The 288,358-nt window shown below is 41.0% G+C and overlaps 1 protein-coding gene across 1 annotated transcript; it reads right to left on the minus strand.

Moving 5' to 3' along the window:
- Positions 1 to 1,540: 1,540 nt before the first annotated feature.
- On the minus strand, positions 1,541 to 241,832 carry ANK2 (ankyrin 2). Its single transcript, XM_065405155.1, has 52 exons — positions 241,698 to 241,832; positions 219,386 to 219,487; positions 195,344 to 195,442; positions 192,756 to 192,854; positions 160,769 to 160,867; positions 150,953 to 151,138; positions 150,450 to 150,473; positions 148,010 to 148,108; positions 146,690 to 146,788; positions 133,396 to 133,494; positions 130,052 to 130,249; positions 127,321 to 127,419; positions 127,066 to 127,164; positions 123,894 to 123,992; positions 118,657 to 118,854; positions 116,548 to 116,646; positions 115,762 to 115,860; positions 111,508 to 111,705; positions 109,900 to 109,998; positions 109,694 to 109,792; positions 107,054 to 107,152; positions 104,239 to 104,337; positions 93,704 to 93,776; positions 90,513 to 90,517; positions 81,879 to 81,904; positions 73,259 to 73,435; positions 67,037 to 67,139; positions 66,248 to 66,351; positions 61,201 to 61,236; positions 53,161 to 53,385; positions 51,360 to 51,458; positions 50,033 to 50,187; positions 48,088 to 48,299; positions 47,424 to 47,628; positions 46,111 to 46,207; positions 40,699 to 40,927; positions 37,316 to 37,441; positions 34,401 to 34,523; positions 33,624 to 33,656; positions 31,151 to 31,172; positions 22,166 to 27,973; positions 20,661 to 20,735; positions 16,892 to 17,023; positions 16,077 to 16,223; positions 14,661 to 14,937; positions 12,318 to 12,612; positions 9,155 to 9,247; positions 8,563 to 8,646; positions 7,478 to 7,642; positions 6,127 to 6,309; positions 3,918 to 4,009; positions 1,541 to 1,718 (listed from the first exon to the last, which is right to left on the minus strand). The coding sequence occupies exons 1-52, from the start codon at positions 241,830 to 241,832 to the stop codon at positions 1,541 to 1,543; spliced, it is 12,105 nt and encodes a 4,034-aa protein (XP_065261227.1).
- Positions 241,833 to 288,358: the final 46,526 nt, after the last annotated feature.

The raw sequence follows: 288,358 nt of genomic DNA on the forward strand, positions 1-288,358 counted from the left end.
CTAATGAGGAAGTACCATTGTTTGATGGGTGGGTGGTATTTTTTTTTTTTAAATGTTCTGAGCACTGAGTGAGTCATTTTTCTACAAGAGTAAAAGTCCAGATACGTTTGGAAAAATATCAACCCGAGGAGGACTTGACTCATTTTCATCTTCTCTGAATATACTTTTTCTTTATCAAATAACTGATTCAAAATGTACATTTATATGTATGTGTGTGTGTGTATATATATATATATATATTATATATGTTAAAATGCTACAGCGATCCAACCACTAGTAGAATAAAGTATAGGACAAAAAATATTTCAGATTTTTATATTCCCTTCTTTCAAAATAAAAGTGCAGGGATGCTGTTACAATTCTCAGAGGGTTAGTTTAGAAATATAAACCAAATATTAACAAAATGAATGTTTCAAGCATTTTTATGCCCTAGTCAGTGACTTAAAAAAAAAAAAAGTTAATTGGAAGATAAAAACTGCTCGCTCAGTGCTAAGAGGGTTAACAAGCCTCTGACATGATTACAAGAGGATTTGATTTTTAAATGCCACATGCATGTATCAGATAAGAGGCAATCTTGATAAAACGTGGTGAATTAGTCTAAGCTTTTTTTTTTTTTTTTTTTTGTATAGTAGGTAAGTCTTTTCTCCCATAGAATTATCTACAGTGCAGTGGCCAGCAGGAAGTACCACCAATAAGACAATGTGGTTTGCTAAAGCAGTGATGAAAACAGGAAACTACTGTAGTTACAGCTGTTTAATACACCCTGCCACATGTCCAGATCTAAAAGATTTTAATACCAGATGCAAATGTGCCATAGATATAGCTGCTAGCAAGTTGGTTACCTAATTGGGTATTTTTTCCTTCTTTAAGTGGCTGTCCAAGAATTTTAGTAGTATTGATAGCCACAGTCAGCTGTAATGTCATGGGAACAGCTGTTTCAAGGTTATCAGACTGACTCTTAGAGCCTTTTCCTAAGAGATCACTAAACTGGAAGTCCTATGGATGCAGAAGGTCTGCAGTGCTTCCTCCCCAGAGTATCTTTAGTCGATTGTGTTAGCAATATTTGTTGTTACTTGCTGTTCAGCAGTTTCAATAGACCTTGTAATCCACAATGCTAAAAGTAGTCCTAAGGGGCAGTGGGTTTTTTTGAGGTCTTTAAGTCCAAGCACTTTAGCTATGTACAGTTTACATGTTAATAGCCTTTTTTTATGATGCATGTACATAAGAGGCCTGTGGATCAGATTGGAGCTAGTGCAGAAGCAAAGGAACAGCAACGTGGCAAAGTTCACAAGTTCCTAGTACAGCATAAAGGTGATGACTTAGTGGATAAACCATCCTGAATGAAGGATGCTATCTTTGGTCACAAATTAGCTTACAGGTACAAAAAGAAAAGAAAGGAAAATTGAATTCATTGTAGGTGCCTGAAGAAGAAATGCCAGTGACTTCCAGAGATTATGTAAATTATGAAGTTTATATCTATAGACGAGAGTGAATGCTGCGTATTGGATAGGTGGTGGGGGTAGTGAGATGTGGCAGCTTCTCATTTGGCCTCTTGCTTCCGGTCCTCTTTGCAGAAATGTCTAAGAAGTTGCTGGAGGTCATGCTGGAGATCATCCCGTGCTTCTGGTCTATTCTCCAGCTGTTCCACAAGAACATGTTTTCCATACTGGTCCTTCACCACAGTCCTCTTCTGTGAGCTGGATTTATTCATTGTTGTCCTAAAGACAAGAGAGTAAGTAAATGAATGTGGCATTTTTCCCCCCCAAAAGCATTCCTCCTTTCCTGCAGAATTAATTACATTACATAGCATGGAATTTCTGTAAAAGACATTCTTCCTTTTGAGCAGGACTGGTGGAATATTAAGGCAGCAAGATGGTAAATCATATGAGAAGAACTGTAGCTGACGACCCCAAATATCGAGCTCAGATGTTCTGAACAAACAGTGACTAGAAGCTTAAATAGTTGAGAAACCAAAATCAGATTGCTTTTTAAATTTAATCTTGTATAGTTTTGTGTTGTGAAAAAACAGCTAAAAACAGTTGTTGGATTTTTTTCACAAGGATTACATCATGCAATTTTAAAACAAATGCCTGGAAAAATATATGCTCTAATGTACCAGCATGCAACAGCTTTTGAAATCCATGCAGGACTTTCCTACTTAGGTCTGTCTGTCTGAAGTTACGCCCACTATCAATTTTGTTTCTCTTATACACTGTCCTTCTCATAACTGTTCCATCTTTCACTGACTACTTCAGACAGGCACTCACTACTAAACAAATGACCTGCCTGCCACAAAAAGATTATAAAACATTATAATGGTATTTTACAATCTCAGTTGTTGGGCTCAGTGAGCGGGTGTGTTGTTGGCCTTTGTTTGTTCTGTTTCAGAAGGAAAAGGAATTTAACTCAAAGTGCTGGCATCTTCTAGCCAAGTTAGCTGCTTGTGAGATGCATGTGTATTTATCAGCAGTCTCCAGCAGGACAATGATTTGCCCTAGGCTATATCATGTTCATTAATGTCCCAACCCATACAAAAGTAAGCAAACATTTGGGGGAGACAGAATATTTCCAGAGACAGTGTGCTTTGCAAAGAGGAGAGAGAAATGCATTCATTTACAGTAAAAGTAAATCAGCCTACAGGAGCCTGTCAGACTTATTAAGCTGGCATTTGAAGTTCATGCTCCTGTGGTGGTTCTTCCCTCCCCACACCCTCTCTTCAGTATCAGTCTGCTTTTGTGATTGTCTGGTAAATATTTCAGACTTAGTGTCACTTGTTTGGGCCAGTCCTGTTACTACTATCACCTATTCCTCTAAGCCCAGTCAATCTACTTCCTCCCTCTCATACACATGTTCTGTGTAATTTTAAGTAACTCCAAACCTTTTTGTTAAATCCTGGGTGGAGTTACTATCACTGGACACACATTTGCTAGCCACTAGGTCAATAATATTTTCATCTGACATTCTTGCCACCCTATGCATGGTGATTGGACTTAGAGGGCCAAATTCACTGCTAGCATTAATAAGCAAAAACATCAATGAAGTCATCTAGTGAAATTGGACCTCTAGATGTAACACTGGGCATAATGTCTCTAGGGGGATAGGGGAAGTGTCACAGAGCAAGACAATTCATTATGACTTGTCTTCTCTAAAATTTTGAATATGCTGTATAAAATGTTTTTAAAACATTTTGCTCTTAATATACTTTTCAAAAATATATAATAGAATCTCCAGTTCTCGAAAGTAATCCTATTTCTCTTAGGTTAATATTGTGACTGATATTCTGCCTTCCCCAATTAAATAGTCACAAGGAGACGGGTATATATAAAGACTGTCTTATGCAGTAAAAACCTCCCTATGATACTTTCTAGAGATGACATCTAGCTGGAAATTCAGAACCAGATAATTTAATTGAGAACCCCTCAATTAAAAAAATCAGATCCAGGTTTGGATTCCAAACACTTCTGAACAGCTCATCTCTGTGCCTCATTTACATAGTAGAGTAGCAACTCTAATCATACTCATAAACCAGCTCATTCTTGCTCATTCAAATGTTTGAAAATACTCATCAAACTAAATGGTTAAAAAGGAAGGAATATGGAATCTGAGTTTTCAGCTGCTGTGTAAATTAAATTAATTTCAAAATGACTAATTACAATCCATTATTCCTCATCTCCTGTAAAATCAGCTATACATTATCTTAGCCTGAATTGCTGATGCCAGTTATCTAAGAGGGGAGTTTTCCAATGCCTGATTTTTTTTCCCTTCACTGTACTCTGTATATTAGCTTACATCATTTAGTATGTCAGGTAAACCTTAGGTCAGGAGTCTGTTCAAAAGTGTCTGGATTTGGCCCGCGGTCAACCTATTGACTTTTCAGTGTTAGTTTGTTAAAAGTTCACTGCCATGCCAACTCAAACCTTTTAATAATTGATCCATCCTCTTTCATGATCTCTTTCTCTACTAAAGTGGGGAGTTGGACTTTCATTTGGTTACATGTAAAACTCAAAGCCTAAAGTGAAACACATAACACAACCTTAGGTAATTAATTGTACTGCACACTTTAATACTTCTGCATTAGGTTGTTTTTGTAGCTTTGTAAGGGCTATCAGAGGCAAGGCATGACAACCATTGAAGTGCTACATGCCTGTTGACTTTGAGTTGGAGAGAGGGGCCATTTGTGCCCTTAAAAATCTCTCTAGTTAAAAAATGAAAGTAGTCCATCATTATTGGCACAGTGTTTCCTTTTTAACTTTGAAATGGTATTGGTTGACTCTCAGGTGAGAGTCCTAACTACAAGGCTAAGGAATATTCTGGGGCGGGGGGCTCCCACCATCTCTCCTCCTGCAGTTGTTCCACTCTAAATAAAGAACAGAATAATTAAGTAGGCCAATGAAAGATTTACTCATTAGGTGTAGCATCATTCTAAAACACTCACCTAATGCAGGGAGATTCTCAGACTCAGACTTTAAGGTCAGAAGGGACCATTATGATCATCTAGTCTGACCTCCCGCATGATGCAGGCCACAAAAGCTGACCCACCCACTCCTGGAATAATTCTCTCCCTTGACTCAGCTGTTGAAGTCCCCAAATCGTGATTTAAAGACTTCATGTCGCAGAGAATCCTCCAGCAAGCGACCCCTGCCCCATGCTGCGGAGATCACTAAACTCTCCCCTCAGGAAAAGGGGGAACTTGCACTAGGGGTCTCCCAGACTGTGGCTGGTTATAAGGGAGGTAGTATGCCCTGTGCCCATTTTGTTTCAGGCCCCGCAGAGTGCGCCACAGTGATGGGCGGCTTCCTGCCTAATGTGCTGGCTTTGTGGATTGCAGTTGAAGGTGCATAACTCTCCTTGGCCAATGAACTGGGGCTGAGGCTCTGTGATGCTCAGCATTACAGAGCCTAAGTCCCTGTGTGGATCGCACCCTTGGCCTTATAGAATATTAGGAGGCAACCACATGGGAAACAATTTTCTAAATGGCTGCATGGAATTTTCCTGTTTTTCTAATTTCCCCAACGGCTTTCAACATACTAATTTGTTCCCTAGTTCTTTGCTTTTTTTAATAGGATCATCTCTGTGGTAGGTATAGATTGCTATAGCGATGTGGTTGTCTGGCACTCTTCCAGAGCTACTGTTTCCTCTACCTATAAACAATGACCTATCCCTAGGAATAGCCACCTGTGGCTATGGATAGCTCTCCATAGCTGTAGCTATAGATACCTATTTGTACCCCACGCTGTAGTGGTGGGTAGCTGTCTCTTGCTATTCATCAATATGCATAGTAACTGGGAGCTATCAGCAAGGAACCAGATCGACCTGTAGATTAGGATGCTATCCATAGAGTTACCTAGCTGTAGATCAGGGGAGGGCAAACTACGACTCATCAGGGCTTTCAATCCAGCCCATGGGATTGCCAGCCCGGCGCAGTGGGGCGAAGGCAGTGTCCCTGCCTGCCGCATCCCTGCAGCCCCTGGGGTGGGGCAGAGGGCTCCGAGCGCTGCCCTTGCCTGCAGGCACTGCTCCCCCTGCAGCTCCCATTGGCTGGGAACAGGGAACCGTCGCCGGTACCTGCAGGCGAGGTCAGCGCATAGAGCCCTCTCCCCCCAGGATGTGGTGCTGGCCACTTCTGGGAGCGGCGCAGGGCCAGGGCAGGCAGGGAGCCTGCCTTTGCGCCACTGGCACCCCGAGCCCCCTCACACACCCTGCACTTCCTCCCGCCTCCCCAGCCCTACATTCATGGCCCTGCATACAATTTCCGCACCCAGATGTGACCCTCGGGCCAAAAAGTTTGCCCACCCCTGTTGTAGATGGATATTGACAGCTATACTTATCTAGCTGTAGCAACTGGTAGTGGTAGGCAGGTATAGCTTGATATCCAGGGTTAGCTATTAGGAATAGGTAACTATAGCCCCATAGTTATTTGTAGCTATCCCCATGTGGCAGCAGCTATCCCTAGGGGTTGGTAGCTGTTTTCAAGTGTTTAGCAGCAAATTCCTTAACGGTGTGGGCTCGATACTGCCAGGTGTTAGTTTGTTTACTGCCATGGGGGTAGATTTTGTCCGTATATGCTCTGCCACAGTGCCAGATTTATATTTATTTTTCTGTGAATTCCAAATGAAGGCATTTTACCTCTTCAAAGTCTTCTTTGGCTGATGGAAGATCAGTGGCTAAACTAGCATCACCCAGGTGCTTCTCCATTCTCTCTCCTTGTACCATTGTGGTCTTTACAACTTTACTGACCTTCCGGCCTTCCACTGGTTCAGCCTGAAATTCTGAGGCACCCGTCAGAACACTGGGTTCAGAGAATGTCACCTGGTAAGAAGAAGGTATGGATTGCAGACCATACAGATCATCTTTTCAGCCTGGGGAAATCCTTAACACAATCTACATACTATTATTTAATCACTTTCTACTTAGACAGATTAATTAAATATAACAAGTCTCTCTCTCTCTCTCTCTGTGAGAACTGTGTGTGTGTGTACACACAAATACTGAGAAGGGTGACTGTTAGGGACTAGGCTAGGCACTGAGTTTTGGTTGGATTGCACAGATTGTATGAATTATTGTTATATGACTTCAGAAGGAAATTTTAAAATAATATTAACTCCTGAATCATGCTTTAATTCCATGGCTATAAAGCCAATGCAACCTTCAGAGGAGCTATAGCCCAGTAATTTAAAATCCTCTTTGTTTTCACTTGATAATTCATTTGGAAATAATGTTCCATAATATAAATTGTGCCTGGCTCATTGCTACATGCAAAGATTTTGTTCTATTTCCATCCCAATTTCTGATCTAACATTCTGAACTGATAGTTTGACATCTACAGAAAACTGCTGTTCTTAGAAATACTGATAACTCAGGTTAAAGAGCTAATGACAAGAGAACTTTTATACTCTCCTGGGTGTGGGACATGTTGCGTAAGAGTGTGGTGTGTTGGATTGCTCAGGGCATTCATAAAAGGAGACTGAAAATCAATATTCATCTGTGTGCATAAGTGAAATGAGTAGGTTTTTTCCAGGATTCTACATTACTGACAGATATCTTTGTTAGCAATCAAAGATTGCAGGGGCATGGAAACATTTGTCACTATCCACAGACCAAACACACTGTGGGTAAACACAAGAATTCCTTCTCCAGGAAAGCGCTGCATTTACTTTATTTAAAAACAAAACATAGAAAGCATGGATTGATAGAGATTATGTTACAGAAGCTCCACTGAATTCATTGTGGGGCTCAAGCCAGAAAAATTTAATCTTCATTTATATCACAAGACTGAAAGTCTGCCTTTGGTTCTTACTGATTCCCCTTTAAAGTACTTTTTTAAAACCAGCACACTGAAAGTCAAAGATAAACACCTATTCAAGCACTTTCAGTCGTACACTGTGGTGACACAGAATAAGTTGTGGGGGGAGGGATAAGGGAACTGTTCTTCTACAGCTCTCTTCCTTCCATGAAAAGGAATCTTAGAAAGGATCACCTCAGACTGTTCAATGTCACTCTTCAGCACAACCCGCTTTACGACTTTGGAATACCCATCTCCTTCTTCAATCATAACAGGTTCTTGTGGTGCTCCGTGCATTAGGACTTCCTCTTTTTCTGTGCCATCTGGTGAAATATATCGCCTGATAATCTTTCTGGTGACCTAAGGGGATAAACTTACTTTTGTCTTCAGTTCACTTCAACATTTAGGTACAGCACTCTTAACAATAAAAACCAGACCTTAAACTTCTGTACTATGTGTAGTACCTTCCCATTCAAGGATCTTGAAGCACTTAGCAAACATTAATAAGCTGAGGGTGAAATCCTGGCCTCATTGAACTCAATAACAGTTTTGCCATTGGCACATACACTCTTATCATCTATTTCTAAAGTGCCTATCTCAGTAATATCTACGTGCTGAAAAATGGTTAAGCAGATGCAAAACCCAAATCTGTCACCCCAAGCATTTTGATTGCCCAGTTCTCATAGGGACAGATTCGGACACCCTTATTGACACTGAATAGTATCACGCTCCCATTGGTGCTACTCATTGTGAGTAAAAGGTATCAATATCTGGCCCATAGTAATTAATGACACCTAGGTGATGGAAAGTTCTGTACAAAAATAACCACACAATGGTGCTTTCTCCACTAAGACAAGTAAAAATTTTCAAAAGCACCTAAAGTGATATGAGAGCCTAAGTCCCATTTTCAAAAGTCTTAGATACTTAGGAGCCTAAGTCTCATGGAAACTGAATTGGCAGTATGCTCCTCCATAGAGCTGGTTGAACATTTTCCAACAGAACATTTTTCCTTTGGAAAATGAAGATTGTAATAAAATGTCAGTGAAATTACAAAAACAAACAAACAAAAGCTCAACCGCAAGCATAAAATAAAGATACAACAAATAAATGTCGCTCTGCTTTTGGGATGACAACAAACTTTCTGCAAAACAGAAATTCCAGTTCCTGCACACCTTAAGTTACTTTTGAAAATAGAACTTCAGCTCCTAAGTACCTTAAGCAGTTTTGAACATTTTACCTAAGGACAGTAAGAATGCACCCGAGCGTATGACTGACAATACCTTCTTCACCACAATGTGGCCATGTTCATCTGTGTACTGCTCCTCTGTTACCGTTTCCGGTGGTATTTCTGGCATATCATCAGCCTGCACGACAAGAGAACAAAACTGCATTAAGCAATGCCTTAATATAAGTGGATGCTTTAAATAAACACCATAAAAATTATTAGTTGGTTAAAGTAAGAATTGAAAAAGCAGTCAAGATGCATCAATGCTGAGTTGTTAAACTCCATAAAACATTCAGCAAATGAATAGTAAAAGGCATGCATAGGAAAGTTATACCACACCCAACAGGCAAATAAATATTAGTTCACCTGGCCATGTGTGGGACTGAAAAAAAAGCAAAACAAAGTCCTTGTTCCCTTACTGAGGCATCTCCACAATATATGCTATAGCTGACAGTCCCACAGTAATTATCTTCCGCCCTAAAACGTATTAGAATAACATTATCGAAGTTATTTAATTGCCATGCATTATTCAGGAGCTTGGCAACTTCATAAGTGGTTGCCTTAGCAGCAGACCTTCTGAGGGTTTCCTACAGATGTAACCAGGACATAATTGCCAGTGGCACGTGCAGTAGTTCAATACTCAGTACCTGAATAATCACCCGGCGGCGAATGACCCTGGTCGTTACCATCTCTTCTTCATCTGAGCTGGTCTCTAGCTCACCTAATTCCTCTGCTAGCTCCTAGTAGAAGCATGAAGCATTGCTCTATTTATCATACTGATGTTGTATTTATGACGTTTCCACCAGAGTTATAATCTATTCTGAAAGTTTTGATTCAAGGTTTTTGACTACTATATTTCCTCTTTGAGAAACATGTATGTGGACTATGAACAGCGTTTCACCACTTTCCTTTCGTTGTCTCTCTTTTATCTTAATAAAATTCATTGTTTGGTTAGAGTGGATGACAACTCTTAGGTGAACATATTTAACCTATTCTAAAAGATGTTTTTACTGGAGGTTGCGATAACCTGGCCAGCAGCAGTGTTGCTGTATAAAACTGCTAAATCTAGGACATAAGGTACCATTCGTATCAGTGCTGAATTCAGATCTTTTTTGTATGACGCATTACAAAACCAATAGTATAAGAATGAGTTTCCTATCCTCTGACAGCTGCACAGCACAGCACTGCACACATGTACCGGGACTAACACATTTAGCTAGGGGGGAAACAACCATCTATTTAATTCCTAGCACTGCCACCTAGATTTGGGAATGTCAAAAACAACAGTTAGTGGCCTGTCTTAAGGTTTTTCTCTCTTGCCTAAGAGAGGATTCAAAAGGGAAATGAAGCACTTCTAAATGCAGAGAGAATACAAGCGTAGGGTGTACTAGAAGATCTACTGGGAAATTGTTGCCGTCTCCTATAGTCTTACCAATCATCAAATATATCAGTGCATATGGAAACAATTAATAGGATGGTAAAAAAGAAAAGATTAAAGAACAATAGGAATGATGGAAAGCAGATTTTGATTTCCTTTAGTGTTTAGCAAGTACAATATTTTAAAGATTTATAGGTAAAGACATCCATTTATTAAAAAATCCTTATTTGATCTTGAATAAACCAAGCATAAAGAGAACAAAGGCCTTTTCATGAAGTCAGAAATGTCTCTTATGACAAATGGATCAGTTAAAATTCGATATGGACTGGAACTGAAATGCTAAGCTCAGCCCTCTACCTAGGGGCATCTGCAATAAACCCGGGAACAACGAGGTAGTCAAATTGATACATGATATACAACATATGACACCAGAACCTAATGCTCACTAAAAATTCCCACAGAAATGTGTGGGGCTATTAATTCCAAAGACATCCTCACTTGGAAAAAGCTCCAGGCCATTTATACACATTGTTCATCATTCCTTTTACTTGTGGCACCCATATGTTACTTCCTCATTGTGTAACCTAACTGGCACAGCATTCTTTTTTTCTCCTCCATAGTCTTCAATGGGGGAAGAGGTGTAGTAGGCAAGACTGTGCCGTCCGTACACCTCCACTCAACACCCCAGAAGTTAACATAGTTGCGGGAGCTGAAAATGAGGGCAGAATTTGGCTCAGTGAGCCAGATGCTGGTGTAGCTCCATTGATATAACTGGCGTCAAGCAAATTTATACCAGCTGATCTGGCCCTGTGTGTTCAGTTTTTTCAAACTGCAAAAATGGCATTCAGGCCAAGGTGCACCAAAATGGTCTGGAACTAATTAATTCTGCACTGCAAGTTAGCTATACACCCATCCAAGTGTGCTCTAACTTGCTTTTGGGTTGCCTTTTGACACATTGGTAATGCATTTAGTAGTGCTGGATGTGCTACTCCAAGCCAAATAAGCATAGCACCAAATCTTTGAATCGTCGATGACTCGTACTTTTTTAGGATGTTCAGAAAAGATTTGGTAAATCTGATCTTATGAACACTCACTAATTTTTTTCCAGTGCAAGACTGTCTTTGAGGAGAGCCAGGAAAGCTATTCCTCCTTTTCTCGGTATAGTGGCAGGTGAGAGGCGGGGCCCACTTTCCCTTATGCTGAGCCCTCTCACTGCTACCCTACTTAATGTTATCTTGGCTCTGAGACTTCCCAGCCCTAGCTGGATGTGAAAATGTAAAATACATTATCAGCTTAAGACAACAAATCCAGAACTGTATTTCCCTTCTTTAACTTTACTGATGAGATCTGTCCTCTGCCCCATTATCATTCTTTTCTCTTCCTCCTCTGACTTTGATGGCTTTCTCACCTCTAACCCTCTTGTCTCAGTGCCTCCAATCCCTACTGACAGCTCTCCTCCCACCTCAACTGTCCCTCAACCTGTCTCACTCTCATTCTTCCTCATGCTCCTGACAATACATGCTGGGAGGGGGGGAGGTGCTCCCTGGTCTTAATAAATGAACAAAAAACCACCAATGAGCCACCCGCCTCTCAGACTCCCACCAACCTTCACTTCTCCCCCATACCTCTAACCTCATTGAGCACACCACCTACCATCACTGCCCTGAGATTCAATCCAACTCATCCTAAACCTACTCTCATCTTCCCTCCATGGCCTTGTCTCCACTCTCAATCACCTAACAACCTTTTCTTGGTCAAATTTCAGAGCCACTATGACCCTTTCACCTCTTTACTGCTTTTGACACTGTCAGTCTCTCTTTCCTTTGGCTTTCATGACTGTCTTTTCTTTTTTAGCTCCCCCCCGATGCAGAGCCTATTTCTGCAACCCTTTCTGAGATAGAGTAGTTCTCACTCACATGAACAGTCCTATTGACTTCAGTGGCACCACTTGCATAGTGCTAAATAAGAATAAATGCTGCAGAATCAGATCATAGTGCTTCAAAACCTCCATACAGATTAATACTTAATCCTTGTAACGACCATGTGAAAGGACCATTTACTCATGGGGAAACTGAGTCAAAACAATGTAGTGACTTTCCCAAGGCTACAGAGGGAGTCACCGCAGAGCTGGAGTTAGAACACAGGAGTGCCTATCTCACAGGCCTGCACTCAGACAATGCGTCTCATTCTAAAGATCATATTCAATCCTGATGTGAGTGGGCACAGCTCCCATTGTCATCAATGCAAGTTGTTGATGCTTACGTCAGTGCTAAATTTGTCACATCATGCTTAAAGATACCCATGAGAGCTGATTTTGCCAGCATCTGCTTAAGACAAAATAAAACAAAGATAAAAAACCCAAAGACTCCAGACAAAGGAAATTTGCTCTCCCTGAACAAATATTTTATGATGCGGGGGAGGTTGGTATTTACCTTTTCAAAAGATTCATCGTCATAATGTCTTTCAAATTTTGCTGGCTGTTCATCAGTTGATTCCACTATAACCAGACTAGTTCTCCTTGGGGAAAGTTCTTCTTGGGAGAGCTGGAGGTCCTCAAGTTCTTGTGCAATGGGAGAGTCACCTCGCTCACTGGACAATGGCGTCTGAAGATATGGCCTCTCATGCTCTTCAGATGCTGTGGTGAAGCCTTTAGATTTTTCCTTTGCAAAGCCTGCTGATTTTTCAGCCTTTGGTGCTATGGATTCTTCTGTTCCTGGAGTTGTGACACTGTGGATTACAGATTCAAGGAGCTAACTACAAAGCATTCTATGATGAGCCCCATAAATATGACATTTGTGCTCTGCTTAAGTGAGGTTACATACTCCATGAACTAATTTCTTTGCAAAGTTATTTTCACAAGTGTTGTTTAATTGCTAGTATAAAACATTTAAAACAAAAGAACCAAAAAGAGTTAACAATAAAACTGAAACCTACATATATGCAAATTGTGCTGTCATATGCTTGGGAATAATGGTGACTTCAGAGGTTTAGTTCTGCTTATCTAGTGAATACAGTATTTATCATGAAACATTATGGAAACAGTTCAAGTCTGAGTCTCCTCCCATTCCCCCCAATTTTACTCCACACACATCTATGGGACTCATGCCTGATTTACACTGCTGGGAGAGCAGGATCAGGCACTTCATTTTCTGGAATGTTACTTTGGGGTTGACTCTCCTCATTTGCATCCATATGAATCAAGAGCAACTCCATCAGTGTCAGTGGAGTTACACAGGGAAGAAAAGGTGAGAGCAGAATCCAACCCTTTGCTTCTAAGATGTTCGGGAGCCAACACCCATAGACAGCTTTAATTTGTGACTTTTCTCCTTAAAACGTAATCCTTTCTGGATTTGGAAAAATAAGATTATGAAAAATTACAAATTAAGTCCAAGATTGTAAGCTCCCTCCTCAGAATTGTGAGTAATTACTTATATGACCAGTCCGAGTGAAGTTAATGGGACTATTTGTATGAGTAAACATTTATGAGTATTGGTAAAGGTTACACAATATGGTTCCAAATGGCTATACTTTAACAAAATATTGTCTCAATATAAATGAAAGATTATTTCGGTTAATTCAAAGTAATTTTTTTTCCTTTCAAAACCATTTGTAGCATTATATGATTCCTCTCCCCCTGGCTCTCTTATTTTTTTCATACCCTATTTAAGTCAAGTCTGGCCAATCTTTTTTCCAAATTCATGCTGTACATCAAAGGCTGGAATCATTTCTCCCTGGCCATTGCTACATCTATTCAATCTCAATACTATCCTCTCCAAAATATGACGACTGTCACTGAACACAATATTTAAAATCATCTTAAGCAGCACCAAAATAACTTCAACAAATCTATACTTCATACTCAGTATGTACAGAAAATGTAAGATCTTATTGACATTTTGTATACTCTAAGTATTTGTACCTGAGCATGTTGTCTTCTGCAAATGTTTCCAGTCTACTATCTCTAAGCAAATCCAAGTCCTTTTTTTTGGTCCTTCTCAGCATAAGTTAGAGCAGCACTCCCAGCACAGAGCCAGACCAAGATCACATGAATGTAAAGGTGGGTCAAAGCTACCTTTACACACTACCAACCCCCCTAAGCTGTGCTGTGCGCTCCCTCTGGGCCTATAATTTTAAAGTGTATTGTTACTTTAAGCAGTCCTGAAACACCTTTTCTCTTTAAAGCAATGTTCCTTTCTCCTTGACTATTTGAAGTTTACCTTTCACATACAGTTCTTGTTATTCATATAGTTCTGAGTTTAGCAAATAAAGATTATGGTGGAAGTGTGGTTAGTGTTCTGAATTAAAATTCCTGTCTGAAAGTAAAAGATACAATGTGCAAATAACCAATGCCACCCCTCTGCCATTGATCCTTTCCATTAAGGGAATTATTACTATTAGTTTTAACATCTAAAATATAACTCAACTGTTGCAAAGTTGTCATTTAAAAATTGCTGGCACCCCAATCAATAAAACAGCCCTCCAAAATAATTCCACCCATTCATGCCTACATCTTCTTTTCTTTTGTAATTACTGAGACAAAATTATTCCTTATTACTAATAATGAGCCAATCCATGACTGAGTTTTCTTTCCTGACCCTGTTGAGTTTCCTCTCCTGTATAAAGAACCCCACATAGATTTCATCCTGATCTCAAATAATGAGAGATTAATTTAAGCCCTGAAGCATATCCTTAAAGATATACAAAATAAATAAAAGTACATTTCTGTTCATCATGAGATCGGTTATGGATTTGACCAGCCATCTTTTGATGCTTACAAGTACTCCTGTTGTGCAGCTGATGAATCTTCTGGCAGATCCTGTGGTTTCCCGGAGAACTCAGCTTGCACTCGCTCTTTGTGTGCTTGTCGCAGGAGCTCTGAAACTGATATGTCTGTCTCAGTCCTGGGAGTGCCCTCCTGAAAGGAAGAGTAACTGACAGAAGTGTCTTCCTCGGAGACAATGGGAGGGTGATCAAATGGCTCACTCTCTTTATAATGCTCCTCTTCCTTCTTGTGTCTTGGACTGTACAGTTCCTCCTGCAGTGCAGAAAATCCTAGGAATGAGTTAAGAAAAAACACAATTAGAATGCTCCCTGGGAAGTGTGATGATCTTGCCACTCTAAGTCAGAGGTTCAATAGGCAGAAGAAACACATCTTCTCAAAACCTCAATGTATCATGGGCTGTGGATGGTTTATAAGTGCACAGTTTGGGTGGAAAATGAAGAAACTGATTAAAGTAGTTGGTGAAATGTTGGACTTATCAATAGGATTGCCACGCAGCTTTCTTTACAGTAACCTGCAAAACAAATGAGCTCCCTATCTAAAATAACAGCCATTGAACGAGCTGAAAGCACTTCAGAAATATTAATTCAGACCCACAATAGCCCTTTGAAGTACATCAGGGATATGTAGATTATTGCTTCACTCACGAAGTCCTAAAGTGCTCAGTAACAATGTTTTGAAGACTGAAGAATATTCTAGCCAACTAAAACTGCAGGAGGAATTTAGGTGAGAAGAATGTAATTACCTGAATTGGAATTTGATCAAGACATTGTAGTTAACATTCTTACTCTAATGAAAAGTGGAATAGGATCTTTAAATAAGGACCTTATATTCATATTTTATCCAAAGAATGGTGAGAGAATACCACTTTGTGTAACATCTTGGTGTTTCTTAAATGTCTTTCCATCTAACGACTGCCACTCTTTATGAAATCCAACAAAATCACAGCACCAAATGCAGTTTATACCATGGACACTTGTATTCAGAGGCCTTCCAAGCTATGGAACAAATATTGTTTTAATATTCTACATAAAGTATTTTTAAATGTGGGATAAACTTTTCTCTCATTTAAATGGGCACAACCTCATTGATTTCCATGGAATCACCTGTACTGTATAACTGTGAGCAGGTTGCCCCAGAGTGTACAATAATTTCTGCAAAGGTTCATTTACTTCCATTATAAGAACTGGTTATGGTAGGTGTTTGATTAAATGTATTATTTCATCTACATTCTTCATTATTAAATTGTCCTGATTTTAAAGTTAGATGCTACTACAACACAAGTACAATGGAAAAGTTAGGTGAGTCTCCTAACTACCCATTTGAGAACGGAATCTGGTGCGCAGATGAGATCACTTTGTCAGTGTAACTTGCTGGAAAAGGTGAAGGGTTAACATCAAGAAGCATCTACCTTCACTATGATCCAGTCCTATCGTTTGTTCAATTTCTGCATAGGTGCGAGCGCCATGGCCCTGCACAGAGTCCATGTGGCTGGTCTCCATTAGATGAACAATATCCATTCGGTTGATTTTTGTTAGACACTGGGTAAGACTTGTATCTGTGATGTTAGAAAGACACCATTTAGTTGAGCTGAGAGGTCTGTCTTGCATACACTCCTGGGCCACCAATGCCCCAAATCACAGAAATACGTAAGATATTCAAACAGCATTATCATACATACAATGCAGATACCTCATATGTGAAAAGAACCAAGGGACAGAACGAAAAAATTGTATTAATGTTATTATAGAAAACCTGATATGTTGGAAAGGTTGCATGCATGAATTATTCTAACATCATCAGTTAGAAAGCGTCCTCAGCTAATGCACATTTTTCTGCTTGCGTGGGTAATGTAGGATTTAAGGCCAATATGCTCAGAGATATCTGGGGGCCTAACTCCCATTGAAATCAAAGGCAGGTGCATAAATACCTTTGTAAGTACCTAGGCCTAGATTTGCAAAGTGGGATAACTCATTTCTGCCTTCTGTGAGATTTTATGCTTTTACCTTCCAAATGCGCTGCGATAAATAACTTACTTTAACACAAAATCTTGTGCTATTCCTCATTATGCAGATGCTATTGCTTAAAAGAAAGTACATTCTTTCGTCAGTTGCCTTCGTACTCTTCTAAGCTTTATCTATATTCCCTTTGTGTGACTGTGGGTGAGCAGATGTCTAGCCCTGCTAGTCTGGGAAAGTACAGTTCGTGCAATAACTGAAAATTCACCTGTAGCATGTTTCCCGTCCCTTTCAAGCCAGTATTTCAGAAGTGCATGGCTCTGGTCCTGCAGGGAATTTGGATTTTCAATTCGGATCTGGTGAATTTGCTCTTCTGTGAAATCCAGTTCTCTTGCTAATTCTGTGAACAAGAAACCATTTTTTGTAAAGCCTTTCACATTTGTTGTTAGCTTGGGCCCCTTTTTGGGCTGGCAGCTGCAGCCTCAGAGATTACTTTCCCTGACACCAACCTTCTCTCCATTTTATGTGCCATACCTACAGACATTAGGGCGAGACATTTTTATTTAGAGATCACCAAATCCTCCAGAATCCATCATTCCCAATTTCCATTTAGTATCTGAAGCTTTTTGAATCTAGTTGGAAGGACTGGTTAATTTTAAATGATGACACATTTTGCAGGCACTGAGTCCGGGGTTGGATTAAGGCATAAATGCTAGAGGCCTCTATGGACATGTGATGGTCAGAAACTTAGCATTCCGATTTAAAAAAAAACAACGTTTCTAGGATTTATGGTTTGGAAGAAAAGTTGAACATGTGAACTGAGAGTAATCAGTGTAGCCAGGTCTGCTTGTGTTGGCAGATAGCCTCAAATTATAATTCTGAGAGAGGGAACTACACCCGGATTTAGTGGGAGGCTCCTGCCGATACCTCTTCAACATAAGAGAGTGTGTAGCAGAAGAGGGCATGGGTTTGGGCAGGGGTGGCTCCAGGCACCAGCGCACCAAGCGTGTGCCTGGGGCGGCAAGCCGTGGGGAGTGGTCTGCCGGTCGCTGTGGGGGCGGCAGTCAGGGAGCCTTCGGCGGCGTGCCTGCGGGAGGTCCCCGGTCTTGTGGCAATTCGGCAGCGGGTACACCGAAGCTGCGAGACCGGCGGACCTCCCACAGACATGCCGCCGAATCCGCGTTACCAGCCGGACCTCCCGCAGGCGTGCTGCCGAAAGCCGCCTGACTGCCGTGCTTGGGGCAGCAAAATACATAGAGCCGCCCCTGGGTTTGGGCCAATTCGTCCAAGCTGATATAACTCAGCAGCTGCGGTAAATACTGGGGAACCCCTGCTGCCATTCCTGGCAGGAAAATTGGGGCCCATGTCACTGCTCCTGTCTCTCTGGGAGAGAAGGGGGGACCCCCTGCCACAGCCACTCTGAATGGCAGGGCCATAGGGGGTCCCATGAAGTGATGTACCAAAGGCCCCAGATTGCGTAATCTAGCCCTTAGTAAATCCATGCCCTTTTGGAATTTTGAAACAAAATGTAACCAGCTAGAATACATATGGAAAAACAAATTTGGCACATGCACTCTAGCTACAAATTAGACTTAGATCTGTGAGTCATGCAGGACTTTTTCTAAAAACAATTTCCTTGTATCCGCAAAGTAAAATAGGGAAGAAGAACCTTTGCCACTATGTATGTGTATACCTCCAGGTTTCAGGCAGGCATTCTGCTCTGCTGCCATCATTAGAATATTCTAACCACTCAGAATTCAGGTTTGTCACTGCTGTGTATGGCTAAAACAACTTTTGTGATGAAAAAAGACCAAATTAAAGGCAAGATGGTGAGCTGTCCTTACAATACCACGCTGGGATATGAAGTGACCCTTTTCCTCTCTGTGCAGCAGGAGGGCAAGGAATGTGTGGAACACTGGGTCTGATCTACACTATAAAGTTGCATGCACCTACACTCAGATTTGTCTCTGGCCAATGTAAGATCCCTATTATGACAATGCAGTAAAACCACCTCCCTAGATGGCACTGAGCCATGATCGACCCATTGAAGTCAATGCAGTGTGAGTGTAGACACTGCATGACTTCTGTTGACCCTAGCTGTCCCACAATGCCCCGGTCTCTGTGACAGTGACTGCTCTGGTCACAATTGTAGAGAGGTCCTAGAGACTGGAAGCCACCTGCCCTTTAAACTCCCCCATGTGTTTTTGAAACGCCTTTTTCTGATTGTCCAGCTTGGTGAGCACACACCTAGGAAATGCGCCAGCATAGTCACAAGACCAGGGAGGCCAACAATAGATTTGGTGCAGAGTCACAGGCCTCCTGCTTTTGCAATGAGCTACATGCTGTACTCGGCCCCACCAGCACCCCAGAGACCACCGTGGATACCTCGGAGGAGCCTGAGACAGAAACTCTAGCCATGAACAATGAGGAGGAGGAAGGGGAGAGCCACAGCAGTAGCTCCAACGATGTGTAGGGGGGGCATGGAGGGTCAAGTGTCCCACCCCAGATTGGCTTGCCGGGGAGGGAGAGGGAGAGGGACTCTGTCCTTCTCTCCCTACGGCGCCCTCTGGCATGTTCAGCTGCTCTCCCTGGCAGCCTGACAGGGAGTGGGCCATTGCTGCCTCCAAGCCAGGCTCTCTCAAGCAGAAGTGACTCCGTCCCACTCCCCACCCAGATGTCAGGGAGAGTGGCCGAACGTGCAGGGGGGAGGCGCAGAGAGAGGAGGACAGTGCCTCATAATAGAAGAGCAAGAGGACACAGGACCTTGAAAAGGTATCAAGACTAGAGATCTATGGGCATTGGGGCAAGTAACATGGGGCAGGGAGAGGTCACTGGGCAGAGAAGACACGTGGGGCGGTCACGTGTCGTCCCCTTTAGACTGAGCCCCTCAATATGGGGAGGCACAAGTCATCTACTTACCTGCAGGTTCAAAGTAGAGGGATGGGGATATTTGTTGAAACAAAAACATCACTGATGTTTTGCAAATACGGTGAGGATAATTATTTAAAACCCAGTACAGATTAACTTCATTTTGTTCAAATGATGGATTTTAAAATTTTCTCCAGTATGTAATTCCCTTTTCAACCCTTTGAACACAGTTTATTTTCAGGGATTTCATACTGCCCTAAAGGGTTACAGCAAAATGGGACTTCTTTGGAATTCCTCCATCAAGGAGCATGGTAAATTTGCCTACCCTTAGGAAGTGATTGAGGATTCTGTTCTCTAAATTCATGGGGAAACTACTAGAGGTATGACAAGAGGAGAGTGGGGTTGCATGGCATAGGGCCAGGGAGGATGGTCCGGGTACAGTGGACTGAGTGAGAAAAGGTGCAGAGTTCATTGCAAATGTAGATCTCAAGGGAAGCTGAGTTTAAAGTTTTTGTTGGACTATGTGCACCCAAATGCAGGACAGAGAACTATGCACAGCTCATTCTCTTTAAATTCCTCTTGTCAGCTGATTTCCAGCAACAGAATTACTAATTTCACTCAGTTCCAGTTTGGCCTCTCCACCAATGATGTATCTGTCTCACCCTGGTGTGGGTTTCTGCAGATAAAATCACCATTGCAAATATGGCCCCTTTCATCTCCCCAAACTCGGCCATCAGTTCTGAAAAAAAAAGGGCTGCTCTCATTTATGGAAGACTTAGTCAGCTGCCTGGGGCTGCTCTGCAGCCCAGAATTGCCAGCGCACAGGCTGCACAAGGCCACACACCCACGTGCCCTGATATGGCCTCTAACCAGAGTCCTGGGGGGCTGCGTGGAGGAGTGATATTGGTTTATGTATGTTGGTTCTGTGCCATTCTTATGCTGGCCCTAGAGTGAGGCGCCATAGAGTCTAGAATCTGGCCCATCCTCTTCCTTTTCTTTACTGCAAGGTCGTAATTTCATCAATATCCTGAGAAGACCCTAGTTTCTATAAGCTATTGGAGAACTGTCTTTCATTAATAAAGAAGACATTTGGCAGAAGCATAGAAATGGAAGAAAAGCCCAATTCTGAATAAACATACTTCATCTGAAAGAGATTACATGCAGTTTACCTGTCCAGCTGAATCCAAGATGATCAGCAATGTGTGCCAGTCTTTCCTCTGTTCTTCCTTGATCCTCCTGTTGATCTAAATAAGGTCAAACAGAACAGCCACAAGTTGTCTACCAACAAGTCAAGGAGAAGCTACAAAACTGATGTATCTCAAGAAAGGAAAGCATTCTTCTTCTAACTGCTCTGGAGCTCCATAAACTGTGGCTAAGTGTTTAAAAATGGATACCTAACATTAGGCTTTTACAGCCCTATTTAGGTGCCAAAAAAGGATTTTCAAATTGGAGCTTTTGGCTGGTCAGCATTTTTGAAAATCAGACTACTCATGTAGATGCCAAAATAGGATGTAAATGTCTACTGTACCCATTTTGGCCCAAAAAGTTATTCTTAGGCTTCTATTTAACAATAAGCCCCCTTATATCTAGAACAAAAGAGGAGAGGGCAAACTGTTACTCGGACAAAAACTGTGTTTTTCCATGCTCTCTTTAGTCAATGCCAAAGAGAAGTCAAAAATGTACTGCAATTTGTTCATTTTGATATATTATTATTTTAAAGAAAATGTTATTCAATCACAAGGAATTTCAAATTACAATTTGTATTTGGTATTTAGCAATATATTTTATTTGATTATTTCATTAAAGATTATTACAATTGAATTCAAAGAATAACCCAGGATATTTACAAAGAAAGCCTGGGAAAGACAAGATTCCACTTGTCAGTGTTTATATATTTCAGAGATAAAAGTATAAGGACCCATCCCCACATCCAATTTTAGACCAGCAGAGTTGAAGTTTTGGTTTTCCCATGGATTTCATGAAATTACTATCTCAATGGTTAGTTACAGGAATACAGATTGCGTTTATAAGTTTTAGCTATTGGCTTTTCCTTGAGGCTACTCAATGATATAATATAAAAGTTAACATTTATTGGGGGGAAAAACCACCACCATTCACTATGCACTATATTAAGTTACTGGTGAAATGTGGAGCATTCTTGAGAAATTGGCTGTCAAAAAACAAAGTTTAATGATTTTTAAAATGTGAAACAGTACTGAGGCCTCAAACTGCAAAAGAAAAAAAAATACACCTATCCCATTTTCAACAACAGTGCATATTTATTCGCCAAAATATTTTATCACTAGTAAAAATAGAAGGTCAATCTAGGATCAAGGAAAACCAAAAGTCAAAACTCACATGGCCTGAAGAATCAGTTGAGTTAAAGGCAAAATAATATCACATTTTTACCGAAGGATTTTCTGCTTATTGTGTTAACACTTTCCATAAGCATTCGCAGTGCGCAATCTTGAGACTGTTTCCCAGACAAGAAAATATAGACACAATACAATAACAAACACAGCTTACACAAACGCGTTAACAATCACAGAAAGCTCAAAGAAAATGATGCACAAATCACACACACTCGCGCGCGCGCACGCACACCCACCCACACAAAAGAATTATAAAATTCATGACATGCGTAGCACTAGGAATCCCAGTGGCTGGCAAATACCTTCAGCACGGTCATGGACATTTTCATCAGGAATACGCTCAATCTGAGTCTCAATGGACTCGTCCCAAATGGGCCTGGTGTCAAAGATGTCTTCAGGAATTGAATGCTGGGTCTCAATGGATGGCACATTTTCAATAACAGAAGCGTCTAGGGCACTACTACTTTCATCATCTGAAATTAATTCTTGTTCTCTTTCTGACTGGGTAAGTCTATCCACTAACTTGGAAGCTTCATCACTAATCTCTTCAAAGAACTCTATGGAGTTTTTGTAAAGGTCAAAAAAGTAGTCCTTATGTTCTTTTGTGGGACTAACAGTACTGTGGGAAGCTGTGGTGCTTCTGCTTTTAACTGGCAGTCTTGATGAAAATATCTTTGATCTTGCTGTTGTCACATCATCTGATTCTAGCTCAAGCTTCATCTCATCCACCCTCTCTCTGGTCTCTGCTTCCACCTCAGCATAACTCCTAGCTTTTATTGAACGCCTAGTCTTTGGATTCATGGGAATACTTGCATCAGATTCAGATTTGCTTCGATTATCTTGTTTCATAGATAGTTTGCATGTCCTATCAAGAGCTTTGGGTGACTGTGGCTTCTGGACAGATGTTTCTGTGTATGCACACTGTTGCTCGGCTCTTTGGAAAGCTGCTTTGACAGGAATTTTAGACTTTGGTTTTGTTTGGTCATCTTTTATTTCGTCTTGCAAGCTGTCCAGAAAGCCATCTGAGGGCAGGATCTCATATTCTGATTGTTGCAACGACGGCGGTGCAGCAGGAGTTGTTCTGACAGGAATTTTGGATTTGCTTTCAGAAGAAGGCACACTGCTCTCCAGCACAGCAGTAGGGATTTCAATCACGGATCTCTGTTCCTCTGGTGAAGAGTCTGGGGACTCATCATCCTGTTCAGAATACACAGACCTAGTGACTGTGGAAAAATCTAACTGTACATCTATCACGGACTGCTCTGGAGAGACAGGGCAAGGCACCTGACTGCTGTCAAATCCATCAGCAGTTTCCACTTTGGAGAAGGGATCTGCTTCAGAAGCTTCAGAGGCAGCAGTCTCTTTCTTTGGTGATTTTGAAGAAACTGAAATACCCATTTTAATGGGAATTCTAGATTTAAGTTCAGCTTTTGTAGTGCCCACACTGACCCCTGTGCTAGTCATTTCCTCTGATTTATCAGGAGGCTCAGATACTGGTGATGCTATTGTAAGTGCATCTTTTTCCTGTATATCAGTTTCATCTGATCCTGAAGGTGCAAATGGATCTGGTGATCTCTCTAGTTTAGGAGATTCCATCTCTGCGGCCTCTTTCATTTCTTCAGATAAAGAAACTTCTTCTTGAGACTGCTGCCCCACTTGGAAAAAGTGAAAACTTTCATCTGCATAGTTCCTTTTGGTCATGTCAATGGCTCCACTTCGAGTCATTTCAAACAACTTTCCTTCCTGGAAGAGAAAAGGGTTTTGTTCACTAGTTGGTGTCCCTTCTTCTGTGGGTGTCCTGGCTGGTGTGGTATCAGGCGTTGTACCCTGTGACCGCCTGTCCACCATTAAACCAAAAATCTTTTGCTCCTCCTCTTTCACCCGAGCCTCAAAAGCTTCATCGTCTTCACGTATTTCACTCCACCTGTCAGAATCCACATCTGTTTTAGTGATGACTACTTGGCTGATCAGTTTTTCAGCTTCATCTTTTATATATTGAAGGGCAGTTTGATCTAATGCTGTGGGGTCTGCTGTTGAAGGCACTGAAGTTGATATTTTCTGTTTTGACTCTATTTCCATATACACCTCTTCTGAAGTTTGATCTTCACCTGAAGGAGCATGTCTGCTAAAAGAACCTGCCACTAATGTTTCCTCAATGGTTGTTTCTACTTCAACAGAATGAGCATCTCTGGATGATGGACTTGTCATCTGCCTTGTATCAGTTTCTATCCTACTTTCACAGATAGTGAAAAAATGTTCAGAAGGGACATTTTCATATGGGCTTGTTATATGTGGAACACCACTTTCATCAGTATCTGCTGCATAGCCTTCAAATTCATCCTTTTTAGTGGTAAGGGATGAATATTCTGTGGAAGGCTCCTCACTATAAGAAACACTTTGGCATGTCTCAAAATCTTTGCCCGATTTTGTCAAACCACTTCCCAAAGTAGAGCGTGCACGGGAAACATCTTCAGCCAATGCATCGTCTTGTGATGCAGAACTATGAGAAGTATCATGTCCAAAGGGACCATATCCTTTCCCAGACACATCCCCTGAAGCACTGAGGTCTTCATGTGTTAACTTTCCAGCGGCATCAGTCTGTTCCTGAGAAGCATGGTGTTGCTGTAGTGCTGGGGACAGCTGATGAACCCCAACTTCTTTTTGAGCATCATCACCAACTGCATGATAGAAAGCACCATCAAGTCGGGTCACTGGGCCATTAGGGCTAATTGTTTCACTTTCATCGGTACTATAACAACACTTTGATTCATCAGTTTCTGCTATGATACCAGCATCACAGTGAAAAATGTTTGATTCTTCAGTAGAAGCTTTACAGCTATCACCAAACTCAGATGGTTCCTCTTTGTCTTTCTTTGTTGGCTTATCTGATTCTGATTTATACTCCATCCTGAAAACATGTTGTTTGGAGTCAATAGGTTGAAATCCTGCTTCTTCAGGGCTGGAACTGGAGTCTACACCAGATAGATGTGGTGAAGGAGGTTGCACTCGAATTACAGGCTCCATTAAGAGGCCTGAGTCAGCTTCTTTTTTCAGCTGAGTCAATTCTGGCTCACTTTCAGAAGAAGAAGAACTTTTTCTAGTGTCCGCAGAAGACATCACTACTGTAGGTATATGTTTTTCTTCAACAGCTGTTGGCTCTGGTACTTCATTTTCACATGTAACACCCGAATCAGGAATTGAAGAAGAGTCCTCGTGCTTTTTATCCTTTATGTACTCTCTTTTCTGTTTTGCTTCTTGTTCCAATTCATCAAACATTTTGATTTTGGTCACCATTTTAAACATCTCCTCTTCCGGAGTGAGCCTCTTCTTTGGTTCACTTTCTGAATCATCCTCTGGTTCTTCACTGACTTCAGGGATTGTGGCTGACTTAGATATATTTGACAGTGCCTGCGAGTCTGCAGTTTTGGGTGTAATTTCATAGCTAATTTCTTCAGAGCTAGGAGTGTCAGGTGAAAGAGGACTTTTCCCAGAACTCTCCATGAGAGATGTTTGTTCTAAACTGTCATCTTCAGCACTTCCATCAGGGTCGCGGAGAATTCTGGAACGCATAGATGCCAACTCTGGGAACATTTCTGCTCTGGTAGGGAAAGACTGAAGGGGAACCTGTCCCGTAAGAATGCCAGCCTTTGCTTTTTGTTCTACAGGGCTGCTTTCAAGTGAATCACGGCATGGCGACTCTTTCATAGGGCTAGGCTCCAGGGAATCGGGTGTTTTGTGTGATGAGTTATCTTCCAGCACTGGGCTTGCTTCCAATGAGTCTTTATGACTTATAGCCAGGGATTCATCTGCCACTGGGCTAAAGCTTTCACTGTGATGACTAGGAAGGGAAAGTTCCAATCCTTGGGGACTTCTAATAACAACATGATGTTCACCAGTCATATCTTTCTCTAAACAGCTGTCTTTCATTTCAGAAGATTTAGTTACATGTGTGTGTTCAGTGCTTTTGGATTCTTTTGCACTACTAACATCTTTCATAATCGAAGCTGAGCTACTATCTGTAAGTTTGCCTGCCCCTTTCTCAGGGGCTGAAGGTACCTGTTCTGATAAATGATCAGAATGAGATTTGATAGCTTCAGTATCTGCAGTCAGCTGTTCTGCAGCAATACCTCTTTCACCTTTCATTGGAGAGAGTTCCTTTGGCGAACATGTCTCTGCTGCTCTATGCACCGTAGTGGATTCTTTTGTTTCTCCAATTTCCTCAGTTTTCTTTGGTGAGAAAGACAGACTTTCAGGGCTTGTTTCTGGAGTCTCTGCCAGACCCTCATGCTTATAACTTTCCTCAGAGCTGATCTGAGGGGTTCCATCAAGTAGGCTACCAGGAGAATCTGCTACACCTTCATGTTTAAGGCTTTCTGAGCTACCATCAAAAGCACCACTTTGCAAGGAGAGAGCAGGTAGGAAGCCATCTTTCACATACTCTGATGGGAAGGTAACATTGAAAGGACTGGTCAGTACTTGCTCTAAGTGAAGCTCTCCCTCCTCAGTGATTGAAAGGTGTCGGAACTGCTGGTACTTGTCATTATTCTCAAGCTCTTCTTTAATGACATCAGAAAAGTCAGTTGAGGTTTTTCTGTCCGGGCTGATCTGGAAGTCAGTGTCTCCTTGGTCGTCATCAACTGTACTTTCCTTCACAATTGCTGCCTCCTTGGAAATTTCTTCATCAAATACTGGAGAGAAAGGTTCAGTTCTTTTATAGCTCTGTTCTTTTACCTGGCCTCTATCTACAGGTTCCTCTTTAGTGTAATCAAAAGAAGCTTTTGGTCCTTTTTTTGATGGGGAATCTTTATCTATCTTAAGGACTTTGGTTTGTTTGGCTGGCAGGCTATCTTTTTTGTTTGTTCTCCTAGGTGTTGGTATCTGTTCTGTTTCACGTTCTAAATAAACTGCTTCTCTCTGAGTTGGTTCTTTGTCAGAGAGCTGTTGCTTTTGTTTGATAGCTTTGTGCTCAAAGAGTCCAGATTTATTCTTGGATGGATCTTGCCCTGACTGGAAGGCTTTCATCAGCTCCCGGACTGACATAGTCTCTTCAAGTCTTTCTGTTTTAGCTGAGGGTGAAACAGGTGGCTGTGCTTTGTGCACTATTTTTTTAGCTTGCACTGGCCTTGTAACAGCCCTCTCAGTAGTGATTTCTTTTGGTTGGATTCTGACAGGCAGTTTTGAACGTACTTTCTGTTCATCTTCCACTCGCTTCTGAAGAGCTTTTACTTTGTCTTTTATGGAGCCAATAGGCGTTTCTTCTATTACAGGGGATACAGCACTAACATTAGGAACAGCTGCAGGTGTTAAACCTGGCTCATCATCTAATGACTCCTCAGAACTGAACTTTGTTAGTCCTGATGGTTCTTGTGTCTCTCCCTCTCCTTCCTTTTGCCTTTGTTTATCTTTTAGTTTCCTCCTAATTGGTTTTTTAATTTCCAGGGCTGGTTTGCGTTGTTCCTGTGTACCTTGAGTTTCAGCTGTTGGAGAGCCCTGCCCTCCTTTTTCAGAACCCCTGCTTATAACAACAGCTTCAAATCTCTCTCCTACTAAATCTTCTTGGAATATCTGTGGCTCCACCTTATGAAGAGATACATAGGTTTTTAAATCCTCGGTAAGATAGTCTACCATTCCTGTCATGTCTGTCTTTCTTATCTCTGTTGTTCCTTTTCCTATCCTAAGTTCTATACAGGCAGGTTCAATGGCTTCTAAAGGAGCATTTTGTCTGGCCTCTTCAATTTCTTCATCACTGACAATAACCCATTCCTCTTCCACTAACTCTCGTCCAGAATGGGACCTTGGCAGTATATGGTCTTCTCTTGTGTAGGTTCCATGTCTGAGAATTTCATTTACTTTCTCTAAGTCCTCTTTCACACTTTCCACAATTTCAAAAGGCTCTCCTGGCTCTTCTTCAGTGGCTTTCCCAAGATCTTTCACCTTAATGGAACCTGACTGATCAGAAGGGTCAGTTGTCAAGATGGCAGTCATTTTGATCAAATCTTGTTTCATCTCAGAAACTTCAGATAGCAAGTCTGGACTGGCTAGTACTGGGACTTCATTAACCAGGTGGCTTTTCAGGATAGATGTTTCTGTAGATTCTGTCTCGTCATCATCTTTGATGTGAATGAAAAACATTGAAAGTAAAATGGAAATCAAAAATAGAGATTGAAAAATGTAATCAGGACTGAAAATGACAGTCTTTGGTTGCATTGGTAGGAAGGTCAACAAAATGGGCTGGGCATGGTGGATCCACAAGATCTGAGGATACAAGAGCAAAGCAAAGCTAACAGGAAAAAAAAACTGAAAAGGAAAATGGGCAGGAAATAACTTGCTTAATTTTCCCACTATTGCACATCCACACATACAACACCACCAAAGCTTAACAAACGAAATTATCAGGACAACATAAAAATTACAACAATAACAAAAATTAAAAATAAAAAACAATGCGGGAACACAGTGAAATTACACAGATAGACATCTCAAGATTGTTTGGATGTTATAGATCAATGTTCAAATAAAAAAAACAAGAAAAAAGAAAAAAAAAAGGGCAAGCAAACAAACAAAAAACCCATTAAAATTGGTTGAAAGTCGATTTCCTCTAAGTGAAAGCCAGTGGTAGCAAACTGTCAGAATAACATTTGGGTAGAAGTATGCATTTGTTTTTCTTAATGATCAAAATAAAAAATCTGTATTTATGTGTATTTAATTCTGCAGTAATCTAAAGTCTGATCAAATATATAGAGATCTGAATCAGCTGCAAACCGGCATTTCATCTAAGGGGATCTCACACCTAAACAATGAAACAAACATTCTTCTGCTTCAAGAGGTATGGTCCTTTCCTTGGAACATCCTCATTGACAAATAACGTATAGATAGAGGATAAAAAAAGAAGGGAAAAAAAGAAGGGAAAATAAAAATAACCGTGAATCAACTTAAATGTGAATTTAAAGGTTCAAAAAATGTAATGTATGGCAACCAAAAATCAAACATTCACACTGGACACACATACAGTTTATGCAAGCCAAGTTATTTCCATGCAAAGCAAAGGTGTTGGGTATGTAGCCTTACTTAAAAGCAGTAGGTGGAGAATGGTTATAAATTAAAATAATACATGAAAATAAACATAACATACTGTGGTGAAGTATTGGCTATTCTCCACAACCAATATACAAAGTATAGGATTGTAGGCAGCTCAGGATATGGCATAGTTGCTTGTGGAGAATATTTTGTGACAGGGCCAAATTCGAACAAGGATTATTAAGAAATCTGCATCTGATTGAATAAAATAGTACAGGATTAATGTCAGTTATGTCCAGAGCACCACTGTTATTTATTTGAAATGTAATGAACTGTTCTTGCTTTTAAAAAAATTACAATATACTGTATCGTAAGGTATTAATTGAAGATGGAGTAAACCTATCTGAAAGATTCTGTGCAATCAAATATCTGCATTTGTTTAAAAAAAATATTCACTCTGTTGCAATAGTTTTTTTGTATTTCCTGAATTCCGAGTATTCCTCCACTGGGGAAGTAGGCACAGTAAAACTGGACGTTTATGTTTCACAGACTAACAGGTCATCTCTGTGTTGTTTTACAGTATTACCAAATGCCCATTATGGTAAACGAGAAGGCTAACAGAGCAACTAAGGTTTGATGAAAAATAGAGGCAAGCTTGTGAAATCTCCAGAACTACTTGGAGACATTTGAGACAAATTCAACATCTTGCACGCCTCATAATATTTGACAAATTGTCAGTTCATGGGAAATATTGGCATTAAGCCCCCAACTATCCAATGTGAATAGGTAGTGTGGACCCCTTTATCTATGTGGAGCAGCCATAATTCCCACGGATTTCCACATAGGCCCAGGGATCCAGGTTAGTGGGTACTGATACAGGTTTGGAGGTCTAGTTAGCTGCTTCTGACTGGTATGGAATTTTACTGGGATTTTAAGCATCCAGGCTCTTTGAAAAGCCTGTGTGTTCTAATGAAAATCACTCAGTTTCGGCAACAAAAGAAGAGGGTTGGTACATCAGGGATGGGTTTTTTCTTGTTTTTTGTAATCCTTTAAATTGGGATTTCCAAATGCTTCATTTCTTTCTAGTAACCTTTTAATCCAGTAAATAAAAACAAAATTTGCAATGCACTGTGTCTGCATGGAACCCCATATGGGCACAGGAGTCTGATCTTCTGGCAGGGTCAGGGCCTCGCCTATGAACCCCAAAAGAGAAAAGATCGGTTTGGCATTGTGCAAATAATCACCATTAAATCCTGTAAAATCCACACACTAGAAAGGAGTTTATTGCACAATGGACACCATGTGCTAAATAAATAAATTTAAAAAAAGGGGGAAATGGGAAAGATTAATGTCTCAGGAATTTGGTGCTAAAAATAACTAGTTCTAATTTGGTGTATAGTGCCACATGGATGAATAGCAAAACTTCCAAAGACGATAGGCAGAAATGAACTTTTTCCTCTGTATTAAATTGTATTCACTTTTAAAGATGGCTGCAACCCTGAAACAAGTCAAAAGTCATTTCCCCCCCAAAATGCAGTTAGTAAGAAAAATTGCTGCATATGAAAGCTCTCAGCTCTCATCACAGGATTGTTCAAATTGAGCAGATAAATTTGTCTGGGTTTGCATCTTCATTAAAGGGAGACATTTAGCAGAGCACTTGTCTGGTATAGGTTAGGACTAAGCCAGTCCATTCTCATTAGTCTACCATTAATCCCTATCACTCCAACTAATAACTGTCAGGCTCCACTACATAATGGGGGTATTTAAGCAAAGCCATATATCCAATCATATTTCACCACAGTAATGGGGATTACACAGCCTGATTACTTTGGACAGTATCACTTTTACGCATGCCTGTGTTTCTTGTAATCAACTTAATGATGTATATTGGGGAGTTTAGTGATGCTTTTATTAAAAAGTGATACTGTCATTTCACTGATAAAAATGAGGTGACAATACTATGCCAATGAACATACAAAAACATAAAAATGGAGGGATGGGTATTTATACAAGCATAACAGCAATAGCAGGATTTCTAGGGATGTCGAAGGAACGTGAATGCTTAGATGAATTGTCTTAATATGGTATTACTTATAAATTTATAAGTTAAAAATGTATTTAATTGAATAGCTATTATATTGCTTACTATTACATTTTTAAACTATTATAATTATTAGTAATGTCAATTAGAGCTTGCGGTCTCTTTCATGCTTTTCTTTATTCTTAACCAGCTTTCATACAAACAGTTGTTATAATTTTTTTAATCTTACTTTTTTCTGAGGTCACGTCAACCTGAAAGAGAACACAGATAAAGTGAAATGGTTACAATATCACACTGGTGTGTGTATATATGAGTATATATAAGGACATATAGGGGTAAAATTTCAAAGTTGGCCTTTGGTTTTGTCTTCACAGATTTGTCTGTGGAATTCTGCCAGCACTATTATTTGTGCACAAATAAAAGAATCTCACATGTAAATGGAATTTACACATCCAAAACGGTGTGAGGAAAAATTAGGGGCTACACTCTGAACATTTAACCCTGAGAGTCAACTCTGTTGGTAGAATGACTGGAAGGAATGGAATTGGGTAATGCTACAAGCATACTGCATATAACACTGGGGCCCACAATTTGTCTTCAGTAAGTGTGAAGAATTCCCATTTCAGCCAATAAGAGTTCTGTATGTGGATAAATGCAAGATGTTGCCCCAAAATATTATCTTTATCTGCTATCTCTTGCTTTTCAAGGGAGTGATCAGAACAGAAATACATTATTACAAATTGTGATACAGACCTGCCTTATGATCACTGGTAGGTCACATTACTATTGGTAAACCTTAGGTGAACAACTATAGATTAATGTAAGCGACTATTTTAATGTCAATGTCCTTGTGTAATTACTGCACTGCTAGTAGAAATCCCACAGATGTATGAAGGGAAGTACAGACTCCCTAAAATTGGTCTAATTTTTGGACAATTAATCTCACAATATTTCCCCAAGTGTTCTTCTATGTCCATATCAATTAATTTTAGTAATACAAAATCAATGAAAACTACTACTTTAATTCTACATTGGGATATTGGCCCAGGCAGGTCATTTTAAAAAACTGAAACAATTAGCTTCATGGTTCAGGGTCTAAAACTGTTGGGTGTTGGGAAGGGAGTTGTAACTCCTACGTGTATCAGCAGTTGACAGAAGCAGGATATCAGATTAGATAGATAAATGGAGACAGATTTTTAAAAATGATCCACACCCCAATTGGGCCAGATTTCCAAAAGAGCTCAGTCGCCATTTAAGCTCTTTAAAAATATGGCCGTACTTTCACTTGTCACCTGCCAGAAGCTGAGCACTTCTGAAAATACAGCCAAATTATTTAAATGGGAGAGGAATATCTGGCCTAAGGTGTGTTCCATTATAATCATTCCAATCCCTAATATTTAGTTTTTTAAATGGCAACCTGAATAATTGTGTTATCTAAAATTCTTGCAATAGTGGTTTCCAAACTCTGTTCTGTGATTCGTGGAGAATATGTTAATAGTCCATAGGATGCAGGTGGGTCATATGATTCTAGCTCTCTCCCTGTTTCCAGCTGGTAACTGTCAATACAAGACAACTAAAAATACATAACTGTTCTAATGTTACTTCCCCATTTAAGGATCAGGGCCTAAGAAATATCTGTAATTGCCGGAAGGATATAATGTGATTGCAAATATAAGAAGAGCTGACCCATCAGACAATCTCTCTATTAGGAGGAAAAGTTTGAGAACCCCTGAAATAATATTTTCGGTTAATAAATTTATGCTGGACTTTAGTAACCAATTCAGAAATACATGGACTTTGTCATAGAAGGTCCAGATTTCCAAGTGGGTTACAGCCCTTTGTGCAATTCAGGTGACACAAAGGGCCATAATCTGGCTTCAATTCCTCACTAAGAATTTCCCTGGCATAGTGGAACTCTCTGCTGGGCGTAACTATGCTGGATCTGGGTTTGTGCTTCTTCCCCCTGTGTAGAAGAGCATGTCAGGGTTGTTCCAAAGGGGTCAGAGCAGAGTTCTGCTATGCCATGCTCCACTGGCACTTGGGGTCCTGTAGAGTTGCCTGGTAGCAATTCTAAACTGTATGAGAATCAGGGAGGTGTAACTAGCACCTAGACGCCATCCTCGATCTTCTGCACTGCACAGCTCTGAGACAAGAGAGAATCAGGCACAAGTTTTTGAGACATAGGTGCTGGAACTAGATGTGCTGGGGGTGCAGCACCAGCACCACCCCTGGCTTGAAGTGGTTTCCATCACAAACAGGGTTTACAGTTTGATTCAATGGCTCTCTCAAAGCACCCCCACTATACAAACTGTTCCAGCACCACTGCTTTGAGACTACAAACACCTATTGAAATCTTTGCAATACCAAAAAAAAAAAAAAAAAGGTCCTTTGTAGTTATTGTTGGACAAAATACCTTTTTTCCCTAGGTAAAAAAACAAAACAAATCTTTTCACCCTTATACCCATCCATTTTGCAAGCAACCATGAATTTCATAAAATGGAACTTGAAAAGGATTAGCCTATGAGGAATGGTGCTCCTAACTGAACCACATTAGATCATCTCAGTAGCACTAGGTCAGTGGACAATATAATATGTCTAAAAGGACAAAACATTCAGTCTTCCAAGACGTATGCTAGTTCTCACTTGTTAGTAGAAATAAGCAATAGCAGAGCCATGATGAAGTGGCATTATAGTAAAATTACCTCTTCTTCCTGCTCTTGGTCTGATTCCGATTCCTTTCAGCCCCAAAATGCCATGCAACAAGAGAGGAAAAAAGAGAGGAGGAAAAATACAGAATATTGAGAAGAAAAGGATAGGAAAAGTATTGTTTCTGACAAAATTCAACAGGCAAGAGTAGGTAAAAAGCACAGTTTTTGCAAGTCAGTTGTCATGAGTCAAAAATGGCAGAGGGTCAGTTTAAATATAAAAGGTGGCAGCGTCAAGCAAATTACAAACAGAAAAGCTGCTTGTGGGGTCTTAGGCTTCTAGTGTGTCCTAAATCCTGTTATGGAATGTATGTATACATCATAGAACTCCTACATACAGTGTATATTAAGGTACGTCGACTTCAGTTACGTTATTCACGTAGCTAGAGTTGCGTAGCGAAGGTTGACTTACCGTGGTAGTGTAGACATAGCCTAAGTGTCCTACTACACCAGCATAGTAACTCCTCCTCCACGAGAGGCTTAGGGCTTATGTCAGCATAGTTAGGGCGACGCGGTGTCCCTGTAGACACTGCGTTACTTATATCTATTGGCTGTCATTTTGTCCACTGGAGCCATGAAATTGACAAGAAGCCAGATCCACTGCAGCTGTCTGGCAGCCTAACATAGATTGACTTGAGTTTATAGAAAACATGTCCTAAATTGTAAGTCTTTAACAATCTTTTGCCCTCCTGCCTATTTCCTGGTTGTGCTGTGACACTGATGATCCTAGACAAAAACTTCTATAAAGCTCTGATACAGTACAATTGACATTACCTTTGTGTAAAGTGGCAATGTGATATTTAAGTTGCAGATGGCTTGATGGACTAGCCCTCTTGTAGATTTTGGCTCCTTCATAAATGATAGTCGCCCACAAGGCTCTTGAGTGGAGTCTCGTACCTAATGCAGCAAAGATATAAAAGTTTAATCTGTACTTTAGCAGCACTCTGTATTCCATATGCAGTGTCAAAACTAGTTACAGATAGAGATTAGATCTGGAAAAAAGCTTCTTCATGTATGTGGATGTATGTTTATGGCGTTGTTCTGGTTTGTTATATATTTGAGTATGTGTATATATGTGAAAAACAGGAGAGAACAGCAAAATAATTTAGACACTTTGAAGTCAGTAATAATGACTTATTCACACAATGCAGTTTGAGACAGTAATTGCACTGTGACTACGCTCTCATGATAACATGCACTAACTCTGTTGTTCCCTGACATACTGATGTTAGGGCATTTTTAAATTAATCTATAAAATAAAAACCTTCAAAATTCACACATACCACCACCATAATCTATACATGCACTTGTATCTTCCTAGGTAGATCATCATCAACTGCTGCTTCTTTGACTTCATTAGTAACAAAAGAGAGCAATTGATCATTTAGCTGCTGTTATAGGGAGAGAGTGACAAAGGTCACACTTAAAAGTTTTCTTCCATTTCAAAATACCTTATCAATTAAAGCCATATTCAGTGCACTTAAAATTGAGAATACTGATGGAATATCTCTGAAAAAGCTGCAAGTTATTTAAGTGTGACCACTGTATAACCCATGAAACAAAACAAAATTATATGAGATCATGAGATGTTCTGAGACTTTGAAGTAAATCTTGGAAGATCCCCGTGTATCACATCTGTAAGGCAAAACTGGACATGCAACACTTAGGACTTCAAATATGAAGTGTTTTTAGGTTCTGTAAACAGTCTTGGGAAGTACATACAAATAAAAGAATTATACCTCATTACGGGTTTCATCACCAAGGCCAAATGATAAAAATTAGTCTTAAATATAGCCATGTGGTTACATACTTCTATTAACATGAATATACAGGATGCAGAGCCACATGACAGACTTTCAGGATTGTATTAGAAAATTCAGGATGGGTCACAACCATGTGAAGCCAGCAGTATGTGACATAAACACAGCTGATTCAGTTCTATATAAGGAAGACATATTCATACAATAGTGAGCTGGGCAGGGGAGAAGTGACACAAGAGGATGTTCCTTGGTTATGACTAACCTATCTAGAATTGTAGATGCTTTCCAAAAGTTCACTTTCTCAATTAATCCCCATTTGTACATCTGACTAGCTAAATTAATTTTACATCACAGAGATTATTAAACATTTTTAATTTAAACAAAACCCTGAAATGACTGGTTTAGCAATCTCAGCCCAGTAGTCCCTGGCACCATTGTTGGTGATACAGAATTATCCCAATACTCCAGGGCACAATTACCTAGAGATGGCTTTGAAACCCATTGCCAGGGAATTGTGGGAAAATCTGCTCTGCACTGCCTATGAAAGAGCTTTTCTCTGGGCTGAGTTCTTCTGTTTCTAGTGCCACTGACATGACAATTTTCAAAAGTAATTGAGTCACCTTAAAACGATAACGGAAGCCCTCTGAACTCCCCCTCTAAAAAGGAGAGAAGTGCATTTGTCAGAGGTAACTGTAAGCATAGCAGATCCATGCCAGTAGGTCTCTATGCTAGTAACATGGATTTTAGTGAGAGCATCACTACAGCTGTTATCACAATCAGCTTGCTCCTCCACTTGAGACCCTATGAAGGCAGTGGATGAGCAGCATAATTTGAAATATACATAAAGGACTCATTCCTGCTCACACTGAAGTCAAAGGACGTTTTGCATTGCCTTCAGTGGGAGTAAGATTGGGCCCAGAGTTGAAGAATACCTGTAGAACAGTTGAAGAACTACACCTGTATTTATATGATTTTGGTGTGATAAGTAGTAAGGCCAGCACCAGTACAATTCAGCCAACCTGTCTGTGATGCAGACCAGTATCTGCAGCTTTCTCGTGAACCACAGTCAAACCACTTAGGCTACATCTACACTACAGGGGGGGTCGATTTAAGATACGCAAATTCAGCTACGCGAATAGCGTAGCTGAATTCGACGTATCAGATCCGACTTACCCTGTTGTGAGGACGGCGGCAAAATCGACTGCCGCGGCTCCCAGTTGACGGCGCTTACTCCCACCTCCGCTGGTGGAGTAAGCGCGTCGATTCGGGGATCGATTGTCGCGTCCTGACGAGACGCGATAAGTCGATCCCCAAGAGATCGATTTCTACCCGCCGATTCAGGCGGGTAGTGTAGACCTAGCCTTAGTGTCAGGGCTCTAGAGGCTTATCTACTACTGCAAATAGCAGAGTTGGAATACAGGAGTATTAAGAGGATTTTCCCAATTATGTAAATGCACTTGCTGCCTTGCATAAGTGTTTCCTTCTGTCACAATGTATTTCTGTAAAACAGAGGACTGCACTTGCAAATGGACCAATCAAATCCGGAAAAATAAAACATAAAGACTAATGGAGCTGTTCCTTCATTTCATTAGGTAGAGAGCAGTATTCCAAAAGACACAACATTGAAGTCTGAAATGCATCACTGTAAGTATGCCATGCACTGATGAGAGTGATATAGCCACAGATTAGTACACATACAGTGCATTTTTACCCAGATTTGGGCCCACTGTATTCGATAAAGTCTGGTTTGCCCTACCAGACAACAGAAGGCAGTGGTTGCTCATATCAACAAAATACTTATTTCAGTATTTCTTATATGAGAAGGTGGGGAATCTGTGGGATGGACATTTTCCAGACTGACAAGTGTATTGAAAACCCAGAGCCAGCCCTGAATAAAACCACAGTCCATAACTGAAGTTATTCCATTACCTTGACGAACAGTGGAAGTCTATTTTCTTTGAAGGCATAAAAACTGAATATATGATGTTGCCCACTTTTTGTTAGTGGCACCAGATTGCCAAAGCAGTCAACGTAGATAGGCTTTCCTTCTAATACCTATGTGGAGTTAAAAAAAGACACCCCCCCCCAAAAAAATCATATTAATAGCCATATTCAATATTCATTTCTACAAGATTTTGATTTATCCTTATGTAAGCACAATTCTGCATTGATTTGAACCAATCTTAAAATTTTCAGAATACAGTGATCTCAACACTCAGCATTAGTGTTGCCATCTAGCATTATCCAGAATGTGTGAAGACACATTTCAGATTATTTACTTCAATTCTAATTTTGAATATCATACTAGTTTCACCTACTAAGAGTAGTGAGAAGTGCTTATAAATGAGAACAATGCCTTGTGTTCTATGAACCTGTGCAGATTTTCCATTTACAAGAATATGTGCATTTTTCAGCATACTGCACTAAACTGGTTACCATATGGTGGCCCTCACCCAGGGCACCCTCTAGCATCATGCCACAGCACGACAAGTGCACCTACCCCAGTTTTCTTTTCAGCTCTCACCTGCCCTTTTCTGGCTAACTCTACCACTGGGTGGCAGCTGACAAAGTCACAGGTGCACTGGACCCTGCTCCCTCTTAAAGGGGTCAGTCACTCTGTGTTCACCACTACAGTTGAAGGAAAGACCTTAGTCCATGAGCAAACTCAGGATCCTGATTTTGAGCTGGAATGTAGACAATTTGGCTGTGAGTATCGTGAGGTTACACGTTTTACCTTCTTGGTCAATTCAAATAATTCCACAGTTTGTTTATTCTGCAGCAGGGTGACCATAAGGGTCCAATCTACTTGGAACAGCCTTAGAGCTGAGGCTTTTGCCTGGGCTCCAAAGGCCAATTTTCAGAGGGGTTGTGCACTTGCAGATCCCATTGGCTCCCACTGAAGTTGTGAGCATTCAGTACTTCTGAAAACCAGGGCTCAAGTGAATGTCTGGGATGCCTCTATGATACTGCTTATATCTCCTGGTAGTTATTTATACGACCCTTCCTCAGTCCCGGGAACTCACCTCATCACAGCTTTTGGAGTCACCCGACACAAGCGAACAGAACATTCAAAGGGCCCTTCTTACTTCTACCTCCCAGTAATTTAGCTTTGCCAATGTAATGAGCACCTATTTTATCTATCATCTCTGCAAAAGATTGCCTATCACAGCCTTTAGCACCAGACACTGAACCTGAGAAATCATTTATGCATGGTGGGAATTAGAGCAGAAAAAAAGTATTTGTCAGGAGGCAGAATGTGCTGTGCTTTATCCATTTCCCGCTTGTCATCAATTTTAAAGGAGCTGACTCACCCAGTAAAGCATTTAACAAACAGCGCTAATATCCACACAGAAAGGCTTTTCTATGTTCAATATCAAACATGAATATTTATCAAACCTGCTAATTTAACTTCTTGCTCCTGGTGGACGAGCACGGCTTTCCTCACCGATGTCAACAGCAGACACGCTGACCAACTCCAACTACTGCTGTCAAGGTGTTGACGATCTTTTCAATTATTAATAGGTATTTGGTGGAAACTGGCAGGTGGGCACCTAACTGCTCTTAGAGCCTTTGAAAATCTCCAGAGCCCATCTTCTATAACATTCGATGTGCCTTACAAAGCTTAAATAATTTAAACATCAAAAATATGACTAATAAGTACAAAAGGATAAATCCTGAGGTGGTTACTCGGCTTTTTCAAGTTCCTTCCTCAGGCAAACTTCTAAAGGAGTCAGTGGGAGATTGTCTGAATGACAAGGAGTTTAAGATTTTGTCTTGACGGGTTACCTCACAAAGCTAATTAAAATTAAATCACTCTCCTGTGACCACCACAGAAATGGTCACTGTGCGCTTTTCTTAGTGTTGAACAAAGCTTGCAGCCCCCATGTCCACTGGCAGTGCACAGCTGCCGCCAACCTGCCATTCCACTGAGGGTCTTGGAGTCAGAAAACACAGGCTACAAAGTGAGCAGCCCTGGACTGGAAGGAAGTGGGTGAGGCAGGCTGGTAGATGCATTGATTTATAACATCTTCCAGGTGGATTCCACAGACAGGGTCCCTACAGAGCACAGGTGGGTTTAAAACTGCTCCTTACTCTGACAAAATTGTAAGGTGTGTGAATCGTTGTGGCAGCAATACTGCTACACCCTCCCTTGGGGTGATCTCCCTCCATTGTAGCCGCCCAGTGACCTGACTTCTCTGTTTTTGTGTACCAAATTCTGAGGTCCTTAATCAGCCAACATTCCTACCAACTTCAGTGACAGTTTTGCCTCACTAAGGGCCACAGGAAATGATCCTCTCACTATAATCTTTCCTCCTCCCCCCAAAACTAGCTTGACAATTACTCCTGCTTGACAAGAAACAAAGCCAGCCTTTCAGCAGGAGTATTCCTGTCCCCCTCAGCATTGTTTGTACACCACAGCAGAGTTCCTTTGATGAAGGCAGGAACCATTACCCTTCCATATTGCTGTTTTGCAGTGAAATTAGACAATAAGAGTGATCATCACAGTATCCTGAGGACTTCCCTCCCCTGGATTTGATAGAGAATGCCACCTATATAATACTCTCTAACCCTATTGGCCTGGGGAGTAACAGAATGAGTTTAGAGATATTTTTTTCAAAAACGCCTCAAAAGAGACTTAAGAGCCTGAGTCTCATTGAATGTCAATAAGACTTATGGAATCTAGGCTCCCAAAGTCACTTAGATGTTTTTGAAAATTTTACCCTAGAACTTGGAACTCTGAGCCTCCAGAATGAAGCATCTGCAGGCCACTCATTCCATCACAGTCCCATCCCAATCCTTTCTTTTAATCTAAACCTTACAGCTGGGATTTTCCAAAGCACTCAGTGATGGCCTACCTTAGCTCCCATTGATATGAAATGAGAGTTTCATATGAAGTCAGAGCTGGCCTGAAACTCAGTGCTTGTTTTGAATGATCTTACACCTTGCTCTGAGATCACAGTATTCTGCTTGCAAAACATAACCAACTCGGTATGTAAATTATGCATACAACTTGAAGGTATAGAAAGAGTTTTCTGCAATTACTGTTCATTTTTATGAACAGAAAAGGAGACTCAAAAGGCCAGTATACATTTCCACACACAAAAATATACTGCCACATTCTTTGGTTTGGAGGATGTAAGCTTGATTTTGAATTCAATTACAAAACATTTCATAAATGTATACGTGCGCCCATTACTAATTTCTGCCTCCTATATCAGACAGTATGCAGAATTTGTGATTTTAGAAATAGATGGGGCAAGACACTGTGAATGAAGACAAAGAAAATGATACTATATTATCTTGTATTGTACCTCTACATCCCTGCTTCTGGCAACTTCTGCAAAGTTTTCTTGTTGTTCTAGCGTTTTATCCACCTTGTCATCTGTCATGCAGAAGCACCTTAATCGAGCTTCTATGGGATCATGTGATTTGGCAAACACAACAAATTTGGCCATGTAGGGCACACAGATAATCTCTCTGTACACTTGGGAGGCAAAAGTAACAGATTCCTGTATCTGCCGACAGTCTACCAACCAAAACCTGTGAAGGAACATAAAGAGCAGTTATTGGAATTGGCCATCTAGCAAGATGTAAGCAATGCAAATCTCCATACTGGTAGTGTAGACACTGTCCTGGTACCATTGCCCTCGGACATCAAGTAACACAGCCACAGTTATTCATGAAAAAAAAAAATAGAAATTTAAAACTCATCAATTTGGGGAGATGAGGGTCAGGCAACCCATAATGCATTTTTTCTTGGTAAAAGCAATTTTTAAAAAATGATATAGATCTTAATCCAGCAAAGATTTAAAGTTTGGGTGAAGTATATGTGGAAGTCTTTGCAGGGTCAGGAGCTTTAACAGTAACCTGCTATATTAAAGACCTGGTCACCTAACCTGTTGTCATTAAGGCTTAGCTGTAAACCAAAACATGCCCTACTAAACTCCATGTCTACTAGACACGGGAAATTGCATTATACAGCAGTGAACAGAACCTAGTATCTGCTGATAGGACATGAAAGGAAACTCTTTTCCTAGTGAACATCCCCCAGTACTAACCAACTCCAGCACTGTGGCCAGGCAGTCTTACCCGAGCAAGAAATGAAAGCCTGGAACCTCATATATAATCTGGGTTTTACACAATGAAACAAGCCCATACTGCCTGACATAGTCTCTTGGATGATATGCCTGCCTATAAACTGATTAAATCAATGAGAGGCCATTGTTTATCTGGCTTCACTTATTTAACAACCACTTACTGTAAACTGCTTACAAGAGAATACCAGCTTTTAGCACTTTCCTCCAGCAGAGTTCATTGAAAACGTTCCTCACTATTTCTCACAAAGCAACTTGCATTCATGTAATGTTGCAACAGACCCATGTATCACAGACAATAGACACAGATCACTATATAAATTGCATGCACACCTCGGAATCCAGGACTAGAACTACAGCTCCAGAAACAGGCCTCTACCAGTTGAGCCGAAGGAAAACTCCCCTTACTCGTAGTGGTAGCAAGTACCTTACCCCACCTCTTTTGGCTAGTCACTAGACAGCAACATTACCCCCTCTCAAAATTAGGGTGACCAGACAGCAAGTGTGAAAAATCGGGACAGGGGTGGGGGGTAATAGGAGCCTATATAAGAAAAAGACCCAAAAATCGGGACTGTGCCTATAAAATCGGGACATCTGGTCACCCTACTCAAAATGCAAGAACATGAAACATTACCATATTACAACTGCCATACACTTTGTTGAGACAGACAGAGTGATCTTTGTGTAATAAAGGCACTGAAAAAAAAATCCTATCTTGTACAGTTCTGAGCCGAAGCAGCAAAAATGCCCTGTTATATATTTCCAAATGACAGGAATAAAAGCTGTTATTTTCATCTAGTTTATCCCTGGAGCTGATGGCATTTCATTTAAATAAAATTTGATGAGTGGGTGGAAAACATGGTTGAGTTTGACACCCGTAGGAAGGAAGAGGAATTCACGAAGGGTCAAAGACTCAGAGTTGAGACAATCTACAGGGGGCTTATTACTTACTGTAGATCACATGGCACAACGTCCCACAAACCATGCACTTTGAAACGTGATTACTCTGGTCTTACTCAATTTAGGATGAACAATAATGGATATTCATTCTGTGCCTTTCTTTACAACCCTGAACATGTTCATTGATTAAACAGTGGAAATTGATGACATCTGAACACAAGGAAGCAAATCTGATACTCCAGGGTCCTTGATTTACAGAAGTGGGGAAAGATTGTACTGTATCGGACTCAAACCAGGGAGGCAAATCCTACCTTGAGAAGCCTCCACAGTGCTCAAACAGAGGAACATTTTAAAATCTGATTCCATATACAGCAGACAAAAAGTACAGCTGAGACTAAATTTGTGTCTGATGGAATGGAAATTGGCCAAGATTGCAGTCAACTTCTTCAGTATTCTAGATAAATGTACCGATTTCCCAAACACTGTCTGGAAGGACTTAATCCTGTGAATGGGAGTGTGATTCTTGTAAAACCATTTTAAGGCCTCAATTCAGAAAGGTATATATGCCTGTGGCTAACTTTAAAGCACATGCAGTCCTGCTCACTGACTTCATGTGCTTTACTTTAGGCACGGGTTTAAATATCTTGCTGAGTGAAAAGGGAGCAGGTGGATCTTATAGAACAGTGGTTTTCAAACTGTGGGGGCTGTGCCTGTGGACAAGAGCTGCACGGAGCCACTTGCGCACCTCTGCCTAGGAGCCAGACCTGCTGCTGGCCGCTTCCGGGTCTGCAGTGCCAGGACCCCTGCTGCACTGCTGACAGGGAGCCGCCCGAGGTAAGCCCGCACCCCAACCGTGTGCTCCAATCTCCTGCCCCAGCCCTGAGCCCTCCCAAACCCAAAGCCCCTTCCTGCACCCCAAACCCCTCATCCCCAGCCCCATCCCAGAGCCTGCACCCCCTGCCCAGAGCCCTGACCTGCTCCCACACCCCAACCCCCTGAGCCCCCTGAGCCCCCTGCACCCCAAAACCCTCATCCCCAGCCCCACCCCAAAGCCTGCACCCCCTGCCCAGACCCCCTCCCACACCCTAACCCTCCACCTGAGCCCCCCCAAACCCAAGCTCCCTCCTGCACCCAAACCCCTCATCCCATCCCTGACCCCACCCCAGAGCCTGCACCCCCAGCCCAGAACCCTGACCCCCTCCTGCACCCCAACCCCCTGCCCCAGCCCAGAGCCCCCTCCCATACCCTGAACCCCTCATTCCCAGTCTCACCCTGTAGCCCTCACCCTCGCACCCCAGCCCTGTGCCCCACACACACACCAAACCCCTCATCCCCAGCTCTGTTGGGTCACGGGCATCAAAATTTTCTTCAACTGGGTCGCCAGAAAAAAAGTTTGAAAACCACTGTTGTAGAAGGCCTATAGGTCAAACAATTGTGACTCATTGTTCACACACTAACAACTTCCACATCTGGGCTTGCTGTTGATGCCATAACCTTAGTGCAGCTCTAGACTTGGATCTCTCAAATACAGTGTCTAATCTGCAATGCTGACTATTGAATGAAGTCTTTAATGTAAGTCTTTAGCGTAACTAATGCTGCATACAGCTGTTGAGACAACATACGGCTGAAGAGGTATCTCTTGTGGTCTCTAGTGAAAAGTGTTTATTCCCCATTCGTTTGAGACTGAGCATTTTGGGTACATATCTTTTTAAAGCTTCACTGCTGGCCTTTCACTGCAAATGGAGCTCTGTCTACACTGGGGAAATGTCTCACCAGTTCTACCGACAGAGCCCTTGTCTAGACAAGGATCCAGAAGCTTGACCCAATTTTACCATTGCTTTGATTAGACTTGCTTGTCAGTAGATTCATTTAATTAAAATAGTAGTAGTATTTGGTCTGGCTACAAAACATTTGTCTATATCATCCACCAATTTTAACACTGCTTAAGCAGAAAGGGTGTTAGATCCTGAGAGCTCTCTACGGCCCCCGGCTGGTCAAAAGCAGACATTTTGTGGCTCCCTTTCCCTTGCCATGTCTTATATATGCCTTTATGCTGGGGGATGCAAGCAAGGGTGGCCTAGAACTGGTTATGCCAACCCTAACTCACTTGGTAATTTTGCCACACCAAGGGAATCCCTAGGAAGCCCGTTGATTCGGCCTAAAACTGCTTTGCACTGCTGGAGTGGTGCAAAGTACCCTGAGCAGGGGTGAGAACCTGACAGTTTTAATGGCTTCTGATCCTGCAATGATATACACGCATGAGTAGCTCCATTCATACAAATAATTCTATTGAACCTGATGGGACAAGTTGCATGAGTGAAGTTACTCACATGTGCAAGAATTTGAAGGACTGGGCCCATAGATTAAAAACTCTTCAGAGCAGGGACTGTATCTTCCCAGATGTGTGTCTGGGCCTCATAGGCGCAGGAACTAGGGATGCAGCTGCAGCCCCGGGCTCCTGGATGCCGGCCCCGTGCCCGGGTCCCAGCTGCCGGCCTCAACTCGGGGGGGGGGGGGGGGGGCGAGAGGGAAGGGGAAGGGGTGGACAGGGGTAAGGGGCTGGCTTTCAACACCCTCACTATTAAAAATGTTCCAGCACCACTGCTGGGCCTACCAGATTTTGATTCAGTGCTACTGCAATATAAATAACACATAATAATAAACACCATATGTTAATAAAAAATCCAATCAAATCTAATATAGATTCTTTTGAAGATTCTGTTTATCAGAAGGACAGTAGCTGAATCTGATCAGGAAAGTATTTCACTTCGGTGACACTGAACAGCTGCTAAAATCATGTCTCTGTTGTATCTGCAATGCAGCAAAATCTGAAGATAGGCAGATACTTTAGCTGAATTAATTTAGAATGGGTTGGGGTGCAATTGCTTTGTTTGCAAATGGAAGGATGTGTTAGTGCTGTTCGTTTTCATGTAAGCTTCACTCAGTTTGTAGTGTGTGCCTCATGTTGTGATTTACATACAGGACCACTTCCGAGTCATTATACAAGTTCTCCCTCTCCAATTTCTGATTCTTTGGAGATTGCTGGAAGTAACATATTCTTTTATAAGTTGTAAACCAAGTACAGAAGCAAACTCTTTCCCCTTGTGGGTTTTCCCTGGATGACTCTTCAATTAACTGTTTAAACACAGGACTTTTGTCTGCCCAGTAGAGGAGGACCTACCAAGCAAAACCATGGTGGGGTTTTCCAAGGGGCTTATTGATACTGAAACTCTACACCCACTGAAATCTACAATAAAATTCCCATTTAATTCAGTGAGGGCAAAGTAAAGTCAACACTGAAAATCCCACTGTATGTCTGTAAAAAAACATCTTCAGGCATAAAAGATCATACGAATGCAGTTAGGCCAATTACAAAATCTCCTCTCACATCCCAGCTGGATGGATGCACTCTGGGTCTAATCTTTCATGCTATAGCAATGTTCTTAAGAGCGTCCATACTTTTAAACATTTGGGTAGTGTCACTGACTTCAATGGGAATACTCACACGCCTAAAGTTACACATGTGCTTAAGTACCTTGCTGAACTGTGGCTATCGTATGCCACTAAACAGTTTAAAATAATCAACTTATTCTGCTATATAGAAGATAATGGTTAAACTAAACTAAACCCCTTCCAAAAGAGAGGTTAGATATAAGTGAGAAATGCATGGAAGAAAAAAGGACCAGATTTAAAGGGTTCATTTTAAGAGATGTTTTGCTGTGTGTGTACCTGGCAGACACATTTGTTGTGAAGGAAACACATTCATTGACAAACGTTAATGGTGTTGTTCCTGTAATATCCTCCCATTGAGCAGGGGTAGTTCCACCTGAAAGAACAAATAAATAAATAAAAACAATAATTTAAAAACAAGCAAAACCCCAGCTGTCTTTTTGTAGGAAATTTGTAGCATGTTTCAAATTGTTGTAAACAATAGGCCCAGTTTTGCCTTCAGTTACACCTGATGTTACTCCGCTGATGTTAACAGGATCACATGGATTTAGCCAAGGAGAGAGTTTGCCCAAATAAACCAATATGCATTTTCTCAAACCATGAGTGCTGAAGCACAGCTCTGCAAACAATCTTTTCAAACTGCATCTGAAACGGTATGGGACTTACAGCTAAATGCAAACCTCTGACACAGTAAAGCGAAAAGATGAGGCTAAAATTTTCTGTAAGTCATAACTAAATGTAACAGGGGCATGGATCAGCATTCACGTCACACTTTCTGTCAGTACCTGGCCCAAGCTGGGAAAGCTAATGATCTAACCAGCAGACCAAATTCAGTAATGAATCCTGATCACATGCCACCTAAGGCATGTCGTGCATATGCTAAGAAGGAGACCAAACATAACTTCTGCCCATTCCAGATTCTTTACCCATATAGTGGGAAATTATCCCAATAACAACTCTGCTGAAGTTGTACTTGGGAGGAAGAAATTATAATAATACATTTGTGATTTCTAGTATATAGAACTTCCTTTCCCAATTATTCTGATTAGACTCAAGTTCAAGTTTTGCTATTTATTTCAGCGGAATTAATTCTGCAGAAGATGATTTTGCACATTTATAGAAAAACTCTGTATTATATTTTATATGCCAGATTGTGAATCCCTCACTCATATTAATGAACAGTTATTCATAACTGATTTCAATGGCTTACCAAAGAGAACCATGGGTTCCAAATTTGGCCCTAAACTCTTTGGGACATTGATTGTGTTTCCTTATGTGTCATGAATGTTTGGACATCATTGACCAGAATATGGTGCTCCATAAACAGAACCAATGAAGAAAATGCTAAGAAGAAGTGAAAAGCACGGGGCTATACAGCATGGAGAAAAATATACAATACTGCTGTTCTCCCAAGTGGTGAAATATCAGTTCCACTCCAGTGGAATGAATGCAGTTTATTTTTCATACACAGCCCCCAGCAAAGATTTTACAGAGATTTATGTCAATGTAATCTTTTTAATACATTTGATCAACAACACTTTGTGATCTCAAGATTCTGCATCACTTACAAAACTCTGGTGCACTAAGCCTACCTGTTATGCTGCATAGTAATCTTAAAGTGGGTGTTTCTCCCCCATAACCATTCATCATCCCATCACTGGAGGCTTTGGGGACAGGAATAGTCATTGTGATTGGCTTGTGGAATTTCCTCCTCCTTGGCTCCAGGGTGACTATAGGGCTGAAGGTTGCCTTGTTCCCTAAAATCTTCCTTATAAGTTCATTGTGCATAGGTTGGGCCTTTCCGAAGTAACAAGACAAAAATGAATAAACAATATGGAAATGTAGCTTAATGAAGATGTAAATGAATGTATCTGATCCCTGCCAGTGTTATATAGCAAGTCGTAATTAAATCCCACAACTCCTTTGTGAGCTATGTTAGTATTACCATCATAGCACAGAGAGGTTAAGTGACTTGCCCAATATCCTACAGTCAGTCAGCGACAGAATCATGAATAAAACTCAAGAAATCTGACTCTCACTACCTTGCTCTAGCTTCTAGACCTGACTCTCTCTCCCACAATTTTTATTTTGCTGTAGGGGCATTTTAGATAGCAGTGGGCAAATGGGAAGCTGATGTAATTGTTCAACTGTCTGCTGATTATGCAATATAGAAAATGTATTGTTTTACCAGGGTCATGGCTCAAATGAAAAGCCAACGCGGAAGGTGTAATAAGCCTTGTCACTGCTTCTCTGTACCTGGAGGCCGACACGAATTCGCTTGGTTAGTGCTCCTTCTGGAAAGACTGCCTGCACTTGTGGTACTACAGTGCTGCTAAGCACACCTCCCTCAGGTCCAATGAGGTTGCTGTCCTGTTTGATCCGGGACACCACTGCAAAATACTGTGGGAAATCCCTGGTGATGATACGGCAGATACGCTTCTTCTCAAGCTCCTCCGGAGTGTCAAGTACTGAGTGAAAAATGAGCCACATTCACACAACAAGAATTTCATAGAGACAACACAGCAATTTCCAGACAAGAAAAGCTATACATACATAGCAATTAAAGGTGAAAAGTTTTAAAGACCTTTGAAATTTAAAAGCCAGTAAAAGCCAGAATTCGGGGGGGTGGGGGGGAAGGAGAAATTAGAGATAGCCCAAAACACCTAATTCAGAACCAGGCCTTTACTTTCCTATAACGTGGGGGACATATAAATCAAGAACTTTGGTTTGAGCTGATCTTTACACTATGGACCTACTTGAAGGCCAAGGATAACATCAACAGCACAAAGCTCCAATCAATGTGTTACTTAAGTATGTGCCTGACTTTAAGCACATAGGCAGTCCTATTCAGTTCTATAGTATTACTAACATGCTTAAAGTGAGGCACATGCTCAAGTACCACATTGAATCAAGATCTAAGCAAGCTTTCTAAAAACTAAAATTCATCCTTCAGGTATGTCCTCGACTCTAGCACAAAGCCCCTCTTCCTGCCGTAGATCACTGTCAGTGCCACTATGGAGTTATTACTATCCCCTCAAGTTGCAATAGTATCTGTGAATACTCAGCCCCATCCAGACAAGCAGCCATCCATAAAAGGTAATAAAATACAGTGCAGTGAGATATTTGCGAAGGAAGCTCTTAGTTTAGTATTGTGAAAAGGGCATGGGAATTCATGTACCAAAAGGGAGTTAAACAATGAGAAGTTTTATATATGGAGGTTACTTACTGTCACTGGAAGTTCTTTGAGATGTGTGGTCCCTATGCGTATTCCACATGTGGGTATGAATACACACCATGCACCCGAATCCGGAAATTCTTACAAGCAGTGTCTGTTGGCCACCACATATGCAGTAGGTGTCTCCTTGTGCTCATGACTGAAGGTATAAGAGCCAGCGCGGGCTGAAATCTCTCCAGTCCCTCTTCTTACCACAAATCCAACAGGATCCGAAGCAGGGGGACAGAGGGTGGGAAGTGGAATCCAGAGATAGAGACCACACATCTCAAAGAACCTCCAGTTACAGTAAGTAACCTCCATTTCTTCTTCGAGTGCTGATTCCTATGTGCATTCCACATGTGGTTATTGGCAAGCAGTGCTAAGATTGTAGGTGGGAGTGAGGAAGCCAGAGGCAAAGATGCTTGCGGTACTGCAGATACCATTGCTGCATCCGCAGCAGAAGTGTGAACTGAGAAAGAGGGACTGAAGAGGCATCAGCCCACACTGTCTCTTATACCCTTGGTCAGTACCACGAGGAGATCTACTGCACGTATGTGGTTCAACAGACACTGCATGTAAGAATTTCTGGACTCGGGCACATGGCACACATGCATACACACGTATGGCACACATGCATACACACATGCATACACACTTAAGGACCAGCACTCGAAGAAGAACTGCTCTTTACCAGATATTTTTTGCCCCCTTGCTGCTTCTAAATGTGCTAGGATGTCAGCAAACATGTACTCCCAGCACCGCCATATACAGTAAGCATGTTATGATGTTCCACTGTGATTCCTGTGAAACATCAGCAGAATGTGACAACATGGCCTCCGGAGAGGAGGTCAGTAGTGAGGCAGTCAATCAGAGAGGAGATAAACTAGGTCTTACCCAGATATAGAAATAATACAGGACAAAGGATCGTTTTAATTCCTCTGTTATCCTCTTCAACCCTCACCCCACCGTTGTCCCAGCACTGAGTACCTTCATCCATTCCATTGAGGATTTCATTCAGTTCATCCTCGGTATATTCACAGAAATGCTCCTTCCAGCTGTCCCCATTCTCACTGCGCAGGATTACCAGCTCTCTCTCTTTCCCACGCAGAGCTGCAAAATGGGGGATCTCCACGATCACAGGCCTGACACAGCAACACAGCACATTAAATGTATATGGGTGAGAGAGGAAGAAATAGAAGTAACAGCAATCCATTCAGTCTGTTACAAAGTAACCTGGAATTCTACCCACTTCTCCAGCATAGTCGGGTGCAATCCTAAACAGCATATCAGTGGGTCACCAGAGCATCTTCGCTTTTTATAAGGACCCAGTATGTACGGTAGGACAGTTTAGATGTGCATACATCTCTTTGCACACTGTGGACAGCACTCAGTAAGGAAGCAGTACTTTGAACAGAGATTTTAGAGTGTTGTTGCAAACTGATAAAATTACTAAAACTCATGCTCATTTTAGCTGTCACCACCATGTGTGTTAACCTGTGCAATCTCATTTCAAAGCGATTCCACTGCAGTATATACAGACAGTAGGACAAATTCTGATCTGGTATACTAGTGAAAATCAGAATAATGTCACTGAAGTCAATGGGCTTGATTTAGCTCTCATTTATGCTGATTTTACACCAACATTAATCTGGATTTCTACTAGTGTAGAGGAGATAAGAATTTGTTTCATTATGAACACACGTAAATATATGTGTGCGTGTATGTGTGCGTGTGTGTGTATATATATGCTCTCACATATATATACATATATGCTCTCACACGCTCATAACTCTGGTATGTTCTACACGCTGGAAGAAAATATAAACATACACGTATACATAAACCTTACGAGTGCATAATGATATGGGCCATCATGTACTTGATAAGTGTCATGCTATTTCATACTATGTTATATTATATACAACATATAACATATTACTATTGGTTTGGTAGCAATGGGTGCAAAATAGACACACACGCAGAAGATTCTTTTTAGTTCTAATCCAGGTTGCTTTGCTACAGACATCAAGCACATAACAGCTGGCACATTTTACAGCTAGGAAGAGCTCATGCTAAAACAAAAATGAAGGTCACAGAATTTTAAGAAAAAGATACAAACATACCACCAAAACAAAAACCACATACCACAAGGATTGGAAAATGGTCCACTAAAGGTTAGATATACAAAATTTCAAATCATAGAAAGGGACAATGTCATGGGCACAATGACATAAAAAAATAAATCATATTGCAAGAGGAGGAGAAGAATGGGGGGGGGGCCAGCATCCATCAATTTGTTTTAAGTCTCTCCTACCCAAGGAATTTGGTCCCAGGAGGCCCCAGCTGAAGGATTCGGCTGACCAAGCTTTCTCCCTCATTAAGTGGGGGAGGAGCCGTAGGCAGATGAAGTTTACTGAGTACATCCAAAGCAGCAGTGAAAGAAAGAACATAAATAAGCTTTATGTATGTTTTTTTCAGAACCCCAGTGCCACTGTCTGGTCAACAGAGTAGAATTAGGTCAAACACTGAATAAGGTTCTGCCCTAGTTGTACCCCACTGCTGATAGAAATTAATGAAATGCTTCCATTAATGTCAATGGAAGTTTTGTCATTGAACTTAATGGGAGCAGAATCCGGCTCTTAGAATGGATATGTCAGTGTAGTACAGTAATATTTGTGTTGGCAGGTACAGTGCACAATACCTGATTTCACTGCCAGGACGCCACCCAGAAAAATAAACCTATGAGAAGCGACACAAAAACTCTGACTAACGTATCCATGTGTGTTATTCAGATGAGTTTTTATTGAGATTCCTCATTGAATGGAGGGACCATTAAAAAAAATAAAAGGTACTGCATGTTAGTGTGAATGTGGGGAAGAAGGACAGAAGATTAGAGAAATAATGAATGTGACAGCAGAGGTATTCTGCTGGTATTTTAAATTTGGGTTTTGATAAGAACTGACCTACATTTGAAGAGAATGTCAAATTAGTATTTTGTTAGGCAGCTTTTCTGCTGATGCATCTGAAACCTAGGAGCACCCCATTTGTCACAGAAGAGGACTGGCCTCTAGCTTTATGTTCCCAGTGTTTCATAACTCTTCCTGATCCACTATTAAAGAACAGCATCAATAAAATGGTGGGAACAAGCACGGATACTTTCCCCTCTCGTACTCCATTCTATGTGTTTTTAAAAACCATCAAAACACTGCCCACTCTTTCTCAAGCTCATTCCTCCAGATATAACTTCATCAGGTGGCTCTGCTGACTACCTTTACATGACAGGACTTAAATACAATTGAATTGTTTCAAAATGGATTTAAACTGTTGCCTTTCATAACTTCATTCGTCAGTTTCCAACTGAAGCCATTCACTCTATTGGAGGGGTTCCTTCAATCATCCATTTTTGGATGCCACAGTTGATAAGGAGAGTAGCTGATAAAACAAACAAAAGTGTGGAGAACTGCTGGTTTCAGCTGAAAATTGCTAAAACAAGCACAGCAGTAGTTGCAGTTCTGATCTTTCTATTGGGTATTGCAACATAGGACAAAATAAACTGCTGGAGAATTCCTGAATTGTCCTATTGTTTGAACTTGCAATTTTAACCCCAGAAAAACCAAAGGCTTGTGCTTCCCTGATAGTCCAAATTATTGACAGCAGGCCTATAGACAAAACACAAGTTTCTACTATAAGGAGCTTTAACTTGTGCTATATCCGTAGCAGGCTTTAAATTTGGTTTTAGATCAGTGCTGTGCTATTTGTTATTCATGCTTTAACTGTGGACAATTTAAAGAGAGTATGAATTGCCTGACACTGATAGCAATGTGATTTCCATTTGACTAGCACGGCACTGATTAATAAACTTATTCGAGGAAGCACACTAAACCTTAGTGTTAGTGGTTAAAAAACATCAGTGTTTTCAAATGAAAAGGCATAGAAGCTAAGTGAACTAATCGCTGATTTGCACTAGGGGGCCTATAACGTTATGATCGATATGGAACAGTATGCTAAATAGACCTTTTCAATTTAAATCTTGAAGCAGGGGCTACCCCAGTGCAATTTGCAAACAGATGGAGATATACCTATCATTTTCATTTAGGTCAAATAGCAAGTCTTACCCAAGAAACTGAGCACCAGAAGGTCCAACTTCAATCAGGCGGCTGGCCAGACCTTCTCCTTCCACCATCGGCGGCATGGTGGCCAGTCTATGACGTTTGACCAACCGGCAGGTTACTCGTGTTGGGGCAGTGCATTTCCGAGGCGGAATAATGATCCTTAACCCATTGTGTCTGCAACCTCGCATGGCACCACCACGGGCATCCACCATGAAGCTAACCAGGAAGCTGAAAACAATAAATTAATATTAGATATGTTTGGAAAGCATATTAGCCAAAGCAAAATCACTTCAGTTATGTTCCAAATGGTTTTCTTCCAAAATGTAATAAACTATATATCTATGGCACTTTCTTAATATGTACAGTTAAAAAAAACAACCCCCTTTTGTATATGTGGCAATAATTCATGCTAACATCCCTGATGGCTTGCACTAGAAATATTTATCTTAAGAGCTTTTCATAGCAACAATCTTATTTTGCAATGCAACTGATGGTAGAAATATACTATATATAAAATATAAGGTCATGACCAAGTGCCTCTATTTTATACATATATATATATATATATATATATATACACACACACACACACACATACATTTTCATATTATATATTTTCCCCAATGCTATCTGGCGTATTTCTACCACTAGTGTCATTGCAAACTAAGATGGGCATGATACACACACGTATAATATACAATTTTTATATATATTATTAAAGAAAAATGGCTTACTAATGCAATAATATAAAGGCAATTCTGATTATTTGAAAGGTCAGTATAATTCTTTTAGTAGTCTGATGTAACCAGAACTCCTAAAATTATGTAATTCACAGATTATGAGCCAAATCTTGTTCTGGAGAAAGCAGTTACAACTCCTATTAAAGCCAGTGGGAGTTGTACCTCTTTATATCAAATATGAATGTCTCCCTCTCTTTAACATTTAACATTTCTTAAAAACTTATCGCTGTATGATATCATGACAAACTGACTAGAGAGAAGAAAAATAATCTTCAAGATTTCAATTCACTTTTTTTTTAAAGTGACTATATTGACTTTTAACAAGATAAACTCTACTTCTGACTACATTTAAGGTGCCCACTTTTCTCCTTACCCTTTCCAAAGACAAAACAGGACAGGAGAAAATAAGGATGGGAAAGAGGCAAATAAAGTGGGATTCTTCTATTAAAATTATATCCTTATACAGAGAGAATGGCAAATTATTATAATCGAATGTGAGATGGGCTTGTTGTCAATTAAGATACTGTCCCAATGTGCCTCTGTTATAGAAGGATAAGACAACTACAGAAAGATGTGGAGATCTGAGCAGCTGGTAACCATTCTGTAGTGGGTTTATTTATAAATTTCTGCTTTCTCTCTCTTACTATATACAATGTTAATATGTCCCTGTGGGATGCCTTACAGTGGCAGGAAGACATCTGTGGCAAGGAGCTCCCTCATGGCTCGAGATAAATTGCCTTTATTTTTTTCCTTTCTCCTACCTATAGCCCACTTTGTTCAGTCATGACTAGACAATGTGCTGATTTTGATAGTTTTGCTGCGATCTGGGACACAGCTTAATTAAGGCCATTTCTGTGAAATGTACAAAACCCTCAAAAAATGGCTACTTTAAATTTTATATTGTTCAGTTTAATGACTTATGGTCACCACTGCCCTGGGGGTGGAGAGGTTGGCTTGCTGCAGTGCGAGTAGGGGAAAGGACGTGAGATAGGATAATACCAGACCTACTTTTAGGACTACACTAGTCACCACACAGGGATTCACACAAATGCTAACATCTGCACTGAGAGACCTGAAATAAAAAAAATCTTACCACATGAGAGACAAATACAGATATTTTTCACTCTCTTGGGTCACTCGGTATTACACATATTTGAATACATTCATTATCAAAACATTTACAATTCATTCCACATGCTATTAAAACAGAACACCCAACACTCCGTGCAAGTCACGTCAATAAAATGAACGAGAGGAAGGAGCCACAACCTGCCAGTCTAAAGCACGCCATGCACCATGGATGCCATATGAAGAGACTTCCCACTCCTTCCCACACATGCAGTCTCCTATTCTACCACCATTCAGATACCTCTAGATTTTGTTTAGTGTAATACCCTATGGAGTACAACCATTATCTCATTCCTCAGGGGGCTGATGTTTCTGTGGTTTTAACAAAAAACAAACAAAAATGAACAAGTGTTTACAGCTTTAATTCCCTAGGCTTCATTTTTAAAGTAAGGGCTCTACCTATCTTAATCCATTCTAGATATAGTTTAGAGTCATATATATATGAATAGGGATGAAAGAGGAAATCAAGGATTCTAATTGCTCAGGTTCTACAACAATGCTATGTGATGCCTTTCCAAGTTAAAACAAAGCCCTTATCTGGATGCAGTTTTTGTGTCACCTTTGTAATAAATGGATGAAACTGTTTGTGACTTTTGTCTCTGAGAATCAGCCTAAAATTCAATGATGAAGAATGCTTTAGAAATGCATTTAACAACAGCCTAAGTTCTGGGATGGCATAAGCAGTTCACAATCTGGTATTAATATTCTGAACAACTACAGAAACCGCAACCACTGTTATTAGAGCTGGCTGAATTATTTGGTGCAAATAATTTACTGAATGAATTTTGGCATTTTTCTTCAAGTAAACTAATCATTAATACAATTTTGTTCATTATTCAACAAGTGCTCAAGATGGTCAACTAATAGTAAATGATAATGGAGTCAACAATTTTTTCCATTTCACTCAGGGAATATTTTATTCCCAATGAAAGTATTTTCCTTAGAAACTAAGCAATTCATCTCACATTGTGTGTCAACATTGCTGAGCACACTGGGGCTGCTACCAAAATACAAATAAATAGATAACAATATCCATAAATAGTAATTCAACCATCCCTAATAATGAGTATGGCAAAGGACCCAATCAAGGAATCCCTGCTACAGTAGCAATACTGGACTCTATTTTCACAGCTGGTACTTTCTTTTTAAGTGAAGCTTTCTAAGGAGTGAAAGTTTTCAGATAAGCTAAAAAATGGGAAGTGAACTGAAATGATGATGCTTTCCCATGAAACAAACAGCCTGTATACCTATGAAGTAGCCCCGGAAGATGATATCTATTTAGATAACAAATCAGTGGTGTAAAAGTGAGGTTAGAAATAGGACAAATATCTCTGTTTTTGAGCATTCTTATTTATACTGGAATTTTGCAGCATGTTCACAAGTAAAATAGTAGCAGCCCCTGTGTTCCATCCACTGGAACATCCAAGATCTACTGCAGGTCAACTTACAATTCTAGTATGGTCTGTGTCTCTAATTAGTGTCACAGGTGCAAAGTGCTAGCTATTTAACTTCAGCCCTTCTCAGCCAAAGACATCAAGGCACGAAGCAAACTAACTTGTCAATCTTCAGTTTATTTAGGGTATATAGCAGTTGAAATAAGCAAGAGGAAGATCCCAAATATTTATTAGTAAGGCGGGGATTACCCTCAAAAACAGAAAAAATAGGCCAAGAAAGGCACATTTGAGAGAGGATATAAAGATAAGGAGAGTAAAAAAGGACCAGTGGACTAGGGACACTGACAATTCAGAAGTAAAGATGATTTTGTTAATACAGCCATTAATAAAATGCTTAATCCTGCTTTCACTCATTTCAATGGTGAAGGATCAGGCCTAAAACGCAGGTCCAAGAATACATAGTAAGTGGAATATATGCAAATCAGCAAGTGTGGATGATATTTCTATTGATTTCAATAGGACCAGGATTTCACTCTATATGGTTTAAGAGTTTTAAAGTCATGAAACAATGAATTTATTAAATCACTGGTAAATAATTTTGGAAAAAAAATAATCCTGGAGAACCAAGGAGGCAGCAGATGTATATTAAAAATCAATTGTCATATCAGTCTTCTAAAAATGGGAATAAAATAAGCAACCCTGATAATTACATCCAATAAGGCTAACCTCTATCCTGAGTATAATAATGGAAAAAAATATTAAGAGGAAGAAAACCCAGTAACCTCCTGGAGTATAATAGTCATAAGCAATTATGGGTTTGGTAAAAACAAAGGCATGGGGGTTGAATAAAAACAAATCATGACAGAAAATTAATTGCTTTAATGTGTTCAATGTTCTGATTCAGAAACTTTTACATAAAAAGTCAAGCGGTGTCATACTGACTAAACATTTTCTGAGGGACTGTGAACAAAAGTTAATTATCAGCAGCAATGTATTGAGTTGGAGGAGGATGCTGCAGGGATGGTGCTTAATTTGATATTTTATTAATGATCTAGAGGATGAGAAAACAGCATATTATTTACATTCATAGATTATTCTAGATTGGGAGGTGATTCAAACATCAGCGAAGACATAAGAATAAAATAAGGGTTAAGATGATGAGCAGGAAATAACAAAATTAGATAAATGCAAGCTAATGATCAATATATCTATGGAAGAGTAATCTGAAACTGATATTGAGTAGGAAGGAAGAACCTGGAATACTGTACATCAAAGGAGAACTATGAGTAATCGAGAACAGCTAATTAGGTATGACTTTGCTATTTGTTATAGCAGCAAAATAAAAAGCCTTTGCTATTTTAGACATATGCATGCATCATTTCACAATCTAGACAGTTAATAGTTCCTTTCTGTATGATTCCAATGAGATCATACCTAAAATATTATGCACAGTTCTGGACACCTAGTACTAGATTCCTAAGTTTTGAAGTGGGCAGTGCTATCAAAATCTGGATCAAACATAAGATCCACATTTTGTAATCACTCTCTCTCTCTTTGCACAATGGTACCCCAATTCCAAGCTTACAAAACTTGAAAGGAGTTGGGTCAAAATTCATACCCAAACCTGAATTTCATGGCTGGGGCCCATGTCTATTCAGTACCACAGATATGTTGTAAAAGGGAAGTTGGAGAATATCTGGAGAGATTGATTTATGGGGAAAGGTCAAAAGAACTAAACTAATTTACAGAAACTGATGAATATGGGAGATATAATAGACATCTATAGTCATTTTAAGCGTGTAAAAACAGTAAAGGAGAGGTATTAGGATGGTACTGAATAGCGTCAACTTAATACAAATATAAGAGAAACTTGTAACCATGAGGACTCTTTCAGAAAGATCTCTCTCAAGTGAGTGATGGGAATGCCTTCCTTTGAGCCATTAAAACTAGAGTACCCAAAACACATACCTGTATCAAAACAACAATAGGCTAGATGAATCTTTTCTAGTTTTACATCTTTATGTATATCTGAAGAATTCTGTCACACACCATGTTTTAAAGGCCCCTCCTGTAATAAATACATCTCAGGGAAATGTACTTCTTAAGTGTGGGTAGGTGTATTTGGTTTATTAGAATGATGTTCTATTTAAACTTTAATTGGGTCCTGATTCAAGATGACAGCAATTCAGGAGTTAAAGCAATGAAGTCAACATATACATGTGTCAAGGGTGACTGCACTAGCAAGAAGGTAAACTCCTGGAGGTAGGGATGGACAACTTTTGAATACGTTTCATTTTCTGGCAAAGTTTTAAAGAAAAAAGCTGGAAACGAAGCTTAGCAAAGGTAGGATATGATCCTAAAGTTTATATAGTCTTGCAGGACTGGATCAACCAGCGCAGTTAATATGCTTTCCTTCCTAGAGTTTAGAATTAATCATGCTTGCAAGCAAATGTCAAGTGCTTATTATGGCACAAATCAGATGAAAAGGAATTTTCAGGGCGAGATAGTGAAATTGTCCTTTTTAGGGGGAGTTGTAGTAGGTATTGGAAGATGAAAAGCAATTAAAGGGAAGAAAAGCAAATACTCTTCAGGAAATATGATGTAGGTTGGGTATTCCATGGGAGGAGGCGAAGACATACCGTTCTGGCAAGAACGGTTACAGGTGAGACCAACCAATGTCCATGGATCAAATTCAGCCCATTGACATCAGTGAAGTTGCCCTCACTTACACAGAGGGTTTAACTGCTAAATTTTGTCCAATATGTAGGTCCTAACTGACTGGAACTATATTTGGGAGGAGTTGATATGTGAGGTGCATGAAAGCCATAAGGGTAATTTTATGTACTTCATGGAGGTAGGTCATAGTATTGTGTAAATATAGCATTCAAGCTTTATGGGCCAGATTTGTTATATAAAACGCACGGTGTTCAACTTATCTACCTTATAGATTCATAGATTCTAGGACTGGAAGGGACCTCGAGAGGTCAACTGGAAGGGACCTTGAGAACATGAAGAGCAGAAATGCCGTTCCAAGAAATCTTTGTATTGCGAACTTTCTGCTGTGACACTAAGGGCTTGTCTACAGGAACATTTAGTTTGCAGCAAGCTCGGGGGTGAATCTACCCTGCACTAGCCTGCTGCACAAGAACTAGCCGTGTGGACCCTGCCAACAAGCACTAACAATTTCAAAGCAGGGTAGGTCAAAACGCACTAAGGAACCATTAGTGTGCATCAGCACAGTCTGCATGGCAGACTAGTGTGGGGTAGATTCACAGCCCGGCTTGCTGCAAATTAAAGATTCATGTAAACAACTCCTAAGTTATTTCCTGGTCTGATTTTCTTGGTATGACAATAACATGTAAGCTAACTATTTCTGTGCCCACTTAAAAATACAGCAGAGAAATAAACAAGGAAATAAAGAATGGATAGGCCTATATTTGGGTGGAAGAGAAGACATTATTTTGGGGCTTTGCTAAGTGTCATTGTTTTGTAAACTGCTTTGCTAAGAGTTAGTCTCTTCGGATAGCAATGAATACCAGCTTGTTGGGACTCTGCTGCACATCTCTGTCTGTAGAACCATTTGAACAGCCATGCAAACACAGCTCCATGAAGAGTATTTCTAAAACAGGCTGTGGTTAATGTTAAAATGAACATAAAAACGGAAAATGCAAAAGCAATACACCCTTATTATACTGTCAGTTCAGAAATGATTATTCAATTGAGTTAGTAAGGCACATGCGTCTCATCATACAGCAGGAAACAATGATAACAGTCATCACTGAACTATATCCACCATAGATACACTTAAGAAATCTTCTATCTAAGTCAGCTTAACTAATATAAGAAACAGGGAAACAAGGAGATAGCAGCATTCAGAGTTAGTCAGAGTGTGAAAAAAGTAGAAACAAATAGTTTTATCAGGCTGCTTCAGCAATTCTCAAGTTTACAACTGGAGAGGAAAACTGATCCAAAGTTCGCATTCAAAGATACTAAGAATCAAGGCCTTGATCTCCAATGCCTGCTGAAGTTAATGGGAGACTTTTCAGTTTCTTCAGTGAGTGCTGAATCAGGCCAAAATTGAGCTATATGTAGTATGGGGGGGAAAATATATTCTGGGAGGACAAAAAACATGGCTCTAGCTGCAAAGCATCTGGAAACAATTGTAATTTGCATACAGTAATGTACCCTTCACTGATGAGAATACTTTTAGTATGCTAAACGAAGAGCAGGACTGTTGGTGTGCATCCTTTAAAAATGATGTTGTGAATCATTACTTTCCTAATAATTTTATTCATCTGAGAATTTAAAAGTATCTTTCAACTGCCATGACAGTGATGTTTTAAAAAAATGAAGGGAACATATATCTCCAATGAATGTATCAGACCTCAGTTTGTTAATAGATTACAATCTCCTTCAGGTTGAGATTGCATCATTTGCTATGCTCTGTGCAGCACCGAGCACATCAGTGGCTCAGCAAAAAATTTATCATAGTAGTGCAGCACTTGGCACCAACATGAAGGATTCAATTTAATTCAATAAAATCAAACAGAATTAAGAATATAGGACCAATTTTACCCTTTTTGTATCAAGCGTTTTTCTGATAAAGGGGAGTAACACAGTTGGGAGAAAAGGGACACATTGAAAAATAGGGCTCTGTTTAACTGCCATCCCGAGGGTGGGTGGACAAACATACTAAAGCATCCTGAAGTGAGGTAAATAAGGAGAAGGATGAAAAGGGGGGGGGGGCAGCCACATATTAACAGAATTATGCAGACGTTCACCTGCTGTTGTCATGATCAAGGCATGGAGAGGAGCAGCTGCAACAGAATAGATCATTTAGCATAAAAAAAAGAATGGATTAAGTGAAATATAAGAAGAAAACAGAAGAGGATTTTGACTTAAATATGTAACTTTGTGTATATATATATATACACAGTATATATGAGGAGAGGATAAAAGTGAGTGTGGGATATAAGCATAAACAAACATCATGGGTTACTACCACAGCAAAATTAGAATGATTTAGGATGTCATCAGATCCTCTCTACATTTGTGCCTTAATCCCAGTTCTGAATTGGAGTGCTCAGGTTGGCACTCATGTACCTAAATTGGGCATTTGGAGTCCTGAATACTTATCTGAAACCAAATAAGGGACTGTGCTCCCTAGTTCAGGTGTTCAAATTTGAAAATTGGGTCCACAGCATAATCCGAGTAACTCTGTATCTACATGTCTCAAATAATTTCATCAAGAGATTCTGGTGACATCAAATTCCATAAGAGCTAAGATTCCATCTCAACCCTCTCTTCTCAAGTCTCCTATCAAGAATCTTCTGACCTCCAGCTTACCGCAGTTTAGCATGTTTCTGGTCCTCCTTTCATTCCCCCTCCAGAGTGATACAGTTTAAACTTTTTCTTCTTCTTCTTCTAACCATTTATGTTCCCGATAATACATTATATGGTCATTTATGTACTTTTCTGACATCACTTTCTTATTATGGATGTCTCCAGTGTCATTTACTTCTTTTGACATCAGCAGAACTTTGCCCATAATGAAACACACCCAAGTTTTGTTTTAAATAACCTGTTAAAGGCATCAGTGTATTCTGATATCATTTAATTTTGTACATTTGAAAAAGACTCTCAGCTGCTACCTGCCAGGTCCTCTTTTCACAACTATTTCCAGGAAGCGAATGTCACACTAGGGAAAACAATGTAAGGGATCCAAAATACAACAGTTTAAATTTATTTTGTTTACCTTGTTAGCAATGATCCAATCTCCTTTTTTGCAGACAGGCAGCTAAGAATAATAACTCTAATTATTTGTCAATTTCAGCTGCTGATTCTCTAGTGTTTTTTAGTCCCACTGATGGAAATAATGATTTCCAGGAGGGTAAACTCACTAACACAACCTCAACTGTTTAGCTTTGCTAGATACACATGCATTTGGATTGTCTATTAACCAATCAGACTTCTATTTCCATAATGTCTATTTAATAAATGTACGTGTATATGTAATAATAAAAATAATACATAGCACTTACTTATGCAATGCATTTCATCTGAGGATCTCCTTTTTATATATAAAATGTAAGCATTATCATCTCCATTTTACAGGAGAGGAAACTGAAGCACAAAGGGGTTAAGGGCTTGTCTACACAGTCATTCAATGTGTGGCAAGTCTGGGTGTGAATCTACTGTGCACTAGCTTGCCACATACTAACTGACCATGTAGAGCTTGCTACCATGTCCTGAAAGTTCTATAATGTGCTTTGCCATACTGCTATTTGAAATGGGAATAGACCAAAGTGCAGCAGGGTCCACATGGTCAGTTTGTGCGCTGTAGATTCACATCCTGGCTTGCAGTGCATTAAATCGCTGGGTAGAAAAGCCCTAAGTGACAATTTGCCCTAGATCACCGGGGCAAGTTAATAACAGAGTGGGAACTAGAATCTAGGTCTCTTGGCTCCAGTCTCATGCTCTAACCAATTGATCACATTGCCTCCTTGTTTGCAATATAAATTTAACTAAGGCTTGGTCTACACTTACCCCCCAATTCGAACTAAGGTACGCAACTTCAGCTACGTGAATAACGTAGCTGAAGTTCGAAGTACCTTAGTTCGAACTTACCTCGGTCCACACGCGACAGGCAGGCTCCCCCGTCGACTCCGCGGTACTCCTCTCGTCTAGCTGGAGTACCGCAGTCGACGGCGAGCACTTCCTGGTTCGACTTATCGCGTCCAGACAAGACGCGATAAGTCGAACCCAGAACTTCGATTCCCAGCCGCCGAACTAGCGGCTGGGTGTAGACATACCCTAAATTGAACAGGTAACTGTTAAATATATATTTGTCTTGAAGATTTCTGGTAATCACATAATTCAGAAGAGTAAAGCTGAAGTTGCTTGCATGTCACCAAAACCCAACAAAACAAGTACAATGTAACAATTTTGCATATGTAGTGTGCCTTAAAACCGTACCAGTTGCATTCAATACTACAAACCACATTGATAGATGGAAAAGATACAAAAATGTGCTATTTTCAAGCAATATCTAAAAACTGCAAATGGAAAGAGATCTTCAAATTCAGTGTTTCACTTTCCAACCTAATGAAAACATTATGCCCCTTTCCTAATAAGATTACAAACTCACTGTAAACTGTGTGACTAAAACTATTTAAAGAGACCTGCATAAACCTGGCCAAAACCTTTGTCTCTCCTAACACATAGACAGGAAGTTAAAAAAAAGAGAGAGACTATATTCTCTGGCATTTCCAGCAAAGCAATAGGTCTTTGCCTTCTCATCGGTTACAGCGTCCAAGAGTCTCTAACATATTGAAACAATCTTAACTTTGCTGAGCATGTCATCTCATGCATGTCTCCTAATGAGAAGGACACTGATTGTCTCAAATGGAGGTTAGATGTCCTCCTGCTGGAAAATTATAATGTGGCAGAATTTTTCCCCTTTAAGCCGGTTTATTAAGATATAAAGAGAATACTAACTCTGCAAAATAATTGGGAAATGTTCTACACTAAATTACTGCACACTATTGGGGTGGCAGCTCCCATAGGAGGAGGGAGTTTTCTTGTTTCCGAGATAGCTGCCAGAATCTCTGACCTTTGTTTTGTTGTTCTTCACATATACGACAGATGAGCCTATAAAAGGACAGAGTTGGGTGGATTTAAATCATAGACTCATACAATATCAGGGTTGGAAGGGACCTCAGGAGGTCATCTAGTCAGGACCGGCTCCAGCATTTCTGCCGCCCCAAGCAAAAAAAGCCCAAAAAAAAAAAAAGCCGCGATTGCGATCGGCGGCTGCAGTTGGGGAAAAAAAAAAGCCGCGATCGGCGGCGGCAGTTCAGCGGCAGGTCCTTGGCTCCTAGAGGGAGTGAGGGATCTGCTGCCCCCGAATTGCCACAGGTGCCGCCCCTCTCCCTTGGCCGCCCCAAGCACCTGCTTGTTAAGCTGGTGCCTGGAGCCGGCCCTGCATCTAGTCCAACCCCCTGCTCTAAGCAGGACCAATCCCCAGACAGATTTTTGCCCTAAATCCTTAAATGGCTCCCTCAAGGATTGAACTCACAACCCTGGGTTTAGCAGGCCAAACCACTGAGCTATCCCTCCCCCACTTAAAACCCAAATGTAGGGTTAAAATACATACACACACCCTCCCTTTAACATACAAAAGAAAAGTTAATTCTTTTGATAAGTCAGTGGAAGGTAAGAATACACTTTCATGGGGCATTTTTCAAGGGTTGGATTTTGGTTCTTGAAGGCTCCTTTAGTATTATATTTCATTGGCATATTAACAGTATAAATCAAAAACAGAATAGCAATACCAAATATTACCTCTGTCTTTTGTTAAATACAATTATTTCCCCCATGGCTTTACAGAGGCAGTTGCTTTTATTACATTTAATTGACTGACCCTGGAACTCAGACTTGGTCATACAAAAGATCTAAGGAATCACTGATTAATCTTTGAATGAAAGTGTGAAATGATCAAGCCCCAGAGAATGTGAAATCACTGTTATAAAAAGTAAATAACTTATCACCTGCAATCATTGGACAGTCCAACTTTAGTGTAGTGAAAAGTAATATACATCCTCTGGAAAAAAGACCTTTGCTTATTTGGCACCAATTGCTAGAATTAGCTGCCAAAATAATTTAAAATCTAAATCTTGACACACTCTCTCTCTAGATATAAATGTTCAGAGTTACTTATTTTTGATACCAAAATACAAATAAGTAAACAAGCCCACAATTTTTTTTGCCCATACAGGATAACATTTATAAACACTGATTTGGCCAGGACTGGTTTATTTAGTTTCTGTCTTGTTCACGTTTCACCAAACTGGTTCTAATAAAAATGCTAACAAAAAATAATCAGTTGTGGGGATAGCTGAAGGCAACTGGTCAGGAACGTGTAAACCAAAACGTTCATAAGGCTACCTGAATGTTACTTGGAGGACATTAATTTATTAGCAATAAACATAACTTACTGTGCTAGATTTTTGCATCACACAAACAACCACTATTCACTTTATTTATTAGAAAGATAATCTTCATTAGAAGAGACAGTCCCTCAAGATTCTGGTTGTAGCACTGGTAATTTTTAGAATTTTTTCACAACTTTCATTACATACTGCTGTTCTGGAGCATAGTTTACTATACTTGCAAAAAGCACTTGCACAGTTCACTTAGCCTCCCTTCTCTCACTTCTTTGCAATTTCATTCTGTGAAGGCTTGATTCAGGGAGGTGCTGAGGGCTCAAAGTTGCTCAGCTCCCTAACTCCCACTGATGTCAAATGATCTCACAAGAGGTGTTCATCACGTGGCAGGATCAGGCCCTTGCTCTCCATTATTAGTGAAAGCAAAAAAGGCATGATATGCTTTTTCTCTCCATAAAAACCAAGCATTTTTTTGGGGTGGGGTATTAATAGTTTGCCAAAGGCTGGGAATGGTGACAGGGGATGGATCACTTGATGATTACCTGTTCTGTTCATCCCCTCTGGGACACCTGGCATTGGCCACTGTCGGAAGACAGGATACTAGGCTAGATGGACCTTTGCTCTGACCCAGTATAGCCATTCTTATGTAGTAATTGGTCAAAATCCCTCATGTAAAGCCTGATTCAATGCTTGCTGAAGTCAATGGAAAGATTCTCAATGACTTCAGTGGTCAATGGATCAGGCAAATATTCATATTCTTCTGACTAGCTGAATTTGAATGGTTATAACAATTTAAGCATTAGCTCAAGCAGCTGGGACCTCAGTTATTCTCACTCTGTTTCTCTGACCCTCTTAATACATATCAATGGATTGGGTTACTCACCCTGAATGAATAGGGCTTGAAGAAAGCGCCACATTGTCCAAATTTTCAGTGCCCCAGCTTAAGCGATATGAATTCCTTTCAGCTTCCTTGGCCAGAGTTGATACCTGAGCATGTGACAGAACTTTTATTTAATTTGTATTTCCATATTTAAAAGCAATGAGCCAAACACACCATAAGTAAGAGTTATTTTTGTATAGCAAGGCTGAAAATGATTAACACTTTAAAAAAGGCAACAACAAAAATGAGCAATAATGACATCAAAGTACTACAAGCACCTTATTGTAACATCTTGTGCTTTTTCAAAGCAACCACAAATGTTACTAGCCCCAGTGAACAGGAATACTGGGAGCGACCAGATTGACCGCTCTTTAAATGACTTGATTGTCTCTTCAAAAATCTTCTCTCTGAATAGTGGACTAGATCCTCAGCTGGTGTAAATCAGCAAAGCTCCTTTGATTTCATTTACACCAATTGAACATTTGACCCCATGCCTATAAACATTGCTCAAAAATCAGATACAATGAAAAGCGCTATAAAGACATGTCCTGTAAATGCATTTACACATTTCTGGTTAATACAGAATATACTTTAGTATTCTACAATAAGCTAGTTCATTTAATAGCAGTTTGAAATTAGACCGGTTTATGGTACAATTAATACTACAGCACACATTACATCATACAGTTAACAGAATGCATACAGGGATTCTTTTTCATATTTCCAAAATTGAATATTTAAAATAAATGCATATTGTGCAATTGATCAGTGAGATAAAGAGAAAGGTCTTACCTGGTGGCTGGGGATTATGACAGTATCATCAATCATGGCACTGTCCCTCAGGTAGGAGGCATGGCTCAACGTGTGGGACCTGTCTGAACTGAAGGACCGCAGGCTGGTAGGTTGGCAGGATGCCATGGCAATATATCAGCAGTAGAGAAGATATTGTGAAAATGGGATGATGGACGAAGCGGAAGAGTGAAAAAAGCGTGCTGTTAGCAAATATAATGCAACTTCCAGGGGGAGTATAAAATAGAGTCTTGTGGATCTCTGACTGAGCGCTGAACCAGTCTTTTGACTGATTCCTCTCATTTAATTCAAAGGAGAACCCAAGAGATTAAACTAGATCACAATCTATTTTATTTTCTAGCCACCAATGCTTTAAATTAGCTATGTGGCTTAATTGCTTCCCATATACTAAAAAGGAACTCCTGCTGAGGCTCTTTGAAGAAGTTCTCTCTCCTGCTCCATAATACAAGTGAACTGTCTAGGAAAAAAAAGATGCAAATATCTGACGAGAAGCTGAAATGAGTCCCTCTGAAGTTTCATTCTGATCGATTCTCTCTGACTCAAATGATAAATGAGTAAGGTTCGTTTTTGTCCCCTGGAAGGTACACAGCAAGGTGAACTGTGGCCAGCCACATGCTTCCTGTGTAAAACAAAGTGCCTCCTGCATGCCTTCAGCATCTCTAAAACAGCAATCCAAAACGTGAGCACAGGTTCCTTTGTACGTACACACAGCACGACAGGACACGGGTTGCTGTAGCAATGAGAGATGCAAGGCAGTAATAAGCTGCTTCCAAGCACCCAGCTCAGAACTTAACTGCAATAGCTGCTAGCTCAAAGCAAAATCCAAAAAAGCAAAACAAAACAAAGATACCCTTGCACACAAAGACATATCAAGCTAATATGGGGTTTCTGCCACACAGTAGTATTACTTTTGCCCTTTAAATATTAAAAACAACAGTATATACAGGATTTTTTGTGTGTGTGTGAAAAATCAACAGCTCAGACCCCATCAGATTTTACAAGTCTCACTTTATATTCATGTAGGTGTACTCCTTGTTACTATTCTATGTAGCTGAGGACACATTACATGTAAGTTTAGGAACTAGCTATGTTCTCATGGATTGCACTTGCGTGGGTACTGTCCATGATAATGTAGAAACATTAGAACACTGGAACTGCTGAACTGGATCAGACCAGTGGGCCACTTAGCCCAGTAAACTTTCTGACAATGGCTAGTACCAGATGCTTCAGAGGAAGATGGAAGAAACCCCATAATGGACAGTTTTGAAATAACATGCCCATATGGGAAGCTTTCTTCTACTTCTGGTTGGTTAGTGGTTAATTTACATCTCTCTCTCTTAATCAGAGCTTTACTCTAATTAAATGTGGATGTCCTCATTCTCCACGTACCATAAGAATTCAATATATTTGTAGGTTTAACATGGGATAATTTATTTTCAAGTATCATTTTAAATATTAAGTGTACATTATATACATTAGATTGAAGTAAGTACTATTAAATGTAAACCTACTGGAAGTCATACAAAAATATTGCAGCAACAGATCCTGTTCAATGACAGTGTATATAATTACATTCATCCAATAGGTTCTTGCAGTATCTGTATTTTACAAATAAATGGCATGGCGTATTTACATTAGAGATACATAAAATTAAAAGAGCTACCAATGCCCTTCCATTGCATGTTAAATGGATTGTACAAAATTGATCATAACAAAGATGATGAAAATATTACATGAATATCAGTCTTGGAAAACTGCCATGAAAATTAGTGCAGAATACCTTCTCACCCACTCTGACCAGGATAACGATGGTTAAAAATCTAATGATATTTCACTTGCACGTCATCAAATATTACTCACCCTGATGAGTGGGCAAACAGAATTGAGCAAGGATGATATATGACATTTTGTGGGTATTATACATTCCCTGGATGAAATTCTGACTCCACTGAAGGCAGTGGCAATGGCAAAACACCCATTGACTTCAATGGGGCTAGGATTTCACCTCATGAATTTTAGTCCATGTCTAACTTGTTTTAAATAAAATGTATTGTCTGAAGCCTTGGTTGTAGGTCATTTTGAATACACGTACATTACTTTGGCAGATATTTTGTAGTGCTACACCTTGTTTTCCATAATAACATTACTTCAGTAAATTGTCATTCTTATATCAGAAATTAAACATCAGTAGCAGACCCCATTTTTCACCACTATCCTTTACTTGCTTTAATGCTTGAAACATTCACAGCTGATTTACAGTGCCATGCAATGCTTGCAAGGGGTTTGCCATCCAAATCATAGGTCCTGCTGTTCAGCTAACGTAAGGTTTCACCAGACCACTACTGAATGAAAAGAAACATGTACTAGGCTCTACTGCTGGTCTCTAAGGGTATGTCTACACTGCAGCTTGGATCTAGCCTCCCAGCCTGGGTAGATCGACTTCCACTAATGGGGCTCGAAGTAGCATACTAAAAATAACAACTTAGACGTTGCCACTCAGCTGGCAGCTTAAGCTCTCAAGCCCTGCCGATCCCTGAGTCTGAGCTTCGGTGACTAGCCCGAGTCTCCACTGGAGCCGCAATGTCCACGCTGTTATTTTTAGAGCATTTGCCCAAGGCCCACTAGCATGAGTCTGTCTACCTGTGTTGGGAGGCTCCTAGCTGTAGCGTAGACATCCTGCAGCGATTTGGTCCTCATTCTCCTATGGTTAGGAGACATTACTAATTACAACCACCACAATTTGCCCACAACATGCCCAGTGAATGGTACATGTTCATAAAGACAGGCCCAGTACATTGAAGGTATGGACATTACCAAGAGACATGATAGTTACACAAATGTGACTGAGGTCTGTGATGAATTAGAAGTGTAACATTTCCATTAAAATTTTGTTTAAGACAAATACTGAGATGGCATTGCTCACCTTCTATGGATTATATCAGTTGCATACATAAGGAACAACCTGATTGCTAAAGCATCTGGTGCTGAGGTACACTAAGTGGTGTAAACCTAGAAGCAAGGGTGCTTATGGCAACCAGGACCTCACTATTAACGGGAAGCGGTGTTTTGAACAGAGCTGATTAAGAGACACGTACACTAATTATTATTTTTGGTAGGCTTTTAGAATATTGTCACATAAAGTTACACTACATAAGAGGCAAGATGCTCTAGGAAAGCTACTAAAACAGACTCTCTGTATGGGGTGGTTCAGATAATATTGCCAAATTCACCACTGCAGGATGCACTGGATCACTGGGACTCCATTCACCCTGTTAGTGACCAATTGAGAGGATAAATGTAGCATTTACCACGGGTGACACCTGGTGTGGGAAATACAAAGTGTTTTCTGTTGCCTGAGCACTCTGTGAAAATTACTTGAGCCCCCTGCAACTTTATATAAACCTGTCTTGGAAACATTCCCTAATAGGGCCCCACTTATGGATAGAAAATCTTTCCCATCTGACATGGCAGATACGTTTGAGTTAAGTTGAGGAGTGGAGGTCATACACTGAATCACAAACCTGAGCCTTTCCTGAACCTAGGTTAGCTGACAGATCATTATATGATACTATATACCAGGTCATCTCTCTTGTCTGAGAATATAACTAACTCCAATAGCAATGCCATTCATTTGGCCCTGTGAAAACAACAACTCCAGTACATAAGTCTCCTAGATCCATCAGCAGGCCTGCAAAATGGATGAATAGTGATTGGTGTTGCACGAGTGTACTGGGGACAACATTGTTTACATGCTGTGTAATACCTACCTGGGCATAGTGCTAATGAAAGCATATTAAAAAGAATGATGGGGAGAGAGAAATAATAAACAGGGAATACGGTTACAAAAGAAAAATTTAAGCTTTAAAAATATAATTTTAAATGCATAATAATACATGAAAATGGGCCGCTTACATGATTTGCTGTGCTGCATTTGTTACAGCAGAAAAAATGAAATCTCTATTGCATTGCATTGTCTCTGATTCAGGTACTGCAGCAAAGCAACTTTATTTAGGCAGTTTTGGTGGTAATTCCCATGAATATGACTCTACTGTATTAGTGAAAGAGCAGCGGAAAGATGGACCTGGGAAAATGCACATTTTTGTTTGATTCTTCTTCCTGGATGTCCTTTTGCTGCATTTCAGTTTAAACAGATCCGCTACAGGACAGCAAAATCATTTTCATATTGCAAACTGTGGACCAGATTTTTGTCTCAAATATGCTAGTGTAAATCCCCTGAAATCTATGCATGTACTCAAGATTTACACTGACATAAATGAGAACTGAATCTAGCCCAGCATTAATCTATGTGAGCCTTCTTATACAACTCATTGACAATCAAAAAGAAAAAAAATCAGTATCATCACCAACAGCAGATTATTGTTAACGCTTTTTGATTTTTTTAACCACTGTGTTGTAGGATTTATTGGATTTACTGGAGCAGCAAAGGCTCCAAGTTTGGAAGGCCTAAATGCTTAGAGGTTTAGATATCTTATGATACAATCTGAGTAATTTTCTGGCTTCTTTTGTTCCAAGAGTGATCCTAAGACCATTGAAGTCAACTGAAACAACTCTACTGATTTCACTGGGCTTTGGAGCAGATCCTATTTGGTGCTGGAATAACATACTACATTGGACACTGGCCTGGGTTGCAATTTGTGTGGCCAAAATCTTGACACAAACATTATTTAAGGAAATACCACCTCTGAATGCACTAGATCTGGAAATGACATGAGCAATTTATACTAGACATGCGTCTGACGCAGTGGGTATTCACCCACGAAAGCGTATGCTCCAATACATCTGTTAGTCTTAAAGGTGCCACATAGGGTGACCAGATGTCCCGATTTTATAGGGCCAGTCCCGATATTTGGGGCTTTGTCTTATATAGGCGCCTATTACTTCCCCACCCCCGTCCCGATTTTTCACACTTGCTGTGTGGTCACCCTAGTGCCACAGGACTCTCTGTTGCTTTTTACAGATCCAGACTAACACGGCTACCCCTCTGATACTAGACACTGTAATTTTCAAACCTGAATGCCTAATCTTGGACACCCATTTCCCTCTTTGGGCACTTAACTCTGAATTAGAAATGTGGATGTCTGTCTGTCAGTTTGGGGACCTGATTATGCATTTATGCTCACTAGTTAAATACCAAAGTTTGAAAATCGTACCCTGTATTGTAATGTAGATTACACTGACTTGGTGTGAATTACAATAAACCTTTTTGAAGTGTAAAGGGCTATTACTCTTTTTGATTTTGGTTTTACAATATAATGGTACACTTCCCTAAGCACTAGCACACCCTAGCTACAACACCCATCTATGCAAGATAGCCCCAGTGAGGGTTCTCCTTCTGTGCTGTGGTTGGTAACACATGCTAGAAAGGAGCATCCTACTGAAGCACTAAAATATCTCAGCCAACCATCCCCTGATTCTGAGCCATCTGCTCTGTGCCAGCTGGAGGTTAGGATAACTAAGGCCTTGGCTACACTGGCGCTGTACAGCGCTGCAACTTGCTGCGCTCAGGGGTGTGAAAATGCCCCCCCCCCCCGAGAGCAGCGAGTGCAGTGCTGTAAAGCGCCAGTGTAATCAGTGCCTGCAGCGCTGCACGCTCGCTCGCAGTGCTGCAAGCTATTCCCCTCGGAGAGGTGGAGTACTTGCAGTGCTGCGAGAGAGCTCTCGCAGCCTGGCGACGCGACTACACTCGCGCTTCACAGCGCTGCCGCGGCAGCGCTGTGAATTCTCAAGTGTAGCCAAGGCCTAAGTGACCCTACCACATAGCCAATATCATTCCTCCTTCGTGTGGCTACAACAAGGAAGGACGGTACATTGCTCTTATTCTCAAACCAGGCCCTTGGTTAACGCCCTACCGTGAATCATGGACAGACTTTTCCTTAAGCCCTTTGGGATGTTAGGACCATGTACAGTATTAGTGTACAAGAGAATTAGATCACCTTCAGTTGTAAACTCTTTTTTCCCCAGTACCAAATGTATTTGGTTCCTGGTAGTTTTCTTCCCATGACTTTCTTTTGACTACACCTTCCTTCTAAGAAGTGACAATAATTATTGAAATGAGAAGGAATAGGCATATCACATAGCTACTTTGAATTAAAGACATTGAGAAGGTCTGTGCAGAGAGCTTAACTAGTCAACAAAATTATGCTCTAACTCATCATACAAACATATAATTTTCAGGTAAAATACCTGTCAGATCGGCCTCCCTCCAAGCTGTACCTCAGATAGTTCATACCATCTAGGAACTGGCTGCTGGGCAAAGAGTCATCACCTAGTTCTTTCAAGTCCTCTGGCCTGAGGTATTCTCCCCCATCTCCAGTCATTGTGTCATCACCTTGAAACAAAACACAAACACAATCCACAGAGCTCAGTAAACTCACAAGTCCCACATTATTTACAGATTGGGGTAGCATGTCAGCGGGATGGCACAAATAACTGGAAGGTAATTCCCACACATACAGCACTGCAAATTACGAGCAATTAATATACACTGACAAAACTGGCACATAAAGCAGGATAAACCAAATCAAAATCAAGGTGAGTAAGCAATCGGTTTTTGTCCTCCATCTTTTGCCATTGCACGGATTTTTTGAAGGACTAATTTCTGTATCATTCTGTAGATTATCTTTTAGTTTGGTTCCTGTAACGCTGGTGCCAGCCAGCTACCAAGGTGGTAGGTGTCAGCTAAAAACCTGACAAACTCACAGCTGGAAGCCAGGCCAATTCACTTGTGTATTGGTATAGATCAAAGTGGTTGCTAAATAGATTCCAATGTGTTTGGTGTTTAAACTTCATGAAAACTAATGGGATGTTGCATGCATAGTTATCACTTATCTGAATACTGTTAGAATGTAGTAGCACACATTGACATTGTATATACCCAATAGGAAAAACAACTGAGGAGAGTTGGCAGTTTTTCAAAGGGACACTATTAAGGGCCCAAAAGCAAGCTATTCCGCTGGTTAGGAAAGATAGAAAATGTGGCAAAAGACCACCTTGGCTTAACCACGAGATCTTGCATGATCTAAAAAATAAAAAGGAGTCATACAAAAAATGGAAACTAGGACAGATTACAAAGGATGAATATAGGCAAACAACACAGGAATGCAGGGGCAAGATTAGAAAGGCAAAGGCACAAAATGAGCTCAAACTAGCTACGGGAATAAAGGGGAACAAGAAGACTTTTTATCAATACATTAGAAGCAAGAGGAAGACCAAAGACAGGGTAGGCCCACTGCTTAGTGAAGAGGGAGAAACAGTAACAGGAAACTTGGAAATGGCAGAGATGCTTAATGACTTCTTTGTTTCGGTCTTCACCGAGAAGTCTGAAGGAATGCCTAACATAGTGAATGCTAATGGGAAGGGGGTAGGTTTAGCAGATAAAATAAAAAAAGAACAAGTTAAAAATCACTTAGAAAAGTTAGATGCCTGCAAGTCACCAGGGCCTGATGAAATGCATCCTAGAATACTCAAGGAGCTAATAGAGGAGGTATCTGAGCCTCTAGCTATTATCTTTGGAAAATCATGGGAGACGGGAGAGATTCCAGAAGACTGGAAAAGGGCAAATATAGTGCCCATCTATAAAAAGGGAAATAAAAACAACCCAGGAAACTACAGACCAGTTAGTTTAACTTCTGTGCCAGGGAAGATAATGGAGCAAGTAATTAAGGAAATCATCTGCAAACACTTGGAAGGTGGTAAGGTGATAGGGAACAGCCAGCATGGATTTGTAAAGAACAAATCATGTCAAACCAATCTGATAGCTTTCTTTGATAGGATAACGAGTCTTGTGGATAAGGGAGAAGCTGTGGATGTGGTATACCTAGACTTTAGTAAGGCATTTGATACGGTCTCGCATGATATTCTTATCGACAAACTAGGCAAATACAATTTAGATGGGGCTACTATAAGGTGGGTGCATAACTGGCTGGATAACCGTACTCAGAGAGTTGTTATTAATGGTTCCCAATCCTGCTGGAAAGGCATAACGAGTGGGGTTCCGCAGGGGTCTGTTTTGGGACCGGCTCTGTTCAATATCTTCATTAACGACTTAGATATTGGCATAGAAAGTACGCTTATTAAGTTTGCGGATGATACCAAACTGGGGGATTGCAACTGCTTTGGAGGACAGGGTCATAATTCAAAATGATCTGACAAATTGGAGAAATGGTCTGAGTTAAACAGGATGAAGTTTAACAAAGACAAATGCAAAGTGCTCCACTTAGGAAGAAAAAATCAGTTTCACACATACAGAATGGGAAGAGACTGTCTAGGAAGGAGTACGGCAGAAAGGGATCTAGGGGTTATAGTGGACCACAAGCTAAATATGAGTCAACAGTGTGATGCTGTTGCAAAAAAAGCAAACATGATTCTGGGATGTATTAAACAGGTGTGTTGTGAGCAAGACACGAGAAGTCATTCTTCCGCTCTACTCTGCTCTGGTTAGGCCTCAGCTGGAGTATTGTGTCCAGTTCTGGGCACCGCATTTCAAGAAAGATGTGGAGAAATTGGAAAGGGTCCAGAGAAGAGCAACAAGAATGATTAAAGGTCTTGAGAACATGACCTATGAAGGAAGGCTGAAAGAATTGGGTTTGTTTAGTTTGGAAAAGAGAAGACTGAGAAGGGACATGATAGCAGTTTTCAGGTATCTAAAAGGGTGTCATAAGGAGGAGGGAGAAAACTTGTTCACCTTAGCCTCTGAGGATAGAACAAGAAGCAATGGGCTTAAACTGCAGCAAGGGAGGTCTAGGTTGGACATTAGGAAAAAGTTCCTAACTGTCAGGGTGGTTAAACACTGGAATAAATTGCCTAGGGAGGTTGTGGAATCTCCATCTCTGGAGATATTTAAGAGTAGGTTAGATAAATGTCTATCAGGGATGGTCTAGACAGTATTTGGTCCTGCCATGCGGGCAGGGGACTGGACTCGATGACCTCTCGAGGTCCCTTCCAGTCCTAGAATCTATGAATCTATGAATCTATATCTAAGTGACTCACCAAACACAAAGAAGCCATGTAAAGCAAATGAAGGACAGTAACAGGAAGGTACTAATTATTGTGCTTTGCAAAGCAAATGGTCATTGTGTATCATGATCAGAGATCAAAGACCCTAAATGCATTCCCTTCTCTCCATCATCAAAGAAAGAGCACACTTGGTTAGAACTGTCAACTTGTTTTTCTATGAGAAGAAACTTTAAGTATGGACACAGGAAAAAATTATTCATCTCTGAACTGTTTGGATTCTAGCAGGGCAGAATAGCTGAATGAGAAGACAGATATCCCAGAATCCCTCTGTGTAGCCCTAATAGACTTTTGGGAAACTGGGAGACTACTACATCTCTGAGACCTTTTGAAATTATAGAACAATGGTGCTCAAAATTTTGCACCCTCCCTTACCGGTAATGGAATCTGTCCATGACCTTCCCCCGCCCCCCATTACGGAACAGCCAAGGCTTCCTCAGCAGCGGAGCTTGGGCTGAAGGCAGAGCTGGGGGTGGAACTGGGGATGGGGGAGGAGCTGGGACTAGAGGCAGAGCTGGTCAGGGGGTGGAGAGGAAATGAGGGCAGAGCTGGGCTGGGGGCGGAGTGGAGCAACAGCTAGGGTCAGAGCTGGGCTGGGGAGGAAGAGGGAGGGAGGAGCTGGACCTGGAGTCGGAACAGGACTGGGGAGTGACCAGGGTTGGGGGAGGAGCGAGGCTAGGGGCATAGCTGATCTGGGGGCAGAGCAGGGCTGGAAGCGTGGTGCTCCCTTCCGCCGCCCCCGCCCCCATAGGGGCTGGCCCTGGCCCTGTTGTGTGCTCCCCTGAACATTCCTCTGTGCCCCTCGGGGGGGTGCCCCACAGTTTGGGGCCTACTGTTATAGACTATGACACACCTGTACATATATTTTTACCTGCTTTAACCTCTCAATAACTCTCATTCCTTTTTCTTATCTAACATTTGGTTAGTTTACTATAGAATGGGTTACTAGCATCGTCTTTGGAGTGAGGTCTAGGATGCAAATCTACCTGGGTGAGTGACTGGTCTCTTGGGACTGGGTGAAACCAGAATATTTTGTGATTTTTGGTGTAAGTGACCATTTATTGCATAGTCCAACTTCCCTGAGTGGCCAGATAGACTGGCGTGTTTAAGGAGACTGTCTGTGACTCCATTATAAGACTATTGTAGTATTCTGGGAGTTCACATTGGTTACTGGTTTGGTGAAATCTAATTATAGAACATATCACCAGTGTGGGTTGTTGGCCCTGCTTCTGACAGTCTGCCCTGAAATAGGCACTTAGGGTCGTGAGCCACTCCAGACAGTGTGACAGTTCCTTTATCCACAGCTACATTAGATGCTTGGACTGACAGTGGATGCTGAGACAATTTCTCTTTTGATTGCAAACTGTTGGTTTCAACTCAGAAAGGTACATTTTTTGTCCCTGTGCCTGACAGGTACAAGTCAGTCCTCATTTGAATTCTCAGACATTCAAACTGCACTCCAAAGGACATTGCGTCACTCCCGACAACAAACATCCGCGCATGGTCACCCGTAAGATTATAATTTTTAAAACACGGTAACTGATACTCAGAAGCTCCATGCCCATTTGCCATAAATTGGAAATACAATCACACAGATGGCGGAAAAATGAACCAGCATAAACAAGAAAATAATTCACCAAAGGTGAAATCAAAACCTAAATTAGCCCCCATTATCACAAATATCGGCCATTACCATGCCCATTTCTCTCCCGAAGGCTGGGTAAACAGGTGGACCTTACAACATGTTATGAAGGTGAATAAATTTGTGCTTTTGGGACCAAATGAGGTGGGGAAAGTAGGGTCCCTCACACCGAATGCATGAATGAAGTAATAACTTGTTTTTCTCAGGAGAATCATCATCATTGAACTTACATCTCTACGTGACACGTGGAAGTTTCCCCCCATTTCTTTATAAATTTCCAGTGTGAACCATCTCCATATTGGAGAGAATGGTTTCTGCTAGCCTCAGTGAAGATACTCATTTAACCTGATGTCTTTCCATCCTCTTTCCCAACTCCTTAGTGTGGTATTCCATAACTACAGTGTGTCCCTGTATGTTAAATGCAGGCCACAGAAATCCACCATGTGGCCCTCACCAGTAATTCCAGTCCACAAATCGCAGAAGTTTCCAAGTTTTCTCATTTCAGAGCTGCACCGGCATCAAATGAAGCGGACGGCAACTCTGATGCCGAGATAGGACCTGCAAAAATTATCAGTCCTAGCTGTGATGCTCCACCTTGATTTGCTAAGCTCGAGAAGCAACACTGCGGCATTCCAGAGACTACAACTTTATATCAAAGGAGACCGCACTCTTACGTGCGCTGTATTCTGCACATTTTCTTTGAGCTCTAGTGAAGTTGACACGGGGCCTTCGTTTGGATGCCTCTATGATATGCAGTCCAAATATGCAAATCTGATTAGTTTAACAAAGGCAAACAAAAGAGGAAAATATAATGACAACGTATTATTGTTAACATCTATACTCGGGATAATGTGTCATCTTTTCTGCTCAATTTAACTAGGACAGCAGGCTAAATGAATACTGTTTAATCACAAATACAGAAATGCTGGTATTTGTTTTCATAAAGAGCTTAACATTTGATTTCAGTTGAACTTTTCTAGCTTGGTCAAGCATTATTTCCAGCTGTTAAATAAAAACATCTGAAAATTTGACATCCAAAAACAAATAAAATCAACTTTTTAAATAATCTGTCTCTCTCTATCTAATCTATATACACACCTAAATCTTTAAAGGGTAACTACAAAGCCTTTTAAAACTCCATCTGTAATACTGAAAGAAAATGAGACTGGGCATTGTTTCACAGAAAACAAGAGAATGCATTTAATTGTTGCATATTTCCTGTCTTTTGTCAAACAATGTTTCCTGAGAATGTGACAATATAAACCACAGGACTTATTCAAACCTTGGAAGATATCAAAGGAAAGCTGTTTAAAAGGAATTTCAAATGATTTTTCAAATAAAATAAAAACTTACAATCATGCCAAGCATTCCATCCATAATGGAAACAAAGGCAAAACCTTACCAGCTTTCATCCCAGTAGCATCCCTTCCAAAAAATGACCCATTCAAACTTTGGTGTCTGAGCTGCAACTGCCAATAGTGGTACCAATTAGTACTAATTGTTTAGGGTGATGTGGACATCTGTACACTGTGAACTGTAATGAGACCATTAATACATTTCACAATGACAAATGAACAGTCATAACACTGCTGACTTAGCCTATCCTTGAAGCAGTGACCCTGAAGGGAAAGGCACCATTACCGATGCCTTGAGTCGTCCCATCTCTTTTATCACAACACTGAGGACATGTCTACTCTGTTCCACTGTTCCAACAGCCAGACTATGGGGGTGTGAACAGCAATAGGAACCAAAGTTCTGCGCTGTAATTCCTGTGTGGATGCTGCGGGCATGAAAAAAAAGGTTCCTAATTCGCATTAAAGTAGTCCTCTACAAACAGGACTACATTAATGCAAAGTAGGAGCCTTTTTGTTTATGCCCGCAGCACCATACGGGGGAGCTACTGCACAGCATTTTAGTGCATATTGCTATTCACACACCTCATAGTCTAGCTGTTGGAACTGCGGGACAGTGTAGACATGCCCTTAATAGCAAGGGAAGAATACTGTGGCCTAGAGGATAAGCAAATACAAATCATTTAATTTATCAAATCTAACTATAGTCTATATATTAACTAAAAGCAACTTCTCATACAGTTGAGGTTACCAGAATATGTTAATTCATTGCAGGAGGATTACAGGCATGCAGAGAGAGTTGCTTAATTGTATGTAATAAACAGACATTCCGTCTTACACGTCAGTATTATTAATATATATAGCAACACCCCTGGGCCACAATCAGGACTGGTGTCTCATTGTGATACACAAAAACATACAAAAAGACGGACTCAGGAGAGCTTGATGTTCAGGTGACCATGAGTGCATTTACACAGAAAAATCACCTCAGATGGTAGTTTTGTAGCCATATAAAAACTGCCCTCTTTTATCATGTTAGAAATAATGAATCTGACCTACCAGTTTTTTCTGTTAAGTTGTGTCATCATGTTATCTGTCAAATTAACTACATTTAATTTACACTACTTAATAAGCAAATCATGATGCACAGACCAGTTGACACTGGTGCTTCATGATCTGTGCTGGCTGCCTAGTAACTTGTAGGAGGAGTTCAATGGGTTAGCTTTCACAGCTAAAGCCCTAAATTGTGGCCCTGATTACTTGAGAGATTCTCTCTCTGCACATGAGATCAATACTGTTACAATCAGCAGATGCACTTATTCATGACTAATCCAGTAAGACCCTCATTCTGACTGAGGCCTCTGAACACTACTTAATTACAAATTAATAAAATAATACATAATTATAATAATACTAGCAGTCTGATGAACTCCCCAGGACTTGCAGAGAGACACCCTACCAGAAGTGGAGGAGCAGGAGGGTAGCTGGCTTAACCTAGGAAGAGTAGCCAGCAGTAGATACTTGTGCTGGTGTCCTTGGTGTTATTAAAAGTGGTGAAGAGTTGACATCATGGTGGTAAAGGGGCCGGTCACATTAGATGCAAAGGTCAGCTCTCAAAATGCAGTTGCTAGGAGATTTCTGTCTGTTCAGAGCCTGATGGTGGTGGAGGAATGAGGGGAAATCCCATTGCCAATCATTGCTCTAGCCCAGAGGAGGGCAAACTACAGTCCAGCCCTGAGGTGCGGCAGGGCTAAGGCAGGCTCTCTGCCTGCCCTGGCCCCGTGCCGCTCCCAGAAGCAGCCAGCACCATGTCCCTGTGGCCCCGGTGGGGGATGGGGGGGAGCAGAGGGCTCCGCCCGCCGCCCTTGCCTGCAGGCACCCCCCACGACAGCTCCCATTGGCCGGGAACAGGGAACCACGGCCAATTGGAGCTTCAGGGGTGGTACCCACAGGCAAGGGTGGTGAGCAGAGCCCTCTGCCCCCGAACCCCCACAGGAGCCACTGCCGGACATGCTGGCCACTTCCAGGAGCGGCGCGGGGCCAGGGCAGGCAGAGAGCCTGCCTGCGTGCTGCTGTCACACTCTGGAGCCGCTCAAGGTAAGCGGTGATGGGCCGGAGCCTGCACGCCGAACCCCTCCTGCACCCCAACCCCCTGCCCTGAGCTCCCTCCCACACTGCGCACCCCCCTCCTGCGCCTCAACCCCCTGCCCTGAGCCCCCTGATGCATCCCTACTGCACCCCAAGTCCCTGCCCTGAGCCCCCTGCTGCACCCCAACCCCCTGCCCTGAGCCTCTTCCTGCACACTGGACCACCTCCCACACTTCACACCCCCTCCTGCACCCCAACCCCCTGCCCTGAGCCCCCTGCCGCACCCCGCACACCTCCTGCACCCCAACCCCTTGCCCGCAGCCCCTGTTGCACACCTCCTGCACCCCAACCCCCTGCCCTGAGCCCCCTGCTGCACCCCGCACCCCAACCCCCTCCCCTGAGCCTCTTCCTGCACACACTTGACCTCCTGCACACCTCGCACCCCTCCCAACCCCCTGCCCTACATTCATGGCCCTGCATACAATTTCCCCACCCAGATGTGGCCCTCGGGCCAAAAAGTTTGGCCACCCGTTATAGCCACATGAAACTGCTTTCAAACTGGAGTTAAGTAAAAAAAAAATCTCTTTGCCTAAGCCAATAATACTCTGTCATAATCATTCTGATAGTTCTGTGTTTTGTGAACATATATTCCATTTCCTATTTTCAACAAAAAGTCATGCTTACAGACAGCCTACCATTATTGACTAACCTTATAACATCAGGAGTGTAAACCCGCTATGTCACAATTCTTTTTTAAAAAATAAGGCAACAGATTTCAATTTCAAGTTGCTAAGGCGGCTTCTATAAGCAGTAGGGGGAACATCCTGACAGGGCTTTGGGACTAGATTTAGTCTTTGGTTGGGCTAGAATAAAAAGTAAAATGTTTGCTAATAACTTGTGGGTCTTATTAAAACAAAAATAATCTTTATACTGGTGATTTCACATGTTCAGACACCAGTATTATGTGGTTATCAGTGAATAGACTGATAAGAGAGGCTGGCCATGTGCAGAGGTCATAGTTCTCTGTCCTTCCCTGGCAAGCCCTGCTGAACATGGAGGCAATACTGTCTAGCTGTTAGAGTAGGAGACTGGGAATGGGATCCTATATCCTAATTCCTAACTCTTCTACTGATTTACTGAGTGACAGGACAAATTACCCAATTACACTGAACCTCCTTATATGTAACTCTAAAATGGGGGTGGATACTTTCCTACCTTGAAGAGTGGCTTAAATCAGTTAACCATCAAAAAAGCACTTTGAGATCCTCAAATGAAAGACACTGTAAGTGCAATATATCATTATATGGAGAGCAGAATTTGGGAAGCCACATACAGTTCTTAGTTTGGGAATTACGGCTCTGGGAGAAACATTTAATTAAGGCTTTTAAAACAAGCCAGATCAGCTAGGAATGCATTTCCATTATGGTGCTCTGGTCATTATGCCCACATCTTCAGCCAGGAGTGGGGCTCTGTGTAATTTTCTCCATGCTAGCCTGGAAATACACTCTATAAATCAGCTCATTGGGGGGGGGGGGGATACTTTTAATGCAATAGGACAGCTCTAACTCATCACAGTCCTCTCCCAGCAACATAACTGTACTGTGGAAGACAATTGCTGAAGAACTGTTCTTCCAGTCATTTTCCCATAGTATTTTCATCAAAGAAAGCCAAAGGGATAAATTTAAAAAGAGAAAGAAAGGGGGCTGTGCAAAAAGCTGCCAAAAACTGTTTTTAATGTAAGCTCTTAAAGCTAAAGACACTTATGTTAGTTTGCCAAAAACATTGTCTTCCCTTGCTATATGTTGGTAAGGTCCACGATGCTGTACAGCTCCCTATGTGGGCTCTGCATCTTAGAAGTAACAGATGGAGAAGAGGCAGTTAAGGCAAGTATGAATTTTTTATTCAACTCAGAAATATCTTTAATGGCAAGTATATTAAATATACTTAATTTATTTAATTATAATCTGAGAATCTGCTTGGAAACCTTTGATTCCCCAGCGTCAATGCTCCACTCAGTGTATTACACCCATTAAACAATTACCTGCACTACAATGGGTTTCGCTAATGAATATAATTGCCATAACACAGCTGTAGATTTCTGCATCTTTAGCCAGTTGAAACCCCAAATATTCTATAGCTACTTGATCGTGGATGCACATCACATCATGTCACGTCAGCCATGTGTCGCTCAGAGAAGCACTGACAGAAAGACAGGGAATGGAGCAAATGAAATGGAAAGTCTGCATGTGTCCCTACTGTCTGGTGAGAAGAGGGTAATCAAGTGCACTGGCCATAATCTGCCCTCCTGGGATTCTGGGAAGGGGAGGATGACTGAAATGTGTCTCCTCCTGAATTAGAGCACTCTAAAGTGAATTCTAGTATTTGGCAGCTTGCCAAGCTGCCACCTGACAGAGAATAAACACTGTATCTTTAGGATGTGAACCAGAATAAAATATTCACAACCCTCCATGCCGTAGAAGCCTTGATAAGTAATGGATGCTGACTGAATGGCAGGCTGACAAATCCAAAGTAGGTCTACTGTACAATGCCAAAAGGGGAATAAAGTGCTACAGCAGGGGGCTGCCAACAGTAGAGAGTTCATGTAAAGTTGCTCCCAAGCACCAAAAGTTCCTGTTCTACATGTCTGTTCCACGTCTCTCCTCCCCCTGGGCCATTCAGTCAGTAGAAGCCTCAGGTGTTAGTAACTCCTTGTGTGACTTCAAGCAGAGAGAGAGAACAGATCCTAAACACAGATTTTGGGCAGGGAATGTCTTAAAAAGAAACTCACCTGGGGAAAGGGTCACTGAGAGAAGATACATCCCACCAGAATATTGCTTTGCCCATATGAATGGAAACAGCTCACTCTAAATCTCATTGATTTTATCCACAAAACAAGAAATTTTATCATAACATGAGGAACTCATGCCAGCCACGGAGTGGAGACAGCTTGGATTAACTGGGTCATCTATAACCCAAATACATTCACTAACAGAGATATTGTGGGTACTAGGTGGAAGGAAAGAAATGGTTCTTTGCCTTGCTCAGTGGTACAAAGTATTGCATCATTTGTCCTTCTAAGTTCAAGAGGATAGATAAATGCATGTCTGTCTTTCACTCAACACTTTCTTTAAGTACTACACAAGAGAAGCACCAAAAAGGAGATAGGTATTTAGAAATGTGATCATCCTTTTTAGTGTACTCAAAGGAAGACAGCTCCCCAGCCAGCAAGCCAATATCTTTAGCCAGGTTCTTTGAATATGAACCTGATCCTGACTAAGTAATGTATGATGTAGTATGTTAATGTCTTCTTGTAACTTTGCCTTAATAAAAAAAATTAATAAAATGTTACATGCTAACCTGTGCTCTGAAAGCATCATTCACAGGAATGTTGGATAGTAAAGGAAAAACATCCATGACACTCTATTTAAACACAGTGATAATGTTCTAATGACTCATGGGATTTAACTTAACTGTTAATGACTTATGGCACTGTTAGCAACCAGAGAACCTGCCATTAATTAAGATTATTAATGTCGATGTAAAAACAACTTGTGAATAGCCATGCAGGAAAGATAAGAAAGTACATTCTAAAGCTTGTGGAGAGTGGAAATAATTTCTAACAGTTACTGTTCTTTAAAGATGGGTTTCAAATATGTTGTTCAGATGGGTAAGACTCAACAGAAATCATGCCCCTTCCTGTAATGTTCTGATCTTGGTTTAGAAAGAAAAAGAACTAGCAGGTTGCTTCAAACAAACAGTTATGTTAATATATAATCAGGTCCTGCTAGATCCTGTGGAAAAAATAATTCCATTTCCAGAATTGCTGGTAAGGTCATCTGTTACAATGATTTTAAAGGTATACAGTATGTCATAAGTGCCTCCTAATCATTCTCCAGCCTTTTCTTATTGCTACCTTTTCCACTAAATGAAGATTCAGGGAGACCATTTGCGAAAGAGCAGAGTATTCATTTTTTACTTTAAAGTGAGTTTTTGTTCTGCAAATCATCTATGGAAAACTGACACTTTCTTATGCAATAAATGTGCTTCTTGTGTTTTGAGTCACGCCTGCTGATTTTACTGGCCAACGTATATTCTTATTACTAAAGATGGTCAGGGAAGGTTTCTATTTTCCTGAGAAATTTTTTGAAGAAAATGAAAAGTGTTAGTTTCTGTCAAGATTTTCTTTTGAGCAGGGGGTGGGGGTGAAAAAAGCCAAACACAACCTGATTTTTTTCAAAATCCCCAAATAGTCATTATTAACAAGAAATAACTAGAGCTAGAAAAAGACTTCTGTTAAAAACAAATCAGCTTCAAGTTTTTTGATGAAAACCTGAAAAATGTTCACACAAATTTCTATTTTGTCAAAAAGCCATTTTCTGTCAGAAAAAAGTTTCAATGAAAATTTTTCAACCAGATCTACTTATTATTTTTGGCTTGTCTTAGCAATGCAGAGCCAATGCAACTATGGAAGAGAGATAGATCATCTGCTTCACATGTCAAAAAAATTCTGATGGCAGAAAGAATCCATCCTGACTTTCAAATTTACAACTGAGTTTGTACGTCTGGCACTTAGAAAAAAAACAATCATTGGACTTGGAAATCATTAAGAGACTATAAACATGGAACCCAACAAAGCCATTTATACAGAGTACTACACTTTAACACCAATAGCTCTGTCTCGATAGGCCCAAGCAAGAGATCATTTAATAGCTAACCATTTTTTTCTTTCACAGATAGTGTGTGAAATCTAGAGTATGGAGATCATTTTGAAATGAGGGGGAGACATTGGCTAAATTTCTCTGCTGGTTTCCCATGACTGTCACAGCATGCACAGAAGAAAGGTATTATTGTTCCCTTCCTGTCAATAAGATTTTAGGAATTAGCTTTAATATGCCTACCAAATACTTCCTATGAATGTACATTTCTCTCTCTCTCTTTCCCATTGAGGCTTTTGACATATAGCTTTTGATCTGCTTCTGTAAGTCATCCATACTTGGCTACACACATTGAGCCAAATCTTGTTCTCAGTTATAAAAGAGAAAATCCAGGGTAAGTGCATTCATTTCAGTGCGGGTTTTCTGGATTTACACTGGTGTAATGCAACAGCAGAATTTGACCATGTAGCTTTAAAGTATAATAAAGTATTTATAAATTGTGTTTCTTCAATCTAACCAAGGTTCTACATCCTCCATCTCCTGCTATTAGATAATTTTGGAAGGCCCTATATTTTCCATAACGTAATACACAACTTCAATGGAGTTGTGTGCTCTTATGTCAGCAGTGAATTTAGTCCTGACTAGTCTGCCCAACCTCTTTCTCACACACATTAACTAGGCTTGGAAAGATTAGATTTTTATTAGTACATGTCAATTTCTCCGCACACACAAAAACCTTTGAAAAAATATTTCCATTAATGATAATCAAAATTTACAGATAGGCAAACTAAGAAAAATAGTGCTTGAGAACTTATCAGAGTTTAAGGATATGTATTTTGTATATTCTGATGTGAGATGTTGAAAAGTTGTGTTTTAATGGATATAAAAGCTTTACCTATTTGAATCTCAGGCTAGGTCTACACTACCCGCCTGAATCGGCGGGTAGAAATCGACTTCTCAGGGATCGAATTATCGCGTCTCGTCAGGACGCGACAATCGATCCCCGAATCGACGCTCTTACTCCACCAGCGGAGGTGGGAGTAAGCGCCGTCGACGGGAAGCCGCGGAGGTCGATTTTGCCACCGTCCTTACAGCGGGGTAAGTCGGCTGCGATACGTCGAATTCAGCTATGCTATTTGCGTAGCTGAATTTGCGTATCTTAAATCAACCCCCCCTGTAGTGAAGACCTGACCTCAGTATCTACTGTCATTAAGCAATTTTTATCTGACCCTCCCCAATGTCTGACCCACTCCACAATTTCCCACAACTCTGAAAATTTAAGTCAATAATAGAAAAAACTGCTTAAAATAAACACTGATATGATAAAAAAGTAAAAATCAAATTCTGCCAAGCCTACACATAACCAAATAATACTCCCACTACTTTAATGCAGCTATAGAAGGCACTTGAACATCTGATGTGATTCAGTGAGGAACATTCTTGATAAGAAGCTACAAAGCAGCATTTTAGCATTGTTTACAGAAAAGGTTATAGAAGGTAGTAGACAACCTTTCGATATGTTTATCACAATGCAATTCCAGGCAGGTGCAGCCATAACGCATTTTGAGCAAATAATATTCCTCTATACCTACAGCATTTTATTATATAATTATAATAATCATGTCATAATCAAACTAACATTTGATTATTTCAATTTTTGATGTGAATATAAGTTTGATAGATAAAGGTAATTGTGTTGATGTAATATACTTAGATTTCTCCAAGGCATTTGACTTGGGTACCATATGACGTTTTGATTAAAAAAACTAGAACACAAAATTAACATGGCATGCATTAATTGGGTTAAAAATTGGCTAACTAATAGGTCTCAAAACGTAATTGTACAGGGAATTGAACTGAGTGGAAGTGCTTCTAGTGGGTTCCCACAGGAATCAGTTCTTGATCCTACGCCATTTAACATTTTTAGCAATGACCTGCAAGAATACATAAAATCATCATTGATAAAGTTTGCAGGTGACACAAAGATTGGAGGACTGGTAAATAATGAAGAGTATACATCATTGATTCAGAGCTATCTGGATCACTTGGTAAGCTGGGCTAAAGTAAACAATGTGTTTTAATATGTCTAAATGTAAATGTATACATCTAGGAACAGAGAGTGTAGGCTATACTTGCAGGATGACGGTCTCTATCCTGGGAAGAAGTGACTCTGAAAAAGATTTGGATGTCATGGTGGATAATCAGCTCAATATGAGTTCCCAGTGCAACACTATAGACAAATTGACTAATGCAATCCTTGGATGCATAAATAGGGCAATCTTGAGTAAGGGCAGAGAAGTTATTTCACCTCCATATTTGGCACTGGTGTGACTACTGCTGGAATACTGCATCCAGTTCTGGTGTCCACAATTCAAGAACAATGTTGATAAATTGGAAAGAGCTCAGAGAAGGGCTACAAGAATGATTAAAGGATTAGAAAATATGCCTTTTAGTAATAGACTCAAGGAGCTCAATCTATTTAGTTTAACAAAGAGAAAGTTTAGGGGTGACCAGATCATTGTTTATAAATGGGGGACAAATATTTGGTAATGGTCTCTTCAATCTAGCATATCAAGATATAACAAAATCCAATTGCTGGAAGTTGAAGCTAGACAAATTCAGACTGGAAATACAATGAAAAATTTTAACATTGAGAGTAATCAATCATTTGAACAATCCAGCAAGGGTTGTGGTGGATTCTCAATCACTGGCAATTTTTATATCAAGATTGATTTTTTTTTTTAAATAATATGCTTCATTTCAAAAGGAATTATTTTGGGGAAGTTCTATGGCCTGTGTTATACAGGAGGTCAGACTAGATGATCACAATGGTCCCTTCTGGCCTTGAAATATATGAATCTATGAATAATATTGCTCTTACATAGAACTTTAAATCCATAGATCCATAAGTGCCATACAAACAAATGCACCATTATTCACAATTTACAGAAGGGGAAACTGAGGCACAAGAAAGTGAAGTGACTTCCCCAAGGTTACACAAAAAGGTCAGTGGCAGATCCTGGAATAGAACCCAGGTTTGCTGATCCCCACTTCAGTGCCTAAACAAAACAGTAATATCTCATTAGCTCTTGTCAACTCTTCTTGCATATGGCAATATTTGAGCCATGTTCATTAAATGATTTGAATATTTCACATACTCAAGTTTAGTGTATGCTACAAAAATGAATGAAGAAACCTTTTTTATTGGTGCCTTTCTCTTATGTGAAATAGGATTTTCAGTTTATAAATTCCTAGTAAGCCACTTTTCTTTTAATCAGGAATCTGGCGGAACAGGTTATGGATTAACTCTGAGCTGTTTTATGAAATCTAAAGTCACATTTTTCTTGTGCTTCAATGATGAGTTACTTCTACAGATTACATGAAATCACTTTATCACTAATCCATGTTCATGAAGGGATGTGAAACCCCACTCTCAAATGGTTATTATTACTTTGAGTAAGTATGAAATCCATAGGACTACTTGAGAGTAAGGGACTACTCTGTGAGAGTACAGATGGAACAATCTGGTCTTTAGTGATTAAAACATATAGGGATTTAATGCATATTACGGTACATATAGATGTAGAGGACATATGTTACTTTCAGCCTATATGATTAAGCTATTTCTGTTTTCAGCAATACTTTAGCAAATTCATTATCCTAATGATCCTCTTCTTTAGATGACTAGTATTTGTTGGTGTTTAAAAGAAGGACACAATGACAACAAAACTTTATTTCTAAAGCAAAGATGGGATACAATCTTTTGTAATTTGTTAGACAGTAAACACTAGGGGTTTATTTTATAATGGTTATTCCTCTTTGGGTGTTGTTATTCTAAGGCTGATTTCTGGGACTATTTCCTCTACACATAAAAAATCATACCCTGGCCTTTTATATTTTCCTTTCCTCAAACAAAAATGAACTTTATTTAATCAATGTCAAAATACAAAATGATGCCATGATCTATTCCAATGGAAACAGAGTTGAGAATTAGGAGTTGCTTTCTCTGACACAAACTCACTGCAGTTCCTTAGGTAAGTTCTTTTACTTCTCCACCTCAGTTCCCCTATCTATACAATGGGGATGACAACAGTTAAAATCTCTCTCTCAAGGGAGTTTTGACCATAAATTAATTACTGTCCGTGGAAACCTTTAAACATGTATAGCATTAAAATAAGTGCTAAGTATTTTATTATAATTATTATTACTCTAAGTGGGGCAAAAATAACATATATGTAATGTCTGCATAGTAATAATGACATTACTTATCAATTATCTGAAGGGGAAAAAGTTCTCTCTTCACAGTTGTCTAGTATGTCTTGTCTCATCAATATTTGTCTTTAAGGACCCAGTCCTGCAAAAGCTTATGCACATGGTTCACTTTACAGCTATGAGTAGCCCCATTGATTACACATAACATTAAGAACATGCGTAAGTATTTCCAGGATCAGGGCCTTGATCTGTCTGAACTTCTAGAAAGTGACTCTCTATTTCTGTAGTTTGTACAGCACTGATCATATTGTCAGTGCTAAACAAATAGTGATGATAATAAATATGGAGCAACTAATATTAATCTTTAAGCATTCCTTATTTTAGATTACAATTCTATTATGTAACATACTTGATTTCAATCTGGGTTTTGACAAAAAGTCTTAGACCCTGACATCAAGCTTGTGAGGCAGGTAAACACGCACTGATGCCAATGGATATTTTGCCTGTGTAGGTCTATGTAACGGGGCCCTTCATGGTAACGTAGTGGGATTTGTTCCTTGATGTAACAGTGTTCTCATCATCTTCAAAAGTTTCCATCTGTCACTGCCTTTGCGCCTTCAGTGCCTCCCGCTCACCACTCCCTATCTTCCACTCATGACTTCATACTTTCTGCCATGGTAGCCTGACTTTGGAACTCCCTGGCCTTCTGATGCAAAAGATGACTACCTTTCTTCATTCAAATCTTGCCTAACATTCACTCTTTCTGCCAAACCTATTGATGGTGACCCATCTGAGTGTCATCACATCAAACATGCCTGCATTTCCATCTTTCTCTCTGTTTTATACAACACCAACCACATATTTCTGGTGCTTAAAAATACATGATACAAACAATGATGTTTATTTAACAATAAACAGAAACCAATTTAACATACGAACACAAAATACCAACCCTACTGCCTCTATGTGAATAACAATGTTGCCCTCAGCACCAAACTCTTGCAGATATTCTCAGGAGTAAAAGATCCCCAGTAGGACTCTTGCTGCTAAATGTGCAAACTACTGGATGAAAATTACCAAAGACCAAGTGGGAGCCCAATGGACACACATACAGTGGAAGCCTCGCCCCATCACTGAGGCATTTAAAACCTGAACAATAGCAAACATCCTCCAGGAAACAATCCAGGGAAGTAAATGGACTAGATGGCTCTTTTGATTTTACATCATTGACACTGGATATTGCATTTGAATTATTATTCATATATGAATATTATATTGTTAATGTAGTATTAGTCGTAAACAAAACCACTGCTTCACAGGGAAAATACCAAATAACTAACTCCTCCAATGAATAGGCTCCGCAGTGGGGCTCTGAAATATTCACTGGCTCTAGTATTCCTCTCATGTCCAACTTTTTAACTATATGATTAAAGTTAGAAGGTTTAGTGTGTCACATTTATTTATTCAGAAATATATCTTGTCACTGTAATTCAGCTAAGGGCAAGATATGCAGGAATCTTACTGCTAGTCTCTTACAGACAGTCCACAATTATGAAAAGGTTCAGTCTCGCTAATAAAAGGTCTCTGTCTTCTGGCCTCCAGCTACTTTAATTTCCTCTTATAGTCACCACCCATAACGACAAGCTTCCATACCACCCAAAATGATTTTGCTCCCAAGAATGGATTTTATAAGCAGGGTGACATGAAGTGCAATCATTGTGACCATTCTGCTCAGTGATCAGCAGTATTGGCATAAATGCTTAGTACAGCGCCTATGCCTTGCAAGGAGATGTAGAGGAGGGTTGATTTCCAGTCTGCTAGCTTTTTGATAAACTCTGTTTGTCAGCTGGTGACAAGAAAACCCAGAGTGTTAAAATAATAATCTGGAGGGAATTAGTCATGCCAAAAGGCCACAATAAGTGCTGTCAAATAATTAATAGTACAGGTAAAATTGCCTTTGGGGTTTTTGGCGTCTCCATACAGAAAAATACACACAGACATGCTCTCAAAAGTAACAACATGGATCAGTGTTAGGCACCCCGATTATGCAGATTCAGATCGTCTCAGCACAAAAATAAATATATACAACCAAATTAAACAGAAACAGAAAAGTTTTTGTGTCTTACTCCAAGAACTCCTTCTAACAGCACCTGTGCCATTATATGCTTCCCCATCACTGAGGCGTTCATCATCAGAGTGTTTAAAGGCTGCACAACATACAAGTTAGCTTGAGAAAAGGGGATACCCAGTAGCTAGCTCCTCCAGATACAGCAGTGGAAAGCCATGCTGTGCTTTGCAGATTAAAAGAGGATTGAATGGTAGCTTACATGAACAAAGGGGATAGAAAAATATAAATATAATGCTGTAATTATTGAAGGCCTTATTTTGTCACCCATGAGTAGTCCCACTCAGATTGTTCAAGGAGTAAAGTGCTGCTCAAAGGGAATAAAGTTCGCAGAGTCGGGCCCTAGAGATATAACTGCATTGATTACATTGCAGAGAAGCCTAACATATTCTTGACTGCATATAGATTTGAATGCTTGTTGATTTCTGGCCTACTGTTTTGTTAAACATGGGCAAATTAACAAAAGAAATCAAATATCTGTAGTTCAATACACAAATTAGAGACAGGATAAATTTAAAAAATTGCCTAAGTGATTTAGCAGCCTATGTCCCATCTCAAAAGGGGATCTAGGCACTTAGGAGCCCAAATCCTATTGACTTTCTATGAGACTTAATCTTTCAAGGACCTAAGTCACTTTTAAAATTGTAATTTAGGTTCCTAAATCCCTTAGGCATTCACAATCAGGACAATCCCCATCAAATAATAAGAACCAGCAGATATGCCATGCATAAAATATCATTACTATAGAATTATTCAGCATTTCAGATAGAAAAAGAAAGAGAAGCTAATCCATTATTATAACCTGTAAGTAGATGCATCATTAGTTGAGAAGTCACCGTATTTGAAATTTGTCAACTATTCTTTCATAAACTATTAAAAGTGTATCCCCCAAAGCTAGTTTGTTTATTTCTATTCAGTATAAACTGCCCAAAGGTAATAATCCCAGATAAATTTCACAGATGTTTTTTTTAGGATTAAGCTAAGTGATGTAACATACACCTCGAGTCAGCACGTGGGGTTAAATCTGGAAGGATGCCAGTGGTATCAGTGTGTAGTTACTTTATGTCATGGCCTATGAATCTGTGTTCAGCAAGTGCCAAAAGGCCTTCAAGCTAACAGTTTCATCTTCTTCAGACATATGCATCTTTACCTAAATGTTTCCAATTAAACAAAGATCCCTATCTATTTCTGTGATATGCATATCTGGATACAGGTGGATCTGATCCAAAATGTTCAGAGCCTCAAACCTCTCTTTATAGTGGGCAAGTGCACCTTTGGAAAAGCTTTATATATGAATTTTAAACTCCCACATTTGGAAGTGTTTAGATTTCTATTTGGTTCAGACCATTACAAACATACAAAGAAGTTTGGATCCAGGGTTTTTGGATTGGGGTCATCTTTAATGCCTCTATTCAAATCTTGTAACCAAAAAGGCATGAAATCAAGGCCTTTAAACAGCACACTATTTCAAGAATTGAAGCAGCTTAATTCTATACTGTAATGGCGTAAAAGACACTAAACAAAGGAATTTAAGTTGCTCACCTTCCTCATCTGAAACATCTAGGACCTCAGTCATCGTCTCAGGTACATTCAGTTTGTGTTTCTCAGTCACAGTCTGCAGAGACAGAATAATCATCTCTCAAGTTAAGCATCAAGAAAAATAGCAGGCATTTATCAGGGTATTTTCAACAACAGCTGCAGTTCAATCTGTTCAGACATTTTACAATGTTTTCTCTTCCCTCTGGTTTTATTTTTCAGGGTGTAATCTTTACCATAGTTGCTCTTGCTTTCTATTTGTGCTACAGCAAATGATCATTTATTCTGGAAAAAACATACAAAAAGCATGTATATAAATAGATGATGCACGTAGAGTAACTTAGACAATGCTTCCAGGATGGTTCTAAATTGAATTAGGTAACGTCTACAGAAGAACCGTAAAAAGTTATACGGGACATATGGAAATTATTAAAATTGTAAAGCATTTGGAAATGAAGCTATGAATGATGTGAAATATTTAAACTGAAAAAGATTAAGAGTATTTAGACAGACCATATGATGCATTTCTTACTTGAAAGAGCAGCTCAGTGACTACAATGTGTATTAATGTTTCTCTTTTCATAATTATTACAAATCACCCTATGTCTTAGAGTAAATGTACATGGTGATTTACACACACACAAATTCAGACATATCACCTGCACCAAATAGCTTATAGGATTAGTTATACAAGGCAAAAACACCAGAGACAATACATGAGGCAATAGTTCAGGTAAGGGTGAGCATGGGGGTTATTAGAAAACAGATTTTTAGAATCAGTGACTTTGCATGAAGGACTCGAAGAGGAAGACAGAGGGTGCTTGGCCATGGAGTGAGACTGGGAGAGGGAGAGAGACTGATTCAAGAAAAGGGAGCATCATCTTAGCACGAGGTCATGTGTGGGTCAAGGACATGAAGAAGGCAATAAGAAGAGAGCATTGTGAGGAGTGTAGGGCATGAAAGGATTCTGTGGAGAAATGAGAGCAGATATGTTCTATAGATGGAGAGAGGATTATATAGGGGCCTGAAGAATGTTGCATGTGACATAATAGGAGATGACAAGTCAATGAATTCAAGAGGAATTCCATGGTCAGAACAGCTCTAGCCAGTACACAACCACTCCATGGCCACAACCCACTCTGAAACCAGCCAGTAGAACTGGATATCCGGGAAGGAGAGTTTACGCTTCACTCCTTAAGGTGTGTAGCAGTGGATGTAACCCCTTTGTACACAGGGGAGTGTCAGGAGACAGTATGTCTGTTGAAGCTCCCACAGGAATAGGTCACCATTGCTCCACTCTCAATTCTGGCCAGCACCTATAAAGCATAAATTAACCCCAAACGTGGAAGTAGCAAAACAACATATAACTCTTGTGATATTTATTGAGGGATGAACCTTGAAGCCCCTACTCTATCCGTACTCAGGCAAAACTCCCACTGAGGTCAACGGCAATTTTGCCTGTGTAAAAACTGAGTGAGGACTTCCAGATCGGGTGCTGTATTTCTATACTTCTGGCAAGCCAGTGAGGAAGATAGCACTATTCATTATTATGATGCTTTTCTATACATATCTACACATCTCTCATCATTGCTGAATCTGTGAACACTGGTAATTTGTCTAAGTTTAAGTGTCTGAAATGCATTAACTTCAGAGAATATGTTTCAATTTACCTTCCTACAGTTTGTATGTGGGCAGGACGGAGGGTGGGCAAAACTGGTTGCCTGCAATCTCAGTTATTCATCTTTAATTAGATCTTAACCTTGGTTCAAGGAATTAACAAGTACGGTTTTCAGTGCACGTGTTATGTGTTCCAAGCTCTTTTGTACTCATTATATTCCTCAGCCAATTCTTTGACTCTTTTTATCGCTCCCCTAGAAAGGTCAGGCAGCAGCAGGGAGTCCGAGCCAGCTGAAGCAGACTGAACACACACGGCAGCGCAGGTGACCTCAACCTCCTTCTTTGTAGCAATAAAAGCAATGAATTAAGAAATAAATCCTAAATAAACAAAAAGGCTGACACGCTACAAGTGGAATAAGGTGAGAAGGAGGACAGTATATTCTTCAAGTGATGGGCAAAGCACTGTGTGTGTACATCAGTTGTTAAAAAGATGAGAAAGTAACCCAAATGCTGTACTGCTGCTGAGTATGAGCACTGAATAAAATAGCCAAGAACTCAGCAAACAAACAGAGAGGGGGGTCACTGAGGAAAAGAGAAAAAATGGAATTGCTTAGAAAAAAATTACCATATATACTCATTCATAAGTTTATTTTTGGTAAAAAGGTGACGCATCAAAGAGCAGGGGTTGGCTTATAAACGGGTCTACATCAAAATTTGATGATTTTAAACTCTATGGAATCATTGAATTTAATATCTAATACAGGGATCGGCAACCTTTGGCACGCGGCCCACCAGGGTAAGCACTCTGGTAGTCCGGGCCGGTTTGTTTACCTGCCGCGTCCGCAGGTTCGGACGATCGCGGCTCCCACTGGCCCCGGTTCACCGCTCCAAGCCAGTGGGGGTGCGCCACTTCCCGCAGTTCCCATTGGCTGGGAACGGCGAACTGTGGCCACAGGGAGCTGAGGGGCTCCATGCCTGCAGATGCTCCAAGTAAACAAAACGTCCCGACCCACCAGCGGCTTACCCTGATGGGTTGGGAGCCAAAGTTTTCCAACCCCTGAAATATAGGGCTGGCTTATGAAGGGGTCATACAGTTTTTGTTATTTTTACCTATCCATTTGGGGGGGGGGTCAGCTTATAAACGAACAGACAAATGAATGAGTATATACGGTAAGTAAGAGTCAGATATGAAAGCTCATAAGAAGTTCATTTCTGTCTACAATAAATGCAACAGACCATTCATTCATTAAGGCCCAAATCCCAGTTCTCATATCGAGCTCAGGAACAAGAGCCATGCACAGGAGAACAACACAGAGGTGAGAGTTAGAATTCTCTGGCCCACAGCTTTGGACCTCAGCACTTCAGTAGTGTTAACATTAATTGGAGAAAGAATCACAATTCAAAATGGGATTTAATCTATTTAAACAAAATGCCCCCCATTTGGGGTAGGGACAGTGATTGTTGTAGGACGACAACTAATTAAAGTACCAAAATAGGATCAGTATGTTAATATATAGTATAAGATTAATAGCATATTGTATACATGGTACCCCCGCCAATATCTAGTAATATCAGATAAGTGGACATAGAATACGGTGACAGCCTATTGGGGCTCTAAAATTTGCTTTACTAAGGAAAAAATCCCATTAGATCACTGTTAAATTTATCAATATAGAGTCTTAGACATAGGCCATGGTACATAAACGTGATCAATACCTATATATTCATCTGTTTATTACTCTTACACAACACCAGCGTTAGCACTCTCAATCACATTAATACTTAGTAGGGTTGCCAGGCATCTGGTTTTCGACCGGAAAGCCCAGTCGAAAAGGGACCCTGGTGGCTTTGGTCAGCACCGCTGACCGGGCCCCGTTACAAGTCCGGTCGGTGGCGCAGCATAGCTAAGGCAGGCTCCCTGCATGACCTGGCTCTGCGCAGCTCCCCGAAAGTGGCCCGGTTTGTGCAGCCCCTAGGCGCTGGGGTGGTCAGGGAAGCTCCGCGTGCTGCCTCCACCCCTAGCGCCAACTCCACAGCTCCCACTGGTCGGGAACTACGGCCAATGGGAGCTGCAAGGGTGGCGCCTGTGGATGCGGGTAGCACGCACCGTGCAGAATCACCTGGCCGCGCTGTCCACTGCTCCTGGAAGTTGCTTCCAGGAGCAGTGTGGAGCCAGGGGAGGCAGGGAGCCTGCCTTAGCCACGCTGCGCTGCCAACCATGACCCGCCTGAGGTAAGTGCTGCCCGGCCAGAGCCTGCGCCCCGAGCCTCCTGCCCCAGGTCAGAACCCCTTCCCGCACCCTAACTCTCTCCCAGAACCCGCACCCCCTCCTGCACCCCAACCCTCTACCACAGCCCTGAACCCCCTCCTGCAGCCTGAACCCCTCATTTCTGGACCCACCCCAGAACCTGCACCCCCCAGCTACAGCCCTCACCCCTCCCGCACCCCAACTCCCTGCCCCAGCCCAGTGAAAGTGAGTGAGGGTGGGGGAGAGCAAGTGACGGAGAGAGGGGAGCTGGAGTGAGTGAATGGGGGCGGGGCCTCAAAACAGGGGCAGGGCAGGGGCGGGGCAAGGGTGTTCGGTTTTGTGCCATTAGAAAGTTGGCAACTCTAATGCTTAGTGAGACATATGAGCTCAAAGAACCTAAAGCGAGGCACCCAAATCCATATTTAGCATCCTGAGTGACCTGATTTTCAGAGTTGCTGAACACCTTCCGCTCCCTCTAAAACTCACTGGGTGCTTAGTACCTGTGAAATTCTGGCCACTTATGTATGCACTTAACATTAGACATCTGCATTTGAAAATTTGGCTGTAAGACCAGATATTCAGAAACTTCAGCACAGAAATACATGTATATATTTGTATGTCTGCTTTTCATATTCAGCAGCAGTACAGATCAAAAGTTCTAGATACTGTACATAAATGGTCATTTGTTCATACACAGACTGTACTTACCTGTACATGTGCATCCAAACTTCACTGCACAGTTAAACATCTGAAAATCAGGCTTTTTTTTTTTTATACACTGCATGTCGCAATTGGTTATTTTAAATGTAAACCCCTAAGTTTGAGCATGGCACAATATCTCAAATATTAAGCCAAATACTGCCTTTGATGTATAGACAGAGAATCAGTATTGCACAGCAATACACCCTTTGTGTTTCTGGGTCTCCTCGGCACAAACACATTACTTAATTCTGACATCCTACAACGTATCAATTATAGCTCCCCTGACTATAACCCTTCTACCTGGAGATGCCACTATATTTAACAATGGAATGAAGAACCATTAATTATCACCCAGTTTTAAAAAGGATGAGGATCTGTGGACAGCTTAATGGCCCCAATAAAACTTGGAGTTTTAAATGCTGAGGCATATGTGGTCTATGTAGTTCCACTGATATTGTATTGCTCTGGTAAATCATGACGATGAAATGCAAAGAGAGATTAGAGAGGCTATCAAAATTAAGAACTCGATAATAGTGGGGGATTTCAATTATCCCCATATTGACTGGAAACATGTCACCTCAGGATGAAATGCAGAGACAAAATTTCTCGATACTTTAAATGACTGCTTCTGGGAGCAGCTGGTACGGGAACCCACAAGGGGAGAGGCAACTCTCGATTTACACCTGAGTGGAGCGCAGGAGCTGGTCCAAGAGGTAACTATAACAGGACCACTTGGAAATAGTGACTATAATATAACAACATTTAACATTCCTGTGGTGGGAAGAACACCTCAACAGTCCAACAATGTGGGATTTAATTTCAGAAAGGGGAACTATGCAAAAATGAGGGGGTTAGTTAAACAGAAATTAAAAGGTATAGTGACTAAAGTGAAATCCCTGCAAGCTGCATGGACACTTTTCAAAGACACCATAATAGAGGCCCAACTTAAATGTATACCCCAAATTAAAAAACACAGTAAAAGAACTAAAAAAGAGCCACTGTGGCTTAACAACCATATAAAAGAAGCAGAGAGAGATAAAAAGGCATCTTTTAAAAAGGAAGTCAAATCCTAGTGAGGTAAATAGAAAGGAGCATAAACACTACCAAACTAAGTGTAAAAATGTAATAAGAAAAGCCAAAAAGGAGTTTGAAGAACAGCTACCCCAAAACTCAAAAGGTAATAATAAAATGTTTTTTAAGTACATCAGAAGCAGGAAGCCTGCTAAACAACCAGTGGGGCCTCTGGACGATCGAGATATAAAAGGAGATCTTAAAGACGATAAAGTCATTGCGGAGAAACTAAATGAATTATTTGCTTCAGTCTTCAAGGCTGAGGATGTTAGGGAGATTCCCAAACCTGAGCCAGCTTTTGTAGGTGACAAATCTGAGAACAGATTGAGGTGTCACTAGAGGAGGTTTTGGAATTAATTGATAAACTTAACAGTAACAAGTCACCGGGACCAGATGGCATTCACCAAGAGTTCTGAAAGAACTCAAATGTGAAACTGCAGAACTATTAACTATGGTTTGTAACCTGTCCTTTAAACTGGCTTCTGTACCCAATGACTGGAAGATAGCTAATGTAATGCCAATATTTAAAAAGGGCTCTAGAGATGATCCCAGAAATTACAGACCAGTAAGTCTAACGTCAGTACCAGGCAAATTAGTTGAAACAATAGTAAAGAATAAAATTGTCAGATACATAGAAGAACATAAATTTTGGGGCAAAAGTCAACATGGTTTCTGTAAAGGGAAATCATGTCTTACTAATCTATTAGAGTTCTTTGAAGGGGTCAACAAACATGTGGACAAAGGGGATCCAGTGCACATAGTGTACTTAGATTTCCAGAAAGCCGTTGACAGGTCCCTCACCAAAGGCTCTTACGTAAATTAAGTTGTCATGGTATAAGAGAGAAGGTCCTTTCATGGATTGAGAACTGGTTAAAAGACAGGGAACAAAGGGTAGGAATAAATGGTAAATTTTCAGAATGGAGAGGGGTAACTAGTGGTGTCCCCAAGGGTCAGTCCTAGGACCAATCCTATTCAACTTATTCATAAATGATCTGTAGATAGGGGTAAAAATTGAGCTGGCAAAGTTTGCAGATGATACTAAACTGCTGTGAAGAACTTCAAAAAGATCTCATAAAACTAAGTGATTGGGCAATAAAATGGCAAATGAAATTTAATGTGGATAAATGTAAAGTAATGCACATTGGAAAAAATAACCCCAACTATACATACAATATGATGGGGGTTAATTTAGCTACAACGAATCAGGAAAAAGATCTTGGAGTCATCATGGTTAGTTCTCTGAAGACCTCCATGCAGTGTGAAGTGGCAGTCAAAAAACCAAACAGGATGTTAGGAATCATTAAAAAGGGGATAGAGAATAAGATGGAGAATATCTTATTGCCCTTATATAAATCCATGGTACACCCACATCTTGAATACTGCATACAGATGTGGTCTCCTCATCTCAAAAAAGATATACTGGCATTAGAAAAGGTTCAGAGAAGGGCAACTAAAATGATTAGGGGTTTGGAAAGGGGCCCATATGAGGAGAGATTAAAGAGGCTAGGACTTTTCAGCTTGGAAAAGGGGAGACTAAGGGGGAATATGATAGAGGTATATAAAATCATCAGTGATGTGGAGAAAGTGAATAAGGAAAAGCTATTTACTTGTTCCCATAATATAAGAACTAGGGGCCACCAAATGAAATTAATGGGCAGCAGGTTTAAAACAAATAAAAGGAAGTTCTTCTTCACACAGCACACAGTCAACTTATGGAACTCCTTGCCTGAGGATGTTTTGATGGCTAGACCTATAACAGGGTTTAAAAGAGAACTGGATAAATTCATGGAGGTTAAGTCCATTAATGGCTATTAGCCACGATGGGTAAGGAATGGTGTCCCTAGCCTCTGTTTATCAGAGGGTGGTGATGGATGGCAGGAGAGAGATCACTTGATCATTACCTGTTAGGTTCACTCCCTCTGGGGCACCTGGCATTGGCTACTGTTGGTAGACAGGATACTGGGCTGGATGGACCTTTGGTCTGACCCAGTACGGCCATTCTTATGTTCTTATACACTACCTAAAGCTCATATATGCATCACAAAATATTTGTTTCTACCAACTACATTGAAATATATACACAAATTAACTGTTGCTCTGAAGCAGCTTAACAATTTAAATTTGTCACTTTGTGACCTGCAAAGTGAAAATCAGAAGGCAGGACAAACGTTTTCTTTAAAACAAATCACAAGTTTTCTGTAGCATAAGAACCAACCGTGCTTCCATGCTACCTGCTTTCTATTATATGTCAATCCTTCTCTACTCTCTTCTTAGTGTCATTGGTTTATATTCTGGGAGCTCCATGCATATCAATAGAGTTATTCTGATGTAAATGAAAGGGAAATGAGACTCCGCACGTTTATAGTAGGCCAAGGGCCTTTGGAAGCAATTGTTCCATATATAAACCAGCATTGGAAATTCCTCATCTTCGGGAATGCCAGTGACTTGCATATAATAGAGCATCGGATTGTCTAACATTCTCTGTGCAGCACTCAGGTATATCACTGATCTTAGTCAGGGCCTTGAAGAACGAAATAGCTATGGTGACTGTACTGGCAATGTATCTTTTTCAGTGTTGAATGTTATATTGTACTAGCTCTATCAACCTCACCATCTGGAAAACCCTATTGCAGGGAGTACCTGCAATTTATCTTTCCTTTTTGGCAATAGTTTCAAAAGCTCTTTAACCACCCAAATTACCTCTTTAAGACGATGCAGAGACCTCATTACCTGCATGCACCAAAGTGGCGTTTGAGGACCGAGTCAAATTTATCTCTGGCAAACTCTATCTATGTCAGGCATAGTTCACCAGGGATGAATTTGCCCACAAGACTTTTTAAACACTGTTTCTCTCTTGTTTGAATTTGCATATTGGGTACACAGATACACTAAAAGAAATAGGATTTCTTGTACAGATACCTTTAGGTTCAACAAATGTTTGATTTAGCCCAAAGATAAATGCCTCCTCAAGCATCTGCCATGTCTGGAGGAAAGGTCCATTGCCCACATATATAGTATAGAGTTTTAAAAAAATCTTTTATCCAAAATAACTAAATCAAAGTTATGTATTTTAAATGTGTTTATAAATTTCCTTTTTAATACTACAATTCATATTATTACTATAATTTAATATTTATATTGTTATGGTACCTGGACAGCCACTGATAGCAGGGTGTTGCTAGGTGTTGTACAAATACAATGGAAGATTCAACAAGTGGGTGTAAAAGACGTGAAAAGGAAATAGGAGAAGGAAGATGAGGAAAACAGAAGAGAAGGGGTGGTTACATAGGCTACATAAGTCAGCTTTGAAAATGGACTTAATTACTTTTGATAAATGTTACCCAGACAGAGGGAGAATACTCTCTCTCTCTCTCTCTCACACACACACACACACACACACACACACACACACACACACACACACACACACACACGTATGTTATAAGAGTAAATAAATAAATATCAGCAAAAGCAAATACTCCATATTTACTAAGATTCTTCTGGAGATTGACTCAAATTTGGAGAAGAAATCTAAGCCTGTTTCTCACAGTTCATTAATAAAACATAGCTCACTCTATTTAAAACATCATGTCAAGCCAATTTTGTTCCATCTTACTCTGTTCATTTCAACAGGGACTTGCTGTCAGCATGCGATGTAAAAGCAAGATTATTTTCCTCTCTCTCGTTCTTCCCCCTCCCCCCCATCTCCACTGTGGTACATGATCTTGGTTTAGAATATATGGTAGCATCTTTTCACGAATTTTTGGATTGATCATTATGGGGCGCCTAATGCTTATAGCCTTTCTATTTTTATAATGTTTTACGCTTTAAAAAATAAGCATTGTCCTGTCGGAGAATAACTCTTTGCTTCCACAGTCCTTATAAGTTTTCATGGTAAAAGACAGTAAGGCAAATTCATGCAAAAAATGGTAGTATTACTGTGTTCAGTGATACACAGCTTTTTGAAGGCCTCTTTTCTGACTTACTAAAACAGTGGCAGACTGTAGCGATATGTGACCAGTGAGAGAGAGACTCTTCCCTCCTCCCCCAACTTGTGTCATGGCATCAGAATATAGCTAGTCTTTCTGGTTAAAAGTAACAGTTTGCATCTATTCTGACCATGTAACCAAGTGGCTGGTTATCACTGTCCTCTCTAAAATTAAATTGTTTTTTTTAAAAAAAGGAGTAAACAGAGTTTTGAAAAATAAAACTACTCCACAGGCATCAACTTGGCTCAACTCGGGACATTTGGCATATATCATTCATGAGCCCCGAGAACCAAAATCCTGATTCCAGTCAGTTTGAGGGCTGAGGAAGTGAGCAGGGATTTTTTACACTATGATAAAACGGGATCGATTTGTTCTGGAAGTGATTTGAGCAAAATGAGGATTTATGTGCTTCAGAGCCGCTTAGTGAGCACCACGAAGTCTGGCACCCATCCATGGATTGGCATAGCCTGATTGCTAAAAAGCCTGCTGTGGTGGTTCTGCCACAAGCAGGTGTCACAGAGGAAAGCATACAAGTATAAGGAGAGACTGAAAATAAGGAAGTAGGATAATGAAAAAGAAAAATAGAGAAATTGGCCAGAACCTATACAAACACTCCCAAACTTCAGGAAAGTTTAGATTTGCTGCTCAGGCCCTTCTCTAAAAACTTATATTCTGGTTTGAGTACCTGTTATTTCATCTGTGTAAACTCAGATTTATAGAGCTATTTATATTAATTCTGTGTACTGTATGCACATCTATATGCACATCAATACATTTGCAGCAACCAAGCAAAGGAAGGTCTTAAAAACTTAAACTAAAAAGAGGAAGAGGGAGGCAGAGGGAGTCTGAAGCAGTACAGTAGAGACAGCATTATGAATAGAGAATGGAAGTATTAAAACACATCTAGTACTCACAGTTGTGGTGGTGGTGACCTCCTCTGTTACCACCTTCAGAGTATCAACCACTGAGATGTATCCCAAACGCCTTGCAATCGCTAAGGCAGTGTTACCATTCTGAAGAGAGAGAGAGAGAAATGAGAGGGAGGACTGTGATTTGAACCAATGAGATCACTCCCAGCACTGCATGAGCCAGCATTTCCATCCAAAACAAGGCACAGCTTAGGAAAATCACTGAGTTTTAACATTACATCTGAATCGGTCTTTGTAACTTCTTTAAGACTATAGTCCTGATTACCATGGTAACACAACACACTTACATCTGCCTGCAATTCCTCATAAAAAACATGTTGCATGCTTTAACCCTAAAGTTGTCAAATTTCACTACACATTATGTGCCTTGCCTGCATTGTTTTCCAAAAACTCTATTATTTGGGAGGTTATTCTAAAAACTATTTAAAAGTTTTAGGGTCTAATGTCTTATACAAACAGTTCACATCTGCAGCAGGTACAATGCTCTCTCTGGGAATATATAACTTATGCAAAAGCTCATGATGTAACAGGCAACAAAACAAAACAAGATTCGAGTTTAGGACATGGGGAGAATTCTTTTACATTTAAATGCCTATCTAAGCCATCAAAAATAACTAGTATTTAAATAGCCCTTTTAATCTTCAAATAAAAAATTAATTAACTAGTTAAACCCCAGAACACCCTTGTGATGTGGATAGGTATTAATTTATTTATATAGGGCTACATTGTTATATTCTCATTCACACTGAACAGTATCTTACATCAGGAGCTGTACCACTGAAGTCAATGGAGCTACTCAATGGGAGTGAGAGAGTATCAAAATCTGGTCTGTATTTATTTATTTCAAAAGTTCCCAGCAGCACAGTGTAAATCCATCCACAATGAGTAGCCAAAAATCAGTGCCTTTTTGTCAGGAAGAGCAGAAAAAAATATCAGACACAAGCTACATCAGGTAAGAATGTCTGAGGGTATGTCTTCACTCAGAGTTAACCTGGGTGATCAGCCCCAGGGTATGAGCCGCCACACTGCAAAGCCCTATCCAAGTTACTGTGTCCTTATTGCTACTGTATTCACCTGTGTGTATCACTAGGACTTCTGAGGGCATGGTTCTTTGTACAGCAGTAAGCTGAGCAGTTCTTTTATTCTTTCCCAGTGAATAATGGGAGAACTTGTGTGTCCTTCTGGGCACATGGTGAGAATTGTGGGAAGACAGGGAAGGACTATAAGCACTTGAGTGTTTTAGCCACTGCAAAGTAGGTGGCTTTCCAGCCCAAAGCCTTGGCTTCACTTTAGGGTTAGTTTAGTTATCTACACTCAAATTAACTCCTTTTGAGTTAGGCTCTCTTGACTGAGAGAAGCCATACTGCAAAATGACACTCAGTCTGCACAGTGTTTGTATTAGCAGCACAGAACAGCTTTACTGCATTATTTACTCAAGCATCAGAAGCACTAGAGCTTCAACCTACATCTCCTGATGGTCCAGCTAGCTCAAGTTTAAAGCACCACTTACCCCAAGTGGGAGATTTGTGTGTGCAGACAGGAATCAAGCTGGGGTAACACTTGAATTACATATACCTCTAGCTAACACTGCAACTAAGGCAAGTCCCAAATGAAAGCTGAACTGGGGCTCTAACCCAGACTGACCTGACCCCCCAACAAGCTGTGCCAGCTAGCCCCACTTGAAAGCACCACTTAACCTGGATGAGATATTTTTGTGTGGATGGTAACACCAGAGTCAGAGCCCCGGCTACCTCTGCAGTGATTGTGCTTTGAGGTATGATGGACCCAGGCTGTGACAGCCCTACAAGGTTATTGAAATCAAATGAACATACCCTCAAAATAAGTAAGCCCTGTTGGGGTATTTAGCCCCAGGAACTGACCATAAAAGCCTCCCAGCTGACGATGTAGGATATAAACCAAGACATGGATTCTTGGATAACTCAATCCCAGAGAATTGTTCCAGGGAGTGAGTGAGAAGCCAGTGCAGATTTAAGCAGGTGTACTATGCACTCATGGCAGTCTGACCCACTCAGGAGCTAGGCTGAGGCTGTTTTTTTTTTAACCAGTTGGAACCTCTGGGTACACAGAGCTCACCTGGAGTTGTCAGTGGTATAGATGGCTGTTACAACAATGGCGTTAAAGAAAAACAGTTGCAGACTCCTGGCTGCCTGTAGAGGATAGAAGCTACGCTACAGGCTATAACTGCTATCTGAGAATCCAGGAGTAGCAGTGAACTCAATCCAGGAGGTGGCAAACAAATGGATAGAAGAATAGTGTAAATCAGGTCTGGACTAAAGTGCTTCATCCTGGGCAGTAAGTATCCCTTTCATCTTATACACAGTAGGGTTGCAGTCAGTTTGCCTTCATCCAGATCCTCATCTTGGCCCGGCACTGGGAGAATAATAAGACTACCATCTTTATTGCCATTCTTGTTTTACACATGGAGAAACTGAGATGCAGAGTGCCTGTGACACAACCAGTCAGTGGCCAACCTGGAATTATAATTCAGGAATTACTGTTCCCAAATCCCATGATCAGCTCACTATTCAAACTAACTCTCCATCTGGAAAGAGCTTTGCAACTAAGCAGAGCTACCTTAAGGGGCTAGAAAGGAGAGAGGAAGTCACACTCACACATCTGATGACCAGCTGTATGAGAAGCACATTCACCAAAGCAAAAGGCTAGAGAGGAGAGGAATCAGATGAGTCAATCAGACTCAGGAAAGAGAGGAGCCATCAGGGGGAAAAGCTGCAGGCAGGTGATAGATTGCAGTAGTACCACAGACAGTTTCCAGACTTACAGCAGTGGTGGCATTGGGCTTGGCCCCATGCTGGAGTAGAACATTGATGATATGAGTGTGACCCTGTTGAGCAGCTTGGTGCAGAGGGGTGTAGCCATTCTGTTATTAGTGGTAACCACCATATTTTTAAGGAGAGAAAAATACAGTGATTAGAAAATACATTTCAATTTACTTCCTCTACTCAAGACATTTATTTAAAACCACATCTATGCCAGCATTTCACCCACACATACAATAATTCTCAGCACCTTCTCTAAACCCTCTAGGGATTAATGAAATAATAAATCATGATAATATTTTGACTTGCAGAGCATTTTTCATATGACAATATTAATGGTCTTTATAAAGGTGAGCAAACATTACTGTCCCCATTTCACAGATGGGAACAATGAAGCACAGAGAACATAATGCTCATGCCCAAGGTGACAGAACAAATGTCGGGGGGGGAGAGCCAGGTCTTCTGACTCCTAGCCCTCTGTTTTTAATGGGTACCCAAGGAGTCTGCCTTTAAAAACACTTGGGCTAATTTATAAAGCCATGTAAATTCTAAAAGCACTGATTGAGTCCATTTTAAATGAACCAGCTGTTTGACTATGAGTCTCGCTGATTATGAATGTCAGTGCAGTTCATCTTCTGTTGGTCTACAAAAGGTCCCAACTGTGCCACAGATACAGTGAAAAATGTTTGCATGTTCTGCATACCAATAAACATTTTTTAATTCTGTATATTTATCTACTCCAATGATCCATTCATGATGTTCTACAATACAAAAGCATAGCCAGACTGCACTTCAGCTAGCTGATCTGAGGGGGAATTGTATGAATCTAGTCAGGCAGTTAATTTACAAATTATCTGCACTTGACTTTGAAAGTAGGCAGAGAATAAAACTGGGGGGAAATTGCAATTTGATTTCACTGTACCATTTATGTATGTATAAGAGAGCCTAAGGGACTCAGACTGATCTCTTGGACTTGTGTGTGTGCCTTAAACTATGACTATGACATGTATCTTTCATATGGACAGATGGGTGAGAATGTGCTTGGTACTCTAGTTGCCCTTGTAACATTTAGGCTACGCATTCATCTACCAGGTAGGATACAAAGCAGGGGTTTACTATAGGTTGTGGTGTTTTATACTGACAAGCACATTATTTCTATTACTTTAATATCAGTGCTGTCCCTTGGGATTGAGTCCAGACACATCACCTTTCTGCTGGACATGGCACACAATATCCTGAAGGTTCTCTCTATGGAAAGAACCCCAATAGCATGTCGTTCGGCTTTTAACATGTTCTGTCAGCTATAAATCTGGCCAGGAGGGACTTGCTCTTTAAACTGAGTGAATCCACAATGCTGGTTATCTGTTAGTCTGCCAAGATTTATGATGTTTTCGAAGAGCCAGTGAGCCAGATACTGGTTTCAGTTACTCTGGTGTTACTCTAAACTAACTTTAATAGAATTATTTCAGATAACTAGAATAACCAGGGAAACTGAAGTCAGAACCTGACCCAATGAGTTCAACACACATTTAGATACAGAGTAACACCTAACAGATAAGGGGCAATTAGGACATTCCTTTCAATTGCCTCCAAGTAGCTCAGCTGGAGGTGATGCCAGCTGCCACTTGGTAGCACACAGTTTCTAGCTGTCTGCTTTTATTATGGGTTTCAACTTTTTTCTTGTTATACCTACGAGCTCTTTGAACAATCTTATCTATGGTTTTAACCTACTGAGTCTGGGCTATGACTGCTCTGGAAATGTCCTGACTCTACCCCTGCCACTGTGTTTTTTTGTGCACTGAAGTTAGCGCTGTTTAGTTGGGCTCATTTTCACGATGCCGTCCCACTTTGAGGAGTGGATCGACCATATAAGTAAGCAGCCGGAGACAGAGGAGTCAGCAGGAATGATCAGTGAATTACAAGTTTGTGTGATTCTGATCAGTTGTCAAGGACACCAGATGTGTTGTTGGAGCCATCAGTGGAGCTTAGCTGTTTGCACTGACACCAAAACACCAAGGAAACCAGGTGAACGGTATGACTATAGGCTACCAACAGGAAGCCAGTTTGAATTGGAGCCAGGGAGTGCTGGGCCTTTGTGGGCTGGCCTTCTCCTTCTTCTGGTGCAGGTGATGTGATGACATCTGTGATATAACACGGCTTTGTGGTCACAGATCCCTCAGTGTAAGCATATATTCGGCAGATTCAGAAACCACTGGTTGAGAGAGGCAGAGTTGTCTCCACATAGCACACCTTGGAGGGTTTTATTCTGGTGTAAATAGGATCAGAAGTAACTCTGCTGAAGTCAATGGAATTATACTAATGCGAGTAGAATCAGGCTCATATGTGTTACAAGTACAAATAAAATAAAGGAAAAACTCAAGAGAACAGATCTCCCTTCTCACACACGCACACACAGAGTTAATGCACCTAACTTCAGCTTAGTGAGTAATGCACCCTGAAGCAGAGCAGAGGGAACTCATTCCACCACAGCCACAAATCAGCAGATATTGACACCTAGTGTGCATGCGTAATTTGTAAAAAGATCTACTAGGAAAAGAATCCTATAGCTGTCCATATGCAGTATGAATTAGTATCATATGGTCACTGAAGGAAAAAAACAGAAGTGATGACAAATTCTTTACCTTTGTTTTAGCATTGACGTTGGCTCCCTGTTTCAGGAGGAAATTCACCATCTTGACGTTTCCATAGTGACAAGCCACAATTAAAGGAGTGTAGCCCAGCTACAATAAAATAACACAAAAAAGTAAACCTATGCAGTTAATGGGAAGTTCCATTATAACAATAACATCCTTCTTCACCTGGGAAGCAGTAGCATTATGTGGTTTACCTTTGTCTGGGCATCTTGGTTTGCACCCTGCTTTGTCAGTATATCAGCTACGTTCACTTTATCCTCCTGAGCTGCAAGGTGCAAGGATGTCAATCCACTCTACAAATGAAATGGAAAGAGAACTATAATGTTACCAAAAGGAAAGAAATGGGACTTGCAAGTTTTATCATTTTTTAAATATAGCAAGATCCTGTCTGTAATTTCAAAAATAAAGATTTTTAAGCAGAAACGGAGTTGGTCTCTATCCATGTAAAACTAGCGAACAGCTCATAACAGCAAACTATCATTGTAACTATAGACTGGTGCTTTCAGCTAGTGATTACCATACCTGGACTTTACATAATAACGTCACTGGAGAAATCAAAATGCCAACTAATGAAGTAGGATGACCCCTTCTGCAACTCTGGGAGCCATATGTAGCCTTCCTCAGCTGGGAGAAATGGGCCTTAACAATTATGGGTAGGAATCAGAATAAAGGAAACAGTAGAAGAGAATTGAGGCCCAAAAAGAGAATTGAAGCAAACCTTTAAAAAAGTACCCGTTGATAGCCTGTGGACAGGCAATGGGTAAGAGCTTATATAAATAAATTGTATAAATAGATACATTGACTATGAGAATGGAAAAGCAGTTTGTTTCCCATTTCTTAGAATGGTGCATTACACTATTCTCATACAGCAAGAGCCTCATCATGCAGCTTTTACTCCTGAGCAAAGGCTGCAGAACCAGGGCCTGAGAGAGTAAATTTTGTTCAGCATCTTTTGGCTGGATAAAACTGCATCACAGAAAGTCTTATGTAATGTTTTTTGGGAGGGAATCAAGGTACTTCTAGGAAGGATTTGGCACACATTCCAATAGAAAACCTGATGGATCAGAATGGTTTTCATTAGGATTATTTTATTATTTTCTCAACTAGTAAAGCTGCATTATTCTTTGCCAAATATTACTAGTTTCTTCCATCCCAGCAAGGAAGCTGGATGGCACAATATATTGGGGTAAGTGCCATAAGCACTCCACTAGTTCCGCCCTCAAGCTATTGTTCTCTGACATGTGTCACATAGGGCTGGATCAACCCAATGACCCACATGACCTAGAGCTTTGTGCAACCTCCCTTCTATTATTTCTTAATCCTTTAGACAGGATGTACAACTTTGGTATTATGTTGGGAACAGCTCAGAGATATAAGACTGCAGGACAGTGGAAACACTACAACCCTTTCTCCATGGCTGGTTCTGCAGCAACTTCCCCTGGCTTGCCTGCTTCTCCAAGCCCACCTTTCTGTCAGAGCTTGCAGGCACATCATTTTCCACAGAACATGGCACACCACTGAAGGTCCTCCCTAGGTTACCCAACACAGCTGTTAATTATATGCTTTTAAGACAGCCTCTGATCAGGGTCACTTTCTCTGCTAGCCCTAGCTACCCTCACTGCTGCTGTTCACCCACCTGCCTGCTTCCTTACACTTCTCATATCTTGAGCTTTTGCATGTGTATAGGGATGTGTAGTTTGGATTCTATTTCTGAGCAGCTGGCTCTATTTTTGTATTGCACTTTGCAAGTCATTGGATGCCCTCCCTGTGATAGCTTATCCTCAGTGGTGAGAAGGCATTACCTTAGTTGCCACATGGATATTAGATCCTTTGTCCAGGAGCAAGGTAACCATGTCAGCATGACCTTCTTGAGAGGCCAGGTGCAGCGGGGTCACTCCCTGTTTGGTCAGAATGTTGGTCTCAGCTCCGTAGCTCAGCAGCGTGGTAGCTATCTGCATCTGATTCTTCTTGGCAGCAATGTGCAGAGGGGTGTATCCATTCTAAAACCAGGCTCCACATGTTAATAGCCTTTTCTGATGTTTACAAATCCATCACATAGCAAATAGTGGTCCATTTTATTTCATAGAAATATCTGGAACAATCTGTCTCTAGACACTGTGTCATTATTTTTCCCATTCTTGACAATCCTACAGTCAGTTTCCAGTGAAAATAATAATGGAGGAATAGAAAATGTCCACTTTTCAGATTATGGTGGCATAGAGAAATATGAAGGAATGTTGAAAAGAAAAACCATTAAAAACCAACTATTGAGACATTTCTGTATCTTAAGAATTATTTACATAGGATTCCTGTATCAGATGAGACCAATTGTCCATTTAGATTGGAATCCTGTCTCCAACAGTGGCCAATACCAGATACTTCAAAGGAAGGTAGACAATTATGGAATAGCCTATGCATATGGAAAACTTTTCCTAAACCCTACCATTTAATAGTTATCTTATTCCCTAAACTAGCATAAAAAGGATATAACCCCTCAGGCTATATGGTGTATTGTGGCTGTTTTTAATATCCACATAAATATCTAGTCCTTTTTCTAAACCTCTGGGCTCTTCGCCTCAATGCTATCTGGTGGGAATGAGTGCCATTTTAACTTTTCCAATTGCAAACTGCACATTATAAAGCAATACGTTAAAGTCTATGTTTAGTAGACCTTGTCAAAAAATTTCAGACAGAACATTTTTCTGTCAGAAAATGCTGAACTGACAGAATCTAAAGGTTCAGCGGGATGTGTCAATTCCATGGAAACTTTCGACAGAAACCAGGAAAGCAGGACAGAGTGCTTGCCTGCCAGGTTTCCTGAGAGCCTGGGTTTCCCTGGCTGCCCAGAATCCTGGGGCAGCCAGCTCCCTGGGGAGCTGAACAACATGAGGAGGCTCCCTGGGCAGCTGCCTCCCTGTAGTGCCTGATTCCCTAAGGGAGTTGGCTGCCTGAGAAGTTGGGCACCTCTTGGAGGCAGCTGCCTGGAAAGTTAACTGTTTTGGTTATCCCAAAATGGAATTTTTCAGAAATTTTCCTCCTGTGAAAAAGTTTGAAATTTTGGATGAAAAGTCATTCCAAAAAAATCAAAATTTTCTCATGAGGGAAATTCCATTTTCCAGCAGTTCTAATGTTTAATTCCAAGGCATATATTACAATGAGTTTGTTTTTGTTTTTAGTTCTTTAAATCCAAAAGTTTTTTTTTCACTTGTGATACTGTAATCATGCAAAAAAAGTACATCTTGTCTTCCACATACCAAAGTGGTAGTTGGTTAATAAATGAAGACAGAGACTGCAATGAACTCTAAATTTTGGAAATCTTGGGTATTGTAATATATAGAACAACATATTCTATAAGAATAAGATGTCCCAAGGAATATAGCGACAGACAGAAATGCACTGATTTGGAAATGCATGCATGTAGTGGCTGACCCATATGGACGCTGACAAGAATACTGCAGTCAGCAGATGTCAATAGAACTTAGATCCAGATCCCCAGCTAATACAAATTGACATTGAACTATTCAGATTTACACCAGCTAAGGATCTAGAGTGTGGGTGGAGAGAGAAAAGAAAGAGAAGTTACATAAAAACTAGGAAAAGCCAGTACACTGTAAAATAAGGTGCCTGGAAACAGTATTATTTTATACTCTCACAGATTAGAGTTAATTATATTTTGGAACCTACTAGGACCTGCTCTGCAACTGCTTTGTCTTCATCCACTTCTCCTCCACCCAAGCTGGAATTTAACTATGCCCTAGCCTCACATGTTAGAATTGTCCTGTCACTGGCTCCATTTCACCCAATTCCTCCCCTCCCCCCAAATGAGTAAATACCCTGCTTCTGACTGATGAGTGACAACTTTTTGGTGCTTGATGGGTGCATGCTCTGCATTGCACTCTGCTCTTTGGATGTAAAAGTATAGAGGTGGATGTGTGTTTGCACCTGCAACTTTGATAGCTGTGTCAGTTATACAATTGGCTGGAAATACAGTCAGAGGGAGGAGTTCTTTCATGAGCTATTAACTATAATGTACAGTCTCAGTGCATTGACACACTGCTTTATTTGGAAAGAAGAGGATGGTGTTCCACTTAATTCCCTGTATTTCATTTCCAAAGACGTAATTAGGGGTTAGGACAAACAGAATCCTTGTTACGTTTATAGTATCTGTGTTTGGGGAGGAGGGTTGGTAACATTTCTTACTGCAGCAATGCTTCTGCTGAATTCCCATCCACACCAGCAAAAGCAGTGCCTCCTGTACATCAGTGAAAAGAAGGGCCACTTCTTGAAGGACAGTTTGAGCAGAGTGTAGGAGCCAGAAAATTGTAAATCAATGAAAACTGGCACAGATGGGGTTCTGTGTGGGTGTTTTCTGTTTTTAGTCTCCTACAACGTATCAGAGAATGATACAAGCCCTGATCCTGCCAGACAGGCAAACCTCTCTACACACACAATTTCAAGGACAGGTTTCCAACTCTATGCAGTACTAAAGTAAGCTCCAGATTATGCTTCTTTTTCATTAAAATTAAGTTGGACTCAGACAGTCATATATGCAATATATTCAAAGAATGACTGAGACAAGCTTAGCACAGCTCCTACTACTCAGTCACAAGGAATGTCGCCATGGGTTTACCGGGTAGAGCCATAGCATTTAAACTGTATGGGCTCTACTTTGAGTCTGCAATAATATATTGGACACACACGGAGTCTAGCTTTCAGATGGAGATGCCACTCTAATTGGCTGTGTGTACTCTTCGGCCAGATTTTTCTTGCACATTGATTTTACACTGGTGTAATTTCACTGACTTTAATGGAGTTACTCTTGACTGATATCTGTAAGAGGAAAATCAGTCTTTTTGTGTCTGGTCACTAACTGGAACAGGCAACAGGGTAGCTTCAGTTAGACCAGAATAGGGTCTCTTTTAGGGACACTATCTGAGTGATCCCTAAAGTCTACTCAGGAACTCAATCACACAAGGACATCCTGATCTGGTGTCCGCATGGACTGAATTTCCTCGTATTTCTCAATGCATTGGATAATCAGCAGTCCTTACGTTTCACTAACAAGGTTTGACTATAACTGGCTATGCTATAAAGCAAGTATGCTTCTAAAACGCTCTACAGTGACTTTAAAAAACAACCCTTACAGTTTCTATTGAAAAAACCAGCTCTATTTTTAAGAATGAGCATAGCAGATACAATTAATAGGCTTGAGTATAGTCTCAGAAGTGCTATTCAGAGTTCTTGCATAGCTTCAAAAATCCTGAAAACTATAGATACAAAACTACCGTAGCTATGAGGTTGTAAAATATCTCTAAGAATATTCTAATGATGGGGACAATTATAAGCAAAAGGAGGGGCATCTCTCCTCCAGCTTTTCTCTGGGGAGGAGAACTCCTTTCCCTCCAAACTGTGTCTGGCTGTGAAGGGCAAGAAGAGGAGGCAGCAGAGGAGGGAGAAGAAAAAGTATGAGGCTTCTTTGTGCATCAACTCCCAAGCATTCTTTCTCCCTTTCCCCTGCTGGTCACCCATCAACTGTTTATCTGAGGGCTGGTCCACACTAACCCCCCAGTTCGAACTAAGATACGCAACTTCAGCTATGTGAATAACGTAGCTGAAGTCGAGTACCTTAGTTCAAACTACAAGGTACTTACCGCGGGTCCACACGCGGCAGGCAGGCTCCCCCGTCGACTCCGCGTACTCCTCTCGTGGAGCAGGAGTACCGGCATCGACGGCGAGCACTTCCGGGATTGATTTATCGCGTCTAGACAAGACGCGATAAATCGATCCCAGAAGATCGATTGCTTACTGCCGAACCCCCGGAGGTAAGTATAGACGTACCCTGAGAGGCTCAAGAACAAACATGAGTCAGCTGCAATTGTAGCCTCTGACCAGCAGAGGCCTCTATATCCACCTTCTGGGGTGTGTCAGGAGTTTGCAACTGTGGCTCCAGCCTTCAGCTGACTCAGCTCCTTCATTGCTTTGTTTGTTGTTGTTTTAAAATTATTCCCCTGGTTCTCAGATGGTAACGTTGCCAGTGCTTGGCTGTGAAATCTCACCTTGGCAGTAGCATGGGGAGAGGCACCTTTCTCCAGCAACAGCAGAGCCACCTTCTGGTTGTCATAGTGAGCAGCTACATGGAGTGGGGTGAGGCCATTCTGTAAAGGGCGTGTTACCGAATTAAGTTGTTAGCTGGGCATAAGCAACCATTAAGCCGCAAATCAATATATATTAAACAAATATATTAATTGATTAGCCAATAAATACATAAACAAAATGACATTTAACTCAGTCTGAATTATTTTTGTTTTAGAAACTTTGCTGAAACTGAAAATAATAGTAAGTCAACAGTTAGTATGATGTACTTTGCTTAAAACAGGGCAAGCAACTGTGGATGAATTTGATTTGGCCAGTATTTATTATTCATCACAAACCAAGCTCTGAAATCTCCAAGTCAGAGAAACATCATTATGAGCAACCTTCGCAACATGGGGGAAAAGTGATAGTTCTGGTCTTGCCCCATTATTTCTGAATTGTGATTTTTATGACCTGAATAATTTAACAGAATGGGCATTTCTTGATCCACAGTAACATATCAGTCTTTATAATTGTGCACCAACATGTCCTGCTGTAATAAAAATAAAACATTAAACACACTGTGAGGTAGCCTCATATACATGTCTATGTAAAAATCATTCCACAGAGACTGTTATTTTTAATACAGTTAAGTTGGACAGTGAATGCAACTTCTTCCTTCTTTTACATTATTTTTTCACCAAATTACTGAGCATAATTGTTTTTTGCTTTTCAATCCCCCAGTGATTCCCTGTAGTGGAGGACTGTACCTTGCCAGCTGAATCAGGAGAAGCACGACGCTGCAAAAGTAGTTTTGCCACATCCAAGCTTCCATACTTGGCTGCCACATGCAGTGGTGTGAATCCCTTCTGAATAATTTTTAGGAGACAAAAATTTTAGTGAGAGTCTCTGGGATCTTTCACGCAATGATCATTTTTTTTTCTTCCAACCTTTGAATGTTTTAGCAGGTTATGATTCAAATTAAAGCCACCTGCCATTTTTATTCATTAATAACTAATAAGACTTAACAACTAGTAATGGCACCAATGAGTCTGAAGTATTTTGATATGAGTGTGTCGTATAAGAAAATATCCTCTCTTTCAGTCTTCTATATGGCCACAGTATGACATTTTACCACCTAAAAAGTTTACCAAGCAATATCCATAGCATGGGTAGTGAGGCTCCAATTCAAATTTTATCCAAAACTTAGCTTTTCAGTGGCTCAATTTTTTATTTAGTTTTATGGTGACAGAGTTTTTAATTATTTATCCACTACATTGATTTGTCCCTGGAAGTCACTGTTAGGCCAAACAATCTGCAAAAAACTAAATCCAATGAGAACAGCTCTGAACGTGGTGTTACCATTGCAGCAGCTCCGCAGAAGAATGATACTATATATTAAGACACATATACCTATACAGCCAATACATTTGGATACAGCTTCTGCTGCTCTACTGAAATAGATATTGTCTAACAGGAGGGCTGTAACAAGTTAATTTTTGTAAACACATACATTTATGGAGGTAGGGGTGAAAAGTTGTCTTCTTAAAAACACCTTTTCTATTAAGTGTTAATATGGATTCACTAGACCTTTGACAAAATGTCTGTCTAACAAATTATTTCCCCAGTAATTTCTTTTTAAAAATCAGGTTGATAAGAAAAGTTTAAGGGTTAAGGACAGCAGGGGGCAGATGATCTGCAACTGTTGTCCTGGAAACATCACCAGGGAGTCACCATAACATATTTGCCTGACATTTTGACAATGTGTGGTGTTTATTCTAGTTGCCATCAAGTTATGTTACTCTACCTGCATAGGGTTTGGACCAGGGGTTCCCAAAGTTTTCCATAGCATGGATCACATGTTAACAAAGAAGGATTACCTTACAGACTACCTCTTCTCTTAGCTATGATTACACAACATCCCAGCAGCAATTACAGCAATTGCTTATATGGAAAATTAGGAAAGTATTTAGTATAGTTTTAACTGTGTTTTAATGTGATTTAACATCTGGAAACAGCCAGCACCACCAGTAATCCATGACTTCTCATTTGAGAACCATTGGTTTAGAATTTTCTAAACCCTGGAAGATATAAGGTTTAAGCTCCAACTATAAAATAAGGAGCTCTTCTTTCCACCTGATACCATATTTGCAATCGCATAATCACAGATGATGGGTTTGATTCATCGCTCTATCCCCCATATCCATTTTCCTTTATATTACTTCTATTAGGAATCTACCTGTTAATACTTTAATAGGCAGGCAAACAAATCTAGTACTGTAGAATATTTTTAGGACAATCTTTGAAATAATCAACTATGCCATGCCATGTGGTACAATACCTTACTAATTTACTAAGATGCTGAATGTCAATCTGGTTGTAGAATACTCTGATTTATTATACAATTTATATTTTGAGAATTTCATTTCAGCTGTTAGATACCAGAGTTCTTTCATTAATTTAAATAATTAAAATAAATAAGGCCTTTAAGGAGGTTTGTTTATTTAAAAAATGCTAGGGATGATGCTTTTAGGTGTTTATTTGGATACATAGAAGGCACCTTGTAGGCAAGAGAGGTTCCTTTGTCATAGAAACCTAGTACTTTCTAAACTTGTTAAGATCATTTGTTGTTTATCAAGTCCAGTATTTTGTCTCCAGCTTAAACCAAAACCTGAGGCTTCAGAGCAGGCAAATATGTGTCAAAATCTGATGAATTCCCTGTATATTGCTTTCATCTGTTTGACTATTGTTTATAATAAAACCAGGTCAGTTTCTCAGTGAAAATGCTTCCCTCACTAGACAGCTGCCTCCCTGCTTGGTAACCACATCACAGTCTTATCTCTCCTATTGGGAGACTAGCACAATGCATCTCATCTTACCTTGGTGGCCAAAGAGTGTGCTGCACCTGCCTCCAAGAGAACCGATGCTACATCAACTTGCCCCTCTCTGGCAGAGATATGCAGTGGGGTGTACCCATTAGTGGTTGCGGCGTCAGGGTGAGCCATGTGTTGTAGCAGCAGTTGGACAATCTCTGTTTTACCCAACCGAGAGGCAATGTGCAGTGGAGTCTGTTCCTCCTACAACTCAAATCAGGTGAACAGTGAATGCCGGTAGAAGCAACCTGAATACCACATCCTAATGGATTCCAGTTGAAGACTCGACACATTCACCACATATAAAAGAATAAGGGATACAGGGGAATGCTCAGTACCAGTGTGGAGATTAAACAATGTGCTATTAGATCAAAGAGAGGGAAAATGTAGGGAGGAACATTGTTTTTCTTTTCTTCTTTAAATATGAATGTAGGTCACTTGCACCATAGTCCTACTTGTGATTCATAGATTCATAGATTCTAGGACTGGAAGGGACCTCGAGAGGTCATCGAGTCCAGTCCCCTGCCCGCATGGCAGGACCAAATACTGTCTAGACCATCCCTGATAGACATTTATCTAACCTACTCTTAAATATCTCCAGAGATGGAGATTCCACAACCTCCCTAGGCAATTTATTCCAGTGTTTAACCACCCTGTCGGTTAGGAACTTTTTCCTAATGTCCAACCTAGACCTCCCTTGCTGCAGTTTAAGCCCATTGCTTCTTGTTCTATCCTTAGAGGCTAAGGTGAACAAGTTTTCTCCCTCCTCCTTATGACACCCTTTTAGATACCTGAAAACTGCTATCATGTCCCCTCTCAGTCTTCTCTTTTCCAAACTAAACAAACCCAATTCTTTCAGCCTTCCTTCATAGGTCATGTTCTCAAGACCTTTAATCATTCTTGTTGCTCTTCTCTGGACCCTTTCCAATTTCTCCACATCTTTCTTGAAATGCGGTGCCCAGAACTGGACACAATACTCCAGCTGAGGCCTAACCAGCGCAGAGTAGAGCGGAAGAATGAATCTCGTGTCACAACACACCTGTTAATACATCCCAGAATCATGTTTGCTTTTTTTGCAACAGCATCACACTGTTGACTCATATTTAGCTTGTGGTCCACTATAACCCCTAGATCCCTTTCTGCTGTACTCCTTCCTAGACAGTCTCTTCCCATTCTGTATGTGTGAAACTGATTTTTTCTTCCTAAGTGGAGCACTTTGCATTTGTCTTTGTTAAACTTCATCCTGTTTAACTCAGACCATTTCTCCAATTTGTCCAGATCATTTTGAATTATGACCCTGTCCTCCAAAGCAGTTGCAATCCCTCCCAGTTTGGTATCATCCGCAAACTTAATAAGCGTACTTTCTATGCCAATATCTAAGTCGTTAATGAAGATATTGAACAGAGCCGGTCCCAAAACAGACCCCTGCGGAACCCTACTCGTTATGCCTTTCCAGCAGGATTGGGAACCATTAATAACAACTCTCTGAGTACGGTTATCCAGCCAGTTATGCACTCACCTTCAGCAGGACCGGTGCACCCACTAGGCAAACTAGGCGGCTGCCTAGGGGCCAAGTGGTTGGGGGCGGACAAAAGCGCGCTCCGGGGTGGTGGTGGAGTGGAGGTGAGCTAGGGCAGGGGGGGCGCGGGGAGGGCCGCCTGCAGCAATTAAGGGGGGGGCCGGCACACAGGGGAACCACTCCCCGCCCCCGCTCACCTCTGCTCCGCCTCCTCCCCGAGCACGCCACCCCGCTCTGCTTCTTTCCCTCCCAGGCTTGCGGCGCCAAACAGCTGATTGGCGCCGCAAGCCTGGGAGGCGGGAGAAGTGGAGCAGCGACGGCGTGCTCGGGGAGGAGGCGGAGCAGAAGTGAGCTGGGGTGGGGAGCTGCCGCACGGCTCCCCGGGCTGGGGGAAGGAGCTGCCACGGGAGGGTGAGCTGCCGCAGGGCTCGGGGAGGGGGCGGAGCAGAGGTGAGCTGGGGTGGGGAGCTGCCACGGGGGGGGGGTGCCTCAGGGCGGAGGGGGGGGGAGCTGCCATGGGGGGGGCACCTCAGGGCGGGGGCGGTGGGGAGCTGCCGCAGGGCTCGGGGAGGGGGGAGGGCGGAAGGTGGAAGTTTCGCCTAGGGCGCGAAACATCCTTGCACCGGCCCTGACCTTCAGTAGTACCTTACTCCACAAGTAGTTTCAGAATCTGGCCCCATGAAAACAATGTCTAGATACTTTCTATTCCTGTTCTTCTTGCTGCTTTCCAGGTGTATATTTAAATATAAACAGACTACGTGCAACTCTTCAATCATTTATTGTCATAAAATGAAGTCCTTGGGTATTTAATAATCCCAGAGGCACTGCAGTGATACACTCACATGCTGTCCATCCATAGATCTGGGTCCAACATGTGAGCAGAGGAAACATAAAAAGTCCTCAATCTGGTAGCTGAAGCCTTCCCTATAACAGCCAATTCTTCAGAGGAGCTGTGCCAAATTTGAGGATTATGCTGTACAAACAGTTTCCAATGAAACGTCTCAGAAACATTTGCTGTTGTTTTTACCTCAGTTTCCTGACTTTATTTTTCTGCAGCCCACAGTTATTTCACAAATGTCTAGTGAAAAATTCCATTCTTGGTGCAAAGCTTGCCTTTTACTGGCATGAAAAATATGCACAAAACTGCCCTGGTGAAAAGCAAATTTTTCACGTTTGTATGCATTTGGCTCTCCGAGACATTATATTTTGCTTTTATTGTATAATATTCTTTCAATTTGATTTCCAAATGAAAGATTTTGCATAGACTGAGGTTAAATGTGCACTAATGATACACAAAAAACAATCACAATGTTTGAGTGCCCTAAACCAACCAAAGGTATTTCTGCTTTTGCATGAAGGGTTTAATGTCAGAGTAGGAATCTTAACCCCAGGAATCCCCTGCCCCCATCATTTAAAGCACACCCCAGGCTTAATATCTTCACCTGATATATACCAGGCATATTGCACGTGGCCAACTACAGTTGATTTTTCAATATTGTCAAAAATATGCATCATCTAATACAGAAATCAAACAAAAAGATGTTCCTGGGACTTGTTGGGTTGATTGTGGCCACAGCAACTGCTTCAATGTGTTTCTGTGGTAGGAATTTTAATTTTTGTCGGAACATCTAGGCTAAAAATAGATGCTCTTTTAAACACTGAGGGACAGATTTTCCAAAGTGTTCAGTGCTGATAATTAGGGCTAGATTTTTACAATGATCAGCTCCCATTTTGGCACCTAAATGAAGTGGCCAGATTTTCAAAATATTAAGCACAGCAAGAACTGTTGGGTGCTGAGCTCTTTTGAAAGACCTGCCTGTGAAGGAATGCTTAACTAATGTTGGTGGGGCTAATGAATAACCAGTATAAGTACAGTATTGTTGTTGTCTGCTTGCAGTTTTCCAAGTACATGGAAACAGAATACAATTCCCCAATAACCACAGACAATGTTCTTAAAGCGTGATCACATATATTCAGATATATTTTCCACTGCCTTGAACATCTCTCTACCTACATCAAGTACTTATATGGCCCCCATCCCTATAGTATCTGAGCACCTCACATATCTTTAATGGATTTATGGTTAGAACACCCCTGTGTGGCAAAGCAGAGCTATTAGTCCCATTTTACAGATGGGGAATGTGGCACAGAGAGGTTAATTGACTTGCCCAAGGTCACACAGGAAGTCTGTGGCAGAGCAGGGAATGGAACTTAGGTCTCCCAAGTCCTAGGTCAGTGCCCTAACCACTGGACCATTCTTCCTCTCAGTAGAGTCATTTATACTGTGCAAAGTGGGTGTATAATGCTACTAAAACAGAATTCTCCACTCACCTATCCTGGTTGCAAGTGATTTACACTCACTTTGCACACCTATGCAACTTCCATTAAAGCCAATGAAAAAATAGTCACAAAATCTTGTAAGTGATTACATAAGGAGCATCTGGCTCATAATTCTTTTACGTGCCAGTGTTTAGACAGTTTGGCCTTTTGTGTGTTAACTGCTTCCATCTATATTCTATAATGCATTATCAGGATTAAATGTTTAAAACCACATCACACGTATACAAATCAGGGCTACGTGATTGATTTTAGTGGACAGTGGGAGAATTGCACTTGATATATAACAATGGTGGAAGTTCAGCTGTTAGATTAGTCAGAATCCTCTGATGTTTTGTTTCAGCATTTACATTATCGTACTCTTTTAAACTTAAGAGTTCAAATGTCTTTTAGAACTTGAGCCCTGAAGGGAGCTGGGGAGAAAGCACAGTGTGAGGTTACAGAGCTAAACAAACAGTAGACAATACAGAAATTCTGCCCAATGTGCCAGAATCATTCCTTTGACAACCTGCATTTTTTTTAATCTATTCTTTCTTTCAACTTCAGATAATATAAGCTAGCTCCAGTAATTATCTTGCACATTTATTATTCAAAAGCAAATATTGCTACATGGAATTACAGGCAGTCCCTTTACTAGGTAAACTGTAAACTAACCACCATTCCACAACAGAAAATAACATGTTGTGCTGCAGAATCCAATAATGGTGCAGAAATAGGTCATGGGGCGCCCTGAAATGGTGTAGGGTGTGTCTGCCCTGGAGCTGGAGGTGTAATTTCCATCTTGGGCAGACATACCCATGCTAACTCTGATTGAGCAGGAATGCTAAACATAGGAGTGTATCCACTGCAGTGAGAGCGGCAAGACAGACTAGCCGCCCTGAGTATATACCTGGGGTTTCAGATGGGATCGTACTCGGGGCAGCTAGCCCATCCTGCCACTCAAGTCGCCATGGCTACTCTGCTATTTTTCGTGCGCTAGCTTGATCAGAGTTAGAGCAGATATGTCTATCCAAACTGGAAATTACACCTTCAGCTCCAGGGCAGACATAGCCAAAGACCCTGTCTGTAACTGAATTGCCTCACGGCAGCAGGCTGTAAATCTACAGCACGCAGCTCTGGAATCTGCTACTGAGTTAGAACCTGGGCACTCCAATTCTAAGTGAGATCTGCTCTATTTAGAAGAGAGTAGTAATACAAGTAAACAAGTTACATTTTACAGGCCTGTATTAAGAACTGGTTAGGGTGAAACCCCCCAAAACAGATAAATACACAACATGTGGCCTTTTATTGTCTACTGAAGAAAAAACATCCTTCCTTAGTAAACCCATTGTTTTTATTGTGTTTACAAGTAAAACAGAAGGTATGGAAGCTGCAATGAAACACTTACCCTGGCTCGGGCATCGACAAGGGCACCATTCCTCAAGAGGCAGCGGACCACTTCCACCTGCCCAGCACGTGCCGCCATGTGTAGGGCAGTCTCCCCACGCTGCAGAAAAGCAGAGATTTTAGAGTCCCAAGTCATGAGAAATAAGCAATTTGCAGCTCGTGTAAACGCTGATGACATCAATAGAGTGAAGTTCATTTACACCAGCTGAGGGTCTGACCTTAATAACAAATTCAGAAGTGTGTGTATATAGATGTCTTTGGGGCGGGGGAAGGGACTGGAGACTGTATTTCACTTGGCACCCCAGTGGCCACAGACAATGGTAACTGCATCATTGAGGATCAGGGTGAAATCCTAGCCCCATTGTCATCAATGGGAGTTTTGCCATTGACTTCAATGGAATCAAGAGTTGACACTCAGAGTCTTACAAATTGTTAAATAAATCACAACCCACCAGTGCTGCCTGGGCATATTCACCAAACAATTATTTTGAATGGCATTCCGCATATTATTCCCTCCTGATCATAGGTATTCCCTGGTTTTCTACATAATGGTGCTTCTGCTGGTACGTCAAAATAGCCAGGGGATACGAACATATTGAGCCTAGGATTCTCAAGGGATTGCTGAGCCCCTGAGCTTCAAAATGGAAGGGGACATTTTTCCAGATGGTCTCTTCCTGTGCATTGTGTGGAGCTGACAGCTTTAGAGGGCATTGTAAAGGCAATATAACAATCCCTGGATAGTGTTCTAAAAACTGTGGTCACTGGCACTGGCTGTGCAATGAATGCTAGCTAGATCCTCTCAATCCTTGTATAGCCCACAGAATTTGAGATGGATACATGAATTTCAGGAAGTCCAAGTGTTTTAGAGTATAAGGAGCTGGGTAAGAAAGTGAATATGAAAAGCTCTGGATGTTCCTTTTCTTTCCCTATGTTTGCAAAGCAACATTAGAAATTAATAAATAATCTTTGCTGTTGGAGATGTTGGCTTAATCTTACACTATACCATCTTCTTTATGGACAGTACTGTAATTTATACCAAGAGAGTCTCTATGTGGCTAGTTTCAGAGTAGCAGCCGTGTTAGTCTGTATCCGCAAAAAGAACAGGAATACTTGTGGCACCTTAGAGACTAACAAATTTATTTGAGCATAAGCTTTCGTGGGCTACAGCCATCCGAAGAAGTGGGCTGTAGCCCACGAAAGCTTATGCTCAAATAAATTTGTTAGTCTCTAAGGTGCCACAGGTACTCCTGTTCTTTCTATGTGGCTAGTCTAGGACATACCAGGCATTGGCATAGTGCAGCAATAGAGAGAACTGTTTTGTCTTTGTTATGACAGCGCAGCAGGATAAATCGCTGTCTAGCATTTTTCGTCCAACATACACGTGAACTCTTGCTGATGACAGAGTATCATTTGATTTGCCACCGACTTGTATAATCTTGTATAAAGAGAAGAGCCTCATCTTTTTACCATGGATGGACCATACCTACCAGTTGAAGACTCTTATTGTTGACACTCTGTCAGATTAATCTGTAATTGCTATAGCATTGGCTTTCTCTCCTCTCACCTAGGAGCTGAGTCCATGTATCAAGCCCAGAAAAGGACCAATTTTTGTTGTTGTTTACTGAGATAGTTAAAAAGTAACCCAAATCTACTCACAGTGATGAACTTATAATGTAATTAAACCCTCCTTATTGGGAGTTAATTTATTTATATAAACCCATCAGTTTATATAAATTTTGAAATCTACATACGGTCAACAGCTATTTTTAGTAAACAGACAATGGGTAAATTCCTGCAGTCCTAATGGGTGTTTTATCTAAAGATTTGATTGCAGGATTTGATCATATAAAAATCTTATAATTTGAAGAATGTACGGTTAAAAACATTTTCATTCTGTTTGTGAATAAGCCTTTCATTTTGCAAATTATCAGGTTTAGATTTCTATAAAGATCATTCTATACTTGCATTAGTGAAGCAATTTAACTTTTGAAAACAATTAGTGAGCTTTGCTAAGTAAAAGCGAAGACACCTGCCAAGCACAAACAATTGTAAAATGTTAAACTTTGTATCCAAACATTTATTAATATCTGTTATCAGTTCTGATCCTTTTTTGACTTAGTTTCTTTCCCAAAATTTCTTGTTAGCTTTTTTACAATTAATAAAGTAGTTATATAAATATTGCTTCCATATAAAAAGTATAAAAGCAGTGACCATTTTTGCCATGAATAATTTGTCTTATTAAACAAATAAAAAAAAGAAATACAGTATAGTATGCATACTTATTGGAACCCCCTGGTAGATTTGTTTACCTTTCTAGTAGAGAAAAGGTGGTGAGTCCAGAGTAAATGGATTACTAACTAATTTAGCTCAGAACCTCTATTTATCATTTTAAAATATTATTTACTGGTAAAATTCTGCTTTAAAAAACAGACACAAGTAACTATTGTTTGAGTTGTTATATTAACAACTCAAACAATAAGAAACACATGTAATGTAACCCCAGGACATGTCCCTGGTCTCATTTATTCTAGAATAGCTGGATGTTTGGTACACAAACACTCATTTCCATGGCAAGTCAGGTCCTGCATTTGGTGCTACCTCTTAAAGGTCATATTTTAAGGACTTTAAAAATAAAAGTGATGTTCTCTAGAATTGTAAATCCATTACTTCTAAATGGGAAATATATCCATGGTCTGGTAAAGGAACAGCTTTAGTTTAAAACTTCTAGGTTTTAGTTTAAACTGCTAGGTTAAAATTTTTAAAACTTCCCTGCCAGTTTATATGGCGCTGCTCCATTGAAGTCAACGGAGCTGTGCCCATTGACCCCAGCAAAATTTTTATCCTTTTGGATTTAAACTGCAGTATTCAAAACTGAAACACAAAATCTTCCCTTCCGTGTGCCCCTGATAAACTTGGTAAGGAAACTATTCAGAATCCCAGTGCTGCTGAGAAACACACTAAAACTATTGTACCACAAAAGGGTTAAAGTGCCTGTTTTATAGGCAACTTCCTGCTTTTACGGTTGTTTGAGAATGATATGAGGTTATTTTTCAGAGAAGTTCAGTTAGTAATAAATAATCATTAAAATGTGACCTTTGGCTGGGCTACATGGCAGCTCAGTTCCATGCTGTATGAGCTTATGCAGTGATTATTCTAATCCAAGCCATACTCACAATGTTAGTGACATCTGGAGAGGCTCCATTCTGCAGCAGGAGGAGGACTATATTCAAGTGGCCCATAAATGCAGCCACATGTATTGGTGTGAGGCCAGACTGTGAAACAAAGCAACAGCAGTTTTACTCCTCTGCACAGAGGCTGAGGGGCTTCTTCATTTAAATAAAACATGACTAAGAAGATATGGAGAGAGGGAGAAGAAGAAAAGGGAGAAGAGAAGGAATGTTTTTTTAGGAGTTGAAACACTGTTCTACCTCTGTTATAGCCTGGATTGAAGCCCCATATTTCACCAGGAGTTCCATGACTTTGATGCGGTTTTTCTTGCAGGCAATGTGCAGTGGAGTAAAACCATTCTGTGCAAAAAACAATTCTGTTAGCTAAAAACATGCAGCTACAGTTCCCACACAGCTCCAGGCTGGCACACTGCAAGCAGTAGTGTTAGAACATCAGACGCCATTGTTCCTCAGTCATAGTAGGCTCTGAGATATAGAAAAAAACCCCAAGTCATCTTAATGGGCTGCTATTTCCTTAATACACAACAGCCTCCAAGGCTTTCTGCCCACATATTGGAGAAAAACATATAAACTAACAAAACACGGACATTCTCCTTTTGACAGTCAAGAACATACTAGAAAGCAAATATAAAACCATCCATTTGGGAACAGCTTACATATATTGTGGAGCCTGCCTCATGTGAAAAAAAAAATCATATATTAAAAGATGATGGTGATAAAAACCAACAGATGCTTCCAAAATTATCTACTGTCATTTAAAAAATAGGGGGCAGGATACTTAACTGCTTGCCTTTCTCCTAGATCACATCTCATTTTTCTATTCTCCTTTAAAAAAGATTCTCTGACCTATGTGTCTATATCTATGTATGTCCAAATGTATGCAGTATATCTACGGTATATTTTATATGCAGGTGAATACATGCATTCACTAAGAGGCAGTTTGTACTAACGCTTTCTACTGAGCATAATCCTTACTACCATTAAGAAATCTATTCGCTTCCATGGAACTACTCCTGGTAATAGGATCTAGGACCCCAGTTTAACAAAGCATTTATGCATGTGCATGAGTACATCCCTATTTGACTTAAGCATATCCTTAACTTCAAGTCCATGTTTAAGTCCCTTTAAAGTCTATGGGGCGTAAGCATATGCCTAACATTAAGCAAATGCTTACATTCTTTGCTGAGTAGTGATGGATGCTGAATTGGGACCTAGGCTGGACAACAAAGCCTTGAAAGATCAGGACCACAGTGTTTACTTTTTTAAGTAGACACTTGCTGAAAAATACAAATATTTTTTTTTTAATGCCAAGCAAGAACGTGTTAGATAATCATTGGTTTTTCTAATGAAAAAGGTCAGAATTGCTAGCGCTCAACTAGAAGTACAGCTAGTTAATCAGTGAGAGAGAGGAGGAGAGCAGCTGCTAGAGTGACAGCTTACTCCATGGCTAGTCTCTGTTAAAATAAATGTTACTTATAGGTTGACATTAATATGTTTTAAAACACAATAATTATAACAACTGAGAACATATGTAGGGCTTTATATCTTCAAAGTGCTGTACAAACATTAACTAATTAAGTGCTTCAAGAATATTTATCTCAAAATGAATTATTCATAAAGCTTATTCCATCACTTTACTTGCTAGAGACACTATGTAGAATAGTAAATTAACTAGTCCAGATAGCTTTAAATGTTAGCCTGGAATAGCTAGGCTTAGATATGGCTCAACACAAGCTTGGTCCGTGCTTCTAGCTGGCATTGCTCAGATGTCCTAGAGTTGCCCTCTAGTCTGGTTGTTGACAAATCTGAGTTATGAAATTATATCTCCCTTTTAAATGTACACTTACACCTTGCCTACAACATCCCAATGGTTGTCTCTGTCTTCCTCAACATCATCTCCCTTGCAAACGGGCATCTTCTAACTATTAGAATTCTATAGTATGTCATTTAACCAGGCTCTGGTCAGTTGCTTTTCTCCTGTTCTTTTTAAAGGACGGGGAAGCTTTATAAAATAAATTAATTATGATGACCAATGTTTATTGTGATTAATATTATGGAGGAACAACGGCCACTCCATAGTTAAGGGTGATAGTAGCTTCGCATTATAAGCCCAACAATTAACCCTCCCAACTTCCCCAAAAAGAAATCAATACCCCTGAAATTTCACATACTGTGTCATATCACTGGATACATTTTCTGGGAAGCTGTAGTGTTTCAGAAATTTCCATTGTTAATTTTATTGTATTTAGTTCATTTTACTACATCTTGTTGACCTTGCTGTGGTCATAAAGTGTTCTTGACAGGCTCTTTGTAAAGTCTTAAAGGCCTTAGACATTCATGAAGTCAAATATGATTTTTTTTCTTCCTGTTTAGGGGATAATAGTCAGGTACCTGAGCACAAGGAATTATTCATAATATAATATTTTTATTTATGCTTCAGAAAAATAAAAAATTGGACATGCTATGATTAATGATATTTGGTAAATGGAAGTTCAATAAGTGTAAAAGTCTAATTTTCTGCCATCTAGCAAAAATATTGGACAATTTATTTTAAAAAGTCTACCTCGAGAAGTAGTATTTCGTCCACACCAATCAGCCTTTTACAGTTGTAACAAATACGAACTGCACCACCGTGCGGTAAAGCGTGAAATGCCAAAATGGCAAACGCATTAAAACACTGGAATGTGTGATAGTGTTAGCTAGCAATGACTGTGATTCCAAGAACGGTTGCATAGCCTCAGGAATTGATCATGCAAACACTTGCTAGCGAACATAGTGTTTACTATCATGAGTAGACCCACTGAAGTGTAAGTCCTACATCCAACAGTAACTGCCGTTTACAACAGTAAGCACTACATCCTATTGACATATGACTACTCAAAGAAGTAAGCACTATGCTCAGTAGTGTTTGCAGGATGGGACCATCTACAATCTGCAGCGGTGTTGCATTAGAGGGGTGAGGCAAGTTTACCAGGGCTCGAGCGTTGGGATTTGCTCTCTTGTCCAGCAGAAGCTTGGTGACACGATAATGACCACAGTGTGCAGCAACATGTAGGGCAGTCAGGTAATCCAGTGTGACATCATCAACAGGAGCTTTGTGCTGCAGTAGATGTTTGACACATTCCACGTGGTCACCCTGAGCAGCCATGTGAAGCGGAGAGAGTCCATTCTGTGCCAGCAGAAAATACAAGTGTATCAAACTTCCAGTAAAAATAACTCATGATTATATAGTGCCATTTATTCAGAAGAATCCAAACATGCTTTACGAAATGTATAGGAATAACTTCATCCAGCACTGAAATGCAGCCACCTATGGGATGTAACACTAACACTAACAGTGCACAACAACATCACAGACAGTTGTAAAAGGGAGTGAAAAAGAATGCCATAAACCCATGGCAAATGTGTGGAAAATGTAGGCAGGCAGAATACAGTTATCCAAATATGGAAATTAGCTATAGTGCATTGTCTTGAGAAAAGTCTCATGGTATCTTTAATGTCAGGACTGTGCTTCCCTAGGCTATGACAAACCTATGCTAGGCAATAGGGTCTGTATTCATTCAGAAGGAAAAGCATCTACTTAATCACCAACACACATACTATAGAACATGTTATTTTTCCTCAAGGTCTCCAACAACAAATACTGGCCAACCCTGGCCCTTTTTAGTTTATGAGACCTGATACTCTCACAGCCCAACGTGGGAAGATGTCATGGACTCTGTGTTACAACTGTCAACAAGGAATTATACGATACAGTTGTAATCATATTTATGTTCTTGGTTAAAATAAATACATAAAGTACACTATTATACAAAATAGTAAGGAACTCAATTACAAACCTTCTATAGGCCTTTTAGTAATTAAACACAAATGAGTCATGCTTTCCCGCATAGTTTACAGAAAAAAGGCTAGTTGAGTATTATTAATAAACCCTGCCATAACATTGTAAATGGTACTGTAAGCAGCAAGTTACCATACACACAAAAGACATGTGGGCTGATTTTCAGAGGTGCTGACCACTCACAATTCCCACTAAAGTCAATACAGCTGAGTGTGCCTCAAACCTCTGAAAATCAGGGCAATGGTACTTACGAAAGAGTTTGCAAATGTAGGGCTGATCCTGAGAACACTTACTAGGCAAGTGTAGTGCTCACTACCTGGAAAAATCCTGCTACATTTGCTAGTGTTTACTGAATCAGGCTCTAGTATCTGAATATGGTAACACTTTGATGTGCTTAGTTTTTAGGAAATGATCATCAAGTGGTTTGGATGAAAGCTCCAGCCTAATCAGCTGCTGGGGATTTTGACCTGTCTCTTGACAAATGTACACAATGGGGTCTCGGTAGAGCTACGGCAGGCAGGCTGCTGTACCACTCTCAGCATTATATAGGTCATTTTAAAATAAGACAAAAATGTATAAAATATTGAAGTTCATGGGAAGGAACTGAAGCAAAGTGACTTATTTCTATTTTTCATTCATCTGTCTGTCTCCAATCCGGAACAGCTCCACTGGGGGACTAGAAGGGAAGCTGTCTTTAACACAGGTTTCATTTTACAGGTCAGGTATGATTATGGAATTGTGTATTGATGATGGGAGAATGGAGCCCTCTGATCATCACTGCAGTATTTAACATGTAGGATCCATTCGCTGTACAGATCTTTCATGCCACACCTGTGGCTATGCTTCAGACCAATTGCCCGAGTGATCTCTAGAAGACCCTGGACCAGCTCCTGCCACTCCCTCATCATAATGGAGGGCCCTGACGCAGTGGAACATATATGTTCAAAATTTGGGAAACCAGCAATTGAAGTGTGGACTTCTTTTGTGCCACAGCCATTGGCTCCATTGGGGGCCCCTTGCTCCTCAGTGCAAGAGAGATTTTGGGAGAGGTGCAGTGGAGTCACAAAGACATTTATTATTTAATATTTATTTATATTTACTATTTTATTAGCACTGCATGTATCCTGCAGCCATTCTTTCTAGCAGACGAAGAGCACATCGGCCAAAGGAACCAGTGCAGCCATAAGGATTCCTTTGCACATCCCCTCCCAGCTTCTATACAGACACCCATTGTATAACCTGCCCACACGGGATGCTCACAGGGATCCAAAGTTAGACAGTGCAAATATGTCCATGGCACAGCCCACAGACCCAGAGCAATGAAAGAAGTAAGCTATTTTTAATGTAAAATAGCCAAGACTCGTATCGATTTAAAATAGATCACAAGACTGATATCTTCAAACTTAGGTGTCTACAATTAGTCTCCTAAATCCACGTGTAGGCACCTAAAAAAAGTGACCTGCTTTTCAAAGGTGGTGATTAGAGCTAGTCAAAATTTTTCTAACAGTAAGTGAATACTAATTGTACTAGTAACTAGTTTAAGTTACTAGTTCAATTAGTGTTCAATTACTGTTAGTATTAGTTACTAGTTAGCTGAACTGTAACTAAGGAACATTAATGGTAATTAATTTTAATACATTAATTCTAGACAACTCTTTGGCGAGGAGACTCTGTTTAGCTCTATGTCGGCAAAGTGCTTAGCATATTTAGGATGCAATCTGTTATGACCATATCAATCTCTTAAGAACACAAAGACAAAATGACATTCTCCATTTCTATTCAGATACTTCACATCATTTTATAAGTATGGTTGTCCAGCACCTGTTTTCATCTGCCTTTGATGCAGTATGTAGGATGAGAAATGTATCCTCTGATTGGCAGAGAGAATTTGATTAAAGGGAAGAGGGAATATCCAAAATAAAGAAAGCTTTTATATTAAATGGCTTTACCTTAATTACACTAATTTTAAAAAAAATTGGTGGTTGTATATTTATTCATTAATGGGAATACTCTGGAATTGTTTAGTCTACTAACGGACAAAAGAAGATAAAAGATCAGACAATATAAAGGGAATGATCTTACCCTGACCGAAGAGATGGGATACATGACCCATCTCTAACTTCTATGATTCCATGAAACCACATTAGTTAATTCCTGTTGTGTGGGATGAGAACAGGCCACTTGTCCTGAAAAAGTACTGGTCTATATCACACATGTAACCTGTCTCCTAAGAGAAAATGGAGTGATTTTGTTCATGTATGCCAATTCTCCTTATGTGGAAGGTTCAAGTCCCTATTTTCAAGAGAAAAACCTTACTTTTGGATTACCCTATCCAAAATATTTATTCAGTCTAAAGCGTTTCCTGTGGGGTTACTGACATGTCCCTATATCCCTCCTCACCCTTCCAGCGTACCTAGTAATTGCTTTGAAGGGTTGTCACTGATATTAATTTATTCTGTGAATGAGATACTCACCTTGGTCCTTGCAAGCAGTGGGGCACCCCGTTCCAGGAGGAGCTCTACAACCTGGTCATGCCCACTTCGTGCGGCACAGTGGAGTGGAGTCAGTCCATCCTTTAAGCAAAAGGAAAGTGTTAAGCATATATCCAGACTGCCCATCTTACTGCTCTCTATGGAACAAACATTCAGAAATCTAGCCCACAAGTTCCTGATACTGAGTGGGTGCTGAGCACCTGCAAATCTTGCAAACCTTCAGCAAAAGCTATCCCTTTTATTAATGTCTAGATGAAACTGACTTAGTAGAATGAAGCTTTACCCCCAGCTCACCCTTGCATCAGTGAAGGACATTCTGAGGTTACACTCTGAGAATGGTGGAGAGGAAACACATTGTGTGTGCAAACCCACTAACAAAGAAGAGATTGCATGCATGCCTCTCCTGCCCTCCCTCACTCCCCGCATGGCTTTGAAATTGTGCTGCCTCTCCCTGAATACTGTGTGATGGCAGAAGGATGCTCAGCTAATCAACCACAGTGCTTCAATTGCTTTTGATACAGGGATGAAATAGTAAACATCCATGCCAGGAAATTATGCCAGAAAATTTCTAACAAGTAGGAGGAGAGGAAAGACTTTGAGTGCAGGAGAGAAACCAACAAAGAAAAGACTCTTCCTTCCGAGGCTCAATGACAAGCAAGATCTAATAATCCTTTGCTAAACTTGCTGTGACCAGGGCCGGCTCCAGGCACCAGCGAAGGAATCAGGTGCCTGGGGTGGCCAATACAAAGGGGCGGCACTCCATCTGTTAGTGGGGCAGCATGTCCGGGTCTTCGGCGGGAATTCGGCAGCGGGTCCCTCAGTTGCTCTCTTCCTCTTTGAGCTGCTGCTGAAGTGCTGCCGAAGAGGAAGAGAGGGAGTAAAGGGCCCGCCGCTGAAGTGCCGCCGAAGAATGGAGCGGCGCGATTGAGCTGCCGCCACAGATCGGCTTTTTTTTTTTTTTTTTCCACCGCTTGGGGCAGCAGAAAACCTGGAGCTGGCCCTGGCTGTGACAGCACCATCTCTGAAATTTTCTCTCCATTGCAGAAGACCATCCTGTCCCAAAACACGTGCTCAGGCTGCTCGGTCACTGAACAAAGCAGTGTTAGAGAAAGATGGGTCAATGAAACACTGAACAATGAAAGGAAAGTGCATTCTAGATAATGCTGCTACTGTCTGGTCCTTCCCTGAGAGAGAAAGAGATAGCAAAGCAAATGCAAGGGGGGGGGGGGGGGGAGATGATGAAAAAGAATAAAATGTCAGTGCTGAATGACAGAAAAAAGAAAATCACATAAGATATAAAAAGAAACCCAAACATAGAGAATTTTAACCTTAACAAACCGCAATGCTGTATTACTATACATGCACTCAGATGAGCACTCAATGCCTGTTCAATACAGATGTGTAATTGAGATGTTTTCTTTGAATTTAAAGTAATAGAATACACCATTGTGACACCAATTTACTTGTTTGATATATTTACTTCTGAGGGAATTCTGTGCCAAAACATTAAAAATTCTTCACACAATATTTTAAAATTCTGCAAATTTTATTTGTCAAATAAATGTGGCTTCAGCATGGCAACCCACTGGCTGCACTGATGCCCACACCTCCCCCGATACAGGGACTCAGCAGTGAGGCTGCACCCGACCCTGGTGTAAGGGCCGGGCCTGCCCCAGAAAGACCCCGGGGCCCTGCCCCTCTGTGCCAGGCACAACAGGTTTGGGTGGGCAGGCTCAGCCCAGCAGGATCCAAGTGTAGAGGGGCTTAGTGTGTGTGGGGATCCAGGTGTGGGGTGAGGGGTTTCTGTGAGGGACAATCTGGGTGCGGGCGGCTCAGTGGGGGATCTGGATGCACAGGGGCTTGTTGGGGGGTTCCAGGTGCAGGGGCAATGGGACTGTCCAGGTGATGCAGGTGAAGATGGTTGGGGCTCAGCAGAGGGGGTCTAGGTGGGGGAGATGGGGATCAGCAGAAGGGTTGGATGTGGGGGGTCCAGGTGCTGGGGGTGTGGGGCTTGATGGGATAGGGTTCCAGGTGCAGCCCGTTAGGGCTCAGTGGGATGGGGGTTTGGGTGTGGGGAACTCGTTGAGGAGGTCTAGGTGTAGGGCTTGTCAGTGTGAGGGTTCAATGGGCTTGCTTAATGGGGGAGCCCCAGCTGCTGCAGAGGGGACATCACGTGCTGGGCTCCCACTTCCCCTAGACCCTTTTCTTCCCCATCCCATCCCCCTCCCCCTCCCGCCCACATTCCTCTCCCACCTCCCTTCCTTCCCGACTGCATCTTCCCCCCACTCTCCCTTCGCTCATTTCCCCCACCCCCTCTTACACAGCCCCACTGCAGGCACTCACTGTTGCACAGAAAACAGGAAGGCTCCCAGTACACAGAAGAGGAACACGACTGGTACTAGGACCCAGGAGATGGTGTTCAACTGCAGAGTCAGTGGAGCTGAGATGCAGCCTCCTTCAGCTGGGCAGCTCTGCGCTTGCAGGAATGGGGGGGGGGGGGGGCAATGGCACGTAACCCTGTGTGTCCCCCCATGCCTCACCTCTGTTGGGGGGCAATCCCCCTAAAACTGCACCCATTCTCATCCCCCCACCTGTACTCCCACACAGCTTCCTTTTGCTTCCCTGCCATTTTCTGCAGGAAAACACAGGAATTCTGTGGGTGTGCAGTCCTGCAGAATTCCCCCAGGAGTAAATGTATGGTAAACCATTGCACCTTATTATTCCAGTTATAACCTGATGGGGGCAGTGGTGGATTCTGGAATATACTTTAAAATTATTTTGTTTCTCCCAGCCCTCAATTTTAAATATCACAGAATACAGAAGAGCTTTTTTGAAAGAGTGACTTGTAGAGTTTAGCTGGAGTCAGGAGCTGAAATCTGCAAGGAAGAATTCTTGCTCTAGTACTTAGCTGCTAGCTTCCAGAGATTTTTCCAGATACCATGAAGTGCTAAGTGTGCCTCAACTCCCACCAATTAAGGTACTGATCCTGCACCATTAAAGTCAATGGAAGCTTTGCCATTAATTTCAATAGGTGCAGGATCAATTCTTTAAATGGATTTTGTGGGTGCTCAGCATCTCACAAAATTGTATCCTTACAAAGGAATGCAGCATAACTGGGTTGGCTGGGTTTTTATTGCTCTGAAATTCTAGTGTATCCTAAATCAATTTTGCAGCTGCATATACTGAGATATATCCTTATCTCAGTGTCACAGGGATTTACACATCTAACTCCCATTAGCAGTACTGAAGTGAAAATACATTCCTGAGGGATTCAGGAAAAAGGTGTTTATTTGTTATTGCTCTCCCAGGTCTGTCTTTTTGTGCTCTATCTTTTAATCAGAATGGGTGGTTGCTTGCTTTCCATCTTCGATATTGTTCTAGTTTGTAAAATAGCAAAACAAAAGTAATGATGGGTGTGAAGCCTTCAAGAAAACAAGACAAATCCCCAGAGTGAAGAAACGGAGAGCAACTCAAACCAAAGAGATGAATAATTTGTAGATATGCTCACAAAATGGTGCTCAATTCCATAGCTAAAAAGGTTCAATTTTAGTGAAAAGAAAAATCGGAACTAATCTGAGCCTTTAAAAAAATCCTTTTTTTTGTCTTTTATCAAGGATCTAGCCCCACAGGGAAAAAATTACAAAGAAAAGCTTGGTATCTCTATCCTATCCTGTTCTGTTTCTTATACTGCTCTCATTACTGTAGTAAGTCCAGGGCTATGAGGTTCAGATACACGCCCTGATCGTGGGAGCCCTGGTCTCCTGGGACCCCCACAACGAGCCAGTTCTGAGAGCGTGCGGAGTTGGTCGACGCTACGCCCGGCTCATGAGACAGCTCATGGTGTCCGACACCACCAGGTGGTCCAGAGACATTTATACGGAAAACATCACAGGACACCGTCAATACCACACTGAGTAACCAAGACCGCCGACCAGGGAAATAACCCACTTCCTTCCCTGACAGACCAAGGGTACCCCACCCACGTACTTATCCACTACACCGATACTGACTTGGACTCCTTATTCATTCCATGGGTGGCGTACCCGAGCCCACTTATCCACTGACACTTTACAAACTCTTGCACCCCAATCTGGGTCTATGCAGGTTATGCGATATGTATGTATATTCTCATCCTTGCAAATGATACCTGTAACCCCCCATAACCCAAGCCTGACCCCATATGTACAGTACCTTGCCTCTTAACTCGTGTATATTTCATTTTAAACATTCACTTTAATAAAATTTTTAAATCTGAGTGCCTCCCATATGCATTAAGCAATGTAACTAGAATCCATCCTTTGTTGCTTTTTCCTTAATTCTTTCTTCCTCTCGCAGAGGGAAAACTGCATGTGGACTTTTTAAATTGATATTTTATTATTTAAAAAACATAACTATATTTTTATTTATGTTTTGTTCAAAAGTGAGGAGAACTGAACTGGGAAAAGCACATTGCACTAGAGGAACTAGTATATAGTGCAAGTAGGACAAACCAACACTGCCACAGTGCAATTGAACTGTCTTGTTTATTTCAGGAACTTCTAACCAAGAAGAAGATTGTAATTAAAATAGACACAATAGTCTATAACATATAAGTATGCTCTAGCAACATGTAGCAAGTTACAGTGGTTCTGAACACTCTAAAATGTACTGTGGGAGTTTACCTGTTATATCTTTCTTAATCATCCTACCACTATATAGTGTACCTGGTACATTGGGAAAATACATGCAGGTGCTGCCCCAAATACTAAGCATGTAATTTTGACACACCATGTCTTGGCTGAAACATCATGGCTTTCAAATGAAGCCAGCAGGTACTCCAGCAGCACAAAAGCTCCCATAAAACGGTTAACAGAAGTGAAGAAATACAATGCATCTGTCTCTATTAAAGGATCCATACTCATCTCATCACCCAGTAATGTATGTTATCATGATGAATTTAAGGCCTATATATTGTTCTCATGAGAGTAACTGAGTACCATACATAAATGTTTTAACATCCATGAGCTATTTGTTCTATCAGTCCCATATTCCATTTGTGGGCCTTTTGTAACCAAGTGAACAGGACAGTTCACTTTCAGAAATGACATCAAGGTCGATCACATCACTATAAAAGCTAAAAATTTCAGAACTTCTCCATTCCCTTTTAATTGTCTGTCTAAACTGAAAATGAACTTCAGAGACCCCCCCCCTTGCTGATATTACTGCCCATTCTTTAACCTGTAAATGAATTATGAATCATTTGCATTAGCTTTTCACTGCAGGCTCACTATGACAAATTATTCTGTCATATCATAGTTATTAAAATGCTTTACTACAATGCAATAGCAAGACTGGAAATAAGAAATGGTCACTACAAAGCATTCAAGTAGGGAATCGGGGGGGAGGGGAAGGATTGTCATTTTGTTAAAAGAGGTAGAGCACATTTATATATGAAGTGTTGATGATATTATGTGAACATTATAGGTCAAATTATCACAGGAGTCTTCTAAATTGCACCTGCAAAACTCTCATTAGCACATGGGTGAACTCATATTTGCATGTTGCATACGGCAGGCATTTACATTCAATGTCAATTTTTTGCCTGAACAAAAGGTTTGCATATGGAAGTTTGGAAAAATTTAGAAGATCCCTTTGAAAATTCAGGTCTGTGACTTGAAGGGCACAATCTTGCTATGTGTTGAATGCCTTCAGCTTCTAAGATCTCAGCATTCTAGGAGGCACTCAGCATCTTGCCAATCATACTCCAAATGAGACAGAAGCAGGAAGGATAGATGAGCTCTTCCAAACAGAAAGATCAGGCTCTCACACAAATGTCTACAATAGTAACAAAGAGGGAAGGAAAATACCAAAAACCTGTGGTGGATGAATAGACTTATATGACAACAAAGGGTCATGCTTTCTGCAGCCATCAGTCAAGCTGGTTCAATGAACTACACTGATTTACACTAGCTAAAGATCTAACCCAGATTTTTTTTTATAATTGTATGTAAAGCATCAGGAACTCTTTATGCATTTTCCTTGCCAGATAAGGGAAAGCAATACATCTGAACACAGTAATTAAAAAAAAATCATATTATGGTTATTCCAAAATACCTTACCAATTTAAATAATTTTGGAAATCAACTAAACTACTAGCATTTATGAAGATGCATAGTAAGCTCAGTACTGCAAATTGCTGAGCACTCTCTTTTTTTTAATCCAATGGGAGTTCAACACACTCTGCACCTCACAGGATTAGGCTCATTATACAGATTCTATGCAAAAATACAATCTAACAAACAATAGCAAAAATGTACTATGCATCAAGAGCATTGAGTCTCAAGATTTCCACTCTAGTACATTTGTATAGGTCCTCTTTTATTTATCAGTCCATCTCTTGCAGTATTAAAATTAAGTGCTAATCCAGATTTGTGGTGTAAATATTAGGTACAGCTATTTATAAGGCATCAGACACCGTATTTTCATTTATTATTAATTCTGCAACAGATTTAACTCAGCACTGTGAAATAAATAATTCAAATTTCTCCTAAATTTAATTTGCTTTAAACAGATTACTCTGTCTTTTGAAAGTTTTATTATATATTTTTCATTGTCATTTATTATCCTTTGTGTGGGACATCTTAATTTACTTAAACTTTATCTTTTCTGGCTGCAAACCACTTATTTTATTTATTACTGCCAATCATCATCTCATTAAAAACAATCAATGTAACTTCAGCCTCTAGCTTTAAGTCTTCATTCTCTTGTTGTAATTAAATACACTCTAATGTAATTGATCATGTATGCTCTTCAAAACACAAATCTAAAAGATAAAGAAAAAAATCTTAACTGGGTTTGCCCAACCAATAGGACACAATAAATTATACTTTCATAATTGTAGAATTATATCAAAGTATTATTTATGTTATATGCAGTCACTAGCTATGTCAGCCCACATATATTTTTTCTTTTCTTTTTTCAAAAAAATATTGAAATACACTAAGAAGGTCTTTGGAGAAAGAAAAGAAAGAAAGAAAGAAAGAAAGAAAGGTATACATCATTTGTCACTGTTTTTAAAATGGCAGCAGCCACTCAATGAGTTAGTGTTGTTACTGTTTTCTGAGATTATATTGGGAGAATGTGTCACAGTACCATTATTGCAGGAAATTCACCTTACTCCTAGTATAGTGGAGAGAAATTGTGTTGCGATCCCATCACAATGGTTTTATGATAGGAAACCCTTTATAATCTTGCTATGTTGGGAACCCTTTTCTGATCTATCAGGATGCTCTATGCTTATGAAAGGAAATGTTATTCCTTCCACAATGTTTTCTTCAGCTTCTGGATTCTTCCTTACTCCTCCTCTCCTCACACTCTCATAGCTCTCTGTGACCAGCCTGTCAATTTTCCCAGCTCCGTCTCAGACTCTTTTCCCTTCCATGATCTCCTTCCACCTCAGATGGGTTACAGCAATTTTTTCCCCTAATTTAAATTGCTCTCAGTCTACTACTGGCATCACTTCTACCTTCCGCCCCCATATATAGATATGGAGTCCCATGGTATCATTCTTATTCTCCATCATAACAGGCTTCCAATCCCTGCTATCTTTGATATTAAGTTGCAAGTCCCAGAAGCTGTGCTAGTCTCTCTGTTACACAAAGGTGACTCTAAAAGGGGAAGCCCTGGAGCACAGGAAATGTGAATGAAGAAGGTGGCATGGCTCAGTAAAAAGACTGTCACTGGCTCCAGGTTTTTTGCCGCCCCAAGCAAAAAAAAAAAAAAAAAAAAAAAAGGCCGGAGTGCCGCCCCTTGAAAAGGGCCGCCCCAAGCACATGCTTAGAACACTGGTGCCTAGAGCCGGCCCTGGTCACTGTTGATGAGCGCCACAGCTTCAGTATCAAGGACAGAGAGCCTTTGTTGGGCAGAGGAATTTGTTTAATGAGACTAATCCAATATTGAAGGTTTTGGACTCAGTTCAGATGAAGTGGGATTATTACTATTTATTTGTATTCTGGTTGTGTTCACACTGTGCTAGGTGCTGTTTATTCACACAGGAGAATACTGTCCCTACCCAAATGAACCTGCAACTGAAGCTAAAGTAATTGGGCTAACATTTGATCACAGTTATTACAGGAGAATTTGCTCATCCATCTTCATTAGAATACTGTTATCATGTAGCATGAATAAGGGAACACCATTAGGATGTCAAAGATGTGTGAATAACGTTGTATGAAATGGTAAATAAAGTACACAGAAACAAAAAGCCAACAAAACCCCATGTTCCCATTGTCCCTCCCCACCCCACATATTTCAGTGTTCTTTAATGAAAAACAGTTAAAACTATACACCCATTCTCCAAAAAATATCACCAGTAGAGCCTTTCATGAACCATAGTTGGATTTCACAAATTTCCTGATTTGGAAAAAAAGCTGAGAAAAAAAAGTTTAGAAATTGTTGAAATGTTTTGTATCAACATTTCAAAAAAAAATTGTTTTCCTATTTGAAATGACTTAATTTAAACATTTAAGCTCATTAGACTTTTAAAAGTTTTTTAAAAGGTCAAAATCAAAATGAACCATTTCAAAATTACCAAAACAAAATGTTTTGGTGACCTAAATTGACCTAAAGCTGTTTTTTAGGTTAATGAAAATTTTTAAGATTTTGACTTTTCATCACAATTTGGGATAGGAAAAAATGTTGAACTCTTGAAACTATTCAGTATGGGGCAGGCATTTCCCACTCAGCTCTAACCAGTCTTACCAGTCTCTTTACTATCAGTACAGTGAGATGTCACTGTAGTAAATATATCATTTGCATATCTCCACTGTCACTATTCTTTTATATCAGAGAAATGCATTTTAATAGAAATATCCTTTCTGATATACCAAATATTGCCCCCTTTTTAAGGCTAGGATTATTTCCCCTGTAAACAGTCATTGAGGGAAGGTTACGAAGTCTTTTTATAACAAAATTGGAATTAAGTGTTGCCACCTGATTCTTCCCTTACCCTCCCAGATCACATGACCCCCCCTTTAATCATACATTTGAATTGCCATGGACTTTTAGACAATCATCATGTGCCCAGCAGATCCAAGAATAACCCACCATCTGTACAATCATTTCTGAAACCAATATTCATCTATCATTAGATCTTTTCATTAGATGATATTTTAGAAGTCATAAGTTTTGTTATCTAAAACTTTGTCATCTAAAATGTTAGGTGACAAATTGATGTCATTGCACTCATTAGTCGTGTAAGGTTTTAGAGAATATATTCTGCCATGTAATGTTCTAGTCATACAATTTTTATGATAAGAAGTTTTATCGTCTAAAACTTTCGATAACAAATCTCATGACAAATATCATGATCTAAAGAGAACTGCTTAGCACTAAGGATGTTAATTAACAAAAATATTCCTGTGAGTAAGCTTTGCAAGCAGGCTATGTTTTAGATTTTGGAATGATCTGTAAGTGGGTTAAGTATCCACATCACATTTTTTTAAAGAATTTATTTGCTAACGAGGTCTGGAAAATGGCAAGAGTCACTATAAATTTCAAAAAGGGATTGTTTTTAAATGAGTATAACGAAGGATACAATTTGGTCACAGAGGTTACAGATTCCATGACTTTAACAGTCCTCTGAGACTTCTGCTTCAGCCCCAGCTGGCGGGCTCCAGCTGCCAGCCCCAGGCGGCAGGGCTCCAGCTTCCGTGATTTACGGTTTATTGCGCCCATGTCCTGCCTGTGATTTTTAATAACCCCTCCACCCCCATGCCAAAATCTTAATCTTAATTATAACTCATACATGTAACCAACAGATTTACTTGCAAATTCTCAGATGGTTCTAGACTCTAGGAATAAGTGCTTTAAGCTTGGATAGGACACATTATATTAGCCATACATAGGGTGACCAGATGTCCTGATTTTATAGGAACAGTCGTGATATTTGGGGCTTTGTCTTATATAGGCACCTATTACCCCCCACCCCATCCCGATTTTTCACACTTGCTATCTGGTCACCCTAGCCATACAAAACTAAGAGGTTTAATCCTGGCTTTAAATAGAAATGCCAGTGAAACTTTAACTATAGAGCTGTGAGTGTGCACCCATAATTTACTATTTTTTTTGAGAACTAGGGTTTGTCCATTTATTTAAGACAGAAGGTGAAAAAACTCCCATAGGGATCAATCCTAGAGAACATTTCCAAACATAAAAAGCTCTAATGAGACGATTATAATGTGTCTATTGCGCAGTGTATAGAGTTCTTAAGACTCATTTAAAATACATTAAACTAAACCTTCATTGTCCTGATGTATGCATCATCAAATGCCACATGGTGAAGAGGGTTAAAAATAAAAAGAATGACATCAATGAATACTTCCTGGGCCAAAGTGCTGGTTCTAATGTGACAAAGAAATCAAGTGTAAAGGTCAGAGCTGCCAGAACACAGAATAAACATCCTAATGTATTTCATTCTGTTGCTTCCCATTTTTACCCTGCATTGCTGGAGAAAGATAAGCTTTCCCCAGGAGAAATAGAAAGGAAAGTATGGACAGACAAGTGTGTTAATACCAAGTAGGAGGCAGAAGTCTTTCCTTTAAAATGCAAAACACATGTATGCATGGCACGCGACACACAACCTACCTCTTCATTACCCTACACACTCACAGCCATAGCAAAGCACAAGGCATGCGGACAAAGCAAAGGAAAAAGAAAAAGACACCAAGACTATATATAATGCTGGCGTGAGGACATCATCACAGCGAGACATCAACAGACAAAATCAAAGCTCTGGAATCTCCCACACTGTCAAGTGCACACAGCTGCCCTCAACAGTGTGTCTTTTAGCAGAGAGAATGTAGACTATTAAAGCAAGAAGAAGCTGTTGAGTCTGTGCAAGTCAGAATGTGTGTACTTGGTGATATTTTTCAGGTTCCATCCTTGTCTCTGACAGCTGACAGCTTTGAGCTAATCTACCACCTGATGAGGGGTGATAAATGGAGACAATGGGTGGTCTCCTAAAATTAGATATTTTGATCTGGCTGGTGGAACTGTACTTTGAGTCCACAAAATATGAGATATAACTCTCAAAGAGAATCATAAGTTTATTTTACATCTATTTTGGGCCAACTTTTCCAAAACAGATGCTTACATTTTGAACACAAAATGTCCAGGGGTCTGTACCTTTAATTCAAAACTATAATTGCATGCACAAAATGGGCCATCTGCACGCAACTGCCCAACTTGTGCATGTACATGAATATCTTGTGTACGGTGCACAGTTAGCTGTTTGTGCCTTCGTTTGCATATTGTATGCATGTATTTTAGCCACTACTTTTGGAGAATCTGGCCCTTCATGAAAGGCAGCATTTTCCCATGAGAGTTGTAGTAAAAAAACAGAGATGATTGTATTTCTCTTCCCTACAGAATCACAGATCAAATACTAATCATACAATCATATGATTAATTCAATTAAGAGATCATCTCTACAGCCTTTGTAGCATATGAAGCAATAAAAAGCTGATTCAATTAATTAATAGCCAAAGTGAAGCAGAAGGGTTGAGTCAATCTCAAGAGCTGTTTATTGTGTGCACTACATGCTAAAAACCAAGAAAGATGATTAGGACCATACAGGTTTTGAAATGTACTGTCACTGCCACTTTCTCAGACCTTCCAATGCTATCACACTATTGGTGAGATAGACCCAAATCAAATACCAGTCTCCAAACACCCTCTAAACTTTCAGATGGTGTTGGAAATCCAACCCTGGAACTGAATGCAAATATCCCCTATATTTATAACAGGCCAAACCAAAAATCCGAATTCAAACACCTTAACTGCTGTTGTTTCAAAACCTAGAGCCGTGTATTAACATTGCAGCTTGAACCAGTTTTTAATTGTGGGCGTGGCTCAGATTAATAACTAAGTGGATCAAGGCTTAAAAATGAACATCTCTTTAAGAACAGGTCAATTTTTCAAGAAGCGACTTGCGTGAGAAAGAAGTGATCAGTTAGCACAAGGAGGCACATCTTCAGAGGTCATTCCAAAAATGCAATTAAAAAAAAAAAATCCCATCATACACACACAAGCTGGTATATGTATGTATGTTAGATCTCAAATAGGTAACAAAGGGGCAGAGTTAAGCCATGGGAGTGGATCAGGAAGGAAATGTTGATTTAGAGTCACATTTATCTCTGTGATTCCTCCATACTCTGTGGGGAAGCAACCTGTTGCTGGTACAGACCAACAATAAATTATTTGCTTCTCCAATGCTGACTCAGCTCTGCTGGCTAGCATTTTGGGAGCTAAGCCAATACTTCAAATCATTTCTCAGCCTTGCCTACCTGCACAGAAAGAGAAGTGTAGTGGTCCCACAGCAGCTGTTTTCTGAGGCAGCTGAGGGCAGGGGTTGTTAATGAGTTATAAATTGTTGTAATAATCCATAAATCCAGTGTCCCTGTTCAATCTGTGATTTTTAGTGTATACCTCTATGAATTTAAGCTCCCAGGCTCTTCTTTTGAAAGTGTTGTGCAGGTTTTCTTTGAGGATGAGGACTGATAGGTCAGATATAAAGTGACTGCTTTGTGAAAAGTGTTTGCCCACATGTCTTTTATCATTTTCTTGTGTGAGCTCATTCGCAAGGGTAGTGATTGTCTCGTTTCACCCACATAGTTACTATTGGGGCATTTAGTACACTGGATGAAGTACACCACACATTGTGATAGGCATGTGTAGGACCTCTTGATCTTGAAAGGTGTGTTGTGGGGGTGTTGATCATTGTAGCAGTGGAGATATGTCTGCAGGTTTTGCATTTGTTGTTTTGGTAGGGTCTGATGCCACCCTGAGTTGGTGTGTCCTGGTCTGTGGGCAGCTTGCTTCTGATAAGCTTGGAGAGTTATTTGAAGGCTTGAACCCCCTCACCAACAGAAACTGGTCCAATAAAAAAATATGACCTCACCTATCTTGTCTCCCTATAAACACAGAAGTAAGATTCTACATGTGCAAATAGCTGCATGGAATAGTTTTATGGAGTTGCCTTTGAAAATCTGACCCACAGTATCAAAAATGGCTTCAGTGTTATTTGTGAGGGAAGAATGTTCAATATTTTGGGATTGTGTTCAGCTGAGCATTTTCTCTCCTGTGATATGTAATGGATGCATCTAAAGTCTCACTTTCAGAAGGGAAAGAAGCAATCTCTGAAGCTGAGTTTTCCTATCTATGAACGTTGACATTCCAAGCCTCCAGCTAAAAAAACCCAAGAAGTGATAACACAATATTCAGGGATAGAAACACTCACCCTGGTTTTGGCATCGATCTGCCCTCCACGATCCAACAAAAGCTTCACCATGTTTGTGTTTCCCCTTTTGGAAGCCACATGCAGTGGGGTGATTCCATTCTACACCATGAAAAGAACAAACAAAGAGCATGATGGACTTGAAAGTGTATAATGGTGATGCCTTTGCGTTTGGATCACAAAAAGAGGAACATCAATACAGTATAGAAGATAAACAAGCATGTTTTTGAGAATCAGAGTTAGGTGCACATGTCATTTGAGATACAGATCTTCTGGTGTTTGGGTTTTCTTATAGACATGTATCTTGATTTACTCTTAAGTAACAAAGAAGCACATTCACCAAAACACCAAACATCACAATCACACAGTAAGACAAAACGTATATCAGAGCCCAAATTAGTCAATATTCACAGCACACTTATGTATTTAAATCACTGCAACATACACACAACATACACAGCATGGTGATTCAGATACAAAGGAAGCTCATAACAGAAGTCTGTGTCAAAAACCAGGGCCTAATTAGGCTGGAATATGGTGTTTAATATTTCATTTTCAGCAAGGATGCCCTTGCCGGCACATCAGGTGGAAAACTCTCAGGGAAAATAAGAGAGTGCATTAGTGAGGATAATAGTGTCAGCATGAACATGAAATCCTTCTGAAAGGCAGTTCCTCATAAAGCAATTCAACAAGGCTCTGGCAATGAAAAATGAAACAAAAAAATTCCTAATCCAGTGGAGACAGCTATAGCAATGCACATGTTAATTAATTGTTAAGTGACATAGAATAGTAAATGGACTGTATTAGCTAGCCTATGGTTGCGGTTTTTCATGCAAAGATGGCTTTCAGTTAATCAGTACCTTTATTCTGTTTTATATATTCACAATATATGTTAATGTATTGATATGTTCACATATAATAATATTCTGGAAAGGTAAATAATCTTATTCTGTTAAATCTTAAAAACTAAGGAGACAGGGCAAAGCCAATGAATAATACTTGTTTTTATAGCATGCCTGACTGTGGCAAGGACTCTTAAATGAGTCGGCACATAAGAGTGTTTAAATTCTGGACATCTTCAAGGGGGCATTTTACTTTCTAATTAGGACTAACTATTTGTTTGCTTCTAAGCTCACAAGGAATGTGCTGAGTTGCCTGGAAGCACTCTTTAGACATTTATGCAAAAAGATATCTGTGGGCACATGCTGAAATTTCCTCAGCACTTCACTTTCCACTCTGCTTTTGATTAGGAATTTTAAGCAAAGATAGGCTCCCACATCTACTGACTATCCCATCGAAGAAGAAAAAAGGATTAGTCCGTACCCTGGCTGTGAAGTCCACTGCAGCTCCTCGGTTGAGCAGAAGTGTTGCCACATTGACATTTCCATAGTGTGCAGCTATGTGCAAAGGTGTGAAGCCACTCTACAAAAGGAAACAGTCCTAGTTAGGGAACAAATTTCTTCAATGCTATATGATCAGTGTCCTCAGAGAGCTTCTGATTTTAACAGCTTTCGGCAAACAAATGTGTTATGTTACTCTAACCTCGCACACCTACAATATAGCATAGGGTCTTGAACAGAGAATGAATGCAGTTTTTCCCTACTGTGGATTACAAAAAGCTCTTCTTTCCCATTTAGTTCTTGGTCATTTGTGTTATTTGCTATTCCTCGTGAATCTATGCTGCTAACCAGAAAGAGCTGGTCAGACACTGTCAGAGAAAATATTCAAGTGTTTTCCTCCTCCTTTCCACAACACTGAAGCAGAGCTTTCAACCTGTCCTGTTTTGTTGTTGGGCTCTTACTTTGCTGATCTTCTCTTAGAATGGCAAGTTTCAGCATGAGAATGCCTTTTTTTGTATGGGAAAGCAACAAATGTTCATATTGTATTGCAAGTATCTTCAAGGCGTGTCAAAATATTTTACTTATTAGACAGTAGAGTTTAATGACCACAATATTCAATATTTATATTAAACCCTGTCTCCTGAGGGATCCCAAAGCACTTCCAAAACAGTATAGTGACCGAAAAACAAAAACCCCATTAAAATGTAGCCACAGTGTAGTGGGCTAGAGTGTGACTACTACTTCTGCCACAGAGTACAGAATGCTGCACAACAGTGTAAGATGAAGTAATTTATTTGAAATACTGATAATGAGCAAACTTCTAGTCTTATAAAAAGTTCCAGGGAATCTTTAATGTTCATGAGAAGCAGATCAAATCTTGTTTTTTTAAGATCTCCTCTGAAAGGCCTTAATGTTGCATATATTATGTCCTTATAACACTGCGTCGATTATGGAAGGAACAGTGAAATGTTTTCTGCTTCTGAACATACTGTATTCTAAACCAGATTCCATTTTTTTAGCATTGGGATCAGCATAGTAAACTGTTCGTCCATTAGCAAACCATATTCAGATGTTACATATTGGAAACAATTTTTTTAACAAAAGACTTTGTTCCCAAAAGCACTCAGCCTATTATTTTAATCTCGTTCCATTTACTTCAATGTCAGCCCCAAGATTAAAAGGGTCTGCATCTGATGAAGTGTGTTTTAGCCCACGAAAGCTTATTGCCAAATAAATTTGTTAGTCTCTAAGGTACCACAAGGACTCCTCGTTGTTTTTGCTGATACAGACTAACACGGCTACCACTCTGAAAAGGGTCTAAGTAGAATCAAACACTCATTAAATTTGTGGCCTTGTTGATAGAGTTAGGCTACCAAGAAAATACCTAACAACTCAAGACACTTTTGCACACACATGCATCCAAAATCCATCTCCTCCACCTCGCAAAGCTCCCAACTGACTAAACAAAGGCATTTGAAAACATTACTTAATGATTTGATTCTTGAAAACAAACCCTTCCCCTCAAGGTTGGTGATACTTTTAGGGTTGATATCTGAGTTATCGGCAGTTGGTGTGGCAGACACATCATGCCCTACAGTACTGCTTTCAGGGTTGGTACTTCCAGAATTAACATGAAAAACATGATGGTGCCTGCTGTGAGTAAGTTTTGATTATGCAAGAATATACCCCCACACTGCCCTGCATGGATTTCTGAACATTCTGTTAAAACAATTTGTCCCATTCTACTGGTTACTGCAAATAAAAATATGATTTGAACAAATATTCTTCTTGGAGGGCACTATTTTATGTATTAAATGTTTGGCTTTGATACTCTGAAAATGCATACATGTGACAGGTTAATCATCTATTGTATTTCACTTTTTGGTGCATGAGGAATTTATCCCCTTAATGAGTTTAGATTTTTTAAACAGATTCAAAACACTTTGGGCCAAGTTACACCTATGCAATCTCACTACAGTTAATGGAGTGGCATGGATATAACCAAAGACAGAATCTTTATTGTCTTGGCATTTGACTTTTGCCAGGATTTTGGATTAGCCTGACACGCCGATAGTTTTCATTTAGTTTTGACTAATGAATGCTTTTGCATAATTAATTTTACTGAGTTCAAAAATGTATCCATCCACATACCCCCATCTCTAGCCCTTAACACTTTTTGACCACATGTGATATCTCTAATTTACCTCAAGACAATGACACTCTCAAGCCGGAGGAAATTACAAGACAAAGGCAGAACAAAGAAAGGGTTGCTGCTTTACAGATACTGTAAAGGCATTTTAAAAAGTTCCTTAAGTTTCACTTTTAGTGCTAAATAATATAGAAAAGAAATATGGTAGCATAAGGAAGAGCAGTAACCACTAATTAGCAGAAAAAGTTAATTAAAAAATTGTTGATCTCGGTACCTCAGTTGTTCTATTCACCATCATCTGATGCAGCATGGTTTGGAAAAAAGAGGAAAAATATTACAGATCATCCAGGAAAAGGAAAACGAAGTTGCTTGTTGAAATGAGTTATGTTGTTGTTATGGGAAAGGCCACTCAAACATACATTAAACATTAAATACAATCTATGCACACATGGGCCACAAACCAGTATCCTATTTAATTGAGAGAACTCAGTAATTCTGCTTCCATTCTTGCTTCTTCTTCATCATAAATAATGAAAGAGAACAGATTTTAAAAGGGTTTACAAGATGTGTCAAAAAGTACACAGCCCGTATTTATTGTGTCCTGCAGCTATACACTGCAAAAGCAGATGTTTTACTGGTAATACTGGTTTTAGCAACTTATCATTTACCACAGAAGTTACTTTCAATTATTATTTTAAAATTATGGAATGAATGTCCCTTTCCCAGAGGCACCCAGTCACATGACTACCCCAGGCCTCCAAAACAAAGCCTTTTTACCTTGGACTGAACATCAGCATTGTGGTCATTTTGGAGCAGGAGTGCTGCTGATTTTGTATCATCTTTCCTGGCAGCGATGTGCAAAGCTGGCAGTCTCACTTTCCCCTTGGTGTCATTCTCCAGGAGGACGGCCACTGCCTGATTGTGTCCCTGCTGTAGTGCAACAGCTAGCGGGGTGAAGCCATCCTGATAGAGTGGAAAACAAAATATACTCCATAAGGAGAAGGGCACATATCAACAATCCCATAAGTACTGTACACACATAGGCACATGTTAAATGTATACAGCAGTCATCTTCAGCCTGTGGGTTGTGACCCCCAATATAATGGCCAGCAATTGTCAATGGCACAGGAGTCACAAACTTTATCTCAGACATGTCTTCAAACACCTGTGACGTGCACTTACTTAGTCACTTCAAACTGGTCCTTTTCCAATGTCAAGTACATTCCATATAGGCCATTGCACTGATTCCTATGGTATCTCCTTTAATGCTCACCGTATTTAAAAGCATCGTGCATCAAATGATTCTGGAGATATACTTGCAAGAACAAATGGTCCGTTGTTGGATTTGGCATGAATAAGATGGAGAGCCCCTCTTAGGTGCATCTTACAATATACCTCACAATATACCATTTTTAGAGAGTGTGTCTCAAGTTTTCTCATCTCCAGATACATTTATTGTTGTTCCTTCTAATTCTCCCAAATTACATGCTGCCTGTGTGATTCAGTCAGATAGCTGGATGTCATTTATTGACTCTGATTCTAAGCAGCAAAGCATCACAATAGTTGTTCTTTCTGGAAACAAAATTTCAGAAATAAATCTTTTTTTTTCTTTTGAGTACATTTCTAGTTTTACTTTGAAATGCTCAGTCACCAAAATGTGTCCTGTTCTGCTAATGCTTAAACATAATCAAGTCTGACTATTACAAATATTGCTGCTGTAGTCATTCCTCCCAGTGGAAATAATTTGGCTTCATTATATAAGCAAGCAGAGATAGGGGAAGGAGTATCCAGCAGAGTGTGGAACTTTATGTTTCTTTTCTAATCTGGTAAAATATAATTTTCCAAAGCGTCCAGTCTTAGCCAGACTTTGCTCCCATTGACTTCAGTGGTAAAACTTCATTGTCCTCAATGAGGAAACTTCCATTAACATCAGTGGGTACAGACTTAGGCTAATGCTGAGTAATTTTGAAAATCCCACCCTTAGGAAGGCACTTAAGGACAAAAGAGACCGTGATTTGGGTCATGGATGGATGAAGGGATAGGAAGGAAGACAGACAAGGATTAACTGAAAACAGAAGCATTGGGAAAGGCATGGAGAACAGGAAGTTACCATGACCAGGTGAGAAGGTTCAGTTACAGTAACTCCTCGCTTAATGTTGTAGTTATGTTCCTGAAAAATGCTACTTTAAGAAAAACGATGTTAAGCAAATCCAATTTCTCCATAATAATTAATGTAAATGGAGGGGTTAGGTTCCAGGAAAAAAAAATTCGCCAGACAAAAGTCTATATATTATATAAATATACACACACAAATATACACAGTATAAGTTTTAAACAAACAATTTAATACTGTACACAGCAACAATGATTGTGAAGCTTGGTTGACGTGGTGGAGGAAGAGGGTGGGATATTTCCCAGGGAATGCCTTACTGCTCAATGATGAACTAGCACTCGGCTCAGCCCTCAAGGGTTAACATATTGTTGTTAATGTAGCCTCACGCAATACAAGGCGGCACGAATGGATGGAGGGGAGACAGCATGGCAGAGAGAGACAGAGACATACACCTTGTGTGTGAAAGAGAGACGCGTATTGCCCCTTTAAGTATGCTGACCCCACTCTAAGTACACTGCCCTTTTAAGTAGATCAGCAAGTTGAGAGAGCAGCTGCTGCCAGCAAGCTCCCTCTGTCCTGAGCCCTGTCATGTCCGTCCGTTCCCCCGCTCTATGGAGATGGGGGGCAGGGGGAGGGGGACACCCTGACATTAGCACCCCTCTCCCTTCCCCCTCTCCCCCCACAGCAAGCAGGAGGCTCCCAGGAGCAGCTCCAAGGCAGAGGACAGGAACAGCACAAGGCAATGGGGGAGAGGGACAGCTGAACTGCCTGGCAATTGATAGCCTGCTGGGTGGCTGCTGCACAGAGAACTTAGGGGAGCTGATAGGGGGGCTGCCGATTCACCCTGGTTCCAAGCCCCCACCAGCTAGCTCCAATGGGCTGCTCTTTCTGCAAACAGTGGACAAAGCAGGCGGCTGCCAAACAACGTTATAAGGGAGCATTGCGCAACTTTAAACGAGCATGTTCTCTAATTGATCAGCAACGTAACAATGAAACAAGGTTAACTGGGACAAATTTAAGTGAGGAGTTACTGTATTTATAATCAGAAAGAGGGAAGGAAGCAGACTGATGGATTTGGGAGAAACCGAGTAATGGGGTCAGGAAAGAGAAGAATTTGGCTGGCTTGGGAGCAGGAAAAGAGAAAGATGGAATAGTGAGAAAGGGGAACGTCAGAGGCGGTAAAGACCTGAACCTGTTCAGATATTTGAGGTGTTGCCCAGACTCACCAAACCAGGCATGCACCTCACTAATCTAATACCTTTCACTCCCTTTTGTGTAAAATTATGAGTAGACTTTGAAACAGCTACACTACTATAGCAGCTTATTCTCAAGAGACTACATTCTGTACTGGGAATTAAAATGGGAGAACAGCTGAAGAAACAGCTGACTCAGAATAAGATTGGGACTACATTAGGTAGTGAGATGGCTTTGCGCAGGAGCCTTTCCCCTCTGGAAACTTGAGAGCAAATCCTGGATTAGGGGGACACATCTGAAACTGAGTTTGGTGGTCTCATCCTTGTTCCTAAACATCACAACAGCAATGCACATTTCATACATACATATTGCTGTATCTACTCAAGTGAGCCTCTGGACTGGAAGAACAGAAATTTCAGGATAGTGGATTTTTTTTATTTTAACCCGAGTTTAACATCAAATAGAAAGTGAGCAACTACTGAAAAAAAAAAGAGAAATTAATGTCTAAAGGAAGGGTTGAAAACTGACAAGAAGTAGAAATTCCTGGAAGTTTGGAAGAAGGGGTGAACATCCTTAATTATGAAATGAGCACATGCCCAATTCTGTTATATAAAGCCAGACACATGATTTTTTTTAAAAACTAATGTTTCATGCAGGTCATCACAAAAAGAGATTTGTTTGTATTTTTCTATAGTAGCAAAGTACTAATCCCATCTCTTATAACTGTTCAAAACTCAGGTGGATAAAAAATACAGTCAATCACAAACTTATTTTCCTTTCCATCAACCAGAATCAACCCTCTGATACAGCTCGTTTGATACAGTTGAATCCCCAACTGATACAGAGCCAACATAGGGGATGCGTCGGAGGGATGGAGAACTCCAACTAAGACGTTGCTCTGCTCTGTCAGTTCCCAGCTAAAATAAAGCCCTTTAGGGGCTATTACCAATCACCATAAATTGGAGCAATTCTGAGGTTGCTCTAAATCAGTGGTTCTTAACCTGGGGTGCACACACCCCCTGGGGGTGCGAGATGCCCTTTCTGGGGGTGCGAGACATGCCAGATTTTCCGTGCTTTTTGCGAAGAAACTGGTGCCGAGCACACTGTCTTCCTTTTCCATACAGAAGTGAGGTGGCTTTCCCGTGGCTGAATGCTTACTCGTATTTTTGAAATGCGTGAAGAAATAAGTCAGTTTCTTTGTAACCAAAGCAGTAATTTAGTTGATGACGTCGAAAACAGAGAGTTTATCCTTTGCCTAGCATACATGGCAGATGTATTCACACACCTAAATGAACTCAACACATCTATGCAAGGAACTGGGATGAACACGGTAACGGCCAGAGAGAAGTTATCTGCTTTTATTCGGAAACTTCCAGTTTGGATAAAGCGTGTTGAGAAATGAAATTTCACTAACTTTCCTTTTCTTGAAGAAACAGTTTTTTTGGAAAATGAAGGAATGACCATCGCAACTGAAGTGACAAAGCATTTGCAACAGTTGAGTGACTCTTTCCAAGGATATTTTTCCACTGAAGATCTTGATGTGGCAAAGAAATGGATACTGGATCCATTTCTTTTTAACCTGGATTCTATCAATGATAGTGATTTGATGAAAGATGATCTCATTGAATTACGAGCCAATGGCTGAGTCCGAATGGAGTTTAAGACAATGAAGCTTGAGAATTTCTGGTATGCTCAACTAGCACCGTTTCCACAACTGGCGAAGACAGTGCTGGAGATCCTATGCCATTTGTGACTACATACTCGTGTGAGATAGGGTTTCCATCACTCTTACAGATCAAAACAAAGGCCAGAAACCACCTAAATGCAAGTGATGACATGTGTGTGGCTTAATAAAGCCCAGGGCCAAACCAGCCTTAGGTCACCCTTAGGATTGGGAAAGAGCACAGGTGATATAACAGCTACCTCACTCCTCCTTCAGGTCCTGATTTGAGCAGTTTGGCTGGTCCTGAGGACTGGATCCCATATGTTTAAAAATACTTATTTGTGAGTTGTGTGGCTCCCTCACTGAAACATTTAAAGCTTTGGGGACAAATTTTGTCCTGGGTTGACTACACACAATGTTATTGAATCATTAGGCTTTTAAGTAATTGAAGGCATTGGGCTACATGGTTATAACCAACAACAGAATTTGGCACTTTAAATATATATACATCTCACTTGCTGATCTAGATCTGGATGGTGTCAGAGTTAGTATCCGAGATTACAGTGTTTAATTAAATCTCATCGTGGCCCGGATTCAAATTTGGATCCTGAACCCGAAACAAAATTGTGGCAATCCACCCATCTGCCTCTGACTCTTCCCTAGCACTTCCCTTCTGTGTTGCTTCTTCTTACAATATCCTCCCAGTCTTGGGGTCCTCCTACAGTAATGCTCTCTTCTGAGACAGAGCACCACAGTACTCTAGTTAATACCAGTTGCTGATTGCTTCCCAGTGCTATTTCAATGGGACTGCCAGGTCAGACTGCCATTCCTCCCTCTCAACTTTTGGGAGTATTTTTTAGGGCTGTCAAGCAATTTAAAAAATTAACCGCGATTAATCATGCTGTTAAACAATAACAGAATACCATTTATTTAAATATTTTGGGATGTTTTCTACATTTACAAATATATTGATTTCAAATACAACACAGAATACAAAGTGTACAGTACTCACTTTATATTAATTTTTGATTAAAAATATTTGCAATGTAAAAAAAAAGAAATAGTATTTTTCAATTCACCTAATAAAAGTACTGTAGTGCATTTTTTTTATCATGAAAGTTGAACTTACAAATGTAGAATTATATATAAAAAAATAACGGCATTCAAAAATAAAACAATGTAAAACTTTAGAGTCTACAAGTCCACTCAGTCCTACTTCATGCTCAGACAAACAAGTTTGGTTACAATTTGCAGGACATAATGTTGCCAGCTTCTTGTTTACAATGTCACTGAAAGTGACAACAAGCATTTGCATGTTGTAGCCGGCATTGCAAGATATTTATGTGCCAGATGCGCTAAATTTTCATATGTCCCTTCATGCTTCAACCACCATTCCAGAGGACATGCATCCATGCTGATGATGGGTTCTGCTCGATAACAATCCAAAGCAGAGTGGACCGATGCATGTTCATTTTCATCATCTGAGTCAGATAACACCAGCAAAAGGTTGATTTTCTTTTTTGGTGGTTCAGGTTCTGTAGTTTCCGCATCTGAGTGTTGCTCTTTTAAGACTTCTACGAACATGCTCCACACCTCATCTCTCTCAGATTTTGGAAGGCACTTCAGATTCTTAAACCTTGGGTCGAGTGCTGTAGCTCTCTTTAGAAATCTCACATTGGTACCTTCTTTGCGTTTTGTCAAATCTGCAGCAAAAGTGTTCTTAAAATGAGCATGTGTTGGGTCATCATCCGAGACCGCTATAATATGAAAAATATGGCAGAATGCGGGTAAAACAGAACAGGAGACATACTATTCTCCCGCAAGGAGTTCAGTCACAAATTTAATTAATGCATTTTTTTTAAATGAGCATCATCAGCATGGAAGCATGTCCTCTGGAATGGTGGCCAAAGCATGAAGGGGCATACAAATGTTTAGCATATCTGACACGTAAATACCTTGCAACGCCAGCTACAAAAATGCCATGCAAATGCCCATTCTCACTTTCAGGTGACTTTGTAAATAAGAAGCAGGCAGCACTATCTCCTGTAAATGTAAACAAACTTCTTTGTCTTAGCTGAACAAGAAGTAGGACTGAGTGGACTTGTAAGCTCTATAGTTTTACATTGTTTTGTTTTTGAGTGCAGTTATGTAACAAAAAAAAAATCTACATTTGTAAGTTACACTTTCATGATAAAAAGATTGCACTACACTACTTGTATGAGGTGAATTGAAAAATACTATTTTATCATTTTTACAGTGCAAATATTTGTAATAAAAATAATTATATAACATGAGAACTGTACACTTTGTATTCTGTGTTGTAATATAAACCAATATATTTGAAAATGTAAAAAAATTCCAAAAATATTTAATAAAATTTAATTGGTATTCTATTGTTTAACAGTGCGATTAATCATAATTAATTTTTTAATCACGATTAATTTTTTTGAGTTAATCGTGGGAGTTAACTGTGATTAATTGGCAGCTCTAGTTTTTTCCCATTGGTTGTAACCAGCAAGAATCAACACACATGTGGGAGCAGGAGGGAGCTCAGTCCACTCCCTGGGTGGACTAGCCTTCTCTGCTGGAACTATTATCTTGAGAACCCTTCCATGGGGTTGAAATGAGCATGACTTCACCTTCCAAACCCCAGAAAATGAAATTGGCCTTTGCCAAGTTTAGAATGCAGAAGAGAGTCAGATACAGAACTCTGGATCCAAACCTATCTATGAATTCCAGAGATATTTCGATCCACAGATTGAGTTCAGGCCCATCTGTAGATTAATTGTGTGGAGGAAAAATTAGACTAGCCCTAATGGTCTAGGCCTTTGCTTGTTTGGTCTGGGCCTGCTTTACAGCTAACAGACCCGAAGCCTGAACCAAGCTAAGAGTTAAGTCCGTAACCATTGTAATTGAGGAAGGAGTTGGGCCAAGGGGGGGGGGGGGAGCCAATGGAAAGCCCCAGAAGCGGGAACTATTTGCAATATGTGCCTAATGCTTTGAAATATTATAACCGCTTGTGTGGAACAATAATGTAACCTATAAGTGTGAAGCAATTATAAATGTAACTCATGCCCTCCCCTATATCAATTGTGTAACCACCGCATTGCGTTACTGTACCCCGTGAACGGCAATGGTGTAATAGCACCCCATAAAAGGCAAGGTTGTAACTGCGTTGAAAAGTACCAGAAAGACCTTAACTCAAATTGCACCCATACCGAGGCAGGGTTGCAAAGAACACTGGAAAGTACCAAAAGACCCTAACTCTTTTATTCCTAATAAGGTCACTATTACCCAAGTATGTGTAATTTAATTCCTAATATGTAATTACCATTACTTAACTGTGTGTAATTTGTTTGCGGTTTTAAGCTTTAAAAGCTACTGTATGCTTTGCTTCGGGGGAGCAGTGCCTATAGCTACTAACACCAACGCATTGGTGTTTATTCAATCAACGGGCCTCAGGCTAAGTCTTTGAACCAAAAATGATGCGTGGGTGACTTTTTCCACAACAATTGTAACCGTACTGGCCTCCAGATCCTCTAGGGTAATGAATTTACAGCAAACCTGACCACAAAAAATGCAAAGCAGTTCTGTGGAGGACGGAAAGCTGGTCATTAGGAACTTTTAGCTAGGCTTAGATCTTGATAGTCCCAAAACTCTGTTGTGATTTGGAAACACTGTTTCTGCCAAGTTGCCTGGCAATCGCACAGGATTTCATATTTCAGAAAAGCTGCAATGGTAACACGATCTCAATCAATCCAAGTCACAGAAAGGATAATTTTAGGAGCCATCATCAAGTGATACAGTATCTGTTGAATGAAGGGATAGTAAGACAGCTGTTTGGCTATAGCACGAAGTAAGCAAGCATAAATGCAACACTATTCCAAATCAGTTCATTGGCCAAGGTAACCCACAGTGGGTGAGTTTCCATACTGATTGGAAGAAAAATAACAAGTGCACACAAAAGAAGGAATGGGTGAAAAGAGGAATGAAAATGGGGGGAGAGGAAGGTTTCCTTTTACTGTTTTACACTGCACAATAGTTATATATGGAGAGAACAATAATAAAGTTGACAGGCTTTACAGAACAACAGCTGTCCACTTAGTTTTCTGAGACAGAGGAAAGCAGTATTTGGTAGCAAGAGAACAATGGGAAATAGGGTGAACACAAAGTTTGTTATATGTGAGTTTTGCTCATTGCCTAAAACTTCTGGGGAAAGAAGTGAATGGTCCCATGGTCCAATTTCTACATTCTTAGTGCCAGATTCTGATCTCAATTGCACTGGTGTCAATCTGCAGTGACTGTACTGAAGTCAGTGGAGTTACTCCAGATTTACACCCCTTTCACTGAGCTCAGAACCTGGCCTTGAGTATCAAACTTTTGTGTACTTATACTTGTGATCTGTAGGCAAATATGTATTGACGGAAGATGAAGCAGCATGCTACTTGGTGAGTCTGTATCCTCATTAGAGTGGTATATCTGGTTTCCTAGTTATATTAATCACACCTGGAAACATTTACTATTTCAACAAGCCAGGCACAAACCTCAGAATCAGAGAACCCTGATCGGCTCACTGAGGCCCATTCCCGCTATTCTTCCCCGAGCAGAGCTAAATCGCAGGAGAGAATCTGTCTGGTAGTGTTTCTTTTCTGTATATTTGTTTGTTTTTCTCAGTTTCATTTTGTGAGAACCCATACAAACCCAAGATGAGCACATGTGAACTCAGGAGACTCCTAACTCAAAGAGGACTTGCTCTGAGAGGCAGGATATGACAGCTGAGGTGCAATACTATTCTTCGTCAACACAAGACTTGCTGTGTCTTATGCTTTAAATATATATTTTAAGGCATGTTCCTCATAGTCCTAGTTATGGAACATACAAAACGTTCCACACATTTTGCTCTAGCTCAGAAAGGAACTGAATCAAGATTCCAGATCATTGAAAAACCCACTACATGGGACAGTGGAAGAAAACTTTGCAAAGTTCCCCTTGCTGACTCTTCCCCAGATCACACCGTGTGGTCGTTAGGGTAGGGCATGCATACATGGCATTTTTGCCGAGGTGAAGACGGTGGGCATCTCACAGAATCTGCTGGAGGCACAAGGTTTCATCAAAAACCTTGTACTTCTGCATTCTGCACTCTTCAAACCAGCGCTCTGGCAGTGCAGCTCCAACGAAGTCAAGCTGCCACGTCTTCCTCTCCTAGATGCTGCTGTAGGAACATCCCTCAATGCATATTCCCCATGGGGCTGGTGGGAGGACAATACACTGCATCACCCATACATAGATCGTAGGGTGAAATTCTGGCCCCATGGAAGTCAGAGGGAATTTTTCTATTGACTTCAATTGGGCCATAATTTCACACCTAGACTCAAAGAGGGTTTTTCATGGTTCCAAGCATGGGGAGGAAGAAGCTGCACTGTGAAGACAACTGATTCTCCCCCCTTCCCCACCTCTCACACACACACAGAAAGAGAAAAATTCACACACAGATCACAGTGGCATGATCTGGCCCAAAGTCTGGAAATATTCGGTTTGAAAATCATACTCATTCTGAAACCATCTGGGTCATGAGGGAAAGGAAAATAAGAGACAGTCTGTAGAAAAGTAGTATATGCTTTACCTCAGTAGCAGTGCTCTGGTTGGCTCCATTTTCCAGCAGATATTTTACCACATCAATGTGGTTCTCTTGAGCTGCCATGTATAAAGGAGTGAAACCATTCTAGGAAAAAGCACAACAGGAAACATTGTAGTGAGCTTTGTACATAAAACATGTTAAAGACCCCACACAGCAAAAATATCTTCTGAGAACAGCACTTTTCTCTACTGATAAAAAGAAACAAGGTTGCACTTTCTGCATTAATGGGATATACTGAAGGCACGGAATGCATTGTCTATGTCACTTAAAAAGTCAAAAAGCTTCACTGTCAGCACTGCAAAAAACAAATTTTAAGAAGGAATTTTAAAACATCAAAGCATCTGCTGCTTTGCAATGATTTGGAAACTCTATACATCCTTTCACAGCTGGCATACTTTGGAATATTTTCCCATACTCTTAGGACAACTCAGTATACATTGGGAATGTTCATTATTACAGTACCACAACTATTTCCCCCCTCTTATGAAACAGAAATGTAATATTAGCAATAAAGTTTTAAGAAAGCTGACAAGGAAGCAAGAATTTCCCTTTATTTACTACTTTTTTTTTTTTTTTTTTTAAACCAAAGGCATCTCACCGGAGACCATAAAACACCTGCCTCAAAAGAAACCAAGCAGAGATGGCAGAGTTTTAAAATAATACATATAATTTCACAATATATAAAATAATGCAAACCACCAAACATAAAAAACCCAATACTGCAGATCCCCGATTGACTACACAGTAAGACTAAGTATAAAGTCATCTAGAAATGCCCTAAGGTATTCAGAAGAAATCACGCTGGCTAATAGCATGTCTTTTTGATGGCTTTTTCCAGTTGGTAGCTAAGAAGGCCACATAATTATAGGCTGATATACCAGAAATATATGCCTTGTCTCCACTTTAAAATATCTCAGAGCTTGTCTACACTTAAAACGCTACAGCGTACACACTCCCGTTAGTATAGAACCACCCTGACTATAACTCTATATTGCCTATTGTTTTTAGGAGGGTTTCTTGGGGCTAAACATAGGTATACTTTGCTTAACTGTCTTGCACTTATGCTGCACCTTTCTCCATGGTTAGTAATTTAACAGAAACTCACTCAAGAAATAAAGGACACACATCTTGATATTGAACATCGTGCTCTTCTTTGAAGTCCCACCTGGCATCAGAAGTTCAGGATCAAGCAGCCAACTGTGAAAGTGCTTCTAGGTCAAATTCTCCACTCGCTTACATCCATGTATCATCACTCACTTAACTGATGTTTCCAGGGGGTAATGAAGGGCAGAATTCAGCCCAGTAACAAGAAACAAGTCTACATCTCTCTACTTGCTGAACAAAGGCAAAGGACTAAAGATAAATAATTTTGAATGGACAGTTTACAAGATACTTGAAGAGACCCTACAGTATTTCCTGGCTGACCTTTTCATCTGCTATTTTGCAAATGTCCATCCTGGCCTGTGCATGGCATGTGCGCCATAACAAACATATATACTTCTTGTCCACCAACTCGTAAAGTTGGGGATATGGTCATTCTTCATTAGGTCAAGCCAAACTATGAAGATATGCAATCCCTTGTGCTTATGACAATATATAAATCACTGCTGGATTTCAAACAATAATCTATAGAAGATGCCCTATAACTCAGCAACCTCTTCTGCTCCTGGCTTCTATTGTTTGACAATCCTGTTCCACCATACTGAGTCTGCTCTGAGCCTCACAGAGTAAAATGAAGTCATGCCTATTGGTGCATTCATTTAGTATGGCACAATGGCCCCTGATTAGAGTTGGAGTGAGCAGGCAACAGGGACTAAAACAGTATTTAAAAACTTGTATTTGGTAGAACAGCAAAAGAAAGCAGCAGGGGAATATACTGTGTAAGCATTTTGGTTGTCCCCCCAGACCTGGATACATGCACAGCATCAACTTATTAGGTGTAGCTAATGGAAATTTACCACACCCTAGGATCAATGTCTAATATTTATTAAAGGCTCACACTGTACAATTATACTCTTTCCTCTTTATTTTCATGGATTTTATGCCATTTGTAAAATCCTGATGTTACTGAATACTAAGAAATACGTACACCAGCATCATGCACATTCCTAGAAATGTGTGGAGCTAGAGGATTTTCAAGTGAGGTTGAAACGATTTGCCCAAAAGCTCAGCAGAAGGGTTTTTGCCAACTAAGTTTCCTAGTTCTGGAGTAGGACCAGGATAATAAAATTCTCGATTAGAGGAGGCTATAGTCATCCCATACACGACCCGGTCATTTAGCACCAGGAGGTGAATAATGCATCTCCACATAGTGCTGATGATGACCTACAGAGTTTCTATCACACTGAGGAAACCCATCATTCATAGCAGTAAGTTTGCTATAATCATGGCGAAAGCCACAGGGGTTATGGGGAAGGAAATACTTACACATTAAATTATGTTTATTAGTTAATATTTTTTCCTTAAGCTTCCACTGAAGATGAATTGACATTCTTAGTGTCATTCATCCTCAATACCATAAATATGATTAAAGTTCAGAACCCCTTAGAGAAACATTTAGCGCTAACTCCTGTGGTCATTATTTCTAGCCACTTCTCTACGCATATAGACATGGCAGTGGAATACAACGGTGCCTTTATACGATATTTCATCTTACAGTTTTATAAATTCCCTTGGGAAAAACACTGGCTAGTAAAGAGTTTATGAAAAATGCTCCACTGCTCCAATATGTAAAAAGGCGTACTTGCTTTGAAAGCTGATATTATCTGAGCTTGCATAGATAATATGCAGTAAGTAAAATACAAGACAGAGTTATATATATTTATATATGGGTATCCCCCTGTGCAAATTTTTCCTTACTCTGGTTCTGCTGGTAGGGGGCCCTTAGCTCACTTAAGATCAGGATTTGCACTTCAGGGCTTGATCATCAAAGGTGCTGAGTACCTACAACTCCCATTGAATTTTGAAAACTGGTTTGCCACATTTAAACATTCAAAACTTTAAAACTACTGCACTGATTTTCTTCGAAATCTAGCTTCTTTTGTGATCACACAGAGGATAGGTGTGATTTGCTCTCTCATAGACATAGAGGATCTTGGTGTTCCACTGGGTGGCTATGTTCCTCTATATTGTCTGAGTCTCTTGTAGCTCTGCCCTAAATCCCTACCAGCACAGTTCTGTTGTATCCCTGCAAGGGGTTCCCCTGTAAGGAAGTTGCCCAGCAAGAATGGACCTTCTATAGGAAAGTTGGTATAGTCCCTTGATGGATTCATTTTCCTATGCTGTTTCAGATAGGTGCAAGGGTAATGAAATATATCTGCCCCAGCCCCAATCCACAGAGAGTTATGCATGGAGGTTGAGGGGGAGGGGGAGGAAGAGGATGTTGTGGACCTCATTTTTTGTATGGGGCATGGGAGATCTGTGTGTGGATTGTAAAAGAACAATGTCTTATTAAGCCTTAGAAATAAAGCCATATTTTAAGAAACTCATCTCTGGTTTATGAGGCCCTTAATCTGGCATAATCTATATCAAGATTTGGCCCCCAAATTGGATAACTGTATTTAAAAATGACCTGGAAAGGGGAAAAATGTACTTCGTTTTGTTTCTTTGTGAAGGCCTGAAATATGGTTTTGTGTTTTGTAAATTTAGTTTTGGTATTTGAAAAAAACAGCCTGTGATCTTGAAATCAAATACTGAATCACTATGCCTATGCATAAGGCGACAGAGCTACGGTTTCACTTTAATTCTGGTATATCTGGATGTTTTAGTATTTATCCATGAAGCTTTAAATCTTAATGTAGGGGTTTTCCAGTTAAAAGTCAGGAAATGCCACAGTAAAAGTAGCATGCACAAACTTAACTGCTTCCCTTTGTCATATATCACAAGGTCACATACTAATTCTCAAACAGTACAATAAAATATCATACTAAATTGTCTACAACATTAATAGATGCATATGTGCATATGTAGCAAAACTACAACAGTCAACAGGGACAGATCCCTGGACCTCCTGCACCAAAAGCACAAGGCAGTACCACTGGAACAAAGGACTCCCTCACCTAGGTTTGAATTGCATTCTCTGAAGGCTGGATCCAGCACCAATGAAGTCAATGGGAGTTTTGCCCTTGATTTCAATGGGACCAGGATTCGGGCCACCTTCTCTATGTGGGCCAGTAATTTGGCAATGTGTTACATGCAGTAGCAGGTAGGGATGTGGTGTCTAGACCCTATGGTAATGAGATAATTAGAAAGGTCTATGACAGAGACACACACAAACATAACAGAATCCTGCTGATCTGCAGCATACCCTATAATTCCAGTAAAAAAATTAATGGTATCCCTCCACTTCTCAGAATACATGTAATGAGGTCTCATATTGCTTTGACATTATCATTACAAAGACAGCAAAAATAGGACATTTACTAGTATAATATGAAGTTATGATGAAGAATTAAAACTACATAAATGGAGTACATTTTGTTAAACATTATCCTTGGAGGGTTCCCCCCCCACACACACAATATTTGCTCACTTGATTGCTCATTTGAGAAAATAAGTAGTTCCCTATAGCTCTCTAAGTCACTCATGGAAATTACTGAGGCTTTATATTTATGTCTCCAAATATTGCACCATTAAACCTACCCCAGGCCTTTGATGAAGAACGCCAATGTTCAAGCAATCTGAGTAAACATGGATTTTAGAGCACTTAGGAAAATTGGCTGTTAAACAGAAAACTTGTCTCAATTGTAATTATAGAGGAGTTACCACCTCATTATAATAACTATACATGTGATAATATATGAGAGAGAGAGAGAGAGAGAGAGGGAAAGTCTGTCACTTCTGTGCTAATTCTGATGTTTCCTTTAAGATGAGATATTATATCTGAATTAATAGCATCTCTCATAATGAAATGTCCAGTGCTATTGGTACTAATGAATGTATCTGACATACTTTAAAAGCCTACAGACTCTGTATGAGATGGTGACAGCAGATCAATGGCATCACTGTTGTCTAATGCAATTGTTTGCCTACAACGAATGCTCTTCTCTTCAATTAATGCTCAAAAAGTAATTACCCATTTGCAGGTCAATGTGATCATCAGATTGCCCTTTACAGACTAGCTGCAATTCAAACAAATGGAACAGGATTCCTGCAGTGATCTCAGTGTAATATGTTTTGGCTTATTCCTGTTCTATGCCTCTCCAGTTTACTGCATATTTTTTTCAGTTCTTTTCTCAATATCGAACTAATGACAAGTCTTTGAGCCAAGCTCTCAAATGAAAATGAATGATATCCTTTCTGTTGAAAAACCTTTACCACATCTGTTTAACTCTATTTTAAAACAATTTTCAAAGAAGGATGCAGTCCACATATATTGCCTATGGAAAAAGCATATCTGATGTATTTTGATGGTCTGCACTAGGAGTCAGGAGACTTGAGTTCTACTCCTGTTTTTTCCACAGACCTGATGTGTGACTTTGTGCAAATGACTTCACCTCTGCGTGCCTACTTCCCTTCCTATACTTTGTCTTATCTATTTAAGGCTATGTCCTCACTGGGGGGGGAGGGGGTCGATTTAAGATACGCAAATTCAGCTACGCGAATAGCGTAGCTGAATTCGACGTATCGGAGCCGACTTTCCCCGCTGTGAGGACGGCGGCAAATCGACCCCGTCGACGGCACTTACTCCTACCTCCCCTGGTGGAGTACAAGCATCGATTCGGGGATTGAATGTCGTGTCCCGACGAGACGCAATAATTCGATCCCCGAGAGATCGATTTCTACCCGCCGATTCAGGCGGGTAGTGTAGACGTACCCTAATTTATAATGTTGTCTGGATAGAGACTCTCACTATGGGTTTCGGATGGTATCTAACCTGACAGGGCTCTGATCTTGTTTGGGGCCTCTAACTGCTACTGTGACAATTTTATCATGGTTTTTCTGCACGTCACAATATAAGTTTACTTTCCTGACTGGCACCATTCTTCAATATGTCACAATTCTGTCCCTGGCACCTCACTGGTACACTGTTATAGGTAGGGCGCTACCAAATTCATGGCTGTGAAAAACGTGTCATGGACTGTGAAATCTGGTCTCCCACATGAAATCTGGCTATGTGGGGGAAGGATCGCAGTATTGCCACCCTTACTTTTGCATTGCCTTCAGAGCTGGGCAGCCAGAGAGCAGTGGCTGCTGGCCAGGCACCCAGCTCTGAAGACAATGCCACCGCCAGCAGCAGCACAGAAGTGAGTGTGGCATAGAGGGTGGTCACTTTTCAGGGGGTCAGGAATGGACTTACTGGTGGGTGACGTGGGTAACTGCCCAGGGCACTGTGGTCGGGGGGGTGCTGTGATTACCCCTCCCCCTCCCACACACACAGACACAACCAACCCAAGGCCCCTTTAAGATCCACACCATGCCATCCTCACTTCTGCAGTGCTGCTAGCAGTGACGCTGCATTCAGAGCTGGGTATCCAGCAGCAGCTGCCACTCCGTCCAGCTCTGAAGGCAGTGCCACCACACCAGCACAGAAATAAGGGTGGAAGTATCGTGACCCTTATTTAGCCTTCACACACACACACACACACACACACACACACACACACACACACACACACACACACACACACACACACACACACACACACACACAATCTCCTTTTGGGTCAGGAGCCCCATGGTTACAACACCATGAAATTTCAGATTTAAATATCTGAACCTGTGAAATTTAAGATTTTAAAAATCCTATGACCGTGAAATTTATTAAAATGGATGGTGAATTTGGTAGGGCCCTAATTATAGGGTGAAGAAATCTGCTCTGGTCTTATACTAGTGACAGCTACTCCCCACACTGTGTGTTGGCTCAGCTGTGCTGGCTGGCGGGCGTCCATGTATGTGTAGGGAGGGGGCAGAGCCAAGGCGTAGCCAATTCCCAATGCCTTCCTGCCCATTTCCTGTCCATCTGCATGGGAGAGAGTATAGCATCCCAACGAAGGGATTATATGCTAATGATGTAGGGCCAAATCCTGCATTCAATCAACTCCATGGGAGCACTGATAGACATAATGAATGCATGATTTGACCTGTAAACACAAGTCCTACAGATGTTATGTCACCATAAGCCAAATGAAGAGTCAGTTCTTTAACAGACTCAGGGGTCTGGTGGTGGATGGCTCCATGAAAGAATCAAAATGCTCAGAATTCTGATAACTTTTGTTTTGCATTATACTCAGAGCATTATTCTCAGCCAATCTAAAAATAAATTTCTCATAAGAGGATTTTACCTCAACAGAACAGACTCTCTTTCTCTTAAAGGGTGAATTAAGGACAGATATCCCACTTTATCTTTCAATTTCCTGGGTTTTATTAGTTTATGCCAAAATCTGAATTTCTGATACACCAGGGTTTTTAATGTTCTATTTCCTTGCTTTTTCCATAATTAAAAAGGCTTTTTTTTTCATAAAATGTTATATTACTTACATATTTTTCAAGAGAATGATCTCCCAGGCAAATATTCATTTTGACTAGTGGATATGTATTCACATTCAAACCAAGACATAATTGGTGAATTTGTGAATACACATTATCTCTATGGATAAATATGCATTTAAGATCACCAGTCATATTTACTGTCAGAGTTCTGTACACAGATTAACAGTACAGTAAATTATATAAATTAAGGAATATTTTTCAGTCTTGGGTCCCTGAAATTAGGCAGCTAAATCCATACTTAGCAATTTAGATAAGTGTGTAGGGAGGGGGCAGATTTTCCAGGGTTCTGAGCACCAGCAACTCCCATTAACCTACAAATACATTTTTACTTTAATGGGACCTGCAGATAGTAAGTGGCTTGATTTGCAGAGCCACTGAGTTAGGTGCCTACCATTGTGAGTTTGAAAATTTTTGGCCAAAGGGCTAACCACCCTGTTCATCTGGGCCCCAATTCAGCAAACCACTTGAGTACACTGACTGAAATCCTGGCCCACTGCAGCTAATGGGAAAATTCCATTTGACTTCAGTGGAGCCAGGATTTCACCCATAAAGTCAATGGAACTACTCCTCTGCTTAAACTTAAGCATTTGCTCAAGTGCTTTGCTGAATAGGGATGGGACTGCTCACATGCTTAAAATTAAGCAAGTGTTTTGCTGTGTTTGGGCCTTGATCTTCAAGAGAAATGACGCCACAATACAAAGCACTGTCACTACACCTAAGAATTGTGTAGGATGCCATTGCTCAGAGCAGAGTTAGGGTATGTCTACACTGGCAAGTTTCTGTGCCACAAGTTATACCACTTTTATTAAAACACTGGAATTAAACCGCTGTTGCGCATCCACACTGTGCTCCTTGTGATGGTGGAGTGCATCCACATTAGCAGCTCTTGCAATGACAAAGAGAGCAGTGCATTGTAGTAGCTATCCCCCTGTGCAACTGGCCACAGAGTGCTTTGGAAAAGGTTTGCAATGCCTCATGGGGCAGGCACAGCATCACATGATGCAGGTTTCCCAATCCCATTGTTCCATGGGCATCCTACTATATTTCCAGCTGCTTTTCAACTGACGTGGGGTTGGGGGAGTGTGTGAGTGTGTGTATGGGGGGGAGAGAGACTGTGTGTTTTGGGGGACAGAGAGTGTATCAGCATGCTGTCTTAAGTTCAGACCGTGGCAGGAAGCAACCAGTCCTGAGGCAGGAGGAGGGGGAAACCCCGACATCAGCCCTCGCCTCCCTCCCTGGGCACGCACACACACGCACACACACACACACACACACACACCCTCTGTGTTCAACAGCACGAGCATTCCACATTAATGGTTTGCTTTGTGTCCCAGAGCAGATCAGCCCAGCATGCAATGGCTGTCAGAAAGGAGCTTTGAAAGGGGAGGGGCACATGTCTCGGGGCAGCTGAGTTCAAAACAATGAGCAGAGTGGTCACTTGAGGCATTATGGGACAGCTCCAGAGGCCAATTACAGCACAGAAAGCAATCAAGTGTCTACACTGGCAATAGAGTGCTGGAGCTTCTGTGCAAATAGCCTTACGATTCACGTCGAGGTGGGTTTTTTGCAGCGCTGCGACTGAGGAGTTTCTGCGCAGAGTGGCTTGGCAGTGTGTTCATGTCTGCAGTTTGAGCACAAAAAGCTGCTTTACTGCGCAGAAACTTGCCAGTACAGACAAGCCCTTAGTCAGCTTCTCTCAACCTCAAGGAATGCAAATCATCTGCTATAATAAAGCAAGAGATGAGATGTGGAAAAGATGTTTTCTTATACATTCTGTTACCATGCCAGGTAAAAAAGAATGAAGGACATACAAACAAAAAACATGTTTAGATCATAACATCTTACATTTATAGGGTGACCATATTTCCCTATGCTGAATACAGGACACCTGGTAAAATTACTCATATTCAAGTGAGTTCAATGGCAATCAATCAGAACTATGCAGTACAAACGATCAAATTAACATCAAGTTGACTGAGCCCCCACTAAAAAGAAATACTGCGTAGTTGGGTTTTTTATTTACCTTCTTATCTTTAAGGCTTTAGGGTTCACACAGGGAGGGGTGACACACACACCCCTCCCTCCCACACACATGGGGAGAGGTGACACACACAACTGTACAACTCTCTCACATGGGGAGGGGTGACCGACTGATCCCACCCTCCCTGCTGGCGCTCTCCACCCACCATGCCTGGCTGGGCCCCCGGGACTGACCCGCCTCTCCTGGTACCTGGCACCACATCTTCCTGAGGCAACATGGGGGGGCACACAGGGTCACATACCCTCCCTCCCCAGATTTCTGGGCCCGGGGTTCACACCAGAATGTGGCCAGCAGTCTTTTGGTACTATGCAGGAGGGAAGGGACGGGAGCTGCTTCCAGTCGCTGGGGTAGGGGTGGGGGGCAAAGGGATGACGTGGCCCATGTCTTTGCAGACCTCATCTCTTCCCCCTGCCCCTCTGTGGCTGGAAGCAGCTTGTTCCCTTGTGCCCGCACAGTGTCGAAAGGCAACTAACACCTCCAGGCTGCTGCTGGCCACCGGCACCGACATAACCCAGCCACCTCCTGCCCCCCCCCCCAACTCCCCTTGGCTACACCACAGGCAGGAAGGGGTTAAACCCTAAGGATGATTTGTGGACCTGGGCCCAGGGAACCTGACTGCAGGGGCTTCAGCGAACCCAGCCAGAGAGGTGGCTCAGCAGGGGAGGGTGCCAGGGGGACGGAGCAGCTCCACACTCCCTGGGGGCAGGAGCCATGGTGGTGCGGGAGGAGGCAGGTGAAGAGGGTGCTAAGCCCCTGCCTGAGGGGCTGCTGTGGAGCCTGTGGGTTCACGGCACGAACAGGCTGGAAATAGCTTCCCCCCCCCCCCCCGCCCCTCCAGAGCTTAGCTGAGAGGCAGAGAGGCTTCACTGTGCCAGCGCTGTGCGGGGCTTTGGCACATGCAGGGCTCAGCTCCTCCTGGCCAGCGCCCCAGGCTAGAGAAGAAGGAGCCTGCTGGCCAGGCTGTTGGTGAGCTGAGCACTCCAACCAGGGGCTGGTTCTCCGCACAGCATTGGGAGCGGGATGTGCCCCGCCGGTGGGGATATGGAGGAGCAGCAGGACTGAGGGGGTGCGAAGCAGGGAGAGGACACGTAAAAGGCTGATGTGTGGCAGAAGAGGCGCCATGTAACTGGCCACCACCTGGTGCCTGCTCACACTCACCAGCCACTGCAGCGCGCAGCCTGTGCCATCTGGCAATGGGACAGGGCCCTGCTGGCTGAGAGCTGGCACGCAGTGGGGATTGCGCTGACGGACCAGCGGGGCATTGTCTGTATGGATTTCTCACTGCCACAAGACCTGAGTAATGGGTTGTGTGTAGCTGAGCTGCCCCAGGAACAGACCAGGAACCAGATTGTGACTTTGAGACGCACAATCTGATTCATGGCTCTATCCTTGCTCCAGGTGAAGTAATATTCATCAGCCTATAATTGGGCTGCATATGGGGTTCATTCCTTTACCCTTCTCACCCATCTATATAGGAGTGGAACTAGCAGATGTATCTCTCTCTCCCTTGCACTTCTATTGTGGTATGGATAGGCCATATAGGTAAGTAAGTGGGCTTTCTACATTTTTCTCCCCCCATGTGGGAGCACACCTGAAGTCATAATCTGGCCCTAAGAATGGTGCAGTTTTGCCCTCTATAATGAACAGCCAGAAGATTTAAAATGAGCTCTGAATTTTAAATATCACCTGATGCAACACTTCAGATAAAGGATAAATTATACTTAAAAATTAGGTAACAAATTCTCATATCCTTATTCATGTTGAGTAATACCTAAAACCTCAAGGAGTCCCACTGATTTCAAACAATTACTTGAGGACTAAGGTACCACTCAGTGTAAGAGTATGGGAATCTATTCCATAGTGTCCAACCTAAGCAGCTAGCGCTGAAGTATTGCTTACCGTTATTCTGTGATTTATGTTCTGAGTGTGTACATTCAAGACTAGATTTTCATAACCACACTCACAAAGAGTAATACCCTACTCATTCACATAGTACTGCTGACAGAATTCATATGGTCCGCATATTTTTGTGGGGCCCCCCCAATGCAGAAAAATGCAAAAGAAATCTTCAGGGGGACACACGCCTCTTCCCCGGCAGCAAATCTGTTCCAGTGTGCCTGGAGCAGGCTCAGAGATGCAAATCACTGCGGAGGGAGAGGGGTTGGGCATGTGTGCCTGCATGGGAGACGTTGATCACCATCAGGGGGCAGAGCTGGGTATGTGAGTGCCAACAACTGAGAGAGACTCTGTCCCTCTCACTTGCTACTGGCGTGGAGGGGTAGGGCTTTTTATTATGCAATAGGCAGGCTCTGTCAGTGAGGCAGAAATGTAGCAGCCTGCCTGCCTGCCTAGTAACATTGTTAATGTTCCTATTGTTAGTTAACTGTTCCTATTCTCAGTCAATGCCCCCAGGAGCACAAAACCTGTAAAAGTTTTAAGGCCTCTACATTCCCAGAGTGATGGAAAGCCTTAGAAATGACAGTAAGGGATTCAGCTAGGAATATCTGTGCTTTCTCACTTTTTTCCTGTGTGGTTAGAATTTATTTTACTTAGTCATTAAAAAAGAAAAGACTGAGAGTAAATAAAACATTTACCAAGCAGTCAATAAAATGTCAGGACAATCAGAACCAAGCACATCCCAAAGTACCCAGCCTAGTCCAGGACAATGATTAGCAAAACAGACTGACTTTCATGTGTGCAAGTCTGAGCAATTTAAAATTACTTTTTTTGTGGGGAGGGGGGGAGTATTTGGTGTTCTGTAATGTAACTTAAATGAAAATGCAGGATTATAACTGGAATGTGGGGTGTTAGTTACCAAGTGTTTGTAACTTAACTTTCATGTGTTTAGGAAATGCTGAATAGTTACTGTGCCTTTTTTTCTGTGTTGTGGTTTAAATAAATTACCAAAACAATTGAGACTGGTGTGATTATATAGCATTATTTGACAAATAAAATAATTTTTTGGCGCAGAATTCCCCAAGTAGTAGCATAGGTGAAGTATGGTATCATATGGTATCATACTGGCCATCGGTTAATTAGAGGAAAATGTGATTGTTGGAAAGCCAACTGTGGAAGTTGGAAGACTCTGCCATTATACACAGATTCAGTTCCAACCTTTAGAAGCAAGTGTGAAATACTTGCAATTGCAGGAATTTAAATAGACAGTGGAATACATTTACATAACTATGCACTGCCAGTTTATTTTTTGTGCGGTGTAATCCTCTAAACTGAGGCACAACAGTACTGACACACCAAGGCCTTGACCTTGGTTATTTTGAATGCACAGTCCAGTATTCCAAATGCATTGATTGGGTAATATTGTCAATCAAGTTGCTTATCCTTACAACACGTGAAAGACCTGGCACCATCCACCTGATAAAATTATGTAAGTGGAAGCTTCTACTTAAATATTCTTACAGAGGCAATTTTTGTTTAATCTTTGATCAAAAATTATTTCTCAAAAATGTAATTGCAGAATGATCTCTTTTCTCCATCAACCTCCAGTTTCATTAAATACTATGAATGAAAGGATTCTTAAATCCTGGAGTGCTACTGGATACTGCTACTCATTAAGAATTTAGTCTCCAATCCTCTAATTCACTGCACCCAGATGCAATGCTCTACCCGTATGGAGCTCCATTGACTCTAAGGATTTGGCCTTACAGGTCAGGAAAATGTATTGTATTTAGGAAAAGGGATAGAATTACAGAGGATTTAGTAAGGGAAGAGTTTCTAAATCACTAGAGCTTAATGTTGTTGGGTTATTAAAAGAAAAAAAATCAATAAAAGGAATATTGAACTTTTTTTTAAGACAGATCATGTAAATAATGTTATATTGTAATAAATTAAATATGTCATGGCAGAAAAGGTTATACAGAAAATACCACTCTTCAGCTGTCTCACAAATTTACTGATAAAATGAGCATCCTGTGCACTTTACGCTCCATTTTTATATCATAGTAATAAATATAAAGGTCTACAGATAAACTCTATTATTTAGGTTTATGATATATTAATATTTATGACTTCACTCCTCATAGCTTATAGGGAACCTTAAAAGTGGTACAAGCAGCACTACTTAGAAGACAGCTGCTACTCTTTGGTTAGAAGAACCCTTCTCCAGGAAACTGATCGCTTTTTAAAGTGTTCAACAGTATCAGAGCTTTCTGGCTTATAAGAACAGTTTGAAATGTGCAAGCATCAATTTTAGCAGCTTCAAATATCACAACTGCATCCCCCCCAACTTCCCCCAGAACAACAGATTAACAAGAGAGACTAAAACAGAGTCAACCAGAAATCAAGATATTCCTCTCCTTGAAAACATGTCATTTTTACTAGATTGAACCTTTTAGCAGAAATTCAGTTGATGGGGGCGGGTACTGGGAAGAGAATGGATTAGTCATGCACAAAGAAGCAGGCCCTGGGTACTGGCTTTTTCCCTCTGCAACTCAGAGGCCCAAAGAAGTTGGCAGGAGCAGGATTTTCAGGCTGGACAGCATCCAGAATTAATATCACTAAGTATTTGCCCTTTATCCTTGGTTTTAATTCAGATCTGCAGTGAAAGCATTTTAGAAACATCAATTTATTTTACGTTTAGGTTATGGCGGTTGGAGACAACAAAGATAAGATTAAAATGTAAACATACACACTTTTATACTATTTGGTTCTGATTTATTTCACTACTGTTCAGCAAGTTCTTTGCTGACAGTCTTAGTTTGCTTTAACTCATCCACTTGCATATTATCGTAAACTTATGCTAACACACAGTATTTTGATTTTAGATTTTTTATTCCTTTGATTTACAGACATTACCCCAGGATGAAGCACAGCATTTTGGTCTGTGAAAAACCCTATTGGGTCCATATGTTTTATCCAGGTGCTTGAAATCTGTGCAATGTAAGAGCAGTGACAGCAAAGTAATGAAGTGGAAGAAAAATAAACAACAAAAGCTGCAATGTGCTATCTATCTCTATGCCACATGACCACTGAAGAGATCTACAAGCTACTAAATCTACGTATAAGATGTACCTACTTTGAAATTAACATAATTCTCGATGTAACCAAAACCCATTGAAATTATTGGAAGACTTTCCACAGACTTTCCACCCTCTTACAATACTTAAGTCATCAGAGGTGATTATAAGGTACCAAAACAGGGTCAGATATATAACTTAACTTTCTGCTTGCCATAGACCATTCAGCCAATTAATTATGGCTATACTGAGGGACAGATGACACTCATTTTTAGTTATAACACCCCCCTCCAAATTGCAGATGTATAACATGTATATTAAAAAATTGCAAATGTATAACATGCTTATTATATTTGGTGGTCGAAAAGGGAGACAGTCATAAGTCACTTGTCCTCTTTGGGTCAGGGACTATGTCTTTGTGTGTGCGTGTGCTGAGAGTGACCGGTACAATGGAACCCTAATCCTGATTTGGATCGCTGGGTGCTTCAGTAATATAAATATTACATAGTAATATACATGCTAAATAATAAATATAATAATAATAATTTGACACTGATAAACATTTTATCATTACATTATGATACAGTATTTATGAACAGTAAAAATATTATTGAAAAAGACAACTTAGGTAGCTACGTTCCTCTTGCAAAATAATGAACATATAACCGTACATTTACATCTGCAAACTAATACATATGTTCACTTGTAGTAGAGAATTAAACTTGAAACTTTATTCAAGCATGGTCTGAGCACACCTTTATTTTAGGATGGTCAGAGCATGTGCGTATTTTGCAGGCACAATACCAGGATACACGTCTCAGGTATTTCCATAGATGTTTTAAACACAATTAAGAATCGGGGCAGATTAAGATGTAAGCACTCTAGGCCTATGTCTAGGACCCCAGCTCTGGGAGTCATGTGATTACATAAGAATCTAAGCTTTCATTCAAACAAAAAGCAACAAAAGTTAATTACTAGTCCTTTTGACTGACATAGTAACGTCTGCCTGAGTATGCAGGTGGCCTGAAATGATTGCTCTGAGAGTAGTGAATTGCATCATGAATCTGAATGGTGTGTTATTAGGGCTGGCCAAAAGGATAAAAATTCCATTTGGTAAAAAATTTTAAGGTTTCATAATTTGTTTCTGTTTCAATGAGGAGTGAAACTTAGGCAATTTTGATCTTTAGAAAATTTTCACAATGAAAGAGAGAGAGACATCCCAGAATAGCCAATAGCCCAATCATTAGGCATACACCTGGGATGTGAGAGACCTATGTTCAAGTCTCTGCTATGCCTTATTTGGAGCAGCGAATTGAACCTGGGTCTTCAGTGAGTCTCTCTCTCCTGTTGGAGCTGCTCCACTTTGTATAAATAGTTAAATATCCATTGAGTAAAAGAGAGAGACTGACTGTATAGCTTAGTGCCTAGGGCACTCATCAGAGATATGAAAGATCCAAGTCCTGCCTGATATAGAGCAAGGACTTGAACCTGGGTCTTCCACATCCCTGATGAGCACCCCAACCACTGGTCTGTTAGCTATTCTAGAGTCTCTCTCTCACACACACAACCAGAAATTCCTGACAAAAAATTAATCAAAACAAATATGTTTTGTAAAAAGTTTTAGTTTCAATGAATTGACATTTTCAACACCAACTCTAGGTGTTCTATCTTAGACCAATGGTTCTCAACCCCTGGCCCGCATGCAGCCCAATTAGCACACAGCTGCGGCCCAGCTCAGCTGTATGCTAAAGGCCAGCCTGCATGGTGAGGTCCGGGTTCCCGGCTGCCCGGCGCGGTGGGGTCCGAGCTGCCCCGCTGCCCAGAGTGGCAGGGTCAGGGTCCGGGCTGCTGGAACGCCCCAAGAGGTCAGGGGCTCCCGGCCAGCCCCGCGAGGTCGGGGGTCCGGGTTCGGGTTACCACTGTCCCATCACCCGACCCCTGCAGCCCAGGTAACACATTGTGGGCTGCATGATAAATAAGTTGAGAAGCACTGTCTTAGACCCTCTGCTGCTAACCCAGATGTTTCTGGGAAGCGGTGAGCCCTGCTACTCCTGGGTTGAAGAAAGGGACCTCATATCATTCTCCTTGTCTCCAGGGGAAGGGACAGAAGCCCTTGCCACTGCCAATCCAAGTGCAGTGCCAGGCCACAGGGGATCTATAATATGGTGTCAAGGGCCACAAACTGCCTCAATCTGTCCCTGTAAAAACTGAATCTTGTAACTAATACTATATAGGTAAAGGTGTAACTATAAACCAGCATCTTTTCACAGGCGTTTTTTCACGCAGCAGGCTAAATACTATGCTACTGTATATCTGAAGACTTGTTGAAGAACTCAGTTTTTAAAAAAATTTCACAGGACTCAATGAGGAAGCAACAGGGATGGTTACATGATGCTTCTCTATGGATTTTTATTGATCCTGTATGCAATAACTTGGCACTTGCCCATGGTTTATTTTAAACTGTAAATCCAGCCACAGCAGCAGTTATAATCTTGCTGAGGCTGCAGCGGAGACCCCAGGGAGACACACTAAAACTGGCTGAGTGCCCTCTGTTATCCTTAAGATCTTCATGTCCAATTGAGATAGAGCCAACCGATCCCACATTTCAGATCAGCATGGTAGTTATGCTGCTTTCTGAATATCTTAGCTATTTGCAGAATTGTATTAGGGTCACAGTCTGCCTGTGTAAATACTCTAACACTACTTGACAGTCACTACTATGTACTGCTGTAGCCTGCAGCATCTGTACTTTCTCCATCATTACCTATATTCATGGTATCTCTTACTCACAGGCATTCTAATGAACCCCTCCTCCTCACTTGCTGAGATCATAACTTTAGACTACTACAAAGAATACTCATTGTTCTGTATAAACCAATAAGTGCTGCAAGGAAGACAAGGCAGTAGGAACCTGGACTAGATTGAAAAAAGGATGAATGAGGAAATCTCTTCTTTTGTCACTGTTAATGCATTGTCTTTGTTTAAATCTCTTAAAATAGAAACCTTTTGGTGGTAAATTGGGTTTATAATCAGCAGGTACAATGACTTGGATAAATGTACCCAGCTTCTACACATGCCAGACAAGCAAATGAAACAGTAAAATGCTTGAACTTTTACCTACTGTAAAAGCATCCTCAGGTTTGTCAGTGGGACTTTCCCAGTTTCTCCTTTAGCTGGAAAAATAAACTGAAAGACAATGGACCACGTCCTCAGCTGGTGTCGACTGGCTTTGCTAAATTGAAATCAAATGATCTATCTTGATTTACACTATTTGAGAAGTGGGCCCGCTGAGTTTACTGATAGTAAAGCACATAGTTCAACTTGTGCAATCAGAAAAGGGGAAGAAGGGTTAACGCCTTGTGGAGTGACCACGATTTGCCAACACGTGGTGCAAACTGGTCCATTCCAAAGACAAAATAATTGCTTCAAGAGTATGTTTATAAACTCAGGGGGGAAGTAACCTCTCAAAGAGAAGATTCAGGAGTATCCTGAGAGAAGTGACTCCTTCACAGGCAGGAGAATCATCTAAACCATGTCTTCAATTTGATGACAGAATTTAATATGGGCCTCCAGCAAGCCCCTTAAATTTATCTCTGCGATAGCACCTTAGGTTGGACATTTTGTACTCTCCTAAGGGTTCCCTTGTCCTTATAAAGACAAAGGATTCAGAGACCAGGGCAGCCACGCCTCCAATGCTTTTAATTGGAAGTATCACCATAAGGGCAGCAAACTTAGATGAGAATATGTCTAGAGGAATAGCTGATGTGAGTTCAAAGGAGACTGGGGAGGGGCAGAGACTGGAGGGCTTTCAACAACAGGATCAGGCTCTGGAGAGGAACAATTTGCTTAATCCTCAATTTCAGGATCTGGGTCACTCTAAATAATTTAGTGATTAGAGGGCAGGTTTCCGCCTTTAAATGGACCCCTGAGTGAACCATTGGCCACAACACGATATCATTCTGGGGTGCACTAACAGGAATGTCATATGTAAGATATGGGAGGTAACTGTCCCGCTCTACTCGGCACGGGTGAAGCTTCATCTGGAGATTGTCCAGTGCTGGGAGCCACACTTTAGGGAAAATAGGGACTAATTGGAGAAAATCCAGGGGCAAGCAACAAAAATTATAAAAGGTTTAGAAAACCTGGCCTATGAGAAAAGGTTAAAAAAAACTGGGCATGTTTAGTCTTGAGAAAAGAAGACTGAGGGGGGTCCTGATAACATATATGTTAAGGGCTGTGATCAATTGTTCTCCATGTCCACTGAAGGTAGGGCAAGAAGTAATGGGCTTACTCTGCAGCAAGGGAGATTTAGGTTGGATATTAGGAAAAACTTTCTAACTATAAGGGTAGTTAAGCTCTGAAATAGGGTCCCAAGGGAAGTTGTGGAATTCCCATCATCGGAGATTTTTAGGAACAGGTTAGAAAAACACCTATCAGGGAAGGTCTAGGTTTACTTGGTCCTGCCTCAGTGAAGGGGGCCAGACTCCATGACTTCCTGAGGACCCTTTAAACCCTACATTTCTAAGATTCTATGAACTTAAAGCATACTACTTGTCTGATTTTTTCTCTACACTCTGCTACAGAAATTTTAAAATTTGAGGTGATGCTTTTTCCTATCAGATGAAGGGCTCTGAAATATGATAATTCCTTTGTAGCTACTACACACTATTTCCACTCCTGGCTTTTCCTTACCTATTCATACCAGACACAAGTCTAAACTCTTCATTTTGATTCTATATAATGATGTTGAATTTCATCATTTTGAGACAAACTGTTTTCCCCTTTGGAATATGTGATGATCAAGATGAATTCCCCAGTCCAGGAGACTGACATCTGTGGCTGTTGCTCCAGGGGAGTTTTTTCCAGCAAATTTATCTATCAAGACTACTGCAGTAGGGATATTGTCACAGTTAGTGGACTACTGGCCCCACGCAGCAGACTCTGAATAAAATATGAGAACCCTGACAGAGGAGCTATGCCTGAAGACTTTTCACATAGATGTGAGCCCACAGGACTATCTTTCTGCAGGATACCAAGAGACTTAGAAGATATGAGGCCCAGGAAGGCAATGGTCACCTTCAAGAACTTCTTGTTTCCCTCCTAAGAAGAAAGCATTTGCCAATAGCAGATTGAGAGAGAACCAGTAGGTGCACTGTAGATTCTGCTGTAGTCAGAACTCTGGTCTTGATAGACCAATAGGACCAGATGCTGGAATATTGCAATAGCAAGTTAATCATTCCACTCACCTGCCAGGCTCTTTGGTGGGGTGAGGTTCTACTTAATCCATAATGGCTGCTAATGTGGGTGATTGTCAAGCATACTTTGTATCACACTGGAGCCAGAAATCATCCACAAATGAAGAAAGGAGAGATAAGTTTCCCTTTACATATTTGTGACTCCATATGGCAGAACAGAGCTTGGGTGGTCCCCCTGTCAAGCCTAGAGGGCACTGTTTTATCAAGAAAAGAGTCCATTGTTAGATGGGTCCATCTGCCTTTTTGTCACATGTAGAAGAAATGCCCATTAGTTCAAATTGGTATTATTACATAAGTGACCATCAGAAATTTGTATTCATACAAGTAACACCTGCTGAAAGTTTGTTCCTTGAAGTTTAAAAGACTGGACACCTAAAATTCAAACCTCTCTAACTCAGCCCATGTGGGCAACAATATGTGCCGACAACTGTAGCCATTTTAGAATCAGCTGCACTTTTCCACATGACTAAAATATAGTTTCCAAATGCACAACATTATCCCCAATAAAAGCCCTTTGCCCAGCAGTTCATATTTTTAAAAAATGTTTCCATTACGGTAAACTTCAGATGTAGAAATTTAAAGCCAGTTCCCCAGTGCACTGGCATCCAGGTCCTGCCTCTGAGGAGGTCTCTTGTATGGAGCAGGGTGTATATGGAGGAGGGTGAGGACTAACTCAGGACAGGGAGACGTGGATGTGTATTCGCTATCTCTGTCCCTCCGAGGTCACGTGACATGACATGACCTAAGAGAATGTAGTGGGAGGCTTACAATAGTTTACCGATTAGAAGCACAATTGACTCAGACAGCTGGCACTTTTCATGGGTTATCTGCTGTGCTACCTGAGCAAAGACCAAGAAATGGTGCTAACACTTTCTCATAGGTAGAGACCTACCAATTTAACGGCTGTGAAAAATATGTCATGGGCCGTGAAATAAGCCCTTCCCTATGAAAACTGATCTTGCTGTGCTGCTGGGAGCACCCCAGCCTGGGGGACTCCTAGTTGCACGTCCCGGGCAGTCTGGTGAGGAACAGGACTTGTCCATCCCCTGCACAGCCTCTCTTGGGGAGAGATCAGACTCACCTCCAAGTGCCTCCCCCGTTGCTGGAAGCTCTGGGGCTGGGCAGGAGCCCTGGAGGTTCCTGTAGTTGGAGGCAGCTTGTGGAGGTGGGTCCAATCTCCCCCTGCTGCCGGGAGTGCCCCAGCCAGGGGGCTCCTAGCTGCGAGTCCCTGCTCAGCTGTGGAGGGACAGGACTTGTCCATCCCCTGCACGGCTGCTCTGGGAGGCGGGGGGAGAGATCAGACCCGGGCACCTTTCGGGTTTTGACACCCAAAGTAACAACACTGTGAAATTTCAGATGTAAACATGTGAAAACGTGAAATTGACCAATTTTAAAATCCTCTGGCCATGAAATTGATCAAAATGGAAAGTGGTTTTGGTAGGGCCCTACTCATAGGTCAAAATCAGACACTTGCAGACAGAAGGAGAAAGAGAAACAATTACTGTGTTCAGCAATGGCCCAAAGCACAAGGAAGCAGAGTGAGGAAGTGCTCCAGCTGTGGAAGAAGCAAATTGGTGGGCAGTGTGGATGATTCTGTGAAATGGGTGGCCCATGATCTTTACATGGTTCTGAACCAAGAATTATCCTGATTCAGCCATAACCTAGGGCACTTTTTCTGAATTTAGAAGAGAATTCAATTTGATAAACCTTGAACTAGAGATTGGCTTTGTAGCTCTTCAAACTGCCACTTATGTGCTGGCCAACGAAAAGTGCACTTGTCTATGTCTGCAATTATTGTATTGCTATATACAAATTTCTGGTATAAACTCTTACATCCCCTACCTTATGCAAACTCTCTTTTTAGTTCAGATGAATTCAGCTACGTATCTGATCTCACCAGAGTTTCATTCTTTACTGGCACTGGATGCAAATTATTCGTGACAATAAAACAGGAAGATGTACCTTGTTATAACCAACCACTGCCTCCAACACCAGTCTGAGAATCAATGCAAAGTCAAAGCATATTGTTAAGTTTTAGAATGCAATCAAAGGACCTGATCCAAGCCAATGGGAGTCTTTCCACTGGATTGAATAGACTCTGGATCAGAAGTCATTAATTTCCCTCCCTGTGCAGTTACCTCATGAACTGAGGGGAAGTTGGAAGGATGGTTACTAAGTAATTTTGTGCTATTAAGTGATGAACTATTGTCAATCTTTATGCTTACAAGGAAGAGCAGTAGGCAAGTATCACTAGGCTCACCAAGAGAAAGGAACGTGCATTACTAAAGATCACACCATCCCATAGCATATCAAGGAGAGAGTAGGTCTGACACATGTGAACGTCAGCAAGATGACTTCAAACTCACTGCGGGAGGCAATATGATCACAAATCAAGATCATAGCCAGGAGGAAAAAGTACATTTTTATGATTAAGAGCAAATGTATCATTCCCTTGCACACTATACTGACTGGATGGCACAAACTGGGCATAGTTTGGATTAGTAATTTTTGTATCTTAAATGATTGTATTTTAGAGCCACTCATTTTAGTATATACAGGACGTATCTATTACTCCTCAAGTAATATGCATGGGTCAGATTGTAAGCATTCCATTAATAATCACTTCACAATTAGGTTTTTTTAAATCAGAATAGAGGAGTACTTCCCTAAAATTAACAGCGATGATTATTAACTTTAAAGTAGCAAATTTTAAAAATTGGAAGTTCTGCATAAAAATACATGGGGGGGGGAAAGGGTCCTGTAAGGCTGAAGGGCAAAGCAGAATAAAAACTTTAGAATCACAGCTTCAGCCTCAGAATCACTGTCCCCCCTACCAGACAGGGGGACAATAGATGGTGTTTGTGCCTTCCGTCGTCACTATTTAAACAAAAATCCACATTTTCCTGAGATACGCTCATTATTGCCTTATTCTAAATTTAAGGAAATAACTACAGTATTTCGGATATCAATTTTGGCAAGTGTAAATTATTTTGATGGCAGCCACTCTATAAACCAAAGGAAAAAAATACAAAGAGAGAGGAACGTCTCAACTCCCTTTTCTTCATCAGTCTGTATAGAAGCCAGTGGGAAATTTTTATTGTTAAGGCAATTTTTATGGTATAGGAGTGTGACTTTGACAGATATTTAAGTCTCTAAAGAGGAAGTTATGGAGCAACTTGAGTAACTCAATGGCATTAAATCACTACCACTGGATCATATTCACCAGAGGTTTGAAAGAAATAAAGTGTGAAATAGCAGAGATGCTGAGAAGGATATGTAATACATCCTTAATAACAGCAACTGTTCCTGAAGACTAAGATGTTACTAATGTGGTGTCTATTTTTAAAAATGAAGTGGGGAAGTCTAAGAACGAGAGCCCCAGAATTTCAGCCACTACAGAGGCCTCATAACCTGGCTCTCTTTACTCACTGTATTCATCCCGTTTATTTCTTGATTTGTCTTTTTCTGAATATGTCTATTAAAAACACGTTTCTAGTGATAATTGTTCCATTGTCCTTTTAGCCCCCTCCTTTTACTGTCTGTATTTCCTATTGGGAAGTTTAGATACAAATCATTCAGCATGATCTTGGTACTATTCTCTCCAATCACCTGCTTTTCCATTCCATCTTATTTCCCCCACACACACACACACAAAACTTACACTTTTAGCCAGAGAGATTTAGGGTTTTTATTAACTGTTTAGCTTCTTCTGTTTTATTTATGTGTAGGTGTGTTTCTGAGAACCTAACAGCAATGTTGAGAAAAAGGGCAGTATTAATATCCTCATTTTATTAACGGGGAACTGAAGCACAGGGCAATTAAGTGATTTGCCCAAGGTCTCACGGGAAGTCTATGACAAAGCTAGGAAGAGAACCCAAATCTTTTGAGTCCTAGTTCAGTGCTTAACCAAAAGACCATCCATCCTTTTTACCCACTTTCCAGGTGATACTTAAGTCTATTTTACACTAACTGCTTGAGGTATATACACACACATGCAATAAGAATTTGCTAGCAATGGGAAAGATCAATTACATCATCTACCCCATTTCTTTCTTACTTCTTACTTTCCTACTGTGTAATTCTCAGCATTTTGTCTAGTCTATTTGTAGATAATTAAGGAAATGATGTGCACACCTGAGACAGTCAACCTCTAATTCAAACCAGTGGGATGCCTGTTAATGTAAGGAGAGATGGCGGGGTATAGGGTGATGCACTAAAATGGTTTGAGTTCTTCCTGGAGGGGATCCCCCCAATAAATAGTGATGGGAAACTCTTTCACTAGATCCCTTACTTGTGGTTCTCTCCAGCCCTTTTCAACATCTCCATGAAGCCACTAGGTGAACTGGTCGGATGACATGGCTTCAAGTGTCAGCAACGAGCAGGTGATAAGCAGCTGTACCTCTCCTTCACCACATCCGATCACCACCAAGATGGCCCTGTGCTTGGATGAGATATGCTCATGGATATGGAACAGGTGGCTGAAACCGAACCTGAGCAGGAAAGAGGTGATGCTAGTGGGCAGAGCTTGCTGCCATGGTGTAATCTCCTTTGGTTGAAGGTACCCATCCAGAATTGGTTAATTTAGTTCATAGTTTAGGAATACTCTTGGATTGCTTGCTGATGCTGAGCTCTCACAAAGGAGCATCCATGAGTAATATTTTCTATCATCTCTGGTTGGCTAGGAGACACCATCTCATCTTGGCAGACAATGACCTAGCCTGAGTTATTCATGCTTTCATAGAACCACAGAAAAGTAAAAGTGGAAGGGACCTCAAGATATCATCTATTCCATCTCCCCATACTCAGCAGCATTAAATATAACTTGGCCATCCTGTTCTTAAAAACCTTCAATGATGGGGATTCCACAATCTCCCTTGGTAACTATCCCAACAGTTAACAAAAATAACAGGAGTACTTGTGGCACCTTAGAGACTAACAAATTTATTAGAGCATAAGCTTTCGTGGGCTACAACCCACTTCTTCGGATGCATAAAGAGTGAACCATATATTGAGGAGATATATATACACACACATACAGAGAGCATGAACAGGTGGGAGTTGTCTTACCAACTCTGAGAGGCCAATTAAGTAAGAGAAAAAAAACTTTTGAAGTGATAATCAAGATGGTTCAGTACAGACAGTTTGATAAGAAGCAAGTGTGAAAATACTTACAAGGGGAGATAGATTCAATGTTTGTAATGGCTCAGCCATTCCCAATCCCTATTTAGCCCTGAGTTGATTGTGTCTAGTTTGCATATCAATTCCAGCTCAGCAGTCTCTCGTTGGAGTCTGTTTTTGAAGTTTTTCTGTTTTAAGATAGCCACCCGCAGGTCTGTCAAAGAATGGCCAGACAGGTTAAAGTGTTCTCCCACTGGTTTTTGAGTATTATGATTCCTGATGTCAGATTTGTGTCCATTAATTCTTTTGCGTAGAGACTGTCCGGTTTGGCCAATGTACATGGCAGAGGGGCATTGCTGGCACATGATGGCATATATCACATTGGTAGATGTGCAGGTGAACGAGCCACTGATGGTATAGCTGATGTGATTAGGCCCTATGATGGTGTCACTTGAATAGATATGTGGACAGAGTTGGCATCGGGCAATATAACCGCATTTGCTCCAATCCCTCAGATAGAGACAAGCACCTACAAGATCTCTATCAAGCATTCTTAAAACTACAATACCCACCTGCTGAAGTGAAAAAACAGATTGACAGAGCCAGACGAGTACCCAGAAGTCACCTCCTACAAGACAGGGCCAACAAAGAAAATAACAGAACACCACTAGCTGTCACCTTCAGCCCCCAACTAAAACCTCTCCAGCGCATCATCAGAGATCTACAACCTATCCTGAAAGATGATCCTTTACTCTCACAGATCTTGGGAGACAGACCTGTCCTCGCTTACAGACAACCCCCCAACCTAAAGCAAATACTCACCAGCAACCACACATCACTGAACAAAAACACTGACCCAGGAACCTATCCTTGTAACAAAGCCCGATGCCAACTCTGTCCACATATCTATTCAAGTGACACCATCATAGGGCCTAATCACATCAGCTATACCATCAGTGGCTCGTTCACCTGCACATCTACCAATGTGATATATGCCATCATGTGCCAGCAATGCCCCTCTGCCATGTACATTGGCCAAACCGGACAGTCTCTACGCAAAAGAATTAATGGACACAAATCTGACATCAGGAATCATAATACTCAAAAACCAGTGGGAGAACACTTTAACCTGTCTGGCCATTCTTTGACAGACCTGCGGGTGGCTATCTTAAAACAGAAAAACTTCAAAAACAGACTCCAACGAGAGACTGCTGAGCTGGAATTGATATGCAAACTAGACACAATCAACTCAGGGCTAAATAGGGATTGGGAATGGCTGAGCCATTACAAACATTGAATCTATCTCCCCTTGTAAGTATTTTCACACTTGCTTCTTATCAAACTGTCTGTACTGAACCATCTTGATTATCACTTCAAAAGTTTTTTTTCTCTTACTTAATTGGCCTCTCAGAGTTGGTAAGACAACTCCCACCTGTTCATGCTCTCTGTATGTGTGTGTATATATATCTCCTCAATATATGGTTCACTCTTTATGCATCCGAAGAAGTGGATTGTAGCCCACGAAAGCTTATGCTCTAATAAATTTGTTAGTCTCTAAGGTGCCACAAGTACTCCTGTTATTTTTGCGGATACAGACTAACACGGCTGCTACTCTGAAACAGTTAACAAAGTTTTCCCTAATATTTCACCTAAAACTCCCTTGCTGCAAAACAAGCCTATTACTTCTAGTCCTACTCTTGGTGGCCATGGGTCAACAACTGATCACCCTCTTTATAACAACCTATTACATATTTAAAGACTTATCAGGTCCTTCTTCTCTTCTCTAGACTAAGCATGCCCAATATTTTCATCCTGTTCTCAAAGGTCATGTTGTCTCATGCGTCTAAACCTCTAATTTTTGTTGCTCTCCTCTGGACCCTCTCCAGTTTGTCCCTACCTTTTTTAAAGTGTGGTGCCCAAAACTGGACACAGTACTCCCTCTCAGGCCTCACCAGTGCCAAGTATTGACTCTGGAAGGCACTCAGATACAACAGTGATCAGTGTAGTATAAGAACCTATAGAGAAGAGAAGAGAAAGGTATGGCCCTTAATCTTTTAATGCAATTAACTTTCTTTCTATGAAGATTTGATTGGTTCATGATAACTAGCCTCCCAATTAGTTCATGATTAATGCTGCATTTCTCTCACAGAGGTAACGGATTCCATGACTTTACGTGATTTCCGTGACTTTTGTAGCAGCCGGTGAGGCTGGCTGAGGGGCTTCCCGAACACTCGGTCAGTCCCTGGAACAGCAGCAGTTTGGGTATGGGAGTGGGCTCAAGGCTGGGGCAGGGGGTTGGGGTGCAGGGCGGTGCTTACCTGGAAGGTGGAGGGGCTCACCAGAAGCGGCCCGCATGACCCTGCAACTCCTGACCTAGGTGGAGGGGCCAGGGGGCTCTGGGCGCTGCCCCTGCAGCTCCCATTGCCTGTGGCTCCTGGCCAATGGGAGTTGCAGAACCAGTGCTCAGTGGAGGCAGCGCGCAGAGCACCCCTGGCCTGCCCTCCCCCTAGGAGCTGCAGAGACACGCAAAGCCAGGTAGGGAGCCTACCAGCCCTGCCAAACCCTCTCCCTCCCCCCCGCCCTCCCGCACCAGCAGGGGTCCCGGGCCACCGCCCCAGCACCCGTGGTACACCCAGACCGCCCCCCTCCGAGCACCGGGGGCCCTGGCCCAAATTTTAGTTATTGGTAAATAGTACAAGTCATGGACAGGTCATGGGCTGTGAATTTTTGTTTATTGCCTGTGACCTGTTCATGAATTTTACTAAAAATACCTGTGACTAAAACGTAGCCTTATTCATGATCACTAGCCCGTGAATTCCTCTTCTGCTTATTACCTTTTCCTCTTTCTTAGTTTTGTCTGGTCAAGGGTTGCATTATCTCTTTGGTGCTGTTCTCACTTTTACTCTAAGAGCTATCCTCCACAAAGTTGAAGACTGACTTCAGTGGTAAATGTACTGTTGGATAGATTTTCCAGCAGATATTTTGGTAAAACAGCCCCTCTCACCATTATTATGAATGTTGAAACTACTGTCATATACATAAGGGTTTCAGTGGGCAAGAGATGAGAGTATGTCATATTGCCTGTCATAATTCTCTAAGTCAATTCCATTTGGATCAGAATTCAAGGAGCAAATGCTTGTTGGCATGACTGGATACAGTATCTGGAACATTCAGTGCTAACAATAAAACTGCAATGGCTGTTCTAAGCTTACTGTGAAAATGTTTACGCAATTTGGCAGAAAACACATTTATTTTTTTCATATTAAAAAGTGTTCCTGATTATTAAAACAATTATATTTTCACGCTGATCTCTCTTAGCGTTGCTGAAATCCTAATTTTAGAACCAACAGTTTATGAAAGTTTATGAAAGTGTGTGATGATTATCCAATTAAGACTCTGTGAAAGCAACTAGTTCATTTCTTGAATTAGAGGAACAACATTATAGCATTCCTCCGCATTCAATTAAATGCAATTCAAGTATGGGGTTTAGCTGGTAATCAGTTGTCCTCAGAGCTCCTTAGCAAAGAAGCTTTTGGGAAGAAAACAACAGAAACAAACGCCTGATCTTTATGCGAGTGTTGTGAAGGTAGGGACAGAGCTATCCATTTTATAAATACATTGGTTAGTCTATTGCCTTCTGCTTGCATCACTGGTCATTGCATGCTTCCAATCTCCTGCATTAGACAGGAAATTACACATAATGAAATAGCAGATCTCCAGGTCTGATCAAGCTGTGTTCAGTGCAGGACTTGGGCAGTCAGGGGAAGATCCTGGAGCAGATCAAGGACTGGTTAGACCCTGGCATAATTTAGAGCTGCTCTAATTAACACTAGCTACAACAGACCCCTAAAATTTACATGGCCACATCCACTGACACCTCTGACTCTACCTATGCACCTCCCTGCCCACAAACATATCCTGTGCTGGAGTGAGGGGAAGCATGTGGCAGAGAGGCAACTGTGCCAGCTTTATGCTTCCTGGGGTACTCACAGAGGTGAAAGTAAGCCAGTACGGTCCGGTACGGCGTACCGGCAAGAGCCAGTACGCCGTGCCGGACCGCACCGGCTTCCGTGGCGGGGATTTAAAGGGCTCTGGGTTCCCCGCTGCGGCGGAGAGCCCAGAGCCCTTTAAATCCCACCCACAGCTCCGGTGGCTGGGCTGGGGCCAGGATTTAAAGGGCTGGGAGCTCCCCGCCGCTGCGGGGAGCCCAGAGCCCTTTAAATCCTGCCCGCAGCTCCAGCGGCTGGGCTGGAGCCAGGATTTAAAGGGCTCAGGGCTCCCCGCAGCCGTGGGAGCTCCGGGCCCTTTAAATCCACACCCGAGCCCGGCTGCTGGGCTGGGTCCGGGATTTAAAGGGCCCGGAGTTCCTGCCACTGTGGGGAGCCCCAAGCCCTTTAATTTGCCCCTGAGCCCCGGGGGTTCCCAGCCACCTCTGCAGCTGGGAGCCCCCGGTTGATTTAAAGACCCTGGGGCTCCCAGCCACAGCCGATGCCCCAGGGCCTTTAAATCTTGAGAGGCCCCGCCTCTTCCGGATGAGGCCACGCCCCCTCAGGACTCCAGCAGTACCGGTAAGTCCTGTAAATTACTTTCACCCCTGGGTACCCACCTGGTAATCCCCAGCTGCTTTGTTAAGGCAACTCTCTCTCTTCTTTGTCCCCATCCCCCTCACCTTGTGCAGCACAAATGAATGGAGGTGAGGGTCATTATCTAGCCCATGTTCACTAAGAGCAAGGCAGAATTTAACATGGCTTTAATTGAACCCTCTGAAGTATGACTCATTTTTCTCATGGTCTTAGCTTGCAAAGCTACTGTACAAACATTACCAGTGGGCATCAAATGATCCAGCCATATTTTAAATCCAGCAGTAGGATTTAGCTTGATGACCTACTTCAGAGAATGCCACTGGCTCACTATACATTGCATAATGATCTTATGCATAAAGATGCCAGATTCTTCAACATATAATAGATCACTTTCCAACTGCCCCCCCTCAATTATGCATGTTTATGCACAATTGTCTTCGTTAAAGAGTAGCATTTACCAACACATACCAAACAATGCTGTCTGAGATATTCATTATTTCCCTGTGTTTAGGATTCCAAACAATTGCGGTATCTGAAATACTGTGTTGTGATAACTTGGCAAATTGCTAAAAAAACAACAACAACAACAACAACAACAACGATAACCATTAGGTGTATCTGTTTGTAGGGGTGGACGTTCTTAGCTCTGAAAACAAACCATCTATATGGCTTGCAGTCTGTTCTTTTCTACTGAGAACCTAACACATGTTGTTTACAAGTCTGAAATAGCAGTAATGAGACAGCTGTTGCTACTACAGCCTTGTGGAAAGGTGGAGAGACGTTTACCTTCAAGCATTTCACCATTGGTCAGTTTCTGTAATGACATCATTATGCTCTTTGGTACATTTTGGAAGAGTAGCCAACCTTCATGCCATAGAGATTAATAGGTTTTTTTTTAACAGTTGGATTGCATTCCAAAATAAGGTGCATTTCCCCAGATCAAATGCGCATGCCAAATCTTTGATTTAATGCCTACTATTTGAAGAATGAATACTGAGACCTATCATAACGGAAACTAATCCATCTACAAGATTTTTAAACCAATAGTTAAGAATGAAAAGCAATGCTTTTAGTCCTTGTGTCTGAAAAGCAAGTGTTGGAGTTGTGATACTGGCAGACCAGATGACAAGTCATGCCAAGGCCCCTAGGCCTCAGAAAACACTGACAAATGCATAGCTGGAAACCAGTCTGGCTCACCTGTGTGTTAGTATTGTTAATATATATATTAGAGTTATAGGACTGTGTTCAGACTTTATGAAATGCTTGTGAGTTGCTGCATGCATTAATCTCACTTGTAATATCTATATCCCATGTTATAAGGTAATATTTAAGTGTTTGCTATGAAACCCACAATCGTGAGAAAAGCATTACCACGTGTGAAATACTAGTTTTCCACAAGAGATGTCATCTCCTGCCCAAAAAAGAAGGCCCAGATAGACCACTGTGGAACACCAGAGGACAAAAGCCTTTGTTGATTGCACCCACCCACACAGCCATGAAGAGGAAATCCCATCAGCTTGAACTCTGGGGAAAGGGAATAAAAATCCTGGACAAGAAGGAACTAGGTTTCTTTATGCTACCTGGACTCTGAGGGGCAAATATTTCTAAGCATAAACAAGGGATCCCTGGCTGCTTAGTCTGCTTTAGCCCTAGAAGACATACAGAGCTTTCATATTATAGCAGCTTCTATTACCTTTTAGAATCTAAGACCGTAACCCATTTGTGTGTGTATGTTTACCTGCTTTAACCTTATAAATAACTCATTTCTTTTTCTTAGTTATTAAAACTTTATTTAATTTATTATAGGACTGGCTAAAAGCATTGTCTTTAGTGTAGGATTTAAGGTGCAATTTATCTGAGGTAAGTGACTGGTCCCTTGGGACTGGGACTAGCTTGAACACTGTTGTGATTTTTGGTGTTAGGGACCATCTATCACAAAGGCAAGCTAACCTGGGTGGCAAGATAGATTGGAGTACCCCAGGGGACTGTCTGTGAGTCCATGTTAAGGCTGTTATAGTGCTTGAGGGGTTCACACTTGATTCTTGGTTGGTGAAATCTAAGTATAGAACTCACAACCAGTTTGGGGTTTGTGCCCTGCGTCTTCACAGTATTCCCTGAGGTGGGTACTCTTGCTCGTGAGCCATTCCAGGCAGCTTGACAGGGTGAGAATTTAAGACAAACATATTATTTTAAAACATCTTAGCATAGTGGGATTATTTGAGGCTCCTGATTTGCTAGAACACACAGGAAAAAGTCTCCTTGGTGATCTCAGACAACAACAATCCTAGTTTATGCATCACATAACCAACACACAACTTCATTCTATGCAGTTGGGTACTTATACTCATAGTCACATACTAAGGAATACCATCTATGACACAGGTCAAGGCTGGGTTGATTTGTCAGGATTAGGTGCAGGGGAAGCATGCATTGTGCCTGCCTATTGCCTTAAGTTTGTTTTACAAAACTTCACCAAATTATACTTACAATAGAGGGAAAACATCACCATACCTGAGATTGTGCATTAATATTGGCTCCTTCCTTAACCAGAACTTTGACAACTTCAGCCTGTCCGGCCAAGGATGCAATGTGTAGGGCTGTATTCCCTTTCTGTTATGTAAAAGAAATGATCCCTCATTAACAATCATTATGACATTCAGAACACAATACTACTTCCATGCATTACTTCATAGGACACTGTTCTACTTTTTAGTGTACACAGCATTGTGGACATTGCATGGGACAGAGCTGGGATATGCCACCAAAGGGCATTCCAAAGGGATTTTGTCATGTTAACTCCCCAGGATATATTCTTATAACCTTTTGGGTGGAGTTCTGGAAAAGGGGTTGGCTGGTGCATAGAACAAATTGCTGGTTTATTTGATGTTTGACAAAGAACTAGAGTAGATAGGTTTTTCCTTCAGCTCAGTGGATGTGCTCTCCAAAAGGGAAAGCGGAGATCTAGGAGCTTTCTAACCCAAATGACCCAATAAGGTGAGATCTCCTTGTACATGGCTGAAAGAACAGTCTGAATACTGAGTACTTTGCTGAAAGAACCAGAGACAAAAACCACCTAAACATGAAAATAATGAGAAGAGAATTTACTCTGTTTTCTACTTGTTGGCACTTAGTAAAGTGTGCATAGGAAAGAACGTGATTACTTGACTGTAACCAGGGCTGGAAGATGGGTGGAGGCAGCAGGCAGAGTGGGGAGGAAGCACTTCATATTGTCCTCAAGGGACTCCCACTGGCATTAATGGCACTGGAGACAGCCCTTCTCAGCTGAAGGCAGGGTTGATGTTATGTGGGGGGGGGGAGGGAGGAGGGAGTGCAATGGGGGCTTCCTGGAGAACCCATTTCTCTCCAAATCGAACATAAATGGCTAGAGCAGTAGAGGTTTGCTGGAGATTTGCATTTCATTCCCAGCCCCACTCTGAGCCAAGGTGTTCCTGGGGGAGGCAGTATCCCACATCTAACAGACATTTCGCTGAACAATTATGTGCTAATGTACTCTTAAAAGAGTCCCATCTAGGCTAGAAAAAACATGGTTCAATGTAAGGCTCATAGTCAGAGGGGTGGGTTAAAGAAAGGTAAAATGAGGGAATCCTTAGGTCTCCATCAATGAGGTGACCACAGGGGTGGGGAGAAGCAGTTTGGAGTGAGGGCCTAGACTTATTGTGATGAAGATTCTAGAAACATTACCCCGTATGTCAGAATTCAACAGCCAAAATATAGTAACGTGGTTATTCACTTATCTCCATAATTTGCAGTGCCAGAGAATTCACTTTTTGCTGCAGAACAATGCTCCAGAATTTCAGCTATTGTTTTTTTTTAATTAAATTTCTAGCCCTAATAGTTGCAAAGATAACCATGGAAATATGAACCGAGCATAATCAATGCCCATCTGAGTCTGCAAAGAGCCAGAAACAACGGCTCTGAGAGGAGGGATCTTCCCCATTCATCTCACTCAGGGCCCCATCAACTCTGTTATTGTACAGTTGTGGAAATGGCCATTTTCCCAAGAATCCACAGAATTCACCATTATTGCTGCAGAATGGATTATTGTGCTGCAGTCAGGTGCTCAGCACTGTTTACCTTCTCTTTGTCCCGCTAGGACCTGCTTGCAGGGGAGTTACTGGGATTACAGTGTATCCTTCCCCCACTGTTCTATAGAACCAGGTAGGAAAGGGGTCAGGGAGCCAGGGCTAGAGTACAGCTTGCAGAAAAGGAGCAGGTGTAATCAGATGTGCAAGCTGGTCAGCTAGGATTCTTAGAGAATAGAGCAGCTCCTGAGAACTGAGAAAATGAACTGCTGAAGCTGACTACAATGTCCCCCATTCTGTGGCATGCACTGGGTAGGGAAAAGAGATTCTGTTCCAGACCACCTAGACAACAACATATGCTGAAGGCCATACAGCTCGGCTATCTACAGAGCACAGCTGAAAACCCTTCCTTAGCCATTACTGAGAATAATCATTGATGAATTATACTATAGAAGTTATTGCTGCAGAACGTGGTTCCATTGTAATGCAGCGTACATAGGGACCTGTATATGTTACACTTACACATTTTCACTATTCTGAAATAGTCTACTATTGGTCAGCTATATTCTTTGTCTCTCTAATGAAAAATGCCACTAGAAAGGGTAATTTTTTTCATAATAGTGAAACTTTAAGGGCTCCCACTATACACATACTTCTCAGTCCCCATCTTCATTTACAACCTAGAGCCTCAGCTGATTCATAGATTCACAGATTTTAATGCCAGAAGAGACCATTGTGATCACTAGCCTGACCTCCTGTATAACACAGGCCACATAATTTCAACCCTATAATTTCTGTATCAAACTCATAAATTGAAGTCAATGAAGGTAAACTGATTTGCACCCGCGGAAGATCTGGTCCTGTGGTTTAGGAAGAAATTAACACCTTATATTTTACCAAAGAGGTATTTATCTTAATATTATATTCTTATATTGCAGTTTTTGGCAAATTTCCTGAGTATTTGCACTGCCCATTGGATAACAAGGGAAAATATCTACTTCTAGTTCTTTCATCTCTTTGTTCTGTAAATAAACTATATAAACATGCACATATTACCTTAGTAGCTGAATCCACTGCTGACCCTCTTTCCAGTAACTCCTGTACCAGTCCCACATGGCCTTCTTTGGCAGCCAGGTGTAGGGCATTGAGTCCATTCTGTAAGCAAAAGGGCCATACCAGTCATAAATATCACATTTGTAAAGATACACATGCACACTTTCTCCAAGTAAAAGATGAAGATTAATGTCCAGAATATTGGTTCACCTTTAGTTATTTGTCTGCATAAGCCCAATATTTCTTACTATACTAGTTGAGCTCAAGTACTCTGTGACAAAGCTCCTCCAGTAACAACACTTGTCTCATGGCAACAAGGACATAATTACAAACCACATTTTGCAGCAGGCAAATATCCTCCGTTATTTTTGATAACTCTGTATTCACTAACAGGACTATCTTGGATACTTCTATGGCCCCTATTACCATATTATCTGAGCTCATCTCATTCTTTAATGCCCTGGTGTGGCAGCGGCGAGTCCATCCCTCCCCAGTGCCAATGAGCAGAGCTGGGGCTGGTGCCTGCAAGGGCGGGAGGGAGCAAGCAAGATGGAGGGAGGAGAGCAGAGGGGAGAAGAGAGGGGAAGCTGAGGAGGAGGGAGCGAGCCAAAGACAACCACAGCCAGCTGTGGCCACCCACATTGCCACACAGCAACCTGCGTTCATATACACACACATACCACCCTCTTCCCCTAAATATCCTTCCTCCCACAGCTCCCCACTCAATCTGCCTCTGCCATAGCCATCCAACCTGTCCCTCCCACAGCGCCCATCCAACCCTCCCAGCTCCTGCTTAAACCCCTCCAACTCCCTGCAACCCTGTCCCCAAATAAACACAACATAGCCCCCATCCCATAAATAAAACCAAACCCCACAAAACCTCCTCCTGCCACAGCCCCCCACTCATCTCCCCACCATCCCAACCCCCATCTTCCCAAATAAACCCACCCCGTGTCTCAAGCCCCAAATAAATGCCCCCCATAAGACAGCCTCCCAAAACCCCACATCTCACTCCCAAACCTTAAATTGCAAGCCTATTTTTCACAGTCCTGTGATGATCTTCACAGTACATCAGCCAGGTGACAGATATAAATACTGCCACTTCCCTCAAGCACTCTGCTATTTTGCCATATTGCAAGCATCATAAATGACACACAGTCTGCAGCCAGTTGAGAGTTATATAATATTCGTCATACTTCTTGTTTCTAAGCAGGTTGGAGGTGCTAAAGGCTTGGAATGAACGAACAAACAGCCTTCTGGTCTTTATTCGTTCATCATCACAGACAGCTCAAGTCTGCAATTCCCGGTGGAATCTGACGGCACTCAGCTCCTGAGAGGAGACACTTAATGGCACTAGGCCTAGTGGCTGTAAACAGAAAGAGCTAGATTCATTTCTGAAGTAACACCACTGGATACTGTGTTCAGGAGAGTAAGTTGAGCAGATTTTGAGGTTATATTCAGTGGAGTTACAGCAGGAATGAATCTGGCCCATTGTACTGATTTTAAGCTTTGGAAATTTACTCTGTACATTTGTGATGCTTGCTGGCATTGTACGAGGCTCATAAATGCTTTTAGCACACTGAAATATACTGTCCTGCACTGAAAATCAGAAGGAGCTACACTAAATTGATCTGCAGACTTGATAGATGTGTTTACTTAACTCACATTCAGCAGCAGGTACCATGCCTGCTTATTAAACTGTGACTTGAGCTTTTGTCACAAAGTTGATTATATATACACTAGTTTCTTTCTAACACTACTGGGTATCAGTATTATTTCCTACAGTGATGTAAAGTTTTGAAAATCATATTCTGTAAGTAGGCAGGTATAGTGTTCTTCTAATTATTTTAGGTCAGATAATTATACTTGGGTATGATCTCACAGACTCAGAATCAATAGGACTCTATATGCAGGAATGGAAAGTGAGATTCTGTCCCTTACAGTTGTATACAACTGTTTTATCGCAATGAAAGGTCTTAGTATATGGACAATGGCTAACACACTAGAATCCTCACATAGTGAAAAAAGAGTAAAGTAGTAGGGTAGGACAAAGAGAATGTGATGTGAGTGTTTGTGCCATACGTCCACACATGCCTGTGCCTGCAAATAGCAAGGAACAAGATATCCTATATTTTAATATTCTGCAGAGTAGGAGGACAGCAGCTTCACCACACAAAAAGCTACTCCATTCTACGTTAAAATATTTTAATGTATACCTTATGATACATGCCTAACGATATCATATTAACAGGTTTCAGAGTAGCAGCAGTGTTAGTCTGTATCCGCAAAAAGAACAGGAGTACTTGTGGCTCTAAGGCAGGGCCGGCTCCAGGCACCAGCCCAGCAAGCAGGTGCTTGGGGCGGCCAAGGGAAAGGGGCTGCACATCGGGCTGTTCGGCGGCAATTTGGAGGCGGGTCCCTCTCGGAGGGAAGCACCTGCCACCGAATTCCCACCGAAGAAGAAAGCGGCACGGTGGAGCTGCTGCCGGAGTGCCGCCGATTGCAATTGCGATAGCAGCTTTTTTTTTTCCCGCCACTTGGGGCAGCAAAAACCCTGGAGCCAGTCCTGCTCTAAGGTGCCACAAGTACTCCTGTTCTTTTTGCGGATATCATATTAGGTACTTCAGCCCCAATACAATGAATAGCTTATTATGTGAAAACTCATTGAAATGTATAGGATTTTGCATAATATTCATTTAAAATGTTTGCAATATAAAATGCTTTACTAAGGGGCAGTGAAAAGCTTACAAAAAGACTATGCAGTATCCGCTGTACAAATGTAAATAGCTCAATTGTTTCTGTTCTTTTCTTTTTTTTTAAACTAAAATATCAGAAGAAAGCACTGCATCCTTTGTAGTAGGACCTGTACAACTGTACACTTTTAAACTGAGCTTTGTTCCTCCCCATCCAGAGTCAATGTTGTAATTATTCTCCTGCCCACAGGACTTATTCCTGCTATTTCTTATGATGGAAGGTCTGTAAATCAAAGTGGCTCCCCTGCTCCTGTCAGCTGAATTCCAGCATGCTGGAGTAACAATGTTTTTTGAAACTGCCAAAAAAAAAAAAAAAAAAGTAGGTGGGATTTTGTTTAAACTAGTCATATGCTAAACAACATTTCAAAGCAGGAGTTCTGTCTTAATCCTGAAAGTAAGCACACTGCATAATTACCTCTTTCCTGGGGTTTGGCTTCATTGCTAACTCTCACAATAATTAAAGAACATAACCCTAAGCCTTCTCCTCAAGCTTGGCTGTACAAGGGTTTCCCTGCAGAGACCACCTCTCTCCTAGATTCTAGTTCTCTCTATCTATAAGAAAGACGTTTCAACTCCTTATCTCCTGCTGAGTTTGCAAGAGTACTATTCAGCAGTGATTACTTATATAATTTCCCTAGATCCACAAAGGAGCCCATGCGTTTCTATGAAAGGCATAGAAATTGCCAACCAGTTCCAACACTTAGCCAAGCATTGTCTTTTATTATTTTTTTTAAATAAGATTGGCTCTGAAGTCTCAACTTTTGGCTGGAAATGGTTCCCACCAAAGTCAATGGGAGTAGAATTGGTCCCTTGTATAATATGTTTTACCCTTCAAATTAAAGGATTGTTGATGCAAGCTTTCTTCATAGCTGGTCTTAGGCTTCATCTGAACTAGCACTTCACGCAGTGATGGTCTAGTGCCAGTACAACTCCAATGGCATTAGCAAACTAGAAGCACTGGTGTAGACGAGGGATAGGTAGTTTAACTACCACTGTATCATGATCAGTGGAACTGGAGTCAGAGGGTTCATGTTCCCTGGAGGGATTGTTATGGACAAGGCTTGGGAATGGATGGTTAGGCTGGAAGCAACTTAGCCACATGGGCAGAGCAGTGCACAGGATTTAATAAAGTTCCCTGTTCAACTTAACCTGCATTCAGCATCATTCTTTACTAATAAAACAATCATGTCTCAGAGCAACTGTGAAGGGTTGCTTGGTAACTCTAGAAGGTCCTGCTCTTCTTCTGATGAAGATTGTTTACTGACAGGTGTAACCAAAATCAAAACATACATTCTGTGAAACAAAAAGTTTGAATGAAGTGTAGAAAACCTCCTTACATTTGGGAATATTTGCCTATGTGATTTAGGTAAATGTTTGCTTCTACCCTAAGGAATAACAACTTTTTTGTGCTCATTTCGGATTGAAAGTGCACATTTCGCTTTAGGTCTTTCATGACATTAGAAAATAGAAACGTAGCTCAATAGACTTACCCCTTTCACTTCCTGACATGCTACAAAATGATGAACACTTGCAACTCCCATTAACTTTAGTGGAAGCAATGGGTGTGCAGCACTTTGTCGGTGATGCTCAGGCTCTTTTGGGCCCTATTACTGCCCACTGCTGCCTCAGGACACTCAGTGCTTGTCTGCATGGAGACTTAGTGTGTGGCCAGCCAGGGTGTGATTCTACAGCACACTTACTTGCTAAGCACTACCTTGCTGTGTGGACCTGCTACTGTGCACTAAAAGTTCTGTAATGCACTTTGACATTCTCCTGTCTCAAACAGCAACTTTGAAATTGTTAGTGTGTGGTAACAGGGTCCATGTAGCCAGCTAGTGTGCCACACACTAAGTCCCTTGGTAGACAAACTCTCAAAGTCAGAATCAGTCAAAGTCTGAAAGGATTTGTGGAAAAAGCCTCAGTGAAGTCAATGAAAGAGACACAATGGGGGAGGCAGTATCTTTTATTGGTGAAAGAGAGAGAGAAGTTGGCCAATAAAAAAAAAAATTACCTCACCCACCTTGTCTCTCTAATACCACCCTGGGACCAACACAGCTATAAAAACAACAATGAAATTAAAATCTATTTTCAAAATCAAAACATTTTGATCATTTAAGATGTTCTCATTTAACTTTAAATGTAATGCAGTTCATTCTGGTTGCCTCTGCAGGGTATGATATTAACAGGGTTTTAGTACTACTGTAGTTCTGTTGGTTCCAATAGAACAGGGCAGGACGAATCACCTGGTGAACTTCGTCCATATGAAAATTGCTTTATATTTTCCAAACAGAAAGAAACTTCGTAAGATTTTCAGCAGAGGCAGAAATGTTTAGTTGTCAGAGCACAGAGCTGGGAGTTCTTTTTTTGTATTTCCATCTCTAACCACTGATATTCTGTGACCTATGACAAGTATCTTAATTTTTCTGTACTTCAGTTATCCCATTTGTAAAATATAGAAAATAATATGCCATAAGGTGTTTGGGAATCTTGCTTATTTAATTTATAAAGTACTTTGAGATCCTCGGAATAAAATTGTTAAAGAATTACACAGTATTATTATTTATGTGCTCAAAAGACACTGATAATGGTTGTTTTGGCTTGGTCACCTATGAACCAGAGGGATTTTGGCTGGCTGGATCTTGGTTCCACCCCAGACGAACTCTCCTTTTGTGAAAAAAAAGTGTGAAAATTAAAAGTCAATGTCTTGCTCTGTTGCAATTCAAGCTTCAGCCTGGGATGGCAAAAGAGAATGCAAGACGTATGCCTAATTCAACACTATATGTTACTCCTGTTTATTTAATTGCAATTCTATTGCAATCTATGGAGTTATGCCGATATAAAACTGGAATGACAAAGTGAAGAATCGGGCCCAATTTGTCACTGACTTCCATCCTGTTCAACCCTACTGTAGTTAGTTAGGTCCAATGGGGTGTAAGACAGTGGAGAATCTGACCCATGCACTGAAGCTTGAAGCCATGTGCACATGAGATTGTGTACTACCAGGGCAATTTTGAAGAAGTTGTAAACACAGTGGAAAATAAGAGCCTGTTGTGGCTCATCCTGCAGGCAGATGCTGCATTCCATTCAATGTTGTGGCTGAGTGAAGAGTGTCACTGCATCTCACCACCTATGGCTAAATAGCCACAGCACAATTCTTATTAAAGTTAATGAGTTTTATCTCTAACCATGATAGACAGAAACATCAGCTTGCTCACAAATACGTCTGGTGACTTCATGAAAAGCCTTACATTCTGGGACAAAACTGAATAGACTACAAATGCATTCCCACCCATGAACAAAGCCACAAGGAGTTAGGGAAGTGAAAACAGCATGAAGCGTGCAGAAGTTCTCCCTCTATGGGAAGGGCTCAGGGAGAGGCACAGAGTAGACAGCAGAACATGGCTTCCCAACCGCAAGAGTCCCCTGGATTTTCCCCAAAAAATATCTTAAAGAAATAAAGGAGAAAATCTTTAAAAATGGGGGGGGGGGGAGAATTGTGTGACACTGTGAAAGTGCAGACATCTCCCTTCTAATCCTTTCGCAGCCTGTGAATTCGTGAAGCTATGTGAATTTACTGACTTACCACTCATACACAATACTACCACTATCACCACTATTGTTATGCTGGAGGGTGGGTGGCTCTCAGTAAGTGTGTGTTTGATCTATGGGCTGTGCTGGTGGGTTTGAAAGTTCCCTTCAATTCAGTCTAAATGAGGGAGCAGTTAAATGCCTCTTTGCTTAGTAATAGCTGAAACAACATAAGCCACCACACAAATCACTGATCTGCGTGGCAAGGCAGGTGTAGGAATTGAACCATATGGTATAAAGGGGTTTTCTCTGGGTCTGAATGCAAAGGCAGGGGTAGGATATCGTTTTGTGCAGCTGCGAGAGTCACAAGCAGCCAAAGATGGCAGCAGGACAAGCAGACATCAAGACCAGCACTGGTAACATGGCCTTGAGAGAAAAAGATTTTTGGACAGAGTACTGGCCAAGAAAAGACTTAGAGCTGTGAGCAAAGAAACTGCCTCGTCTTAGATTCCAACTATGTTCAGGGAATCAGGACTTTGTGTGCATTCTTTGAAAATAAACAGGATTGCATGCAAGAAGGATCTGACTATCATAAATTTCTTCTAACGGCATCAACCTGCAAGGTCTCGAATATTGGCTAACTGCTCAGGCTAAAACCAGGTATTATTCTTATATATTCCATCTTGAATTATCATCTCTTTTAAAGAATGGCAAGCAACTGATATACCCTCAGCACCTGCAGATTGTACAGTTTTTATCTTTTGATAGAATTGTCCTATGTCAAGATAACTGATGTGCCATTCAAACCTATGTTGTAAAATTACAGTCCCAACTAAAATTACTGAATATCAAAAAGAATTATTTATAACATTCATTCATATATCTCAAATGCAAGGCATCTGTATAAATCAAGAGTGACTCCAGTTAAGACTGAGATGGTCTCGGAATCCTATTGAGTTCATTGTTGAAAGAATTTATAAAAATGTTTTAAAATGTATTATTAATGTATAGGGGGCAATAGTTATCTATAAACTGAACCATACACATATTCAAAACAGTAACAATTTAAAGTTGCCATTGAGAGGATGTGATGTCATTTTGTGCTAGGATGCTGGACAGAGAACAAAAGTTCTTCTTTTGACTCACCATCATGATCAGATCAAGTTGGTTATATTAACTTCAACTCAGAATTATGGAAGTTTTTTGAGCCTTCTGTAGCCTATAGGACTAACCTGCTTGCTTGCATATATATATCTTTTCTTATAGTTTAAGTATTTGGTTTATTGTAATAGGTTTATAAATTTATATTAAAGTAAGTTTGACTGTAATGCAAGAAACCTACAGGCCATATCCTGTATGTTAAGCTAAGGCAAAGTTAGCATATCTATATTGCTTTACTCAGAAAGTAAAGTTGACCTATACCTTGTTACCTAAATAGGTAAGTACCCACGCCTATGTCTATGACCTTTTATCTAGACCAATAGACAATGGAGAATGGCATAGGGTTGTTTTCAATTTTGTACCCACAGACTTAACAGGTATACCACAAGGGAACTTATGTGGTATGTACATGTCATCAATACGCACAAACATACTAGCCTATGGGGTAAGCGTACCCTAACATTTTGTGGGTGAGAAATGAAATTTGGGCATAGGAGGAAGGATTTCCGGCACTTGTGCCCTATAAAAGAGGTGACCCACCTTGCTAGAGTATTCTCACTTACTTTCTATTTCTACTCTCTCTCTCTGTATCTATTCTATCTACAATAACTGCTACCATTAGTAGGCTGTACTTCTTCTTCTTCTTTAAGTTTCAAGGAAACTAGGCTAAGCTTGGTTTCCCTAAGTTTTATATTTAGTTTGTTTATTAGGTTTTGATTTTAAGTTTAAGTTAGTCAAGTAAACCCTAATTTAGTCTTAACAGCTCTTAGCATTAATTCCCTCTAAGCACTGCATCCCTCACTCCAAAATTAAAAAACCTCAACTGCAAGGCTGGTCCTGTGTTTCTTACCACCAAGTTATCAAGGAAGGGTATTAACCAAGGCTTTGTTGCATATAATACTATATTATCATATGTATCTTTTAAATAGCAGTAATACAGTTGTAACTTTGTACTCTGGGTATTTTACCATTTACTTACTATTATTGATTTTAATAAAAAGCCTTTAGAACATAAGAAAGGCCGTACCGGGTCAGACCAAAGGTCCATCTAGCCCAGTATCCTGTCTACCGACAGTGGCCAATGCCAGGTGCCCCAGAGGGAGTGAACCTAACAGGCAATGATCAAGTGACCTCTCTCCTGCCATCCATCTCCACCCTCTGACAGACAGAGGCTAGGGACACCATTCCTTACCCGTCCTGGCTAATTGCCATTAATGGACTTAACCACCATGAATTTATCCAGTTCTCTTTTAAACTCTGTTATAGTCCTAGCCTTCACAACCTCCTCAGGTAAGGAGTTCCACAAGTTGACTGTGCGCTGCGTGAAGAAGAACTTCCTTTTATTTGTTTTAAACCTGCTGCCTATTAATTTCATTTGATGACCCCTAGTTCTTGTATTATGGGAATAAGTAAATAAGGCTATATTTGTCTCAGTGTGAGCTTCCTGTCATACCCCCGAGGGTCCTTTGTAAATTCTGTGGAGCCTGACTCGGGACAAGAACTTTTATCTTCCGATCAAACAAATTGGCGACCCTAAGACCCATACTAATTAATATTAATGATTAATTATTATTAATGTAATTAATTTAATTAAAGACGAATTAAATTGATAAATTAAATTAATATTATTAGTACACCCTAAATCAGGCTACACTTTGTGTGAACCAGCAGGAACAAGAAGAAAAGAGTGGGGACAGAGAGGTCCTGCAGAGAACAGTAAAACTCAGGAGAAAGCTTAGGCTGAGGTCTATGTCTGTGGACCTTAAATTAAGCGTAAAAAAATTCCTCTGAAAGGAGACTGAGTTTTGGATACTAACTCAATGCCCGTGTGCTATTCTCAAAGTAGGGACTCGGGCTCTTCATGTGGCTGTGTAACTAAAGCCGAGTGAAATTTTTTAGACAAAATAGTTTATTTGCTGAAAAATGCAGTTTTGGATTGACTGAAATTATTCATTAATTCAACATACATTCACCAAACAGTTTAATCCAAAACCATTTTTGGCACTAGATTCACAAGGAGACTTAGGGGCCATTCACCAACCCAGTGGTGGTTGCCCCTTTAATTTATAAATTTTAATATTCATAGACCAGAGAGAGAGGGTGAAAATAACAATAGCTTTGCAGTTAGGGCACCCACCTGGGAAGAAGGACAACTGGGTTCAATTCCCTGCTCAAATGAATATTTAAGAATATATACAAAGTAGAACATCTTCAACAAGAGCAACAGAGACCACACCAGAATACACTCTAGACCATTGTGAAGGGCACCTCACCTGCAGAATGAGACACCCAAGTTCAGATCCCTGCTCCCAATCTGGCAGAATGGGAACTTGCACCCAGATCTCACATATCCCAGGTGAGTGCTCTAACTGCTGGGCTATAGGATATAAGGGGAGACCACCTCCTCCATGAATGGCATTTCCAAATTTGCTTTTAACCAAACAGCAGTTAAGAATGCTCCAAAATCAAAACTATTTATTCTTTATTTTATTTTATTTTGTTTTGTTTAGCTGAGAAAACTGAAAAAGTTTAGTATTGGGTAGATCCAAAATGAACTTATTTTACTTGTTGGGGTGGCCAGTGAACTGAAAAATGTATTAATTATTTTCACTGTTCCATATAGAACTTCACTCTATCACAACAGTGATGATCAGTAGTACATAGTGTCCTTAGTAATGTGACTGCATCCATAGACTATTAACACATCACCATTCATCCCTCATGCTTTGCTGTTCAGCCCTGCAATTTTCCGAGAAATGTCAATGCTGGATATTTATAAATCAAAACATTTATTTTCTAACTTCACACACTAGCTACAAAAACATGATACCAAAACCATAACTAGCCAATCCTTCCATCATGAATCTGACCCCCCAAAATCATGAGAATGGCCAAAAAGTCATGAGATTGGATTTTTTTTCTAAGACTATCTTGTGGTTTTTGGTCTGTTTTTCAGTTTTTTTTAACTTCTGCTGCCCACTCCCAATGCGTGTGATAATTAAACTGTTGCCAGTTCTCCCAAATGCAGAGAGTATTGATTTTGGCCTCCCTGCAAGAGCTCTCACTGACTGCACTATGGGGTATGGAGCTGCCAGTTTCTCTCCAAGCTCTACTATTCTAATTGAATTGTGTCACTCCATTCCCACATTTGCCCATCTCCCAGCCCAGTAATTATTTATGCACATCAGCTCTGTCCCTCCAGTCCCGCACCTGTCACTAGCATCAGTGCATCTTTGTCCCTTCTGCAGCTCCAGGGCTTTTCACCCACCATCCCAGGCCTGGTGTGGGAAGCTGCAATGAGGTCCCCTTCTCCTCCTTCCAGGCCTGGAAGGGGCAGGTCCAGGGGTTATTCACCCCCTCTCTTTCCCTTCCTAGGCTAGAAAGGAGTGAAGAGCAGAGGGGGGAAGTAGACAACAGACTGAACCACTGTTTATAGGAAGGGTCGGAGGTGGGGACATGCCAAATTTAGCAGCTGGGCTGTTTCTGCTCCTCTCTCTCTCCTCCCCTCTTTAAGAACAATGTCAGTTCCTCCCATCTCCCCTACCCAAAATGTTATCTTGTATCCTGAGGGGAGGAGGGAGAGCTCTGCTCACCTCCTGGAGCAGTTCTGATTGGTTGCTCTTCCCCAGGAGAAGGGGAAGGTGGACAATCAGAGGGGATTTTCCCCTGGACCTAGCTGGACAACATGAGGGCTAGAGCTTGTTGTCTCATTGCAAAACTGGCTACAGCACTGGCCAAAAATCACATTACTGGAGTTAAAACAGAGAGTTGACCACGCTGGGTATGTTTCCTATGCTTCTGCTTACCCAACCTCTCCCTGCACAGCAGACCTTATAGTTACAAGAGATCTGCTCAACTCTGAGATCTACACTCAGAAAACCCCCAAACAAGCCACCCCACCTTTTCTGCATTTCCTCCTGGGGAAGGCACACTCATGGATGATCTGGAGACATAGAGATACCTCTTGCTCTCCATCAGAGTCCTCCCTATATAAACAGTGCCAGCATTCCCCAAGCAGTACAAGACACCCCAGACACAGAAAGAATTTCCTTCAGGCTCCATTAGAGTAATAGGACACTTTGAAGTTAGCAAAGCGACTATTATTCTCCAGTTTATTGCATATAACTGAGCAAGGATTGCACTACCAAATTGTGCTCTAAATGCACTCAAATAGCAGATAATATTTACTAGGAATCCATCCTATTGAAAACATATTTTACTTTTAATAATGGGCACAACAGAAAATAAATTTATAGTATGTGAAAATATTACATCTGTAAAGAAAACAGAAGACTACATCCAAACTAAACACGATAATAAATGTGAACAAAGAAGTATATGTAGCTTATTAGGAGGTTATGGATATACTGTAGACTGTTACTTTTTTCACATAGAATAGAAAATGAACGGTTCATCTTTAAAAGCCATCATCCTAAACATGTGGTATATATGTTGGCAGTGCAAAAGACAGTCGGCATAGACCCACAAGAATTATTTCTTAGTCCAACAAAAAAGCATACCATTCTAAAGAAAGGAAAAGGCAAATTTGGAGCTCCAGCGCATTTGACATGTGACACTACATTTTCAAAGCAGTACACAGACTTTTCTCCCTAAAGTCAAATGTACACCTTCTTGTCCAATGTGCACAGGGGGCACACCCTTTTCCCGAGCAGGTTGGGGGCTTGCGTATAGCACATAGATCTATGACTATATAAATACACCATCCAAACTGCATGCAGAGTGACAGCTAAACAGCTGCTGAACCATCAAGGCTGCAGTAGCAGCTGCAGAATGACTCTTGTACTATTCCCTAGTCTGAAAGAGCAGGATTCTATCCCTTCTGACCCTACAGAACTCCACTAAGCATATTTCTTTCATTTTAGCTGTGTGCAAGGCCCAGAAATTGGCCCCTCGTAGGATTGTTTCACTAGCTAGGAATGACTTCCGTCATTGAAGAGACCCACAGGAAATGTTTTATTCTTGGTATGACTGAAGAGAGCAAATAGATATTTAAGGAAAGTACCTGAGAGAGTACGACGACTGATGAGAGCATGGTGTTGCTAGGAAATGACAGCGTTAAATAACTGAGTTGATTGAAAGCAGCAGTGGTCCTATCCAGGCCCATTATGCAGCAAATATGGTAAACAGTGTATTGTCTCCCTCCACATTACAAGTCTGGGCCACAGCTGCTTATTCACTTTGAGTCCAGTTCTGTCAAATTTAGGATTACTTGCCCCATAAGCTATTACTCAGTATAGGGCAAGGATGGCAGAATCTGACCGTTTACAATCAAATGGCTTCAATTAGAAATCAAACAGAATAAGATACAAATTTAGAACTTGTGGTCTACCAGGACTTTCCTTGTAACCTAGGCAATAGTACAATTCTAGCATTTATTCCTTGTCTTTCTTAACCTCAAGAATCTAGTTAATGGCTATAACCCCAGCCCATCACCATGTTGCAAATGGTAAGCTTTTCAGAGTCTTAAGAACAGAGAAAGAATGAGGGCTTGTCTACAGAGAGACTTGGTGCAGCAAGCTGGGGAGTAAATCTACAGTGCTCTAACCTGCTCTTTCAATCAGCAGTAGATCAAGAGGACTACTGTAAGTGGGTAAGTGTCAGAGCTCAAATCAGAACACAGAAGTGGGTGGATCAATCCTGTGCTTAGACCAGTTGACCATGTCTCTCCCCACTGCACTCTGCCGATTTAATGTAACTGTTGGTCTTCTTTACATATGACTGAATACTGTGCAAGTCAGTATAAAATGAATGTGCATAACCCAAAAATACATAGATGGCATTAGAGCCTCTATTCAGTCTTAATGATCAGTGGAAACAGCAAAAGGTCAGCTGGTAAAGTCCAACATACTCAGAAAAGAGGCTGGCTGGCATCCAAAAAGCACTTTATTTAATTAAATGGAACAGGAAAGCAGAGATCCACAGAGGGAAAGATTCATGTGAAGAGTTCTCCTTTCAGGACTATTCTAGAGGCCCTGGTACAATGAAAGAAGTTTATGTCAAAAATTCAAGCTCCAGTACTACATGAGACTTAAAATGAGAGAGCTCTTCAGAGAGATTCAATATTTGCCTGAATACACAATAGGGGAATAGGGCAAGAGAGAACGAGGGAGAATGATGAAACAGTCTCACGGGAAGGGGATTTCACTGGGAACGAGTCCGCTGCACAGTGTTGCCGACTTCGGCAATTTTATTGCTAGTCTCACAATATTTGGTGTTTTTCTTGAAGCCCAGCTTCTCAAAAGTCATGCAATTACTCAGGAATCTCAGATCTCATTTTAAAAAGAAAGGTGATTTTCTAGCCCTCCTGGTTGCAGAGGAAAAACTAAAAAACATGACTCCTAAAGGCTCAACACACCTCAAAGCAAATAAAAAGGTTTTTTTAAATGTCACGATTTTTAAGCCAATCTTGTGAGTTTTGGGGCCTAACACATAATGTTTGAATGCTTGGGGTTGGCACACTGCCAAATGTCACTTTCAAACATATGAGAGGGACAGGAAGAAATTGCCTGGGAGCATCCAAGACGACCCAGGCCATGCCCCTTCTTCAGACACTTGTGGATTTTTCTTCTTCAAGTCCTTCAATCAGGGTGAGGCTGAGGGTGATAGTGGCCACTGACTTCAACAGAGCCAAAATGTCACCTGAATGTTTTTCTGTGGGAGCAAAGTAGGGTGCAAGGAGGATGTGAGGTGAATAAGAGCTGTAAAGAGTTTGATTCCTCTCTGGAGTGAGAGGTGGGTAGGAGATGTGGTTGTTTTGAGAGTGGACCATGGGGAGAAATTGTATGCTAACTTTAGGCAATTTACCTCTTTACTATGTGTCTATATCCGTCTGTCTTGTCTAGTAAGATGCTAAGTTCTTCAGGTCAGAAATGTCTTCTATGCTGTTTGTACAGTGCCTAGCACAATGGAGTGCCATTAGCTACTACCAGAAGGATTATCAAAGTAATAATAAATGTATTTGAACCAACTTCAAAATATTAAAATTTGTGTAGGCCTAGTCCATTCAGGAAGATGGATGTGGTTCAAGCTGGTTCTTCTGTCCCTAGTAAATGATGTACAAATCCATTCCAGGGTGAATTAGGATGGAAACAAGCAATTTTGTTTCAAAATCAGAACTAGCAGAACATAGACCAGACGACTGGTTCAAAGACGATAAACTACCACTCATTCTCACAGTGGAAATCTCTGTGGGCAAAAGAGGGAGCACACATTGTCAGATGACCATGGCCAAGAAGCTAAAAGTGGGAAATGGTACTCTTTACTCCTGACCACGCAGGAGGCATGTCACAGTTAATTCTTTGTAGTTGAAAGTCCCAAAGCCACATGACAGACTATCTTGAGGACACAAATTACCCAGTGCATGGAGAAACAGTTCCATAGCTTTTGGCAACTATGAGAATCCAAACAATATGCTAATCAAATACATTCATTTTAACAATAGGCCTATAAGCACTGCTGTCTTAATCTTTACTAATTGCCTTCCAAGCACTTAAGATACTTGACATTTTATAGAAAATTCCTAAACCATTTCCTGCCAATATCAGAAAAATAACTTCATAGAATCATAGAACTGGAAGGGACCTCGAGAGGTCATCTAGTCCAGTCCCCTACACTCAATGCAGGACTAAGTATTATCTAGACCAGTGGTCCCCAACCTTTTCCAGGTGGCGGGCGCCAGACGACGAGTCACCGAGGACCGTGGCCGGCGGACAAGCATCCGCCAAAATGCCGCTGAGAAGCGGCAACGTCAAGAGGCTTTTCGGTGGCATTTCGGCGTCCACGCCTCTTGATGACGCCGCTTTTCGGCAGATGCTTGTCCACCGGCCAGTACGCGGGTGCACATAGATGCCCCGGCGGGTGCCATGGCGCCCGCGGGCACCGCGTTGGGGACCACTGATCTAGACCATCCCTGACAGGTGTTTGTCCAACCTGCTCTTAAAAATCTCCAATCTTACAATACTCCTGCTAATACATCCCAGAATGAGGTTTGCTTTTTTTTGCAACAGTGTTACACTGTTGACTCATATTTAGCTTCTGATCCACTATGACTCCCAGATCCCTTTCCGCAGTACTCCTGCCTAGGCAGTCATTTCCCATTTTGTATGTGTGCAACTGATTGTTCCACCCTAAGTGGAGTACTTTGCATTTGTTCTTACTGAATTTCATCCTATTTACTTCAGAACATCTCTCCAGTTTATCCAGATCATTTTGAATTTTAATCCTATCCTCCAAAGCACTTGCAACCCCTCCCAGCTTGGTATCATCCACAAACTTTATAAATGTACTCTCTATGCCATTATCTAAATCATTGATGAAGTTAGTGAACAGAACCGGACACAGAACCAATCCCTGCGGGACCCCACTCGTTATGCCCTTCCAGCATGACTGTGAACCATATATAACTACTCTCTGGGAACGATTTTCCAACTGACTTACTGAATCAGACCATGTTAATACATGTAAAACTTTGCACAATAATTGACCATTGATGTTGTATGGCATGTGTGGGTAAAAACCTAGTTTAGACCTTGACACCAGTCCTAAGCCACTGATGCTGAAAGTTGGTGTCACCACAATGTATTGCACAGGAGTCATAAATCTATTTCAAGCAACTGTGAAATTATGCAGTGTTTATTTTGACTTCTCTATTTTACATGTAAGGTCACACTGTACCTGCTTTTTCCATTGTCGGTGCTTAATGGATCCAGTGCTTCACCCAATATCGTTAACATTCTTTTATAAAAGAGGAGTTTTGTCTAACCATTGTCAAAAATAATAAAATATTGCACCCTCATCTTGATGTAGTTGCAGTGCTACTATCATGGTCTTTCGAAAAGTGTTTCCATCTTTCCCAAAAGCTCTATTAGACTTGACTAGCAATTATTCCACTTCTTACTGTTTGTGGTACTTCATGTCCTCTCATGAGGAACCACAGGCCTAGGCGGTACAGTCTATTTGTTGTCTCTACACAGAATCTCAGTTCCTTAGTTATAATTCATTACAAAACAGACACATGGCTCCTCTTAAAATGGGAAGAATCTGAAAGAACAAAAGTTCCCCAATTGGATGAGTGTAAATCTTAGAAGCAGGTTTCTGATGCACATATTTAAATTTGCTTCTCATAAATCTTCAAAAGTAACTAAAGGGATAGAACACAGCCAAAATGTTTTTAAAGTATTTGCCGATTTTTTTTCCAGCATTCACCCAGTTCTACCTATTATACAGACAATTCTCTGGAACAAGCCATTTCTTTAAAAAAAAAAAAAAAATTAGAAACTCCTCAAATAATACTTTTAAAAAGAACCCAGTAATTCTCTTTATGCTCTCAATAACACAGAGTGCACAACATTATATTCTGAAGTGCAGAAGGATCTCCCCTCCACACACACTTTTTTATTCAAACTTTGATGTGACACTTGACTGCTTAATCATCTGCTATTTTACTTTGGTAGACAAGATACTTTTCTGAAGTAGTTAGAAGAGCTATGTGATTATTTTGGTTCTCATTCTTAAAACCACTCTAACAAAATAATGGCCTCATCTATGAAATTTTAGTTAGAGTTTTGGCAATTTTTTCCTTAAAAACCTTCATTATCTGAGCTTTCTACAAAGACCATGGTATATCACGACGACTTTTGGGGCTGAATGTTGGCATAAGGGCAGCTAGGGAACAAGAGATTTTAGTGAGGCTGTTTAGGAGACATTAGAAGGTAACTGGGAGATGAGAGGATCACAATATCTCAGCAGTGACCTGGCTCTGACCCTTTCCTAGCCTGCCCCATCAATATGCAAGGCTGCACTCCCGCTTTGTGCAGATTCACCGACACTGGGAACCCACCACAGTGTGAGTTCTGCCAGCAGTAAGCTGAGCCCAGTGCGATGGCCAATACATGACAGCTGCTTTTGATCATTCTAAAAGTAGATTTTTTTTTTTTTTTTTAGCCTGTGTTGGAGTCTGTGCACCGAATTTTAGTTCACCTTGTAGGATCTTAGTCCCTAAACAGAGCTGGATGAAATTACTGTTGAAGTATTTTACTTCCTTCCTGCAAACTCTCAGCCATAGTACAAATTCAGGGGTCATTTTTGCCAAATTTCATTAGAAGTTCTCAGCAAGTTAGACATACATGGCTGGATCTTGCAAGTTCTTAGTAAATGGAACTGTCACTGACTTCAGTGGGAGATCCATGGGTGCTAGACTTGCAGTATTGGTCCCCAAAGAGCATAAATCCTGCAAATAATTATATGCATGCTTAACCATATGCATGAGTGGTCCCACTAAATTAAACTGCACTACTCAACTGCAAAAAGTTAAGCATGTGTGTGTTAGCAAGATTAGGTCTTCTGTCACTCTTTGATGCAAACTGGGTTCATGGAACAGGCTTATTGATGAAAAAACCCAACTCATCTAAGGCAGTGGTCACCAACCCATCGATCGCGATCAACTGGTCGATCCTAGAGGATCTCCCAGTCGATCGTGATCTCTGGCAAGGCAAACTCCCTACCCCATGCCACTCCCAGAAGCAGCCAGCTCGGGGAGTGGGGAGCAGGGGTCTCTCTTTGCGCACTGCTCCTGCCTGCAAGCACCGCCCCCGCAGCTCCAATTGGCCAGGAGAGCTGCGGGGGTGGTGCTTACAGAGAGGGGCAGAGCCACATGCTCCCTCCGCCCCAGGAGCGCGTTGGCCCCTTCTGGGAGCGGTGTGGGGCTGGGGTAGGCAGGGAGCCTGCCTTAGCCTTGCTGTGCCCACTGCTGACTGGGAGTCGCCGGAGGTAAGTGCTGCCCGGCGGGAGGCCGCACCCTAACCCCCAGCCCTGAGCCCCCTCCCAGAGCCAGTACCCCATACCCCCACCCTGCACCCCAAACCCCCTCCTGTACCCCAAGCTCCACCCTGAGCCCCCACTCCCAGAGCCAGCACCCCATGCTCCTTCCTGCACCCCGAACCGCACCCTGAGCCCCTCCTCCCAGAGCCTGCACCTCCTCCTGCACCCAAACTCCCTCCTAGAGCTTGCACCCCTCACCCCCTCCTGAACCCCAAGCCTTTACCCCAGCCCGGTGAAAGTGAATGAGGGTGGGGGAAAGTGAGCGATGGGGGGAGGGGATGGAGTGAACGGGGAGGGTGGGGGGGACAGATCCTGGGTTGCCCTTAGAATCAAAAAGTGATCTTGGGCACAAAAAGGTTGGAGACCACTGGTCTAAGAGAATGGCTATCAGTGTGTGATAGGAAAGCACGGGCTGGATGCTGTGCATAACAGTGGCACCCTTTGCAGCAGTAACAGCGTTTCCAAAGGTGAGTAGTAACCCAAGGAGAAAAACAAGATCTCAACATTCTTTATGCTAATTTTATTGTACAACTGTTTTCGTTTGTAAGAAAACCAACCACTGATGGGAAAACAAACTAAAACTTGATAAATGGGCCACTCTCATATACTCCATATTTATAACCCTTTGTAGATTTAGTAAACAAAAACAAAAAAGATCCAAAAAATTTGGTCCCTTTCCAGTCATTTGAGTCTCTAATAACAGCAACAGTACTAATTGGCATTCGGCACTAGTGACGTTGTTTACTGTCGGTGATTGTGAGCTACTAGATTTTAATCTGCTTGGACACACTTAAGCCTTTCAGCTAAAAATAATCCACTGAGTGTTTGCTTACACTGCCGGATACCGTGCAGAAGCAGCCAGGGAAACCTCAGACTTCTGCACTCTGGGTCAATGGCAATCAGATGCTTTGTGGGGGATGATATATTTGATGGCCAGGAAGAAGGGGGTGGCTGATCATACTGCTTTCCTGCAGTAAAAAGGAATATCTAATATCTACACTTCTACCCCGATAGAACGCTGTCCTCGGGAGCCAAAAAATCCTACCGCATTATAGGTGAAACCGTGTTATATCGAACTTGCTTTGATCCGCCGGAGTGCGCAGCCCCCCCACCCCCGGAGCACTGCTTTACCGCGTTATATCTGAATTCATGTTATATCGGGTCGCGTTATATGGGGGTAGAGATGTATATATTGAATGGAACCTCTAGAATGTTTCCCACTGTGTGCATGTACGTTTTCTAATTGGAGTTTTATCTTTCTTGTAGTGGGACAATCATGTGCGCATTTCCAGCAATTGTTCCCAAAGGAGGAGTGACACCAATATTTGTAAAACCTCCCATTACTTAATTTGAATCTATTTAAAACTGCCCTGGAATTATGAAGTGCTTTGGAACCCACATAAAACTTTATGAGGGTCAAGCACTGACTATAAAAATTACAAAAAAGATGCTTTCTGAAATTTTTTATATGCTAGGTTAGAGTTTGAGAATTAAATGATCAAAGGAGCTTCCTTCTCTCTAGCAACCAAGGAGGTCATCGCCAGTACATGACAACCACTGAAGTTAAAGATGCATTAGAAACCCAGAATAGATGAGAAGAACCACCCTTCTAGAAGCACCCCTGTATTCACACCCTACAAACTATTATTGTAATCTTTATAAAATATACCTTGTGACATCTCATTTGAAAACTAACATCACCACTGATCATTAATATTCTTGGGTAAAGTATGTACACAATGTGTGTTAAGAGTTATGGACATACTGGAATTATGACTAAATCAGGCATGTCAGGGGTAGTTGGTAAACAGGTCTGCTACTGACAACAGAATGTATATTTAATTCTTTGACCAGCCCCATCTTCAGGCAAAGACAATGAAGGTCCATTTTTACATATGAGGTAAACAAAGCTATTAATCTAACAAGTGGAGGAAGAAAGAGCATGAAGCTCCATGTCACCACCAGACTCCATGTCACCTTCCTCAAAGCCTGAATAAACTTTACTTTGAGGGGTAACCCTCAGAAGAATCCATTTTAAACATTTAATGGTCTATAAAAACAGAGGCGTTGAACCTCAAGTGATAAGCAATTGAATCAACAGATTGTATACAATATAACTATTATAAAAGTGTACAGAGTCAATCTGAATCAACAGATTGTATACAATATAACTGTATTATAAAAGTGTACAGAGTGATGTCTTTTCTGAAAGCTAATGACACATTGGTTATTGATATAATTATGAAATGTATATACTATCACTGTCTGAGGAAATATGGATACTTAATATTATGCTTTAAAATCTGTGGCCAAAGAGTGGGAAACAGGTTCCCTCTCAGACAGAAGAGAAGGTAGTTATCTATCTGTCTCCTATGTAAATTCAGTATGGTGGAATCAAAACAATGGAAGCCCCATTTACACAGAAATCAGAAAGGTGGGATGGGAAGTCCACCGGAAAGGAAAAACAGAATGAGTTCATCCTGACTCTTAAAACAAAGTCATAGAACTTTGGAAGATATAAGAAAACGTAGAAGCCATCCTCTGGCATCCATCACTAGACTGACACAAGGAAACAGAGCTCTTGAAAGTTGAGAAAGAACGGTCCTTCAACCCCAGGGACGGGGGATGAAGTCTCTGGAAACTGAATATAGGTGAGAAACCATCTTGAACAAAGCGTGTATCTTGCTAGATTTTTAGATGCATGTTTTCACTTTTGCATGTAACCCTCTCTAACTTTATTCGGCATCACTTAACCTATGTCCTGTTAAAATATTTGTGGTTTTTTTTTTTTTTTTTTTTACCATAAACCATACAGAGAAGGGTTATTTACCACAGTTAATAAGCTGTGATGTGCTTTTCTGTCTTTAGAGGAAAAGACTAACTTTATTATTTCTCTGAACTGTCCAGAAGAGGGCTGGACATTACAGAGCACATGATTTGGGGAAAATTTGGGATTGGGAGTGTGTTGGGGTCACCTTGCTGGCTGTAACCAAGGCTGGTGGAAGCCGGAGTGGGGCTGTAGGGCCATAGATGGGCTGCTAGAGTCAGAGCTGCTGAACCAGGACAGGCTACACAGCACACAAACACACAGAGTATGACCTGCATACCTGTAGGCTGCCTAAGTGTCTCAGGCTGTGAGCTACAGCAGCAAAGCACTATTAGTCACCCAGGGTTGCTGGGCAAGTAGTGACACAATCGCTCACTGGTCTGGATTGCACCCCAAGTTGTGACATCTGCTGTTATAATGGAGAAATAATGATTCAATGTCCATCTTTCACCTATGTGGCCTGGTGAGAGATGGGTTAATTTGGTAGCTGTCCCAACCTACTTTTAAACTGCCTTTCTTTTGCCTGAGTGGATTCTCAATGCCCTGCTTATGGAAAACATCCACAGATCCTCCACCTGACTCTCTAGGAGTTAAATGCCCTATAGGGAAAATTTACTTAAAGGCAATTCAAAGCAAGATGTGCACAGAGGGGGTTTGGCGACGTAGCAGAACCACTGTAAAAGTAAAAAAGTCCACTGCCAAGTTCAGAATTTGATACCGACATGCTATTCCCCTTACTAACAGCAGAAATATATAGCTTTATTTTTTAGTTATTGTATCTATTTAATTTTGGCATTTATACAACAGCTGTACGAACACATTGTTTCTATCTTCTTTCATGTTTACTTGCCACACCTCCTGAACAATCAAACTGTAGTAATGTAATTAGAAACATCATAGGGAAACATCATGGGAAACTAGATATAAAAAAAAAACTTGATATAAAAAAGAAAATGTGGACTCAAACTGGGGTGCTTATTAGTAAATTAGATTCATGCAGATCTTTATGTTTATTTCTGTGTACTTAATAAACAAACACATAATATATTGAAATGTGGCTAGGTTAATTTCTGCTGGAATATGTGTCAAAATACCAAATTTGCTAAATATCCTGACCTATAATAATAATTACATAAATTAAATATTATTTATTTATTTATTTGAATTACTGTCACACCTAGGAGGCTAGTCATAAACTCGGTACAAACACAGACAAAAAGAGTCTCTGCCCCAAAGAGTTATTAATCATGGTATTAATGCATATAAAACAACCATTCACTATCTCATATCTCCTCCTCTATCTTATTTATTTAGATCGCAAAAATAATTTTATAGCCCACAGTCCTTAAATTGATTCAAAACTCTGCTGCAGAAATCATCTTCCTGGCTTGTTGCTTCAATTACATTGCATTCCTCCACTGGTTCCTCTTTCTCCACTGCATCATACACAAATTACTTCTTTTCACTTTTAAAACCATTTATGGCCTATCTCCACTCTACCTATCATCTCTTATATGGCCTAGAGCCATCAACCGCTTCATTGGCTCTGCTAATGATACCAGCCTTTATTGCTCTTTAATCAAAGTTTCACACAAACACCGTCACACTTTCTTCTCTTCTGCATGTGAGGAGCAATCTGTAAAAATGCCTACACAACACTTAACAATGGCTAGGCACTTGGTGTGCTGTGAATGTTGCTTTTTACACTCATTATAGTCGTCTCATTGTTACTTTGTGCCCCTCTCCCAAATTGTGTCATCACATATTGAAACTGCAAGCTCTTCGGGGCAGGAACTGTCTTTGCATTTTAAGTATGTACAATCCCTAGTGCAATGAGGTCATGATCCCCAGTTGGGTCATGAGGATGCTACTGCCAGGGCCGGCCACTTCGGAGAGGGGCGGCACGTCCAGCTGTTCAGCAGCAATTCGGCGGACAGTCCCTCAATCCTGCTCGGAGCGAAGGACCTCCCGCCGAATTGCCGCCGCAGATCGCGATCGCGGCTTTTTTTTTTTTTTTTTTTTTTTCTGCTTGGGGCGGCCAAAACCCTGGAGCCGGCCATGGCTACTGCAGTACAAATAAACAACAATAAATAAATAAATACTGGCTAGAGGAATGAGAATATGAAAAATAAGAGAGAAAAGGTGGGAATGAGGTAATATCTCAACTTTGGCTGATGAGAGAGACAAGCTTTTGAGCTTACACAGAATTCTCTAGGTCCTGAAGATTTTGTGACTCTAATATCCTAGGACAGATATGCCTTAAACACCACTGCATATAATATGAAAAATAGCAGTTCCTTTTATTTGTCTGAAAAAGAGTGAGTGCATGAGTAACAGTGTGAGGAGGAGGATTGGGATAACTAGTGGACAAATATCAGTGGAGTGGTAGCTTGCATAGGGGACTGTTAAGGCTGGGAAGCTGAACCTCATTGCACTCTGTTACCACAATAGATAGGCCAGGAGAGGAGGAGCTGGAAGAAAAAAGTAGTAAGCCAGCTGCAAAGCACTCATCCAAGAGAAAGAACTGCCCAGGAACAAACCCTTCCCAGCTAGTATGACTGGGAATCCAAGGTTTACATTTAATTATAACTTCTTTTTTTCCACACACAGTCAATTTATTTAGCTAGAAAGCACTTTTTTAGTGTGGTTTGAATAGTGGTACTGCCAGGAATAAGGGGCTCAGAAAGGCTTGTTTGCTTACAATAGAGATGTTCTGTTAAATATGTGCTGTGGGCATAGTCAGCTGTGCAAAAGTGGATGCTCCAAGTCAAAGGCCAGGGCTGAAAATGTAGCCCAAACTGACTCAGAACTTGACTGTGAAGGTCTTAAATTGATCTAAACCATAAAACCATTTAAGGTTTTCCTATTTGCAGGGTCCTTATCTGTTACATATAATACTTGTGTACAGCAAACACATGCCCATGCAGTCTTTCTTACCTGATTACATGTGTTAATGTCTATTCCACCCTTCAGATATTCCACTACTTTGTCCAGATTGCCAGCTCTGGCAGCTCGAAGAAAGCTCGCATTGCTGTCAGACTGTGAAAAGAGGAGAAAAAAAAACAAAATTCAAATGACTGCTTTAAAGAGAATACAGCACTGATATAATCAAAGGTATCCACATTGTATGCTGAAGCTGTAACAATATGGTGCAAAGAAAACTGTCCATACATTTTACCTTCATTGATTCATATACACCCTAAACAGTACAAAATTAGCACAAAGGACTTATAGACTTCTCAGACTGAGCTAAATATTGCAACAGTTGCCAAAGGTAAAAAATTAGTTAGCCTGAAGGAAGAGAGTAAAAATCCTGCTAGTTAGAATTAACGATAGTAGGTAAAGGAACAGAGTCTAGCTAAGTACAACCAATTTGCCAGTCACAGAATCCCTCCTATATATGTGCCCACATCGGATAGTTTACTAACATTTCACCAGGAACCTCTGATAGCTCTAAGGTATTTGCTAACATTTTGCCTGGGTCATAAGCAACCAATCATCTCTCCTGCTGTTGTTTCCATTTTGAGAGATAAATGTCACTAGAGTTTGGGCTCTTATTTGAACGTGCCTGGCTGACACACACACACACACACACACACACACACACACACACACACACACACACACACACACACACACACACACACACACACACACACACATATTTGAAAGATAGAAGGCCCCATCAGATATCCGTAATCAGCTGAGATGAGCATGAATAAAACAGCTTGAACACACAGAGTACAATTGTTGCCAGCACAGGGTGCCCGAGACCAAGCAACAGCGAGGTTCGTGGCCCGGTGTGCTTCGCGCCAATAAACACACCAGGTGGAGAAGCAAACAAAGTTTATTTGAGATCTCAAAGCGGTGCTAGGAGACAGGCACGTCTCAAATCAAGCACACTAACAGAAACAATTTTTTTTCCTTTATACCTTTTGCAGTCAAGCCTCATCCCCCCCCTTCCCCCACTACCCCTCCCTTCCTCCCCCCATTCCTCTCTCTCTACCCCTCCCGTCCCTGGTAACAATTACTAAGCAAATAGCAATTACATTTAAGCAGTTACGTCATTCTTGGCAGCTATAAGCCTAGCTTGTTAGTAACTTCTTTAAACCGTTATCTTGTCCTTTTTCCCTTCAGCCAGAAACATGCAGGCCTCATTATTACCGCTTGCTACCGGTAAGGGGGGTTACCACTGATAGCAGGCTGCTTACACATTCCACTTGCACCTGGCTTTTGAGGTCGATTAGAGTTTAAACATGGAAGGAGTTTGGTTCAGGCCTAGTGCAGGAAGGCTTCATTGACACTTGTGATTTTCCACCCTCCTGAGTTACCTAGGGTGATGGTGATGCCTGGTGACGTCAACACAATGATTAACAGAGTGTGTAAATGTGGCACTGCAGACAGCCCTAACATGTTTCCCAGGAAAACAGTGCTGCAGGTATGTTTAACCTTGGGCCACAGACCCAAAGGGGATGAAGTATCTATATCCAAGATAATGTCGCAACCATCATCATTCCCCTCCTATGCTGCTTTTGCCCATATAGTCACATTTAAAGTCCAACAGTAACCCAAGGGAGTATGAAATGCTTTTAGCCCTGCTCCCTTTGTCTTTAATTAGAGCACAGAATTCAAATTGGCCAAGAGACACAAACACAATGATGCACCTGTGTGCGCTTGCAGTTAAGTCAATTGCCAATTAATACAGCTGTCAGCAGAGAGAGAAGAAAGGAGTGCTATAGCAGCAGGGTTAAATCAGTATGATTATGGTCATGTATGAAGATTTGGGGACCTAAAGAAAGAGAAAGTAACTCTTGCTATTTTATACATTCTTTAGGCAGAACAGAAAATGCAATTTGAAGGGAAAGACTAAATTAAAAAAAATCTACTAGTATGTTTTTGACTGGTAACATTTTTTCCAGCACAGGAGGAAATTATTGGGATCATAGTGATGCAGAAGAATAGGCATAAGAACGCTCTGCTACTTAAAGTTTTGCTGTAATATCTCAAACTTACATTAAACACATTTTCCATGTACTCCCATCGCCGTTCTAGGGGCAAGACTGTAAAGCCCATTCTCCTGAAGGCCCCACAATACTCAAAGCCAGCTTTTGTACAGCTTAATAATACTAATCACATTGATCCATTTATTTCCACCACCATTGTTCTTCATCACTCCATAGGAGCTCAATTTACATCACTGGTTCCCACCTATTTTAATCTGCAACAGATGGATATCATCAGACCTATTCTTTTTACTACTGTATTTCATGCCAAGACTAAAAGATTTCCTTCTAAATTCCTTTCAGCAAATTTCTTTCATCGTCTTTTATAGTGTTAAGAAAACAGACGATCTTTCTTACACACAGCAGGGTGGAGAAGAAAGGTAGCATAGGAATTTGGATTTACAGAGTCGCATTATAGCCTGAGGCATAAGCCAATCAGGCATTGCATAAAGCATGACATAGCAGCAGTCTCTGCCACATGTTTGAAAAAGATACCATTTATATCAATGGTTTTCAACCTATTGTCAGCGGAACCCTGGGGATCAGCAGACTATGTGTAAGGCGTCTGCAAAAGGTTGTTGTTACCAAAGAATAGTGATTTTCAACCTGTGGTCCATGGACCTCTGGAGGTCTGCAGACTATGTCTCAGATTTCCAAATGGGTCCACACCTTCATTTGTCATTTTTTAGGGGTCCACAAATGAATAAAGTTTGACAACCATTGGTCCATATCAAAGGAGATCTTGAGCAATGCAGCATCTCCTATATTACATGTGTGCACACACACAGCAAAATTATACTGTAATTTTTAATTGACCTTGGAAAAAAAATCAACTGTCTTGAAGTAGAAACATTGAAAAAGCCAGAAATTAAAGCACTTTTGGTGAAATACTGGCCCTAATGAAGTCAGTGGGAGATTTGGGAAAGGAATTTACTCACTACGGGTTATGTCAATTTTTGTTTGTTGACACTTTTTACATGTCTACAGGAATTAACAGTCCCAAGGCTACAATCAGTTGCTTTCATAGTTTCAAAAATGTGTAAGTGGTAAAGACATGAGCAATGACACACAATTCAATCAATGCTCTTTTATTAAGGACATGGATATCCAACATTTATTTGCTTTTCTTCCAGCCAGACAACTATATTAAAAGTTAATGTTAGACTCCCAATTATTTTTGGAAAAACAGCTTTCAACCACAGGTAGGGTGATATTTTACATTTGTTTCTGGCTAGAAGGGTGCAAAGCTTTATTGTTATATATGAATCTCACCACCTTGATTCATACCTTTGCCTCTTCAAGACTAGACTACTGGAATGCATTCTACTTAGTGATATATTTTAGGTCCATTCAGATACCAACCTGGTAGAGAACAGTTCACTTGCTAAGAAAGGTATCCCATAAGTATATTAGACTAGTGCTCTGTGATCTGCACTAACAGGTCTGCCTGGGGTTCCTGGTTGGAGTTTAAAGTGTCGATTTAAACATATAAAACCCTAATTGGTGTGGTACCTGCCTCCTTGGATGACTGAATCTCTCCATGTCATACTGCTGCAGTTAAAAGCAGGAAAGGTGCTAAAAGTTTAAAAGATGCCCATTGAGAATGCCCTGCCAGTATCACTTGGCTTTGGAATTTGCTCCCCATCCACTTGGTCTCAAATATCCTTGATGTGTTGACCTTCAGGTCATACTACAGGTTTGAGTTTTGTAGGGGAGATTCTGAGGAGCTGGAGGTTGGTTGAGGAGCAATTTTTTAGAAAGGGTGAGGTGATTTTTTTCTATTTTTTCTTTTTAGTAAAAAGTTTGATTTATGCTTAGCTGTGATTTTAAACAATTGTCAAAGCTGCCCAGATGTTGGAATAGGTGTGTTGGGTTTGTCTGTTACAAATCTAAATTTAAATTTTAGAAGTGCTAATGTTTAGGTTTGTATCTGTGTCAGAACTGGAAGAAAAAAATATATGTATGGATCCAAACATAGAGAGAAAGACTACAGATCCCTGGGACTTACAAAGGTCTTCACCATGAGGCAAAACTTCAAGAGCTGAACATATTTAGCCTTGAAAAAAATAAGAGTAGGGAAGATTTGATTGCAGTGTATAATTATTTTAAAGGGTCACACCTGCTCTTTGGGACAGACCTGCTCTTATTACAGAGAGATGGTAAAAGAAGAGGTTGGGATGAGACATGTTTAGAATTTATTATATCAAGGGGATTTATATCAAGACTTCAGCAGAGAGAAAAGGAGCAGGTACTACTGCTGAATTTGGTTTGAAGGATGAACAAGTGCTTAGTGTACTCTGTGTACCAGTTGAAAAACTGGGTTGGCCAGTCAAGTGGGAGATCAAGTAGACCAAAAGTTTCTACACCTTGTGTGACATACTTGTGAAAGCATAGTGTGAAATCATTAGTCAAAGGGTAGTGAACATATGTTAGTTTGATAGTTAAAAGGATCAACTGCAGTTTGTTTTCTTTGTTTGCACAATAGCAAGCCAGATAAAATCCCTATCCACCAACTGTGTGCCACTACTGTTTTTGGTTCTGAGTGACCTGAAAAGAACCACCAAAACTTCTCTCTCTGGGAAATATGTACTTCAACTATAAATATTAGGGCTGGGATTTTCAAAGGAACCTAATAGAAGCAGTTTCTCAAATTCCACTGTAATTCAATGAGAGTTTGGGGCATAAATCTCTCAGGCCCTTTGAAAACTCCAGCCTAATCTTAATTTCCCCCTCTCACCTCTTCCTCACTGCCACACGCACTGGACCTACATTATTTCTCCTTCTCTTCATAGCACTCCCTCTCATGTTCTTAAACATCTTCTCTATCATTGGCCTGTCATGTATGGAACAGCACAATAGTACAGGTTGAGAATGCAGATGCACCTGACTGCCGCCTATAGTGTCAAGTGAGGTTTTTACCCACGAAAGCTTATGCCCAAATAAATCTGTTAGTCTTTAAGGTGCCACCAGACTCCTTGTTGTTAACGCACAAACAGATGAAACAGCATTTGCCATGGAACCATATCATATGTTGATTACAATCCATTCCCTACGACACTTCAGGCACTTTACAAGTCACTGATGTGAAAGCCCATTGAGCTCAAATGAAATCCCTGATATTCTCTCCTTTTCAAACCATCCTCCCTTTTTAAAAAAAACAGCTAGGGCAGAGTATCTGCTCAGAAGGAAATTGATATGGTTTCACAGTAACTTGACAGAATGAGAACACATTTCTCCTAAATAGGGGAAAGAATCACTTTTAATCACTTATAATGGAGGAAATGATGAAATTCTGGCTAGGTCCATCAACAAAGTATGGTAACCAGATTTTCTAGAATCCCATCAGAATCAAAATTAGCTTCCTCTTTTAATAAGAGTTTTCCAGTTTATCAATAAAAATATAATTCCAGCCAAAACTTTTAAATAATGGGTCAACTTCATCTTGTGGACTTCAGTGGAGTTACATCATGGATGAATTTGGTCCAGAATACCCAAAGGCAAGTTAATTACCGGAAGCAGACCTGGTTTAATCCACACAAGACAAATTCGTTAATTATTTGTGTTATGGTAGCACCCAAAGTCCTCAAATAGGATCAGGCTTCATGCTGTCTAAATACTCAGGAAAACAAACGCGTTCCTTGGCTCAAAGAGCTTACAATATAAAAAGGAAAAAACAGATGTGAGGGGAAAACAGATACAACATACGGACATAGGCCCCAGTCCTGCAAGTGGATCCACACAGGCAGACCCTTTTGCCATGGAGGGCTAGGGACATACTGCTCAGGCCACTGAAAGACACGTCCGTTAGTCACAGGCACAGTTTATCATCTTCTTTTATTTGTTTTGTTTTTTTACATTTTTCTGTTTTCATTTTTCTTACATAAAACTGAATTTCCTTCCCCTATTCTATTTAGAAAATTATTGTATTTATTGACATTAACCTTTGGCTATTTTTTACCTTTTTTTTTTTAGCAATTTCTTTAAAAAAAACACTGTTTTTCTTTGTAAAATTAGCAAATAATATCCCTGCTGCCTCCCCTGAAATAATGGAACACCCTTCCCTCTGTCCTTGAATGGCCTTCACCTCACGTACCCCTGACAAACACCATGTCCCTATGGCAATAAAAGCTAGAAGACATCATCAGTCTACTGTTTTTGTGAAAGCCACTCTGCTGCTGCCAGATTTCCTCCTTCTGGAGAATGAGGGGAAACTCTTAAGTCCCCAACCCATGGCTCCTGCACCACTTGCCTCGTTGGGAAGCGGGGCCTGAGAGCGCTTACAGAATCTGCTTCTCCATATTGGGGAAAGCAACTGAAGAGCATGAGTAGAATCTTAAAGTCTAATAAAGTTTCAGTATCTTTGTAAAACAAATGACTTATCCATCACGGACATCTCTGGCATTTATTGCACTGATAAGAACCATAAGAGCTCCCCTGGGTTCTGAAGAGTAATTCTACATTAATTGGTTGGACTGTTTTTTTCCAATACATTATCCAAGTTTCTTTTTCCTTTCTTCTCTTTGTGGGTCTTTGAACATGGTCAGAAACAACCCTCCCCCCCCCCCATTATAGCGTTCAGGTGCATTATACTCAATACACTCAGGAAACAGAACAGGGAATATTGTTGGTGTAGGCCAATATATTTTTCGTTATAGAAAAGGAGCAGCAAGCAATGATGCTCTTCATTTAAATCCATTTGAAACATATATCTCACACCAACGTCCAAGGGACAAAGATCCAAAGCAGCAATTCAAACAAAGCTGCTTATAGTTGTCCAGCCACCTCTCATGTGGCTTAGGGTCATGCTACAGGCAGCCTAACTCGCTTTCCTCTCTTGAGCTGTTCAAGAAACTCAAAAAACTCTTTGGTCCATTCCCATCATTTTTTGGGTTGTGCTTAATTAAATAAAGTTTTTAAGTTCATCCAAAAGTCCACACAAACAAAAGTTTCTCATCCTCCACCCAGGCCTTGCTGCCTAGGGCCTTTCCTGCTTTGGTGGGCCCTATCTGGCTGGCGTCACAGTCCTAACTCCCAGGACACTTTACTGGAGCCTGCTCAGTCCTAGCTGTCTCCATTCTTCTACAGCAGTAGGAGGCTGCAGTCACCTGGTCTCTCACCAGGTGTGGCTCATTCTGTAATCAGGCTTGCCTCGCCCTCCAGTCCAAGGGTGAGCCACCCCGTTACACTGATATTAGACACCATAGTAATACAGAACATGGGGTATATTGTTACGTATTTCTTAATTATAGACTCACAAATACCAATGAAATATTCCACTTTCATGAGCTTTTCAAAGGTGCAGTACTACATTTCAAAGCCTGGACAACCTAACAGGTTGCGCGTAAGGCAAAGTACTAATGTGTGTAATTTACTGTGCCAGTTTACTCTGCAACTCTGCAGTTTTTTAAGACAAGATCTTTTTTTTCCCTCCTTGTAACTGTCAAGGTCTAAAGAAGCAAGTTTTTACCAATACTGCTGTGTCTATAATTTACCAACCGGTATTCTCATAAATTCAGATCGACTCTCTGAAAATCTTATTACTACTCATCCATGTCAGGGTTTTCTGTAGTTTGAGGTGCTGTGAAACCATGGTTTCTAGTTATTGCAGACTTTCTCCATCACTTGAAAAATCCTTGGGGAAGTATTTTGTTTCCCTATGGGCAGATATTCATTTGAATTCATGACACCTCTCAATGGCACAGCAGTTGAGAATATTAGTCCAGCTGATTCTTCAACTTTTGGTTGACTACATGATGTTACCACCTGTCACTGTGACTTGTTTGGGGGGGAAAATGAAGATAAAAACACACAGAATTTATTGTATTGTTTGTTACCAAATGCACTTTCCCTTCCTATGCACATCCTTCTGAGCTCTCTAAGAGGTGGTAGAGATTCACAGACCACAGTCAAGTTTCCACTCTCTCCAAAAGAAAATGTACCGCCAACAAAAATCAAGGCCATCTCTAGGAAAGAGGAAAACTAGGCACCATACACATTTACCAGCAAAATCTAGGGTTCCTAATATTAGAAGCTTGTATTTATGGACACCCAATTTTAGGTGCCCCCAAATTTTAATTTGCACACACTTAAATTGTATTTGCACATGCAAATCAGAGATTTTGGCCATTAAGAATTAGGCATGGTTATAGCCATCAAAATGAAACATACAAGACCATGGGAGCTATATGTCATCCCATGTTATAAAAATGAATGATGCTGCGCTGCATTTCTTGTGTAGCACTTAACCGTTAAAGAATACTCAACTGGTATTTTACAGTAGAAAGTAACAAACTGACAATCTTGGTGCATCAACGTGTTTTCCTTCTAACATATTATTTTGAGAGGTCTCTGCTGAGGTAAAAAATACAGTGGTAGCAGGGCTGGCTCCAGGGTTTTGGCCGCCCCAAGCAGCCAAACAAACAAAAGCGCCGCGATTGCGATCTGTGGCGGCAATTCGGCGGGAGGTCCTTCGCTCCAAGCAGGAGTGAGGGACCATCCACTGAATTGCCGCCGAACAGCTGGACGTGCTGCCCCTCTCCGAAGTGGCCGCCCCAAGCACCTGCTTGGTAAGCTGGTGCCTGGAGCCAGCCCTGAGTGGCAGTGTGATGGGGTTCCCTCACCGCTTATAGCACCTCCTCCTGGCTGTTCCGGGAATTAGCTCTACCAGGTGCTGCACTCTTCTCAGCGGCCTCTCTACCCATCATCTTCTCTCGGTGTGCAGCCTCTCTCACTCTCCGAGCTGCAACTTCTGGTCTGTGACGTGGCCCTCTAGCCAGGTCACTAAGTTCCTCCCCTTCGAGGGAAATTGCAGTCCTCCCAGAACAGCTGTCCGGCTGACATCTCCAATGCCCTGTGCCACTTGTGTTACTATCCAGTGGCTGGTAGGAGAACCCAGGCCCACCCTCTACATTGGGTTCCAGCCCAGGGACCCTATAACATGCAGCCAAGACCTGTACTGTCTTAGCCCTTGCTGCTGTTTCCCTCAGTTTCTTCCTATACAACTGGCTCCCCTCCCTCTTTGGGTTTGCCAACCTACTCTCCCTCCTCTCAGGAAGTGACTGTGGACTCCTTCCCATCTGCTCTCCGCTCCTGGACTTTATACAGGCCCCTCCCGTTCCTGTCCAGCTGAGCCTGCTTCTAATTAGTGGCCTCCTTGTAGACTACCTGTCCTAATTTACCCTTTTAGAGCCAGTGTGGGGAATACACCCTATCACAGGTAGTTACTGTAATGTTTGATTGGCCCCTGGAAGAAATGTGCATTTTTTACAGCAATTGTGATAGAACCAATATTGTTTACCATACAGTTCTGCGGTACATTTCCCAAGTGCTCATCACAAATCAGGGTGACACTACAAAAGATCTTCCAGTAAGATTGTGGTGCTAGAATACTGGGAATTTGGGATAGTTTTGTTTAATTCTCCTCTTTATTTGCAATGCAATGCTAACAGATATTTTAGCTTTGTGCATAATGCTTTGGTTATAATGTATTCTGTAAACAGCAACACTCCTTGTACTCCTTTTGAATAAATCTGCTTCCTATATTTTGGTGACTTCCACTTTTATTATTTCATTAAAATACAAAAAAAATTCTTTAATATAATAATAAGGTTAATCATTTAACAATGATGCCAGTTTTGAATGTCCATTGACCTTGTTTCTTCTGTCAACCCTCTTCCATACCAATTTTCCAAGCCATCTTTCTATCCTCAATCAAGTCTCTACTAAAGACACATTTCTTTCCTGATTTCTTGTTTTCCCCTTTGTATTCCAACTTCTGTTTCTCTTTTTAGACTGCAAGCTCTTTGGAGCACAAACTGTCTCATTTTGTGCCCTGTTTGCTTCAGAAATAGTCGTGTTCAGAAGTCTAGAAATGTAAAATATAACTTTACCTCTGCCCCCATATCTATGAACTACAGTGTAGTAATTTCATGAACACATACTATTTCTCAAACAATACCCAATAATATTTCATGATGTTTTCTGCCCTTATAGAAAAAAGATTCATTATTGGAAAATGTATAAGCTATGCAGGATCATAAAAATTTCAGTTCAGAATCCTTTTCTGTATTAAACTGTCTGCAGAGGAAGGTTTTTATGTTGAAAACTTTCTCCATAGGCACTAGGTATGATGTCCCAATTAACATAACATGTAACTGACGATGTTAGCTCTGATGCTAACAAGTTACTGCCATAATGTGCAAAACCAACTTTTAAAATGCTCATAGTTTTGCTTTTGTTATTTACTCATAAAAAAAGGGTCATATTGCAATGTTCAGTTGGTTTTGAGTTATGTATGAGTTAAAAAAAAATCTTAAAATTTACTTGAATTGGAAAGAGTGTTTTTCACCCCGTGTCGAATAGTGCAAAAACAGTTGATGTGATTTTGCTCAAATCTTTCTATATAACAAAAATTAGGTTATTTTAAAGTCACTTTTTGCTTGTGACTCAACTTGAAGAATTTCAGCCAGAATGAAGACATTTTCCGAAAGCACTGAACATATATAAATGTATTATGAAACTCCTGACCTAATCTTAACTATGATAGTGGCAACCAGTATGAATGTTTAAATACAAATTTACTTTTATTAGTATCTACTGTAATTCTTAAGATATTAGACACAGGTAGGCGAAGAGGAAAACACTTTAGAGAAATAATATTTGCTAAAGCATTGCTGACACTGGCTGTGGTTTCAACCTCTGCTTCAGGACTAGTACCAATGCCAGAATTTTTGCCTGCATGTAACACTTGTTAAACCACATATAATTTAGGGACTCCTAGTAATTGAGCTATACACTATTGCTGAAAGTAATCCTGTATTTTAATAGTTAGAAGTCTTCCTTTTGGGTCTCACATGCTCTGTTCAGATTCCTATTTTCTTCCTTGGCTTTCTATTAATGCTTCTTCTTATCAAAGTGACGTTCTAAAAATGTTATAGCCAGGAAAGTCATAGTTAAAAGTGAAACTCTCTACTCAATCCACCTTCCTGTATTTATCTATTACAGCATATATGGTGAGGGACCACCCTGTGTTTAGAACTCAGTGGAATGCTAGGCATGATCAGGTGAGTTGAGAATGAAAATTCACCTTTATGTCTGAATCCTATTGATTTTGTGGATTCACTTTTCAGTTACAAGGTGACAGGCTTCCTATTAAATTACCAAAGCCATCCAGTCTACCATGTTAAGCCATTTTTATTGCAAAACAAAATGTATTATTATAGGGACCAAGTTGGAATTTTATGACTGGGAAAGAGGTTCAAAATTCCCTTTCTATATACAAAATATTTATAAAAGTTAATAGCTTTTTACCTGCTATAACTACAGTGTACTGCAACAGTTAATGGCATCACTAACAGATAAAATAGCACAGGGAACTACATTCCATTCACTGCTTTAAAAATAACATTTACAATCTTTTACAGTTAATATGGCACCCTCTAGACCACTTTGCAAACATTAAGGAATTTAATCTCACCATTTCCCTGCAAGTTACGGCCTGTGTTTCAAACTAGGAAAATGAGAAATAACGAGGGAGAATAACTGTCTTGTCCAAAATCACAAAGAAAATTGATGAAGGAACAGCCTGTTGACCTACTCCTGTGCCTTAAACACAGTGTGTTAACTGAAGGAGGAAAGCATGAAATTCAAAACGGAAGTATGGGCAGTTAAGCAAATAATGTATTTTATATAGTAACTTTTATGTCTAAATATGTATTCTACTAATGATCTTAGATCTCAAAGAACTTTTCTTTTTTTTTCTTTTAAGTTCACCTTTAAAGTGTTCACTCTAAAACACACAGATCCAATCTTATGGAATCCACTTAGCTGGATATGACCTTGAAGGATAAAGAACTCTGATCCTGATGGACGGGTGAGCAACAAAATATGCTTATTAACTTGTCTCTATTATATGCCATCAATTACCAATTCTAAAAATGTTCAAATGAAATTGGGCCTTGTATTATCATGATGATATATACCATTTCTGTCCAGGAACATAGAAACTGCCATTGTGAAGAGCTTCTGGTTTTATTTGACAGTGTTACAACCACTCACAATATTTAGAGTGGCAAAGTGTTTGTAAACCAGCTGCTTTCATAGTGCAATGCTGATGGCTTGTTAACTCTGTTAATGTGGAATTCAGTCCATTAAAAAATCCCTTCATTCTTTGGCTATTCATCACATTAAAATATTCAAGTAATGTCTGGAAAACACAGTATATGTGGTTCAGCCATCCACAATAATAAAGCCACATGGTCTACGATCCGGTTTTTGTCTTTTTTTGATGTTTCCAAGCAGCTACAAGATGCAGACTATATATATATACACACACACACACACACACTTTATAACATGAAAACATTTCTCATTAGTTTTGTATTATGCCAGACTTCCTATAGTGTTAAATTTACCATCATATCCTTGGGGCAACCCATTAAATTTTTGTCCCAATTGATCTGATTAATCTCTGGTTTCAGAGACCATCTGTTTAAAACCAGACAGCATGCAATTGGGTGTAACTCTATAAAACGGCACAGAAGCTGCACCCTTACACTGCATATTTTATATGAAGGTTTTTTGCCAACATAGTAAGTAATTGTTTTATCTCACCATATTCAAATGAATGAGACTCAAAAAGAAGAAATTTTTATGTAGAAACCTTTGCTGCAAAGCCTTGAGAGCTACAATTTCTTAGCCATTTGCATCTTATCTTCGATGTTCAGAACAATCTTCTATACTGATCTCAAAGTGCTGGTGCTCTCCAGAGGGCATCACCGTTGAACAGTGACATGGCTTTGTGAATAGCAAGCTTAAGATGGAGCTATGAGCCAGAATGCCAAGGCATTTTTTGAGAGGAGTATCACAGCACATTATCAAACTCTCTGATATGCAGGCTACTGGCAAAGCTAAGTCTTTCACTTGCAGTAAAATAGGCTCAGTGATCTGACCCTGATAGGTCTGTAAAAGGCTGAATAAAGAGAAGTAATGATATCAGCAATGAAGAGTCATGTCCCAAGCTTTATTAAGAGTATGCAGCTTTCATACGCAAACTAACTATATATGGAGTAGCATTTTTCATTTCCAATGCACTTTCCTTTGAGATAGGTTTTACAGAGTAGTTAAGTGACTTGCCCAATTATCATGTAAGGTGTCAATTTCAAGCAACTCAGTAATTTTATTACTGTTTCTGTGCGCAAACCAATTGTGCAAATTTCTCCATACTTGCAAGTTGCACAGGTATCTTCTTATTACTCATATGCCTTTTCCTTATAAAAGGCACCGAATTAGTTAATTCAGAGCTCATTTTTTTAAAAACTAAAACAGCAATCTGAATCAACAAATAGGTACATTATTCAAAATTCTTTGAATAGCATTCATGTATAAGGAAAGGGCACAACAAAACTTTGCAATCATCTCATCTTCTCAAACCTAATTACCAGCAAGCGAACTTAATCATATGAATTACTGAAAAGACAATCAAAAGGGAAAGGCAACTTTTCCTGTATGGGAGTCCATGCACAAGCCAAGGACTCTTTATCAGCATGCAACTGATTGGTCTCTCTTTGGAGAACAATTTAACTATTGCTTTAATCTCAGTGGCTTTGACCCATTAATACTTACTACCCCTCTACAAAGGCTGGAGGTGACAGTTGTCAGAAAAGGTTTTGGTAAAAAGAATTCTATTCCTTTGGGTACATACAGCACATGTGAATACTTCTCATGTGTATTTTAGGCATTTGCAGCCATTAGATCAGTTCATCTTGGAATGTTGTGAAGTAGACTAAAAAGTTGACAAAACTTTCAGTGGAGGTAGTTTTGCAATATAGCAACTGATCTGGGTCTACATCACAATCCTGCATTTGAACACCATAGCCATCACAGAGATTGGCATATGCATCCAAACTCTGGTACCAGGCCTATTGCTACTTATTACAAAAACACTGTTTGTTATAATAAAAGCATGCAGGGGAAAGAGATACAAGAAAAAATATTTGCATTTGTTTTGTATACTATTTTAGATGCAGTTTCTTGTTAGACCTTTGTAGTCATTAAAATTATATTCATTTGTAACAAATTAATATTGGCTTATATACATTTAGATAAAAATCTGAGTATCATAGGAAGTCCTATTAAGGAATAGCTAGGAGTCAAAAGTTATGCTTCGCCTAAGTAGATGGGAAGAATGAATATAGTTTGCCTTTATTTAGTATATGAGGTGCTTATAGCTCTCTTCTACTAGAGGAAGAAGTTGCAGCCGCAAAGAAATAAAGTGTGTAATTATATTTAAGATTTATTGTGTCACTAAGAAAAAAATATTACCAGCTATGACAGAGAATAGGCTTAGCAAGGTATTGCAGAAAAGGGGCTAAGAAAATAAAACAAGGTCCAACTTTCACGTACGCTGTTATCTCAAACATCTTTTTGGGGATAAATTAATTCATACAGGTTTTAAAGCTTTTCCCAAGTAGTTTTAATATGTGTAAGTGACACTTTCATAGCAAGTCATACTAGGTCTCATCAGAGATTTGTGTTTTTAAGCGATAAAGGGGTCCGCAGCAAGTTGTATTCGACACACTGAGCTTCCTCTAACTTCCAGCACATATATTTTTATTTCAACAAACATAACTAATGGGGAAATTAAAGTCTTGCTAACAATTCCTGGGGTATTACAAGTTTATACAAGGTAGAGATAATGCATTCAGCATGGAGATTTTTTCAGGATTCTGGAGCTCTGAATAGCTTTCCAATGGGATATTTTAGGGAAAAACTACTTTTCAATTGCTATGGTTTGTGGTTCTAACATGAAAAATCCCATTTCTTCACTATTAATGTTTGAGTTTCCTTGTACCCTGTTATTGTCTCTCAAAGCAGTAATGATTGTTCCACACCCTTGACTTTTTTGCTTCTTCAGGATTCCAGAACCATACAACATTTATGTTTTTCTTAGCCATCAGTAGTTCCTCTTTCCAGATGACTTGAGATTGTCTTCCTATGTAAAGATGTCTTCCTATGTAAAGATGCCTTCCTATGTAAAGATGCTAACCCAGAGGTCAGCAACGTTTGGCACGCGGCTCGCCAGGGTAAGCACCCTGGCGGGCCGGGCCAGTTTATTTACCTGCTGACGCAGCAGGTTCGGCCGATCGCGGCCCCCACTGGCTGCGGTTCGCCGTCCTGGGCCAATGGGGGCAGCGAGAAGCCGCGGCCAGCACATCGCTCGCCCGCGCCACTTCCCGCCGCCCCCATTGGCCCGGGACGGCGAACCGCGGCCAGTGGGGGCCACGATCGGCCGAACCTGCCGCGTCAGCAGGTAAATAAACTGGCCCGGCCAGCCAGGATGCTTACCCTGGCGAGCCGCGTGCTGAACATTGCCGATCCCTGTGCTAACCCAATCATGTTTCCAAAACCAATAAGGACCCCAGTTCAGCAAAGCTCGTAAGTGTGTGCTTAATTTTCAGCATCTGCTTAAGTCTTATTGACTTCAATTGAAACATGTTCATTATACTAAGTGCTTACATTCTTTGCTGAATAGAGATGGACTTAAACATATGCTTAATTACTTTGCTGAATCTGAGCCAATATCGTCATCAGTAGCAGCAAACAGTGATGCAAAAACTTGTTAAGCATCAGAATCAACCTTGGTTTGAATCCAAGCTGCAAAAGTCTTCTATAAAACCTTTGTGGTACTTAGCTCTCTAGCTACCACAGACATTTGTAGGAGTCCTCCCACCATATTCATTAGTCTGGCATAGTGGACTCACTGCCAGCTGCCTTTTCCTAAGTCAATGAAGGACTTGTGAGAGCAAAGAATAATTTGGAGATAGCACTTCTCACGGGATGGCTGACCTCTGTAAGTGAAGCAGATCCAGCTCCCCCATGCTAGAGTAGCTGCGCCTTCCCACTTGGCTAATTAAGAAGGCCGGGCAGCACAAGGAGGCTGGAAAAAAAGGTTAGGGAGACTCCCAGTGAGTCGGAGCAGACTGGTTCAGTCAGGAATGTAAGGAGATGAAAATTGCCAGAAATTGATTGTGGTTCCTGGGAGAAGGCTGAAGGCAAGAGAGGAGCAAGAGGGGGTTTGGTGGCTGGCCTCCCCAAGCCGAGGGCTGAAGGCAAGAGCAGCAGCAGCAGAGGGAGTTTCCTGCTGGCTCTAAGCTGGAGAACTGTAGCCAGGGGTCAAAGAGGACTGATGGCAGGGGAATGGTGGAGAAGCTTACCTGCTGACATCTCCAGGAATGGAGAGCAGGACTCAGAGGAACTATGAGAGAGCCAGGGGAAATGAAGTATGCAGGGCCGGCTCTAGGCACCAGCACTCCAAGCATGTGCTTGGGGTGGCACTTAACAAGGGGCAGCACTCCGGCTCCTTTTTTTTTTTTTCCTTGGGGTGCAAAAAGCTGGGAGCCGGCCCTGAGCGGAGGTGAGCTGCGGCGGTGGGGTGCGCGGGGAGGGCCGCAGGAAGTAACCCGGGGGGGGGGGCAGAGGAACCGCTCCCCCCCCAGCTCACCTCCGCTCCACTGCCGCCTGCTCCCCCGAGCCCGCCGCCGCTCCGCTTCTCCCCTCTCCCTCCCAGGCTTGCCTGGGACTGGAGGGAAGGGTAGGAGGGGAAATGCAGCGCACCCAGGGGAGGAGACGGGGCCAGGGATTTGGGGAAGGGGCAGAGTTGGGGTGGGGCCGGGGGGGGGGGCGCGGGGGACATTTTTTTTGCTTGGGGCAGCAAAAAACTTGGAGCTGGCCCTGGAAGTATGCTCCCCTCGCCAGGATGCTCCCCCAGAGAGCGATTCCCATGGGAAAGAGCAGGGTTTCACTCCAGTTGGAAGGGCTGGGGTAGCTGTCCTGGTACAAGGACAGGAGAGGACTGATAGAGAGTCCATGCATGGTGGAAGGTGCTGGTGTGTGATATGTGAGGTGTCATGGGATGAGACATCAGGTGATCTTTAATGACAGTTTGCCCAGGGGTGAGAAATGAACTCCATGTCTGAAACTTTTATTATATAGACTCTTATCAACTATGTTCTGGTGGTAAATACTGTTGATGGACTAGAGGATAAGTGTGCATGGATTCAGAGGGGAAACTGAGGCAGGCTTGCCAGTCATGCCATAGCTTGCAGCAGGAAGGCATGCGAATCAGTGGCACCCTATGACAGTCCTGTGAAAATTTTGAATCCATATTTTGACTTGCTGCATGACCCAAGCTGAGGCTGCTACATTGTGCCATGTCAGATTTCCAAATACGGTTTTAAAATATAAAGTTAGGTTTCATCATTCATCATCAATACAGCCTGCTTCAGCAGAACAAGCTTAACTTTAAGCATGTGAGTAGTCCCATGTGCTTAAAATTAAACATTTTATGTAAGGTCCCAGGTAAGGAAACTCAAATCAATGGATCCAAGTCCAGATTGTACTGGTCACAATTACTTTAGAAAGCAGAACCTTGAAAGAGTTTATGGATTAAAAACCAAAAAAGTTGGGTATAAAGAATAAAAGCCGTGATCACGTTTGGATAATCCTAAAAAATAGAAAAATATTCAACTGTTTTCCTTAAGACATTTAAATGGGGTGGGATAGCTCAGTGGTTTGAGCATTGGCCTGCTAAACCCAGGGGTGAGTGTTCAATCCTTGAGGGGGCTACTTAGGGATCTGGGCCAAAATCAGTACTTGGTCCTGCTAGTGAAGGCAGGGGGCTGGACTTGATGACCTTTCAGGGTCCCTTCCAGCTCTATGAGATAGGTATATATATAACAACACTGGATAATATATATTGCATAATGGAGACGTTCATAACACTGGAATTTGAATAAGATAACATATAAACCTTCTCTGCACCAAGAAGGTACAGTACTCATGATGCCCTCAAATGAGACACGACCAATTCACTTCCTTCATAGAACATTGTTATTTAGCACAATCTCTCAAATGTTAGTTCCATACCAAGATTCCAACTAGGAATAGGGAGTAGAGGAACAAGCTTTAGCACTTACAGCTCCATAGTTCACCGATATCTTGAGGTGGAGGCACAAAGTTCAGAGGCTGATCGATTTTTAAACAGTTTATTTGGCAACATTTACCACTGCCAGCAACATCCTAGAAAAAGAAAAACAAATAGCCCCTCTCCTTATACACTACTGACTAGAATATTAGAAGACCTTTAGAGCATTAGAATGGACCTTTAAGAGACTTTCTAAAAATATCTTGGAAAAATCCTCTCTCTTTTCCTAGTCATAACAAAAATCAAGAAAGGAGTCAAGTGAAAGAGTGTTAGATAATAATCCCAGTTGTATTAGTCTCTTCATTTTTCTAATCTCTTACATGCCTTGTTACAACCATAGAGGGAAATGTTTAAATGCGAAAGAATTTTACTAGCATCGTGAGTGTTAAAGATCCAACAGTAGCTTTGATACTTTGCCTTTTGACTGAGAACACATGTGTGGTTGAACAACCACAGAGTCAAAGTCATTTACCGTTAACATAAATTTCTTCTTCCGGTGAGATAGACTAGAGTAGATACACAGACAAGAGTGGGTACTATTGAAAACTCAACACCTGTTCCTTCATTGAGACTCTGGTAACAGGGTAGATCTTAAACTAAAAACTGTACAGGAAGATACCACAGTTATTGGAGTGGTGAATGTAGAGTTTTCATTTATGCCCATTGTGGCTAGAGAGACCAGACTTGGTTTCATAGGCTTCCATAGGATTCATGCAACCAGTCAAGTAACCAGCTGGCCTCTGGATAATCTCCTTTTGCCTGCTCATATTAAGATGACCACCACTACTCCCTTGACTGGGATTTACATCTAGATGGTATTCAGGGTTGATGAAATCCTCATTTCTGTTCTTCTTTATTAATTGCCACACCTGCTGTTTGTATGTTTTTATACTTCACTTTAATAATATCAGTAAATTATCCTCTCTCCTTAATTCCCCGTTGAATATAATCCATAAAACCCCACCACCATTTTAGAGCCAAATACAGGGAATTTGGTCCTTAGTCTCCAAATAATCTGTATCTGAAATTATTAAAAATGTCTTATCCGAGCACATAATGGTACCCAAATCTCAAGTACCATACCCAGGCCTGAATAACATTTTCCTTCAGCTACACACAATATTCAGATAAGCTGGATGACCACAAACCAAAAAGTCAGATCCAAATCATCAAGTCTCTCTATAATGGACAAAATCTGAAGAGTCCAAAATGTGAGCAGGCTCTGATTTGGACCTTTATTTTTAACCCCCTATTTTGGGAATGTTTTTTCCATGGCTTTGTATTAGCCTATTAAAGTATTATGAAGGTTGGTTTCACTTTCACTTAAATTCGATGTAGTTGTCACACAAGGTTTTAGTCACGTGTTTGAGTATAAACTTACCCAGGTGCATTTTCTGCCTTCATGCAAAATCTAAGGAAATGGCTATGTTCCACCAAGTCCAATACACTGACCACAGGACGGAAACATTCCTCCTCAGAATGACATAGTGGAAGTCATGCCCCCAGAAGGTCAGGAAGCAGTCTATTCTACTTACTCTCAAACACTCACATGTGTGATCAGACCACACTTCCATTAGAGTAGCAGCAAGATTAGGCAAGGAGGGTACGAAAGGAAGGGAGAAAAATTATTGTGAGTCTGTCAAACTCTGGTTTTCTGCAATTTGAGACCGATCTCTTAGTAATAAAAATAAAAATCAGTCTAGAGTAGTTTATTTTCTTAAAATCTTTAACAGAGTTACTTGATTTTTTTTAATAGCCTTTTAAAAATGAGCCCTGCTTGCTTAAAACAAACAAACAAAAAAACCACCATATCCAGCAGTTTGACATCTCACCTGAAAAAGTTATTTTGCACAATACAGACAATTCTGGACAGCTGAGTGAAAGTACTGTTTCCAACACACGGAATGATTTCTTTAGTGAGTGGGGCCTGAAGCAGCAGAGAAAGCTGTTTTTAATTTCAATTTAGAAGGGATCAGATTAATCAAAACAATTTAGCTGTTCAAGATGGCTGTACACCAACTGAATTAAACTTTGGATGTTGCATCTGCTGCAAGTTTTCACTGAGCCACCATCCTCAGCCTGATGCTAATCTTTTCCTTTGGTCACTAAGACCCACAGTCTGTCTTGCTGAAAGTAGGACAGTAAAACAAGGTCCCGGTTAAGTAGCAAATAATAGCATAAAAATACAACAAGGTACTGTGGCAGATACCAGGCCTGTATTTCAGAAGAGATGATACAGTCACTGTATTTCGCACGTCACCACAAAACTTGGCTGACACTTTCTTTTACAGAGCTCTCTTTCTATCTTGTATGAAGAACTGACAACAGTGAATGCAATGAGACTCCACAAGCCAATGCAAGAAAGGCAATTGCCCTTCGTAATTTTCTGGGTCCTTTACAAGTTGAATGAGAAACCTGCCCTAAAGTGACTCCCTCCATCTCTGCCAGTGCCACATAGGAATCAAAAGAACCTCATGATTAATAGTATTACAGACAGTGTCACGCTGGATGTTTGATCTCTGCCCATTGCCCTGAAGAGCCAACGAAAGTAGTGCTGCCTCCATGCCACAGGCAGCGCTGAAACCTGATTGATAAGAATCCAAAATAATTTTGCTGCATTTGGCCTGCTACCACCTTCTCAATGACCTCACCTTATGGAGAAAAAGGTCAGAGTCTGCAAAAAAGGATTTTTTTAAAATCCCAAGCTAAAGGTTTTTTAAGGTTTCAGGCACCTTGCTCTCTCTATAAAGGATTCAGGCATTCCTCATTAATTTTCACCGATCACAAGTGGCATGAATCCATCTCAAAGGTGGCTGGCTGAATACTCCTAGTGAAGCCAGAACCTCGGATTGTGAAAATGGCTGTACATTAGGGAAAGATGAGTTTGCTCCTTGGTCTTTGCCACTGCTTCTATTATGTCAAATACATTGATTTATACTGACAACTCCTTGCACTGAGAAACATTGGTCTGAAATCTCATGAAGACGGTGCAGCTGAATGATAGCCCAAACCCTAGAACAGTTCTGCTGTAGGAGATTGCGCAGATGACAAGATTGGAACTGAGAGTTCTATCACATCCATGGAATAGGAGAGCTAAACCTCTCTGTGATTCATATGGTCACAGTCAGATCTTCTGCCAATGATGCTCTCTCCCCTCTCCTACTTCATCCCTTGTAGGTCATTTGTTCACCATGACAACCAGAGCAGACAATGACAGAGGTATATTCACACCAAGGAACATATCCGGAGTACGTATTCGTGAATGAGTTGACCCAAAAGCCGTTTGAGATCATGACATAAGTCAGTGAATATCAGAGTCAATATCTGCATATATTAAATCCCCCAAGGCAATTAGCTTTGGTGACCACAGCGCTAACTGCAAAAGTAACTCAGTCGGCTCAAGTGCGAACTCTGTATGACACTCAGTGAGTAGTACGCTTTTGGTCTCGTTGTTTCAGTGGGATTACTTGTATAGTAAAAGACTAGTCAGAGCAAGGGTGCCAGGATCTGGCCCGGATTGTAGTTTTCTATTCATACTGAGCCTGGGGAATAAGAGCAACAGAGGAAAAGGGCACTTCACTTGCTGCTTAACTAACACAGAAATTCAATTCATATTGCTTTTTTCCTCTTAGATGCAGGAAAGTTACTCGTATGTTTTAATCTGATAGTCATACATTGCAAGAAATAAGTATACCGAAGTCTAGCTCCTGCAAACACTCATCTGCATTGTCCTTCTGTAGTTGAGTAGTCCCATTGACTTGAATGGGACTACTCGTGGGATTAAGGGTTTGCAGGCAAGGGTCCCTACTATAGAGCCACAAAACCAGAAATAATGTTGCTAGATTTCTAGAGAACAGTGAAACCAGTGATAATTTGTGACTAATCTATCAATGTAGGATGATTTATGGCAGTAAGATAGGCTAAAATACTATATTATATCCATGCTTTTATAGCATTTAAGTTCACATGAAGTCCTCTGCTGCCTACATTCCTAGACTACTTGGTACCTGAAAATATATTCAAGCTACTGCTCAGCATAGTGCCAGCTGTCTTTTTCATTACTCTTAGTGCCACAATAGCAAATGCAACAACTTAAACACACACACACACACACACACACACACACACTGCTTAACTGGGCAGGCTACTATCCAGCAGCCTCAAAAGGGTTGAGCAAAGAGATCCCTTTCAAGTCTAAGATCTATAGTTCTAGGACCTTAACTTTCCCCCCTGTCTTTCATCTGTTTCACCAGTTAAGACTTACCTGAGCCTCGGGATCTTTGCTTTCTTCATTGTTGTATCCATAGTAATCAGGAATTTTATCCAAATCCTGTATGTTCCCTTGTGCTCTTATACTCTTGCCTGTGTGACAAGACTGGCAAACTGGTGCATTGCCCATATCAGTTCTCCTATCAATTCCTGCAAGTGGGTTTATCCTTCACTATGGACTGTGCCCAGTGTTCCCAAAGGGCAGCTGACTTAAACAATGCAGAAAGATGATCATTCACTCGTATGCTGTGCTCCCTTGAATACCTTCCCTCCCTCCCTCCTCTCTAGCTGGCCTGTGTCAAAGAGAACTCGAAACCCCAGCAACTGCAGACAGCGTTCAGTGACCATTTCCAATTCAGGCGCTGCCTGTCTATTTTTACACCTACTAGGCCAGCTATGCATGTAAATGGAGTTGAGGGGGGAGCTGCTTTCCAGCATACAGTCAGCCTGCCTAGCACACAGAGTTGAAGTCCTACTGTGTGAAATGCCTCTACATGTGAGGGTTATTGAATTACCCAGTTGCATGCCTTTGACTATTTTGATTTTTTTCCTACTGCTCTCTGTCTGACTGTGTTTATACAAAGCACTAAATTTCAGAATGTTGCTAAATGTCTTGCAAGTTTCCAACACAAGAAAACCCTAATTAATTCAAATGGCATCTATTTGGTATGTAACAAAACAAAAGACAATCAAAATGTATGAGCACATTTTTTCATGACCATTTATATTAATCATTCTTTTGTCATTTAAAGTTCACTCATCTATTAATCATGATGAGCTCATTTTGGATTGATTTGTATGTGGGCTATGGTTTTATAGATATTCAGTTGTAATTTAAGCAACAATTTCTGACCCTTTTGTTTATGTTAAATCTTGTCTAGACCATATTTTCATTTTTTTTTTAAATCAGAGTATAAAGGTTTTCCCTTTGCCTTTGTATTCAGGGTTGTATCAGGTAGAATAACAGCTGTATTGAGCATCCTCTTTTGGAACTAGCCCACTATTCCTTAACTTTAAGAACCTCCCCTGCAGAGCTTAAAACCGGCAAAACTAACAAGGAAATAAATATAGCAGATAGCAAATGCATCTCTAAAGCCAGTGTATCAGTAAATATTGGCTTATAGTAGAGCATGCTGTATCTTTGCTAAAACATCATCTTGAGGGATATGCATTCAATCCGTGAGTGGAAATGTGTATATGTAGCATGAACTTGGTCTGAAATTCCTCAGAAACTGAATGATGTTCCTCAAAAGCCAGAAGCATTAACCCAACATTTTTCTCTTTCAAGTTTCAAACTATTGCAGTATTAAAATGGTTCAGACAATGGTAATTCCCAGCTCCTGTTACATCTATTATTACAAAAATAGCAAAAAAACAGAAAACACCAAATCCTTGACTCAGACAAAGTTCATATAACTAAGGCTTGTACACATAAAAAGAAACACACACACACACACACACTGACACCCACCTCCTGTTTTGGTTTTTTAAAAGGACACTGTCAACTTGAAATCAGGCCAACCAAAAAAAAATGAGTAAAAAGTAATCTCAGGTGCTCTTGAGGCTCCCATTTCTATGATGCAACAGTTACAGGCTTTATTTTGGTCTAACTTTCAGATACTTAAAAGCTGCCCCACAATTAGGGGAAGAAAGAGGAAATACTGTTATGTCACAAAGGTTTAAAACAGAACTTGTAGTTAGTTGAAATTGTTCAGGGAAAGTTCACTTAAGTCCTTGGGTGACAGATTTAATAGGTAGAGGGCAAGTAGAACAGTTAAGCTGTATGAAAAATTCATTTATCACATGCATCTCCAATTTATTACTTGAATATCATCACCATGTGTGGTATATATTCTGGTATCTATATAACTAGTGTGTCAAAGAGGTTCTTTACTGCAATGAACTGCCCCCTCCTATCCAGTCATACCAAATCAATAGGTCATGCTCCCTCATTTGTGACACCGAACCATTTCTTTACACAAAGATCATGTTGTCAGGAATTGAGGTTAGATCTCTTATGGTTACATTATCTGCTCTATATTGGGATATTTTAAGTACTCCAGTTGTCGGTAAATAAATTCATTTTCTCCTTCACTGAGTTACCACTACAGAGTCTCATTCATAAATATGTGCAACAAAGCCATGTGCCCGGAGGTCTTGATCCAGTAAAACACAAACACATGCTTATTTAAAGTTAAGCAGGTATTTATGTGTTTTGCTAGACTGAGACTTGAATGGAGAAAAGACACCATCTCTTCATCTTAAAGGGATACTGTCAAATTGAAATGTATTCCTTTTTTAAAAAGGAGTTAGAGGTAATTTCAGGGATTACACCTTCTCATGAGTCGCCTTGTGTTAGTTGCACAAACATGCCTCTCTTTTTATAAATAACTTTTCTCTCCCTCCTGCTGTGTGGAAGACCTATACAAACAGGGAAAGCCTGTGAAGCTCTGCCAAATGCACAAATCAAGCAACATTAAAAAAAAAAAAAATCAGAGAAACAGGTTATTGTCTCTTTCAGATCACCCTTATCTGTTAATTATAATGGCGGGTAAAACATTCGCAGGCAATAGCACAACTTGCTGATGTGCTAACAAGCCATTTGCCTCAATCAGCTCAACTACACATTTTAGACGACTGTATCAGGGTCAATGAGAACAGCATACAGAGGCAATGGCATCTTGTTTTAAAATCACTACTGTGCTATGTACTGTCACAAGTCCCCAGTTTTATTCAGAGCTTTAGCTTCTTCAGGCCTTCTTCCATCAGCTGGCCTCCTCAGCTGGTGCAGACCCTTGTTCCTTCTTTTTGATAGGTCTCATTTCATAACTGCATGGATGTAGTAATTCTAAGAAAAATGGTCATTAATGTATGAAAGACAACAACACTTACAGAGAAAGGAAATGGTTCTAAAATGAGCACAAAAATTGTTCCTCTCTAGTTTCATGGGACTCAAAGTCTCACTGGGACTTTGCTGTGTGAGGAGGTGACCCATTTGCATGTGCAGATCGTTTCACTGAGTAAAGAACATCTGCAAAACCAAGGGATCCCAAGAGGATGTAGGCACTAAGTACTGATTTAAAAGATCTACTTGTGATGAGATGCCATAGCACATCACAGATTTTTGAAGAGGGCTGGAATTGAGAAGTGTGAAGGCTTAAATCCATTATGCTTTACTGCTGCTGGTGATTTCTGCCCAAACAGATTTGAATAAACAACCTCAGAAATAAATTTTACAGCTGTAAAAACAATGGATTTCCAAGGAACAGCTTCACATAAATGACCAATCTATTCACTGGGCAGCTGGTTAGACACTTTTTCTAGATTAAATTGCCTCATTTCCCATATTAAAAGCCCAAACACGAGAGGACCTATTTGACCAACTAGCACCATTCCTGTCAGACATCCTTGTGAGTGCTTAATGCAGCCCCTGCCATGGTAGCTTTTCTGTTCCACTAGTTCCTAACATAAAGTGGTCAATTAATACGAGACAAACTTATAAAAAAAAGAAAAGAAAGACCAGTGCATCAGCTGGAGGGGAAACGATGGTGAATACTGAGCAGCATGCATTCCTTAGAAATAACGCTTGTAGACAGTTACAATCTGTGTAGACATCTGACAGAGCAAGGGATAAGCTTTCTGCCAGAGTCCTTTTAACAATATCACTGTTGTTTGTCAAAATGGTTCAAAGTCATTAGGGCAAATTACTCAGAAAGCAAACATTTTCATGTTTTGCCAAACTTCGTTAGGGCATGATATTCAAACAAAGTAAGTATCTTGGGATGTAGGATTCGAAGTCCTCATGGAGGGACATAGTTGCAATATCTTTGTAAGTTCCCATGCTCTTTTTGCGATTATTGTTATTATCTGGGCTGCACTATTGTTTTTCAAATCTATCATCTAAGACGGCGGCCAACGAACCAAAAACAAAGGCCTGGTCTTCAGTTATGAAGCTCTAGAGTAGACATTAAAGTATCTTAGTCCCTGTTTCTGAATAATAAACCAGACTCTCTTCTGAATTACACCAGAGTAAATCCAGAGTAACTTGTCTGAAACCAGTGAAGCTACTCCAGATTTATACCTTGTTAGATGAAAACAGAACAGGATTCAATATCTCTGTAGCTAGCATAACACATGCATAACCAGTTTAAACAATTCACACTACATCCTCTGTAAATATTGGTTTTCTTTGGTTTTTTTAATGAAATCACAGTGTTTGAAAACGTGTTAGGTCATTCATAGAGCCCTGTTATTACAATCTCTGTGTATGTGGCCACATATACGTATATCAATTCAGAACATGGGGGGAAAAGGACTCATGGCCTTCTGCTGAAAAACAGAGACCTCTACCACTCAGTAAGCTAAGGAAGCAGTGGAATGTGTTTGACATTCCCACCGGGAGGACACCAGGCCACATATAAATATAAACCATTATATTATATTCTGCTGATTAGGGCTGAGATGGAAAGCAGTTGGCTAAGATCTGACCTAAGATGATGATAAAATGGGAGAAGCAACCAGAAGAATTAGCAAAGATTATATCACCATCATTCATAAAAGTACAGAATTTGTGACTCAGGTGTGCAGTATAAGGGTTCTTCTGGACATGAAACTGCTGTTGGATGTCAAAGTAGTAGCTGTGGTTAAGAGCACTTTTTTCCACCTGTTCTTGGTACAAAGACTATTTTACATACAGACTTTGCTACACCTATCCATGGCTTACACCAGAGGCTACTTGGAAGCTGAAACAGGTGCAGCCTGTAGAGGCCAACATATTAAAGGGGATATAATTTTGAGGGCATATAGTGTCTATACTCCAAGAGCAGCATTGGCAGCCTGTGGATGGAATTCAAGATGTTGGACTTGACCTTCAAAACTCTATATTGTTCTGTAATAGGTTACCTAAGAAGCCACCTCTCTTCCAATGTGATAGCTCCAGTTGAAAGCCAGCTGAGTTGCTCAAACAGGAGCTCCCTCAATTTAATCTGCTGACAGTCACTTCTCCCTTTCGCTTACCAGAGTCTAATATTCACACATATTGCAAGGTCTATTCTCTCCATTTGGGGAGGAGTCAGGATGAATCACCGAGGGGCTTATGAATGTGTTGCTCTGAAAAAGCAGGTAGTTATTTAGAACAGGAATCTTATTTCAGTGTATGTTGCACACTTCCTCCTCACTTCATGCCCCTCACGTAAACTTGTCCATGAGTTCAGACTGTAGGATAGTGAGAGAGCAGTGTTACTCTTGGAAGAAGACTCAGAGAGACTCAGTATTCCCACATGTCTGAATTCTGCTTGGTCCAGGAGAAAGGTGGGAGGAATCAAGGAACTGGTACTTCCCTGATTTAAAACCAGTCCAGTATTATTTAAAACATCCCTAGGGCTACTCTAACGTGTGTCAATGGACAATTAGCGTAGTGAAGCTCCGCTCCACTCCAATTTTTAGCACATTCCTCCCACCTGTGGCATGCCTCCTACACAGGGATAGTGCAGGAGATAGTTCTAGTGCTTTCAACAGCTGTAGGACAACAGGGAATTCCCTTCCATCCTATTTGCACCCCCACTGAGTAGTGCAAAGTGAACAAATCGCACCAGAGAATCTGGGCCAGAGAGTTCAAAAAGCCAGGATAGAGAGTCTTGCTAACATAAATGGCTCTCAGGTAAAAGAGAGGAATATGAAAATGCACCGAGACTAGTATCAATATATTTGTTCTATTTTAAATCATGCTATAGGATTTGCTAAACAGACTATTTCTGCCTCGAATTCACAGTAAGCCTTGGGCAATTATATTAATATTGCTTTTAAACACAGAACCAGAACACAAACAATGGGCAAAATCCTGAGCAGTGTCTATTTGGGAATTTCATCTCACAATATTTAGTGGATCAAGAACAGCAATGTGTCAGCCAGGAAATTGACAAAAATCACAATACATAAAAACAATTTTTCCAAATCATGGTGTTTATGTGAGAAATAGCTACAGCAAGAATGAACCTGACTTAGTCCTGTTAGAAATTTCATCTACCATTCTTGTTTACCTCAGTTGTTCATGTTTGACAGCTTCTGGAAAAGCAAGTTAGCCAAGAGCATTCAACAGAATCTATGATTTTATTATGGTTTGGTTTATTTAAATCTCCTACTATATCACTAGATCCTATATTACTAAATGTATCCAGCAGCAGAACATGTGCAGTGCTGTATACGTCAGTACAAAAATATGAAACATGATTATCTTTTCCTTGTACATATTAATCATGATGGGTCTTGTATAATATAATTGTAGTCACTTAATATATGCTTTGTATACATTAGGGATACGTGAACAGGTTTGGATTATTAAAATTTAAAGAACAAATCTGAAAAGACTGAACCCAAAGCAAAATTTTTGAGACTTCAGAGTAGACTGGTATTTGTATTTTTAATTCCTTGTGTACCTCAAACTTTAACACTGATGGAAATATTGGCAATCCAAGGCAGGCAGGGCTGGCTTGTTTGCTTTCTCCCAAATTAGCTACATTAAATTCCTTTGCAAACATTTTTCTGCAAATATTTCATTTAAAATCCTCAGTTTTTGGTTTCAGTAATGGTTTTAATTTTAAAGTGTATTTTACAGAGTATGCATAGTGAATCTAATGTCTATAGCTGATCCTATTCCCATTAAAATCAAAGACAAAAAGAGCAGAATCACATTGCCTACATTTGAAAATAGTTTAACTTTTTTTAAGGCAACTAGAACACTAAGGGGACTGACGGCCAACATTCTTTACATTTATTACGAATATTTATTCATAGTGATTATTAACCAGTTACTCTCCATTGGCAAATGACCCACTAGTTAATATGCATATTTATAACACATTGAACATGTAATCTTCTTCTATGTATGAAATGAACTCATTACACCCTGCTCTAAAAAATTCAGTCACAAACATTTTCTAATATTTTTTCAAGGATATTGCCTGGCTAAAACCATCATAACAATTTTTATTGCATTCCTTATATTACCACGATCAATTTTTACACTATTTGCATAATTTGAAATGTTAGTCCTCACTCACTTCATTTAACATAATCCAGGCATAAACAGTGTATAACATGAAAGGGTCTATGTTTATTGTTCCAAGAATGAGAATAAAAAGTAACATCAATAAAGATAGAAGATATTTCCTAAGAGTCTATAAAGCAATTGTAAAAGATAAAAATAAAATAGAATGTCTTTGTGCTTGAGCAGATCTCTCTTTAGGTTAAAAAACTGACTAGGCAAAGGAAATTTTCTTTTACATACACGTATATTACTGTACTTCACCATGTTAGACTCATGTTTATTCTTCATTATACAATGTGAACAAGAAAAAAAATGTATATAAAATGTATTATTGCCAATAACAAACACTTACTCTTTTAATTCCAGTATTTCTACTGACACCGATTTCTGTTTTCACTTTTCCAAAGGCCTTCTGAGTGAACAGTGGCATCTCCGTTCACACTGGCTCTCCAGTCCCCGGACAGCATATGAGACCACTGATTTGAGACTACTTTTAGGCTCTACACTTGCAACTCAAAGATTTATAAGTGAGAAACAGTGAAATCAAGCTCATAATCTAATCTCCAGATTGAGATTTACTCTCCCAGGATACTGCTACTCAGCCCCAGAAGGGCAAAGCTCCCTGTCTGCTAAACTCAAACAGCATTTGGGACCATCACACTTATCTGTACAGCACCAGAATAAGCAAGCTGCCCTGTACTGCTATGAAGAAATTTCCCCTACTATACTTGTTACAGGTTAGTTGCCTGTACTATTGAGGATATTTCAAGACATGTTCAAGACCTGTTTGACACAGAAGGCTAATTTAACAAGAGTGTTTGTATATCAATATATGTTGCTGATTTACATAAAAATAGACAGAGAAAGGGAGATAAATAGAGATACAGAGAGGGAAAGAAAGGTAGCAGCTGAATACGGTCAATACTAAACTTATCAATACAATTCCTTGGCACTTATTTTTGAAGTATATTCCTTATGTGGCAAACTCCTGTTTATCTTCTCATAGCCAAGTAAGCCAGTCAAAAATGAGGAAAGTGACAGTGTGAAGAGCTCTGTTTCACTGGTGTTTTCCTTCCTCGTGAATTTCAAGGATCCATGGAAAGGCCACATATCCTTTGCCTACTGCAGAGCCTCCTGAGCCAACAATGAGAGGAGGATTTGTTGGAATCTACGGAAGATGAACATGCAGAGTTTACTGGACCTTTCAAAGTCCTCCACTCCTCTGGATTCTTCTGTAGAAAGATCCAGTACCCTATGGCTCATGGGCTTTTGGGGAGCATATTGGGTCAGATCTTCTGTTAGAGTAGATAATCATGAAGCTATGGAGATTTATATCAGTTGAGGATCTGGCCCTTTATGTTTTATAACCGTGATTCTGATGTGATCATTGTCCTCCCAGAGATGTAGCTGCATATTTCTTCTGGTGCCTGTTAATAGTTGGTCACACACATAAAAACAACAAATCCCCTGAAGATTCAATTACTTTTCTAAACAGATGATCATCAAATGACCACAACCACAATCCTTTCAAGTTCACTAGCCAATCAATTACAAAGGTCTTTTCTGAGCCATTTGGAAAAGGAAGGGTCATTCCACTCTTTTCCATACACTGAATCACTCAATATATTAAGCATAATAATCCTCTCTAGACCTTGACAGATCTTTTAATCCAGGAGGCACCATATGTTTCTAAACCCTTAATAAGAATATGAAAACAGATAACCTGCTCCTTTACTCACTGCATCTACAGATACTGTAGTACTGAAGGAGAGTAGGTGAGAGAAAGATCATTTCCCATTCAGTAAAAAAAATTTTTAAACTAAACCCAATACAAATGTACAATCTCAAAGGTCTAGCATGAGTTGCCAGGAGCCCCCTTCCAAATATGAGGGCAACTGAGCCTCCCTGGGGAAGAGGCATGGAGTATCCACTGTTTCACAGAACACATCAGAGACAAAAGAAAGAATTCAAGTGAGGATGATTACGTTTGAGCTCTAACAAGTCAAAAGGTATAGTTTACTGGCCTGCTGCATCTTTTGAGGTCTAATAAATATTGCTGCATCAAATGATTCTGTGGCTAGTGATGTACAGCACATGGACATACAATCTACAAATATACAATATTAACTAAAACGGATGTATTATTTTTCTCATGCAGTTCAAAAATATGTATGTTGCTCCACATTTGTGCTTCTGTATGTGTCCACTCACAAAGAGCAAATTACCATCTTAAAAAATATATTTTGCTATTTGAAGAATTCCAAAACACAACAAGGAACTGTAGAGTAAATTTACTAAAAATCTACCCAAAAATCTTTCATTATGAGCTAATTTTATAATGCAAGTGTGAACTCCTAAGTTATTTACCCAGCTCTGCTTTTGCTTCACCCATGTTTAAAATGGATATAATACATACATACTTTGCAGGACAGATGTAAGGCTTACCTAATATTTGTAAAAAATATTGAGCTTTTTGAGTGAAAGGCGTTACAGGAGTGCAAATATTTTCCTAGACTGCCTGCCATATACACTATTATGATTAGTTTGGTAGGACATTCCACACATTGCAACAATATTGTAAGTTTTATTTGATATAGTTTATCATAATACTGACAATAGATTATTTTTCCTCTTCTTTCCTCCCTGGCTCACTGAATCTTTAAACATTCTTGTTAACTCAAGACTCAGACAGTGATTAAAGCATAAGAGAAACTGCCACCATAAACAGTCTGACTTATAAACCACAAAACAAGCAAAAATCACAGTTAAGACAAACTCCAGGCTGAACCATTGGGAAAAATTAGACTGATATAACTTAATTGACTGACCTTAATTTTTTTTTAATTCAGTGTGCAATGTTCACATATTGCAGAAATCTTAAGCAAATGCACTGAAATATGTTACACTGTCAGAATAATGCCACAATCCTAAGCAAAACAATGTGAGCTAAGGATGGAGTATGTGGCTAAAATGACAGCCTTCATTCTGAACTTCCTTGTTTTTGTGGGCTTGAGTCTTCATCGTGTTTGTTTTCTAGTGTGAAAGGTATTCACCTAAAAGCATGTAACAATATTTCTGTTTGCTGTGTATACAGAGAATGGGTTGTGGTTGGACTGAAGTACAGCTGATAACTAAACAAGTAATTAGAAAATGTATGTATATTATCATACATAAGCTATTTATAAGCAGTGATGGAAGCAAGCAGTATCAAACAGATTTACTGTACTTATGTAACGCATACAAGTGTTTAGCTCTGTTTAATTGTGCCCTACTTCACTTTGATTAACACTGCTGGATCTTATTAGGAGCAGTAATGTAAGAACATGGCTGCAGCAAAGGTTTCACTGCACTGAAATTCAGGGAAATTTCAATGGGAAAGCTAGGAATCCCATTCAGACCTATCATGCCCACAGAGTTATAAATGTAACATCATTTCCCATCCCCTTCACACACAATAATTTGCTCATCAAATACTATAATTTTCTTGGAAACGTGCAGCTTCTATTTCTTTTGGTGGCAATTCACTTCATATATAGCAATCAGCTGCTCACAATTAAATGCAATGCCAGGTAAATTCCTCAAAACCCTAGCCCTTCATTAGCTCCAATTTTTGCTCCATGATATAACTGTGATGCTGTCTTAAAAGTTTTGTATCATTTCTTCAAACGACTTCATCCAGAATTTGGCATACCTCGCTAAGGAACCTTCAATCCTCTTCTCCAAAGATAGTCATCCTAGACTTTCTTCTGAATAACACGGGTTCCTATATTATGCACAAATAAAACTACTTCATGATTCACTCCTAGGTTCTCCTCTGCCTCATATTTCTCTGCAATGAACCGCTTAAGGAAGGAATTTTCAAAGGGGAATAAGAAAGTTAGGCATCCAACTTGCATTACAAGTCAGTAGGAGCTGGGTGCTGGACTCCCTTTGAAACTCCCAGCCTAAACCATTATATTTTATTTCTTCCAGGCTATTGAAGTAAAGTGAAGAAAATGGTCCCAGTACTGACTGCTGTAATCCTCCATCACCATCTTCTCTCTCCGAAAATCTGTATGGTTGCTGCCACTATTTAAAAAAAAAAATTAACCAGGCTCCCTGTATGTTAGTTTTTTCTATTACATTTATGTCATATGGATATGGATGATTTTCCTTAATAACTTATTCTTGTTTGAGGTATAGGAAGGGTGAATTTGACTTCTAGCAAATTTTATATGCTTTTCACAGATACAGTTTTCATATTTTCCTGCAAAACCTGTCTCTACCTCAAAACATACTGCAGCTAGGAGACTGCGTAAACACATGCCTTTCAGTGTGCAAAAAGGTTTCAAACACTACTGATTTCAATTAGTTAAGTCTTCCTAAGCACAGCGGAAAAATAAATAATATCCTTAGTCCCAACTAAGTCTACTTAGTCACTAAGCAGCATTTTACAGTAAAGTGTTATTCATCCATATTCGTTGAGTATTACAGAATTGACAATGCTCTCTGTAAAAAGTCAAAAGATTTTAGCAAGCAAATCTGCACCTTTTCTCTGAATACTTACAATGGTATTACTGTTTATATTAACAGGTAGTAGCTGTTCAAAAAAAAAAATCATTGTTGCCTTTTCCCAGTGGTTAGAACCATACTGTGTATTCGTGGTGCATCTTGGTTTTTAATATAGTTTGAATGAAAGAACCTCCTATCACTGCTCTATTATTTGTTCTATGTGAACTACATATTCTACCTTCCCTAAAAGACCTTGCCATCCAGTGACAATAACTTCAGTTAAATCTTAGTGACATGAGAGTGACATTCTGATTACTGGTCATGGATAAGGAGGGATATTAAGGACTTCTGCTTTTAAGAGTTGCTACTAAGAATTTTTTTATTTATATTTATTTTTTCCCCAAAATAAGGAGAACACAAAAACCAAACAAAAAGCAAAAAAGAACAAAAAAGTAAAGGAATGAAAAGAAGGGAGGCAGGGAGACTAATGGAGAGTAATGTCTCAGTTTCCATCTACTAGAAATTTATCAAAGATTTCTAAAAAGTCAGAACAAATCTTTTCTAATCTGTTCTGAGGTCCCTCTTCTCCAAAATGTTACCTGCTCTTTAGCCGCCAGATCAGCCAAGTCGCGGTGCCAAGCTTCTATCCCCAGAGGCAGTTTGCTCTTCCATCTAAGCAACAAGAATCATTTGGATACAAGCACTGCCCTAGAGAACCTTGCTTTCCTTGCTTTGGATTGTTTCCAAGAAAACGGAATGTATCCGAAAACACAGTTCTGAGAAGTAATTTTTAAGGAGGCAGCTATTATCATATTAATTCTCCTACCTACTTCTAGCCAAAAGGATTGAATCCTGAGATGTTCCCAAAACACGTAAGCCAGTGTGGCTCTGTGAGACCCACACCTCCAGGAGGAGTCTGTTTTGGCAAGGCCACTGCAACTGATGTGGGGACAAGTGTTAACGAAATATAATTTTCTGCTTAATCCGCCTTCATCGTAGATTAATAGTACAGCTTTTAATGTTTTGAAAGCCTCTTTCCCATTGACTAGGATTCAAGAATATACTCAAATCTTTATTCCTGGCCTGATGCAGTCAATCTAAATTAAGGAGGGTCTTTTGGGCCAGGAAGTCATAACAGGCTACATCTGGTCAGATGAACCAATGGAGTTCTCTCCACAGCAATAGCAATTCTGGAGTCTCTGGCACTCATCACATCGGGACCAAATATGTCCTGCTAATAAGAATTTTGAGGATACGCAAACATAGGTACTATCAGAGTCACCTAACATTTCAAGCAGTGGAAGGGGAAAAAAGGACCAGACAGATTATATATTCACTATCCTCTTCATCTCTGTACTCAATCAAAAATGTCAGAAGAGCACTCTTAAGGAGTCAATACCTAACAACGTTTTTTTCTGCTAGTATTGCAGCCAATAATGTAAGCTTTTACTCTTTTGTTGTAATTAACGTTTGCTGATAAGGAGCAGTATTTCATCTGTATGATTTCTAGTTTGTTTTGCTTCATGTGCCTACCCATTATTTCATGGTCCATTAAATATGTCTAGCGTAAGCAGGGTTTCCATTAATATCTAGTACTAAACAGTTTTCTGTTGTGTTCAATAATCTGGTTTAGGGAGCTGTTCTTCACCTGGTTAAGCTCAAGTCTCTAAAATTGGATATCTCCTGTATGAGGATGCATACACATTCACACACCAAAACATAGTTATATGAATTAATGAACAAATGCATATAAATTGAATACATATATATATCCATTTTGAGAGTAAACAGACTAGAAAATGGAATGACACTTTAGTTGAACTACAACCAGTAAAAACATATCACTATATTTTAATGCTATATTTAATAGGATTCCAGCTAGGATTTTTACCATACATTAACATACCATACAATACCATACCATACCATAGCACAAGAATCATTACATGATGTATAATATATCTGCACTTCTATATTACGTTCCATCCCAAGGGCTCAAAGGAATTTACTAACATTAATGAATTAAGCTTCAGAACAGCCATGTAGGGTATTACCCCCAGAAAGGGAAACTGGGCACAAGGATGTTTGGGAACTTATTTAAGGTCACACAGCAAGTTCCTATCAGAACCAAAATAGAACCTAGATCGACTGCTTCCCAGCCCTTAGCTTTAACCAGTAGACCATGCTTCTACTCTTACGCAAAGTTATCTTCTTAGGAGGTAAACTCTAATGGGCTCATCATCTCAGTCTTAGAAAAAAATAAATGAATTGTGAAATGAAACTTGCCTGGCCTCTCATATGCCTGCATACATTAATTAGGAAGTTTGTTTTTATATTGCTTCTAGCTAATGCATTTGTCCCAGACTGAAATCACTTGTGATGGGTGATAAATAAAAGATGACAATCTTCCAGAAGCACTCTGTAAACACTACGCATTTTAATGGGGTGCAAATTAGAACCTTAACCACGAATATTCATTTGAATTAAAACGAAATCTGAGTGGTGCACATTACAGCCCTTACATGTCCTCATTTTGCGAACTTTTGAATACTCAAATGTTGGAAATGTAATATTCTTGGAAAACAAATGTTAAGCTTAAATGTTCAAATACACCTCTACCCTGATATAACGCGACCCGATATAACACGGGTTTGCATACAACGCGGTAAAGCAGCACTATGGGGGGCGGGGCTGCGCGCTCCAGCGGATCAGCGCATTAGGCTCCGACACGCTGCTCTGAGCAGTGTGTTAAGGGTGGGAGGAGGTGGCAAGAGGTGGCAAGAGGGGTGAGGAGGCGAATGGGGAGGTGAGCAGCAGGCAGGAGGAGGGTGAGGAGGCAGGCGGGCGGGAAGACGGCAAGCAGGAGAGCAGCGGTTGGGCGGACGGGGGGAGGCATGCCGGACAGACGGTGAGGAGACTAGCGGGGAGGTGAGCAGCGGGCGGGCAGGCGGGCAGGTGGGGTGAGGAGGCGAGCGGCAGCTGGGCGGGCGGGAGCACTGGGAAGACAGTGAGGAGACTAGCGGAGAGGCGAGCGGCGGGCAGGTAGGTGGGGTGAGGAGACGAGTGGCGGGTGGGCGGGAGCGCTGGGCGGACAGTGAGGAGACTAGTGGGGAGGCTGATTTGTCCCAGACCCCACACCCCTCTAGGGACGGCTCCGACACGCTGCTCTGAGCAGTGTGTTAAGGGTGCCGGGCCGGGGCCGAGGGGTTGGATAAGGGGCAGAGGGTCTCAGGGGGCAGTCAGGGGACAAGGAGTGGGGGGGGGGTTGGATGGGTCGGAGGTTCTGAGGGGTCAGTCAGGGGGCGGAAGTAGGTGGGGGTCGGATAGGGGGCGGGGCCAGGCTGTTTGGGGAGGCACAGCCTTCCCTATCTGGTATAATGCGGTTTCACCTATAACGCGGTAAGATTTTTTGGCTCCCGAGGACCGCGTCATATCGGGGTAGAGGTGTAGTCACCCAAAGAAAATTTTTTATTTTATATTGCATGGTAAAATTCATACTTTGTGCCTGAAAATTATATAAATCATGCAATCCAGATACGTAAACAATACCTTGTGCAGTAAATAACTAAGCATATGTAACAGCACGAACTGTGAATATTACAATTGAATATAGGAGTTTGCAAATTAAATATACATTTTGAAATACTACAATCAAAATTGTAGTTTGAGTTACGTAAATTATCCAATCAGTAAGCAAAAATACTATCACATTACTTATGTAACCAGAGCACAAATTGTACCTATGTGCAATTCATGAATGATCTGTATACCAAGAAGTACTCACTGAAGAAATTCACTAGTAATTCTGAATGCATTTGAGAATTTCAAGGTCTGTTCATGGACAACTCACAAACAGAAAATAAAATGTATTTCCTATGAATTATTCTCTCAACTCTTTTTAAATCAATGGTATTTGTAAAGTAGACAGGACGGCGAAGAGACTTGAATAGGACTACCAAAGTATTAATCAGTGTCACGTTGGGTCAAGTACTGCATAACTTTATATTCCTCCAGCACCTGAGTTAACAGATTATGTTAAACATCTACATTGCCTTGAATGTTTGCTTCCAAGTAGAAGCAGTACCATTGACTCTGAACAGAAAGTAATTAGCAAGAATAAGTTATATGCTGTAGGTGCTGGAGGAATATAAACTTTCAGTCTCATTTCTCACCTGAGGTTTCACATCTCTGACCTTTCAAAAAGGTGTACCTGATTTATCTTGACGGATGCTGAATCCCTTCCAGGACCAGGACCCTAGTGATGACATGGCAAAATGTTACTTTCCTATCAAGCCTAACTTATAGGCTTCACAGATACAATATGCTACTGCAAATCTTTACAACTGCCATTTGCAAGTTATTAATGATGCAGTGATATGTACCTTTTGCTTAATAATAATGGTGCATGCCATATTAATACGTAAAGTAATAAATATTTTAATGTTGACTTCTGCACTCCCAGGAGGAACAGATGAAACCCAAAAGGCAGAGGCACACTGAAAGAAATATTAGTTTTAAGGTCATTTCAATTAAGACAGTTATTAGCATAACTGAGTATCAAACAAATTTTAGGAGAGGCTGCTCAACTGAACTGGGTCTTTCCTACTCTGTCCTTTGAAAGAAAATTGAAAAATATACAGTCTACTATGTCTCAATGAACTTACAGTACATGACATTTCAAAAAGAAAAAAAACCCATCAACATATTATATAGCTCAGCAGTAACATCTAGTGGTGTGGGATTTACAGGAAAAAATGCCCATTCAGAAGAAAGAAAATCCAAATGTCAAATCTATATTTTAAAAATATTTAGGATGATGAAGACTTAAGCTGTGAATTAAATGCTTACTAAACTGACGACGACAAAGCATAGGAAGCCCAGGACTAAGCACAGAGGCAGCACGGTAGTCCTCCAAGGTAGGGTGGGATCAGAAAGGCAGTTTGTACACCCTGGATTGTCCTGTGGCAACAGTCAGCCACTGAGGATACTATTCTAACAAGAGGGCGTTCATTGGGCAGTACAAGCTCCTGGGTTGGCTGACTGGGGCATAGAACATTAGTCAAGGAGAAGAATGCCTTTTCCTGCTTTGCCCATTGCCATAAAACAGGAGGTGTTCTGTGTAATATATGAAATGATACTATAATTTCAAAGTTCATTCATTGGTAAACCTCTTGCTATGCAAGGCAGGCTCTGAGATTTCAGCGTTCAGGTTTGTAACTATGAGAAACACTTTCAGGTTTAGGAGAAAATTCTGACTTGGGTTGTATGGCGGCAATGTAAAGAAAACATGGAGCCTTTTCCCCTTTAATGCACCTGCATAGCTCCAGAGCAGGATTCTGACCGACTTCCCAAGTGAGCACTTTTAGGAGGACCACATCCACCAACACATCATCTCTCTAAGAGGATTTGTCAGGCTCTCAGTCCCACTTTTTGGATCCTTGACTACGCATCCTCTTCTGCTTACTCACCTTAAACCAGGGGTCTCAAACTCAAATGACCATGAGGGCCACATGAGGACTAGTACATTGGCCCGAGGGCCGCATTACTGACACCTCCCACCCCGCCGCCCTTGGCCCCGCCCCCACTCCACCCCTTCCATGAGGCCCCGCCCCTGCCCCGCCTCTTCCCACCCCTTCCCTGCCCCCATTCCAACCCCTGCCCCGAAATCCCCACCCCAACTCTGCCCCCTCCCTGCCCCCAGGGGGTGCAGGAGGGGTGTGGGGTGTGGTGGGGGCTCAGGGCAGGGAGTTGGGGTGTGGGGTGCAGGAGGGGTGAGGGGTACAGCAAGGGGTCAGGGTGCGGCAGGGGGCTCGGGTGCAAGAGGGGTGCAGCAGGGGGATCAGGGCAGTGGGTTGGGGTGCAAGAGGAGTGTGGGGTGCAGCAGGAGGGTCAGGGCAGGGGGTTGGGATGCAAGAGGGGTGCAGGGTGCGGCAGGGGGATCAGGGCAGTGGGTTGGGGTGCAAGAGGAGTGCGGGGTGTGGCAGGGAGTTCAGGGCAGGGGGTCAGGGTGCAGGAGACGTGCGGGGTGAGGCAGGGGGTTCAGGGCAGGGGTCAGGGTGCAGGGTACGGCAGGGGGTCGGGGCGCAGGAGGGTGCGGCATGGGGCTCAGGGCAGTGGGTTGGGATGCAGGAAGGGTGAGGGGTGAGGCAGAGGGTCGGGGTGCAGGAGGGGTGCAGGGTATGGCAGGGGATCGGGGTGCAGGGTGCGGCAGGGGACTCAGGGCAGGGGGTTCGGCTGCAGGAGGGGTTCGGGGGGCAGGATCTGTCCCGGCGCGTACCGGGGGCAGGGAGCTCCCATTGGCCACGGTTCCCCGTGGCTCCCTGCCTGCCCTGCCCCCGCAAGAGGCTGGAACGTAGGGAAGGGGGGGCGGAGGGGCTGTGTGTTTCTGTTGCTTGAGGCACCGCCGCCAGCAGCTCCCATTGGCCACGGTTCCCCGTTCCCAGCCAATTGGAGCTGCTGGGGGCGCTGCCTGAAGCAACAGCCACACGCAGCCCCTCCGCCCCCCCTTCCCCACGGTCCAGCCTCTTCCCGGAGCTGCGCAGGGCAGGGCAGGGCAGGCAGGCAGGGAGCCTGCCCTGCTCCCGGTGCACGTCCGGCCGCCGCTCTGGTAAACACTGGGGGAGGGCGGGGGGGCTGCGAGGGGCTCACGAGCCTCAGAAAATCACCCCGCGGGCCGCATGCAGCCCACGGGCCGCGTGTTTGAGACCCCTGCCTTAAACCATCCTGCCCTGAGGCAGTGTTGCAAAATGACCAACACCACTCCTTTACTCTCCCTACATAACTCCCTACATCACTTAAGGGCCAGTTTGTTGTTTTGGGGTCCTACAGTATCTGCAGACATCCTGTAGCAGTAACCCCATTCTTTTCCAAAGACTGATGTCATCAGAACAGTCTCAGTCTATATCAAAGAGTTTCTGTGTTTAGGGACAGTTGATCTAGTAAAATTCTTGTTCTTAATCTCTTTTATATCTTCAACCAAAGAGACTGCTGTGTCTATGTAGTTTCCAGTATTGTAGTGATCTGGTATGCACTGGTGGTACAATCCCTAAACAATGTTTTCTAATCTCTGCTCCACTCCCTGTTTCAGAGGAAATCTTGGTAATCTACACACTGGATTGAGTACTGTGTCTAGGATAGAGGAGCAAGATAAATGCTAAGGTTATGAACATAGTGAATTAGGAATTTTAGGATGATCCCTCTTTTTTACATTTTCTTCAAATAACAGAAAAAATACTTTTGATATTGAATGCACATTTCACACATCTAAATTTTATCAATTTAAATAACTGTAAGTCATTCCCAGATCCCAAAGCAATGCGTGAGATTTATAAATAAATACATAAATAAATAAACAAACAGTTCATGATAGTAAAGAAAAGAAGGACCACAGATAAACTTCCAGCATAATAAAGCAGGAACAACTTGAGTGTGGCCAGCCCTTTTCCAGTGCAGGAAAGATATACACTAAGCTACCAAACCATTTGTAGGCAAATGTTAATAACTATAATTTCCTAGGTAAATGTATTATATGGAATTAACTGTGATTGTGCTGTATGAATTTAAGAGTCAGTCAAGCATCTACATATAATCAAGCTTTAAAGACACCAAATAATATTTTCCAGATCTGCCAACAATACTATTATGATTAATTAAATGGAACATTCCATGTCTTGCAACCACATTGTGACTTTCTTGTTTGATAGTTCCTCGTGACAACAGATTATTTTTTTTCTGTGGCCTGGTTCACTCTCAGAACAAGACTGCAACTGAAATGATCCATGATAACTCACACACAGAAAACAGAGTTTAAATGAGCCAAAGTCAAATTCTGCCCTCTGAATCCATAAGAGATACTCGTTCACTTGAGTGGGAGTTCCTCTATAAGAGGCAAAACAGGACCCTTCGTTACCAGACAATCTTTTTCAGCTTTACTGACTTTTTTTCTTTCATCAGACGGGTCTGCATACTTTGGAAGAAGTTTAACACATAGCTCCACTATCTCACAAAGCAGAGGCTGAGAAGTCAGGGCAGCTTTATAGTTTAATCAGATTAAAAAAAACAAACTTAGTGACAAATCAATCTCTCCATTAATGGAAGGTCAAAATAAATAAATAAATAAAACTGAATGGGACCCAATTATGTTAAGAGTCATTTGCTAAGGAAAGTTAGGGCCTTGCTGTATATAAATTACCTTCAAATCATATGTTTTACCCTCTCCAATTTTAAATGTTAACTTCCTATGGAAAGGACAGAGATAGTAATATTTTAAACTCTAAGCCAGGGGTGGGCAAACTACGGCCCGGGGGCCACATCCGGCCCTCCAGACGTTTTAATCTGGCCCTCAAGCTCCCGCAGGGGAGCAGGGTCTGGGGCTTGCCTCACTCCACGTGGCTCCTGGAAGCAGCAGCATGTCCCCCCTCTGGCCCCTACATGTAGGGGCAGCCAGGGGGCTCTGCACGTTGCCCTCACCCCAAGCACTGCCCCCACAGCTCCCATTGGCCAGGAACCACGGCCAATGGGAGCTGCAGGGGCAGCGCCTATGGACAGGGCAGCACACAGAGTCGCTTGGCCACGCCTCCGCGTAGAGCCGGAGGGTGGGGCACGCCTCTGCTTCTGGAAGCTGATTGAGGTAAGCATCGCCCAGAGCCTGCACCCCTGACCCCCTCCCATGCCCCAACCCCCTGCCCCAACCCTGATCCCCCTCCCACCCTCCGAACCCCTCAGTCCCAGCCCGGAGCACCCTCCTGCACCCCCAACCCCTCATCCCCAGCCCCACCCCAGAGCCTGCACCTCCAGCCGGAGCCCTCATCCTCCCCCCCCCTCCGGCATCCCAACCCCCTGCCCCAGCCTGGAGCCCCCTCCCACACCCTGAAGTCCTCATTTCTGGCCACACCCCAGAGCCCGCACCCCCAGCTGGAGCCCGCACCCAACCCCCAATTTCATGAGCATTCATGGCCCGCCATACAATTTCTATGCCCAGATGTGGCCCTCAGGCCAAAAAGTTTGCCCACCCCTGCTCTAAGCTCTATACAATAATGGATCATTACTAAATATGACACTTAATTTTTATTCCATTAATCCTGAGGTTTCCCAGAAGTGAAGAAAGCTGAAATACAATCCTGAAATTCTTAGCACTGACATTTCTTTCCTCCACCCTGCAAAGGTTATTTAATATATTTCTTTCCAAAGGAGCATGACTCTGATGTGTAGGTGGGAAGAGGTGGGGGTTGGGTAGGCTAACTTGCTTAAGGATGATGATGTTCATAGCTCATAATTTATAGCAATGTTCCATTTTGGAGAGTTAAGGTTTTATCTGGATCTGTAAGGGCGCAAATTTACCAACCTTACAGCTGATTTATTCAGACTTTATGGCAGGGGACCAAAATTGGGCCCATGGGAATTGCAATGTGGAAAACAGGCTGCAGAGTTCTACAAGCCATTCCTCTTTAACACTGCACTTGTGACTTCAGTATGTTTATAGTGGCATCCACTGAGATGTGAACTTCTCCCCAGTGGGAGTCACAAAATTTCCATTTCAGATACTGGAAAATGAATAAATTTCCATTTAGATGAATGTCATTATTACTGGGCAGAATTAGAGCTATGTTTAATTTCTTTTGGGGATCGAGTCTACGATCCTTACTCTCAAGGTACATCTTCACTGCACAACACTGGCATCGACACTGCAGTGAAAAGCAAGCTGCGTTCACACTGCAGTGTGTAGGTACAGGCATCAGTGAAAGGTTCTGGCAAGGGGGAGGCAGCGGGGGAAACGTTCCACCAGCAGGACACAATAGCAGTGTAGATGTGGGAGGCACTGCTTGGGCATGTGGAGAGCCATGTAGGGTATATACCCTAGGGTTCACGTGTCTTTACTCTACTCGCCTAAGTAGTGCCTTACTGTCTACATTGCTATTTATACCCATGTATGTACTCTATACACTGCCATAAGGAGTATGCAGTGTAGACATACCATCAGTGAGTAGCACTTACTAAGGTGAGTAGCATGATTGAAGTGGTCAATGGGATTACTTGAATAAGTGTTAATCAGACTGAACAGGACTGCAGAATTGGGTCCTTAGACACTATTCGAGTTAAAACTTTAAATTAGCATTTTGGTCCATAATGAATGTTTACTGCTAGCTGGGATACATAATAAATTAAAAACAACTACCCAGATTACCACCTTCTAAGAAGGAAATCTAAGATATATGGAATGCATGTGCTAGACATCACAATCTCCATGAGATGAGTACCTACAGAACCTCAAATCTGCCAGTGTTTTAAAGTGACAGCACTGCATTTGCCAATTTTCTACAAATAAATTAAAAAAAAAACAGTAATTATCAGTGTAATAGTTTATGGCAACAGAGATTAATGTATGAGAATGCTCTTCATCCTACACATTCTGAAAAACTTTAAGCATGCCAAACTTTTAAAAAATTTAAAACTGGTTTATCTCAACAAACTACACTGTGAAAAATAATAGGGATAAATACTAATAATAGTTTATAAATGTTAACATACTACTACTACTACTTGGCTTTTGTATAGATTGTACTTTTTGTCCATGGATTATAAAGCACGTTACAATGGAAGGTAATTATAATTATTCCCATTTTACAGTGGAGGACACTGGCGTATGTACAGGACAATTTAATGTCATGCAACCGGTCAGTGGCAGACGCTAGAATCTTGACTCCTGGTCCAATGCCCTATCCACTGGACCCCAGTTCCTGTATAAATTTCTCCATTTTATATTTCAGATAGGGTAGAAGTGCCAGAAAATTAACATTTATACAACCCCATAAACTGTAGCTAAAAAAGCAGACAAGTAGAATGAAGGACAATGCATATTATGTAATGAAAGTTAGTCTAAAAAAGGAACATTATATAATAAATAGTTTAATGAGCTGAAGTTAGGTAAATGAAATGAAATGTTAAGTACAAGAAAATAGATCATGTGTGAAGCTTTTATAAAGCCCTATTGCCTTATTGCAATTAAAGTGACAAAAGAAGTTCTTTTTTTTAATTATTACTGCAGAATAATGACTCATTAAAAGGAAGATAGCAGCCACTGTATATCTGGAAAGTAGCTGTCTGCTTAGGTAAATATTTGGCTGTTCGTATATGTTCTCTATGAGCCTACTCCTGCTCCCACTGAAGTCAAACAGGATTTTTGCAATTAGACTTCAGTTGGAATGGGCTGGGCCCTAGAAGAGATAAGACTCCCTTGACCACTCAGGATATGTCTACACAGTGAAGAAAAACCGTAGTTGGTCTGTGCCAGCTGACTCGGGCTCATGGGGCTGTTTCATTGCAGGATAGACTTCTGGGCTCAGGCTGGAGTCTGAGCTCTGGGACCCTCCCACCCTCCAGGTCCTTGAGCCCAGACTCCGAAATCTACACAGCAATGAAACAGCCCCGCAGTCCAAGCCCCACAAGCCAGAGTTGGCCGGCATGGGCCAGCTACAGGTTTTTCTTTGCTGTGTAGACATAACTTCAGAGTTAAGTAGCATAATTCAGTCACATCCTATAGGACTAGGAAGAGCAGAAACCGAAGTGGCAGGATCCAGTATAGATTCTGTTATCCACCTCCTATGCAGAGATTTGCCAGTTTAGGGCCTTATTCTAATGTGGTGACAAGTGTCCTCTATCGCAAATGGAAGCCTAGGGAAATCAGCATCTCAAAAGAACTGCTCAGCACCTTGGTGAACTGGAACCAAAATGAAATTATATGAGTGGATTTGCTAAACGGCAGAATTGCACTCAATGTACAGCATATGTTTAATCTCTTCTCACATTCCTTCCATGACTTATAACGGCACAATATGGCTTCACACTTTTACTGCACGAGCTAATTATAAGAAAATTACCTTTATGTAGTGCAAAAAAGCTTTCACTCTTATACTCCCATAATATTTTATTGTGAAAAAGAATTACAAGAAAAAAGAAAACAGTGGCAAATAAACTATCAGACCAAAAAAAAAAAAAAAAAACCCACCAAAGAACAAGTTGTGTTGCTTTGGGGGTTCACCAAGACCAGTGGGGGGATCTGTCACCACCTGCCCTGTAACCCTCTGTGCTTCTGTGCTGTGCAGCTTTGGCTTAGAGCCCTAATACCAGCAGCACGCTCACACCACAATGGCTTCACCGTGGTTTCCACTAGCATAGTTACTTCTTTCAGGGTGACACAAACAGCCCTTCCAGTCTCGAGTCTCCCCAAAACCATCTCCCCTGTAGTGTCCAGTCCCTGAAGTTAAGTTCAATGCCTCCAAAGAGACAGAATACACAGCAGCCTGTTAGATGAGGACTTTACCCTTCATTTTAATACTCAAAACTGAGATGGTTTTTGTAATAAAACAAGATTAAGTTTAACAACAAAGAATAGATATTTAAGTGATAATAAGTACAAACAGAAGAGACAGATATGGTTACAAGTAAAACAAAACACGCTAATGACGAAAACTTAATTTCAACAAGGTACAATATTTGTCTAAGCAGGTTTCTCATAAAATATCCCTTTCTTTACCATTTATAATGGATAGTCCAACAGGACAACTCACATGTATAACATGTTAGCAGAACACAAGGCCTCACATCAGAACTGAGGAGGCAGAAACAACTCAGCACAGAAATGTAGAATTATGACTATATATATATTACTAAACGACTATGTATATCGATGCAGACTACCCATAACTTGCACATTGTATACTGATTAAACCCTGTTAGTAGGTGGACTCTTCACTACAAAACACTAGTGCCATTATAAATTATATACATACTACAGGTGAAATCCTGGTCCCATTGAAGTCAAGGGGACAGGATTTCACACCCCACATCTTAAAAATTACTGCACATCTCACTTTACTATTTCTTCTGCCATCAACTTTTCCTTAACAGGGTTCAAAAAAGAACTAGATAAGTTCATGCGGGATAGGTCCATCAATGGTGTCCCTAGCCTCTGTTTGCCAGAAGCTGGGAATGGGCAACAGGGAATGGATCACTTGATGATTACCTGTTCTGGTCATTCCTTCTGAAGAACCTGGCATTGGCCACTGTCAAAAGACAGGATACTGGGCTAGATGGACCTTTGGTCTGACCCAGTATTGCCATTCTTATGTTCCAGTGCCTGTAAACATGCACTGCCTGTTGAACCTCTTATAATGTGCCTTTCAAACTGGATCTTTCTTTTCATAAGATCTCTGACTAGTGTTTGCTGAGTTTCAGTTATCTCCAATACTTTTTCATTGGTTACTCAGTCTATCCATGATATTTTCCGAATTCTTCTATAAATCCATAATTAGAAAGATTGTAATTTCTTTATTATCAATTGTTTTAAGGTCCATATTTCACAGTTATAATTTAACACAGACCAAATGTACGTTTTTAAGAGTCAGTATTTAGTCTTCAGATTCATGTCATGTCTTATCAGATGTTTATTCTTCCAAAATATCCCTTTTGTTCTTGCTATTCTAGTGCTGACTTCTGTATCCAATCTTCCATATATACCTGAGCAAATTTAAGAATGGGAGAGCACGGTACGGGGGAAGCTCAACCAGTGGAACTTTACTTTTTAAACTATCATCACTAAAGGCAAAGGCAGAATATTTGAAATTTATCTTCAAAGAAGTTCAAAGTACATTAGGCTTTTTTGTAAATGCTGAGACAAGCAATTACTTAAATGGCATTAAATTCATAGTATATGAATATCTGCAGCTCCTGATGTTGGAAATAGCTGTCCTGTGTTTCTTTGCCTCAAGGACACCATCTCATTTGCACACCTCTCTCTCCTTAAAACTTTTAATCTCTTTCTCTCCCTGCTAAACATTTTAGTTCTGTAACTGTACAAAGTCCGTAAAAGATTTTGGAATACAGTATGTATAAATGGGACTATACAAAACGTAATTTTGGTCCTGCAAAACCATTACTCATGCCAGTACCAATGACTTCAGAGGCACTATTTGTATAAGGTTGCCTGAATAAGGTTTTGCCTGAAAAAAGTTTTGCCGGACCTGGCCCTAAAGTTGTATTTATTGTCTTGTATTTCTCACCATAAAACTTGTTATGCTATTATTACTCCTGTGTAGCAGTATAGTTCCAATAAAACTGCATGCAGTAATTCAAGTGATCAGTTTCTCACACCGATTCCCTTTTGCAGCCTTGGGCAAGTTTTTCCATAAAGTGGAGTTAATAATACTTACCTACCTACTGCATAGAGGTGTTATGAGGCGTAAGCTAATATTGTAAAGCAATTTGAAGATGTAAAGTGCAAAGTGTTGTTATAGTGTGAAGTTCTTACAAAACTTGAGGTTAATTATCTACAGCTTTTCAGTCACTCTGGATAAAATCCTGGCCCTTTTTAAATCACTGGCAAAACTCCCATGGGGACAGCATTTCACCCTTATGTTTCTATTTATCTAATTAAGTGTGTCCTACCTTGACAGTTGTTTAAATAGCTAATTTTTCTTGCTATAATCTTAAATGTCCTTCCCTCCAAGATCAATTCTAAAAATAAAATTGCTTCTCAACTGTTTTGACCTTGTAGCATCATGTTTGCATATTACAATTAGTTTAGTCAGAGACGGTTTAAAGTGAGTGATCAATGACCACTTCCTATATTCTGGATTGATGATGATTACTAGAACACACCAATGATTTAGACTGTACCAGGGCTCATTGCTGAAAATATCAAGTATTGCTAGAACAAAAAGAACATTTTATTGCTCAGTACACCACAAATAACTTACAAATATGGTTAAATTAAGCCTAAATAGATAATAGAGGCTAATTTGCCCTTCTTACTATGTACAAATTCAAGAACAAGCAATACATTGCTTCTCTTATTGCCTCAAAGCTTTTCTCTTCCATTTCAATGCAGTTATTCCACATACCCACTGCCAAGAACAAGCATTAAATTCTTCTCTAGAACTCTGCACCAATGGTTAAAAACAAAACTTATTGGGACAGACCTTCTGCTGGTGTAAACTGGTGTAACTCTACAGAAGTCAATGGAATTACACCAGTTGATACCAGCTGTGAGAATATGGCAGACCGTTTTTTGTTTTGGTAGAGTAGATCCTCAGATGTTCAACTGTTTTTTTCCCTCCAGAGAGATGCTACATTTTGGAAAACTTTCATGTACACAAATTGGCAAAAAAAAAGTCGAATTTGCCCAACTGTACCCTTCACGGAAGGGATTTTGTCCAGCTAGCTGGAGGAACAGGGGCATTGCCCTTTAAGGACTGCCATGCAACAGAAAAAAGGGGGGAAGTTTATAGGTATGGACAGGAAGGGTCACTGCACTGCCCTTGGTGCTGACCAGAAGACGTATTTATACCCCATGTAGCCACAATGAGGCCCTCTTTACTGGGATGAGGCAAGGGAAGGGAGGGTGGAGTTTATGTGAAATGATTAAGGAAAGGATGGTAACCTGCACTGTACCATTTGTTGCCAGGTACTCCCAGATATTTTAAGTGAATGACATTGCAGCCAAATTAAATCACATCCACCAGCACGGCTGGACAGTAATAAAATATGTAATGCTCCACTAGGGGGAGACAGGCACTAACTGATTCCCAGACAGATTATGGTAACGGTTCAGGTTTCAAAATTAATTCTGGAAAGACAGTTATGGATGAGGATTCTTTGAAGCTATTCTCTATTGCTACCATGTACTGTTCAGTTCTGTGCATTGGAATAAAGTGTTTCAGACTCCATTTGTTTGAGGATTCTTTCTTGAGTTTTCACAGCTGAACAGGGCTACCACCAGGTACCATTTTAGAGGAGTAAGTCCTACCTAGACTAGACTTTATTAGTGTCTCTCAGGTAAAAAGAGCTAGGTAGGGAATTACTACAAGGAAAGAAATGTATGAACGGGTTTCTGCACCTTTTGGACCATGCTACAGACTGTTTTCCACGGCTTGCCAATCAAAGGTGACTTACCTTGTGACAATCAAAGGTAAGTCTTCGCATGTTTTTTATTCCTTTTTGTATTCTTAAAAACAATTCTGGCATGTGATCACCATTTAAAGTAATCATTTACCAAGAGTTACCACACTAAGGTATCTGAAGTGCTTTAGTATACTTAGAATAGGTGCCATGGTGTGATAACAGCTGGTAAATGCTGGCTTTTCAAGAGAGATCACTGTAGTTATAATGAGGCTGTATCTTTCATTTTATCTAGTTGCTATGGAGCCTGCACAAATTATTCAGGCAAAACTCTAAGTCATTTACATACCATATGCCATTGCTAGTGAAAACATTGGGTAACCTGATTGTTTTGCAAATATAATTCACTTTTAGTCTCAAACAACCCATTTACAAATGTTTCTGGAACCATTGTGAGGTTTTGGGGATCACCACCTGCCTGATAATTGTGGGTGCCTTAATGTTATGGCTCAGAGCTCTGATACCAGCAGCCAGCCTACAAGCATAATGTTTCACCTAGGCTTCCTCCAGCCTAGTTACTCCTTGCAAGGTGGCTGCAATAGCCCTTCTGGTCCCAAATCTCCCAAAATCTGTCCCCCGAGTTCTTAACTACCTGACACTCAGACTTTTCCCATCTGGTTCATCACTCTTGAAGGAGTGAAACCTGCCCCCAATTAACAGTTCACTTTGACACACACAATCCACACAGTTTGCACAACAAAGCCCTGCTTGGAGCAAAAATAAACAGGCTATTTAATAGAAAAATTATAGATTAAAAGATGAAATAGCAAGGAAAAGCAAAACACACACAAGTTACACAGAAACTAAACAAAGACACAACCTCAGGCTTTACACTTCTGTATAAGCTAAATTCCCTTCTCTAACAAGTTAGCTATTGCCTCTTAGTACATGTCTACACTTACCTCCAGAGCAATCAATCCATCATGGGTCAATTTATCACGTCTAGTGAAGACACGATAAATTGACCACCAAGAGCTTTCCCGTTGACTCCGGTACTCCACCGGAGTGAGAAGCATAGGTGGAGTCGACGGGGAAGCGTCAGCAGTCGACCTAACGCAGTGAAGACACCGTGGTAAGTAGATCTAAGTACATCAACTTCAGCTACATTATTCACATAGCTGAAGTTGGGTAACTTAGATCGACACTCCTCCCCTTCCCTCCCCCCAGTGTAGACCAGGCCTCAGAGAGAGACAATGTGAGTGAGATAATATCTTAGTGGACCAACTTCTATTGGTGAAAGAGGCAAGCTTTCAAGCTTACAAAGAGCTGATGAAGAGCTCTGTGTAAGCTCGAAAGTTTGGATCTCTCACCAACTAAAGTTCTCCCAATAAAAAATATTACCTCCCCCACCTTGTCTCTCTAAAATCCCAGGACCAACACAGTTGCAACATCACTGCAAACAACTATTATCTCTTAATAGTTTTCCAGAGTGCCCTCTGTCCCAGAGGGGATCCAGTGTTTCACAGACAGCATCCTGCTTAGATGCTGGTCTTCACTTCACCTTCTTCCCTTTTAACACGGTTTGCGGGCATTCCCCTCCACCCCCTTCTCTCAAGACTATAGTAATTCACGGTTACACAGAGCAGGGGAAACTCCTTAAGAACAGCCATACTAGTTCAGACCAATGGTCCATGTAGCCCAGTATCCTGTCTCTGGCAGTGGCCAGTGCCACATGCTTCAGAAGGTATTAACAGAACAGGCAATTATCGAGTGATCCATCCCCTGTTGTCCACTCCTAGCTTATGGCAGTTAGAGGCTAGGGACACCCAGAAGGTGGGGTTGCATCCTTGACTATCTTGGCTAATAGCCATTGATGGACCTATCCTCCTTCCTTAGTTTTCCAAAAACAGGGTTTTCTTTTCAATTTCAAAGTCTTTCCATTAACTTTAATGGTCCACCATTGTCTTTCCCTGGGTTGTACAATGCTAGGTGCTTGGCGTTAGTTTATGTACACAACTAACCTGGGAGCTGCCACTCCCTGCCTGATTGCTTTCCCACACTGCTATTAGTTGATGCAGTAGTAGCTCCCTAGTTACAATTACAATGTTCTACACATATATACATGCATACATTCACAACCATAACCTGTAAACATATCTCCTAATGACCATCAAGTTCAGAACCTTACAAGCTGTCATAGAAGCCCTTACCTGATGCATATTTATACACAAAAATATTGTATACAACCAGTTGTTTCAACTGTTTATTCGTTGGGGTTCAGACCCCCTGTTTTGCCCTCGGGGTGTCTGGACCCTGACTACCACAACCATTAAAACCAGAGCATCTGCACTGTTCTCAACAGCCTGGCATGTCAATTATTTCAAGATGCTCAAGCTCAAATCAGTTCATGGAATTTACTTGCATTATTGATGCTCCTGCAGCATTGGTTGCTAATAATTTCACTACCAATCTAAATAAAAGCACCTTTAAATTTCTCATACCACACTATGTCCTCTCTGCATACAAATGTCCAAAACGTATCAAACCACATTTTAAGCAGCAACATATAAACAGAAATTTACATAGACATCATTTGAAAGTGGGATATTTTTCCTTCTGCCAGAGCTTAAACATCAGCATAATTTTACATGCTAATCACAATTCTTTTTAGTTTACTGCAGTGTACAACTTTCACACTGGGGCAGACCACTGGTCTATCAAGTTCAGTATCTTGTTTCTAACCGTGCTAATCCCACATTCTTCAGTAGCAGATGGAAAATGCTTATTGAGCAAACCATATTCTCAATCAGCTCATCGGAACAGCAGGCTCAGGTGTTAGGTAACTTGCAGTTACTCTCTTTGATGCAAGTTGATTGCAGTAATATCAACATAGTGCAATTTCTTTCTGACCCTTCTCTTCACTCTCCCCATCTCCCCCCCCACCACCACCACCTCAACCTCAGCTCCGCTGCTTCAGTGGCCACAGAAAACCCTAGCAAGCATGCTGAACAAAGCCGATCCCTTCCTGTTTAAACCTTGGCCTGAAAAGAGCAGCAGGGTTAACTGCCCTTTTATCCATTCAAGTTTTCTATTACATTGTCAGCTTCAGTGGTTTCAAACAGTGACATGTCTTTATTAGACATCCTGGCATAGCATGAGCAAGAAACAGTAAATAATTAACACTAAGCCTGCATTACTAAATCTAGGATAGCACAGGGGGGTTTGTCATTATGGTCCCTCAATGCTTTTTCAGTGGTTTAACCTTTATTGGTTCTTCCTAAATGCACTCTGAGCTACTCACCATATAGGAACTTGAATACTGGTGTGTAAAGCAGAGTGTGGCACATTTTTGTTACAGTGAAACTATTTATAAAATGATATATGCAAAATTATGTCTCCCTGCATTTTTCCATGCCTTAACCTCGCCATTAAGGATGAGCATACCTTGCTGGAAAATCCATATAACTATTGCTGCTAAGGATCTGTGAACAGTTACTCATGCATGCAGGCCTAATTCAAGTGAAATGGGACCTCTCAGGTGAGTAAGGGTTTGCACTATATATTATACTACATATGCTAATATTTTATAAGAGAGACAAGGTGGGTGAGGTAACATCTTTTATCGGACCAGCTTCTGTAGGTGAAAGAGACAAGCTTTCAAGCTACACAGAGCTCTTCTTCCGGTCTGGGAAAAGTACTTAAGAGTGTCATAGCTAAATACAAGGTTGAACAAATTGTTTAGCATAAATAGTTAATACATATGCTATGGGACCATTCAAGGTGAAGTGGCCTGTTGACACCCTTCAAGGTCACAGGACAAATAAAAAAAAAAGGGGGCGGAGAGGGGGTCAGTGAGTTACAGATTGTTGTGATAAGCCATAAATCCAATGTCATAAGAAAATGATTTTTAGTGTGTAGCTAAGTTATGAATTTAAGCTCCCAGGCTCAAGCTTTGAAGGTGTTATCCAAGTTTCCTTTGAAGATGAGGACGGAAAGATCAGATGTGGAGTGAACATTCTGTGAAAAGTTTTTGTCTTTTATCATTTTTCATTGGAGAGCATAGTCAACTATGGGGTGAAACCAGACAATCGCTACACTCACGAATAAACTCACTGGGACCAACACGGCTACAACAACACTGCAAACAAACATATTTTATAACACTTACATCATCTGACAGGGAAACATTCCTTGTATCAGCAACAATACTTAGCTCAGGTACACCACTGTAAATTCAGAATAAATTCATTTACTTCTGTGAATTTGCCACAATGTAACTAAGCTCAGAAGCTGGTCCCATATCAAGTAGTGTGTCCTGACTCCTGACCTTAACTGTATCATCCCATCTTCATAGTTCTATTTCTTGATTTCTCAATCTCTGAAATAGAAGTGCATAGACAACTTGTATATTATGTCACAAAGGAAGTGTCTAGTTGTTATTCTTGTTCCTTTCCACTTATATCTGTGTGATCTCCATTTCTATATTGGACACACATTGGCAAATGTTGTTCTCCTTAGCACATGCACAATCTGATTGAATTTAGTAAGTGAGAGCAAAATTTGGCCTTCCATGTTTGTAGGGTTTAGTTTCCACTCTTTATGGATAGTACAGAGATGGACAAGCAACTCAGAAAGGCATATGCAAATATTTACTCAAACAAAAAAATAATTGACTTTATCGATGTCTGATTCCATTTTGTAAATAGTCTAGTGAATGAGTTTACTGACAGGAATGTTCACAGAGGGCCCTATCCCAGGGCCGCCCGGGGGGGGGGGGACGGGGGACGACAAGTGGGGCAATTTGCCCCAGGCCCCGGGCCCCACAGCGGCCCCCACGAGAATATAGTATTCTATAGTATTGCAACTTTTTTTTATGGAAGGGGCCCCCGAAATTGCTTTGCCCCAGGCCCCTTGAATCCTCTGGGCAGCCCTGCCCTATCCAGCTCCCACGGAAGTTGAGTCTTTCCGTTGACGACAATGAGAGTTGGGTTAGGCCCTAAGCCTATAAGTGCATATTAAAATATATTTTCAGAAAGGGATATTTGAACTTGTAAATGGTACATATCCTCATAAGACACCAGATTCCATGAGTTACATTTATCCAGTCATATCACATATTCAACAAAACTAACCAACAGATTGAATTTAGAATGACAATAGCCCAAAAGAGAACTCCTCATGAACCATGTACAGACCAAGAATTATTGAAAATAGCTTCAAGCAACAAATAAATTATTTAATAAATTGTAAACTGCTCAGATAATTTGTGAGCAAAGAGGCTAAATGAGTCAAGTAAGTAATTGACCTTAAATCATTTAGCTCTAGAGTTGTGTTAAAATAAAATTGTAAAAAGCTAACTTTAAAAAATCAGTTTGGATGTGGTTGGCCACGAGCATATAACAAAGGCAGAATATCTGATAAAATATTAAAAAATTATTTCAGGAATTAGAGAATGTTAGCTGTTAGGTAGGAGAAAAAAGTAAGGTAGAGTAAAATATCTTCACAATCAATAAAAAAAGAAAAACAAAATCACTTAATTCATGAAGTCAGTGGTAAGAAATTTACGGGGATGATCTTCCAATCCCCATCACAGACAACTCCCACTGATGTCACAGAAATTTCCCTAAGCAAAGACTGCAAGTTGAGGTGTCTATTTAGAAACAAGTCCTAAATGATCATTAGAAAGGAGTAAAGAAATATATTTCAAGGTGAAAGGTTTCAATTACGTTAGAAAGTAGAACACTTAATTATTGATAGCAGATTTATCCCCAGTGCAGTCCTATTCTCTAAGCTATTTTTAGTGTTATTTTGTGTGCACTAATGGACATTCGTATCTAAACTTGCATTTGGGTATTGGAATATGACCGGAGGCTGGTGGGGATGACCGTGTAGATCTCATTGACATACGCTACGCAGAATAACGCATTCAATTATTGCATTTACACTAAAATGGTTTTGTTCCAACGTGCAATAGTAATAAAATATTGCCAGACTGTTTTAAAAAGACACAGTAAACAATTTAGCTATGGGACAACTCCTCACTTTGTATACAAATAGTACTGTTTTCAATACACCTGTATTCACTGAGTAATAGAGAAGACACGTTCAAGTATTTACTTAGTGAAGGGTGCTATCAACTTAAAATATGTATTAAAAAACAACCACATTTTTCAGACTCCAAATCACCGCTTTTATGAACAAAATGGCTTTCCTACATGTTGTGTTCAAACACACGACTGATCGATTCTGAGCTCTGGAAGCCCTCTTTATTGGCAGATGTATACCAGGACCTTGTGATCTCTCAAGGTCCATAGAACATTAATAACTATATGGATTCATATTATTCAGCTAACACTGCAGAACATTATTTACTATTTGATTGGTTAGCTATGAGGTGGAGAAACTTCATTCCTAATATGGTTTCAAAATGTCTGATCAAAAATTGCATGAAATAAACCTTCTTCCAATGATGCTTCTCTCTGGCAACGTAGAGTCTGGCTTACAATGCTACCACTACAAGACTTCTGCTAAGGCAGTTTAAAAACAAAACAAAAAAGGTTACAAGGAATGCCTCTTGTATAGGTTTAAAATTTCCTCTCTTCAATTCTTGACCACCTTGTAGCTACTGAAGTGGAATCCGTATTTGTAAAACTATTGCAAAGAGGCCCCTGAATGGATTGGGACACCGGGTGCAAGAAATGCATTGCCTGTTTTCCCTCTTTTGATGGCTCTTTTTTATAAAGTAACATTATAGCAAAAGTTCCCTTTACTGAAAAGAAATTAACACGCGTGGAAAATTTGGACTCCATTACTCAACTCTTTCCTGGCTAATATTTCTCTATGGAAGCAATTAACACTATGGAACAATCCTGCAACAAAATTTGAAGGCATATTATTCAATTGGATATCATCATTGCAAACAACGATCGAGTCAGCTCCTCAGGGGAAGGACAGTTTTTCCTCTGTACAGTGCCCAGCACAATGAACCCATGACACTGAGTGCCGCTGGGTGCCGCTGCAGTAAAATCATGAAATATAGAGCCAGTTCTAGATATTTGTGCCATTTTACACCTTAACGGCTAGATTATGACTTTAGGTCCAGCTATAAGAAAGGAGTGGTGCTTAAGCAGCACCAGAAGCTCTGGGAGACTTCATGACTCAGACACCCCCCGAGGCACAATTCCTCCCTTGCTCCCCTCTTGCTTTGAGAATAGTGGTGGGGGGAGTCATTGCAACCCTTGTAAAAGGGTGCAGCTTACTTCTCCTCCACGCCTTCCCACAGTAGTAGGAAGGGAGTGGGGGGGGGAGCAAGGATATGGCTACTCCTGGCTCTTCCCCACCACCCATTATCGAACGAAGTATCAGAGAGCAGAGGTTGTACTCCACACCTTACCTGGCCCCTAAGCCCAAGTATGCCTTACTCAGCCAAGAAAAGATGTGGCGTGAGGCCTCACTCCCATACTCAGCCAAATAAGCACGCTAGCAGAGAACACCCCCCCTCCCCCCCAAAAAGATAGTCAATCAAGAATGGAGAGGGGGGGGAAAGCTGAGCTGCACAGCTGTTTACCACCCCTTGGAAGTTTATGCCCAGGGCTATCACCCTACTCGCCTGGCTCTAGAACCATTTCTGGAAGTAAGGCAAAGGTACAATCTAGACATTTGTAATAACTGGTGACCGAGGCAGGCTAGGGGGCAATCTAGAGCAGTACTCTCATGTGCGCGGGTAGCAGGCAGGTCTGTCCATATCAGGGGCAGTCCAGGGCAGTGGTCAGAGTTCTACCAAGGTTTCAACAGCCAAAATATCCAATCCAACGGGCTGGGTCAGTGAGCTGGGGAGGCAAAGTCAGATGAGGAGCAAGGCAGGGTCAGATGAGGCAGCAAGGCAACAAGGGAGGGTCATAAGTGGCCCCAAAAGGAAGGCCTAGCCATCTGAGGAGCAACCAGCAGTACTGGCCTGTTGCTCAGACAGCTTCCTCTTCCTGCTGGGGTCTTTATATAGTTCAGGTACCAGTGACAGTGCTGCCTGTCCCTCCAATCAGGGGCTGGGACATGGCTGCTGTGGGCATGTAGGCCTTTAGCTCTAAGGCTGTTGGTCAGGAGCTCCAGTTCAGTGCATTGCCCTGGCATAGCAGCTAAGGTTTTCGCCTAAGAACCTGGCAGGCCTGGGTTCAATAGCAGGGCCCTGATATCATTAGTGAATAGAGTGTCCAGTCTATTGCAAACTTTCACACTGGCACAAAACTTCCTGAAGAAGACTGAATATGTAGTAATTTAATTTTAAAAGATGTATAAATGCATATTTATCCAAGAGACCAGTAGTTCACTTGGATAGATATGTATCTTGAAAAAAAAACTGTCTACATATATTTATGTTCCTGTCACAATAGAATGAAACTTATCTTTAAAAAATAGCCAAGGAAATTAAATTTTAAAACTGCATATAAATACTGCTATGGTTGGACTATAAACCAATAAAAAGGTAATAAAAAGGCCAGGAAATTCCAAGTGGAAGTGGAAATTGCTTCCTTTTCCTTCATAGTCAAGGGAATTAGTAATCGTCAGCCTTAACTACATTCCTTGGCTTTTATTATTTCTTGATGTTGTGTGTATTATTCCTAGTTTAACTGTTAGACAACATGAAATTCTCATGGAAAAAAAACTAGTATAAAGCAATACTATTACTTGACTTTATTATACATTTAAGCACAGATAGCCACTGTGTGTTCCTTAATTGTCTATTATATACACACGGCATCCTCTCAGACAAAGCCCAATACTTTATTGTTTTTTATTTTATATAGTTTGAGGGGAACAGAAAAGGTCAATCTCATTCTCCCAACCTGGTTTTATGCCATTTCTATACTGTATTGGGCCTTGTTTCCTTTTCCAGGATGATGTGATGGCAGTGTTATGTTTTTCACTTAGTTCTTCAACTTAGATTTCCTGTCTGACACTGTCTCCTCCCTTTCTCTTACCTGAAACTTAGCTGTTTATGTTTGGTCTGCCTAATTTTGTTGCCCTCCTATATGGCAGTAATATGCCATATACATTGCAGATATTAAGTCAATAACAAGTAGTATATAATAAACAGTTATGAGCTCAATGGCCTTAAAGCATGGTGCCATCTAAATAAAAAGATATTACTATTTTTTATCAAGTATTAAACACCAAAAGCTTTTTCCTGCTGACAAAAAAGCAATTGAACCCCTTGGAATCCTATGGAATAGAAAGGAAGTTTGTTGTGGTCATCAACTGAACATTGACACATAGAAGATACAGTCACTGATCTGGAGGGTAAAAAAACACATAGTAAATGCCACAACAGACCAGCCCAAACAGGGTTAGTCCAACGAGGACCCTGGTGCCTGAGAAAGGTTCAGACATGGGGGGGGATAGCTCAGTGGTTTGAGCATTGGCCTGCTAAACCCAGGGTTGTGAGTTCAATCCTTGAGGGGGCCACTTAGGGATTTGGGGCAAAAATCAGTACTTGGTCCTGCTAGTGAAGGCAGGGGGCTGGACTCGATGACCTTTCAAGGTCCCTTCCAGTTCTAGGAGATGGGATATCTCCATTAATTTAATTTAATTTAATTTAATATGGGAACTGTGTTTTGCTGGAAATGATGAAAAGTCACTTCCCTTTTCAGAGCTAAACACAAGTCCTAAACACATCAACGAGGCAGCTTACCACACTGCGTGAGAGGCAATAAGCATCTTGTCTTACATGAGCCAAGACCCTGAGGAACAAGGAGGAAAGCCCTACCCCCAGATCTCTCCCTGAAGTATATTTCTCCCCCAGGCTGCCATCTCATTCTGAATCTCTCTTCCCTTTCCGAGAATGGTGGGGAATTCATTAATTGGGCACTATCCACTGCCATGCACACCCTTACAGTAAAGTCAGGCAATGCAGGCCCTTTCCAGAGAGACTGAGCTATACATCACATAACAAGTGACCATTTTCCTGGCCCAGCGAGTTCCTAAACCTCAAAAAACTATCAAGGGCAGGCAGGGCAGACCTTGAATCCCAGCTTCTTCGGCATAATCCAGACCCAGACACAGGTGTGGGGGGAGGGGATAGTAGATTGGCAAAAAACCACCAAAGTGGCATTGCAAAATCTTTAACCCTACACAAATTACTACAAACACTAAAACTACAAAACCAGTAAAATCCCAATTACGTACACGAATAAAAAGTTTGTCTGGGAAGTTTGGAAAGTGTGTCACCTCGGATGAAAACAACCAGCAGCTCTGACTCAGACCATGGAGCAGTGAGAAGGAACTGAAGACATGGTCAGTCCGCCCCACCCTTTGCATTGCCTTGTGGTTTCGCCTGAGACAATAAAGGCACATGCAAGGACCAACAGACACTACTACTTTGAAAAGCTCTGGCTCCAGAAGCATGCACATAACCCTCAGTAGAATTCAATAGGGACCATCTCTCGAAGAAGAACCATGATTTTCTAAGCATAGCGTTCAATAAGTGCATTACCTTCCAAACCCTCCGGTCACATGCTTTTCATGAAACATGATTTCTCTCTGCAGTTTCGAAAACTGCACCATGCCAGGAGTTTAATGAAGGGAAAGCATGTTCTTTACTCCTTGATATTGAGGGAAAGCAGCGAATGCTAGGAAATTCAAGGCTACTGTCTTCAGCAAATATTCAGGGGACTATGACTACCTACCTGGTGCTAAATTCTGCTGCACGCACACATCTTCTGAAGTTAGCTGACAGCAGCAGAACTTTGATTCTACCTCTGTCTTTGTCCTTCTGTGTGTATTGGCTAGCAGCAGTAGAATGCGAGTTTTTACATCCCTTAGGGTATTGAAGGTGGTAGCAGACAGCACCATTGAGATACTTCTGTTTCATTTCCCTTTCTTTGACTGAAAAGAGGTGGATGTTCCAGCTGCCTTAGAAGATGTTAGGATAGGTTGTCAAAGTCATGCAGGTCAGCAGAACCATTATAGGTAGCCTTTTGGAGGTATATTTTTTAATCGGATCAACTATTATATTTGTACAGTATAAAGTGTTTTTTCCCCCTCCAACAGTGTGGCATAAGGAAATCTGCTTCAGACAACACCTACGGAAAAATAGAACTGCTTGGAATGTGAGAAAGCAGGACGTTCTGAATGCCTTCAAATGTATTATACAGGGGAATGTGAATGAGACAGATGGCTGAGTATTGTGTAGTGGTTAATGCCAGGGACAGATTGCCTTCTATAAAATGGGGATCATATTCACCTATCTTGCAAAAGCACTGTGAGGCTTAGGGCTTGTCTACACATACTGCTGTGCAATTCAAACTATAGGAGTGTGAGCAGCAGTTAGTACAAAGTGCTGTACTGTAACTCTCCAGGATGTAGGGTGACCAGACAGCAAGTGTGAAAAATCAGGATGGGGGTGGAGGGTAATAGAAGCCTATATAAGAAAAAGACCCACAGATCGGGACTGTCCCTATAAAATCGGGACATCTGGTCACCCTACCAGGACGGACACTGCGGGTGCAAACTAAAAGGTTCCTAGTTCACATGACTGTAATCCTTTTCAAACAGAACTACATTAATGCAAACTGGGAACCTTTTAGTTCACGCCTGCAGTGCCCAGACAGTGGAGATGCAGTACAGGACTTTGGTGCACACTGCTATTCACACTCTTGTAGTCCAAATGGTAGAGCAGTATAGACACAGCCTTAATGATTGCAGATTCTTTGAGAACTTTGGATGAAAGGCACAATACTGTAAACACTTCAAAATAAGGACCTGTGGTAAAATTTTCAAAAGTGCCTAAGGGCTTGTCTACACTGGCAATTTACAGTGTGAAAAAACACCCCCCTGAGCGCAGCAATTTTCAGCGCTGTCAAGCGCCAGTGTAGACAGTGTACCAGCGCTGGGAGCCATGCTTCCAGCGCTGGTAGCTACGCCTCTCATGGAGGTGGGTTTTTTAGAGCACTGGAAGAGCTCTCTCCCAGCGCTCTGCTGTGACTACACAAGCCACGTTAAAGCGCTTTAGCGTTGCCAGTGTAGACTAGCCCTAAGTCTTATTGAAAGTGAATGGGACTTAGGATGTTAAGGGCCTAAGACACCTCTGAAAATAGGATTTAGACATTGTAGCTGTGTCAAAAGCTTGTCTCTCTCACCAAGAGAAGTTGGTCCAATAACAGATATTACCTGTTATGGCTTTGAGCTTTTAATGCACCTGAGACATTTAGGTATCCAATATAACCATGTACTGTATTGTATGTTGTCTTTTTCATGTTTGCCTATGTATATTTTATACTGTATTTGCATATACCAATATCTGTGATTATATTATACATAAGCTCTGTATATATAAAACTGAAAATTTTTTCCATATGACTACAAGGAGAGCAGAATTGGGCTCTACTTATCTACTCTTTTTATATACAGAAGGACCCTGAGAAATCTGATTCTCTCAGTTACATTACTGTAAAGCAAGAGTAAATCTGAGAGTCATTGCCGTTAAACCAGGGTAAAATTGGTACAACTGAGAGGAGAATCAGGCCCAGAACTGATAAGCAGAATGCACAAAAGTAGATTCTGGGGGGGGCGGAGGGGGGAATCTTTTCACTTTTTTGAGAGTGGTAAATGGGAGGTTTCTTCCAGTGAGTGGAGATGGGGCCTAACCCATCAATTTCTAAAGAATTAAAAGCTTCAGTTTCTTCAAAATTAACATTCTAGCTCAATGATTGTGAAGAAAGCCTTCAAACAAGAACTACAGGAAGTGTGAACACTGATGCAATATCATCTTCCTGACTCTGCAGGCAGATAGTTCCAGAGCCTCTGTTATTGTTCATATCTATGTCAAGCTACAGCAACAGTGAAATTAAGAAGATTCTGGTTGGTTTCACCGCTGCTATTCAGAGCCCTGTAAACACTGGTGAAACTGAGAGGACTGATATCATTTTACACAGCTGCTACTACGGAAACTTATAAGCAGTAGCAGGCACTACCACTATTCAGGAGAAGAGGAGAAGCAGGATGCAACACATCTCCCTTCCTCCCCGCCCCCACCAAAAGTTAAAAGGCTATGGACGGAGTAAAGCAGCAAACAACACATACCTTGCAGTAGCCTGGAAGATAGGGGAAGTACAGTAAAGTAGTAAAGACCCCATGTCCTGGTAGCAGGGGAGGGCTAAATTAGTCAACCTTATCCTGCTCCTCTGGCAAAATCAGGACGCTTCAGGGCCAGTGAGAAAGTAAGAGAAATTCCCTTCTGGGCCAACGGAGCGCTGCCCACATACACAGTATACAACAGATCTTTAAAGGAGATATTTGAGAGAGAGTTTCCAACACCTCATTATCATCATATTCTCACTCCCACTACTGATTCCACAAACAAAATGGACCCCCGTTGTACTCAAAATCCAGCCAACCCGACAAAATGGAATTTAAATAGATAGTGAAGCTAGAACAGTATCCCCCGCCTTACTAGAGCACCAGATGCTAGAGAGTAATCAAGCACCACTCATTTATTTGTAGCCATTATTGGCCTGACCTGCAATATGCTGATGGCTTTCATCTCCCAGTGAAGGGAACTGAGGGGGCTCATCACATGGCAGGACATGCTCATCACTTTGCAGTAGAGGGATTTGTATTCCTTCGTCAATTTAAATGCATACATATCTATTATATACCACACATCATATACACACAGCATAGCACATCATGCTTCTGCCATTATGTATCTCACACAAAACGAACAAAAAAAAGATATTTGTTAATCTAAGCCACACCCACTCCATTTGAACACAAGTTTGTTGTGCATCCTAAGCAGCTATTTATGTAACAGCGAGTGTGCAGCTGCAGTAAAAGGGAGACAGAAGTGAGGTCAGTGGCTGAATATTAACAAGGAACAAAAGCAAACAGCAGCTTGGTATTTCCCATAGTTCCCAAGCAATGACCTACTGCTGCTTCTGAGATATGAAACTCTGATCAACCAACTCTATTACCGTGTTATAAACACGCGGACAGTCCTGAGTCTGCCTGGTTCCAATCAGGGTTATGCAGCACTCTGGGAAAGGAAGGTCAGCTTTAATTCTGTCCAGCTTTAATTAAGGTCATAGTAACCATGTCTGAAACAAACAAATGTACAGACCAGGGAAGCTTTTTGAAAGGCAAATAAGTGAAAATGACCGATGTTCTGGCCATGTACGTGCATGAGTGCGTGTGAGCAATGGTATACCTGTAAAGGCCCTCCAACAAGGACAAACACCCCCCCCCCTCCCCAGCAGAGAAAGAATACTATTTTTCGGGAATTTCCACAATCAAAAATGTAATCATAAAAAATACCTTATGCTGTAGTGTCCCATTTAGGGGATTAGTAAAGTAATCACAGTCTGCCCCAAGCAGCTCTGTTCAAGGCATCCAAACACTACATATATTAGAAATGACATTGCTGCTCTGATAAAAAGAATTCTAATGCAACTTAATGAACTCCTTAAACAAAGCCTTTTAAAATCTAGAGAGAACATATCAGTGTTCCCATAAGATATCAAGCAGCCTAGTAATTTTATTTATTTATTTTAATGCAGGCAGTCGGAAAAAAATCATCCCAGTACTTAATGATATGGAAATAAGATGAATTCCAAAGTTCTCAGCTAGGCCACTGGAATAGATGGATTTGGAACTCCAAAGGCTTGCTAAAAGGAGCTGTAAATCAAAATGTAGTACTGCAAGAGCCTATTTTTTTGCCTTTTATTGACAAACCTGTGGGTCTCAAGAGAATATACATGAAATGCAATACAAAAAGAAAGGGAGAAAATTACCCATCTTGGGTACTATGCAGTAAGCAATTTATTTAGGAATGGATCAAAAGGTAATGTCAGAAATGTGTTAAAATGCACACAACAATAAGCTAGAGATTTCTGATATGGCAGGAAAAGAATAATGGTCAAGAAAAGACTGACAGCAGGTGCATCCTCAGTGCAATTTAGTCCTAAAGGCATCTTTAACAACAGCTTGTTAAGGTACATAAATCTCAATTCTTGCTATTTTTTCTCACACTGGTAAAATGTTGCATCTTTGTTGGAAACTATACAATGATCTGGAAAATAAATCGTGTACCTGTATCTTTTAATTCTGGGTTGCTGGTTGGAGGGGAGGGGGATGCAATCAATTAAGACTAGCTCCTCATTTCTAATACAGTTTTTAAGAATAACAGTATCTAATTATGAATTGATAGAAACCTTCCAAAATCAGAAATAAAAGTAGCCAAAGCTATTTCCCACAGTTCATCAGCAGCAGAAGAGAAAATGACAGACTGCAGACTTGTGTTCTAAACCAAAGCTAAAAAAAATACACCTGCAGTATACAGTGTAAATATACTGAATTACAGCTTGAAACAGTATTAGTTACTGATGCCTGACTGAATAACAACCCAGCCTATAGATCCAGCACTGGAACAGAGTCTGTATGTAGCATCCAGCTTTGATGAAAACGCTGTATGCTAATAATTTAAGAGGCATGGATTGAAAATAGGAAGGAAAAGGGGGGAAGGGATATCACAAAGCACAAAATGCACCTTAATACTGCAAAGCACAAAATCAACACCCGCCCCCTCCCTGACAACTGCTTCAGATCAGCTGGAGACATGAAACACCTGGTCCCTGAATGATGAAACAGAGCTCCAGATCTTTGGGGGATTGAGGAAGGAAGGCAATATTAGCGCCCCTGGCCATCTTTACTTGCATGTATCTATGTGGCTATGGGCTGCCATGTCTGGTAGCACTTTCCTCTCATTGCAGCTAGCCTAGGTGCAGTCTGAGTGCAGAAATGATGGGGAAGGAGGCAAATGGGAAATATGATACCGAGAAAGGCGAAGGAGAGAGTATTACAAGTGCTGCTGCAGACACCTGTGTCCATGCCCTGCATAGAGAGGGAAAGGTGTGGGTGGGAATTATTCCTCATACCTTGCGTTTCCGATCTACCCGCTCCCTAGGGGTTTTCCGCTGCTTTTTCCTCTCCTTCTCGAGATTTCTTTCCCTCTCATCGAGTTCGGCCTCCCGAACTTTTTTAATAGATGCAGCAGCATGAGCCATTTTGGAAAGGGAAACACCAGCTCCAAGGCATCAATATCCACCAGACGGATATCCAGACAATTTGTGGGGGGGTTTCGCAGTGACCCTGCCGGTGAGCCAAAACTTCACAGTATAATCCACTCTTCCTCCTTCAGCATCTTGTGATAGGTCACAGCTCTGCTACGGCCTCTGCAGCACTCATAAGTCAGCACAACATAAACATGTTCTAAATCAAAGCCAAACACACAGCTACACATACACACACATGTAGATAGCAGTCAGGTGAACTCCTAATACCAGCCTGAAACCACTTCACATTTGCTGTGGTCGTCAGTGAAGACAAGCTTCAGATCAGCTGAAAAAAATCCATCCTTTAAACACACATCACCAAATTAGGAAGGTGTTTTGAGACTCCTCCAGACAGACTGTCTCTTCTGACTAGAGCCAGGAAGAAGCCACCTCTGTGTAACCATCAACTGGAGAAAAGGGTGGACAGCTCCTTCCAGTTTCCAGCATCACCTCTATGCAGGGTGAGAATAAAATGGTGCAGTCTGACTTAATGACTTGCTGCTGCTGCTGCGACTGCCTGTGCTAGAGCACATGATAGGTCTTTCCCCCCTTCTCTTCCTTTCCTTCTTCCCTTGCTTTAAATTGAAATTAAAATAAAAACAGAAGCAAAAGCTGCTGGGTTCAGAGGAGACCAGCTGCAGCCTGCTCACCTGCAGGTAGCGACTTCTGTATTAAAGCACGGGTGACTGAGCCTGAAAAAGGCTGGGAATATTCAAGTCCTCATTGTGTCGTTTATGGATCCACGTGAGACTGCATTAGGAGAGCAGCATTAAGCAGCAAACCAAATGCTGCTCTGAGGGGGACGTTAGCAAGGAGAGCACACAGCTCAGCCTGCCCAAGCCAGCTGAACTCTACAGAGGAAAAATAATAATAATAATAATAGAGAGTATATTGGTCATTATTATTCACTGCCAGAGGCTATTTTCAGCCATTTGCTAAGATGACTTACAAATCACTGTGCTGGGAATAAAAAGGGATGATTACTGTTGTGGATTAAAAGAGAGAGACAAGAAGAAACAGATAGAAAGAACATCCTGTTAATTACAAAAATAATCATCCCCTCCCCAAACATCACAGACAGTAATGTATAGCTTTAATATCAGGGACAGATGGGGCTGTCATCCCCTGGCTGCTTATCACCCAGCTAAAGCACCATCTCACAATACCAGTCCCATCTTCTGGTGTGTAGTTTGCTGCTGTAAATACGTTAAGCACTCATTTATTGAAACAGGAGATGCTAAAACTTCCAGACATGTGTAGTTAAAAAGAGCAGCCAACCTCTTGTGGACATCTGACCACATTCCAAACCCACCACAGAACAGGTAGCGTCAGATAGGCCCCAGGGCTGGGTTGGAAGAGCAGGGATGCTGCATTGAGATGCAGTAAAGATCTTTGCATAGCATCTGCTCAGACCATGCCAGCTATGCAAGGGACATTGCAACTCACTCACATCAGCACTAAAACTCACCAAATTAAAGACGGAAAAGGAAAACAATCCACCAAATATTCTTTACAAGATGGCCCAAATCAATCCCTGGTCTATCTCCTTTAACTTGAGTGGGTGTTCACCAAGGATGAAATTGGCCCGACAACTACTAAAACTAGACACTATGAATTAATGATAAAACGGCATGACCAAAACATTAACAGATGTCTTGTGATCTGTTACATATGACAGTGGCTCAAATCTTGGGCCTAATCCTTATCTCACACTAGGTTTATACCCCTCTAACTCAATTGTGTTTGTTGAGTATTATTACCATGCATTATTATTATTATGTATTATTACCACAGACCTAAGATGCCACATTTAACTTTGATGATCCCACAAATATTAAGGGTCAAATTTTCAAAAAGTTGTTTTATATTTTCCATATATAATTATCATGCATGCATATATAAAACAGGCATCGATTTGTGTGTGCCAGTCATATAGCTGGATGCCTAAATATGCAATGTGTGTATGCAAATATGATCACTGCATCCAAAACTCCTAACTGCTGGCAGTTTCTCCTAACTGTTGTGCAGGTGGATGGATAAGGGAGTGGCTCTCCCCTGTCTATCGTAGGAGGTTGGGAAGGAAATGAGGATCCATGCTCCCTCACAATACCAACTCTTCAAACTTCAGGCTGTGCCTGGACAGCCAGGTGGGGATAAAGGTAGGCTGCAGCTGCTGTAAAACTTCCCTTTCTGGTATTGGAGGTTGTGCCTTTAAAAAAGCTGAACTTCCCAGAGGAAGAGTCTGGACAGGGTGCTGTGATGCTCTTATTGCTAGGTACAGCCAGTTGGAACTGGGCTGAGATTAAACCAGAGCTTTTACAAGCACTTGTACGATCCCTGAAACCACACACAATTCAGTGTAGCTGCAGCTTGGCCCCACTGCATCTCCTTCTCCTTGTGCACAGCAAGAGTTGCCTGCAGGCAGCGGGAACTTACATGTGATAATCCCTCTCTCTGGCAGTGTAACAGAGCAGGCCTTCCTGGAGCACCCTCTCATGGCTCAAGGTGACCCCACAAGCATCCCATCCTGTTTCCCCTTCGTTAGGTTCCTCAAACTCCATCTTTGCGCTTCAGTTCAATTATGTCCTTACTGTGGGCTAATTTATTAACATAAATGTTTCCAAAATAACCCAAAGTCAAAATATATATTCCATCACCATAACGCAAAACTCAGGTTCTTCTTCAGCTTCCCTCTTCTATGGTGAATTCCCAGTTTCTCCTTTAAAGCCCAGACAAAAAGTGCAAAATAAACATGTGTTTAATGAGAATGCAATGTAACCAAGGCCTACCCGCCCTTGGCTTATGTTCTGACTCCCTCCTGGGTTCTTCCCACTACCCTGTTCCTTGTCCATAACATTGGCTCACAGGAAGTGCTTTTTGTAGCTTCACAACTGGAACATAAGAGGTAGCAATGGCAGCCACCAACAGAGTGAGAAACATCGAGGCAGTTAACGAGGCAAAAGAAAGGAGAGAATAGGTTGCAAAGAGTCCAGACTCTCTTTTTGACATTTATGAACCACAGATATCACCAATAGTGCATTGCTTATAACTAAGGCTAAGATTCTATCACAGTTATTTTTAGTAAAAGTCACGAACAGGTCACGGGCAATAAACAAAAATTCACGG

The sequence above is a fragment of the Emys orbicularis genome, chromosome 5, assembly GCF_028017835.1.
Source record: "Emys orbicularis isolate rEmyOrb1 chromosome 5, rEmyOrb1.hap1, whole genome shotgun sequence".
Taxonomy (NCBI): Eukaryota; Metazoa; Chordata; order Testudines; family Emydidae; genus Emys; species Emys orbicularis.

Excerpts from the sequence above, each read along its gene's own strand:
- ANK2 (XM_065405155.1), bottom strand. The coding sequence starts at position 241,832 with ATGGGCAATGCACCAGTTTGCCAGTCTTGTCACACAGGCAAGAGTATA. Across the intron at positions 67,140-73,258 it reads GAGGGAGGCCGATCTGACAG|CCTGCGGTCCTTCAGTTCAG; the intron begins GTATTTTACCTG and ends CCAACCTACCAG. Across the intron at positions 12,613-14,660 it reads GCTGCACAACAGGAGTACTT|TGTCACAACTCCAGGAACAG; the intron begins GTAAGCATCAAA and ends TGTAATCCACAG.